The 227500-nt window shown below is 42.1% G+C and overlaps 9 protein-coding genes and 1 long non-coding RNA gene across 18 annotated transcripts in view; 6 read left to right on the top strand and 4 right to left on the bottom strand.

Moving 5' to 3' along the window:
• The first annotated feature begins 15309 nt into the window (after window positions 1–15309).
• Window positions 15310–19851, top strand: nkx1.2lb (NK1 transcription factor related 2-like,b). Its single transcript, XM_063000937.1, has 2 exons — window positions 15310–15745; window positions 18728–19851. The coding sequence occupies exons 1-2, from the start codon at window positions 15310–15312 to the stop codon at window positions 19450–19452; spliced, it is 1161 nt and encodes a 386-aa protein (XP_062857007.1). The 3' UTR covers window positions 19453–19851.
• A 1647-nt stretch (window positions 19852–21498) lies between these two features.
• Window positions 21499–56323, bottom strand: uvssa (UV-stimulated scaffold protein A). Of its 2 annotated transcripts, none has more exons than XM_063000325.1 (14): window positions 56218–56323; window positions 55052–55216; window positions 54612–54942; window positions 53536–53656; window positions 52856–53188; window positions 51943–52052; window positions 50911–51039; window positions 37188–37296; window positions 30766–30970; window positions 30002–30139; window positions 27797–27980; window positions 27591–27702; window positions 22689–22881; window positions 21499–22560 (listed from the first exon to the last, which is right to left on the bottom strand). In XM_063000325.1, exons 2-14 carry the CDS (start codon window positions 55159–55161, stop codon window positions 22467–22469), a joined length of 2169 nt encoding a protein of 722 aa, XP_062856395.1. In that variant the 5' UTR covers window positions 55162–55216; window positions 56218–56323; the 3' UTR covers window positions 21499–22466. The 2 variants fall into 2 exon arrangements, with proteins under 2 accessions (XP_062856395.1, XP_062856396.1); XM_063000326.1 differs by lacking the exon at window positions 56218–56323 and adding an exon at window positions 55747–55833.
• A 627-nt stretch (window positions 56324–56950) lies between these two features.
• Window positions 56951–60153, top strand: LOC134319275 (trypsin inhibitor ClTI-1-like). Its single transcript, XM_063000353.1, has 4 exons — window positions 56951–57101; window positions 58638–58684; window positions 58769–58878; window positions 59935–60153. The coding sequence occupies exons 1-4, from the start codon at window positions 57062–57064 to the stop codon at window positions 59978–59980; spliced, it is 243 nt and encodes an 80-aa protein (XP_062856423.1). The 5' UTR covers window positions 56951–57061; the 3' UTR covers window positions 59981–60153.
• Window positions 60154–61830: 1677 nt separating this feature from the next.
• On the bottom strand, window positions 61831–109385 carry neurl1b (neuralized E3 ubiquitin protein ligase 1B). Of its 2 annotated transcripts, none has more exons than XM_063000330.1 (5): window positions 109168–109385; window positions 69447–70013; window positions 64483–65178; window positions 64104–64226; window positions 61831–62620 (listed from the first exon to the last, which is right to left on the bottom strand). In XM_063000330.1, exons 1-5 carry the CDS (start codon window positions 109259–109261, stop codon window positions 62373–62375), a joined length of 1728 nt encoding a protein of 575 aa, XP_062856400.1. In that variant the 5' UTR covers window positions 109262–109385; the 3' UTR covers window positions 61831–62372. The 2 variants fall into 2 exon arrangements, with proteins under 2 accessions (XP_062856400.1, XP_062856401.1); XM_063000331.1 differs by lacking the exon at window positions 109168–109385 and adding an exon at window positions 89519–89692.
• A 2819-nt stretch (window positions 109386–112204) lies between these two features.
• Window positions 112205–126712, top strand: gins3 (GINS complex subunit 3). The gene is made up of 4 exons (XM_063000347.1): window positions 112205–112246; window positions 112336–112516; window positions 123628–123861; window positions 126377–126712. The coding sequence occupies exons 2-4, from the start codon at window positions 112346–112348 to the stop codon at window positions 126605–126607; spliced, it is 636 nt and encodes a 211-aa protein (XP_062856417.1). The 5' UTR covers window positions 112205–112246; window positions 112336–112345; the 3' UTR covers window positions 126608–126712.
• Window positions 126713–131676: 4964 nt separating this feature from the next.
• On the bottom strand, window positions 131677–136062 carry LOC134318765 (uncharacterized). Its single transcript, XR_010013427.1, has 4 exons — window positions 136023–136062; window positions 134719–134828; window positions 132897–133101; window positions 131677–132310 (listed from the first exon to the last, which is right to left on the bottom strand). It is a non-coding gene; the product is annotated as an uncharacterized LOC134318765 (long non-coding RNA).
• Window positions 136063–137019: 957 nt separating this feature from the next.
• Window positions 137020–177352, top strand: ndrg4 (NDRG family member 4). Of its 7 annotated transcripts, none has more exons than XM_063000333.1 (18): window positions 137020–137145; window positions 138047–138227; window positions 149920–150010; window positions 153831–153959; window positions 157385–157423; window positions 165704–165809; window positions 166404–166524; window positions 166605–166667; window positions 167326–167386; window positions 167482–167625; window positions 167765–167868; window positions 168644–168700; window positions 168972–169023; window positions 171525–171572; window positions 171657–171692; window positions 171976–172027; window positions 173201–173239; window positions 176806–177352. In XM_063000333.1, the coding sequence occupies exons 1-18, from the start codon at window positions 137028–137030 to the stop codon at window positions 176958–176960; spliced, it is 1596 nt and encodes a 531-aa protein (XP_062856403.1). In that variant the 5' UTR covers window positions 137020–137027; the 3' UTR covers window positions 176961–177352. The 7 variants fall into 7 exon arrangements, with proteins under 7 accessions (XP_062856403.1, XP_062856402.1, XP_062856405.1 ...); XM_063000332.1 differs by having other exon boundaries at window positions 137029–137145; window positions 153828–153959; XM_063000335.1 differs by lacking the exons at window positions 137020–137145; window positions 153831–153959 and having other exon boundaries at window positions 138057–138227.
• Window positions 177353–183483: 6131 nt separating this feature from the next.
• On the bottom strand, window positions 183484–188113 carry LOC134318763 (olfactomedin-4-like). Its single transcript, XM_062999693.1, has 5 exons — window positions 188050–188113; window positions 187818–187940; window positions 186179–186397; window positions 184518–184671; window positions 183484–184409 (listed from the first exon to the last, which is right to left on the bottom strand). The coding sequence occupies exons 1-5, from the start codon at window positions 188098–188100 to the stop codon at window positions 183580–183582; spliced, it is 1377 nt and encodes a 458-aa protein (XP_062855763.1). The 5' UTR covers window positions 188101–188113; the 3' UTR covers window positions 183484–183579.
• Window positions 188114–191090: 2977 nt separating this feature from the next.
• LOC134319642 (olfactomedin-like) lies at window positions 191091–197161 on the top strand. The gene is made up of 5 exons (XM_063000936.1): window positions 191091–191123; window positions 192180–192344; window positions 194034–194246; window positions 195276–195408; window positions 196058–197161. Exons 1-5 carry the CDS (start codon window positions 191091–191093, stop codon window positions 196864–196866), a joined length of 1353 nt encoding a protein of 450 aa, XP_062857006.1. The 3' UTR covers window positions 196867–197161.
• A 28383-nt stretch (window positions 197162–225544) lies between these two features.
• smpd3 (sphingomyelin phosphodiesterase 3) overlaps window positions 225545–227500 on the top strand; it is a 17101-nt gene continuing 15145 nt past the window's right edge. Inside the window, exon 1 of the mRNA XM_062999692.1 lies at window positions 225545–226867. Within this exon, the coding sequence (XP_062855762.1) occupies window positions 225545–226867 (1323 nt within the window). The remainder of the gene's footprint in view (window positions 226868–227500) is intronic.

Below are 227500 nucleotides of genomic sequence, written 5' to 3'. Positions count from 1 at the left end.
CTCCAAAAGAGGCGTCCATGACATGGAGACTGAGCTAACCAAACTTCTGATCACTTATACACAGAACACCTGATCATCAGTGACGGCTCTGCAGCCACAAATTTAATCTAAACTGTAAAATTTTACATGGTAAAACAAGGACCTTTATATGGTAAAACAAACACAGATGGTAAATGAAAGTGAAAGTGTCTATTCAGGCCTGTTTTGATGTCTCTATCCTCCTCGTCTTCCTACCGGTTTGTCTTTAAACAGAAAGGACAGGGCCTGCAGCCGTTCTCTAGCTTATTATGGTAATAATTAGGAGGTTGATTTTATCTGGGGCAGTACAATCACAGCAAGAGGCAATTGCTAAATAAACAGCCAAAGTCCTTGTGTCCCCAAGGGCTGTTCGGTGTAATTAAAATCAATAGGTTCCTCCTCACAGGGCCTCTTTAACCCACCGAGCTTAGCCAAGGCTCCTCTATTGTTAAGCAGCTCTTATCCTGCCCTTACTCTACGCCACAGTGCCTTCTGATGGCTGCGCTCTCTTACAGGTAAAGAGGGTCGTTTAAGCTAATACGCTCTTTAAAAAAAAAATGTGCAGGGGTTCATTTGCGGGTTTTGAGTCGGGAATCTCATTTAGCTCTGCGCAGGATTGGCGGGTCTATCAAATCTGTAACTCGGAGTTGGACGAGATGAGAAGAACCTTGACCCAGACAAGCCACTTTTTATCCAAAATGTATCGTTTGGAAAAATATGAAGTTATTTTAATACTGCTTTTTATTTTAATTATGTAAAATGTGATTTAAGATAAAAATGTGTTGATGAGCTTATTGAATTTAATTCACAGTTTAATCACTCATCTGAGTATAGATCTAAATAAGGTCGTGCACTTTTAGCTGCTTTGATACTGCAAATAAATTTCATAAAAAAAAACCCAGACACTAAAACTAGTTGTTTGAGCATGACAACAACCCTAAACATAAAGCCAGAAAAACTAAAGTATGATGAGGTGCTCACACCGCTTTGCCTGAGCCAGAGATGTTCACAAGTCACAAAATATGAGTCCGCGTCAAGTCACGAGTCAATATAGTAAACACAAAACATATATTGGAAATTTAGCGTAGAAATAAATAATCTGTAAATTCAGATAATAGATCATTTCTGTAACAAGAAGGTTCCAGTTAAAAGCTTCAACTGATACGTTTTGTTTTCCTTACAGAACAAAAGCGCTGATAAATCACGGCACAGCTGCCAAAATCCCAAACACAGCAAAAACAATCATAACCGCTGCTTACCTTAGCTTCTGTTCTTCCAGATGTTATTACATTCATAAGCGTGTGTGATTCTATTAGGAATAGAATCTGTTATTTTGTAAATGTGCTTATAATTTAAAACCTCCAAACTTTTCCCGGTTGTGAAGTAAAACAGGAACTCGTTAGAAAGCCGATCGAGCGTTTCATTACCACGTCATCTGTGTGATGCACATTTACCCATTTCGTGCGTTGCAGGTTAAGACGGCTGGAGCGTTATTAGAGAGCAGAAAATGACACCATCAGAATGAGTCTAAAACGCTTCTGGTTCAAAATAAAGCTTAACGTGGTTTAATGTAGTAAAAGAAGGAGACAGGAGCACTAAACTTCTCTTCATTATTACTGCTCATAAGTTCCTCCACTAATCACATTCCTCACTCGCTGTTTTACTACAATAAGTCACTTTAAAAAGCAATTTTGTCACTGTGAATGCGCCGGTACTGAATGGAATACACTATTCCAAGATCAAGCATCTCCATGATTAAGAAGCGTAAGGAAACACTAAAGATGTAATGTCCATGGAGCCTAGCTGTTGAGAGACGCACTTGTCAGTGCACTCTCAGTGCTGGTCCCAAGCCCAGATAGAAATAGGAGGGTTGTGTCAGGAAGGGCATCCGACGTACAAACTGTGCCAAGTCTGGTATGTAGACCAGATCCAGTATGGCGACTCCTAAATAAAAAAATACTTCTATCCACTATTAATTGGTGTGTTTGGGGTGGTCCGGGTCCTTTCTGTGTAAAGTTTGCATGTTCTCCCCGTGGTTTCCTCCCAAAGTCCAAAGACGTGCAAGTGAGGTGAATTGGAGATACAACATTGTCCATGACTGTTTGATATTAAACTTGTGTAACTACCGTTCCTGTCATGAATGTAACCAAAGTGTGTAAAACATGACGTTAAAATCCTAATAAATAAATAATAATAATATAGCTGCATCACCTGAGCGCCCACTAATGTTGAAATTGTATTAGTAACTAAATCTCTAGTATTTCTTAACTCTTGACGTTCAGCAGTACATCTGACAGACGAAACAGTCGTGAAACGGTTACGGCTGTCATACAACGGCGCAAAACATAGTTCTGCATCCTGTACCGTCGGCGCCGGGTTGGCGCATCGGTTCGCAGACGTGGCGGCCGCACAGATGACAACATGGCAGCCGCGCGGCACAAGTCGCTCTAATAGCCCCGCGCCCGACAGAGTCTGTCATGATGAATCGCACGGCTCTTCCCTGCCTTCTCAGACTTAATTTTCTGAAGATTGCTTGCCCATTCAAGAGGAGAGAGACCTGATTCGCACTCCTCTGCAGGAGCCTCGCCCGCCGTGATGAGATGTCAGTATTGTTCAGCCGAGCCTTTGGCACGGGAGCCTAACGACTAGTGGCTGCTTTTAAAAGATTGGGCCGAATTACTTGACTGCTGAAACTAAGTAGCAATTAGACAGCTCACCCACCAAACGGAAATTAGAAATTTTCCGGCGGGCTTAAGATGAGACCGAGTTTTCCTGCCTGTGCCAAGACTTTGCCTTCACTCTTACTAACACAATCTCACGTCGTATTTTCCACTCCGAGGCCTGCGGCGGGTTTGCCCGGCGCTTCCACAACGGCGTGGGAACCTGCTACGTCTCAGACTAATCCCGAAACAATTCTATTAGCCTCCCGAATATGAGCAATATCATGAAGGTAAGAACGGAAAATGAACTTTTGTCACAATGCATATCTTTCTTTGTCACTCAAATCTTTAGACTGATGGACTCCGGGGCCGCTCACCCATCTGCCTATTAAATCAATCACGGCGCGGCGTCTGGAAACACCCGTCTCTGAGAGAGGCAATGTTTGATAAACAGCTTTGCCACGCTGAGGCCAGTTTAGTCGCACTGATTGACCGAGATGCGGCACCATCCTGTCACCTGAAATGAACTCCGGCTGCATTAGCGAGGACCTGATGATTTCCTCTGTACATTTCATCTGATTATGAATGTATATATGATTAATTATATATTGATCCATATTTGACGGCTTGAACACTATATGCACAAAAGCATTGACATCCAGTGCCAAAACAATGGGCAAACAATGGGCATATGTATTGAATTGCTCCCTTTTTTCTTTTATAGCTTTAATATCATTATTTCCACAAGGCTTTGGAGTGTGTCTGAGGGAATTTCTGCCTTTGAATTTATCATCCAGGGCCGGTGGCTCTGTTATAGGCACTAATTAAGCCATCATATCCAATGCATTGCCAACAGATGTCAACATTTACTCACCCACTCACTCACTGGGGGGAGCTGGAGCCTATCCCAGCTTTTCAATGGACGCAAGGCACACAGTAACACCCTGGACGGGGCGCCAGTCCATCACATACACACCTACACACACCCATTCACCTATAGGGCAATTCAGTGTCTCCAAATAACCTGACTGCATGTTTTTGGACTGTGGGAGGAAACCGGAGCTCCCGGAGGAAACCCACACAGACATGGGGAGAACATGCAAACTCCACACAGAAAGGACCCGGACCGCCCCGCCTGGGGATCAAACCCAGGACCTTCTTGCTGTGAGACGACAGTGCTACCCACCTAGCCACCGTGCCGCCGGTGTCAACATTTAGATGTAGTAAAATAATATAGAAAAGGTTTATTATATAAACATAGACATTTATCTAAACATAAATACAGTACACTATAAAAACGCCTTTTAAACTCGACGCCACTCCCAGAACTGATTAGTATCGCTGTATATAAAAAATCTGGGGGGCTGATACCTTGAATAAAAAAAACATCTTATAGATTCGATATGTGAATGGTGATAAATATTATTCAAATCGATCAATATTGATGTATCCTGGTATTTGGTGCCTGTGATGTTGGACACTTCTTGCTCGGTTCAGTTTTGGTTCAGTCGCTATCCTGCTCTGACGATTATTTCTACCTCGTAACAACTGAAATGTCACTATTTGCTAATTATCTTTATGCTAAGTGTTAATTAGGCTTCTAATGGGAACGGGCTTAATTAACACCGGCCTTGAACACATGCGCGGGGATGTAGAACCATAAACGAGCGCGGTAATCGCCGACCTCCAGTGATTAACATGGATTTATTGGTCTGTTCTTCAATCCAGAATCGTCCGAGATGACGTCCAGGTTAAAAATGAAACATCTGCATCATGGACAGATGAGGAATAAGATGCATAAGCCAGAAGTATGTGGACGCCTAAACATCGTGTCCATATGTCATAGTTTTTTTTTTTTTACTTATTACCAAATCATGATCGTTAATATGAATCTGATCCCTCCTGCCTTCCTAGATTATGGAACATGGCTGCAGGGATTTCCTACTCATCCACAAGAGCATTACTGATGTTAAGCAATGATGTTGGATAGGTCCTGGTTTACAGTCAGCATTCCAATTCATGTACAATATGATGTAAAAGATTATTACACTATAGCCTCAAATAAGAACACTATATGATCGAAGGAAGGCACAAAGGTGGCATGAAGGTGCCTGAGTTCCAGGGGTTGGGCTCACAAATACAGAAGGAACATGGCGATATGTGAACCTAGCCATTGGGGGCGGGGGTCACGTATCCTTCCTGTGTGTATAGTTTGCATGTTCTCCACGTGATCCTGTGAGTTTTTTCTGGGAGCTCTGGTTCCCTCCCACAAGTCCAAAGACATGGTCAGACCAAATTAAGCAACTAGAAATGACTCTTACTGTGTGTATCTGTGTGTGTGTGTGTGTGTGTGTGTGTGTGTGTGTGTGTGTGTGTGTGTGTGTGTGTGTGTGTGTACTTTGATATAGTACTACTGTACATGAATTAGACCCATGGTAAAGTGATGGTAAAACCAACAATGAATGAATGAATGAATAAATGAGGGTCACTTCTTACTTATCAGTAGTGCCACATATCAAGAACTTTCTAAAATGTGTGTATTTATCCACCATTTCACTCCAATTTTTATGCTGATTATATTATTTGTTATTAAAAAACATTGTAAATTAAATTTGGAAACAAGCAAAGTAGCAGCATTTTGACTCCTGAACTCAGAATTTGGCCCCCGGTGTAGTTCTGTTATAGCAGTAAATGTGGCGACACCATTCTGCATTATAAACACAATACATGTTTAAACTGAATAAACACACAAGTCTGTAATTATTTCATATCTGGACGTGTGAATATTTCGAGCGCGACAGCACTTGTTCTCTCTGAACGCTGCTACACCAAATGAATATTGACCGATTGATCGGGCGATCGCTCTCTCGTGTGAACTCGCCAGCACCCCTGAGCGCCGTCCTCTCACCCCTCCGCCATAAAAGAGAGATTCGTCAGCAGATTTACGGCGGCCTTTCTGTCCGTTAATTAAGCCAACGGGACTCCGAGTTCCAATGCATTTAAACTACCGCTGCCAGGTAGAATTTAAAGCTGGAGCGGCGAGTGCAGCAGTAGATACCACATCCGCCGTGCATAAATACGCCTAATCTCTCAGGCTGGAGAAACAGGCCGAATTCAGCGGTAAGAAAGATCTCTCCTGTTATCGATACGTCTGCCAGCCTCACTCACATGAGCAGGAATATTTATCAGTGAGGTAAAAGGCCGTGTTGCATATTGACTGAAGCGCTGTAATCACAAGCTGACACAATAACTGAGACCCGTCCTGGACAATCACCCAGGGCCAGACATCCTTCTGCTGCTCGTTGAAACTAACAGGATTTTTTTTTTTTTGCTTTCACTGTTTTACAAAAGAAAATGATGCTTTTCTGTTTCCTTTTACTTAGTAAAATTTTCCAGTAGGTGGATTTGCCATTCTAATATAGGGAATGTGTGTGAGTGTCTGACTGACTGAGTGAGCGAGTGAGTGAGCAAGTACTGTAGGTGAATGAGCAAACAAGCAAGTGACTGACTGACTGACTAAGTGAATGAGTGAGTAGGTTAGTGGGTGAGTGAGGGAGTGAGTGAATGAGTGAGTAGGTGAGTGAGTCAGTCAGTGAGTGAGTGAATGAATGAGTGAATAAAGGAATAGTGAGTGAGTAAGTGATAGAATGAATGAATGAAAAGTTCTGGGACTTCTGGCTCCAAATGAACCACAATTCTGATCAGGATAAAGGAGTAACATGAGAATGAGTGAATGAATGAATGAATGAATGAATAAATAAATGAATGGATGAATGAGTAAGTGCTGCTCTTTGTGTTGAGGTTGTGCTCATGAATTGCTCCTGTGATTCTGGAATTGGAACTGAATCCGACCCCACCCTAATCAGAACAAAGCAGTGACCAAGGTGAGTTAATGCATGAATGAATGAATGAATAAATGAATGAATGAATGAATGAATTAATTAATGGGTAAGTGCTGCCCTTTGTGATGAACCAAACGCAACCCAACCCTAATCAGAACAAAGCACTTACCCACTAATTCATATTTATTCATTTATTCATTCATTCATTCATTCATTCATGCATTAACTCACCTTGGTCACTGCTTTGTTCTGATTAGGGTGGGGTCGGATTCAGTTCCAATTCCAGAATCACAGGAGCAATTCATGAGCACAACCTCAACACAAAAAGCAGCACTTACATTAAGTTAATGCATGAATGAATGAATGAATGAATAAATGAATAAATATGAATTAGTGGGTAAGTGCTGCCCTCTGTGTTAAGGTTATGCCCATGAAATGCTTTGGTTCTGGGATTGGAACCAAACCCACCCCAACCCTCATCAGAACAAAGCAGATGAGTGACCAAGATGAGTGAATGCATGAATGAGTAAATGAATGAATGAACTGTCAGGCTTTAAAAAGTGAGATTTAAACTACTGTAAATGAGTTTATTGGATGTTTTATGCAGCACCAATGCTTAACATAAAGTGACCATTTATATCCATCATTCATTCATTCATTCATTCATTCATTCATTCATTCACCTTCAGTAACTGCTTCATCCTCGGCAACGTCACAGGGGTTTCAGAGCCTGTTCCAGAAACACCAAGAACCAGGCATTAATACACACTTTGATGGCTTCTGCTCATCCAAACACACACACACACACACACACACACCTGGGGCTAGTTTACAATAGGTAATCCACCTGCTGGCATGCTCTTAAGAGAGCAGGAGTACCTGGAGGAAACCACATAAGCTCCTCCAGTGAGAACAGGCCAAACTCTAGAACCCAGGGTTTCAGTTAGTCAACATACATAATGGCATGTTTCTGGGAGGTGAGCAGACACCAGTCAGGCACAGGGAGAATATACCAAACTACACACAGACTAACTGTCACCCAGGTTCAAAGAAAGCCGAGCGGTAGCCATGCGACCTTCTGTGCCGGCGGACGCTGATCCATATTCATAAGCGGTAATCCGGTCTAATTGCCCCCCTGGGTACATGTGCACGGGAACAGAGGGAAGCATGCCCCCAGCTGGCACGTCTTGGCATCAAACAGGAGTGCACGCTGAGCTTCTTTTAGGAGACTTGTGTTAGGATTTCATTAGGATTAAGAACACAGACAGTCGTCATTATTTGCATGTATTTGGGGTTGGGCCGTACCTCTTCCTCTCCCGTTTCCCGTGCTCAGCTCTGCCCTCTCAGCGCCGGTTGTATATTTGTTCCTTCACAGCCCCCTCATGCCTTAGATTAGATTTCTCCTTTCTCATTACCAGTCTTAATAGACCCTCCGACCTCATCCCGGCTCCAGATATTATCGGAGCCTTATAATTAATTAACTACGGCGCAAATATTATAGATTATTAAAAATAGCATAACTAATAGTGTCATATCTCAAGCTGTCAAGTTTAATAGTCAACATTGTCTTGGCCTCCCTTATCAGTAGGAGACACCCGGCCAGAATATTGATTTCTGGTCATTTTAACCATCATCTGCCACCATGACGGGGGATTGTCAGGTTTTTAGCACTCGGAGCTCATTTAAAATCGTTAGATTGTGGCTGCTGCTGCCTCCACTAAAGGCTGTCCTTTCTCGAGCCCATTTAACAGCACTATATTTAATCTGCTGTGTAAAGTGACAGGAACGGTACAGCAGAACACGGGGGGCGCTCACACTCAGCAGTGTAATGTTACAGCTTTGTGCATTGTTTTTTTATTTGTTTATTTATTTATTTTATAAAAGACAGACAGAGAAGAATGCACCAATAATGTCACTGTGTCTGTATCATGCATGAATCCCATGAATCAATGGGGCTGCATAAACTGGTGGGCTGGTGGGTGAATAAACATACAACAATCAGCCCTCCTTGTTTCTACAAACGTCTTGTTTCTGTGGTGGTCCTTTGAGAGTCCTGACCATTGAAGAACAGGGTGAAAGGCGATAACAAAGCATGTAGAGAAACAGATGGACTACAGTCAGTAATTGTAGAACTACAAAGTGCTTCTATATGTAAGTGGAGCTGATAAAATGGACAGTGAGTGTAGAAACAAGGAGGTGGTTTTAATGTTATACCTGATCAGTGTATGTTCAGAGTGGTGCAGCTGGTAATGTTAATGCCACACAGCATCATGGGTCCTTGGGAACTGGGTAAAATTTTCACTTTTGTGTCTGTTTTGTGTCCCTCCACCCCTGCAGTAGGTGTATTGGCTACTCTAAATTCCACAAGTGTGTAAATGGATAAGTTTGTGTTGCCCTGTAATGGATTAGCTTGCTGTCCAGGGTGTATCACATCCACATACTGGGCCCAGTACTAAACGCACCGCAACCCCAAGCACTCAAATGTGAAGAACGATGATTATTATAACACATTATAACACCTAAATGATCATCCAGCAGTGTTTATAGGCCTCTGGTGGCTCCATGCAGGGACCTGCTGATGTTTATAGAAACCAGCTGTGATGATTGTCATGAATGAAGGTGTGTTTAGCCAGAGCATGTCTGCCCTGTGAAGCAGAAGAGAATCCGTATTGTGGACGGACAATGTTTGAGCTTCTAATTATTGTAATTATGATTCATTTGTGCGAGCAGATTAATTCAATAATCAGGGGGTTGAGCGCAGCACATTAACCTTAATTAAGCTCATTAATGGTGCAGACGCTTCTCCCCCAGTGATTCAGCGTCTCCAGTCTGGCTCAGATCCAGACCTGCACACGCCCGTGTTTCTAACAGAGAAATCTGAAACCAATCTATTCATCATTTACAGCTCGTTATAGTGCGCTGTTTCACGCCCTGGACTTCACACTGTGGTAATTACATCTACATTATTATTTACAACTAATAAACAGAATTACTGTGATTTTACTTTCACGTGTGTGGATCACGCCCACTGGGAGCAAATAATTAATATATGTGTATACAATTACTGTTCATATTAAATAAACCGTTTCAGCCACAACAGTTGCTATCAGGTGTAATAAATCAATCATATAAAGGACATTACTTGCAGCAACAGTTTAGGGAAGGCCCTTTCCTGTTCCAGCTCTTTAAGCACATGAAGAAAAACTCGGCTTAAAGAAACTCCAGTGTCCTGAACAGAGCCCTGAACTCAGCACTTCTCAACAGCTTTAGAATGAACCGGAACATCCATATGAGAGCCCAGTCATACAAATGCTGTCATCTTTTGACAGAATGGGCACAAATTCCCACAGACATACTTTAATTTTTTTGAGAAGCCTTCTCAGAAGACAGGCTGTAAATACAGTTTATGGTAATGTGTAAGTGTTCTGTGTCCGTGTGTTTACATAATTATGGAGAGTAAGAGCCAGAGAGCAACATGAGTACTGGGAACCTGGGTTGCATTTTTGGCTCTGGTCCCTGTCTGTGAGGAGTTTGGATTGGTTGCCTGTGGGTTTGGGGACCCAGATATATTCTGACTAGGGGGAGGTTTGTGCTGTATGTTGTGATTTCTGTTGTGTTGTGTTATTTAATATATTATTTAACATATTTTGTGTGTGTGTGTGTTATGTTTTGTATTAGGTTACATGTTATGTTATATGTTTTGTTCTGTTATGATCACATATATATATATATATATATATATATATATATATATACATGTGTGTGTGTGTGTGTGTGTGTCCAATACCTTAACCAATATACTGTGGTTTGCCCTCAAAATGTGTGATCTTTTACATTTACGGCATTTAGAAGACGCCTTTAACCAAAGCAACTTACAGTCCTGTGACAGTATAATATCTAAGCAATTAAGGGTTAAGGATCTTCCTCAAGGGCCCAACAGTGGCAACCTAGCAGTGGTGGGGCTTGAACCAGTGACCTTCTGATTACTAGTCCAGTACCTTAACTACTAGGCTTCAACTGCCCTGATGATACAGTGCCTTGCAAAAGTATTCAGCCCCCTTGAACTTTTCAACCTTTTGCCACATTTCAGGCTTCAAACATAACGATATGAAATTGTAATTTTTTGTGAAGAATCAACAACAAGTGGGACACAATCGTGAAGTAGAACGAAATTTATTGGATATTTTAAACTTTTTTTAGAAATAAAAAACTAAAAAGTGGGGCGTGCAATATTATTCAGCCCCTTTACTTTCAGTGCAGCAAACTCACTCCAGAAGTTCAGTGAGGATCTCTGAATGATCCAATGTTGACCTAAATGACTGATGGTGATAAATAGAATCCACCTGTGTGTAATCAAGTCTCCGTATAAATGCACCTGCTCTGTGACAGTCTCAGAGTTCTGTTTAAAGCGCAGAGAGCATCATGAAGACCAAGGAACACACCAGGCAGGTCCGAGATACTGTTGTGGAGAAGTTTAAAGCCGGATTTGGATACAAAAAGATTTCCCAAGCTTTAAACATCTCAAGGAGCACTGTGCAAGCGATCATATTGAAATGGAAGGAGTATCAGACCACTGCAAATCTACCAAGACCCGGCCGTCCCTCTAAACTTTCAGCTCAAACAAGGAGAAGACTGATCAGAGATGCAGCCAAGAGGCCCATGATCACTCTGAATGAACTGCAGAGATCTACAGCTGAGGTGGGAGACTCTGTCCATAGGACACAATCAGTCGTACACTGCACAAATCTGGCCTTTATGGAAGAGTGGCAAGAAGAAAGCCATTTCTCAAAGATATCTATAAAAAGTCACCTGGGAGACACACCAAACATGTGGAAGAAGGTGCTCTGGTCAGATGAAACCAAAATCGAACTTTTTGGCCACAATGCAAAACGTTATGTTTGGCGTAAAAGCAACACAGCTCATCACCCTGAACACACCATCCCCACTGTCAAACATGGTGGTGGCAGCATCATGGTTTGGGCCTGCTTTTCTTCAGCAGGGACAGGGAAGATGGTTAAAATTGATGGGAAGATGGATGGAGCCAAATACAGGACCATTCTGGAAGAAAACCTGTTGCAGTCTGCAAAAGACCTGAGACTGGGACGGAGATTTATCTTCCAACAAGACAATGATCCAAAACATAAAGCAAAATCTACAATGGAATGGTTCACAAATAAACGTATCCAGGTGTTAGAATGGCCAAGTCAAAGTCCAGACCTGAATCCCATCGAGAATCTGTGGAAAGAGCTGAAAACTGCTGTTCACAAACGCTCTCCATCCAACCTCACTGAGCTCGAACTGTTTTGCAAGGAAGAATGGGCAAAAATTTCTGTCTCTCGATGTGCAAAACTGATAGAGACATACCCCAAGCGACTTGCAGCTGTAATCGCAGCAAAAGGTGGCGCTACAAAGTATTAACGCAAGGGGGCTGAATAATATTGCACGCCCCACTTTTCAGTTTTTTATTTCTAAAAAAAGTTTAAAATATCCAATAAATTTCGTTCCACTTCACGATTGTGTCCCACTTGTTGTTGATTCTTCACAAAAAATTACAATTTCATATCGTTATGTTTGAAGCCTGAAATGTGGCAAAAGGTTGAAAAGTTGAAGGGGGCTGAATACTTTTGCAAGGCACTGTATGTATTATATTATGGTCTATGTCTTGTTATGTTGTTATATGTTATGTTGTTATATTTGTTGTTATGTGTTATGTTTTATATTATGTTGTTATGTTACATGTTATATTATGCTGTTAAATGTAATGTTGTGTATTGTATTGTGTGTGCTTGTGTCATGTCATTTGTAGTTATGTAATATTGTTTTGTTTTGCTGTGGGATTTTTTATATTGTATTATGTTTTGTATCATATTATCTATGTTATGTTTTATTTTATATATAGTACTATGTCATGTTTATGCAGTTGTGTAATATGTTCTACGTACTATTTTATGTTTTGATTGTGTTTTAACGTTATTTTATAGTATTATTATTATATAACTTTAAATGTTAATATTATAATTATTATTTTAATGTTAATATTCAGTATAAGCTGATGTATCTGTTTAGCTTTGAGAAACAGTTAATATTAGTATTTTAAGTCAAATGTTTAACTGAACTGAAAGTGTGTGTGTGTGTGTGTGTGTGTGTGTGTGTGTGTGTGTGTGTGTGTGTGTGTGTGTGTGTGTGTGTGTACTCGAGTTCATTCTCTTGCGCCGTTAATTAATGCCTTTATTAATGAATAATAAATGATGAAGCACTTGTTTGATCCGCAGTTTTAGCGGCATTTGCGCTCATTGCGCCGTTTTGACCCCCAGAGGATGCAAATAATCCGCATGCAAATTGTGCATAAATGTATTCAATCTGGAAACAATGTGTGATTGTTAATGAAATAACTACATCAAACTAAATCAAACTAACACAGCTAATAAATATTTTTTCTGTGATGAATATTAAACCTTCTTGCTGTTTTATGTTTATATGGCTGCACTTTTTGGCGCACATATACATTTTTATGTAATAGTATCAGCTGATTTAATTGTATGTTTTTGCACTTTTCTTTTAAGCTCACACTGATCGACGTTTTCCTTTATTTGATTTACATTTTATTTAATATATTTTGATTACATTTAATTGTTCTTTTATTGGTTTTTTTGTATTACTAAATTGTGCACAATAAATATTTACATTTATTTACATACCCCACAAATACTAAAATATTGTAAATATTTAATTGATAAAATGTTGTGTTTAGGGAGATGCTGGGACAAAGTTTATCATCTTGCTCAGGGACCCTATAATACCAGAGCTGGCCCTAATAATGATACTTATGGAAATTTCAGTAATCTGCTGCACTTGATCTCCATGATAATAACATTCTTACTTATTTTCTCAACACAACATAAATGAAACAAGGTGTACCGACCACATTCAGTGAAACTTATTCTGCTGATGTGATTAAAAGCTAATAGATGTTAAATTAAAGCTCAGATGGGACGTGCTGTGCTGTGCTGTGCTGTGCTGCTGGTTCTCCAGTGTGGAGCAGTGTATGGTGGTGTGGTGGCCCCCCTGTGTCCGCTCATGATGGGATAATCATGTTCATACCGACTAAAATTACAGCTGATTGTTTTACCCATTATTTTGCCTAACTTTTAATTTCTTTCCTTTAAAGGATCATTGCACTTGGTAATTGCAAAGAACTGACCTTGTACGTGTCACCCACTCGACCTAGAAATCCAATTTTGTTACCATATTAAATACAATCCTTTAATAAAAGTATTTAGCACTTTTTTATAACAGTATGCATTATATCAAATTAAAAATGTAAAGTGGAGACTTACTGTAGAAACATTCACTTGGAGGCTGTTGAGAAGGCATCCTAACAAAGTGGCGCAAAGTCTTGTGGTCAGATCAGACCGCAGTGAAAGTTCATCTCTGTAACATATGATGGTGGTAGCATCGTTAAAAAATGCAACCAATCAGCAGTGACTGGAGATCTACTCAACACTAATTAAAAATGACTGGTGCATGTTAGAGATGATTCGTATCTGCATGAAAGCTAAATTTGGCTCAAAGCTGGACTGTGATTGTTGTATATTTTGAAGAGTCTTGTTATACTTAAGCCATATGTGCCAATTAACGTAGATTTCTGACTGAAGTAGCTGATTTTTATGGCTTAAGAAGGAAAGTAAATAGTTCACTTTGATATTTTTTTTACTTTGCTGAGAAGATTAGTGACTAATTCAGAAATTAATTGATCTTGTCAAACTGGTGCAAATTTAATCGATACCATTTTAGTAAAAAGGTGGCTGAATCTTTTTCGTTTCACTGTTATAGGGTAGGAGGATTAAAGGTTAACGTAAATAATAAAACCTGTAAAACTTTTTTCATTTAATGTTATTTCTTTAAAGTGCTCCTACATGAAGGTGAAAGTGCGCTTGGGTTAATTGCTCTGTTAATGACTTTATGGCTGCGTAATTGGTTATTGGAATGACTTTTGCTTTAGCATTTCAAGACAGACTCAGCAAATTAGAGTAAAAGCAAAAGCAAATCGCCAACTATCGTTATCTTTAAGATCATTAAAATACTATTTTTGTGTTTGATTATTTGAACTTTTAAAGTGCGCGTCTCCCTGCGCTAACGAGTCCTGTGGATGAGCTCTTTCCTCAGGGCCCCGCTGTAGTTATTCCTCCTAAATTTATAATGGAACGATCATTATCCTAAGCTCATTGGTGATCAAAAAGCAAGGCGAGGGAGGGAGAAAGGAAGGGGAAAAATAAGCCTATTTAGTGACTTTCCGGTCCGATGCTCTTAACGTTGAAAGCGAGCTGACAGCCGCGTATATCAGCGGCCCACATCATCGCTCACACCCCGCTCGCCTCCGAGCGCAGACGGAGATAATAGGCTATTAGAGGCACGGGATTAATTTGTAGCCAATTACGGCCCACGCTGGAATATGAATGCATAAATAAGGCGTATAGCTTGTGCCTGCGTTTCGGAGGGGTGACACTGGGGTATAGGGGAGGGGTAAAGGAGAGCGAACGGGCGCGCAGGCGGGACATAAGCGCTGCGCCAGCAGGGGGTGGTTCAGAGAGGGAATGGTTAAAACCCAAAAAGAACTGGAGCAAGAGAGATCAGCATCACACCTTTTCGCTCCTACAAACAGGATATAGCCAAATCCGATAGCGCATCCGTTAATAGTGCGTCTGACGTTTCTCCTCTCGGTAACTTAAACCGGTATGAGTTTATCAGAATAGATCAGAACTACAGGAAGCTTCCTGCTGGGAGAAAATATGAACAAACTGCAGGTGGGCGACATCTCCATCGACCCCCCTGCACCCGGCGTGGCCGCGCAAACCGCCGTGATCGTGGTCGGGTCTCCGGAAAGCGTGGACATGGAGGCGCACCCAGAGAAGCGGCTCGGCTCCGGTGAGCCCCCCGTGTTCTCCTGCCCCCCGGCCAGAGACGCGCTCCAGGCGGACAACCGTGACAACTCCGCGCGTCAGGACGCACCTGCGCTCGCTCCACCCAGCGCCCATCGGAACACCTCTTTTTCCGTACTGGACATTTTGGACCCAAATAAGTTCACCAACAAGAGGCTGCCGCCCAGCCGGACACCCTGTGACTTTGCGTTCGGTTCTGAAAACAGGGCAGAAGATTCGAACCATGCAGCGGATCAGAAAGCTTATTCTGAAGAGTTCGAGTGCAAAAAAACGTCTGGATTATTAAGTAAGTTTTGTATGAATTACCATCAGACCAGCATCTAGTTTATTTTACTAGATTTGCTTAAATGTTTGTGGTGTTTTAACCTTGTTTAAATGTAAATTAAGGAGTAAAATAATTAACACATGCTGCAAAGGTTATCAGACTTGAGTGTTTTAAATATGAACATGGTTTTATTTGTTTGTTTTTTTATTTTTGAGATTATGTTGTTTTTGCTTTCTTGAAGAACTTTTAGATGCTTGTATTTTGTGTGACAGTAAACTGAAGTATGATTTATAACCACAAATATGTACTTCGGTGGATTGTTCTTTGTGGATGTATATTTTTTTATCAATTTGTGGCACCAACAACAAAAAGGTCCTCTAAAAAATCCTACTGGCCCTTAATTTGTGAGAAAGGATAAAAACTAACCTTGAGTGAGTGTTAGAAATAGTAAAGAAAATCAAGAACTATTGAGACATACATTCAATATTAAATAATTTGAAATTGAATTTGCAGTTTTAAAGTGATAATAATAAAGTGGAAATAATAATCTACAATACAGAGTTTTATTTATGTTATCCAAAAAGCTATTTGTTCAGAACTGATGTGACACTTCACTCACAAATCAAACATTTCTAAAAACTGGAGGAACTACAGACAGACCCTGACAACTTCATAAATGTTTACTGACTCCACACCATCATGTTACTTCATACAGGAGCACATCACATCTGAATTTACAGGAACAAGCTTGTGGTTTTAATTAAATATAAATACATTATTGCTGAAATGAATTAAGTTTAGATTTTAAGCAGGGGTGTTTGGAGAGTTTCTGGTGCCCTATCCTGAACATCTTTTGGAGGTTTTAGAGCGTTCTGATCGATAGCTCCCTTAATAAGTATAACAGACCTAAATCGTGTAATTATCCGAAATTTGACCCTATGATTTAGATGTTGAGGAGGAGTTTGCAAGCTGCCTGAAAGAGATATACTCGATTCGATAATAGGATATCGACCTGACGGTTGCACATGCCACTCTGGGCCGATCTTCCCCCATTATCCTGCGTCCTTAACTCGCCAATCAGCGCTGAATTAACTGATCGAAGCTCCTTAATTGTTTTTGCTTTAGATTTTGCTTGGCTTTGTCTCAGGTCTGAATAGTGAAATGAACAGAAGGCGTCCATAATGCCAGAAAAGGCCCAGCATCCTCTTATACATCAGTATTAAAATGATTTCATTAACTTGGAATTGTGCAGCTAATGGTTTAAAACTGTTAACATCATTTACAAACTGCACTTGTATTTTAATCGATAAAGAGGTTTAAATTTAATGGTAAATAAAAAAGGATAAGCTACACTGTTATACACCGGTATAGACTACAGAATTCTGATGGACGCATCTCACCTCATTAAAATAATAACAATAATAATAATAATAATAATAATAATAATAATAGTCATGCTTTTAGTTAGTAAACTGCTAAAATCTTTACAAGACTTCAAAAAAAACAATGCTAGAATAAAAACCCTATTTGCAAGTTTTGTAAATCTTTAAATGTAATAAAATACAACAAAATAATTAAATTCAATTAACAGAAACTTGGTGAGCAGAATTGGTAGTAAAATTTTGCACACATTACATTTTAATATGTATATTAATGCAAGAACTCTAGTTGCAAATTTTGGATTTTAAATTAATGCATATATATATTTTTAATATACATGAATTGGTCATTTTGTGAGCAGCTAGAATAAAAAGAGTAAAATAAATTCTACTGGGAAAACAAATATCTCATATTTAAAAGTTTATAAAAGTATGTATATACAAACTAAGAAATATTAGAGACATTAGGGTACTTGTGTAGTTAAGTGAAATTGTTGACAAACTGAATCTCAAAACTATTTAAAATTTTAATTTTAATTTGAAAGCAGTATTAGAATAAAGCTCACTGACCATATGTGCTAGTTTAAGGTTAATTCGTTCAGTCGAATATTCAACTTTCCTATCGAGCTGTAAAAGCAAAAGGAAAATAAAAACAAAAAGTCCTAGTATTTATTTTCATTCTTTAGTGTCTAATACAATTATAACATTTTACTCTTATAAATAAAACCTACAGTGTTACATTAGTGGTGTGTCTACATTAATAGTAAAAAACCAACATGACATCTTGCTGTACAGATTACTTGCATAAATGTTAATAAGCATTTAAATGTATTTAATTAAAAGTTAATTGTTGCATTTTTTTTAAAGGCATTACATGGTAATAAATTCACTTTCTGTTGTGCTGATTTAATTAAAGTCTGTTTAGTTGAGGTGCACGTTTAACTAACATTTAAACAATAATACAAACTAAACAAAATAAATAAATAAATGTGTTAGTTATTAATCTATAATATTATCACTGAAATATAAAAATATAATGTCAGAAATAATTATTGCATTAGTGAAACATCTTATTACATGCTTTAATAGCAGGGCTAAATTCATTAATTAATTATTGTTCACATTAGTTTGGCTGTACAGTCTTTAACATAAAGGTGCCAGAATAGATTTAGAGGAACTGTTGATGGTTTTTGAAAGAACTATGTTGAGGTTGGTGTCATAATAATAATCCCATAAATAAATTAATGTAAATAAGTATTTTGGTAAATCTTTCTGAATTTTATTAACTCATTAAAATAAAAAATGTCTTTGAAACCAAAAATGTTTCCTCCATAAATGCAAAAAACCTTTTTGGCACCGCAACTTTTATCCTGGGTTTTGACGCATGTTCCATTTTTATTTACGCACGATATAAAGCAGGCTGCCACTTTCTACTGTCAAAGTTATACATCATGTTTTAATGTTTTTACTTCCAAAAAGTCACACTCTCATGGGGATTCAGGAAAACTATTTAAAAGAACAATTTCTTGCACCATGTCTTTTAAATATTGTAGAATAAATATCAGTAAAATACAGCACTATGTTATGGAACATTTGTAATGACCGAGGTTATTGTATTTTTCAGGTGAAGATGGTTTCGTATTCAGAGCTTCAGACTGTGAGAATGATTACAGTCGTGGGAACCAGACCGACAGTGAGCTGCAGGATGATTTGTGCAGTGAGGAGAGCAGCGGTGCTCTCACCGGGAACACAGACGCAGAGTTCGGGACGCACGACGACGAGGAGCGCGAAATGAAGAGCCCGAGTCCCGACGACCAGCACAACCAGCAGTCCTCCTCCTCCTCCTCCAACGGACAGAGCCAGCAGGGCAAGCCGAAGAGAAAACGCTCCGGCTCGGACTCCAAGTCCGGTAAGCCGAGGAGAGCCCGGACTGCGTTCACCTACGAGCAGCTGGTAGCGCTGGAGAACAAGTTCAAGTCGACGCGCTACCTGTCCGTGTGTGAGCGCCTCAACCTGGCCCTGTCACTCAGTTTAACCGAGACCCAGGTGAAGATCTGGTTCCAGAACCGCCGAACGAAGTGGAAGAAACAGAACCCGGGGGCAGACACGAGCGCTCCTACCGGGGGTGGAGGAGGACCGAACGGAGGTTTGGGAAGCCTGAGTCCTCTCAGTCAGTCCCCACCTATGGGCGGCCATCTATCAATGCACACAGGCTATCCGGGTCACACACCTGGAGGACTAATGTGCACAGCCCAAATACCCTTCCTGCCCAGCCATGCAGTACTGTCCCCCTTCATGCTGGGCTCCCAGACCTACGGACCCCCCGCATTTTACACCCCGCACTTGTGAGCAGTCAAAATCCAGAACTGAACCTCCATCGCACTTCTACTCTGCCAAGTCCAAACCACGAAGAGAATCGTTTTAAAAGCACTTTCCATGTTCGAAAGAAGAATAAAATGTTAAACAAAGCTGATGTGCTTCAGCGTGTCGGACAGTTTCAATCTGCAACTCGCCTTTACGCACGATGGGAAAAATCATCCTCATATCAAACTGTTTCGTTTTTTTCCCTGATTTTAAATCATAAATGTAAATATTTAGCTTTTAGAATGTAAGATTGTAAATATGACCACGAATCTACAGTATGTTAGCCACTAATCTGAATGCAAATGCAACACTAGTGAAGAATTAGTGGGAATAAAAAAGTGATGTATACAAAAGCTGTCTGACTGAAATATTGTGACGATTTCTCGTGAAAGGTTTATCTAATTTTGTAAATGTTTAGGATTATTTATTTCAAAATTTACATGTTATTGTTTGCTTAAAACTTTTAAATAAAATGCAGATTTTTTAAGAAACGGCATCCAGACGCTTTATTCATCCCAGTAGAAACCCGTATTTAATTTGCGTATCAGTATTTAATTTAATATGACTTATTTTAGGTATTTATTATTCTTATTATTTGTATTTTTATGTTTTATTTATTTATGACTTGGGAGTTTTACACAGTCGGTGCAAAATTTTACATTTACACATGAAATATTTATGCACATGAATTACTTAGAATAAACCATTTTGATTTATATTTCAAAATATATTATACATATTTAATAAAATTTATTCAGTTCAGATTTCGACAGAATTTTACATTTTAATTGTTAAAATGACCTAAAATAAACTTAAACCACATGTGCTTGTTTTAAACAGAATATTAATTTAGACTTTTGTGCAAACGTTTGATTGGATCGTGAATTATTGATTGGATTAATGCGTTTATATCGATCTTTAAATCATTAACTTTAATGTAAAGACTTGTTAATTATTTAAACATTATAGAACACTTTATACACTGTGTTAGAATTATTATTTTAAATGAGTTAGTATCATTTTTAAATAAAACCTAAATTATGCGCATCTAACCCCATGAAACAAAAAAGAATTATTTGATAAAGTTAAACAAAGTTAGAATATTTAAGTGCTTTAAAATGTTATTGTTATTCAACATAAAATAAAAATACAGTAATATATGATGAATAAATGAAAGTTAAACTCACCTTTCAAATCTTGAACTTTTCTCAGCAGCCCGTTTTGGTTTTAACGCAACACCAAATTCATCCGCATTTAACAAACGAAGCTGTTTTATTCATATTAATATTTTTAAATCAATAATCACACAGATTCTCACACCAGCATGAATATTCAGACTTATTAAAACAGGGCAACAGTTTTTCTACATTAAAATCCCGAATCTTAATTACTAATAATGACACAAAGTACCGATGCGATTCTGTATAAACATTTAAAGGAAAATGAATCAGTGATCAACTGAAATGATTTACTGATTCTTTAGTCTTAAGGAAACACGTTTTTATATTTATGTTAATAATACACAAGGTGAGACTCTTTATAAATAAATATTTGAATAACCTGGAACACTGAGACTGTTTCGTGAATCATGCGTTCCTGCAATAAGCAGAATAAAGTAAAATAAATACATCTATAAATAAGTAAACAAATAAATAAAACGATTGATAAAAAAACATAAAATGATTCTGATATCAGCTGGCAAAATTCGAATGGAATGAAACACGAGTTTATTTAATTCTTTAATTTGCGCCGGGTTCATGACGTTTGTAGATTTGCCTGATCCAACACACCTACTGGTTGAATCAGGTGTGTTTAAGCAGGGAAATAATAAAAATAATTAAAAATAGATAAAAAAGGACGATTCTAAACTCACACTAGAGTTTATTTCTACATCATCTTTTAAAATGTATAGATTTTACCAAACAAAGAAAGTGTTAATGAAATCCACATTTTATTGTTCTCCTACACTGGTACCAGCAGCGAATAATAAAAAACATGTTTATTATAAACTCATATATAAAATCTTAGAAATTAAATTAATTAAATCATTTTATTAAAACATTTCAAGAAAAACATTCATTACATTTTGGAAACGTCTTAGCAAATAATTACAAAATGATTATTATTAATAATCAACTTCCATGATTTCCATGCACATTATTTCTTTTCACTTCACTTTGTCTGATATTACGCTACACTTAATATTTCATAAATAACCACTTCATCCTGGTCAGGGTCAGGGTCGCTACAGGTCCAGCCAGAGTCTATGCAAAAACACTGAGTGCAGGGGAGTTACAACCTGAGCAGTGTGTCAATACAGTACAGTGCAGTGAATTATCACACACACACACACACACACACACACACACACACACACACACACACACACACACACACACACACACACACACACACACACACACACACTCACTCACTCACTCACTCACTCACTCACTCACTCACTCACTCACTCTCACTCACTAGCTTACTCACTTGTTCATTCACTCAGTCACTCACACACACCCACTTATTTACTCTCTCACACACACACACACACACACATTCAGTCACTTACACACACAGTCAAACAATTACACATACACACACACTCGCTTATTCACTCAGTCACTCACACACACACACACACTTATTTACTCACACACACATTGAGTCACTCACTCACACACACACACACACACACACACACACACACACATAAATACACAGTCACACACGCAAACACACACACAGTCACTGACACACACCCACTTATTTACTCACACACACATTGAGTCACTCACTCACACACACATATATATATACACACACACACACACACGCTCACTCATTCATTCACTCACACAGTCACTCACACACACCCACTTATTTACTCACAGTCACTCACTCACACACTCACACACACTCTCACACACACACACACACACACACACACACAGTAATAATAAATTAGTGTTAAGTACAGGATGATCATGTGACGCTCAGTTCAGTGCATAGTTAAACTGGTTTGCAAATTTCTCATGTTTCCTGCTGTCCATTTTGTTCATGACTGCAACGATTCGCTTCATGGAGCTCCTACAAAATAAAAGAACCCTAATTAATAACTATAATTCAAAGAATTTTGCTCATTTAAAAATGCACATTAAACATTAAAGCCAATTACATTAATTGGAAGTAAATTTGGGGAGAGAAATCAGACTTACTTATTAAAGACTCTCTTCTCCAGCCTGGCGCGGGACGTGTTGGCACTTTGCTTCAGGTCGGTGAGATTTGGATGCTTCCTTTTCTTTCCTTTGCCTTTTCCAGATTTTTTTCCCTTCCCGAATACTTTCGAGGATCCCAGATCTTCACCAGTAGCTGCTTCAATCTCCCTCAGCAGCTGTGGATCTCTCCAGTCTAAACCAAAACCAGGGAGATTAATTACCATTAATCAAAAAAGACACATATCTTATAGGGTTGGGGTGCACCTACAATAATCCTCTGATCACTGCACCACAAAATGACATTTCCATGGCGGATAATACCGGGTGCAGTGGTGCCCACTGTGTAAAGTGTTGGGACCTGGGTCCAAACATTGCCGTCAGTCACTGTCTTTAGGAAGTTTGGTATGTTCTGCCCATGTCCACATAAAAACAAACGATAGACTGACTTCTTTAAATTGTCTTTAGATGCGTTTGTGGGTTTGGGTGATGCCCTGGCATGGTGCAGTTCCATCCTGCATTCAGTGTTTCTGGGTGGTGCCAGTATGACTAAAATTACCACTAAAAGCTCCAAACAATTTAAAATTATGAGAATGTACAAATATTTTAATTCTAATTTGTTTAGGAGAATGTCCACTATTTAAAAATACTGATAACACAGACGTGATTGGCATTGTCTGGGCGGGGGATGGAGAGTGTTTGGGGATGGCTACCAAAATGTAGTCCAGGGTATTCCTGCCCTGCTCCCTTGTTTTCTAGTGGAACTGGCCCACTGTGACCCTCACCAAAATAAAGCACTAAACATTGTTTTAGTAGGTTCATAAGATTCATAACCTATTTATTAATGTGTGGTTCCACCAGGAGACTTTTATTACAAACTCGTCTGTTATTTAGAGTACAATAAATAAACTTGTGCTCATTTCATTTGCTCTTGTGGATGGGCTGTTTTTTGGACTTACACACTATCAGCAATAAGGTAAAAAAAAAAAACACATCACAGGACAACGTTGTTCCAGTATTAAATTTAACACCAGTAAACCCACATATCCATACAGGAAATCCCAGCCTGAGTAAAAGACCCCATTACACCAGTGTTTTTGGGAAGATGAGAAACGGGGCCACTGATTAACTTGATCCCTCTGACTGGGGTGCAGCAGGGCTTAGTGCTCGGTCACCAGTTCCACAAGAGATTCCCACACGTACATACAATCAAAATACAGACGACAGCTGCGTACAGACAGTACAGAGAGAACATACAGTACAGACAGTACATACAGTACATATAGAACAGATGGTACAGACAGTACAGACAATACAGACAGTACAAACAGAACAGACAGTACAGACAATACAGACAGAACAAACAGGAGACAGAACAGACAATACAGACAGAACAAACAGGAGACAGAACAGACAGTACCAACAATACAGACAGTACAGACAACACAGACAGTACAAACAGAACAGACAATACAGACAGAACAGACAGTACAGACAGAACAGTCAGGAGACAGAACAGACAGGAGACAGTACAGACAGGAGACAGTACAGACAGTACAGCAGTACAGACAGTACAGACAGTACAGACAGTACAGCAGTACAGACAGTACAGGCAGAACAGGCAGTACAGACAGAACAGACAGAACTGCAGTACAGACAGTACAGGCAGTACAGACAGAACAGACAGAACAGCAGTACAGACAGTACAGCAGTACAGACAGTACAGACAGAACTGCAGTACAGACAGTACAGACAGAACAGACAGTACAGACAGAACAGCAGTACAGACAGTACAGACAGTCTGTTTCTGTTAAATTCATGCTACTTTTTTGGACAGAGTTAAAGTAACAAATATTTGACATTAAATGACAGCTGTCGCCTCACAGCAAGAAGGTCCTGGGTTCGATTCCCAGGTGAAGCGGTCTAGGTCTGTTCTGTGTGTGGTTTGTATGTTCTCCCCGTGTCTGTGTGGGTTTCCTCCGAATGCTCTGGTTTCCTCCCACAGTCCAAAGACATGCCGTCGAGTTAACTGGAGCTACTAGAAATTGCCCTGAGTGTGTGTGCCCTGTAATGGACTGGCGACTCTGTCCAGGGTGTTTCCTGCTTTTCGCCCAGTAAATCGGACCCACCTCGACCTTAATAAAGCGTTAGTAAAACAGACAGTGAATGAATGAAATGGGGGCTTTTATGTGCTGTTTTTTTTAAAGCAGCCCATGGCAATTTAAAGCTCGATGGGCTGTGAACAGTGACACCAGTGTTTCAGCAGCCTGTAATCAAATGTGCAGATGATTCACTGACCTAAAGTTATAAGGTGCAGTTATTCTAATGTGCAATATAGAAAATATATAAACAGGAAATGAACAGCAGGTGTGAAAAAGACAGTGTATGGAATATGTTGTGTCATTATATAAATTAAATAAGTAATTAAGTAATTTGTAAGTAATAAGAAAGTGAAACGCCTTTAAGATTTGTACACAAACAAGACTTTTAATTGCAATATGTTTGGCTCAGTGTAATTGGTGTAGTCAAACTAACCCTATTTATATAGGCTCAAACAGATTTAAATAGATAATAAATATAAAATAAATCCCTCAGATAAAACGTGTGCTGGATGGAGGAACAGTATAAAAGGAAGAAACCTAAAACTGGTGCCTGTTTTAGGGTGTTAAAGCACAAATCAATGGCCCAGCAGGAGAGTTCTTGGTCAGTCGGGGGAACTGATGGGCCTCCGTCGGTGGCACGGGTTCGCTGGCATCGCTCTGCAGTTACCGTGACGACCGGCGTGTAGACGGGCAGCGGGCATGATGAAGTTCAGGTGGGGATCGATAGCGCACTTAGTTACAAAAAGATGCTATTTCACAAGCCAGTGGTCAGCGGGCTTCAGGAGTCAGCTGTCTCAGATACCTGTTTGTTAACAAGTCAGTGCGGTCAGAGAAAAGCACATCGGACGCTCGGCTGACAGCACAGAGCCGCCGCTTAATTGGCTTTTAGCGCCCAACTCGGACCAAAGAGGAATGGAGAGCCGGGGAGAGAGAGGGGCCGAGCGAGACGCTGCCTATCCTATTATCAGGGTATTGATGATTACTGGGATTTCATCAGTTCATCTTTTCCAGCGCTGGGACGTCCCCTTCGATGCCCCGTGATTTGTCTTTTATCTACTCAATGTGCGCGCTGAGGAAAGAGGTAATAGGTGTTTAGGATTTGGTCTGGTTAAGGGAGGATTTGGAGACACTGGAATAGTGACCAGACTCCAAACTCAATATCCTTCACCAGCAGTGAATTCTCATCATTAAATTAGGGAATTCTATTCACCTCCATTTCTATTAGTGTGGTGACAGCATTGATACTGGGAGGCTGTGAGGACTTTATCTGTTGAATAGTGAATTAACAATTATTTTTAATATGTTTTTGTCATATATATAAATCCATACGTGTATGATGCAGTGTATGTATACAGGGCGCAGGGTCAGCCGTTGTATAGCACATCTGGAGCCGTGAAAATTAAGTGTGCTGTGTAAGTACCGAAAGGTGCTGCTTGGTAGAGCCGGGATTTCGAACTCACAACCTTTTGATTGATAGCTCAGAGCTTTACCAACTGAATTTAGATAATTTGACAAAACAAGGCGCTTTCAATTCCTGTATTTTTTGGGCTGCTTTGCTCTGATACTCTGCAGTTCCTACATTTATTGTCTTCCTACATTAGTCTGGATTTATTCACGGCAATAACCATTCTGGATTTCTTTCATATTTAAAGTATTTTTTAGAAAGGAACTAGTTATAGGTGTAATTAATGTCATTTTTTCAAGTGCGGTACAGCATTTCAGTGTTTGTGGAATAGTTAATTAATGATTATTTTTAATATGAGGATAGTGAGTTTTTTTAATAATGTAATAACGTAATAAAACAAGGTTCAAAAAATCCCGTTCCAGGTACTGCAGCCTGCTGGGTAATTACAAACAACCCGAATACCTCAGGTACATGGTATCACTACTGTATGCCAGTGTTGTAAATTAGGATTTATAATCAGGTAATCGCTAAAATCTGATAATGATCAGATTTCATATCTCTGTTCTCCACTCTGCAATGTTTTCTTGTATTAAAGACTTTTATAAAAATGACTTTTATTAAACTTAAAACTATTTCCCACCCAAAAAATACTATAAACACCAAAGAAATCCAGACCAATTAGGACTGAACTGCACCAATACATTATTATCCGAAGTGCTTCACTCCCCTAATACAATAACATCTCGAGCTGACGGCCGTCCGAGCACCTACACAGATGTTAACTGACTCCTCATAAGTGCTGCAAATACGACCTCTGCTGGCTGATTGATGGCACTGCACAGAGACGGTGGATAATAGAGATGTGCGCGACTCTCTGTGCGCGATACGGATCTCCATATGAACCCAGCGTGTGGAGGGGGAGGAGTACTGTGTCAGTTTTGGTCCTGGAGGTCAGCAGCAGGAAAGGTGAAATAAAAATTGGGTAATTGGATACGACTAGATTGGGAGATAAATCCAAGGGGCGGGGGCGGGGGGGGGGAAACAAAGACATTACTCAATAATAATGCACAGGTCATTATTTATCTCTTAATTATTATAAAGAAGGTGGAATTGTGATTGTTTTGGTAGAAATATGGCTGAAACCACGTGACCCAAGCAAGGCATCATGGGTCTAGATTAAAAAAGGCTGGTTTGTTTATTATCCTTCTGCCAGTCGAATTCTACACACACATTCTGCAGAGCTTTTTACTTTATCCCTAATTTTACTGATGTCTGTGTAGATGCCCGACCGCACGATAGCACAGCTGAGATTCGAACCCCGGATCTCAGCATCAGTGGGTGAATTAATCTTAATCAGAAGCAGCAGCTGCTTCTCAAACTGAGAAGTTAAAATCGTACCTGGTTCCTCCTGTCTGCGCTTGAACTCCAGTTTCTCCAGACGAGCAGCGTCTTCAGGATTCACCGGCCTCCCGAGCTCATCCCGAGGGATGATCGGCCCATGGAACGGACACTTAAAACACATCACATCCAAAATAACTGTGATTAAATGCTGTAAAGTTTAGCGCTGTGACGTGTGTCGGAGGAAGTCGAGAGTTAATAGGCACCTTGACTCTGTCCTGGCGTTCACACAGCGAGCCGTTGGGCATCGGGGCTTTGCACTTGTGCTCCACGGTTTGGAAGCGCCCGGCGAAGGTTATACACCGAGATTTCATGAGGGCAGAAAGCTCCGTGTTCTCCACCTCCTCCTCCACCTCGTTAGGAACCCAAAACTGGTGCTGAGATGAGTACCTGTGAACCAGAACAATCAGAAAGCTTTACTTAGATCACCAAGTCTAAATAAATAATGGAAGCTATTTTGTATTTTATGTCGATCAAAGGTGAATTTTATCCTTATTTATTTATTTATTTATTTATTTCATTTAGAAATATTTTATATATTTTTTTGTATTTTCCTATCGATATTTAATTCTATATCTTCATCTTTTAGATTATATCAGAATCAGAATCAGAATCAGAATCAGCTTTATTCGCCGAGTATGTTTACACACGCAAGGAATTTGTTTCCGGCTGTTGTTAGCTCTCTACAATTTACAAAACAATACAATATACAGACAAGGCTATATGTGGACAATGTACAAATGTACATGTTCAGCAGAATTTGCAGATGTACAGAATATATAAAAATAGCATAAGATAAACAGTAAAGTAAGGTAAGATGCAGTTACAGTATTATACAGCATGTATAAAGTGCAGTGTGGCATGGAAACAACAGTAAACAGCAGTTCAGTTTTAGTTATTAAATACTGTATGTTAATACTGTATGTTAGTATGATTTATAATCAGGTAATATAATATTTTATCTTTACCACTTTTCTATCTCATTATGTCTTAATCTACCTGTATCTTAATTATTTGTTTCTTTGTTTTTCTATTTTATTATTTTTATTGTAAAGTGTCCTTGGGTGCTTTGAAAGGTGCATATTAAATAAAATATTATTATTAATATTAATATTATTACTATTATTTAACTCTATTTCTATTAGTGTGGTGACAGCATTGATGCTGGTACATTTGAGAAGACTGTAAGGATTTTATTTGCTTATTTGTATTCATCACCTGCTGCTTATGATCTGATCGTATTTCCTGTTTTGGTGGTGATGAGGTTTATTAAGAATGAATGTAATTAAATAAGGTTCAAAAATTCATTTTTCCAGGTACCTGGGCTGCAGCCTGCTGGGTAATTACAAAAAAACCATGAAAACACATGGTATCACTACTGTATGTTGTACTCTATATTGTAAATTATATAAATTATAATAAATAAAATCTGATAATTGTATTAGATTTTATATCCCTGTTCTGCATTTTGCATCGTTCTTCTTGTATTAAAGACTACTGCTATAGCAGATATGCTGTTTAACACTTGAAAAAATGACATTATTTAAACCCATTATTTATTCCAGACCAATTATTGCCGGGAATAAATCCAGACTAATATAGGAAGACAATAAAAATAGGAGATGCCGAATATCAGAGGAAAGCAGCCTTAAAAAATACAGGAATTTAAAGCTCCTTGTTTGGTCAAGTGATCTAAATTCAGTTGGTAAAGCTCTGAGCTATCAATCAAAAGGTTGTGGGTTCGAATCCTGGCTCTACCAAGCAGCACTTCTGGGTACTTACACAGGGCACTTAACTTTCACGGCTCCAGATGTGCTATACAACGACTGACCCTGCGCCCTGACCCCAGCTTCCAAACAAGTGGATGTGATGTATATATGGCAAATAAAGGTGTTCTAGTCACTTCTATATTTAATTTAACAAATATCCAATTAAGGAGGGAATCAGAGAGGGTTGATGACTTTTTACACAACTTAATTTGACCATACAGCCACCCACTTTCGGATTATTCTCTTGTCAGATGTATTACATCCTAAGATTTTCTTCCTAAGATTATCTTTATACACAGTCGTTATTCCACACCTTCAGACCGTCCAACACTGTTTTCTTGCTCAGATTGGAATGAATTTGAGGTCTGAACAGACAACAGCGCTCTCTAGTGGCCATTAAATCCAAACACCCCTCAACTTCACTCGAGAGGAAGCTGTTATAATTGTACACTTACAGTAAAACAAAAGCTGGTGTCATTGGTCGCACATACAGATTATAGTTGGTGCAGGTACAAGGTACAGAAGTACGAGCTGCACTTTCATGTCTCATGGGTGTAAACGAAGCAACGACAACAATAATGGACGTCTGGAACAATAAAATTAAGTAAAGATTCAATTAAGTGTAATTTGAAGATTCTGTACTTGATGATTTTGCCAGCGGTGGGTTGTTCCTCTCCCCAGTAGTAGAGGTCCATTCCGAATGGCACAACGGGCACCTTATCCTTCTTCTCCCCCTGGTCACTGCTGCCAGCGCTGGGATCATCTGAGCCTCCGGATTCACTGAAATGTTCCAAAAACAAACAAACAAACAAACTAAGGCTGAGTACGATCTTACCATAGTAAAAGACATGCTAAGGGTGTAATCATATTCAAAATAGAGCTTAGTCTTTAATTAACCAAAATACTACAACTGTGGAGTCACATTTATAGCCAGGAGTCCATGAGAGCATAACTGGCCCTGCTGTCTGGGTGGGAGATGCATGTGGGATAGTGCTGATGGTGAAGCTTTCAGTTTCCTTACATTACATTTACAGCGTGATTGTTATATATATAATTAAACCGCCTGCAGTAGAGGGTTAAGGGTCTTGCTCAGGGGTCCAACAGTGACAACCAACCAGTACTTTAACTTCTACTTCCAATCCCTAATAGATCCAGTCTTAAAAGTAAGATCCAATCCCTAGTAGATCCAGTCTTAAAAGTATGATCCAATCCCTAATAGATCCAGTCTTAAAAGTATGATCCATTCCCTAATAGATCCAGTCTTAAAAGTAAGCCAGTTCAACCAGGGGTGTCCAAACATTTGCACAGAACTGTAAGTTTAAAATATAATCTGCAATTAAGAACAATTATAAAAGATCACAAACATTTTTCCTCTCTTGATCTTCGCCTGTAGTTTTCTGGATTACCTTGTGGAAGGCCCCGCTGACAGTCTCTCCTTCAGGACACGGAATGTAGCTGCCGCACACGTCGGGTCCGTCTCTTCATCACGCAGCCTCCTCTTGAGTCGGGCAACATCTGCGGGCTGCACGTGTGCTGCTGCGGGTCTTACCGCAGGTTTCGGAGGGTTTGGTTTGGTCACAGAGGTGGAAGTGGATGGTAAAGGATCAAGACCTAAAAAAATAATAACAATAATACAATTACATACCACTAACTTACTGCCATTAGTGGAAATTATACTAATAAAAACACTAAAAATAGGGCAAGTGGTTAAGGTACTGGACAAAAGGTTGCTGGTTTAAGCCCCACCACTGTCAGGTTGTCACTGTTGGGCCCTTGAGCAGGGCCCTTAACCCTCAATTGCTTAGACAGTATACTGTCACTGTACTGTAAGTCTTTTTGGATAAGTGTCTGCTAAATGCCAAAAAGTAAAAATGTAAATATAAAAAAGCCTCATAAAAATAGAACATGATGCATTTTCGGAGCTACCAAACATGTGATAGAAGAAAAATAACCAAAAGTATGTGGACACTCTTGCTAACTGCACCTGGCACCAACCAGAAACACTGGGACAAAGAAGCAACAAACCCTGGACAGAGATCTCGAGCTTGTAAGTTCGAATCTCAGCTCTGGCTGTGCCTGAGGGTGGACAGACCAAAAGGAGTATTTATACTGCTGAAATTGCGGTCTCTGCTGGCTGGTCAGGGTACCGCACAGAGACTATGAATAACGGAGAGCAGTGCATGAGTCTTCGTACATGATACTGATCCCTGTGTAAACCCTCCTAGTGCAGGTGAAAGGAAGTGGTTGGATAGTGCACAAGTGTCGGAGGGGCGTGTGTTCGGTCAGTGGAGGAGATACAACAGGTACTTGGATACCAAATTAAGCTACTGGACTAGTAATCATTAGATTGCTGGTTCAAACCCCACCACCGCTAGATTTCCACTGTTGGGCCCTTGAGCAAGGCCCTTAACCCTTAATTGCTTAGACTGTATGTAAATTGATACATCAGGCTCTGATGCTGGATGGCTCGCAATCCACCTTCCAATTCATCCCAAAGGTGCTGAGTGAAGTTAAGGTCAGGAATCTGTGCAGGCCACCAAAGTTCCTCCACACCAAACCTCACTTCTGGATTAGGGCCTTCCCAAAACTAACATTTTAAATAAGTTGGCCATATATTGTGAATTATTAGCCTAACAATCAGATCTGCAGAGGTTGAGCTATGGCAGGGGCAGCTTGTAACCTTTAACCTCTTGCCAGGTGCCTACACCATCACGTGGACCTCAGCAACACTGCCGAAATGTCTCTCCTGGGGGGTCCGGGGGGGGGGTGCATGCAGGGGCTTAAACTCGACTTAAGACTGACACCGAGATCCAAGGCCGAGTCCAAACCTGCGCACTGCCTCAAATCCTCAAAGTGAGGCCAAATTAAAACATTAAAGGACGGGCTGAGCCTCTGAGGGGGGTGATTAGTGGACACCTGAGCATCGGAGTGCCAGAAAGGGTTCAGATCAAAGTCTGCAGCTGCAAACCTGATCAGAGACACGAACGTCATCCTCGGCCACGCTAGAAAGGTTCCATCATGCATTTTTCCGTCCTACAACCTTTAGTTTCATCCTCATGTCATTTTCATTAATCGCTTTATCCTGGTCAGGGTTGTGGCAGGTCCTGTTCCTCTGTGAAACACTGGGAGCAAGGCAGGAATACTGTGGACAGGGTGACAATCCATCGCAGGGCTTCTACAACCAAACCAGCTCTCTTCCATTACAGTTAAATATTTGATGACGTGTGAATACAGGCATAAATCATCATTTAAAACAATTCAAAACTGCTTTATTTTGTGCTAAACATTCACGCAAAATGATAAATTGCTCATGTAAATGGAAAAAAGCACCAGCTGAACTATAGTTATAAACAGGGTTGCCAGGTCTGCAGAGATTTACTCTGTTCTGGTACCAGCTTGCAAAACTGCCTGATGCGTTTATTAATCAAGTACAGTTTTAATGCAGGAATAAAATAAATGTAGTTAGTTTGTGGGTTCAGGACCATGTTCACACATTGGTGATGCTCACGGCATGAAGGTAGTTCATCAGGTTTTAAGGTAGACCAATACATGTACAGTGTACATCAGGGTTTTCACAACACAAAATGAATTTGTACACAAACGCCAGCTATACGTTCCAGCTTGTAAACCACAGTGGGAGCAGATCGCCACCAATTTCATGAATGAAGTATATTTCGGTTTGTGTTGCCTTCAGTTCTGTTTGGGTTAGAAACTTTCAGGACTGGTTCTCGGTCAAAGGTTTCTCTAATTATAAAATATAATTTCTGTAAATCATTTCTGGTATTAAGTTGGTACCTGGTCGTCAGGGCTGGCTAATTGAAATACCAGATTAAGTGAATGAATACTGGTCTGTAAAATGCGATTGTCCGGGAGTGTGAAAATATATGAAAACCCAGCACTAGGGTCCACAGAAGTTCTGAACATGCACATATAATAATAGTATAATAAACAACGTGAATACATATGTAAATATGAAATATAAAACCTGTAAATAAATATTAGTTTATATATTTCATACTGAACCTCTTTCCATTTTCTTAATAAGTTCTAACTTTTCAGCAATACCTGGACGAACACTGAGAAAAAGGCGAGAACAGAGCGAGCCTCATGTGAACAGAGAGCTGTGCGCCGGCTAGTGGACGATTACTGGACTACCGGTCTTGGTGCGCGTCTTGCTGGAATTTTAAACAATCAGAGCAGACATTCGGTTTTCCAGATTGTGTCCGTTAAATAAGAAATCCGTTAAATCGAGGTTCCTCCTCTGTACTTGTGAATGATGAGGTTTGATTTCCAGATATTTGAAAAAAACCCAAAAACAATCCAATACATTTTATAGCCGAATAAAAAACATATGTACAATTTTCCTGGTTCTGATCCTTGGAGGATTCAGTTAATCCAGGCTCACCCCAACACTCACTCACTCACTCACTCACGCACAACTTATTGCAGGCATCATAGTCAATCCACACGATCATAAAGCAGCACCAAATCCTTTCTTTTTCTGTTTAAATTGAGCAAAATGGTAGCTATTTGTCTGAAGCAATAAAGTTGCAGGTGTTAAAGAGATAAATCAATAAGAGGAAATAGAGAGGCCCAGCGGTAGACACAGAGTGGCGCTGCCAATGGTGGCACTATTGATTTCTCTGAGTTCAGCAGGCCTTGTAATTAAAATGTAAATTTGAAAGAGAGATAACGTCCTGACAGGAACGCCGGGATAAAGGGATAGATAAAAGATCAGCGGTGAATGGAGCGGATTGAGAGAGAACGGAGGAAAGGAAACCGGAGAGATGCTTTCTAAATGAAACCATTTTTCTCTGGAGCAGCACCGGAGGAAAGGATTAGTGGCGAAACGAGCCGAAACGATCGGACGGCTGAGTGCGAATAAAGCTAAATAAAATCGCTGATACCAACGTGCACTGATTAATACATCTAACATGGTTCAAAATATCATTCAGACTCCTGCGCCTCACACAAAGTGACGAGTGAAACTCCACGTACTTGATTTGGAACCGGATGCCCTTTCTGACCCAACTCTCTGTTTTATCCAGGCTTGGGACAGGCACTGTCAAGCGCACCTCCCAATCGCTAGCCCCACCCCCCCAAAAATCATGTCCACATAGACGCCCTAGAGGACGACAGCACTACCGCTAAAAAGGTTCGAAGTGATTTTGCTGAAGTTCTAACTTTTCAGCAATACCTAGACGCTCCTCTTTCACTTACCACTGTGCTCGTCTCTTAAAGCCATAACGAAGCACTAGAACTCGCAAAAATGAAGCATGAAACACGCGAAAAAAAGGCGAGAAAAGAGCGAACCTCCCATCAAAATAAAGCTTATCGCTCATGTAAACAGAGAGACGTGCGCCGGCTAGAGGACGATTACTGAACTACCGGTCTTGGTGCGAGGGTCAGCATTCATGATTCCATTATTAATATCTTGTAATTAATAATTAGTAGTAATAATTAGTAATCATCAGTAATAATTAGTAATTAGTAATTGTAATTAATATCTCCGTAATTAATACCTTGCACAATAGCTACATCTGCACATAAAGAGTCCTGTATTATATCTGTATACATTGAACAAATGGTGCTAGTTTTTATGTAAGTGTATGTGTACATTTTTGTAATTAATGTGTATCGCAACTGTGAGGGACTGAGCACCTAAGCATTTCACTCACCTTTCACACCTGTGTTAATGTGACGTGACAATAAAGTGATTTGATTTGAAAGAGGCTGGGCACCGTCAAAGCCACCGACAAACAAGAAAAACATCAGTGGTAAAGCATGCTAACACACCAACGCAGGTATCTCAAAGGCAGAAATACGAATCGGGTAAATGGATATGACTAAATTGGGAGAAAAATGCCTTGCTAAAAACATCTTGATAACCACCAAGCGTTACAAGTGGAATGATGTTCTGCAGACTGATTGGTCAACAGTGAAACTCCACAGAAAGAAAATCACACCGGCAGTGAAACGTGCTGGCGGTAGCATCACAGTGTGAGGATGCTTAGCTGCTGGGCAACAGGATCACACAAAGAAGTTAAACACATTTACTGTAAGGTGGTCTTCAATAAATAAACTGTCTCATGTAAAATTACACTATATGGCCAAAAGTATTTGGACACCTGAGCATGATCTTGTCGGACCTCTGGGTGATCTTTTCAGCTTGAACAGCAGCCGCTCTTCTGAGGCTTCTCAAGAATTTTAAGATGTCTCTGTATGGGAATTTGTGCTGATGTTCCAGTCCATTCCAGAGCTGTTGAGTGAGGCAGAGGGGGGCCTTCCCTAAATTGTTGCTGCAAACGTAATATAATCGATTTATTACACCTGCAAGCGACTGCTGTGGCTGAAACACATGAGCTCGATAATTATAAGGGGCGTCCTAATACTTTTGTAAATACAGTGTCCGTGTATGTGGAGCTCAGTGGAGAATAACGCGAGCGATACTCCCCGAGGTTCAGCCCCCTGTGCAGAAAGGCCAGGTGGACGTTGTAAATTACAGCGGTGAGCTAATGGGAGCTCATTAACACCGGCGCATTCTTAATTTGGCATAGCCGACACACTGATCATTACATACTTTACTAATCAAAGCAGCTTAGCCCGGTGGAAATTACAGCCTAATGAGTCTTTAGTTAATGCCGCCGCCGAGAGCGAATAATAGAATTACATCACAGCGTGCTCGGGCGCCGCTGCAGGCCTCGCCGGATTTAACCCCCCCCCTCCACACACACACACACACACACACACACACACACACACACACACACACACACACACACACACACACAGGCGAACAAAGATCGACAGACGACGAGCAATCAAACAACATTTTTACAAGCTTCATACAAGCGATTCCTGTCCACACACACACACACACACCGTTACAGCACAGCCGTACCAGAAATGACTGTAAATCTCACACCGGACGTCACATTCTGTGTCCAATACATGCAGGATTTGACCTCCCGCTCGACCCCCGTCGGCCTCCTGTCGATACGTCTGTCCTCGCACAGATGAAGCCGTTCGCATGTACCAAAGTGATTTTTATTGGACGCCGTGGGCGAGTGCGGGATTTAATTGATTTAATGGATTTAAACGAGACAGAAACAGATTCATTAGTTTACGAAGGACGCGGATCATCACGTGAGCTGCTGTTTACAGTAGATTATTAAACCGCACACTACGTCTAAAACCGAGCAAGTAATACTGACATGTTTTGATTGTTATTATTATTATTATTATTAATAAGAATAAATAATTAAAAAGTGATAGTATTACAGTATTAGAACAGTAGTAGAACAGTATTAATGACCTTAAATAAACACTCTGTGTTTACTTTTTCCATTTATTTATACAGATTTATAACATTATACAGCACATTTTAGCTTCAGTTTATTTTGAGATTTAACTAAGTTTAGCTTTTGAATTTTATCTAGGTATTTTTTAATGCTGATTTTAAGACTTAAATTAGTTTTATTGTACTGCAATTGTGCTTGTTTCATTTTAAAGCTATTCTATCTATACTTGTGTTTCTGATTTTTAAAGAAAAATGCATGAATACATGTAAATACTTCATTTATATTAAGTTTTTAATAGTAGTTCTCATTTATTCATATTTTTAGTTTGAAGACCCACCCATATAGTCCAGTCATCCCTCCCTGCAGGCACTGCCAATTATGCCCGCTAGATGGGGCCCAGCTGACCGGTGGCAACAACGAGTTTCAAACCGAGGAGTTCAGAATCTCGGCGCTGGTTCAATCAGATGCTAGAAAAAATCCTGAAGGGAAATCGCTCGTCTATAAAAATAATCCATGTGTACACTTACCGTACTCGGCTCGCAGATTCTCCGGGATATGGGGCTCATAACCCTCCTTTTCTGGTACCTCCTCAAAATCCTCATCATCCTCATCGTCATCTTCCTCTCCAGCCTTAATCTAGAGCAGGAAAACCGAGAGACAGTAAACAACAGAAGCATAACAATACAACCATTTTCAAACTGGTAAAATATCATTTTTTTTACATGATAATGTAACGTACTATTGTAGTAAACAAGCAGCCATTTTTGTAACTTAGAATTTCGGATCTGGTCCGCATACCAGACTTGGCACAACCCTCCTATTCTGATCCAGGCCTGGGACCGGCACTGAAAGTGCACTGAGAGGTGGACCTCACAATAGCTATTTGGCTATATGGCTGTGCCGAACTCCCCTCCCCTTGGACATTAGCCAATCCTGTCTATGCAGACGCCCGACTGGCTGGTAGCTCCCATGAGATTCCAACCCTGGATCCGCAGTAGCAGTAGCACCCACCTACCCTGGATCCCCACCTGAGTGAATTTTTCTATAATATTAAATGTACAGATGAACACAAATGCATAGAAACGTGTTGTTTATTAAATTCTACATATATTAAACCTCACTGCAGCTCACGAGCGCTTTACTCTCTGTCCAGCACCTCTACAGGACGGACCACGGCCCCGGGATATTCCAGAGATTTACGTCGTCCTGAAATGCAAACTGTGCAGTAACATCGAGCGCCCTTAACATTTTAATTCCCAAGCATAATAGAATTTCCACTTGACCACATCCAATTTTTATTTCTACTGCCGGTCCTTCTGATGCCGTTGGTTCTAATTGCGGCCATATAAAACGATGCTCACGTGGAGCTAATTTTCCCCTCGCTGTCAGCAGCACGGTGCAAAAATAAACGAAATAGTCACAAATAATATCGATCAGCAGGTTTTAACATCATAAAAAGGCTCAAGATCCATCAGTACCAGTATCCAATCTGTCCCCGGGATCTGAACCGCAGGTTCGGGGCCAGTCTGGGTTAAGAAAGACGGAGTATAAAGGAGGGAAAAGGAATTGAAACAGGAGATTGGCAGATATGTGGGTAATATTGGGTTATCTGAGCGGGCGCAGGTGGAGGTGTACCTGATAACGGAAATAAAGAGAGCTCAGGGGGTGATATGAGCACTCGCACCTCTCAGTTTGAGCCCAGTGTTCCAATCACACAATCACTTTAAGCAGATCAACCCAACATCGGGCGGCAGATAAGGGATCTGAGAGCCGCTCCGAATACGATCGGGGGCGCGAGGGCTGTTCAGCGCCGACTGCTCCGGAGCTTTTGTTAAAACCGGTTAAAGCTTGTAGGACGTTGGCAAGCGGTTTAATGTCAGAGTCCGACGTTAGACATCGGGATTACTATAGTCACTTTATCTGAGAGGAAATACACTATTTATATATAAAATTTAAGTGTTTTTAAAAAGGGTGCTCAGTTTTCCATATAGTGGGCCTGGGTTCGACTCCCATTATGGGAACTCTCCTTTATAGGGACAGTAGCCTAGTAGTTAGTGCTTTGAGCCTTCAACCGAAAGGTTGTGGGTTCGAATTTCAGCTCTGCCCTTCACCACAGTTGGGCCATCGAGACGTCTGCTGAAGATTTAGGCAATGTTATTCGCAGAACTGCCACTCACTGGATGTTTTTACTAGGAAAGACTCCACTCATGTTCACCTGCAAAAGGCAAACGTTTATTTTATTTTAATAGGATTTTAACGTCATGTTTTACATTTACATTTAGCAGATGCCTTTATCCAAAGCGACTAACAGTATACAGTCTAAATGATTGAGGGTTAAGGGCCTTGCTCAAGGGCCCAACAGTGACAACCTGGCAGTGGTGGGGTTTGAACCAGTGGGTCCAGTACCCTAACCGCTAGGCTAGAACTGCCCTTTTTACACACTGTTTACATTCATAACAGGACCGGTAGTTACTGCTTACACAAGATTCAGGGACACCTCACTTGCATGTTTTTGGACTGTTGGAGGAAAACGGAGCTCCTGGAGGAAACCTACACATATAAGGGGAGAACATGCAAACTCCACATAGAAAAGACCTAGACCGTTCCACCTGGGAATCGAACAGAGGACTGTGCTGTGCCCAAATAATGCCCCCAAGAGGACATGCTTATTTATTAATGCTCTGGTATTCGTATAATATTAGATCGTTTATATTAATGTTTTAAATTGACCTTTTTAGGTAGCTTGAACACTCTTTAAAAGCTCGTCGGTGCTTTAAGCTGAGGTGCGCTCGCTCGTCTCTCTTTCCTGGCTAAAGCTTCGCCTCCCGGAGTCGTAGGCGCTCATCCATCATAGCGCCTGTAAGTTTCGTTATCAGTCTAACGCTAATCAAAAGAGAAAAGTGTCACCGGCGCTGACCTGTGGAACCTCCCAATTATGCTCTTCAGGAATGACAGGAGCACTTAACTTCCCCGGCTGGATAAATGACCACCATCAATCTGAGCCGAATAACAACCGGCCGCCGACGGCAAATTATTATTTTTTTTTAAGGTATAAAAAATTCCCGGGCAGGGCCTGAATTTATGAAAGATCGAAAACAACCCAAGGCTTTCTTATCCGACACCCCGACACACCCCTGGCTTCAGCTCCTGCGTCCTGCTCGGCTCAGCACGGCTCAGCACAGCACGGGACCTCGGGGGGGGCTGTGCGCCGGCGCTAAACAGAATTTATGCCTTTTAATTTACTCAAAAGGTGCTTAACCGTCCCCCTGCGCTACAATGCATAACAGAATGCCAGTTTTTAAATATGGGGGTCATTTTCATAAAACAATACATAATACGTCTGCCCTTCGCTTCCGAGGGCATTGCACGCGGTGCAGGTTTTTCATGCACGCCTTTTCCCCCCCATTTATTCTGCTTAATTGCCTCGGTGATTACCTCTATATCAGGTGCTAACGGGTGATCGGAGCCCGCTTTGCCTATTCCTTTTTATTCCTCCGCTTTCTTTTTTTATTTTGTTTTTCATTACCGCCGGCGGGCCGTGTTGACAGTTGCAGATTAAGGTATAAACTGTCTTTGAATGAGGTCTCAATTACTGCCGCGGGTGGCAGGAGGGGTGAGTGAGGGGCGCCGGCGGCTGTGGCGTTCACGCCGGGAAGGAGAACGTGCTGAACGTCCCGAAAACCGTCTCTACATTCGCTGTGTATTTAGCTTATCTTTAATAATCTATAGCTACACTCTATGGTCGAAAGTATGTGGACACATGACCATGAGCTTGCTGGACATGCCATCACAAAAACAGTGATTAATATGGTTAATATGGAGTTGTTTGTTTGTTTGTTTGTTTATTAGGATTTTAACGTCATGTTTTACACTTTGGTTACATTCATGACAGGAACGGTCGTTACTCATTACACAAGATTCATCAGTTCACAAGGTTATATCGAACGCAGTCATGGACAATTTTGTATCTCCAATTCCCCTCACTTGCACGTCTTTGGACTGTGGGAGGAAACCGGAGCACCCGGAGTAAACCCACGCGGACACGGGGAGAACATGCAAACTCCACACAGAAAGGACCCGGACCTTCTTGCTGTGAGGTGCCACTTAGCCACTGTACAACCCATATGAAGTTGTGCCCAGCCTCCTTTGCAGCTTTAACAGCCTGCACTCTTATGGAGGGTGCCACGGTTGCCTGACAGCAAGAAGGCCCTGGGTCCGATCCCCAGGTGGAACGGTCCAGATCCTTTCTGTGTGGAGTTTGCATGTTCTCCCGTGTCTGTGTGGGTTTCCTCCGGGAGCTCCGGTTTCCTCCCACAGTCCAAAGACGTGCAAGTGAGATACAAAATTGTCCATGACTGTGTTTGAGATTAAACTTGTGTAAAGAGGAACTACCTGTCCTGTCATGAATGTTACCAAAGTGTGTAAATAAATAAATAAACCACTCAAGATCATGAATCATAAAATAAAGGCCACATGGAATAAAGCCATCTCCGCAGGACCCTGGAGCCGTGCACCACGATAATAAAGCAATGAACGCTTCACCCTGCTCACCTCGCCCCCTAAAAAGTAAATGCCCCACCTAAACAGGAAATAAAAGCAAAACGTGTGTACCAGCTCAGGGCATTATTTCCCGTGACGGTGCTGTTTTTCATTCCTCACAGCCCAGCAATCGCACAAAACCAGATTGCAATTTGGTTTATAAGTCTCGTTTTTTTCTCTCCATCCAAACCAGGTTTTTTTTTCGAGCTGATGGATTAAAAGTGGTGGGACAAGATTACCAACCGAGCTGAAATTCCCGGGCCGGGCGACATTATTTTATTTTTAATTCACCTTAATTTTGGGCTGATAAGATCTGCAGTGCCAGCTCGCGGTGGCAGGACTGTACGTCTTGCCGGGGCGACGGGTGCTGCGTCTCGGCGGCGAAAGGACTCGCTGACAAACACCGGGGTAAGTTATAGAGTACGCTCCGGGTTTTACTGTCGGCGCCGCGTTAGAAACGTTCTGTTCTCGTTTCCCTTCCTGTTCTCCTGGTTCTGATGTAAAGCGGCACTTTGTTTGCACGTTCAGTTTGGTTTTAAAGCTTGTAAACTATAAAGTACATGCAGCTTTAGTATGAACAGTGGGTTCAGAAAGTATTCAGACCCTTTGACTTTCTGTACTCAAACCCTTGGGGCGGCACTGTCACCTCAAAGCACGAAGGTCCTGGGTTCGATTTCCAGGTGGAGGGGTCTGAGTCCTTTCTGTTTGGAGTTTGCATGTTCTCCCCATGTGTGTGGGTTTCCTCCGGGTGCTCCGGTCTCCTCCCACAGTCCAAAGACGTGCAAGTGAGGTGAACAGTGAGGTGTGTAATGAGTAACTACCGTTTCTGTCATGAATGTAACCAAAGTGTAAAACATGACATTAAAATTCTAATAAACAAACAAACAAACAATCCACTTAAATTTATTTATTTATATTTATTTATGCAGTTTCTCCCGATTTTAGTGTAGTCAATCCGTCTTCCGCTGCTGGTGGATCCCCGATTGCAGTCGAGGTGGGTATATTGCTGTTCACGCCTCCTCCGACCCGAGCACAGCCCTTAGCGGAACCCTTTTCCACCCATGCACTCTGCACTGGCGCCTCTATCTGCCAGTCAGGGTCCTTACACAGCGTTTGAAGACGCCACCCACATAGTCCGGTCATCCCGCCCTAGCAGACACAGTGGCCAATTAGTGTCCGCTGAAGGCACTGCCAATTATGTCCGCTAGATGGCGCCCAGCCGACCGGTGACGACTGGGGAGTTCAGAATCTCGGCGCTGGTGTGCTAGAGGAATATCCCGCTGTGCCACCTGGGTGCCAACAGTTTGGGGAAAGCCCTATCACGTTCCAGCACGACCAGAACAAGCTCACAAGTGCTCTTCTGATGAAACGGCGGCGTCCGCATAATTTTGGAACGTGTTAGCAGAATCCAGGCTATAAAAGTGAATATTAAACAGTGCAGCGCTGCATGGAGAGTCCTTAAAGACATTTGCAGTCAAGTCTATCGATTGTGCGGTGGCTCCGTCAACCTCCATCTCCGTGGCCGGGAGAGGGGCAGATAATGAGGTTCCGGTTAAATATCCACCACTTATGAGGAGAAAAACACACACACACATTCCAGCAGGGCCGAAGCGCTCGCCCATCTCCGTGCTCTTCGATATATTTTGTACGGTCTAATTAACCCCGTAAGCAATCTCAATTACTCTGCGCCCAGGGAAGCGGCGGGCGCTCCTCCGAGCGGCCCTGTAATCCTTTCAGAAAGAGAACCGAGCGGGCCGCGTCGGACACCTGAACTCTCGACTTCATTTGTCTCGGGCCGAGTTTGATGGCCGTGCGTTTAAAAACCCATTCAATCTTATAAAGCAAAAATTAAACGTACTCAGCTGTGATGGTCCTCCGTGCATCTGCTATTTATATGCTAATTTCCCCTCTTACCAGGAAGGTCTCGCAAATTATTACAGCAAACCAATAACTCAGGTGTACGGCCCGGCAGGCTCGCCGGCCACCCGACGGAATGAAACGCTCGCAGGCTCGTGAAAGCGTGGCGGCCGGCCCGGAGACGGAGGAGCGAGAGGAGTCGGCTTTGTCTCAGCAGGTAATTTAACATTCCTTCAGCACAAAGCCCGAGCAGACAGAGGAGACAGAAGAGACAGCGTCCGTGTTAAAAGCACGACTTTGTACAGATGATTCTATTGAAATGTAAAAGACTCGGATTCACGTCCTCGTATTGTGTGACTGTAATGGAACGAGACCTCGGTGCAGCGTTTTAGCAATTCAGATACAAAAAAAACAAACGATCCACAGAACTGCCGTGGGTTTAGACACGTCACAGTCCTAATATATTAAAAACACACCGGCTTATTTGGGCCAAATCTATATTTTATTATCATTTTAATCCTTTTCATATTTTTATATAAGGATTTAGGACCTGGCATGAATATTAATGTCTGTTTGTAAAGCTTTAGTTTAGTAAAATAATAACAACGTCCTCGCTGTGTTATTCTCAAAGACTTAAAATATTCATTTGGAGTGTTGAACTAAAATTAAGTCACTCCACACTCTACACTAACTCACTTCAGTAACTTGCTTCGCTAACTCACCTCATTCACTCTGCTAACTAACTCCACTAACTCACCTTATTCACTCTGATAACTCATTTTACTAACCCTCACCGTACTCACTCATGTCATTCCACTAACTCACCGCCCTATCTCACTCACTCCACTATCTCACTCCACTAACTCAATTTACTATCTCACCATACACACTCCACTAACCCATTTCACTATCTCACCACTAACTCACTTCACTATCTCACCATACACACTCCACTAACCCATTTCACTATCTCACCACTAACTCACTTCACTATCTCACCATACTCACTCCACCAACTCACTCCACCAACTCACTTCAGTAACTTGCTTCATCAACTCACCTCACTCACCACACTAACTCACCTTACTATCTCACCTCACTAACCCTCTCAAATAACCCACGTCAGTAACTTGCTTCACTAACTGACCTCACTTACGCCGCTAATCACTCCACTCTCATCTTACTCTGAAATCCACTATTTTACCTCATTTAAGTCACTAACTCACTCACTCATTCCACTAACTCACCTTACTCATTCTGCTATCTCACTCACTCATTCCACCAACTAACCTAACTTACTTCACTGACTCACCTCACTCACTCATCTCACTCCACTGACCCACCTTACTTATCTCACTCACTCATTTCATGATCTCACCTTACTCACTCTGCTAACTCACTCCACTATCTCGGGCAGCCCGGTGGCTAAGTGGGCAGCCCTGTCGCCTCACAGCAAGAAGGTCCTGGGTTCGATCCCCAGGTGGGGAGGTCCGGGTCCTTTCTGTGTGAAGTTTGTGCATGTTCTCCCCGTGTCTGTGTGGGTTTGCTCCAGTTCCTCCCACCAAAGACATGCAAGTGAGGTCATTTACATTTATGGCATTTAGCGGACTTACAGTACTGTGACAGTATACTGTCTAAGCAATTGAGGGTTAAGGGCCTTGCTCAAGGGCCCAACAGTGGCAACCTGGCAGTGGTGGGGCTAAAACCAGGAACCTTTGGATTACTAGTCCAGTAATTTAACCACTAGGCCACAACTGTGAATTAGAGATACAGAATTGTCCAGGACTGTGTTCCATATAACCTTGTGAACTGATGAATCTTGTGTAATGAGTAACGACCGTTCCTGTCATGAAAGTAACCAAAAGTGTAAAACATGACGGTAAAATCCTAATAAACAAACAAACACTCCACTATCTCACTCACTCACCTTACTCATGCCACTAACTCATTTTACTAACTCACTTAACCTCGCTCACTCACCTCAACCCACCTCATGAACTTGCTTGTTCAGCTCACCCTCACCTCACTCACTATCTCACTCTCTTGCCTATCAAATATCATTATTACAATTATTATTAAGATTAAGATTAAGATTATTTTCATTACTGCTCAGGTACGGCCTGTCATGCAGCTTACACTGGTACACACGTGATTTATCGTCATTAAATCAGCATCATAATTTAATCATTATTTTCATTCAGGATCTTTTTGTTAGTGTGAAGTTACTATAAAATATTGATCACATATTATTGCACTATTATTTTACCATCAGTGTTTTGTTGTGAGGACAAAGATATTGAGTTATATGTGTAATAAATAAACTTTAGCTAAACATCACAGTTGTGACAGACCGACCTCATGAGCGATATTTCTGCTTAAGCTGTGCCTAAATGAAGATAAAGACATTAAAAATTCCATCGCCGGTTCCTCGTCCGGGCTGAAGGTTGAACAGATTAATGCTGAGCCACAGCGAGTGACGCTCAGTTAAAATGTGCGTGATGAAGATAAACAGCAGATGATGGATGAAGGTCCCTTAATTTACCACACTTTAATGGGCCCTCTCACAGTCGCCAGGCGTCCGGGGACCGGCCTAAACGAGACTCCAAAACCCCTCAAAAACCCCAACGGTTCCCCTGGGGTTTAGTTTAAGCAAGCTGCATTTAAATTTGGAAGAGGGGGGCAGTACCATGAAACAGAATTTAGATTTATGTTGACACTTAACCAAGTAGGACGTTTAGTATTTTCTATTATTGTGAAATAAAATGCAGCAGGGGGTCAAAAGTCTGAGACCAAACAATAGAAATCAAGTATGAGCTGATGTGTACGGATTCACAACCTTCCTAATTATATATTTTTAAATAATAATAATAATCATTTACACTTTGTTGTCAAATATACACTGATCAGCCATAACATTAAAACCACCTCCTGTTTATTTTATCAGCTCCACTTACCATATAGAAGCACTTTGAAGTTCTACAATTACTGACTGTAGTCCATCTGTTTCCCTACATACTTTTTTTTAGCCTGATTTCACCCTGTTCTTCAATGGTCAGGACCCCCACCGGACCACCACAGAGCAGGTATTATTTAGGTGGTGGATCATTCTCAGCACTGCAGTGACACTGACATGGTGGTGGTGTGTTAGTGTGTGTTGTGCTGGTATGAGTGGATCAGACACAGCAGCGCTGCTGGAGTTTTTAAATACCGTGTCCACTCACTGTCCACTCTATTATCCACTCCTACCAAGTCGGTCCACCTTGTAGATGTAAAGTCAGAGACGATCGCTCATCTATTGCTGCTGTTTGAGTCGGTCATCTTCTAGACCTTCATCAGTGGTCACAGGGCGCTGCCCACGGGGCGCTGTTGGCTGGATATTTTCGGTTGGTGGACGATTCTCAGTCCAGCAGTGACAGTGAGGTGTTTAAAAACTCCAGCAGCGCTGCTGTGTCTGATCCACTCATACCAGCACAACACACACTAACACACCACCACCATGTCAGTGTCACTGCAGTGCTGAGAATCATCCACCACCTAAATAATACCTGCTCTGTGGGGGTCCTGTGGGGGTCCTGACCACTGAAGAACAGGGTGAAAGGGGGTAACAAAGCATGTAGAGAAACAGATGCACTACATCTGTAAGTGGAGCTGATAAAATGGACAGTGAGTGTAGAAACATGGAGGTGGTTTTAATGTTATGGCTGATCGGTTAATAAAATAACCAGTTTATCAATGAAAGAGCGCTTTCAGGTGCTAGTCTGGTCTGCCTGCAGTCCAGCTCTGTCGCACTTCTAGTTAGTACTCCAGAACCTTGTAACTGAGCCACCGCTATCCTGCGACGATTTACAAGGATCACGTCGTGGTTCTGTCTCTCGCCCCGATACCCCTCTGACCCCGCTGTTATTTTACTACCCGGCAGTCTGCACGCAGAACGTAATCAGATGGACTTTCTAACCGACGCTCTTCATTTCCATTCAGATAAATAAGATCGTCTCCACCCCTGGATTCACACTGTAAATAATCCTGACGCACCCTGAGTGAGGAACAGAACCCACACCCACGAGGTTCATCCTCAGTTAGCTGCCTCAGTGAGACATCAATTATTGCTGTTCCTCTCCGCCCCGATAAAACGGCTTATCTCTGTAAACAATGCAGCGTCCCCCCCAGCCGAGTGCTTAATGTGCACCTCTTTTGGGAAATCGAAAAGGTGGCGGCTCTACAAATTCAGTGTGCTTAACACAGAACTCCCCGGTGACTAATAATTACGTACCAACAGAACACAACACAGGGGCGAGCTGAACGCTCACGTCCGGAATGTTAACACCACCAAGGGCTGAAGGCTTGAACCTTAGCTTTCAAGTGCAGCTTATTCATTTTTATTCATTTCTATTCATTTCTAATGGACGTAAATTTACTGCCAGTCGTTCTCAAACATCATTTTACATTTTTCAGGTTTGATTCAAAATGAGTTTCCACTAAAAGTAGAAAATGTGTTTTTGCTTCGTTCAGATTTAGAAATAAAATTTTAATGCAGTTAAAGTGGCGACAGTTCTACGAATTTTTATTCAGTTTTACTCTTCATTAGGAGTTTAGCTTAATGATGAAAACTATTCAATATCCGAATAATTTATTGGCTTAATTTTATTGGTGTACTACGTTTTTACATAAATTATTACATTTGTCTTTTTTGACAATTTGATTCTTTGGAGAGAAATATCAAACAAATAATTCTACTACTTGTTTTTAAGACCTTGTATGTTTTTATTTCTCTTTGTTTAGCAGCTTTTTGTAGTTTTAGTCTACTAGATGTAGCAACCATCACATTTTTATAAAATCTTTCTACCGCGTTTTTTTTTTTAATTCAATGCAAATTTTCTTTTATAGTTTAATTTTATTCTATTTTAGGTTCAGGTGTCATAATTTCCTTGTGTGTGAAGCTGAATCATTATTATTAATCACAATCTGTAGTGAAGAAGGGCTGAAGGCTTGAACCTTACCTTTCAGCCTATTCATTTCTATTCATTTCTAATGGACGTAAATTTACTGCCAGTCGTTCTCTTACATTTTAGGGATTTTTCTGCTCATGTGTGATTTTTTTCAGGTTTGATTCCAAATGAGTTTCCACTAAAAGTAGAAAATGTGTTTTTGCTTCGTTCAGATTTAGAAATAAGGTCACGCCACATTTTAATGCAGTTATAAAAGCAACATTTCTACTTTGGAATGTTTTTCTTTAGTTTTATTCTTTATTAAGAGTTCCTTAAATTGTAAGATTCTGACATAATTTTATTGGTTTTTTTTGACAATTTGAAAAACATTAAACAAATAAAATTACTGGGTTTTTATGATTAATGGTTTTTATTCTGTCTTTTTGTAGTTTTAACCAACTAGATGTAGCAACTATCAAATGTCTAATTTCAAATAAAATCTTCTTTCTACTGAATTCATAAAAGCTTTTTTTTTTTTTTTTTTAAATCAATACTAAATTCCTTTTCATAGTTTCATTTTACTCTATTTTAGGTTCAGGTGTAATAAATCAGCATTATCATCAATCACAGTTTGTAACCATTAATCATCAGTTTTAATGCCAATTAAAAAGGTAATTCATAGGTGCCCAGGTGGCGCAGCGGGATATCCCATTAGCACACCAGCGCCGAGATTCTGAACTTCTCGGTTCGAAACTCGACGTTGTCACCATCTAGTGAGCATAATTTGCAGTGCCTGCAGGGTGGGATGACCGGACTACGTGGGTGGGGTCTTCAAACGTTGTGTAGGGACCCTGATTAGCAGATAGAGGCGCCTGTGCAGAGTACATGGGTGGAAAAGGGTTTCGTTAAGGGCTGCACACGAGTCGGAGGAGGCATGAGCAGCAATATACCCACCTCAATACACAAAAAAATAAATATATATATATATAAAAAAGGTAATTCATAATTAAGCTCGTTTTATTAACAGAGAAAGACATACTTTAATTATATACGTAGATAATAATGAATAATTGTGGTGACCTGCTTTTTGCTATGCACAGTACAAATCCAGCAGTGATTTTAATTTATGAGCATTTTCTCTGTGCGGTGCTACATGTTCAGCCATCAGCGGGAGTTTACAGAGTCTGGAAGAGGCAATTCGCTCCGTGTCAGGGTCGATAAAGAGAATAAAGTAATAGAACGTGTTTAAGGGTAAAAAAGGAAAAACTAATTATGATAAAGAGCTCTAAGTTGTTGCTTTATCACTGAACGTTGGCTTTTTGCATTTGCAATGGCCGCTGACAGTGATAAACCTTTACAGGGTCCAGTACGGTGCTTCATCACTGTCACTCGGCCGCATTTTCTCCGCCTGCCACACTCTTTCCTTTTTCCTGTTCAGTTAAAGTCAGATATCATGTGTCATAATGATGTGTCTCCTAACTGCAGGATGCGTCCCGTCGGGCCCCGAACGGTTCCCATCTCCATTAACAGCTAACCTTCCTGCTGAGCTAATCTCGCCTCCTGGTGCAGCGTTCCTCAGCAATATCGGCGAAGGTTTAAACATCAATCTGTTCATTGCTTTGCCAATTCAGCCACAATCCTCTTATTATTTGCGTTTATGACACTTGGTGTGTGCTCGGATTCAGAATGTCTTTGTCTCTGGGTGCGAATGCTTTGTGCTTCCAGACAGCAGCTTTTGATTCCTGTTGCTGAATGCATTAATTGAGCATTACACGTGATTAAAATGTGATTTGCCCTTCATTACAGAGTAATTAAAACCAATTCAATAACCAGAGAGAGATTAAATGCACCCCAAAGTGCCTCCGTCACGTGTCCGCGTCTTATTTTGTGGTGATCTGGCGCCCTCTCCTGGTGAACCTGGGTTTACACTTGTGATCACGTGACGTGTTCAAGCGTAAAACGTATTTTTAAAACGAGTAAAAATACCTTGATTTGAACTATTTATCGTTTAAAACGCTACAGAAAGTTAAGGTTGTATTTTGAAAGGCTGCTGTGGGTGTAAAAGTGTCGAACTGAAGCGCAGTTTCTATTCTGGTTTGCATTTTACACCGTGGCTGCAGCCATTTGCTAATACAACACAACAAGTGCAAAATGATGGTGTTAATTCATTCAGTTATTTTGTGTTATTCAGCTTACTGAGTCAAATTTTATTCAGATACTTATACAATGGCAGTGCATTAAGGGTGGCCACTTCCATAACCACAAAAAGGAGCACATCAGACCCCAAAATGAACATCATACCCCAAAATGAAGGGCATCGAACCCCAAAGAGGAGGGCATCAGACCTCAAAAAAGAGGGCATGCCAGTGAGTAGTCAGGACAGTGTCTACAGCACACAAAATTAAAACCTTAAAACCTGATATAATAATTAGCGGATAAAAAAAACAGGTCCGCCCGAAAACCAGAAAAAAGGACACCCCTAAGTCCATTACCTAAATACCAGTAGGACTAAACTGTACTGTTCATCAGTGTAATACAAACCTACCTTTATCATGTAGTATTAAGGGCAACTTAAGAGAACCAACATTTGTGGCGATGCAGCTTCGCTGGCAATGAACCCAGCAGTGCAGTTTCTCTTTCTCAAAAACTGGGTTCGATGTACATAATTGTCTCAAAATTGTCTCACATCACTAACTCTGATGTTTCTGGATCATCACTGTGATATTAGAACAAATGGCAGATTTAAAACCTTCCTTTAATAATAGTTTTCTCTTCTTAGCGTGTTGTCATTAACACAAATTACCTGCAGCATCATACAAACTTTTAAGATAATGGGGAAAAACACCCATTCAGTTTGCAGAGAGTCAGTTAGGAGAGAAAGCAGGCTTTGTTTCTATAACGGCTGATTAAAACGTGATGTCAGACTCACCACTCTTCTGCTCCTGGTTTTGTAGTCGATATGAAGCTCGTTGTGTTTCTGTAGAGCTTTCTCCAGTGATTTCTTCAGATCAGTGGCTCGTTTCATCAGTCGCTCCTCCACACCCACTTTTGTAAAAACCTAAAGACAGAAGATAGAAAATAAAACACCTAGTTTTAGTGTCATTTTAAATGTAGAGACGTAAACCCACATGTGGAAGGCAGTGATACTAACAATCACTATCTACTATCTATTACTACAATTATTATCTGCTTCATTCAAATGTGAGGTGTAGCGGTTTATTACTCAAGGCCACCATAGCTGAGACCCGGGTTTGAATCACAGCAGGTGCTACTGAACGGCTGGTCATCTACACAGGCCTGTCTGAGTGCAACGGATCGGCGCCCTGCTCAGGATGTAGCGTAATTTATTTAACTCATTTGCACTTATCAGTGCCCCTTCAGTGCCAGTCCCAGTCCCATATATAAACAGGAGGGTCGCATCCAATATGACATACTGACATTTTAATAAAGCAGATAATAATTATAGTAACAAACAGTGATTATTAGTGGCGCTAAATATGGGAGCCATCGAAAGATCTCCATTCATTTAAAATCAAATCATTATTTATTCTTTCAGTAATGGTTTTGGTCAAATGTTAACATTTTATAAGCAAACTGATTGATTTAGAACTGCGATTTAATTTAGATATACTTTATTTGTCATATATACATGTACATGTGTACAGTACAATGACATTTTTTCTTCACATACCCCAGCCTGTTGGAAGCTGGGGTCAGAGCGCAGGGTCAGCCATCGTACGGCGCCCCTGGAGCAGACAGGGTTAAGGGCCTCGCCCAAAGACCCAACAGTGGCTGCATAGCAGAGCCTGGATTTGAACCGCCGATCTTCCTGTTGATAGCCCAAAGCTCTACCCACTAGGCTACCACTGTCCCTAAAGTCATGATGCTTTACACACCTGCCAGCCAATCAGAAACAATTATTTTTCATACCCATGATGCAAGATTAATTAATTTGATTTACCTGGACCCAGGACTGGACGATGGGGAGATGTTTGGTACTGATGACCCTCTGCAGATCTTTTATGTTGTTCAGTATCGCCTCGTTGTCCTCCGTCTCCTTCACGTTCAGATCTGTGTGGATCACGTTCACAATTAGTGGAACTACGCAGCAGCTTTCTTATAACTACATCAAACCCAATAGCAATTTGGCAAAAGTATGTGGACACCCCATCTTCAGTTGCTTCAGACACACTAATTACCAAAGTCAAGTATACGCTCCCAACTTTGTGACAACAGTTTGAGGAAGGCCCTGTTCTGTGCACAAAGCAAAGTCTGTAAAGACCCGGTTTGAGGACTTCGGTGTGGAGAAACTCCAGTAGCTGGCACAGAACCCCTTTGGGATGAATTGGAACATCAGTTGCAATCCAGACCTTAGTGAGCAACATCAGTGCCTGACCTCACTAATGCTCTCTGGTGGAGGCTTCTATAGCCACGTGGTTACATCCCCACACACTTTTAACCACATGGTCTATATTTATTTACATTCTATTGGAATGCAGTGGAACCTCCACTAGCCGGCGCACGCCTCTCTGTTTACATGAGTGATGGACTTTATTTTGTAGGGAGGCTCGCTCTGTTCTCATCTAGTTTTAAGGCTTAGTTTTGCACCAGCGCTGCTCCAGTGGCCACCAGCAGAGCTTCAGTAGTACAGTACCAATTTTAATATTTATTTACAGGTTTTACATGACATATTTACAGATCTATTTACGTTGTTTATTTTTTTGTTGATCATTTGTGCATGTTTAGCATTTCTGTGGACCCTAGTGGTGTGTTTCGGTACCAGTACTCCACCCTTTTAGTCCGTTAAATCGAGATTCCACTGTATTCATCCAGATTTTTCAGTCCTTAAGAACATTCAGATACTGAACACCCACCTGTGTTAATGTTTAGGTCGAGCTGGTAGGTGCGAGACATCAGTCCGGTGCTCCGGATGAACATGTCCGCGTCCACGCCGCCCTCCTCCGTATCGCTCCCTTCACACCCCTCCTCTTTATCCTCCTCCGTCCTTCTTCCTTCTGCCGTTTCGTCACTGTGATTTTTACTACAGCACGGCTCTTCATCTGAGACTTTGGTGTCGGAAATGCTGCTGCACGTCTTCTCGGCAGGCGTCGCTGATTCGGTGCTGAACAGATCGAAATGATCGGGAACGATCAGCGTCATGCAGTTGTTGATCTCCGTCAGAGATTCCTCGATCTCAGAGGTCAGTTCTGGAAATACAGGCATCGACAGAGAGAAAAAGAATCAGTACTCACAAACAGGTAGATATCGTCTAAATTCGTCTGTATTTAATTTGGCACAGTTTTTATGTATGGGCGCTCGAGTGGCATAGCAGTAAAGTATGCTGGAATGATGCTATCAGCCGGTCGGGTGTCTTGTATAGACATTATTTGCTAATATCCGAGGGTAAAGGTGGCCAAAACAGCCGAGCCATTGGGAGGCGAAGCTGTTGGTGCGTTCCCAAGCTCGGAAAAAATAGAAGGGTTGAATCAAGAAAGGCACAGATACAGATATATAACAGCAGCAATGTAAACAAATAAAAGGTTTATGGCCGAACCCTCCATCTCCTGCTTGGCCTTTTCCAGCTTCACTTTATAAATTCTCTCCAGTCGCTGTTGTTTCTCTTCCTGTCTCTTCCTCTCAGCCAGAGTTCTGGCTTCAACGTCCTGGAAATCCACCTGGAAAATGAATAAGGAACAGCCTTCAGTATTTTTCCTTTAAGAGGGTTCTTCAAAAAGTTTCTGCACTTTTTTTTACCTCTATTTATTAAAAATTACAAAACCAAACTACATCAGTTTTCTACATCGTCGCCTTCCGATGCATTTTTCCAGCGTCGTACCAACTTTTGAGCACATAGCCACTGATGCGCCGCTACTTTCACATCATCACATGAAAATCTTCTTCCCCTTAAAGCTTCTCTGAGCGTCCAAAAAGGTGGAAATCAGATGGAGCTAAATCCGGACTATAAGCGTCTCTCACTCAGACACGACCGATTACTCCTCCCAACCTCACCGCTTATAACCACAATATCATCATTCACTGCATGTAGTGTTCAGTTTCATCCAAAGCAACTTACAATTGTGACCAAATACAATTCAAGGAATTGAGGTCTAAGGGCCATGCTTGAGGGCCCAACAATGGCAAACTGGCAGTGGTGGGGCTGGAACCTGTGAGTTTCTGATTACTAGTCCAGCACCTGAACCGCTGGGCTACCACTGCTACTCCTGCATGAGGTGAAGTGTTAGTTTAAGTTAGACACTAGTCTAAACACTTCTCATACATAAACAAGCTGAACACACATCAGAAAAAATATAAAGTACAGCAAAACTACCTAGGTCAGGCTGGCTTTCTAATTTATCAAATTCTAAGTCATCTAACTAGATCACTGGGTAGATCATAAACAGCAGTTTGATGTTAATATAAGATTACATTAATTTAGGCAGTGGTAGGTCATTGGTTAAGATACAAAACTAGTAATTAGAAGGTCCCTGGTTTCAGCACCATCACCATTGCCAATGTTGAACCCTTGAGCAAAACCCATAAACTCTCAGTTTTGGATAAAAGCACCTTTAAAACGTATAAATGTAAACATATTTAAATGTAATGACTAAAATCATTTAAATCATTTATTACCTTTTTGACTTGTTTCAGAAAGTGATAACCCAGAGCCAGTTTCTTGTAGGCGTTGCCATACGTGGCCTGCCAGCCCTGCACGGTCTGAATGGCCTGGGTCTTCAGTTTCCTGGCCACTTCCTTGGGCGGCGGCAGCGGCTGATCGACGTCCGTCTCGACCGTCAGCTCCAGGAACAGCTGCAGGTTAGAGACCAGGAGGAGCCTGAAGTGATGACAGCGGCTGAAGAGCTCGGTAACCATCTGAAACGCAGACAGGCGGATCTCTGCGTGCTCCTGATTTAGCTGCGTCATGACGAGGTGGTAGAAGTGGTCGATGTAGTCGTTGGAGAGCCTGAAGCACAGAGGTACAGAACAGACGGCTGCCGTCAGCCTGACTGATAAACACTTTATTTTATTTTTTATTATTCCACACGCATTTCATCCAGTGATGATGTTCATACTTGCAGATGTTCTTCACTTCTTTCATTTTAGCTGGATTGAGCTGTGGTTCTCCAGAGGTTGTCAACTCTTCCACCAGCTCAGACAGCTTCTCCCGCTTCTCATGGTCCATCTTCTTCTACCAAGATAAGAATCCACTCCGAGTGTGAAACGTTCTACATGGAAACCTGGAATGGAGATGAACAGCAGTATTTACATTAGAACCAAGACTATAACCTGGTGCCGTTATGCAGCCGGTTGCAGCAGCTCCGTTCTTGAGATGAGGTTTTTAAACCTATATTAGGTTGATTACTCTTTTTTTCTATGCTTGCCTCTTTTCCTTTTTGCTTTAATGTATCTTGAGCTGCTGTAATAACTGACTTTGACTATGGGATTAATAAAGTGACCTGCCTGCCTGCCTGCATTCATGATTCTGGTGTGTTTCCTGGACATTTATGCTACTCATGTAACCAAAGCCTAATAGCAAGCATTCTAGTGGCACAGGGGTGAATTATGCTAGGCCAAAACTCCTGGAATCCAGAAGTTCAAATCCCTAGTGGTGCTATCAGCCCGCCAGGTGTCTACACAGAGACATGATTGGCTATACATGAGGGTGTCCTGTGTCTGATCCACTCATACCAGCACAACACACACTAACACACCACCACCATGTCAGTGTCACTGCAGTGCTGAGAATGATCCACCACCTAAATAATACCTGCTCTGTGGGGGTCCTGTGGGGGTCCTGACCATTGAAGAACAGCATGAAAGGGGTAACAAAGCATGCAGAGAAACAGATGGACTACAGTCAGTAATTGTAGAACTACAAAGTGCTTCTACATGGTAAGTGGAGCTGATAAAATGGACAGTGAGTGTAGAAACAAGGAGGTGGTTTTAATGTTATGGCTGATCGGTGTATGTGGTAATAATATGGTACATAGAAAGACAGTCAGACACTACAGTCAGAATCTATCACATAAAAACATTCTTATCTCTCTGAAACAATGACAATGATCATTAATTATTGCAATAAAAATATTAAACGCGGTGTTTGATTAATATATTCGTGTTTTATACATTATACATCCTATAAAAACATCACTCGGTTACAAAATAAAAGGCTCCTCAGTACTATTGTTACTCAACAAAACACCAATGCTGAATAACACTGACAATAAACACCACTTACCGTGTAGAGTTAATTTATCTACTGTTATTTCTTCATTTCAAACATAAAAACACAAACTAGTCAGAGAAATGTCAAATATTTAATACATAAACCTGCCATTAGCTGTGTGTCCTGTTATTGTTACAGCACAGTGAACACTACGACCTACGACAGTATACTATCAGCAATCTAGTCCAAATTTCAAAATAAAAGTCCTATACCGTCCATCCAGAAAATACACCACTGTGGTGATTATTATTATTATTATTATTATTATTATTATTATAAAACAAGAATGTTAGCAACCTAAACAGCCAACCTATCAATTTACTAAGCTAAAATGGTCCCATTCTGTGTTTTAAAAATAATGAAATGAGTTTTTATGTTTATTACTATTATTATTTAGTACACTTGTGTTGAACAGGTCAAACACATAGTTAAAGAGACACATGGGACAATATTAAAATGACTAATATTATAAATAAATTAGTAATAATGTCCTTTAACCAAAAATATATTAAAAACCACCGGTTTCTCCGTTTTCCTATCAGTTCACAAACGCATGCAGAGGGTAGATTGGCTGTATGTTATAGAGTGTGTGATGCCCTTCGAAAGGCAGGTGTCTTGCCCACGATCTCCTGCCTTAACGCTCATCAACCGCGACCCCAACCAGGATCAAGCAGTTGGTGAAACCTGATGTGAGCATGACATACAGCAGCTGAACTGTAGCGCCTCCTGGTGGTGACGCGCATGAGGATAAAACGGAGCCCCGGACTGATCTGTGCTCACTGCGTCTTCCTGTTGTTCACCTGACGCTGCTCAGCTTGTTCACCAGTTCACCAGTTTACCAGTTCACCAGTTCACCATGCTGCTGAGGATCATCTTCATCCTGCTCTCTGTGACCGGTGAGTCTCTCCAGGCTTCTGTTCAGCCCAAATGTTCTGGGAGGTCGGTCATCAGAACCCTGTGTGTCTGTTCTCATGTTGTTGGTTTGTTTATTGTTTCAGTCTCGTGTATTCTAAAATTAATTCATTTTCCTTTTCTTTTTTGTCCGTATTAAAATCTGTTACAGATACAAGGAGAGCAAACTAATATTTAAACACTATAAATGTGCATTCATTCACTTTTTATTTACGTCCAGAATGTATTGACTTTGTAGCTATAAATATGAACAGACAGGTCATGAATGTGTTATATAAGCGTATTTTTTAAGTAAAAATTGAAGGAATTAGACATTAAAATAAATAAAAATCTGTACAATACTTTTTCTACTCTGTGCAATATATTTTATAAAACGGTGCAATATTTGTTCACCTTTTTTACTGACTGTTTATTTCTTTAATATCTTTATAATTTTGAAAGATGCTGTAACGTTACAAATTACCCCCTGTGAGATAATAAAAGGCCTCTTATCTTATAATATTGTATATTAATGCTGCAAATGTCTTAATAAGTATTTTATTGTTGATTGGGAACATTTCATCCATCTACTGGAAATAATGTGGACACCTGAGCATGAGATCCCATTTCAAAAACAAACTATATGAAAATAGTGACAAATATGTGATTATCTGAGCCACTCTACTAAGAAGCTTCTCACAAGACTTTAAAGTGTGTCTGTTTATGGAAATTTGTGCCCATGCAGTAGTACAAAAGAGCATTTGTACGGCTGAGTGTTGATGTTCTGGTTTATTCCAGAGCTGTTGAGTGTTGCTGAGGTCAGGAGGTCTTTAAACTGGCCTTTTCTTGCTTGTCACAGGGTCACAGTCATGGTGGAACAGGTGCTGATGCTGCAGAGTTGGAAGCATATGATTTCCTTTGTATGATTGATTTATCAAACCTCTTAGCAACTGCTGTGACTGAAACACTTGTATTCAAAAATGATTAGTGGTGTCCCCATACTTTTGTCCATATAGTGTGTGTGAATATGTACACAGGTATTTATGACACAGCAGACTCTCTCTGTTGTTGGTATAAATAACTTCAGAATTACTCTAGCTGTTAGAATTATTAAGCTTTATTAAAATAAAAACGCTTTCTTTTGTTTAAAACACCAAAACGTTCACAATTAAAGAGGAATAAGTAACATTAGTTAGCTATGTGAACTCATCTGTACTCATGTCTACATCATTTGATATTTCTGACCGAAACAGACTGGCCATTTGGAGGTGCACATGTCAGTGCGCTCTTAGTGCAGGTCCCAAACCTGGATAGAAAAAGCAGGTTTGCATCAGGAAGGGCATCTGGCGTAAAAGCTTCGCCTAGTCTGGTATGTGGACCAGATCTGATGTGGCGACGCCTAAATGAGGAAGCAGCCCAAAGAAAACAAAGTTTTAACATTTAAGACCTGGAATAAAAATATAGAATAAAAATGAGAGTATTTAATTGTACGGTACACTGGTGGGTATGAGTGTATGACAGTATTTTTTTGTTCCCCACAGCCTTGACCAGAGCGGCTGCTGTTCCGGTTGGCGTTCAGTCAGGCATGGTGGGTCGATCCTTCATGTTCCTTCACGTCTGTTTTGAGAGCTTTGAGACGTCAGTGTTCGTCACTTTCTGCTTGTTTTGACAGGTTTCGTGTGAGAGATATTCCCTGCCCTTGTGCACGCGCGAGTACGACCCGGTGTGCGGATCCGACGGTACGACCTACCCCAACGAGTGCACGCTGTGCTTCGCCATTATGTAAGTCCACCACTGTGAGGGTTTGTTTCGGGGGCTTCATTTTAGCCAGTGTGCCTCTGGGGAGCGCGAGCCGGGTCAGGTCTTTGTTCTGTTTCTGCTCTGATACAGCTGAAGTGGGTTCTGTTCTCAGTTACCTGGCTGAGGTGTGTTGAGAGGTGAACAGAAGCTGAACAGAGGATCGGACTGAGACGTTTTGCTCAGACTCTCTGCGGACGTTCATATGCAGAGCAGATTAAAGCTTTTCCTGCTTTAGAAACGTCTGATAAAAGAAAAATGAGGAATTAAGGCTTGCATGCAGACGCTCGGCCATAAAAACAGACTCCATAAAGCAACTAACAGTGCTGAGTTTGCTTACAGATGCAGTCTGGAACCTGGTAGTATGTACACCGATTAACCATAACATTAAAACCACCTCCTTGTTTCTACACTCACTGTCCATGTTATCAGCTCCACTTACCATATAGAAGCACTTTGTAGTTCTACAATTACTGACTGTAGTCCATCTGGTCCTCACTGTCACTGCTGGACTGAGAATAGTCCACCAACCAAAAACATCCAGCCAGCAGCGCCCCGTGGGCAGCGTCCTGTGACCACTGATGAAGGTCTAGAAGATGACCGACTCAAACAGCAGCAATAGATGAGCGATCGTCTCTGACTTTACATCTACAAGGTGGACCGACTAGGTAGGAGTGTCTAATAGAGTGGACAGTGAGTGGACACAGTGTTTAAAAACTCCAGCAGCGCTGCTGTGTCTGATCCACTCATACCAGCACAACACACACTAACACACCACCACCATGTCAGTGTCAATGCAGTGCTGAGAATCATCCACCACCTAAATAATACCTGCTCTGTGGTGGTCCTGACCATTGAAGAACAGGATGATAGAGGGCTAACAAAGCATACAGTCAGTAATTGTAGAACTACAAAGTGCTTCTATATGGTAAGTGGAGTGTAGAAACAAGGAGGTGGTTTTAATGTTATGGATTTTAATGTTTATTATCTTAAATAGATAATAAACAAATAACGTGCACGTTTCTCTTTTTTTTGTTCCAGGAACCGGAAGCTGGACACCTACATTATAAAGAAAGGGGAATGTTAGATGAACTGGCAACTGTTCATTAGTCTGGATTAAAATGTAGATCTATGATGTCTAGAACTATCTAGTGTTTAATCTAGAACACTTCTGTATTGTAAAATCTGTATTTTTCTTTTATCTGTTTTTAATCATAAATAAATGGCGGGAGGTTGTTGCCAAATCTTCCACCAATCCTCTGTGATGGTCCTGAGTGGTTCTGATTGCACTTATTCTTTCCTTTGTATAAAAATCTATCACACACAGTCGGTGTACAGAACACAGAACGTTTTATACGCCTGTAGCATGACGTAAAAACCAGAGTTCCTAAAGGTAGCCCACATGGATACAGACTGTGACTGGATTTAAGAATGTAATCCAGTACCACGTAATCCATGTTGATATGTGGCACCAGGTTTCCCAGCTGTAGCACCGTAGCACTCGGATCAGGTTTGTCGACGTTCGTGTGAGAACATTTTGTTCATTATAATTATATTCAAGCCCAAACCTGTGCAGCAGCGTTCTAACGACTTGTTACTTGTCACTAATTTCACTCTGGCTCTGATGTGCTTCCAAAACTCTGCTGAACTGGATCAGATAAATGACGCTGTGGAAAAACGGAGCAGAAAGCAGCTCGGGTTTCTCAGCGCTGGGCTCGGCACTCCTGTTTGAATAACTCATGCAAATTCGGTCCATAGTGGGATGAAACCCTGACACGGGCGCAGCAGGAGCGTTTAGAACAAGCACACTGGGTCGATTATTGACAATTCTGGTTCTAATTTGGGCAGGAATGAGCTTGTGTAAGAAAGCTGCTTTAGAAAAATGTTAATGGTCTGGACTGGGAATGTCAATCATCACCTGATTAACCAGTAAACTTTAAATAAATGAGAACAGTTTGGTTCTGAGTCAATCATCATCTGGGACGTGCTGGACAAACAAGTTCGATCCATGAAGGCCCCGCCTCACAACTTATGGGAGTTAAAGGACCTGCTGCTGACATCTTGGTGCCAGATACCACTGTACACCTTCAGGGGTCTAGTGGAGTCCATGCCTCGACGGGTCAGCAAAAAATGGGGCCAACACAATATTAGGAAGGTGGTCATATACACCGATCAGCCATAACATTAAAACCACCTCCTTGTTTCTACACTCACTGTCCATTTTATCAGCTCCACTTACCATATAGAAGCACTTTGTAGTTCTACAATTACTGACTGTAGTCCATCTGTTTTAGCCTGCTTTCACCCTGTTCTTCAATGATCAGGACCCCCACAGAGCAGGTATTATTTAGGTGGTGGATGATTCTCAGCACTGCAGTGACACTGACATGGTGGTGGTGTGTTAGTGTGTGTTGTGCTGGTATGAGTGGATCAGACACAGCAGCGCTGCTGGAGTTTTTAAACACCGTGTCCACTCACTGTCCACTCTATTAGACACTCCTACCTAGTCGGTCCACCTTGTAGATGTAAAGTCAGAGACGATCGTTCATCTATTGCTGCTGTTGGAGTCGGTCATCTTCTAGACCTTCATCAGTGGTCACAGGACGCTGCCCACGGGGCGCTGCTGGCTGGATGTTTTTGGTTGGTGGACTATTCTCAGTCCAGCAGTGACAGTGAGGTGTTTAAAAACTCCAGCAGCGCTGCTGTGTCTGATCCACTCATACCAGCACAACACACACTAACACACTACCACCATGTCAGTGTCACTGCAGTGCTGAGAATGATCCAGCACCTAAATAATACCTGCTCTGTGGGGGTCCTGAGTAGAGTGTAGAAACAAGGAGGTAGTTTTAATGTTGTGGCTAATCGGTGTATATAAATATATATAAACCCTAGTAAGGAGGTCCATTAGATAAATAAAGTTTCAGTTTCTTCAGCCACGGTAAAATAAAGCATTTAATTGTTCATTAAACATAATTCATAATACACTTCACAAGAAACGTGTGTGTGTGTCGTGTGTGTGTGTGTGTGTGTGTATTTAGGCGTGTCTCCACACTGATCCGATTTTACAGCACGTGACAGGTTACGTCCTCTTCACACAGCAATAAAACCCACGTACGTGTTTAAAACACCCCCAAAAAATCACGGTTCACTTCCTCCCCTTGTCCCTCAGGTACACATATTCCATATAAATCTCTATCTGTACAAAACTACATATTAAATCTGATTGTCAGGATGTGAGACGAGGCTTCGAGACAAACACACAAGGCACTGGAATATCTGAGCGTTCATCCGTCTTTGGCTTCACATTTACAGAAAGAAAAGGAAAGGGGTACTACGGGGGGGGGGGGGGAGCTACAGACAGTCGAAGCTACAGACAGCGCAGTCAACAGTCCCGAAATGCAGAACCGGTCCAGCACGGACCCACACATAGTCCACCCTCAGTCCTCAGTTAGTCCCCGAGTCAGGTCCGCGCCCCCTCACGGGCGGTAGGTTTTGATGACGTCCTTGATGGGTCTCCTGCAGATGGGACAGCAGGCGTTGATCTGCCTCTTCAGTTTGAGTCCGCAGTCGTGACAGAGGCACATGTGTCCGCAGGTGTAGATGACCGTGTCCACCTCCTGGTCGAAGCACACCGTGCACTCGCCGCTCTTACCGCTCAGGGGCGCTTCGGGGAAGGACAGGCTGGGCGAGACGGGGGGGCTGAGAGGAGAGCTGGGGGCCGTCACTACGAAAACAACAACAGAAAATGATCACGTGCACATTTATACACCGATCAGCCATAACATTAAAACCACCTCATTGTTTCTACACTCACTGTCCATTTTATCAGCTCCACTTTGTAGTTCTACAATTACTGACTGTACTCCATCTGTTTCTCTACATGCTTTGTTAGCCCCCCTTCATGCTGTTCTTCAATGGTCAGGACCCCCACAGGACCCCCACAGAGCAGGTATTATTTAGGTGGTGGATGATTCTCAGCACTGCAGTGACACTGACATGGTGGTGGTGTGTTAGTGTGTGTTGTGCTGGTATGAGTGGATCAGACACAGCAGCGCTGCTGGAGTTTTAAAACACCTCACTGTCACTGCTGGACTGAGAATAGTCCACCAACCAAAAACATCCAGCCAACAGCGCCCCGTGGGCAGCGTCCTGTGACCCCTGATGAAAGTCTAGAAGATGACCGACTCAAACAGCAGCAATAGATGAGCGATCGTCTCTGACTTTACATCTACAAGGTGGACAGACGAGGTTGGAGTGTCTAATAGAGTGGACAGTGAGTGGACACTCATACCAGCACAACACACACTAACACACCACCACCATGTCAGTGTCACTGCAGTGCTGAGAATCATCCACCACCTAAATAATACCTGCTCTGTGGTGGTCCTGTGGGGGTCCTGACCATTGAAGAACAGGGTGAAAGCAGGCTAAAACAGATGGACTACAGTTAGTAATTGTAGAACTACAAAGTGCTTCTATATGGTAAGTGGAGCTGATAAAATGGACAGTGAGTGTAGAAACAAGGAGGTGGTTTTAATGTTATGGCTGATCAGTGTAAATATATACTATTTTATTTATGCATTTTCTCCCTTTTTCTCCCAATTTAGTCATAGCCAGTTACTCTTCCGTTGCTGGGAACCCCGGTGGTATCCGGGGAGGTTATATTCGCCTCCAAAGCGTGCGAGGTTCACCGACCCCCTTCTTATTCGCCCGTACTTCGGTTACTCCACAGTAGGGTCACGCTCTGATCTCCGCGTTCCTCCACTAACTAGGGTCCTTACACTACGTCCCACCCAGCAGACTGGTGGCTAAGTTTGTCTGCTGCACAGCCAGTTGTGCCCACTGGGGGGTGCCCAACCTTTGTGGCAATTGTAGCCTAGTGGTTAGGGTACTGGACTAGTAATCGAAAGGTTGTCACTGTTGGGCCCTCAGTTGCTCAGACAGTATGCTGTCACACTTCTGTAAGTCGCTTTGGATAAAGAAGCATCCGCTAAATGCAGAAAATGTAACGTCACTAAGGGTTATAGGTTCATCTAACGCCAGCTGTATTTGTGAGCCTAGCCCGGGATTCGAACCCCCAGCATTAAGGCTTTTACCATCACTTTCGCCTACAATGTCAAGGTCATTTGAGGGTCATTAAAAATGACAGAACATGATCAAATCAGAATGAGCCGAGAGTCTGAGCAGCGGTGTCGGTTCTGACTCACCCAGCGAGGACTCGGAGGCAGACGATGACCTGTTGGCGCTGAAGGTCAGGTCAGAGTCGCTGTCGTCCGAGGTGGTACCCCGGGAGACGGAGGGGGAGGTCGAGGGGCTCGCCTGCAGTGTTCCTGTAAAGCCAAACCAAGACCTCTGTTTATCATCCAAATAAACCAGGACCGGCACCAGTGTGAGTGGTTTCAGACACCAGAACAGTGAAATAAAACAAAATAATGCCGAAAGTATGTGGACGCCTGACCATAAGCTTGTCAGACAGCCGCCACTCATAGAAAGTCACAATCAACTTTCCAGTTCATCAATAAGAAGCCTGTCCACATACTTTTGGCTATACAGTATAGTATTAAAGCCCTTGATGTTGGCACATACCCAATATCCTGAGTCTGTTGATTGTCCCTCGCAGGGCAAAGAAAGCCCACAGCGCCTGAGTGGAATCGACACACAGCAGACGCCCGCGCGTCACCCCGTTCGTCCCATGATGCACCTCTCCGCTGGGCGTCAAGGTGAAGCTGAGCACGTCGCCCGGTCCCGGCGGGGGGAAGCCCCCGTGCACCACCCAGTACTCCTTCCGGTCCAGGAGCGCGTCGGGCTCGTCGGGCAGCTCGGACGCGTGCAGCGTGCCCGGGTCGCAGGAGGTCATGCCGAACACCAGCACGCCCAGGCAGGACGGGCCCACGTGACCCACCTCCACGAAGAGCGTCTCGCCGTGGCGCACGGGTCTGTCGCCGAACACCAGGGACTGGACGCCGTCCGGTGAGTGAGTGCACGTCACCGAGCGGTCGCTGGACAGGAGCACGTCCGCACCGCGCAGCGGGTGGAAGCGCAGGTCGGAGTCCAGGACGGAGGGAATGCCGCGGGACGAGCGCCGGGCGCCGACGGAGGACGAGGAGGTGTAACAGGGGGTCGGCTGGTTGGACCCGGCGAGCTGCAGGGCGGCCATCTTGGCGGCCTGGTTGTTCTCCAGCTGGTTGTTGCTGTAGTTGGCGGAGTCGTGGTTGCTGGGGGGCAGGTAGGCACTCAGACGGGTAACGCTCAGGCAGCTGGTGCTGTCGGCAAACGTGCTGTCTGCAGGAACAGAGATCAAAACGTTCATATTCTGAGAAAAAACTGGTGGCCTCACAGCGAGAAGGTCCTGGGTTCGATTCCCAGGTGCAGAGTTTGCACGTTCTCCCCGTGTCCGTGCGGGTTTCCTCCGGGTGCTCCGGTTTCCTCCCACAGTCCAAACACCTGCAGTCAGGTTCATTGGATTGTGTGTGTCTGTCTGGGGTGTTTCCTACTTATCGCTCAGTGAACTGCACCCACTGCGACCCTGACCAGGATTAGGCAATGGCAAAACAGACAGTGAATTAATGACTGATTGCCCTCTCTGTTAGACAAAGTATAATGACAAAAGTATGTGGACGCCTGACCATGAGCTCGCCAGACGTTTCCAAATCAAAAAGCAAAGCCGTAAATACAAAGTTGCTCCCGTTTGCAGCTATAACAGCCTCCACTCTTCTAGGAGTGTGTCTGTGGCTATTTGTGCCCATTTAGTCACAATCAACTTTCCAATTCATCATTAAGAAGGCTGTCCAGACACTACATGCAGCTGTCTATTACTCGAACCCACCACCATCGAGATCCGGGTTCAAATCGCAGCTGCGCTATCAGCCAGCCGGGCATCTACACAGACATGACTGGCTAGGATTGGCGCCCTTTCTAGAACGTTCCTGCCTTGCGCCCAGTGTTTCCAGGTGGACTCGTAATTATTGTTTTTTAAGAAACAAAGTTATCCAACACTCATATCACCCCCGGTTACCCAACTAACCAGTTTACCAAATTTAATCAGCACGGTTGAACCCAACCAGAAAATAAATCTCACCCTTTAACTTCATTAGCAAAATTTATACAGGAACACTACGCCCACGCGGCTCTGTGCCTCCACCGAACCACACCGAGAACCATTATCTCCAAATGGAGTAAACTCGCAACTCAACACTTTTGGGACCTTCTTGAAAACATTAGTGCCTGGCCTCACTGACTCTACTGACTGGACAGGCACAAATTCCCACAGACACACTCCAAAGTCTTGATATTATAGCTATAAATTACAGACGCAGCGATTTAATTGAAATGAAACATCCAATAATCTCTTGGTCAGGTGTCCCAATACTTTTGTCCACATGATGTATTTTCTGTTCTTCTCTCCTGCACTGATTCAGTCCACCTACAGGCACAAGTTCCCACAGACACACTCCACAGTCTTGATATTACAGCTATAAAGTAAAGAGGGACCTTTCATGTTTCCAGCATGACTGGACTGTCCATAAAGCTCCATAAAGACTTTGTTTTACCAGTTTGAAAGAGAAACAGAGCCCTGATCTCAACCCAACTCAACACTTTTGGGACCTTCTTAAAAACATTAGTGCCTGGCCTCACTGACTCTACTGACTGGACAGGCACAAATTCCCACAGACACACTCCACAGTCTTGATATTATAGCTATAAAGTAAAGAGGGAGCGTCTCAATTTAAATGCCGGTGGTTTTGGAATGGACTGTCCAATAATCTTATGATCAGGTGTCCCAATACTTTTGTCTACATGATGTATTTTCTGTTCTGCTCTCCTTGACTTCACTTACAGGCACAAATTCCCACAGACACACTCCACAGTCTTGATATTATAGCTACAAAGACGGAGCGATTCAATTTATATGTCGGTGGTTTTGGAATGGACTGTCCATCATTTCACGGTCACTTTTGTCCACATGATGTATTTTCTGTTCTCCTCTCCTGCACTGATTCAGTCCACCTACAGGCACAAAAGGTGGAACAAAATGCCCAAATATTTCAATCCCCACCCCAGAATGAGTGTTACGGGTACAAACTTCAATCTTGGACGATTTTAACAGTCCGGTTGACAAAGGCGCGCTTTAACTGACACGCTAGACACAACATAAGCGCGGCTCTGTTTTCGCTCGGCTAGCAGACCGGCGGCCTCCCGGAGTATCAGTCTGAGCGAGGCAGGAATGCCGGCTTTGTCTCCGCCAGCCTGCCGATACCTAATATGGCCGGTGTGAGCGCCGGAGCGAAGATAAATAACCGCAGTGAGGCGGGAAGGTGAGCGACACCGAGAGAGAGGCGCTGGACTGTATCAGGTTTGTTGACATGAGTACTACACTGTGTGTGAGTGAGTGTGTGTGTGTGTGAGTGAGTGTGTGTGAGTGAGTGTGTGTGTGTGTGAGTGTGTGTGTGAGTGTGTGTGTGTGTTTGGTGGATGATTCACTTTGCTGCCACACACACGCTAAACTACCCGTCTGACGAGGTGTGATAATGACCACAGACACTTCTGTCCGGGTGACGTCTGTTCCTCGGGTGTTCTTGCCTCCTGGAGGCCTCTGGAGCAGTCGAACCAGGAATCTATCCTGGTCAGGGTCACGGTGGGTCCGGGCACACGCATTTAGCGCAATTTCCAGTAGCTCTAGTTAACCTGACTGCTCGTCTTTGGGCTGTGGGAGGAAACCGGAGCATCCGGAGGAAACCCACTTGAACACAGGGAGAACATACAAAATCCACACAGACGGGACACTGAGGGATTTAACCCTGACACAGGGAGAACATACAAAATCCACACAGACGGGACACTGAGGGATTGAACCCTGACACAGGGAGAACATACAAATTCCACATAGAAAAGACACCGAGGGATTGAACCCTGACAGGGAGAACATACAAAATCCACACAGACAGGACACTGAGGGATTGAACCCTGACACAGGGAGAACATACAAAATCCACACAGACGGGACACTGAGGGATTGAACCCTGACACAGGGAGAACATACAAAATCCACACAAACAGGACACTGAGGGATTGAACCCTGACACAGGGAGAACATACAAATTCCACACCGAAAAGACACTGAGGGATTGAACCCTGACACAGGGAGAACATACAAAATCCACACAGACAGGACACTGAGGGATTGAACCCTGACACAGGGAGAACATACAAATTCCACACAGAAAAGACACTGAGGGATTGAACCCTGACACAGGGAGAACATACAAATTCCACACAGAAAAGACACTGAGGGATTGAACCCTGACACGGAGAACATACAAAATCCACAGACAGGACACTGAGGGGTTGAACCCTGACACAGGGAGAACATACAAAATCCACACAGACAGGACACTGAGGGATTGAACCCTGACACAGGGAGAACATACAAAATCCACACAGACGGGACACTGAGGGATTGAACCCTGACACAGGGAGAACATACAAATTCCACACAGAAAAGACACTGAGGGATTGAACCCTGACACGGAGAACATACAAAATCCACAGACAGGACACTGAGGGGTTGAACCCTGACACAGGGAGAACATACAAAATCCACACAGACAGGACACTGAGGGATTGAACCCTGACACAGGGAGAACATACAAAATCCACACAGACGGGACACTGAGGGATTGAACCCTGACACAGGGAGAACATACAAATTCCACACAGACGGGACACTGAGGGATTGAACCCTGACACAGGGAGAACATACAAAATCCACACAGACGGGACACTGAGGGATTGAACCCTGACACAGGGAGAACATACAAAATCCACACAGACAGGACACTGAGGGATTGAACCCTGACACAGGGAGAACATACAAATTCCACACAGAAAAGACACTGAGGGATTGAACCCTGACACAGGGAGAACATACAAATTCCACACAGACGGGACACTGAGGGATTGAACCCTGACACAGGGAGAACATACAAATTCCACACAGAAAAGACACTGAGGGATTGAACCCTGACACGGAGAACATACAAAATCCACAGACAGGACACTGAGGGGTTGAACCCTGACACAGGGAGAACATACAAAATCCACACAGACGGGACACTGAGGGGTTGAACCCTGACACAGGGAGAACATACAAAATCCACACAGACGGGACACTGAGGGATTGAACCCTGACACAGGGAGAACATACAAATTCCACACAGAAAAGACACTGAGGGATTGAACCCTGACACAGGGAGAACATACAAAATCCACACAGACGGGACACTGAGGGATTGAACCCTGACACAGGGAGAACATACAAATTCCACACAGAAAAGACACTGAGGGATTGAACCCTGACACAGGGAGAACATACAAATCCCACACAGACAGGACACTGAGGGATTGAACCTCTTCTTGCTGGGAGGCAACAGTGCCATCGTGCCAACCTATAGACTGCAGATTTAGACCATTGATCCCAGTGTCACCAGTGATCCCAGTGTTGTTGTTTTTTTACAACTGCCCACCCCCCTCGTACCACCTAAGTGACTCACCGAGCAGCGTGAGCTCCTGTGTGATGCCGTAGATGTCTATGATGGCCCACAGTGGGCGGCCCACGCTCAGGCCGCAGTGGAACAGCACGGACTCGCCCTCGTTCACCGTGTAGAAGACACGCCCGTGCCGGTCGGCCCAGAACGCCAGCACGTTATCCCTGGCCGCCAGCCTCTCGGGCAGCGCCTTGGCCCAGTACCCGGGCCGTGCCACCAGGTCAGGACAGGCGTACTTGGGGATCTCGGAGGAGGTGAGCTCGGCCGGGTCGAGGCTGGTGAACCCGAAGCGCAGAGCCCCGCTCCAGCCCGAGTGGACCCCGGTCAGGCGGAGCCGGACCTGCTCGTAGAGGCGTACGGGCCGCTGGCTGAAGGTCAGGCCGTGACAGAAGCTGTTCTTACGAGTGGCTCGTCTCAGCTGGGCGTCCAGGCGGATGTTCTTGCCCTTGGCGTGAGGGTGGAAGCGGGGTGAGTCCAGGTTAACAGCCAGCGCCGAGGGTCTCCTGTCCACCGCGCCATGAGGGAGGATGTAGTACTGCCGACCGGACGCTGGGCGGCGCTGCAGGCTCGATTCTAAAGGAGCGAAAACAAAAACGCACAAAAGCTTTTAGTTTAATTTTATACTCGTATTTAGTGGGTTTGTTGGAATTTTCTAAACCTAAAGAAACTTTACAGTTGGTTTGCACTGATGACCTGAAGATCTGATCTACAAACATGGGTAGATCTAGACAACAAGACCAGTAAATACAAAATAAATACAAAATAAATACAAAAATCATACCAGTAAAACAAGTAACAGTTACCAGAGGATGCTGTGATTGTTATAATCACAATTAATTTGCTTGTTTACTCGAAAAGTTCACATTTATATAGTTTATTAGGTGAAAAACAAACATAAAACAGTTAATTTTCCACACTGAATATTATAAACCTCCGTATCCTTTACATTAGTATTGAATATTAAATAAATTTAACATATAATAAGAACCTTCCCTAATCCCATGAATAGAGTTTATTTTAAAATAATTCACTAATTAATGTGCCTAAAATACACCCCTCCTATTTACTAAGGTCAGGTGTTTCCACCACATGTTGCTATGAGGTGTAGAACATCAATTATATCAAATAAATAATAATAAATAATAAGTTCTGGTGACTTATTCAGAATGACTGTACCCCTGTGCACAAAGCCCAAGATTTTATATTATTTCGGGTGTCCACATAGTTTTAGCCATATTGTGTATATTAGGGTTATTTGGTCATCGTACTTTTACTTTTTATTACACAATCATTCAGACTGACAGACACCAACTGATCCAGTTTTTAAGACTCGATTCTTAGCTGTTCTTCTGTCTGTAAAGCTGCACAGACATACAGAACTGGTTGCAGGACTGCAGGCAAGCCAGTCTGGCACCTGGTAGCACTTTCTAGTTGACCAGGAATCACTGATTTGTGTGTCAGAATGACTGTACCCATGTGTACAAAGCCCAAAATTTAATAACGTAATGTCCAACAAGCTCACAGTCGGGTGTCCACATAGTTTTAGCCATATTGTGTATATTAGGGCTATTGGTCATCATATTTTTTTACTTTTTATTACACAATCATTTGGGAACTAAAGATGCCAACTGATCCAGTTTCAGGACTCGATTCTTAGCTGTTCTTCTGTCTGTAAAGCTGCACAGACATACAGGACTGGTTACAGGACTGCAGGCAAGCCAGTCTAGCACCTGGTAGCATTTTTGTGTGTCAGAATGACGGTAACCCTGAGCATGTCGATACCAACAAGTTCACGAGGTACTGGCTGCCTCACCTTGTGCATCTCAGTGCAGTTTTAGGTCAGATCTGCAAGACCATACATCACCTAGACTATGGAAAGGTGTGGAAAGTTCTCTGCCTGTATTTGTACAAGAAATACGCAAATCCTGCGATTCAGCTATAAAAATGATTCAAATGATTGGAATTATACAGAAATGACATTTATAGCACAGATCAGCAGACAAATACCAAGACACCATGACAAACCGCCCACCCGAGAGCCCTCGTATGGTGTTTCCTGGTAGGCTAGGCCTCCAGCGTGGCCCTGACCAGGCTAACAAAGTATCGTGCACGTATTCTCCTCGAGCTGACAGCAGCCGATAGTGAAGATCTGTTCCCGCGCCGCTGGAGCGAAGCTAAACGTTTAGTTTAATAAGACAGAACATCAGCATGAGAGGCAGCAGCTGCTGGTAACAGGAACACCGAGTTCGTACAAAGTCAGAAATCAATTATTAAAACCCTCGTCACTTTCCCAGACTCAAAAAATCACCCAAAAATACAATTCCTGTAAAACATGTTCCCACGCTGTCTCTTCCTGTCTGACGTCCCACACGAGAGCTACAGTTGGATACAGAAATGCACGGCAACAGCTTCTCAAAAGCTTGTCTCAAGTCAGCAACATGAGTAGAAGATTAAAACCCAAAACAACACCCCTGCACGTGGACGTGACCCCACCGACCCCCTAACCACACACATTTTATACAGCTTGATCAAATCTAGAGCCGTCGAATCGATTCCGACTCCTAACGACCATGTGGATGGTGTTTGTGTCTTCAGGCTTCTTAATGGCGCGTTTGTGGTTCCTCTAGGTGTATCAATTTAACTTCTTGCTGGCCGTCCTCTTTCTCTTTTAACTTCAACTCTTCCAAGCAAAATCTGATCCAGTAAATTGGTTCTTCTCACTGTGTGTCCAAAATAAAAGAGCTTCAGTCTGGACTTTAAAAGATTTGGGGGGCGCCCAGCAGGATATTCCGCTAGCACACCAACGCCGAGATTGTAAATTCCTCAGTACAAAACTCGGCGTTGCCACCGGTCGGCTGGGCGCCATCTGGTGGGCGTAATTAGCAGTGCCTGCACCAGACTAACTGGCCACCGCGTCTACTAGGGCGGGACGACCGGACTATGTGTGGGTGGGGTCTTCATACGCTGTGTAAGGACCCTGATTAGCAGAAGAGACGTCTGTGCAGAATGCATGGGCGAGAAGAGGATGCCCCCTCGTAAGAATTTAGACATGCCCCGTTCTCAGGAGTGTAGGGTGACGTAAAATGCGCCTGTGTACAGAGATCACTAAGTTTTTGGACAGACCTAGATAATGTTATGATGCATCAGGCGGATTTTCTAGTCTCAGAGAGGGCGTGTGCCAGTGTGCTAGTCTGCAGCCCTCCGTGCCCAGCTTGGGTGTTGTGCAATCCGGAGAAGCCGCCAGACCTCACAGGGGAATTAAGTATCTGTAAACTGGGACAACACGCCGTGGGAAAATACCGAGACCACCATCATATATATGTTTTACTTACAGGTGTATGTAAACTTCTGACTTCAACTATAGAATCAAACATTTAAAAGAAAACGATGAAACGTGCCGTAAACAAACAGTCCGGCTCCGGCTGTAACAGTGCCGCCGATATTTCCTAATCTTTCCATTTCTGCATCTGTCTGGATTTCACTGTGAGATACACACTGGTCAGACTGGTTCTCCCACTGAGCTCGCTAATTCCACACTGGGTGTGTTTCAGATGAACAAATACGCCTCTGGAGAAGCGTTTGAGAAACGCTGGATGCAGAAATCGACAGATTAAAGATGAGCAAATCATGTTTTTCTAAATGTCAAAAGTTTACATACACTCCACTACACTACACATACACTCGACACGCCAGTCCGGTAATGGTTTCTGCTGTTGTTCTGCTACTGGTAGTACTTGATATCAGTGGTCTTTTATTACCGGGCCACACAGAAGGAATAAACAATTTCTTTTTTCTGTTTTATTGACAATCACAGCCTGAAACATGTTTTATTAAAAAAAACCCTGATCCTCTTTTAATAACATCCATCTGCTCCTCTTGATGCATTTGACACACACCTATTTCAGTCACGTGATACCAAAAATTAAGTCCACAAGTAGCTAAAATGAGCAGAAAACCAAAGGCTCAGGGTTCCCACTGATGCACTCTGTGTTTTTTATTAAGCTTGTCGTATAATTTTATCATATACAGGCCGTTTGAAAGTCGAAACATACGTAAACAGAAACAATAATTCCCATAAGGAATAAAGTAAATACAATTAATGTGTTCCTGAAAGGCAAAAATATATATTATTATATATAATTATAATTTATAGAGAATAAACGTAGTTTTAAATACAGAAAACGATGAGAAATGATTATTGTTGCGTCGGCGAAGAAGAGACAGTTACGAGTTGCCATGACAACAGGATCAGCTCTTTTTATTGGCTACACGGTTCAAGACAGGCGTACACACACACACCTTCAACACCCGCTATTGCGGCCACGTCATTCTTATCCCCGCGCTACACGGTTACGGTAAGTTTTAGATTCGACACCTAATTAAACAAACACACTTATGCACAACTAACATGTTAAACAGAACATCAAATAACATAAACAAACCCAATAAACACATACAACAGAGAACGCAACAATTATTAACGCTGCAGCCGAAAGGGTAGCTTCTGGGGAACGCCCGCTCCGCCCCCCAATCCACAAGTAACAAAATGGATAAATGAACATTTAACATCACATTTACTTTATTTATTTTATTTATTTATTGAGGAGTCCTGTTGGCGTAGGCCCGTACCGAGTCACCTGGGAAATGGCGCGATTGGTACGGTTCAACGAAAACCGAGTCAGCGTTCGAAACTCGAGGTAGAAAAAAACAGACAAAAGTCGACACGTTATTATCGTAAATAAAAGACGCCGACCTGCAAGGACTTGTGTACGTATCTACTGTAGCTGGACCTGTTTACGTTACTACGTCACGCATCAACTTTGTGACTGCTTCGTTAACACTTAAAAATAAAGATATTTGGCGCCCAGGCGGCGCAGTGGGATATTCCTCTAGCACACCAGCGCCGAGATTCTGAACTACCGAGTTCGAACCTCAGCTCTGCTACCGGTCGGCTGGGCAGACAAAATTGGCCACTTAAGTCTGCCGGGAGGGTTAAAGACGAGACTAATGTGGGCGGGGTCTTTGACGCTGTGTAAGGACCTTGGTTAGTAGCCTGAAGCGCATGTACAGGAAGTGAAGGAGCGCGGGGTCAGTGCGTGGCTCTCCGCACGTGAATACTGGCCTCATGTGCAAATTCACCGAACGTGTGGGCGAATAAGAAGGGGTCGGTGTACAGTCGAATACACCCTCCTCGGACACGGCCGGAGTCTCCAGCAGGGGAGGACAAATCGACTGCGATAAAAATGCATGAACAAAATAGCAAAAAAATAAATAATTAAAGATATTTTTGGCAACTAAACATTTGACCTTTTTATTATTTCGGAATTGAATCGGGGAATCGATAAAAAGAATCAGAATCAAAAAACTGAATCACTAAAATAAAAATGACACCCAACCCTACTGTACATGTTGCCCTCGTTGCCTTTTAGCTATAACAGCCGAAGATCTTCTCCAGCTCCGTCATTCTTGTTTTTCCAAGCGCCAGTGTGTCACGTTTCTTGCCTGCTTCAATAATCTGGCAGTAAATAAAAACAAAAATAACTGCTGTACTGCATAAAAAAGAGCAGTTATAGAATTCCTTTCGCTCTAAAGAAGGTGCTCAGGTGGCACAAAGATCTAATAAATGTCTAAATGTTCAGTAGAAGTGACGTCAGGGCTCTGATCAGGTCACTGGAGTTCCTTCCCTTTGTGGACTTTGTTTTGTCCACAGGGGAACAGTCAAGCTGGGGAGGGAAGGGGGCTTCCTCAAACTATTTCCTTAAAGTTGGAGGAAGGTTTTTTTTAAACCTGTTAGCAATGGGTGTGGCTGGAACAACTAAACTCAGCAATTCTTTGAGCTGTCCACATACTTTTGGCCTGATGATGTTTTTGGATTTTCCTATTTTTGGAAATCCCCCAGTTTAAAATTCTCACGATTGTCCCTAAGTGCACGTAAATGTTCCACTTGATGTTATTGTGCTTTATTTTCTGCTTTTTTTGTCATCGAGCAGCAGCAGATGAAACTCAGTGACTACAGGACTCGTAGACAGAAGGTTTATTTCATAAATAGATCAGAGGTGCAAGACAAAAAAAACCCCAAACAATCCCGGAGTCGCCTCCTCACACACAAGCTGTGTGTGATTTAGGGCCTTTTTCCCCCCGTGGCTCTGCGCTCGGGCCGAACGAAACGTGAGCCCTCGACCACGCCGCTTCTCCTTCCAAATATAGATCTGCCTGTCGTGATGGCGAATCGGCGCTCCTGAAGTCGGAGATGCTGCAGTCCGCTCACACACTCGAACCCCTGCGGTTTCATCCCGGCCCTGTTTCTGCAGCGGCGAACGCAGCTTGTGCCTTTGTCTTAAAAGCGGCCGGCAACGCCGAGGTGACCGCAGGGCCTTCGAAAGAGCCATGACCACAATCGCAATGTTATGACATGTCGAAAATTGTTAAAGGTTTCAAAAGCGCGCCGGTTCTAGTGCGCACGGCGGATGGATACGTACCGAAGCATTAAGACAAACATCTGGTTAAATGTAATTACTGCAATAATAACAAATCGAGAATAATCACACCACAATTTGTAGGCAGAACCGGGGCCAGATTGGAACGTCCCCAGGTTTAAGACTTCGATTGTTATTATTACATGACAGTTTGGATCACGCGCTCGTTTTAGGAAAGAGAACTTGGACAACTGACCCGGTTCTGCTGCCACGACTGAGCTGCCTTCACAAATGAAGAAAGAAATGAAGCTGATTGCTCAAGAGTCCGGGGGAGAGAGGAGCGGATAACGGCACTGTTTATGTTACGGCGGCCGTACGGCTTTATATTAAACACACAGACCTGCTCACATCTGCCAGTAATATACACTGCAAGGACGTAAGTATATGGACACCTGACCGTGAGCTTGTTGGACATCGCGTTCTAAAACCAAGGGTGATCCTAACATCTACATTTTCAGCAGTTAGCAGATGTTTTTATCCAAAGTGACTTACAGTCTAAGCAAATGAGGGCAAAGGGCCTTGCTCAAGGGCCCAAAAGTGGCAACCTGGCAGTAATGGGGCTTGAACCAGCAACCTTTCGAATACTAGTCCAGTATCTTTTTTATTTTATTTTATTCACGCATTTTCTCCCCTTTTTCTCCTTTTTTTAGCGCGTCCAACTGCCCGATTGCATCACGCTTCCTCTCCACCAATGCCGATCCCCGCTCTGATTGAGGAGTACGAAGCTAACCCACACCCCCTCCGACACGTGGGCAGCAGCCGTATGCATCTTATCACCTACACTTTGACGAGTGCAGTGCAGCTCAGCGTTGTGTACGGAGAGACACACCCTGACAGCACTCTCTTCTCATCTCTGTGCAGGCGCCATCGATCAGCCAGCAGAGGTCGCAATTGCACCAGTCATGAGAGAGAGACCCCATCCGGCTTAGTCCCGCCCATATCTGAACAACAGGCCAATCGTTGTTCATGTGGCCGCTCAGCCTTAGCCGGCAGGCAGAGCTGGGACTCGATACGATGTATTCGAGATCCAGCGTGTGTTTTTACCGCTGCGCCACCTGAGCGGCCAGCTCTGGTCCAGTATCTTAACCGGTAGGCTACAACTAAGGAGCCTCCCTTCATCTGGAAAGACCAGGGCTATCGTCCAGTTGGGTATCTATACAGGCATGATTGAACAGCCTAGCTATTGGGAGTCAGTGCGCTCTTAGTGCAGGTCTCATCAGAAAACTGTGCCAAATCAGGTACCAGTATGTGGCGTAATACCAGGTATTTTATTAGGGGGGAGGGACATCTACTGGAATTGGGTTCCTCATCGTTTAGGCAATTATGACCTCTGCTGACCGGTCGAGGCGCCTGCACGGTGGTGGTTCGCTCTGTCAGGTGCCCCTAGCAGGTGAAAAGAAGTGACCAGCAGCTCAGCCTCAGCCCTCCTAAACTGGCAGCAGGGACAAGAGAACTGGCCATGACCGCATGGAGTGAAGATGCATAAATAGAAGACTTGAATCAGGATCACACAAGTTCATCTTCTTCATTTTTTAGAGCAGAACCGAATCCAAACATCGCACCTGGTTTGGGAATTCTTTTCCCCCATCACTCAGTTTCTTACATAATATGACCAGAGGTTATGAGGTTTCCACTAAATGCCTCCTCACACATGTGGTGCCCACAGGTTTCTCCGGATGAAAGGCTTTTAGAACCCTGCGGTGTCTCGGACGTGCCCCGTTCCTCCGGACGCTGTGAGACGCGACTCTGCCGATCGATTATCAGCGAGCGATCCGTCCCTAAGCTTTCCCAAAACACAATCCTCGATTTTATTTCCCCTAATGCACATCTGCTCAGCATTTCCAACGCCTCGCTGCCAACCACGTACGTCGTAAGTCACTTTATAGTCCTCTGTGTGTTGCCGAGTCATCAATCAAACACGGTCGGGCACTATTAAACACAACTGCTCCATGCACGATTGATTACTGGAGGGTGGAGACTGAAACACAATGCGCAGTAATAGATACGCCAAACTACACGGGAGAGGGAGTCGGGTTCTGCTCCGGGACGTGAACACACTACGTTCGGTGCATGTCGTCGAAATTCTGTTCTGCATATACAAACACAGTACAGTATCAGTGAGAACGTTATACATACAGTGTATCACAAAAGTGAGTACACCCCTCACATTTCTGCAAATATTTTATTATATCTTTTCATGGGACAACACTATAGACATGAAACTTGGATATAACTTAGAGTAGTCAGTGTACAACTTGTATAGCAGTGTAGATTTACTGTCTTCTGAAAATAACTCAACACACAGCCATTAATGTCTAAATAGCTGCAACATAAGTGAGTACACCCCACAGTGAACATGTCCAAATTGTGCCCAAAGTGTCAATATTTTGTGTGACCACCATTATTATCCAGCACTGCCTTAACCCTCCTGGGCATGGAATTCACCAGAGCTGCACAGGTTGCTACTGGAATCCTCTTCCACTCCTCCATGATGACATCACGGAGCTGGTGGATGTTAGACACCTTGAACTCCTCCACCTTCCACTTGAGGATGTGCCACAGGTGCTCAATTGGGTTTAGTCCATCACCTTTACCTTCAGCTTCCTCAGCAAGGCAGTTGTCATCTTGGAGGTTGTGTTTGGGGTTGTTATCGTGTTGGAAAACTGCCATGAGGCCCAGTTTTCGAAGGGAGGGGATCATGCTCTGTTTCAGAATGTCACAGTACATGTTGGAATTCATGTTTCCCTCAATGAACTGCAGCTCCCCAGTGCCAGCAACACTCATGCAGCCCAAGACCATGATGCTACCACCACCATGCTTGACTGTAGGCAAGATACAGTTGTCTTGGTACTTCTCACCAGGGCGCCGCCACACATGCTGGACACCATCTGAGCCAAACAAGTTTATCTTGGTCTCGTCAGACCACAGGGCATTCCAGTAATCCATGTTCTTGGACTGCTTGTCTTCAGCAAACTGTTTGCTGGCTTTCTTGTGCGTCAGCTTCCTTCTGGGATGACGACCATGCAGACCGAGTTGATGCAGTGTGCGGCGTATGGTCTGAGCACTGACAGGCTGACCTCCCATGTCTTCAACCTCTGCAGCAATGCTGGCAGCACTCATGTGTCTATTTTTTAAAGCCAACCTCTGGATATGACGCCGAACACGTGGACTCAACTTCTTTGGTCGACCCTGGCGAAGCCTGTTCCGAGTGGAACCTGTCCTGGAAAACCGCTGTATGACCTTGGCCACCATGCTGTAGCTCAGTTTCAGGGTGTTAGCAATCTTCTTATAGCCCAGGCCATCTTTGTGGAGAGCAACAATTCTATTTCTCACATCCTCAGAGAGTTCTTTGCCATGAGGTGCCATGTTGAATATCCAGTGGCCAGTATGAGAGAATTGTACCCAAAACACCAAATTTAACAGCCCTGCTCCCCATTTACACCTGGGACCTTGACACATGACACCAGGGAGGGACAACGACACATTTGGGCACAATTTGGACATGTTCACTGTGGGGTGTACTCACTTATGTTGCCAGCTATTTAGACAATAATGGCTGTGTGTTGAGTTATTTTCAGAAGACAGTAAATCTACACTGCTATACAAGCTGTACACTGACTACTCTAAGTTATATCCAAGTTTCATGTCTATAGTGTTGTCCCATGAAAAGATATAATGAAATATTTGCAGAAATGTGAGGGGTGTACTCACTTTTGTGATACACTGTATATACAATATATACATAATATACACTGATCAGCCATAACATTAAAACCACCTCCTTGTTTCTACACTCACTGTCTATTTTATCAGCTCCACTTACCATATAGAAGCACTTTGTAGTTCTACAATTACTGACTGTGTCCATCTGTTTCTCTGCATGCTTTGTTACCCCCACAGGACCACCACAGAGTAGCTATTATTTAGGTGGTGGATCATTCTCAGCACTGCAGTGACACTGACATGGTGGTGGTGTGTTAGTGTGTGTTGTGCTGGTATGAGTGGATCAGACACAGCAGCCCTGCTGGAGGTTTTAAACACCTCACTGTCACTGCTGGACTGAGAATAGTCCACCAACCAAAAATATCCAGCCAACAGCGCCCCGTGGGCAGCGTCCTGTGACCGCTGATGAAGGTCTAGAAGATGACCGACTCAAACAGCAGCAATAGATGAGCGATCGTCTCTGACTTGGACACGGTGTTTAAAAACTCCAGCAGCACTGCTGTGTCTGATCCACTCATACCAGCACAACACACACTAACACACCACCACCATGTCAGTGTCACTGCAGTGCTGAGAATGATCCACCACCTAAATAATAGCTACTCTGTGGTGGTCCTGACCATTGAAGAACAGCATGAAAGTGGGCTAACAAAGCATGTAGAGAAACAGATGGACTACAGTCAGTAATTGTAGAACTACAAAGTGCTTCTATATGGTAAGTGGAGCTGATAAAATGGACAGTGAGTGTAGAAACAAGGAGGTGGTTTTAATGTTATGCCTGAACGGTGTATGTCCCAATGTCAAATGTAAGTTTATAGACTATATTATTTTTTTGCTTTGGAATGAAATGGTCACATTAATCCTATAAGACTTCTAACTGTCCAATAGGATCTGAGATCTTTACATGTAAACGTTTCAAGTAAACCAGTCAGAGCCATAATCTCCAAGCAGAGAAAACCTGAAACGAGGGAGAATCTGCTACCTGCTAAAAGACTCGACTTTAACATCTAAGGAACTGAAAATGCCCAAAAGTCCAGAGCTCCTGACTCAGCAAAAGGGATTTTTTATAATAATAAAAAAGAGGAAACTGACGCTAACCAAGAAAAGCATAAAAAATCACCCAGATGATCCTCAAACCTTTTGGGAAAATGTTTCATGATGTCTGGCAAAAAGCTAACACGAGATGTCCTGGGCTGCGCCCGAAATCACACACTTAAACAGTACGTACTAGATTGGAGGCAGTACGCACCGCTCAGTACGCCAGTGTGCAGTATGCACGCAACCTCGCACGTACCACGTCCGCCGTCTTACCAACGTCACATGATGCACGACGTCTCATCACTACAGTTATAACGATTTTAAAATCGGACAAAATTAATTCTGTCGCTCTCCACAAAGCTGCTCGTAACGTTACTCAGGGTCGTACTGAATCATAACATTTTTATTGTTTGTCATACTCCGCTTCCAGCCATCTTTCTTTGTAACTCCAGCTGTACTGTTTCATATATACAACGTATTCGGACATGCTAACCGCTCTCGCGTACTGCTCTCCAGAGGTGGAAAGAGTACTAAAATATTGTACTCAAGTAAAAGTACTATTACTTTAATGAATTTTTACTTAAGTACGAGTAAAGTTACTAGTCTAAAAATCTACTCAAGTAAAAAGTAACTCATTTAAAATGTACTTAGAGTAAACGTTACTGAGTTACTTTTTTTAACAGGAGAGGGTGACAAGTGGATATAAATCTCACAATAGTTGTTTTTTATTCAAATATAATAGAAAAAACATGTTGATACAACATTTAAAACATTTAGGGATGTGTAATGTGTCATTTTAGTACAGACCATCCCATAAAACCTTTTCAAACTGTATAACCACTAGTGATGGGTCGCAGAAACAAACACAGGCACATCTCTGCACAAGAGAGGTCTTTTCTGAAACTAAATGCAATGCAACCACAGTCTGTCTCTTCCCTGTAGTTTTTTCTCTACCACGTATTACCGAGCGGAATGTAATGAAATGAAATGTTAGCCCAGTTTGGCTACAAGTTATACAACAGATGATTTATTGCAATTATTTTAAACAATTTTTGTTATTAAAATATACTTGTCAATTTGTATACTTTTGACAACAATCTTTTTTTCTCATGTAAGTGTTGTTTGAATTAGATGATTGTTGATCATTGATATTAATATCGGGGCTGTATTATAGTTACAGTAGCGCCTCCCGCTGCCTGAACAAAAGAACGAAGAGCCGTTTTTTTTGAACGGCTCTTTAAAAGGAACCGAGCCAAAAGATCCGATCCGACTCCCCATCGCAGAATTTACTGCAGCAGGTTCTCAGATGCGATTTCTTCAGCGTTTATTTTACTCAGTAACGGATGTTATTTAAAATGTAGCGAATTACAATTCCTAACACAAAACATACTTAAGTAAAAGTAAAATTACTGGTTGTAAAATCTACTTTATAAAGTACAAGTACACAAAAAAACTACTCAATTACTGTAACGCGAGTGAATGTAACTCGTTACTTTCCACCTCTGCTGCTCTTGCATACTGTTCAGTATAGAAGTATGCGAGTTCGGACGCAGCCGCAAGAAAATCATACCAACAGATGAACGCCAGGCGGCAGTGCGATGGTGTGCTGGTGCTTTAGGATGGTGGTCTGTGAATAAGCAATGAAATCCACTCCACATTACAAAGATCATTCTGAGAGTGTAAGGTCAGCTTCCTGTGAGGTGAAGCTGAAGTGTAACTGGGTTACACAGCAGGACTGAGATCCAAAATACAAAAAATTCAGATCTAAATGACTAAAATCAAGCAAAATGATTGCTTGTCAGGTGAAGTCTGAACTTGCGCCTTGTGAAAGATGAATCTGAAATTCTAGCAGGAGTTTAGAAATAGCCACGGCCCCTGAAGGTTTCAGATTTACATTTTACATTTATATCTTTCAGCATTTAGCGGACGCATTTATCCAAAGCGACTTACAATGGCAAGTAGTGGGGCTTGAACCAGCAACCTTTCAATGACTAGTCCAGGACCTTACCCGCTAGGATACAACTGCTCTTATATCTGATAAATAATTAGAATGAATTAGAAATAATGGAATTATTACAAACTTTGTGTGATATGTTGGTGTGTTGGATAACGAGTGGAAATCACAACAGAGGCCATTACTTTTCCCCAGCACCGTCTGTATAACGTCTGTATAGGACGTCTGTATAAGTCAGAGCGAACGCAGCTGCCTGACATGCTCCAAACACCATGATGAATCACCGCGTGGAAAACACAGCAGGATGACAATAGCCGCTCTAAGAATACACATATCGGTCTTTTAAGCTGCCCATAGCGGTCAATAACACGTATGAAACAATACAGGCACAAACAGAGTGGACAATGGATCCACTATGTTTTAATATAGGAGTCCCAAAGTCAAATATTAAAGGGGTAAATAAAAGGAAGCTTTTGTGTTTAATGACCAACTGGTATAGCGTGATATTTGACTTATTACCAATGGAATATTTAACATACTGGTCTGAAGGTAACCCTAGACGATGGAATGATGTCAGGACTAATGAAAAGATAATTAAGAGGAGTTAGGAATTAATCACCAGTTATTTTATTGACATGCTGTAATGATGTCCAACTATGTGTTATTTTTTCCAGGCTAATTTGATCTCACTCTGTAATCGTCACCATAATAAGCAGTGTAATCCTCGCTCTCTTTTGCTGCCCGGTCTATATTACAGAACTAAACTTGAAGGGTTGTACATCTGTACTTGCTTTATTTTGTTTAGGTTTTTCTCAGCTCATTTATGGCTGTATAAATGTATGTAGAAACAAAAACTGAGGTGTATTGACTAAAGTGTGGAGGACTGTTTGGATAGCGAATCCAAATCCGATTGGAATTGCGAACAAGCCAATAAATAATTACATGAACTATGAACCCAGGCGTGTACGGTGTATTGGATGTAACGCATGACCCTTCAGGCGTCTGGTTTAGGGCTGCCACGATTGGTCGACCTAGTCGATGACGCGTTGATGTCAATATTTTAAGTGGATGCTTATAAATGATCCTTTTTCATTTCTACAGCTTCTCCATTCATCTAAGCGTTCATATGATTCCCTCAGCACGACTTGCTGCGTGCAGGACCTGAGTCGTATCTGGTCCAGTCACTGGTTGGGGGCATTAAGCGCAGTCTTAAAAAACACCGTCTGCAGCCGTCAGAGGACGATTGTAGAACTTTCAAAGAAAAGCTCAAAGTTTTCCAACCCAAATCATCCAAAGTTTGGTGATACTTAAAACTGGTACAAAACTAAAAGCTGGTTTGTTCACTGTGCAGAGCTTTGATGGTACCACAGCAGCACCAGCGCCATGTCACACGTCTATATTGTTTCATTATGCTTCTAAATCACGGAGATCTTGGAATTCCGTATTTCTTAGTGTGTTCAGTTAGACCGCCGTTGGACTCGCGATTTTTGCAGTTGCTGCAAAAAGCTTCTCATGTGAATGCGCCCGAACACTCACCACTTTGTTTACATGGATTAGAATGTGAAGTGCATTTTGAGTGAATGTGGAGGTTAGAATCTGGGCTCATTCTGTCGTTACTGTACGTCGGACTAAATGAGACGTGGCTACATCTAACTGTTTTATTTCTGCTATAAGTTGAAGCACTTTGCTTTGTGTACAGAGCGCCATAAACACGTGCTGCACTCTGTTTAATATGGAGCTCTTAAGAATGTGATTATATGAACATAAACCCTGTTTACATTTAGTTCTGTGTTATATTATCATGCCGTACAGTTCGTTGTTAAAATAAAAGAAGAAGCGTAAATCAGATTCTGAATTAAATTTTTAAAGGAGAATTAATCGTTTAGATTAATCGACTAATCTGTAAAATAGTCTATAGATTAATCGATAGAAAAATAGTCGTTAGTGACAGCCGTAGTCTGGTTGGATATACAGTACGCCAAATTTGCTTTCAATTTAGCACCTTGTTTAAATTATTCGGTGGACAACAACAGGCGCAAAACATTCACTTACTCACAAACATACCCACTGGAATGTTTTTGCACATGTAGAGAAGATGAGAAGAAACCCGAGATTCAAACCCTCAGATCCTGTTAGTGTGCTAGTGTATTTTAACCTGCGCCACCCGAGTGTATGTTTTATTTAATTTTCTGCCGTATGCAGGACAAGCTGCCCAAAGAACTCCAGGACCCCACCAAACCACAATAAGAGCCAAAACAAGGTTGAATCTGATACCTGCTAACGGTAACATCTAAGGAACCGAAAATGCAGCACAACACATGCTTCCTCCAGTGTATTATTACAAGGCTGTAACATGTATAGAGGAACCTTGACCTGAGCATCACTGTCACAGCAGGAAGTTTGGGACATGCCGCTGTCGTGTCATGCCGACTGAATGATATATGTGATGGGTTGTAATAGACCGCACAGGTTTCAAATTCACCCCCACATAAATATTATATTCTGATCTGGACACACACAGAGGTGCTGATTTAATCCTGGGGTTATTTTTGTACTTGTGTGTCTATTCTCTAAACTAAAAAAGGTTCTGATCTGCTTATAAACATGTAAAACGGACGACTGCTGTGGAGAGTACGGACACGTAGATTCATGATACGACAATTTATTTAGAAACCAGTTAAGCCGACAGGTCAGTACTGGGTGTCTGTGGATCAGGACTTTATTTACTGGGCATTACAAGCATTATGGGTGTTAATGCAACACCGAGTGTTAATTCTGTATTCATACACAGTGGTTGTATATAGAAGAATCAGACTGAAGGTGCTCAGTCCTTTAGATCACAGGCTCATAAATTCCCGTTCAGCTATAAACATTTTTACATGGCTAAATAAGGAGCACCGTTCAGTCTGTTCTTTCTATATACAACCACCGTTTATGAGTATAGAATTAACACTCGGTGTTGCGTTAACACTTATAATACTTGTAATACCCAGCAAATAAAATCCTGAGCCCAAGGATTCTAATTCTAATTATCCACAGACGTCCAGTACTAGACTATCGGCTTAACTGGCTTATAAACAAATTGACGTATCATGAATCTATGTAATAATTAAAATACGACCACAACAGTCGTCTGTTTTACATTCTTAAACACAGATTAGAACTTTTTCTTTGTTTTTAAACCTAAATATCTCACATAGTGGATAGAAGCACGACTACCGACTACAAAACTAAGCCCAGGATTGAATCAGTACCTCTCCGTCTCTGTAAGCTCAGAGCTGGAATCTGTGGCGACACTATTTAGAAACTATTTGTATTTGACACCCAAGCAATGGAAAAACATGTGGAAAAATGTCTGTATATATTTAGATCTGGATGAAGGTACATTTGGAGGAACACAAGGGACAGAATCAGCTCACAGTGTCTGCTGGAAGTATTAGATCTGATAGTTAAATAGTAGAAATTATTTACATTTTCGGCATTTGGCGGACGCTTTTATCCAAAGCGACTTGCAGCACTGTGACAGTACACTGTCTAAGCCAAGTCGTCAAGTCAAATCAATTTATTTATATAGCGCTTTTTACAATAGACATTGTCTCAAAGCAACTTTACAGAATCCAGGACCGACAGACCAAAAACCCCTGTTGAGCAAGCCAAGGGCGACAGTGGCAAGGAAAAACTCCCTTAAATTACAGGAAGAAACCTTGAGAGGAACCAGACTCAGCATGAACCCTCATCCTCTTTGGGTGGCCTGGAGGATACTTTAAATAAATAGGATTTACATAAATCATACAAACACAAAATTAAATTGAACTGAAAGTTATAACTAACATAAATAATGTGAGTTCTTCATTGTTCAGTCCAGTCTGTGATAAAGTCCGCTGTAAGTTCTGGACATTTTTGGTGCAAACACACCAGGTGTCCATCACATCTAGCAGGAGCAGCATTGTTGGCAAGCAATTGAAGGTTGTTTAAGGGCCAACAGTGAGAGCCCAGCAGTGGTGGGGGTTGAACCAGCGACATTTTAGTTATTAGTCCAGTACCTTAACCACTAGGCTACAACTGCTCGTATGGTGAAACATGGTGCAATAACGTTCTCTTAATGATGTTCCTATAATTTAAGGTTAAAAGATAAGAAACGTGTATGTCACGGCCACCTTTTATAAGGAATATATTAGGTCAACAAATATAAGCATAACATTATGACCACTGAGAGGTGAAGTGAATAACATTAATTATCTCTTCATCACGGCACCTGTTAGTGGGGGGGGGGGGATGGCTAGGCAGCAGAGTGATGGCTAGATGACTGGGTCAGAGCATCTCCAAAACTGCTTCAAGGAAGGAACAGTGGTAAACCGGCGACAGGATCATGGGCGGCCAAGGCTCATTGATGCATGTGGGGAGCGAAGGCTGGCCCGTGTGGTCCGATCAAGTGGAGTCTAGTGGAGTCCACGCCTCGACAGGTCAGCAAAAGGGGGGCCAACACAATATTAGGAAGGTGGTCATAATATTATGCCTGCTCGGTATACACCACTGCAGCTTTTTTCTACCTTCTCGGACACTCTTGATAGACAGTATGAACAACTAGTTGGTTTTCTACCAAGTCAGACTTGACTTTTCAGTAGAGTTCACATATTTTTAAGAGGTCTGGGGTCAGCCTGTTTCTTTGGAAGTTCCAGGATGGCATCTGACCATTCAGACAAATTTCCTCTCAGCACAAGGGGACAATTTGGAACCCCCCCCACCCCCTTCTTCCCGGGACCGGCCATAAGACCTCCATTTCATCACTCTGACCTTCTGAACGATTGTTTTTGTACAGATGATACAGGCGACTGGTTCAGAAGTGGCTCCAGTTGACATTTCTGACTGGTGACAACAGTCTACACAGAGCTCTAATGGCCTGATATGTGCAAACTGGGCCGATTCACATGTAGACGGAGACGTTCTCGGCTGTACACAGAGAGGAATTAGGAAATCCCACAATAAAGCCGTTTAAAAAAACAACTGTTGCACAAATCACTGAAATTCTGTGACTGTTGTGTCATACCAGTGTGTGTAAACCTCCAACTTTCCTAAAGCATTAAGTGTAATATCAGTGTAAAAACAGTGTACGGTGTTTAATTCCAGCCCTCCGTCACTTATACTGACAGTGATGCCACTGGTCCAAATCGTTCTACTCTCTTAGTATTTAATTAATTACGTTCATTCATATACACTGACCAGGCCTAACATTAGGACCACTGATTGTCTCTTCATCATGGCACCTGTTAGTGGGTGTGATATATTAGGTAGCAAGTCATGGCTAGATGACTGGGTCAGAGCATCTCCAAAACTGCAGCTCTTGTGGGGTGTGTCCCGGTCTGCAGTGGTCAGTATCTATTAGAAGTGGTCCAAGGAAGGAACAGTGGTAAACCGGCGACAGTGTCATAGGCGACCAAGGCTCATTGGTGTACATGGGGAGCGAACAGACGAGCTACTGCAGCCCGAACTGCTGAAGAAGTTAATGCTGGTTCTGGTTCTGATAAAACGGTGTCAGAATACACAGAGCCAGCAAAAAAGGACCAACACAATATTAGGAAGGTGGTCATAATGTTATGCCCAATCGGTGTATTTTTAAAAAATTTTATAGACTATATTATTTTTTGCGTTCAACTAGCAGAGCTCTCTAAACATCTAAGCAGATGATTAAACCACAATTCAGAACTGACACTTAATGCACTCCAAATCGCTCAAAACCAACAAATCCATTTCTAGAACTCCAGGACTCCACCAAACCACAGTAAGAGCCATAATCTCCAAGCAGAGAAATCCACTAATATATATATTTTCAACATTTAGCAGACCTATGCCTTTACCCAAAGTGACTTACACTCTAAGCAATTGAGGAGTAAGTGGTGGGGTTTGAACCAGCGACCTTTTGCTTACTAATCCAGTACCTTGACCACTATGCTACCACTGTTCCTGCAGTACATAGAAAGAAAAGCATGCTCAGTCGTTTAGATCACAGGATCATACAACCCCAAATCAGAAAAAGTTGGGACGCAGTGTTCCTTACATTTACTTTGATGTCAGACAGGATGAACCTGAAATATTTCATGTTTTATCTGCTCGACTTCATTTAATCTGTTAATAAACATCCATTCCTGCATTTTAGGCATGAAATACATTTCAAAAAAGTTTGGACGGGGCCAATTTAGGGCAAGTAATGAGGTAAAAACAAGTAAATAATGATGTGATTCCAAACAGGTGATTGTGATCATTGTTTGGTACAAAAGCAGCATCCATAAAAAGGCTGAATCTTTAATGAGTAAAGATTATCAGATGATCCAGTTTGTCCACAAATGTGTGAGAAAATGATTGAAATGTTTAAAAACAATGAACCTCAAAGAAAGATTGGAAGGGATTTGCGTATTTATCCGTCTACAGTGCAGAATATCATTAAACCATTCAAGGAATCTGCGTAAAAGTGCGTATTTCAGTGCGTGACGCTCTACCGTCCCAACTTTTCTAAAACGTGTTGCAGGTGATATGCAGAAATGGATGTTTATTAATAAACGAAATGAACTTGACCCAACAAAACATGGAATATTTGGGTTCATGCAGTCCGCAATGAAATAAAAGTCAAAGTAAATGTAAGAAACGCTGCGTTTTATTTGCATTGCGCATATTTTTCTGGTTTCGTGGTTTATATACATACAAACATACTGTACATGTGTGTGTGTGTGTGTGTGTTTTGTCGCAATCAGCAATTCTATTTTATACCACGCAATTATATCAACACACACTTCATAACGCGAACGCACAAGCGCGCAAACTGGGTCGCGTTTCTTTGCGCACCAGTTTAAATCCGCCACCATCTCCTCATAATAAAACATCAAGTTTCTGACCTGTGAGCGGTTTGGGTGCACTGTTCCCCATTACTCCGATTAACTGGTTTCCTCCGTGGACAAGTGGATCGTGTTTGTTCCCTTCACTTCCATCTATGACTGACTGTGCGGCGCGCCTCTCTGATTCAGCGCTCGGCGGATCTGCGCGTATTTGACGGTGTGCGGCTCCGCGTCTTTCCTCCTCATCCTAATGTGCCGGTGTGTGGCGCGTCTCTGCGCTCCGTTCACCCTTATTGGCGCTCCGCCGCCTCCTCCCCCACCTCCCTAAAACCTTCCCGCTCCAGCCGCTGCTTTAAAGCAACACGCACTGCACATCATCCGCACCGAACTGCGCAGAACTGAACCATATTGCACGTTTTACTACTGTACAGCTCCAAACAAATAAAAACACGCCTTTAATAATGTACATTTTTAATTTTTATAGTGTGGTTCCATTTCGGCAGCATGGTGGCGCAGTGGGTAGTGCTGCTACCTCACAGCAAGATGGTCCCGTGTTTGATTTCCCTTTATGTGTGGAGTTTGCATGTTCTCCCCATGTCTGTGTGGGTTTCCCTCGTGTGGAAACACGTTTCCTCCGGCTTACCCACACAAGTCCAAAGACCTGCAGTGTGTGTGTGTTCCCTGTGATGGACTGGCGACCTGTCCAGGGTGTTTCCTGTCTTTCGCCCAATGAATGAAACCTGATCAGGATAAAGCGATGTTTGTTTATGAGGATTTTAATGTCATGTTTTACACTTCGGTTACATTCATGACAGGAACGGTAGTTACTCATTACACAAGATTCATCAGTTCACAAGGTTATATCAAACACAGTCATGGACAATTCAGTGTCTCCAATTCACCTCACTTGCACATCTTTGGACTGTGGGAGGAAAACGGAGCACCCGGAGAAAACCCACGCAGTTCACGGGGAGAACATGCAAACTCCACACAGAAAGGACCCAAACCGCTCCACCCGGGGCGACAGTGCTACCCACTGATCCACCGTGCGTTAAAGCGATGTGAAGTGAATTTTCATATTGTGGTTCAGTTCAATTCCTCAGTCGTATTTCATTTCCCAAGTTTGCCATGTTCCCTTTGATGAACACACGATTTCTAAAATCCTTTCAACTCCTTTTTTAAAAAATCAGCAAGACCATAGCCATGAACTAAACACTGGGGGGGACCAAATCTACTAGGGGTTCCCTGCCATTCTAAAACATTCCTCCTATATAAACAACTGATGGGAACACTGACGGATCGTAACATCACACAGCATATCCAGATATATATTGTGACTACGGCCTTGTAAATTAGTCAGTTTTGGACTCGTTATCCAGTGGAAACACTTAGATTTATTTTCTTGGCTGATGAGGTTTAAATAGTGTTTAATAAGGCCCAGTACATTCACAACACTCATGGTTTCTTTATTTTCTTAGGATGTAAAATGACTCCGGATCGCTGGAGAAGAAGCAGCTCTATATTGTAACGTTTCCACCAATTTTGCATTTGCTAGCAAACCTAAATTGAATTATTAATCATTTTTGTATTAATTGACTTCCGGCGTGATTTGTCCAAAAGCTTGTTGCAAAGTATTGACACTCATCTTGGCCGCACACTCATTATTGCTGATGAATTAGAAAGCTGTGCTAAGTAAATGGGGGTCCATCACACTTTGTGTGAAATGACTTTAGCAGCAACGTCACACAGTTGGTAGAGTGGGTGTTGCGCAGGGTTCTGGGTCCTGGGTTCAATACCCGCCTCTGGTCAGTGTCCTTGTGGGTTTTTTCTGAGTTTTCTGGATTCCACACACCTTCCAAAAACCCAGTTTTCTCCCAGGTGCCCTGCAACAGACTGGCACCTAGTCCAGGGTGTCATGTACCCTGGGATCACTGAATGATTCTCTTGATACAAAGAAAGCAAAGTCTTAAACCAGGCATGTCCAAACTACATCCCGTGGGCGATTCGTGGTCCGTTACCATTTAATAAGACCTTGAGGAGACCTGAGGAGATTCCGGGAACTTCCTAATACATCAGTGATGCATTGTTTTTGCATCTGCTGTAGTGTTTGTTGGGAAGTGCGACTTTTCCCTAAAGATGTAAAGCAATGAGGCGCTCGTTCTTTGGCTGCTCGGTGTCTGTCTGTGTCATGCTCACAGAAATGGCTTTTCACTCCTCGCTCTGAAATGACTAACAGCAGTGTGTTTTAATGGCTGTATTTCTGGAAAGGAGACAAACCCCCACTACGATCGAAGTCTCTTAAACAGAAAGCACTGAAACACAAAAGCCAGCGATCAATTAAACGCCAAACAATCATGTCTGAGAGAAAAAAAAAGCTTTTGAAGTTGTTATAAACACTCCATTAAGAATGGTGGACATTTTTGGGAATTACACAAGACCCTGTGAGGAAATTCCCGGCTCCACACCCCTGCCTCTTTTTTCCCATCCTTCCTTGACCGCTGGGATCCTTTGCAAGCTGTTTCCTCTCTTCTGTAGCTGCAGCGTCTCCGAGGAGCGCCGTCCAAAGAGGCCGGGCCCGTTACTGTCGGCCGTACGCCAAAGTGTGTGCAGACCGCCCAGAGAAAGCCCACGGGAAGCACACAGGGAGCCCGGACGGGTACGAGAGCAGTGCCCTTCTCAAATGAACACACACATGCAATAAAGTGATTGCTTTCCAGTCGAAGTGAACACGTTCCAGTTTAGTTGATGTAATAGGCAGAAACACGACCTGTCTCTACTGGGGGCGAACCCGAGCACAGATGTGAAAAGAACAAAAAAAAATCCGAATCCAAGCAAAGCGCCGTTTCATTTTCAATTTTTCTTTCCAGTTCCAGCCCAGAGTCAGTCTGCAAGTAGCTGGAAAGCGTTCTCCTTACACTTCTACTGTATACATTGGCAGAACACGTTGTTTTAAACCAACCCTGCACTAGCAAAGATCCCAATTCCTCACAGGCATTATATAAATATGAAACCAGTCAGTTGTTATTCACCGTTTGTTGGATCTGTAGTGCAGCGACGGCTCGAGAAATTGACAGAAGCTGGCGCGAACACGCGGTCCGAGTAAATTCGCCAACGGATCTGCGGTTATCTTCAGGTTCGCGTTCACGAGGACCATTCGAAGCTAAAATCTTTCATCAAAGCAACTGGAGGGAGAGAAATCAGCAGAAGTCGTTGGCACTTCTGGTCACAGCAAAGCGAAGCTTTTGCTTTAAAAAGGAAGGACCGCCACGGCCGAAGGGATTTACACAGGAAGTGAGGATCAAGCGGTTATCGTCACTGTCCCTGGTGTAAATATAAGACACAGGCACTGATGTTTGCGATGACGACTGCTAGATCCTGCCAAATACGACCGAAGCAAAGTTTTCTTGGTGCCCTCTGGACTAGTAATCATAAGGCTCAGCCTAACCCCCACCCCTGCTGGTCCCCTGAGCAAGGTCCTTAACCCTCAATTGCACCACAGAGCAGGTATTATTTAGGTGCTGCTGAAGTTTTTAAACACCGTGTCCACTCACTGTCCACTCTATTTATTTCCTAAATCTAATTAGCGGGAGAAATGCGTTCAGTATGACTTCATTCCCACTGCCATCGGATCCTCCTCTGTTCTGAAAGCCGCTCGCATGAGTTGTTTACTGAGAGCGCAGAGGCTCGGCCATTTGTCACCATTTCTATTGGACAGAACAAAGACTCGGGAGAATAAGTTATCTATTGTAATGCTGATGTTTGTTTGAAATTCAATTACGCCGCTTGTGTCTGATGGGAATTACTGCCATGTGCTCGGTGCCCAGCATCTTCTTCTCATTTTACAAGATATTCAGTGTATTGTGAACTTTTTTTATTTTATTTATCTTTAGTAATTCCACCAATTAACGATAATACAGCCGTACCTTGAAACTCGACGTCAGTCGGTTCTGGGCGTGGCGTTGAGTTTTAAAGACGTTGAGTTTCAAGGTAAACTATAGTGCCAAAAGTATTCGCTCGTCTGCCCTCACACGCACATGAACCTGAGTGACTCCCATTCCTAATCCACAGGGTTTAATATGATGTCGCCACCCTTTGCTGCTATAACAGCTTCAACTCTTCTGGGAAGGCTTTCCACAAGGTCTAGGAGTGTGTTTATGGGAATTTTTGACCTTTCTTCCAGAAGCGCATTTGTGAGGTCAGATACTGATGTTGGACGAGAAGGCCTGGCTCACAGTCTCCGCTCTAATTCATCCCAAAGGTGTTCTATCTATCGGGTTGAGGTCAGGACTCTGTGCAGGCCAGTCAAGTTCTTCCACACCAAACTGGCTCATCCGTGTCTTTATGGAACTTGTGCTTTGTGCACTGGTGCGCAGTCGTGTTGGAACAGGAAGGGGCCATCCCCAAACTGTTCCCACAAAGTTGGGTGCATGAAATTGTCCAAAATCTAACACTTGGTGGCTGAGTTGCTGTCGTTCCCAATCGCTTCCACTTTGTTTTAATAGCACTGACAGTCGACTGTGGAATATTTAGTAGTGAGGAAATTTCATGACTGGACTTGTTGCACAGGTGGCATCACGGTACCAAGCTGGAATTCACTGAGCTCCTGAGAGCGACCCGCTCTTCCACTAATGTGTGTAGAAGCAGTCTGCATGCCGAGGTGCTCGGTTTTATACACCTGTGGCCATGGAAGTGATTGGAACACCTGAATTCAATGATTTGGATGGGGGAGTGAATACTTTCGGCAATATAGTGTATTTTTTCCCATAAGGATGTTTGGGAAACCTGTTAATGCATCCATGGTCCCGTGGAGCTGCAGATATTTTAGTCTCATGTAAAATAATGAGGTTGTTTTTGACACTTAAACACTGAAAATAACACAAATATAATATAAACACACTGACATACAATAAAAGCTGCACTTTAGTTTTACTTCTTTATTGTTTCCTGACGCTTCTTAACCATGGAGGTGCTTGATCTTGGAATACCGTATTCCATTCAGCACCGGCGCATTCACATCAGAAGAAGCGGCACATTAGCTTTAGCTACTATAAGCGTTTTAGACTCTGGGAGAAGCTGATTCTGATTCTCACCATTCTCAGAAGCTGGAGCTGTAACACAAGTTTAAAAGTGAAACAGGGAGGAGAATCCAGATAAACACAGATACGTGTGGAGCTGTAACCCTGGATCTGACGCTTATTCCACACTGATGCAGATTCAGATCAGATTCACACGCTGACGAGGTTTTACGGCACCGCTCAAGCCGAGCGCTGAACAAAGCGACTGAACACAGTTTAGGGGACGTCGAGTTACAAGGTTGTTGTACAGTATAGTGAGTAGGAAACCATTCAGGATTTTGCCTGACTTTTGTGGGTTATGGATGGTCTACTGTGTGGCGGTTAGTCCTAATCTGATCTCGCTACACAGACGCATTTACGTCATCCTACGCTCCCGAGAAGAGGGCGTGTCTAAATTCTTAGCTCCCTTAAGATGCTCCTACTGAGGCGCCTCAATTCTGAGTGATGATCTGACTGAATGACGAGGGAGCGTCCGACGCCTCCTCAGCGCTGAAGATCAATCCAAGCATTCAGTGCGGCACGACTTTCCTCACAAAAAACTACAAACATGTAATGCGGAGCAACCAACGGAGTTCTTTTCAAATGTAAATAAACTCTCGTTGATGTTTAATCTGTATAAAGGTGTAATTATACGAGTGTGGGTTTATTTGTAAATTGGGGCATCAGGGACAGTTTGTGGTACACGGAGGGAGGCAGAATCTCTGTATAAGTAGAGCGTCTAAATAATCTGCCTCATGAGCTCCAGGTCTGATTAGAATCCTCTCTACTGAGGCAGCTGATCAGGTAGGTGGTGGGGAGCAGGGCAGGTCGATAGGTTTTCACACAGACCTTCGTAAAGTCGTTTAAATATGTTCTTGTATAGAGCTAAAATGAAAATATAGGCTCTATTAAACTCTTGTATGTTTCAGTCTTAAATGCCGCCAGTGTAAAACAGTGCCAGTATGAGTCTTGGCGATGCCAAAGCTCTGTACCCAACAATCCAAAAGAAGGTCATAAATGCCCCCCTACTGGACAGACTAACGGCAGTTTTCATTGGTGCAGTTCAACTTCTTCTTTACGTTCCACATCTCATCCTGTCTCAGAATAGGTGTCTTATTTGTCTTTAGCAGATGTTGACCGCTGGCCTCACTTCCTCCAGCTGTGCTATTGTGCTCGCGTTTTCTGGAAGGATGAACGGATGCGCCTACCTAAGATTAAGGAAGTGCACGATGCTCCATTGTCTAAAAGGCACAGAACAGATAGACATCTAACTGTATCCATTATACACTGATCAGCCATAACATTAAAACCACCTCCTTGTTTCTACACTCGCTGTCCATTTTATCAGCTCCACTTACCATATAGAAGCACTTTGTAGTTCTACAATTACTGACTGTAGTCCATCTGTTTCTCTGCATGCTTTGTTACCCCCTTTCACCCTGTTCTTCAATGGTCAGGACCCCCACAGGACCACCACAGAGCAGGTATTATTTAGGTGGTGGATCATTCTCAGCACTGCAGTGACACTGACATGGTGGTGGTGTGTTAGTGTGTGTTGTGCTGGTATGAGTGGATCAGACACAGCAGCGCTGCTGGAGTTATTAAACACCTCACTGTCACTGCTGGACTGAGAATAGTCCACCAACCAAAAACATCCAGCCAACAGCGCCCCGTGGGCAGCGTCCTGTGCCCACTGATGAAGGTCTAGAAGACGACCGACTCAAACAGCAGCAATAGATGAGCGATCGTCTCTGACTTTACATCTACAAGGTGGACCGACTAGGTAGGAGCGTCTAATAGAGTGGACAGTGAGTGGACACGGTGTTTAAAAACTCCAGCAGCGCTGCTGTGTCTGATCCACTCATACCAGCACAACACACACTAACACACCACCACCATGTCAGTGTCACTGCAGTGCTGAGAATCATCCACCACCCAAATAATACCTGCTCTGTGGGGGTCCTGACCATTGAAGAACAGCATGAAAGGGAGGTAACAAAGCATGCAGAGAAACAGATGGACTACAGTCAGTAATTGTAGAACTACAAAGTGCTTCTATATGGTAAGTGGAGCTGATAAAATGGACAGTGAAAATGCCAAGACTATCATGACACACACACTTGTGACTCACGCTGTACGTGTTCATTGCTGCGGTGCATTAAGCAGCTCTGCATTGATTGGGAAAATGACTCAATTAAAGGGAATTATGGGAAAAAAGGGAACATGGTAGTGCTGAATGGTTAACCACAAGAACTCCAGCAGACTCGCCCCTGACCGCCGGCATGATGATCATCCCGTACCGAAATAAAGGTCAGAACTTTAAAGCTGGATCTAAATTTTGTCACGTATGGGGTAGAATTTTGCTTCTGTAGAATTATTACCCCCAAATTAACTTAACCCACATAACCTCAATGCTTCATCTGCACATTTTAACACCTTTAAAACGCTTCTGACTCACATAAGCGGGTGAATTCGCCTAAACTTTGCTAAAAACGACGCTGCACTAATAAAATATTAACAATACTTTTATTTTAAGGACAATTACTCAGTTATTAATGACTACAATTCTTATCTTGATAATTTTCCAGTCGGGAACGTACTCAACGCACGTGTGTGAGGACAAACAGCAACACCAGGCCAGCGAGTGTGAGAACGGGGTACTCATGAGGTTGTTGTTTACTTCTTAATGCCATGTCAACTGCTATGGCTATTATCATGGCTAGCTAATAGATTCAGATAAAACGTCAGAGTAGTGGGTCGATTCGCTTTCTTTACTTGTGCGTATGGTGGTTAGAGTGATTGTGTATTTTCCTTATATTTCCTTATATGGCGTTTTTAAGTGCAAGTGCTTGTAAGAATTTAAGCAAGTTTTGGAGGGGTACTGAGGTGAAGATTTACTCACGAGGTGAGTGACCAGGTCTGTCTAAACTACGGCCCGCGGGCCATTTGCAGCCCATTAGCATTTTAGAAATAGTATTGAAGTCGCTATTAAACAGGTTTTAAAAGAACTGCTTGAACGGTTTGACCTCTGGATGGCGCTCTCACATCAGACGAATCTAAAACTCTCCACGACTTCTTTACCCCGACTCAAAACATTAACGTCACACCCACACTAACGTTCACCAGTTTTTGGATTAACACGGCGGCTCCAGAGAGACAAAAACTAGACGCCAAGCGCAGAAGATTTCAGGCGCTCAGGAGTTCAGAGGGAAGTGGGTATGTTTCACTTAAAGAAGCATAATAATATCTGTGGACGATAGATCATTAATCATTACGCTTCCTCTCTACTGATGCTCACCCCCACCCCGATTGAGGAGAGCAAACTGTTAACTCCCCTTCCGACACGTGTGCAGTAGCCAACTGCATCTTTTCACCTGCGCTAGTAGAGTTCATATGCGGATCAGCCTTGTGTACGGAGAGCCACACCCTGATCAGCATTATTCCTGTACTCTGTGCAGATGCCATCAATCAGTTATGAACTCCCTATCCCGCTCCCAAACAACATGAACAACAGCCAATCGTTGTTCATGTGGCCTCCCAGCCCAGACGGACGGCAGACCTGAGATTCAATACAATGTATTCAAAATCCCAGCTCTGGTGTGCTAGCGTGTTTTACTGCTGCGCCACCTGAGCGGCTCGTCAGTTCTAAATCTGTTCCCACTTTTACATTAGAGTTTCCTCATTATAGTGAACGCTGCATTACAAATGTCATCGGTACTGACGGCTCAGCAAGATTGTGATCAAACTGCTTGGTCATGACAGACTGGAGATAAACACACTCAAGCTTTTTACACAGAAAAACACATACAGCCCTTACAGCAGCATTTGCTACACTGCTAGGAATGCAGCTTGCGCTAACGTTTACAAACAGATGAAATGGATCTCGTGCATTCAGACCGCGACTTGGAAAAAGGCTTGAAATCTCCGACGGTGCCCCTGCTGACAGGCTACATCCGACGCTGCGTCTATATGCGTGTGAGTTAGCTTCTGTAGCTGTACCGTGTCCAGGTCAACAGACCCTGACCTCCGGAGGTTAAGTGGCCACCAGTTCCGTGACCCAACAACTTCATCCAGACAGAAGTCACGTAGCGGCGCACGCAGGCGGTTCCGAATGTGTGAACGGTAACCGGGCACATCCGAGCAGCTTAGCATGGAGGAAAAAAAAAAACAACGCTATAGTGTTGTTTCAGGGACGCCGGCTTCCTCAGATCAGCGGAATGTAGCCATGTGTGCTAAACGGGGCTCACGCGTCGTGAGGTTTAATCGGAGCCACATGAATGTGAGATTAATGAGAGGTGAATTTAATCCGTCTGTAATCCAGTCAGCTCCGTTCCGCCGTGTCTGCAACATCTCATCCGGCTTGACGTGAATCGGCCTTCATCGCACAAAAAAACGTACGGCCTGATCACAACAATCACAAGTCTTTCCTCGAGTCGTGTTGTAGATTTGAAAAAAATTCGAGGATTTCTTGTATAAAAAGCTTCTTTATGGTCGTTCCACATCAACTTAATCGGCCAATTTCCTGTTTTTATCGTTGTCTTGTTGTCTAGCTTCCGGCGTAGTGATGAAGCGTCGCTCCCTACTCCCTACACAGTCTGAAGTTCACTTCATTGGAACATTCTCGTTACCTTTGGATCGGAATCTCACTTATAATGGTGGAATATCCTACGTAGTGCACTTCACAGGAACAACCGGGGTGAATGGAACGCTCCTACAGAATCGGCGCTAATGGTTGAAAGACCAATCAGAGCTTCTGATTGTAATTGTTAGTAAGAAATGCTGTTATCTGCATTTATTCAGTTTGCGTCACACAGATGACGTGGTAATGAAACGCTCGATCGGCTTTCTAGCGACTTCCTGTTTTACTTCACGACCGGGAAAAGTTTGGAGGTTTTTAATTATAAGCACATTTACAAAATAACGGATTCTATTCCTAATGGGACGCACGCTTATAAATGTAATAGCATCTGGAAGAACAGAAGCTCAGGTAAGCAGCGGTTATGATTGTTTTTGCTGTGTTTGGGATTTTGGCCGCTGTGCCGTGATTTATCGAGCGCTTTTGTTCTGTAATGAAAACAAAACGTATCAGTTGAAGCTTTTAACTGGAACCTTCTTGTTACAGAAATTACATTCATTTACACAATGAGGAGGAAAGTAAAGACACGAAGTAAAACGACTAAATACACTCGCTAATCTGTTGTTGTTTTTATCTGAATTTACAGATTATTTCTTTATTTCTACGCTACATTTATAATATATGTTTTGTGTTTATTATACTGTACTAACTCGTGACTCAGACTCGTATTTTGTGACTTGTGAACCTGATGTGCCCCGATGTACAGAAACCTCCTTTAAAGTCGGGGACAGAGCGCAGGGTCAGACATTGTACAGCATATTATTATTATTATTATTATTCTGTTGGTTGGCTGGACTGTAACTCTGTAACATATCATATAATAAAGAACCTCGTTGATGGAGTGAAATAAAAGTGATGAAACGTGAGAAGTTTTGCCGTGTGTGAGGTTTGGAGGAACGACTGGACACGACAATCTAATGTTGTTTGTCACACACCCCCTCACAGCCCCCCCACAGCCATGCCCAGCTGCTCTGTCCTCTCCCATCCTCGGGTGCTATTTCGGGTCCAGTTCCAAGTGGAGCCTCGTGGCATCTCTTCTGTGCATCGTTAACGACACCCCATGTGCTGTTACCATGGCGAAGGGGCCCACCGGGGAGGTGGGCTCAAGGACCCCTCCGTGGGGTCGGGACATCACAGGCTGCTCCTGGCCGTCCGTCTGGGTCAGCGGTTATTTACTGACTCGGGGTAGGACGTGATGAAAGACGTTCAGTTCAGTTCACAGGCTGATAAAATGGAGAGTGAGCGACCTCGTTCTGCTGAGGTTTGATTCTATTAATACAGCGGTGAGAAAACGTGATCCACGGTACAGGACTCGCGCACAGACGCGGCGACGTCATTATAGCCTTGATAAGCTATTAGACATAACCAGAGCCTCCTGAAACCCCTTCCAGCTGGTTTATTCTAATTATTCCTGGTTTATTCTAATTATTCCTGGTTTATTCTAGTTAAGTCAAGCAATCCCCACAAATAAAAAGCTCGTTTTCTTATAATGCGACACGGTTGTTTACAGAACGCCACTTTTCCTTCATCAAATCTAAACCGTATGCAAAGTCATCATGAAGTGGAATTGTCTGGGAGCATCAACAGCTCATCGATCAAGCTCATAGAAGTGGACGGCTTTATTACCAATTTACCGATCGGCTCAGGAAGCCACATCAGACGAATTACTGTTTGTCAGTGATTGTATGGATTTAGTGTCTATACCACACACAAACGATCCGATACTCTGTATCGGTCCGATATCGGTCCAAATCACTGGATCGGATATCGGAAGGAAAAAAAACGTGTAATGCGATCCGATACTGTTGCTTAATGTAAATAACACTTAATGTAAATAAGGCCATTCAGAAATTAAAACACACTGATCTAATTAAACTTTTAGCATTTTAAAAAATCATCTACTACTGCCACATCTAAAAACACGGCGTGTTTTACGTTTTACGGCGTGCCGTATAAAGTGTCTACAATTGGAAGATGTGGATGTCAATTAAACTCGATGGACCAATTAGAATTGACGCAGAGTTTGGTTGAGATTTTCCTTTAAAGTTCTGTCACGTTTTTAGATGATTAAAAACCAAAGCGCGCTTATTTTTTATTTTTTTTATTATTATCTATTCTCCCCACTTTTTTCCCCCAATTTTTCTCCCCTATTCTAGTCGTGTCCAATTACCCCGATTGCGTCCTCTATACTGATTCGACCCTTCACCGCTGACTGAGGACTCCGGCACGTACAGTCAGTACAGACTGCATTTTTCACCTGCACGAGTCGAGTTCATTCACTAATGGACGCTGTGTACGGAGGGTCACACCCCCATCAGCATTATTCCTCAGCCCTGTGCAGGCACCATCAGTCAGCCAGCAGGGGCCGCAGTCGCACCAGTTATGAGGACCTACGATCCGACTCTCTACCGTCTAACCCTGAACAACAGCCGATCGTTGTTCATGCTGCCGCCCAGCCCAGTCAGAGAAGTCAAGATTCGATGCGATGCATTCAGAACCCCAACTCTGGTGCACTAGCGTACTTTACCGCTGCGCCACCTGAGCGGCCAAGCGCGCTTATTATTAAACCCTGCTGGATGTTGAAGAGGACGTCTGTGGCTAAACGGGAAACGGTGCAGTTTGTTTTATCTCATAACACTAATGGATTAATCGTTAAGAATGTGAGAGATCTCCAAGCCCGGACAAGATAGATACATTTGTTTATTTTTATTGTTTATAAATAATATTTTTTGTTATTTATTTTATAACTTTTTCGCTGCCTCTTTATGGCGTAGACTTGAGAGTTGACAGATGTAGAATTTTATATTGAAATTATCATTTGTTTGTTAAATACAGATAAAGTTTCACTTTAAATGTTATTTTAAATGTTTGTACGGTTCTGCTACACAAGCCAAAAATGCTGCTCAATGTTCTGTGTGTAAAAGTGAAAATAAAAACAGCAGTTTTGCAGAAGTGTGATGTTGTAGCTTCTGTATTTATTCCTTTAGAATATTAGTTTCACAGTCTGAGACACGCATTATTACTGCTTAGTTGTTTGAGAACAGAAATGACGGTATCGGATTGGTATCGGTATCGGCAGATACTCAATTTGCAGTAAAAGTGGTATCGAGCCAGCCCTAGTATAAAGCACACCACTATTGGACTCAGGAGCGAGATTAGACTGCAGTTCCCAGCCACACTAGGATCGTTTAGTTTAGAAAGAGAAAAACTGAAAAATAAAGCCTCCAAATTTCCGAACGTGTTATGCCAAGTTCACACTACACGACTTTCCAAGTGGTCGGGTCGCTGTACAGTTCACACTACACGACTGAATCTCTTGCACTTGAGTCTCTTGAGTCTTTCAGTCGGTGTATATTTCACACTACACGACTGATCGGCGATAGGGGGGTTTCACGCTACACCATCCATCACCAACTGGAATCGCAGGCGAGCTTCTCTGGTCTCCCTTTTTTTTCTTTACAAAAACACACGTGAGAAGTGACGAGGGGTTTAATGACACCACGTCCAAAAATGCACGTCGGCAAGTAGCGAGCGATCAAAGTGTTTTTGTGAAGATGTGCAGCGTAAAATCAAGGAGGTAAAATAAATGAATCTGAGTGGATTTGGCAACACAAACAGTATAGATTGTTCTATAGTAAGTTTGAGGTTAATTAATAATTTTGCAATGCAGCGTGGGTATTATGTTTTGTAGAGGACGATCAAATCAGAAATACTGTAAAACGTGTGTGCGCCGGTGTATCCTGATATAAACTATATCCTCTCCTGCGTTTCCCCTCACCCCGTATCCTGCGTTCTCATTGGCTGTTCGACATGTCACTCATTCCCAGTCGCACGTCTGAGATCAGATATCTGACGTGCTAGAAAACTCAATCCAGTCGCCGAGCGGTCGGCGAGCCGGTCGGGTCGAGTTGTTGGATAGTTCACGCTTAGCGATCGAGAGCCGAGTTTTGATCGCCGATCGAACGCTGAGTTGCTCCCGAGCGGGAAAATCAAGCGCCGACCGGTCGCCGAGCGAAAATCAGGGCAAAAATCGTGTAGTGTGAACCAGGCATTAGCCCACCAGTGCTGACATCACAAGCACGTGAGTTCGAATCTCGACTCTGAGATCTGCTGTGCTCATACGGGCAAAGATCGGCTTGTCTGAGGAGGGGAGGGAAGGCCGGAAGGGATTCATCTGCTGGCTGATCTATGCTGATAATGGAGGTCTGGGCGTGTCTCTCTGTACGCGATACAGATCCCCGGATGAACCCGCCTGGCGCAGGTGAAAAGAAGCGGTCTGTACTGCACACGTTTGTTCTGGAGACTTTAATTCAATCCAGCAACTTTTGAGTGAACTGGAAAGCTGACTGTGAGCCAGGCCCTGATATTAGACAACAGTGTCCAACCGTAGTACCAATTACTGTTTGTTATACCACCACTTTATCCTGGTCAGGGTTGCGGTGGGCGCAATCCACTGGGTAAACACCCTGTATAGGTCACCAGTCTATCACAGGGCGCAAACACACACACACACACCTGGGGCGGTTTTGTAGCTCCAATTGACATGACTGCATGTCTTTGGACTTGTGGGAGGAAAGCAGAGCACCTGGAGGAAACCCACACAAACAGGGAGAACCTGCCAACACGCTCCACCTTGGAAACAAACCCAGGACCTTCTTGCTGTAAATCGACAGTGCTACCCACCGAGCCACTGTGACGCCAACGTGTTTTTAAAAATGTGCACAAATTTCCATTTCACAATCGCTTCCCTAATTTGTGTTTGAGCAGACTGGTGTTAGCGGAGTCGGGCTGACAGGCGGTTGGCACTTCCACCCACTGTATGCTGCTCATTCTCTCCCTGACAAATCCATCCACACGACAGAAAAAAAAAAACCAGCTCAGGGCTGCATCATGACGTCTTACATAACTGCAACCCCGGCACTCCGATTTAACGAGGAACATCTTTTTATTTTTCCTCTTCCCATCTCTGCCCCCCGAGCTTCTTGCTCCGTCCGTGCCCTCCTTTCCTCCCCAAGGCCTCTGGCGTTTGAAGCGGACACTGATACGGCGCGGGCGCTGTGTGAGGAGGCTATTTTGAGAAGCAGTAAATATGGGAACTTCCTCCCACTTCCTCTTGATAGTGGAACTAAATAACACGCAGGATCGGTTTACACGTTTACATGATCACCACCAGCAGCAGCTCGGTGCTCACAACTACAGACTTCGTGAGCTTCTCCTCGGCGTGCACAATCAATCCCAGAATGCTTCTATTGTTATTTATTTTGTTTGTGTTTTCTGATTATACAGTTTTCCTCCCAGTTCAACTGCGAAGGGTCGCTACCATCTAGGGCTGCAACTATCGATTATTTTTGTAATCGAGTATTCTATCGATTATTCCAGCGATTAATCGAGTAATCGGATAAGAAATACTTTTGCTTTAACAAAGAGCAAAAACAAATACATATTAGATTAAATAAGACATGTTTCTTAAACCAAACTGTACATTTGTATTCCTTGCATACAGGACAGTTTAACATTTTTTTAATGCAAAAATAAATAAATAAAAAATGAATCAATTTACTTTTAAAATGTAAACAGGCAACCTGAAACATCAGGTCATCAAGTCATAAATAATAATAAACAAAAATACATGAACATAAGCCTGTAATTTGTGCAACTTTCAAAACTCTAAGTTTCAGCTACAGCTCACGCAGAACATAAAGCTTTAATATTTTGTTGGGAGGTTTTGTGGTGTTTGTAGGGGGATAAAAATCTGTCAGGATTGTGTCTCTAGATGAGGTAGATCTGGTGTGTGTGTGTGTGTGTGTGTGTGTATGTGTGTGTGTGTGTTTGCCTAAATCTTCATAAAAGCCTGTGGTGGTTGAAAGGAAGTAAAGTCAGTAAACATGAGTAAAGTAAACACGACGCTCTGATGGTGTGGATGTTATACTGAGTTTTAGTTTTATCAGCTTAAAATGATCTCAAACTTTCTGTGGTTTTCTCTGTCCAGTCTCCTCCTGTTCGCTATTTTCTCTCTATATCTTGCAGTCCGCGCTATCAAATCTCGGCTGCGTCCTAAACCGATACGTTCAGTTCGCAGGAGCGGCGAACGTGTCCAGATACGTAGCGTTCATTAAACTGTCCGCAAAAAGAACCCGGATCAAGTCCTGTTAAGTTCTGTTTATGTTTAAGATATTTGGGACGCAGCCCTCAGATTCTTCACGTCACCTGCACACGGCGTTAAACACGCTGCGCAAAAGTGAAAGTCGTCCGTGTAAAACACCGTGAGCTGTGATGCAAAAAATTTGAATCGATGATTTTTAGTAATCGATTTACTCGAGTTACTCGAGGAATCGTTTCAGCCCTACTACCATCACACACCACCTCTGACCACAGACCGCATCTTTTCACCTGCATGAGATGTGGATCCATCACGCACAAATCTCTGTTATCCCCGGTCTCTGAGCAGTACCATCGATCAGCCAGCAGAGGTCGTAATTGCAGCACCAATCGGGCGTCTGTGTAAGCGCCTGGCCGGCTAACAGCAGAGCTGAGATCTCAGCACTGGTGGACTACCACAACAATAACTGGTATTTAAATACCAGTGATTTTTTTAGCTAGCTCTTTTGAGAAGGCTTCTCACAGGACTTTGAAGTATGTCTGTGGGAATCTGTGTCCATTCAGTCCAAAGTTGGCAGCATTTGTGTGGGCACTGATGTTCAAGCTACCGTAAACAACCAGCAGTGTGTGCTCCTCTCTAAAACGAAAGGGTTTCAGACTCTGTGTTCAGGCACGTAAATAGAAATAGTTTATTGCTGCAATGCTAGAAATGCAGCTCACGCTTCAGCTAGGTCAGGAATTCCTGGAATGCGACGATGCTTAACATTGATCTTGCCAACCTGGAAGCGTTTGTGGTTAAATGCGCCGCTGTGTGGCTCCATCCTTTAACCCTCCCGGCTCCAGGGGCCCGGTGTGACCCCAGTTCGAGTATATATACGTCTGTACGTGGACTCTCCGGATCACTCAGCGATGCTTGTTTTCTCAGGCGTGTCACCCGGTAACGGTTACAGATCTGATTCATGTTCAGCTGGTCGAACAGGTCAGTAATGAGAGGATAAACAGATAACTGGTGCTTTCACACGCTGGTGTACTGAGAAATATTCATAAACACGTCAAACACATGTAAGCACACGTCTATCTCCTGATCGTACCTTTACCTTACATTCACCTCTACCTTCCAGCAACGTCAAGTGTGTTCAGCTACTGTAACTCGATTTATTTATTACACACATTTACTCTAATACTATTTAATGCATGAATTTACTATAATTCTATTTATTACGCAAATTTACTGTAATTCTATTTATTACACACATTTACTGTCATTCTATTTATTACACACATTTACTGTAATTCTATTTATTACACACATTTACTGTAATTCTATTTATTACACAAATTTACTGTCATTCTATTTATTGCATAAATTTACTGTAATTCTATTTATTGCATACATTTATTATAATTCTATTTAATGCACAAATTTTCTATAATTCTATTTATTACACAAATTTACTGTAATTATATTTATTACACAAATGTACTGTAATTCTATTTATTACACAAATTTACTGTCATTCTATTTATTGCATAAATTTACTGTAATTCTATTTATTACACACATTTACTATAATTCTATTTATTGCATAAATTTACTATAATTCTATTTATTTGTTGCATAAATTTACTATAATTCTATTTATTACACACATTTACTGTAATTCTAATTATTACACAAATTTACTGTAATTCTATTTATTACTTAAATTTACTATAATTCTATTTAATGCATAAATTTACTATAATTCTATTCAATGCATAAATTTTCTATAATTCTATTTATTACACAAATTTACTGTAATTCTATTTATTACACAAATTTACTATAATTCTATTTATTGCATAAATTTACTATAATTCTATTTAATGCATAAATTTACTATAATTCTATTGATTACACAAATTGACGGTAATTCTATTTATTACACAAATTTACTGTAATTCTATTTATTTGTTGCATGAATTTACTATAATTGTATTTATTACACAAATTTACTGTAATTCTATATTTCATACATTTACTGTAATTCTATTTATTACACAAATTTACTATAATTCAATTTATTGCATAAATTTACTATGATTCTATTTAATGCACAAATTTATGGTAATTCTATTTATTGCATAAATTTACTATAATTCTATTTAATTCACAAATTTACGGTAATTCTATTTATTGCATAACTTTACTGTAATTCTATTTATTACACACATTTACTGTAATTCTATATTGCATACATTTTCTATCATTCTATTTATTACACAGATATACTATAATTCTATATTGCATACATTTACTATAATTCTATTTAATGCACACATTTACTGTAATTCTATTATTGCACACATTTACTGTAACTCTATTTATTACATAAGTTTACTATAATTCTATTTAATGCACAAATGTACTATAATTCTATGTTGCATAATTTTAATTCTATGTAACTGAGATAACCGTAGTACCCAAGGCAACACCAGGGAACCAGAGGTGAGGAACACGCCCAGGAACTCTGCCAGCTGTTAAACCATGTGCCACCTACAGTATGTCCTGCTGGTTCATTTTTGACTCTCAGTCGCCACCTGCTGGTTAGAAGTATAAAATAAAGAACCCGATACACTAACACTGCAGTGCATGGGAACGAACCAAAACGATGAGGTTGCTATAAATGTGCTCAACTCTGTGACCTCTGCATGAGAACTGGGTAGAAAAAAAAAAAGGCAGAACAATAATCCACTGTTCGAGCCCACTTCTACATTCGCTTTTAATTTATGATACCACGCCAATAAAATATACAGGAGTGGCATCTCAAAGGTCATGTGGAGGTCTGGTACGTCATCAGTGTTCCTATTATAGTGTTCCCACAAACTGCAGAGGTCCTGGGAAAGGACAGATCCAGAAGGGGTCAGGCTCGGTATCCTGGGAGTCATACTTCCTGTCTGGCTGAAAATATGTGGGACATCGTGGAGAGCGTGGACGTGCAAACATTCCCATGAAGCCTTTATTTTCATCTGCAGCTACGCCTTATCTTGTTTTGTTCCTACTGAGGGCTGGAACTGATCCCGTACTGTAGTTCAGAGGAGGAACTAATCAAATCATGGGGGTTTTTTTCATCATAGAAGAGCTTTATACTGGTCAGGGTCACGGTGGGTCTGGTTCCACCGGGAAACACTGGGTAGGGATACCCGATCTCATGGCGCCAATCCTCGAACAACCTGTTCCGTTAAGACGGGTCGAGATTCGAACGCCTAATCCCCACCCAGCACATACACCGATCAGCCATTTTATCAGCTCCACTTACCATATAGAAGCACTTTGTAGTTCTACAATTACTGACTGTAGTCCAGCTGTTTATCTGCATGCTTTGTTACCCCCACAGAGCAGGTATTATTTAGGTACTGGATGATTCTCAGCACTGCACTGACACTGACATGGTGCTGGTGTGTTAGTGTGTGTCGTGCTGGTACGAGTGGATCAGACACAGCAGCGCTGCTGGAGTTTTTAAACACCTCACTGTCACTGCCGGACCGAGAATCGTCCACCAACCGAAAACATCCAGCCGACAGCGCCCCGTGGGCGGCGTCCTGTGACCACCGATGAAGGTCTAGAAGATGACCGACTCGAACAGCAGCAATAGATGAGCGATCGTCTACAAGGTGGACCGACTAGGTAGGAGCGTCTAATAGAGTGGACAGTGAGTGGACACTCATACCAGCACAACACACACTAACACACCAGCACCATGTCAGTGTCACTGCAGTGCTGAGAATCATCCACCACCTAAATAATACCTGCTCTGTGGTGGTCCGGTGGGGGTAACAAAGCATGCAGAGAAACAGATGGACTACAGTCAGTCATTGTAGAACTACAAAGTGCTTCTATATGGTAAGTCAGTAAGTATATACAGTAGAACAGAACTCACGTGCCCGGATGTATCTGAGCTGTACTTCAGCACTGACAGCATCACTAGTGTTAATGAGCTGGTGAGAAAAGCCCGCGGTCTCCGTGTTGCCCATGAGAACGGTCCTCTCTGAGCTCTCTGCCTGGTCTGTCACTGTCCACACACACACACACACACACACACACACACACGCACACACCGTCCACCCACACACACACACACACACACACTCACCGTCCCGCCCGCCTGACAGTTTGAATATAAAAACAGCGCTCACGTTCCGGCTGTCCAATCACAGCTCAGCAGCGCGAGGCGACACCAGTGGCGGGAAAAATCATGTTCCCGCCCATTTCTTGTAAACAGTGAAGGACGAGAGGAATAACGGTCACTGTGTGAGGTCATGTTTACATTAGCTAACACTGCTAATGGATATTAAAGATAAAGTACAAGTAACAGAGACATAAAAGCTTACAATTAATCATCTATAAAAATCTGCCAATATAAATCCTGATTAGTTACAGGTTTCATTGCCCCTCATCTCGCATTGTCCTACTTGTTAATAGTCAGTCCCGAAAGATGTCTTCTCTCTCCCTTGACACTTAATGTCCCGGTTTTCCATGGGCTAGAGTTTCTGTTACATCCCGTTACGTTTTTATCATCAGGTGATCAGTCAATTACATTTTACATTTCCAGCATTTAGCGGACGTTTTTATCCAAAGCGACTTACAGTAGTATACAGTCTAAGTAACTGAGGGTTAAGGGTGAACAGTGCTAATCTGGCAGTGGTGGGGTTGGAACCAGCAACCTTCAAATTCAAGTCAAGTCAAATTTATTTACGTAGCGCTTTTTACAATAGACATCGTCTCATCCTGGACTAAAGGAAGACAAGCATCAAGGCTCTTCTCTGTTCTAGCGCCCAAATGGTGGAACGAACTTCCTCTGTCTGTCCGAACATCTGAGTCTCTTGCTGTCTTTAAAAAAACGATTAAAAACCCACCTTTTTACTAAACACTTAGGCTGACTTGTACTTATTTACTAACACTTTATTCCAATCTTTTCCATTTCAAAAAAAAAAAAAAAAAAAGCCACTTTGGTTCTAACAGGTTTTAGCAGATTTGTGTTCTTCGACTGTTGTTTACCTAAACTTGAGAAATGAAATGTTCACTATAGAAGCACTTCTGTAAGTCGCTCTGGATAAGAGCGTCTGCTAAATGCTGAAAATGTAAATGTAAATGTCTCAAAGCAACTTTACAGAATCCAGGACCAACAGACCAAAAACCCCTACTGAGCAAGCCGAGGGCGACAGTGGCAAGGAAAAACACCTTGAGAGGAACCAGACTCAGCAGGGACCCATCCAATCTTCTGCTTACTAGTCCAACTGCTCTGTAAATATAATCTAGAGGAAGAACACATTTATTTAAAAAACACTTTCTTTGAATATCCCAGCTTGTGTGGATGGTCTGGAAGCTAAGGTCAGCCATTGTACAGCACTCCTGTTGCTGAAAGAGTTAAGAGCCTTGCTTAAGGCTGCATAGCAAAGCCTGGATTTGAACCAACAGTGTTTTGATTGATAACCTTAAGCTCTACCCACTAGGACCTCTTTCCTACAATTTCCTGTCCGAGGATCTTTGTGGCGTGGAGTTAACGGATAGCCCTACACACCCAACACAATGTGTACAATAACTGTTAGCCTTTTTCTTCATTGTTGTTTTTATTTCCCATTTCAAATACTGTAACTTTTCTCAATATTAAATACAGTCATGCTAATTAATTTGGTAAATAAAATTAAACTCAGTATACTACAATAGAACTACAGGTCCTTCAGTTGTCATATTCCCGTCATCACTGTCATAGATCACAGCATATCTATCACCTATCACTTTGCAAAGGTTTCTTTTCATAACAGTAGTAATGTTTTTTAATGATTGGTGTATGATGATATGCCAAAGCTGTAACTTATAATGTTGTTATTAAAAAATGTTTCAAAATTAAGTTTAAAAAGGCGATACATCAGTAACCTAGGGAGCAGATCTATGATGTTTTGTGACACATATACATTTCTTTATTCACATTTAAACTGCTTAATATCACCTTATATTTATGCTTAGGATATGTCCAATAAGCTAGTGGTTAGGCTCCCACATACTTTTGGCCATTCAGTGTAAGATCAGTGGTATACAAGCAGAATCCAATGATGTCCACTAGGTAGAGCTGTCTGCTAACATGTACAACATGTACATCTTACTTACCCAGTCCAAAGCATATTTCTGCAGGGGTCTATAGTGCCAACAGACAAAAATATGCCCTGAACAGGGTGCCAGTCCAACACCGCACAACACACATTACAAAATTACTTACTTTTATTTAGGGCATCCCGAGAAAACCCATTCAGACACCACAAGAACATGCCTTTGTGCATATATCCACTTTAATTTCCACTTAACTATGTAAAGTACACTTAAAACATTAAAGTGCAAAAACGCACCGTCACACCAGAAGCAGCATCAAGTTTTCTGGGCTCAGAGGCATCTGGGCTGGACCATCGCATAGTGGAAATGTGTATTGTGGTCAGAAAAACAATATTTCAGGTCCTTTTTTTTTGGAAGAAATGGACATTGTGTGCTCCAGACCAATGATGAAAAGGACCGTCCATACTGTAAACAGCAACAAGTCCAAAAGTCAGGGTCTGTCATGGTATGGGGTCGTGTCAGTGACCTTGACATAAAGGTAATTTACACTTCTGTGATGGTAGAAATGTCGTAAAATGTTTCATATTGCGTCTCTGATCTCATTAATACAATAATAACAATAATAATAATATGTAACCCATTGCTACTAAATAGGTTGGTAAAAAAAAATAAACAACAAAAATAACAGCGCCAATCTAATTAATCAGGCTATATTTTTATTATCAGAAATCCTATTTTACATGTTTATGACTCTATAATTTTATGTTTATGTTCTTGTTAATATTATTAGTATTTAATTTAATGTGTAACTCGATTGTCGTTACTTGTTCTGCTCCGATTATTGCTGTCTGTTGGATGTGATCTAAGATCGGCTTGTCAGGCTGTCAGGCGCACTGTGGCGCCATTCTCCGGTATGTTTACAGTGTAGCCGCACAGTTCTCTTTCATTATTATTATTATTTCTGTGTGTTTGTCTCTGTGTTTATCTGCTTATTCTGCAGTTTATTAGTGATGGACCTTCAGTCGTACATGCCGGTGTGTCCGGGTGTCGGGATGGAGGAGAATTATTTCTCTCTGGATGATATTTTATTATCCCAGGAGCGGTTACCGTGCTGCACCCAGACACACTTCCCCAAACTCGGCTTCCTGGAGAAATCATCCGAGACTCACCATATACCCGAGGTACGACCTTAAACATCTGTATTACACTGTAGGTACGACCTTATACATCAGTATATACTGTAGGTACGACCTTAAACATCAGTATATACTGTAGGTACGACTGTAAACATCAGTATATACTGTAGGTACGACCTTAAACATCAGTATATACTGTAGGTACGACCTTAAACATCAGTATATACTGTAGGTACGACCTTAAACATCAGTATATACTGTAGGTACGACCTTAAACATCAGTATATACTGTAGGTACGACCTTAAACATCAGTATATACTGTAGGTACGACTGTAAACATCAGTATATACTGTAGGTATGACCTTAAACATCAGTATATACTGTAGGTACGACCTTAAACATCAGTATATACTGTAGGTACGACCTTAAACATCAGTATATACTGTAGGTACGACTGTAAACATCAGTATATACTGTAGGTATGACCTTAAACATCAGTATATACTGTAGGTACGACCTTAAACATCAGTATATACTGTAGGTACGACCTTAAACATCAGTATATACTGTAGGTACGACTGTAAACATCAGTATATACTGTAGGTACGACCTTAAACATCAGTATATACTGTAGGTATGACTTTAAACATCAGTATATACTATAGGTACGACCTTATACATCAGTATATACTGTAGGTATGACCTTAAACATTAGTATATACTGTAGGTATGACCTTAAACATTAGTATATACTGTAGGTACGACCTTATACATCAGTATATACTGTAGGTATGACTTTAAACATCAGTATATACTGTAGGTATGACCTTAAACATTAGTATATACTGTAGGTATGACCTTAAACATTAGTATATACTGTAGGTACGACCTTAAACATCAGTATATACTGTAGGTACGACTGTAAACATCAGTATATACTGTAGGTACGACCTTAAACATCAGTATATACTGTAGGTATGACCTTAAACATTAGTATATACTGTAGGTATGACCTTAAACATCAGTATATACTGTAGGTATGACTTTAAACATCAGTATATACTGTAGGTATGACCTTAAACATCAGTATATACTGTAGGTATGACTTTAAACATCAGTATATACTGTAGGTATGACCTTAAACATTAGTATATACTGTAGGTATGACCTTAAACATTAGTATATACTGTAGGTACGACCTTAAACATCAGTATATACTGTAGGTACGACTGTAAACATCAGTATATACTGTAGGTACGACCTTAAACATCAGTATATACTGTAGGTATGACCTTAAACATCAGTATATACTGTAGGTACGACTGTAAACATCAATATATACTGTAGGTACGACCTTAAACATTAGTATATACTGTAGGTACGACTGTAAACATCAGTATATACTGTAGGTACGACATTAAACATAAGTATATACTGTAGGTACGACTGTAAACATCAATATATACTGTAGGTACGACCTTAAACATTAGTATATACTGTAGGTACGACTGTAAACATCAATATATACTGTAGGTACGACATTAAACATTAGTATATACTGTAGGTACGACTGTAAACATCAATATATACTGTAGGTACGACCTTAAACATTAGTATATACTGTAGGTACGACTGTAAACATCAGTATATACTGTAGGTACGACCTTAAACATCAGTATATACTGTAGGTACGACTGTAAACATCAATATATACTGTAGGTACGACCTTAAACATTAGTATATACTGTAGGTACGACTGTAAACATCAGTATATACTGTAGGTACGACCTTAAACATCAGTATATACTGTAGGTACGACTGTAAACATCAATATATACTGTAGGTACGACTGTAAACATCAGTATATACTGTAGGTACGACCTTAAACATAAGTATATACTGTAGGTACGACTGTAAACATCAGTATATACTGTAGGTACGACCTTAAACATCAGTATATACTGTAGGTACGACTGTAAACATCAGTATATACTGTAGGTACGACCTTAAACATCAGTATATACTGTAGGTACGACTGTAAACATCAATATATATACTGTAGGTACGACTGTAAACATCAGTATATACTGTAGGTACGACCTTAAACATAAGTATATACTGTAGGTACGACTGTAAACATCAGTATATACTGTAGGTACGACCTTAAACATCAGTATATACTGTAGGTACGACTGTAAACATCAATATATACTGTAGGTACGACTGTAAACATCAGTATATACTGTAGGTACGACCTTAAACATCAGTATATACTGTAGGTACGACCTTAAACATCAGTATATACTGTAGGTACGACTGTAAACATTAGTATATACTGTAGGTACGACCTTAAACATCAGTATATACTGTAGGTACGACCTTAAACATCAGTATATACTGTAGGTACGACTGTAAACATCAGTATATACTGTAGGTACAACCTTAAACATTAGTATATACTGTAGGTACGACTGTAAACATCAGTATATACTGTAGGTATGACCTTAAACATTAGTATATACTGTAGGTATGACCTTAAACATTAGTATATACTGTAGGTACGACTGTAAACATTAGTATATACTGTAGGTACGACCTTAAACATAAGTATATACTGTAGGTACGACTGTAAACATCAATATATACTGTAGGTACGACCTTAAACATTAGTATATACTGTAGGTACGACTGTAAACATCAATATATACTGTAGGTACGACCTTAAACATTAGTATATACTGTAGGTACGACTGTAAACATCAGTATATACTGTAGGTATGACCTTAAACATCAGTATATACTGTAGGTACGACTGTAAACATCAATATATACTGTAGGTACGACTGTAAACATCAATATATACTGTAGGTACGACCTTAAACATTAGTATATACTGTAGGTACGACCTTAAACATTAGTATATACTGTAGGTACGACTGTAAACATTAGTATATACTGTAGGTACGACCTTAAACATTAGTATATACTGTAGGTACGACTGTAAACATTAGTATATACTGTAGGTATGACCTTAAACATTAGTATATACTGTAGGTACGACCTTAAACATTAGTATATACTGTAGGTACGACTGTAAACATCAGTATATACTGTAGGTATGACCTTAAACATTAGTATATACTGTAGGTATGACCTTAAACATTAGTATATACTGTAGGTACGACTGTAAACATTAGTATATACTGTAGGTATGACCTTAAACATAAGTATATACTGTAGGTACGACTGTAAACATTAGTATATACTGTAGGTACGACCTTAAACATAAGTATATACTGTAGGTACGACTGTAAACATCAGTATATACTGTAGGTATGACCTTAAACATTAGTATATACTGTAGGTACGACCTTATACATCAGTATATACTGTAGGTACGACCTTATACATCAGTATATACTGTAGGTACGACCTTATACATCAGTATATACTGTAGGTACGACCTTATACATCAGTATATACTGTAGGTACGACCTTATACATCAATATATACTGTAGGTACGACCTTATACATCAGTATATACTGTAGGTACGACCTTATACATCAGTATATACTGTAGGTACGACCTTATACATCAATATATACTGTAGGTACGACCTTATACATCAATATATACTGTAGGTACGACCTTATACATCAGTATATACTGTAGGTACGACCTTATACATCAGTATATACTGTAGGTACGACCTTATACATCAGTATATACTGTAGGTACGACCTTATACATCAATATATACTGTAGGTACGACTGTAAACATCAATATATACTGTAGGTACGACCTTAAACATCAGTATATACTGTAGGTACGACCTTAAACATCAGTATATACTGTAGGTACGACCTTAAACATCAGTATATACTGTAGGTACGACTGTAAACATCAATATATACTGTAGGTACGACCTTAAACATTAGTATATACTGTAGGTACGACTGTAAACATCAGTATATACTGTAGGTACGACATTAAACATAAGTATATACTGTAGGTACGACTGTAAACATCAATATATACTGTAGGTACGACCTTAAACATTAGTATATACTGTAGGTACGACTGTAAACATCAATATATACTGTAGGTACGACATTAAACATTAGTATATACTGTAGGTACGACTGTAAACATCAATATATACTGTAGGTACGACCTTAAACATTAGTATATACTGTAGGTACGACTGTAAACATCAGTATATACTGTAGGTACGACCTTAAACATCAGTATATACTGTAGGTACGACTGTAAACATCAATATATACTGTAGGTACGACCTTAAACATTAGTATATACTGTAGGTACGACTGTAAACATCAGTATATACTGTAGGTACGACCTTAAACATCAGTATATACTGTAGGTACGACTGTAAACATCAATATATACTGTAGGTACGACTGTAAACATCAGTATATACTGTAGGTACGACCTTAAACATAAGTATATACTGTAGGTACGACTGTAAACATCAGTATATACTGTAGGTACGACCTTAAACATCAGTATATACTGTAGGTACGACTGTAAACATCAGTATATACTGTAGGTACGACCTTAAACATCAGTATACACTGTAGGTACGACTGTAAACATCAGTATATACTGTAGGTACGACCTTAAACATCAGTATATACTGTAGGTACGACTGTAAACATCAATATATACTGTAGGTACGACTGTAAACATCAGTATATACTGTAGGTACGACCTTAAACATAAGTATATACTGTAGGTACGACTGTAAACATCAGTATATACTGTAGGTACGACCTTAAACATCAGTATATACTGTAGGTACGACTGTAAACATCAATATATACTGTAGGTACGACTGTAAACATCAGTATATACTGTAGGTACGACCTTAAACATCAGTATATACTGTAGGTACGACCTTAAACATCAGTATATACTGTAGGTACGACTGTAAACATTAGTATATACTGTAGGTACGACCTTAAACATCAGTATATACTGTAGGTACGACCTTAAACATCAGTATATACTGTAGGTACGACTGTAAACATCAGTATATACTGTAGGTACAACCTTAAACATTAGTATATACTGTAGGTACGACTGTAAACATCAGTATATACTGTAGGTATGACCTTAAACATTAGTATATACTGTAGGTATGACCTTAAACATTAGTATATACTGTAGGTACGACTGTAAACATTAGTATATACTGTAGGTACGACCTTAAACATAAGTATATACTGTAGGTACGACTGTAAACATCAATATATACTGTAGGTACGACCTTAAACATTAGTATATACTGTAAACATCAATATATACTGTAGGTACGACCTTAAACATTAGTATATACTGTAGGTACGACTGTAAACATCAGTATATACTGTAGGTATGACCTTAAACATCAGTATATACTGTAGGTACGACTGTAAACATCAATATATACTGTAGGTACGACCTTAAACATTAGTATATACTGTAGGTACGACTGTAAACAATAGTATATACTGTAGGTATGACCTTAAACATTAGTATATACTGTAGGTATGACCTTAAACATTAGTATATACTGTAGGTACGACTGTAAACATCAATATATACTGTAGGTACGACCTTAAACATTAGTATATACTGTAGGTACGACTGTAAACATCAGTATATACTGTAGGTATGACCTTAAACATTAGTATATACTGTAGGTATGACCTTAAACATTAGTATATACTGTAGGTACGACTGTAAACATTAGTATATACTGTAGGTACGACCTTAAACATAAGTATATACTGTAGGTACGACTGTAAACATCAGTATATACTGTAGGTATGACCTTAAACATTAGTATATACTGTAGGTACGACCTTAAACATCAGTATATACTGTAGGTACGACTGTAAACATCAATATATACTGTAGGTACGACCTTAAACATTAGTATATACTGTAGGTACGACTGTAAACATCAGTATATACTGTAGGTACGACATTAAACATAAGTATATACTGTAGGTACGACTGTAAACATCAATATATACTGTAGGTACGACCTTAAACATTAGTATATACTGTAGGTACGACTGTAAACATCAATATATACTGTAGATACGACATTAAACATTAGTATATACTGTAGGTACGACTGTAAACATCAATATATACTGTAGGTACGACCTTAAACATTAGTATATACTGTAGGTACGACTGTAAACATCAATATATACTGTAGGTACGACCTTAAACATCAGTATATACTGTAGGTACGACTGTAAACATCAATATATACTGTAGGTACGACCTTAAACATTAGTATATACTGTAGGTACGACTGTAAACATCAGTATATACTGTAGGTACGACCTTAAACATCAGTATATACTGTAGGTACGACTGTAAACATCAATATATACTGTAGGTACGACTGTAAACATCAGTATATACTGTAGGTACGACCTTAAACATAAGTATATACTGTAGGTACGACTGTAAACATCAGTATATACTGTAGGTACGACTGTAAACATCAATATATACTGTAGGTACGACTGTAAACATCAGTATATACTGTAGGTACGACCTTAAACATCAGTATATACTGTAGGTACGACTGTAAACATCAGTATATACTGTAGGTACGACCTTAAACATAAGTATATACTGTAGGTACGACTGTAAACATAAGTATATACTGTAGGTACGACCTTAAACATAAGTATATACTGTAGGTACGACTGTAAACATAAGTATATACTGTAGGTACGACCTTAAACATCAGTATATACTGTAGGTACGACTGTAAACATCAATATATACTGTAGGTACGACTGTAAACATCAGTATATACTGTAGGTACGACCTTAAACATAAGTATATACTGTAGGTACGACTGTAAACATCAGTATATACTGTAGGTACGACTGTAAACATCAATATATACTGTAGGTACGACTGTAAACATCAGTATATACTGTAGGTACGACCTTAAACATCAGTATATACTGTAGGTACGACTGTAAACATCAGTATATACTGTAGGTACGACCTTAAACATAAGTATATACTGTAGGTACGACTGTAAACATAAGTATATACTGTAGGTACGACCTTAAACATAAGTATATACTGTAGGTACGACTGTAAACATCAGTATATACTGTAGGTACGACCTTAAACATCAGTATATACTCTAGGTACGACTGTAAACATCAGTATATACTGTAGGTACGACCTTAAACATAAGTATATACTGTAGGTACGACTGTAAACATAAGTATATACTGTAGGTACGACTGTAAACATCAGTATATACTGTAGGTACGACCTTAAACATAAGTATATACTGTAGGTACGACTGTAAACATCAGTATATACTGTAGGTACGACCTTAAACATAAGTATATACTGTAGGTACGACTGTAAACATAAGTATATACTGTAGGTACGACTGTAAACATCAATATATACTGTAGGTACGACTGTAAACATCAGTATATACTGTAGGTACGACCTTAAACATCAGTATATACTGTAGGTACGACTGTAAACATCAGTATATACTGTAGGTACGACCTTAAACATCAGTATATACTGTAGGTACGACTGTAAACATCAATATATACTGTAGGTACGACTGTAAACATCAGTATATACTGTAGGTACGACCTTAAACATAAGTATATACTGTAGGTACGACTGTAAACATCAGTATATACTGTAGGTACGACCTTAAACATCAGTATATACTGTAGGTACGACTGTAAACATCAATATATACTGTAGGTACGACTGTAAACATCAGTATATACTGTAGGTACGACCTTAAACATCAGTATATACTGTAGGTACGACCTTAAACATCAGTATATACTGTAGGTACGACTGTAAACATTAGTATATACTGTAGGTACGACCTTAAACATCAGTATATACTGTAGGTACGACCTTAAACATCAGTATATACTGTAGGTACGACTGTAAACATCAGTATATACTGTAGGTACAACCTTAAACATTAGTATATACTGTAGGTACGACTGTAAACATCAGTATATACTGTAGGTATGACCTTAAACATTAGTATATACTGTAGGTATGACCTTAAACATTAGTATATACTGTAGGTACGACTGTAAACATTAGTATATACTGTAGGTACGACCTTAAACATAAGTATATACTGTAGGTACGACTGTAAACATCAATATATACTGTAGGTACGACCTTAAACATTAGTATATACTGTAGGTACGACTGTAAACATCAATATACAGTGTATCACAGAAGTGAGTACACCCCTCACATTTCTGCAGATATTTAAGTATATCTTTTCATGGGACAACACTGACAAAATGACACTTTGACACAATGAAAAGTAGTCTGTGTGCAGCTTATATAACAGTGTAAATTTATTCTTCCCTCAAAATAACTCAATATACAGCCATTAATGTCTAAACCACTGGTAACAAAAGTGAGTACACCCCTTATTGAAAGTTCCTGAAGTGTCAATATTTTGTGTGGCCACCATTATTTCCCAGAACTGCCTTAACTCTCCTGGGCATGGAGTTTACCAGAGCTTCACAGGTTGCCACTGGAATGCTTTTCCACTCCTCCATGACGACATCACGGAGCTGGCGGATATTCGAGACTTTGCGCTCCTCCACCTTCCGCTTGAGGATGCCCCAAAGATGTTCTATTGGGTTTAGGTCTGGAGATATGCTTGGCCAGTCCATCACCTTTACCCTCAGCCTCTTCAATAAAGCAGTGGTCGTCTTAGAGGTGTGTTTGGGGTCATTATCATGCTGGAACACTGCCCTGCGACCCAGTTTCCGGAGGGAGGGGATCATGCTCTGCTTCAGTATTTCACAGTACATATTGAAGTTCATGTGTCCCTCAATGAAATGTAACTCCCCAACACCTGCTGCACTCATGCAGCCCCAGACCATGGCATTCCCACCACCATGCTTGACTGTAGGCATGACACACTTATCTTTGTACTCCTCACCTGATTGCCGCCACACATGCTTGAGACCATCTGAACCAAACAAATTAATCTTGGTCTCATCAGACCATAGGACATGGTTCCAGTAATCCATGTCCTTTGTTGACATGTCTTCAGCAAACTGTTTGCGGGCTTTCTTGTGTAGAGACTTCAGAAGAGGCTTCCTTCTGGGGTGACAGCCATGCAGACCAATTTGATGTAGTGTGCGGCGTATGGTCTGAGCACTGACAGGCTGACCCCCCACCTTTTCAATCTCTGCAGCAATGCTGACAGCACTCCTGCGCCTATCTTTCAAAGACAGCAGTTGGATGTGACGCTGAGCATGTGCACTCAGCTTCTTTGGACAACCAACGCGAGGTCTGTTCTGAGTGGATCCTGCTCTTTTAAAACGCTGGATGATCTTGGCCACTGTGCTGCAGCTCAGTTTCAGGGTGTTGGCAATCTTCTTGTAGTCTTGGCCATCTTCATGTAGCGCAACAATTCGTCTTTTAAGATCCTCAGAGAGTTATTTGCAATGAGGTGCCATGTTGGAACTTTCAGTTACCAGTATGAGAGAGTGTGAGAGCTGTACTACTAAATTGAACACACCTGCTCCCTATGCACACCTGAGACCTAGTAACACTAACAAATCACATGACATTTTGGAGGGAAAATGACAAGCAGTGCTCAATTTGGACATTTAGGGGTGTAGTCTCTTAGGGGTGTACTCACTTTTGTTGCCGGTGGTTTAGACATTAATGGCTGTATATTGAGTTATTTTGAGGGAAGAATAAATTTACACTGTTATATAAGCTGCACACAGACTACTTTTCATTGTGTCAAAGTGTCATTTTGTCAGTGTTGTCCCATGAAAAGATATACTTAAATATCTGCAGAAATGTGAGGGGTGTACTCACTTTTGTGATACACTGTATACTGTAGGTACGACCTTAAACATTAGTATATACTGTAGGTACGACTGTAAACATCAGTATATACTGTAGGTATGACCTTAAACATCAGTATATACTGTAGGTACGACTGTAAACATCAATATATACTGTAGGTACGACCTTAAACATTAGTATATACTGTAGGTATGACTGTAAACATCAGTATATACTGTAGGTATGACCTTAAACATCAGTATATACTGTAGGTACGACTGTAAACATCAATATATACTGTAGGTACGACCTTAAACATTAGTATATACTGTAGGTACGACTGTAAACATCAGTATATACTGTAGGTATGACCTTAAACATCAGTATATACTGTAGGTACGACTGTAAACATCAATATATACTGTAGGTACGACTGTAAACATCAGTATATACTGTAGGTATGACCTTAAACATTAGTATATACTGTAGGTATGACCTTAAACATTAGTATATACTGTAGGTACGACTGTAAACATCAATATATACTGTAGGTACGACCTTAAACATTAGTATATACTGTAGGTACGACTGTAAACATCAGTATATACTGTAGGTATGACCTTAAACATTAGTATATACTGTAGGTATGACCTTAAACATTAGTATATACTGTAGGTACGACTGTAAACATTAGTATATACTGTAGGTATGACCTTAAACATAAGTATATACTGTAGGTACGACTGTAAACATTAGTATATACTGTAGGTACGACCTTAAACATAAGTATATACTGTAGGTACGACTGTAAACATCAGTATATACTGTAGGTATGACCTTAAACATTAGTATATACTGTAGGTATGACCTTAAACATTAGTATATACTGTAGGTATGACCTTAAACATTAGTATATACTGTAGGTACGACCTTATACATAAGTATATACTGTAGGTACGACTGTAAACATCAGTATATACTGTAGGTATGACCTTAAACATCAGTATATACTGTAGGTATGACTGTAAACATCAGTATATACTGTAGGTATGACCTTAAACATCAGTATATACTGTAGGTACGACCTTAAACATCAGTATATACTGAACTATGCTGGTGTAATTTATGTGTGCAGTAGCAGCACTAGCTGCTACACTAGCTATAGTGTGTGTGTGTGTGTGTGTGTGTGTTTATCACTGCTGTATGTGTAACGCCTTCTCCCCTGTGTTGATGTTTACCTGTGTGTGTATGTATGTGTGTGATGGTGTGTGTGTTTATCTTTCAGGGGAATAAGATGGAAATGCCGCTGTGGTTGGCGAAGGGTCTGTACGAGAGGAAGAGGCGGGTGATCTCGGTGGACCTGCCGAAGGTTTACCGCGAGGGCTGGAGGACGGTGTTCGGGGCCGACGCTAACGTGGTGGATCTGCACAAGATGGGGCCGTATTACTACGGCTTCGGCTCTCAGATGCTGCACTTTGAGAACGCGGAGAACCCCGAGATCGCTCAGACGATCCTACAGGTGATTGTTCTCTAACACCACTGTGGTACTAACCATCTACCTGTTTCAGATTGGGTTATAAGGGGGGTGTTTTTAACCTTTTGATGCACAAGCTTAGCAAACCCCTTCTAATGCACAACATGGGTGGAAAATGACCCATATTCATCCATTCAAGAATATTTTCATATGCACATTATTCAGTTATTCATGTATTTAGTTATGTACTTAGTTAATAAAAGCTATCTATACTAGAATATGTAAACAGCTTGCAAGCAAATAGTATTGGACATATTCAAGATACAAGGGCCTAATCTTTGGTTGTCTTTCAAAAGATCAGTAAATATGTTTTTGACTACAAACACTTACAAATGTCAGTAGTTTCTGTCAAATTCCATAGTAAATACATAAGGGTCATTTTTGACCCATGTTGTGCATTAGAAGGGTAGTGATACAAAAATGATTTTTATTAAAACAGTTAAAAATATAAAACTGAAATAAGGATTTGTGATTATCAAAAACAAGTTAATTGAGGAATTCATGGAAGCTTGAATGACGAAATTAATTTATTGCAAAGATATAGAAAATAAAAACTCAGTTGGGTCACTTTTGACCCAGATTGTGCATCAAAGGGTTAAAAAACAAAAGTCTTGGTACGATATCTTACCACACCACAGTGGATGTGAGACACAAATGACATGCTCCTGTGTGTTTACATGCATAAAAGTCAGATTCCTGCAAGAAATCAGATTAGGACCGTAATCTGAATATTAGGTTTATATGCACGTTAATAATCCATGTTTACGTGAGCTACTCACAACTCACAACTACATCACACAAACAAACGACCTAGGAAACAAAGGCAGCTGCTTATTATCCCAGAAGTAGAAGCATCATAAAAAAATACAGATCATACAGACATTTAACCTCATGTTTTACACTCTTTGTTTACATTCATGACAGAAACGGTAGTTAGCGGTTACACAAGATTGCTCAGTTCAAGTTTAATGTCAGACACAGTCATGGACAATTGTGCATCTTCAATTAACCTGACTGCATGCCTTTGGACTGTGGGAGGAAACCAGAGCTCCCGGAGGAAACCCATTTCCCACACAGAGAGACGTATCGCATTTGGATAGCCACACTAAGCTCAGTGTAACTCCATCCCACTCACGCAGGTCCAGACCAGCCTTTAAGATCGCATATTGGAGCGGCAGAACTCAGAGATTAGTGCATGACTCTCCATGCGCGAGACCGGCCTCCGACCGAGTTGGTGGACCGTGCACTACAGTGGCGGCTCCTGCCAAATCTCTCAGAGGGGGCAGTTGTTGCGATGATGGCCAAGGTGACCCGTTCAATGGGGTAAATTAAAGCTTAAATAATTAACTCATCTGTCAGTTTGCCCTCACAAATAACTCTGAACATGGAGAGAGAGAGAGACCAGCGTTACCATTAATCATAAAATGTAAAGCTTCACACTAACAATTTAATTCAGTCTTCATCAGATAGCATTTTATTTTAGGTGCAGCAGATCCAGAATAAAGATCGGGGGCATCGGGGCTGATGTGCAATGAATAAAGACGTACAATTAAACAATTGGGGAGATACAGAAGTGCAATCACAATTCACAATTTAAAAATTATAATACTTACTTGTAATTTACTTGTAACTTATATGATTTCCCCCCTTTTGTAGATACTTGATGTTTAAATTTGGTCTGGGCGGCCCTAATTCTTAAGTTGCTAATTTATCCTGATTACTACAATGACTGAATGGCATTTCCCTTAATGACACGATGGAGTTGCTCCGAACTGAGGTGATGGTGACGAGATCGCGACACGTGCGAGCCCTCCCGGAACCCATTCAGAATGTATTGCAGCGCCTGCAGTTAAAAAAAAAGAGCTTTAACATGAGTCTATGAGAGCGATCCGGGTACTGTATCCTGGCGGTACTGTACGGAACGCAACTCGACGCTGATTGGACGACGATATTCCGAGGCAAGACAGAGCGTCCAGAACATTCACAGCTGTGATAGAAAAATTTTCTCCCTTTCGCCCTTTTGGTGGTGCGTCGCCCCGATCGCCCTAAGGAACGAGCCGCCCCTGGTGCACGCGTCAGAGGGAGCGCGTGTCAGGCGCGACCGGTGTCCCCGGCAACAGAATACAAATTGATTTATCTAAAATGGGAGAGAAAAAGGGAGAAAATGCAGAAATAAAATAACAAAAACATGGAGGGTCGCGTCAGGAAGGGCATCTGGGGTAAAAACTGTGCCAAATCAGGTAAATGAACCAGAATGATCCACTGTGGCGGCCCACAGCACGGAAGCAGTTGAAAGTTTAAAAAACCTGAACTGATGAATCTTGTGTAACCAGTAACTACCGTTCCTGTCATGAATGTAACCGAAGTGTAAAACACGACGTTAAAATCCTAATAAATAAATAAATCCATCACAACCAATGTGCTTGTATAGACGATCTAAGATCTGAAATGGTAGCACATCACTGCGTCTTTAACGTAGCTTCCGTTCTCCCGCGTGCAGACGTTTATCGGGCGTTTCCGACGCACCATGGACTCGTCCCAGAACGCCTATAACGAGGACACGTCTGCGCTCCTGGAGCGACTGGACTGTCTGGAGAGGGCGCTGTTCCGCTCGGGTCAGAGCGGCCTGAACGCCTTCCAGCTGTGGGAGAGGGGGCGAGCCTCGCAGCTCACGGCGTCCAGCCTGGTCACCAACTACCGCAAGAGGAAGATCGTCGAGCTGCAGTCCTGAGCGGCCGAGCCGAGATAAACCGATCGGAGAGACGATAGTGATGAGTGTGTGTGTGTGTGTTTGTAAAGTTAAAATGACTTTTAATAAAGGTGAAAGTATTTTGTACGGTTGGCTTGATTTACTGTGTGTACGTATTTATGATTTACATCCCAAGGTGTCTGAGCAAACAAAGCAGGACCAGAATAAAGTCATGATTATAATTAAATGATTATATAATTTGCACTACGAGGCGTCCTAGCAATCTTACGGCAATTCGGTTAGCAATCGCTTAGTCAAAATGTCCAAGATGTGGAAGTACACTCACTGTTCATTTTATCAGCTCCACTTACCATATAGAAGCACTTTGTAGTTCTACAATTACTGACTGTAGTCCATCTGTTTCTCTACATGCTTTGTTACCCCCTTTCACCCTGTTCTTCAATGGTCAGGACCCCCACAGGACCACCACAGAGCAGGTATTATTTAGGTGGTGGATCATTCTCAGCACTGCAGTGACACTGACATGGTGGTGGTGTGTTAGTGTGTGTTGTGCTGGTATGTGTGGATCAGACACAGCAGCGCTGCTGGAGTTTTTAAACACCGTATCCACTCACTGTCCACTCTATTAGACACTCCTACCTAGTTGGTCCACCTTGTAGATGTAAAGTCAGAGACGATCGCTCATCTATTGCTGCTGTTTGAGTCGGTCATCTTCTAGACCTTCATCAGTGGTCACAGGACGCTGCCCACGGGGCGCTGTTGGCTGGATATTTTTGGTCGGTGGACTATTCTCAGTCCAGCAGTGACAGGGAGGTGTTTAAAACTCCAGCAGCGCTGCTGTGTCTGATCCACTCATACCAGCACAACACACACTAACACACCACCACCATGTCAGTGTCACTGCAGTGCTGAGAATGATCCACCACCTAAATAATACCTGCTCTGTGGGGGTCCTGACCATTGAAGAACAGCAGAGAAACAGATGGACTACAGTCAGTAATTGTAGAACTACAAAGTGCTTCTATATGGAAAGTGGAGCTGATAACATGGACAGTGAGTGTAGAAACTCTGATCGGTGTATTAGGGCCCTAATTATGGGACACACACCGTGTGCTGAAACTGGTGCTGGTTCTTGCAAACCTTTTACAGCTGACCTGCATCACTACTGGTTTAAGAGCCCGACAGTTACTTATATGGATGTGGCTGTTCGTCACAGCTTTGTTGGCTTCAATTTAGCAAGCTAATGGGTCCGGAACCTTTGATTTTGCAGTGGAAAAGCGCTAAACCTTTAGAGATTGGCACCAGTACGGCACCACGCCAGTGAAGAAATGCTAACACAGGTGGACGTGACGTGTGTGTGGACGTGAGAGCTGCATTATGTTACCAGCAGGGGGCGGATTGAGTCGATCTGACTGTGAGAGCGGAAAGCGAAGGCCAGATTAAACCGTAAATTAGTGAAAGCTGTGCGTCAGTGCTGCCGTACATCGTGTGTGTGTGTGTGTGTGTGTGTGTGTGTGTGTGTGACCTTTCAGTTGGTTGTCTGTGGTTTATAAATTAGAGGTGACATTTAAATCTCCCACTGCACTGCCCAGTCTGGGTTGAGATGTGTGTCTGTGTGTGTGTGTGTGTGTGTACAAAAGTGTCATTTAGGTCGGTAAACAACATCATAAATCCTATTTGTACATGTTGCTGTGTGTGTGTGTGTGTGTGCACGTACAAACACACTGGGTCTCGCCGCTGGTTCTGTACAGCAGAACAGGGTCACTGAGAAAAATAATAATAATTTAATAATAAACTAATTTTAACAGGCATGGAATGAACTCGTACACGAACGCCCCCTTGTGGAGGCTTTACGTTACATGTTGTAAACCACAGTGGGACCAGATTTCATTAATTAAGTTTATTAAGGTTTGTGTTTGGTTTTGATGCATCCTTTAAAAAAACGCTGCAGTAGGAGATCTGGCTCTGGGTTGGGTGGTACTGTTGGTTGGTACTGTAGGTGGGTTTGTGGGATTCACGTCAGCTCTGTTATTTCCGCAGTGGAACGTATTGACATTCGCCTCTGGGGTAACAAATCCCATCATGGAATCGTTACAGAGAGGCAGAGATTCTTTAGTTTCAACCGACTGAGGCAAATCTCATCGATTTGTACACAAAGCTCGTCCATCCAGAGAGCTGATGTTCGGTGTCCCAGTTTTTTTTTGTAGCGTCATGATGCTTGATGTTCTGTTGTGTAATTAATTTAGGGGCCAATGTGTTTTATTCCAGCAGACAAGATCATGTCTGGGTCAGACGCTTGTGGTGGAAAAATTCTGGTCTAAATAAATAATCTGTGGTTCTTCGAATCTGTTTATTCTGACTGATGAGATGATTATTATAATAAAACATTTTATCAGCCGTTTTTTCTGTGCATTTTCTCCCAATTTAGTGTAGTCTAATCATCTTCTGCTGCTGGTGGATCCCTGATTGCAGTCAAGGTGGGTATATTGCTGCTCACGCCTCCCCCGACCTGCGCGCAGCCCTTAGCGGAACCCTTTTCCACCCATGCATTCAGCACAGGCACCTCTATCTGCTAATCAGGGTCCTTACACAGCGTTAGAAGACCCCACCCACATAGTCCGGTCATCCCGCCCTAGCGGAATCGTGTCTGCTGCAGGCATTGCAAGTTATGCCCGCTAGATGGCACCCGAGGAGTTCAGATCTTGGCGCTGGTATGCTAGCGGAATATCCCGCTGCGCCACCTGGGCGCCATAATAAAACATTTCTATTCTGATGGGAGCGGTTTCCTCAAATGACAACACATCTATCAACAGATCTTGAATGAGCACTAAATGGTTTAATGAGTATTAAAAACACAGTGACCTCAGCCTCACTCAACAACTTCATCAGCGCCCAGCCATACAGATGCTTGTTTGGGCACAAATTCCCACAGACATACTTTAAAGTCTTGTGAGAGTAGCTGTTGTAGCTGAAAAGGACACAAAGAGGTCATTCTATTCTTAAATTAAGCTCATGCTTGTTTACCAACGTTGTCACCCAAGTTTGAATCTCAGCGGTGCTATCGGCCGGCCAAACACCCACACGGACATGACTGGCTGTGTCTGAGGGGGGACGGATTGGAGCCCTGTGCTTCCCAGTGAAGCCGGACCTGCCGTGACCCTGAGGATGAAGCGGCTGATGAGAATGAATGATTCCTTTGTGAACGTTAATGTGTGTGTGTGTGTGTGTGTGTGTGTGTGTGTGTGTGTGTGTGTGTGTGATGAATCATGTTGGTGTGTTTTCTCTTCTTTACTCTCTATGCCCTGGATTCTACAGTCAGTGTGGGAGAGAAGGATGTGATTAAAGAGCTCAGCACTCTCAGGACTTTCTTTAGAAAGATCAGACAGGCCTGGAGGCTGAGAGAGAGAGAGAGAGAGAGAGAGGGAGGGTTAGGCTGAACACCCACTCTCTCATTCCTGGATTCATCTCTTTGTTCTCCATTGCTGCTAACAATTGACTCCATGTAACCCAGGTGGGAGGTTCGGACCGGATCTCTTTTATTTTTTATCATTTTTTACTCTTTATTTCTTTCTTTTGCTTTGTACTTTGTCAGTTAGAGTTAGAGAGTTAGGAAGTGTTGAAAGTCTGGGCGCTGCCCAACAACATGGGTCCTTCCACCTTCCAAAAAAACATGCAGAATGTGGATTGGCGGCTCTGAACTGACCCTAGGTGTTGACTTTATTGGTCTCTAAGCTGGAAGTCTTCCAGGTCCTGATGCAGCACAACTATCCTCCTGTTTCTCACATGCCACGACACAGACCCCATTCTACTCCCACATACCCCAACACTGACCCCATTCTACTCCCACATACCCCAACACTGACCCCACCCTATTCTAACATACCCCAACACTGACCCCACTCTTTTCCCATTTATCTCAACTTGTATCCACTGCTTTCTTATTTAGCCCAAGTGTCCACTTAACTGTTGTAACACCACCCACAAATCCATTATCAATCCATATATTCATTCATCTATCCATCCATCCATCTATCCATCCATTTAACCATCCATCCATCCATCTATCCATCCATTTAACCATCCATCCATCCATCCATCTATCCATCTATCCGTCCATCTATTCAACCATCCATCCATCCATCCATCCATTTAACCATCCATCCATCTATTCAACCATCTATCCATCCATCCATCCATTTAACCATCCATCCATCTATCCATCCATTTAACCATCCATCCATCCATCTATTCAACCATCTATCCATCCATCCATCCATCCATCCATCCATTTAACCATCCATCCATCCATCTATTCAACCATCTATCCATCCATCCATCCATTTAACCATCCATCCATCTATTCAACCATCTATCCATCCATCCATTTAACCATCCATCCATCCATCCATCTATTCAACCATCTATCCATCCATCCATCCATCCATCCATTTAACCATCCATCCATCTATTCAACCATCTATCCATCCATCCATTTAACCATCCATCCATCCATCCATCTATTCAACCATCTATCCATCCATCCATCCATTTAACCATCCATCCATCCATCTATCCATCCATCTATTCAACCATCTATCCATCCATCCGTCCATTTAACTATTTATCCATTCATCCATCCATCCATCTATTCAACCATGCATCCATCCAACTATACTTTCAACCATCCAACCATCTTAGAGAACTGTCAAAATATTCTGTTTATAAACAAATTGATCTTTCTGCGAATGTGAAGCGGTGACTAATTCTCTCTCTCTCTCTCTCTCTCTCTCTCTCTCTCTCTCTCTCTCTCTCTCTCTGTATTTTCTCTCTATCTCCTCTCTCTGTCGTTTCTCTCTCTCTTCTCTCTCTGTCGTTTCTCTCTCTCTCCTCTCTCTTCCTTCTCTCTCTCAGTGGGGTAATTTTAGCACCTCTGTTGAAGTAGAATGTTGCTGAAGGTGGGCGCTGATGAGATGGTGTTAATGTGTGAAAGAACATGGTGCTGATGGAGCTAAACTTAAATACTGTGTTATTCATTTTTAAAGCTATTTAGCATTTTCACATTAGCATTCAACTGAATAAAGATACGAAATATAAAAACACACTGACCGTTCAGCTACGCTATGTCGCTTTAGATCGTAATCAATACTTTATACAAGCCACTTCAGCAGCAGTTCCAGCTGTAAGTCTCTTTGGAAATATCTCAACACACATGATGTATTTGAGCAGTTTTTCCCATTCTTCATGGCAGATCCTCACCAGCTTTCTCACATTAATGCTTTGTTCCCTTCCTTCCTTCCATCTTTTAGTCCTTCTTCCTTCCTTTTTCCTTCCTCCTCCTCCCTCCTTCTTCCTTCCCCTTTTTCTTCCTTCCTTCCTTCCTTCCTTCCTTCCTTCCTTCCTTTCTTCCTTCCTTCCTTTCTTCCTTCCTTTCTTCCTTCCTTCCCCTTTTTCTTCCTTCCTTCCTTCCTTCCTTCCTTCCTTCCTTTCTTCCTTCCTTCCTTCCTTTCTTCCTTCCTTCCTTCCTTCCTTCCTTCCCCTTTTCCTTCCTTTCTTCCTTCCTTCCCCTTTTCCTTCCTTTCTTCCTTCCTTCCTTCCTTCCTTCCCCACATGCAAGAAGTGACGAAAAAATGCACGTCAACAGTAAGCAAGCGATCAAAGTTGTTTGATGTGCAGCGTAAAAGCAAAGACTGGATTTGGCAACACGACCAGCAGGGGGCGTCTGTTCTGTAGTGAGTTGGAGGTAAAAATAATTTTTTTGCAATGCAGCATGGGTATTATGGTTTGGCAAGAATGATAAGTCACAAATACTGTAAAGCTTGTGTGTGCGCCGATGTATTCTAATAGAAACTATATTACACCCCGTCCCACATTTTTACACTCATCCCAGGGGTTTCCCCTCACCCCGAATCTGGCTTCTTATTGGCTATAGTTCGACATAGCACTCGCTGCCAGTCGCAACCTGATCGCAACACTTTTCATACTACAGGATTTTGAGTCGCCGACAGGTCCAGATATTTAACATGCTAGATATTTTTCTTGAGTCTTCGAGCCCCGAGGGAACGCCGAGTTGCTTCCGAGCTGCCACATCTAGCACCGACCAGTCGGCGAGGTAAAATCAGAGTAAAAATCATGTAGTGTGAACTATATTTTATCCAAAGCAACTTACAGTACTGTGACAGTGAGCAATTGAGAGTTAAAGGCCTTGCTCAAGGGCCCAACAGTGGCAACCTGGCAGTGGTGGGGCTTGAACCAGCGACCTTTGGATTACCACTAGGCATAACTAGGCATAACACACACCCCTTCCTTTCACCTGCACTGTACGAGTTCATATAAGGCTCAGTCTCGCGTATAGAGAGTCACACACTGATCCCTATTGCCCCCCGTCTCTGTGCAGTGCCATCGATCAGCCAGCAGAGGTCGTGATTGCAGCAGTCATGAGGAATCTCCTCCGGCATCCAACCTGACGGACGAGCCAATTGACGTCTGTATAGGCGCCCAGCCTGCGGGTAGCACAGCTGAAAAAAAAATTAACTCATAAGTTTGAGATGTCAGCTCTGGTACACTGTAAAAAATTTTATCAGCTTTAACTCAAAAACTTAAGTTAAAAAGCTGCCTTAAAGTTTCAAGTAGAATCAAATTATAATTACTATTTACTTCAACTCATTACTTTCAGTCTAGTTTTGCTTTGGATTCCGGTCTTCAGGTTGATATGACTATGTAATGCTTGTTGTTTCAACTTAGAAATGAAAGTTTAAAATACAGATGACAAAACATTATGAGTTTTGTTCACTTGTCCTAATCATTGGCTTCAACCTACATATTTAAGTTAAAATCAGTCTTGACATTAGTTTTTAAGTTAAGATAATGTAAAATTATTTAGAGTTTTAAATTGTGAATTATAGTTATAACAACAAACACAATTTCTGAGGTAACAACTCACTTTTATTTTTTTTGGATGAACAGTTGAATTCAACACCACATTTCAGTGTAATTAGATGTTAACAAAGAAAGTACAAAAATAAATTATTAAAAGTGACATGTTAAAACAAACCAAAACATTAGGAAATTTAATTAAATATGATAAATTTAATAAAATATGAAACACATTTCAGCAAGAGCAACTCACTACATAATAATGCATGCATACACCGATCAGCCATAACATTAAAACCACCTCCTTGTTTCTACACTCACTGTCCATTTTATCAGCTCCACTTACCATATAGAAGCATGTTGTAGTTCTACAATTACTGACTGTAGTCTGTTTCTCTGCATGCTTTGTTAGCCCCCTTTCACCCTGTTCTTCAATGGTCAGGACCCCCACAGAGCAGGTATTAATTATTTAGGTGGTGGATCATTCTCAGCACTGCAGTGACACTGACATGGTGGTGGTGTGTTAGTGTGTGTTGTGCTGGTATGAGTGGATCAGACCCAGCAGCGCTGCTGGAGTTTTTAAATACCGTGTCCACTCACTGTCCACTCTATTAGACACTCCTACCTAGTTGGTCCACCTTGTAGATGTAAAGTCAGAGACGATCGCTCATCTATTGCTGCTGTTTGAGTCGGTCATCTTCTAGACCTTCATCAGTGGTCACAGGACGCTGCACACGGGGCGCTGTTGGCTGGATATTTTTGGTTGGTGGACTATTCTCAGTCCAGCAGTGACAGTGAGGTGTTTAAAAACTCCAGCAGCACTGCTGTGTCAGATCCTCTCATAAATAACCTAAATAATACCTGCTCTGTGGGGGTCCTGATCATTGAATAACAGCATGAAAGGGGGTAACAAAGTATGCAGAGAGACAAATGCACTACAGTCAGTAATTGTAGAACTACAAAGTGCTTCTATATGGTAAGTGGAGCTGATAAAATAGTGAGTGTAAAAACAAGGAGGTGGTTTTAATGTTATGGCTGATCGGTGTATGTGTATGAGAGAAAGTTTGAGTGCAGAAGCTTTACTTAAATGCAACAAAATATTGAACACAATTTAATCCACATGAGAATCTAAAGGGTGAAACATTAGATTTAAAACTCCACAAAGGGGTAATTCACAGTTTCTCTATTTCTCAAGTGTCTTTTTAAATGAATCACATATTGTTTGATGTTGCTTGGAGTAGAAAAAGTACAAAGCTCACAGCAAAGTTTAGCGACTAGATTGGTTCCTTTTCTGTGTTTCTTCACATGTTGTGCAAATTCCACATGGGACTGGAGAACTGTTAGAAACTTCAATTAATTCAAACAAAACCTGTAAAACAGAAAATTCATTATCAGAACACATATAGGATACCGTGATTAAGTCATATGAACTACAAACATAATGAAATAAGTAAACTGCACACATCAAACCATTATAGGAATAGTTCAGCGAGTTCACCCAGATCAGTCAAGACATGTTTGGAGTCCAAATTGTTTTTCTTTAGTTAAAACTGGAGCTGCTAGGCTAAGATTGTTAAACAATAGGAATCAATTGTCACCCACACTTTTAAAAAGATGGTTCTTGACAGGTTCTTTAGTAAAGACATTAGTTGTATATAGAACCATGAACACTCAAAGAACCATGTGCATGCCTAAATGGCTCTTTGTATGATGAAAAGGTTCTTCAGACTGATGCAGAATGTGTTGTGTATGGTTAGCACCAAAAAGTGTTCTGCTATTGTTGCGATCTCAAGCTTATAACAATAGAAGAACCCTTTTGGTGCTATAGAACCATACACAACACATTCTCATCAATCTGAAGCACAATTTGAGCATGCAAAAAACTATTTAATCATGTAAATGGTTGTTTGAGTTTTCATGGCTGTATATAGAATCAATGTATTTATTTACTAAAGAACCCCTAAAATCTTTTTAAGAGTATTATCTCTGTAAAAATAAACAGAACATGTCCAGGTCTTAATTTATATCCTCAAACTACTCAATAAACTTTACAGTTAAACTGAAAACTGCAGCCTGCCATTTTAAACAGAAGGTGTAAGGGAAAGTTTATTCATTTTTATAATTCAGATAAACTTATACTGCGTAATAAACCATGTTGACCATATATTAAGACCTGGATGTAGAATTTAAACTCCAAACAAGTCATAAATGATCGATTACATCTGTAGTGTGTGACATATTTGGATTTTGAGTTATTATTATTTGCTTTAAACTCACATTGGTATATATGTGTGCATTTGGGCAACTGGCTTGAATATAAAGTGCGGGAAGGCAGCTAGAGTTTAGTGTAAGCTAACGGTTTGGTTTAACTAGCTGTCTCGGTTTGCCAACTTATTTCCAAGCTAGCTAACATCTTCTACGAAAATTACGCAAAACTGATAGAAGCGGCATCCTGTAAAGAATATACTAACATGAGAGGAATTTATGGCATGTATTTTTTACAAGACACCTGATGAACCAAACACATAAGATTTTAAAATCGATGATTAATGCACCCACTCACCTCACTAAGACTGTCCGTAACGGTCGTTTTTCCTCCGCCTGGTTGTAGCTAGTGACGTTCAACATTCCGCCCTCAAAATAATAATAATAATAATACATTTTATTTATATAGCGCTTTTCAAGATACTCAAAGACGCTTTACATAAGACAAATAATCAAAACAAATACGTACATACACCATACAAATCATAGTACAAAATCAAAATAGTACATCAACATCAAGAATAATTAAGATAAAAACAAAGAGAGCAGCATAAGACAGTTCATTAAAAATTAGCTAAATTATGAGAGAGAACAACAAATATAGAACAATTTCTTAAAATTAGACAGAAACAGGACAGATTTACATGCAATCAGGAAACTGAAAACTTTACAAGTTTTAGGATCTAGGACTTCACATTTCTGTCGTGATCTAAGTATAAAAACTATTAAAAAGAATAGCAAAAATAAAAGCATTTATTTTGTGTTGTTACAAGTTAAATGCCACTCTGAATAGATGAGTTTTGAGAAGTGACTTGAATTTGGACAGGTCAGGACAATCTCGTAGGTGTTTGGGGAGAGCATTCCATAAAGATGGAGCAGCTATGGAAAAGGCCCTGTCACCCCAGGTCCGGTGCTTGGTCCTAGAGGGTATGGACAGTAGGTTAGCCTCAGAAGAGCGAAGGCTACGGGAGGGAATGTGCTGATGGAGCAGGTCGGTGAGGTAGGATGGGGCCTGATTATGGAGAGCTTTGTGAGTGAATAGAAGAATTTTGAATTGAATGCGTTGAGCAACGGGAAGCCAATGAAGTTTTTGTAGAACAGGTGTAATATGATCACGGGAGCGAGTATGAGTAAGGAGGCGAGCAGCTGAATTCTGGATATACTGAAGTTTTTTTAGGATTTTGTTAGATGTACCATAAAGGATGCTATTGCAATAATCAATTCTGGATGTAATAAAAGCATGAATCAAGGTTTCGGCGGCAGAAAAGGAGAGTGATGGACGTAGACGTGCTATGTTTTTTAGATGAAAGAAAGCAGTTTTGGTGATGTGATTTACATGGCGGTCAAAAGAGAGGTTGCTATCAAAAATTACACCAAGATTTCGGATGTTAGAAGACGGAGACAAAGTGTCATTATCAATGGTAATTTGAAAATTTTTTGTGGTTTTTGCCAGGGTTGTAGGACCTACGATGATCATATCTGATTTTTCACAGTTTAATTTGAGGAAATTAGCTTTCATCCACAATTTCATTTCAGTGATGCAATTTGTCAGAGTGGAGTGAAGTTCAGTATTAATGGATTTGGAGGAGATGTAAAGCTGAATATCATCAGCATAGCAGTGGAAATGTAAACCATGCCGACGTATGATGTCACCAAGGGGGAGCATATAAAGAATAAACAAAATGTATTCCTCCGCCTCCTGGTGTAGTTCCTGTTATTAGCTGGTGTCTGCAGATGCCCGTTAGGTGTTTCGTTTAGAATTCTCTAGTTTAAATTATTACTACGTCTGGAATATCTGTAATATTAGTATATTACCGAAAAAGACCATAATATTGCTAAATTAATTGATCAAAACAAAGGGCTCCTCCTATGACACATTAATACGGTTACACGCTGTTAGAGAGCAAAACTCACAAAGTTAAGTTCATTTGACTCCTTCAGATTTTCATTTCATTGAACTAATTAAAAAACTTAAGTTGAAACACTGAAAACTCGTAAAATCTAGTTGAAATTACAAAAATGATTTTCATAAGTTAAAGTAAATGAAAGAAAGAAGTTATCTTGACTTATTGCTCAGATAATTTTTTACAGTGTATGCTAGTGTGTTTTACCTCTGCGCCACCTTATCGCTTGTATTTTAAATCTCAGAATAAACAAATACAGTAGCTCATCTTACTCCTCCGTTATTTTATTTCCAGTCCTTTTATATTCACTTCTGCTCCTCCTGTATCCCCACCGATCCCTCCACCTCCTCTCTCTCTCCCGACTGTGCCGAGGCTCCGCATCATCCGGGCTGACACGTGCTCTCTGTTTATTACCCAGCGAAAGGGAAGAGAGCGAGGGATGGGAGGAGAGGGAACGTCAGAGAGAGAGGGAGGTTCAGACAGCAGAGTCCTCATAGTGTAGCAGCATCTCTCCAAACCGACACACCGAATCCAAACAAAGAAGCCCGACGGTCCGACGTCACCACGGCTAAAGAAGCTGCAGACGCTAAAAAGTCAAGGTAGATCATTTCTTTACATTTATATTTAATATTTTACATCTGTGATGCTAATCTGCACGTCTGACAGCTGTGTGACCGTGAGCTGGTTCTGACTTTGTGTTCATGTGTGGAGCTACGCGGTGTGTATTACAGAAACGTAGCTGGCGTGAGGTCACCAGGCGTTAACCTAAACGACATTGTCATTGTCAGGTACCGTTTTCATCCCTACGTGCTCCTACGCGCTCGTCTAGTCCTTCAGTGCGAGGACCGAGCGCCATACGGACGGCTGTGTGCTACACGGTCACGTCTGCGACGGCTCTGGAGGTGAAGGGCGTCACGTCAGATTTATGAACCTGCAAAAGAGCCGTGCCAGGCTTTGTGGCACTTTGTATGTTTTGAACAGGTTGAAATGAAACAGGTGGCACTGCGGGGTTTAATCTGCCCCCTTCTCTCGGCTCTGTGGTGTTGTGGGATATATTTGGATGCCGTGTAATGACTGATAGGAAAGACTTGTTGGTTGGGAGCTAATCGCTGGCAACACTTGACATAATATTTAAAGCTGGAGGAACTGGGAACATGCCAGGATGCAGTGCTGGGCGAGAACTTGCAGCCGCCCATCATGTGGTCTGAAGGGGACTGGTGGCTTATAAGTAACACAACTGTTGATTTAGTTCAGGTCAGATCATCTAAACAACATATTTTACGCTACTTTCTGGCTGGGACCAATAGCAAGCTTCAGTTAGTCAACAGTAACAGAACTGAGCTGTTAATGCTCTCCTCCAAGCATATTCAGCTGCTCTTCAGTGTCATATAAGCAGAATCCTGGTTGGAGGACACATCCATTAGCTCTCGCCCAAACAGCCACAAAGAAAAAGCCAACCGAGCAGCTCTGAAATTAACCGGAACTCCAAATGAGGCTTTATTGACCAACATCAGTGCCCAGCCCACCTGTGAATCCAAACTTAGAAGGCGTGTCTTAATACTTTTGTCCATGTAGTGTACTTCTCTTGGCCTCAGTCTCAGTACTTGGTGGAACAACCTTCTGCCTTGATAACTGGTTTCATCAGGTTCTAACAAGCTTCTGACGCCTCTCTTGTGGAATCTTCATCGATTCTTCTCGTGCTCTCTTTAAATCCCATCGAAGATCTTACACTGGATTTAAACCTGGAGTCTGAGAAGATCCACTCCAGGATATTTCTGGACTGATTCATTAACCAAGCTTTGGTTGATCTGGAGGTGTTTTTGGGATCACTGTTTTTCTGGAGAGTTCAGTTATCAGCGAGGGTCAGTTTCACCACAGAAGGCAAAACGTTTCTCCTCAGAATGTCCTCGTCTTTCAGTAAATCCATGATGCCAGTCACACAGTCAAGACTAATGGATGGATGAATAGATGGATGGATGAGTGAATGGATAAATGGACAAAATGATGGATGAATAAACAAATGAGTGGATGAACAGATGGATTGATGGATGGATAAATAGATGGATAAATGAAGGGATGAATGAACGGATGGATGGAAGAACAGATAGGCTGATAAATAGATGAATGGGTGGATGGATAATTAAATGGATGGAAGGATGAATGGGTGGATGAATAAACAAACTGATGGATAAATAAATGGATAGATGGATCGATGGGTGGATGAATGAAAAACTGAATTGATGGATAGATGTACGGGTGGATGGATGGATGGATGGATGGAAGAATGAATGGGTAAATGAGGGGATGAATGGATGGATCAATGAACAAATTGATGGTTGAAAAAATGGAAGAATAGAAGGGTGGATGGATGGATAAGCAGATGGATAGATGGATGGATGGGTTAATGAATGAATGAATTAATTGATGGATGGGTGAACAAATGAAAGGATAGATGGCTGGATGGATGGATGGTTGAATGGATGACCGAATAGAAGGGTGAATGAATTAATGAATTGATGGATGGATGAATAAATGGAAGGATATATGGGTGGATGGATGGATGGTTGAATGGATGACCGAATAGAAGGGTGAATGAATTAATGAATTGATGGATGGATGAATAAATGAAAGGATAGATGGCTGGATGGATGGATGGTTGAATGGATGACCGAATAGATGGGTGAATGAATTAATGAATTGATGGATGGATGAATAAATGGAAGGATATATGGGTGGATGGATGAATGGACACTAAGGGACTGGCTGGATGGATGGATAAATAGATAATAACACATTAGGATAAGTGTAAGAGTTCCTGTTGGATTCAGAACGACTGTTTTATATTTATTATATATTTTTAATGTATGATGTAGATTGTAGAACATTAGACGTATAGAAAGCACAGTGTGTGTGTGTGTGTGTGTGTGTGTGTGTGTTCATTTGTCTTTATTTGTGTATCATCTTTTGACTTTTTTGTAGTTTCAGTCATCATGATGAACTACAGTGCTAAGTAAGCGGCAGGTTCCAAGCTGACACTGTTGGGCCCTTGAGCAAGGCCCTTAATCCTCAATAGCTGGCATTGCATGGCATTGCTGCAAGTCGACTTGGACACAAGCGTCCGCTAAATGCTGCAAATAAGAAGTCCAGAAAACTCGTCAGCTGGTTCAGTCTGTGCCCGACACCTCAAGCGTGTTCTCAGGTTTTCTGACTGCTGGAACATTCGGTCTGTTTGCTCCAGTTTTATACTCGTCCCAGATCTCGTCATGACGGATTGGACCAGACTGGAGGTTTGCTGGCGGATAAATCAATCCCTCTGTGATGATTATTGATAGATCTGTAAAGTTAGCCATCCTGCGTGGGAACGAGGACTCGGTTCTCGCTCGGATCCCGTCCCGCTCTGTCTTACATAACAATGCAACACATGCGCTGCTGCCAAAACTTTCTCTCTGCCACAGTCGTATATCTGAGGGTCCAGAGTCTCCCTGTTAGATCTGGACTGAAGAAAGCCAGACGTGTTTTATTTTCTCTTATCTTACTGCGGTGTTGCTTTGAATTTTCTCTGTGGTTTTTATGCCTGGTTCACACGACAGCATTTCTGCCAATATCGGTTCTCAATCGCTGTGTGTGAACTGTTCAACATCCTGATTGAGTCCCTGTCGGCTGCTCCAAAGTGCTGCGATCAGGTTGTGACTGGCAGTGAGTGTGGCGTCGGGCTCCAGCCAATCAGAACGCAGGATACGGAGTGATGGGAGACCCTTGGGAGGAGGTGTAAAAGTGCACACACACAAGCTTTACAGTATTTGGGACCTTATCGTCCATACCTCATCCAAACCATCATACCAATGATGCATTGCATCGGCTTGATGAGTAGTCCGGGTTTTTTCTGTGTGGAGTTTGCATGTTCTCCCCGTGACGTGCAGTCAGGTTTATTGGAAACACTGAATTGCTCTATAGGTCAATGGGTGTGTGTGTGTGTCTGCCCTGCGATGGACTGGCGCCCCGTCCAGGGTGTCACTGTGTGCCTTGCGCCCATTGAAAAGCTGGGATAGGCTCCAGCAATCAATCAATTTTTGTGATTTAGAAATCCGGACACATTTTTTAGGTCCAAAGAAGAGGGCGTGTCTGGGAAACAGAGGACGTATGGGTTGGTCACCCAACCCTGTCGCCAATCAATCGTGTAGCGTGAGAACCACAACAACCTAAAAGACTCCCGATTACAAGAGATCCAGTCGTGTAGTGTGAACCGTACAGAGATCTGAGGGCTTCGGAGGTCGTGTAGTGTGAACCGTACAGAGATCTGAGGGCTTCGGAGGTCGTGTAGTGGGACTTTTTGCTTAAATGTTGTGCAGGTATCACTGAATCGACAGTAGATAAATAATAGAAATATATTAAATGCTCTGTGTGTGTGTTTGCTCCAACGGTTCTTGTTTTGTACCGCTAGATGGGGCCCGGATTGTTCTGGAACTTCCCCTCCAAGACTAGCTGCATGGTTTCTCAGACCCTGCTGCAGACGATGTACGTAGTTCTGCCTGCAACCGTAGCTCCTAGCTTTATTTTCCTTCCTGCCATCAAATCCATCCTTCCATCTCTTTTATTATTTTTAGCGTCCACTCATGTCAGGGCAGCGTACGTAGTTCGGCGGTGCATGCGAGCAACCAATCATCGCACAGCATGGAAAGATATGCATAGACTGCAAGTCAGTGATGGCTGCTGTTACACCACATGGCCAGGAGTATGTGGACCCCTCCCTGAGCATGAGCTTTCTGAACATCTCATTCAAAACCATGGGCATTAATAAGAGAGTGCACCCTTCCTGTTGTGGCTATAACAGTCTGCACTCCTTTTGGAAGTGTGTCTGCGAATGCGAATGCGATCGATCAAAGTTCTGATTTATCACAATGAACTCGTCAGACCGTGTGTTTATGGAACCCGCTTGTGCTGGACTGGGAAAGAGCTTTTCACAAACTGGTGCCAAAGTTAAAAGCAGATCATGATTTTTCCAGGTTTAAATCTCAGCTCTGCTACCGGTCGTCTGGGCGCCCTCCAGTGGGCACGATCGGCAGTGCAGACAGTGCAGCAGACACAATCGGCCACTAGTCTGCTGGGTGGGAAAGACCGGACTAAAAAAAGAGGATGGGGTCTTCGATGGTGAGTAAGGACCCTGGTTAGTAGCCCACACGTCAGAAGGAGCATGTGTTAGGATAAAATACCCTCCTTGGACGTCACTGGGGTCCCCAGCAGTGGAGAAATAATTGGCTATGACTAAAATGGGAGAAAAAGATTGTTATTCAATTGTTATTGAATGTTAAGATAAATTGATCTAGTCTAGCTTGATTTCGCTTCTTCAATGTCTGAACAAGAACTTAGGGAAGGATTCCCATCTCATCTGGAAGTTTTGAGCGTCCAGTCGAACGTTCTAGCTGAATACTGTATAAACTGGTTCTGATGTCAGTCCATGACCTGTTCTGTTGTTTAATGGCTGCCAAGTAGATCAAAAATGCGAATTCCAGCAGAGATTCTGGTCCCACCGGTGGTGTTTGTTGGCTGTGAAACAAAGTGCGCTAGTGTACCTGCTGACGACGCGAGTTTGTCCTGAAGTGGACCGGAGGACACGATGCTATAAACTTCCTGTAAAGTGCTGCTTCATTAAATATCAGCTACGGACGGAATGGACGTCTTTTAGAAGACGGTGATATCTGATACACTGGCCTTAATCTTAGTGAGTAAGTGGTGCTGTGACCACTGATGAAGGTCTAGAAGATGAGCGACTCAAACAGCAGCAATAGATGAGCGATCGTCTCTGACTTTACATCTACAAGGTGGACCGACTAGGTAGGAGTGTCTAATAGAGTGGACAGTGAGTGGACACAGTGTTTAAAAACTCCAGCAGCGCTGCTGTGTCTGATCCACTCATACCAGCACAACACACACTAACACACCACCACCATGTCAGTGTCACTGCAGTGCTGAGAATGATCCACCACCTAAATAATACCTGCTCTGTGGGGGTCCTGTGGGGGTCCTGACCACTGAAGAACAGGGTGAAAGGGGGTAACAAAGCATGTAGAGAAACAGATGGACTACAGTCAGTAATTGTAGAACTACAAAGTGCTTCTATATGGTAAGTGGAGCTGATAACATGGACAGTGAGTGTAGAAACAAGGAGGGGGTTTTAATGTTATGGCTGATCGGTGAGTATACACAAGTCTACATTAATTGTATTGTACTAGTTGAGGGCCAGAGTCACTTGTGGTCAGAAGCTCCTTCTCATCCTTTGGGCTTTAAGGAGTGAAATCGTTTCCCCAGCCTCATTTTATTGATATTGGAGTCGGTGCGGCCCCGCCCAGTGATAACGGGATTGCTGGATATTTAGAAAGACATTAAAAAATAATGTTTAAAACAACAGACTTTTGAAGAAGCTTTAATGTTCAGATGTGATTCTGTGTAGTTAAAATTTATTATTAAAAGTTAGTGATGGACTGGTCAGGAGACTCAAGGGACTGTTCAAGGAACTGGTCAGGGGAATGGTCAGGAGACTAGTCAAGGGACTGGTCAGGGGACTGGTCAAGGAACTAGTCAAGGGCCTGGTCAGGAGACTAATTCCCACAGATATACTTCAAAGTCTTGTGAGAAGCCATTTCAGAAGCTGAGAAGATCACACAGAGGTCACAAGCATTTGTTTTTGAAATTGGATGTCCAGCGTTCTCCTGGTCAGGTGTCCTAATACTTTTGATCATATAGTGTGTATGTTTATGTCGACTCTACATCCCTCGAAGCAACTCAAACGAGTCGGCCAGAAGAAAACGTCCTTTATTCTGTCAGGGTTGAAGACATTTTCATAAAAAATAATCCCATGCCGCTTTACCATCTGCCAGCCTGGCACCGAACCCTCGGCGCTGCTCTCCCGTGGCAGGAGATCGTGTCCAGAATATCGAGAGGCGCAGGTCGTCCTTGACGCCAAGGCCCGAGAGCCCCAGTGAGGCTGCAGGCCGTGAACCAAAACCCCGCCGGAGGTGTGAAGTGAGCTGCCTCAGATAAACAACAGAACCCGTGACGTCACTGAATTTCAGCTTTTAATCAACGGCTCTGGTTCCAGCAGTCCAGCGCTTCCCAGTAAAGAATCTCCAGTATGTTAAGTGCCTGAATGTGTTAATTCGAGGCGTTAAATTACTCATAAATTAAATGATAGAATAAATAGAAGCTACGATACACAGCACAGCTACTTTACCGTGCGAGGCTTCATGTTCTGTCTCAAAGATGAAAATTACTCCTCCGTGTTTTGTCCTTTCCTGCGTCTACAGAATCGGTTGTTAGTTGTCATGTTTTAGCTGCTTTACATTTAGACATCTTGGACATTTTGTCTAACCGATTGCTAACTAAATTACTGTAGGATTGCTGGTGTATCCGAGTGTCTTTACAGTTTGCTGAGTTTATAAAGAAATAACTAAACTGAAAATAGACAAACTATAAAGAGCAGAATACTCCTCTGGTTTGTTCTTTTGAGACAATCAAAGTTCCGATTTATCCCAATGAACTCGTCAGACTATGTGTTTATGGACCTCGCTTGTGCTGGACCGGGAAAGAGAGATGATCACTTGTGTAGAGAAGCGACACTTTTACATTGATTATGGATCCACAAAGGGACAAAATGCACTCAGTACATAAACACACACACACACACACACATCAAACATGGTCAGCACACGACACTAACTTAATTGCCGTAGGATTGCTAGGACGTCTCATATTGCACCTCATATTTCATACGCTACGCAAATTAAACACGTTAAACCTCCAAACACAAACCTAATTGTATATTACACAGAAAACGGCTCATGTCACGATCCGTGACGTGCTTTTCACAGCCGTGAATTAGGTAGGGTCTTATTTTTAAGGGACATGTATGCCTGACCGTGGCAGTCTTGGCAATTTAGTGCTTTTGGCAACATTTCCCTTCCCACCGTGACTGAAATTCAAACACACACTTTTATTGACGTGCTCTGGATTTGATTTTAAATTAAATTATTAATACAACAAAGTATTCAGACACTTTGCTCTGGCTTCCAGATCTGCACAGATGGATTTAGGCAGTTTATCCAATTCTTCATGGCAGATTTTCCCAAGCACTGTTAGGGCACAATTACATGATTTACTACATTAAACCACGTTAAGCTTTATTTTGAACCAGAAGAGTTTTAGACTCTGGGAGAAGCTGATTCTGATTCTCGAGCGGTAACACAAGTTTAAAAGTGAAACAGGGAGGAAAATCCAGATAAACACAGATACATGTGAAGCTGTAACACTGAGAATGCTGGACGTCCCATTTAAAAAACAATTGCTTTTAAAACAGAGTGACCTCTGTGTGACAGAAGGCTTCTCACAAGAGCTTCTCACAAGACTTTGAAGTATATCTGTGGGAATTTGTGCCTTTTTAGTCAAAAGATGACTAGCATTTGGATTTTTTTATTTGTTTGGTCACTGATGTTGATGTTCCAGTCATGGCAGATTTTCCCAAGCACTGTTAGGGCACAATTACATGAGAAGTGATGTAAAATCGCTTTTGTGCCAGCTGTGCCGTCGTTTCCTATAGAGTGCGGTGGTGCTGCTTAACTTAACTTAAGCATCGAGCACTTTTACCGCGTTGGGCTCATGATTTTTGTACTTCATCTGATTGAGTTTTGACCCAGTTTGCTCTTTGCTGACCTTTTCAAAGCTCCTCCAGTGAGACAAACTGCTGTAAAACAGCGAGTGAGGAATGTGATTAGTGGAGGAACTTATGAGCAGTAATAATGAAGAGAAGTTTAGTGCTCCTGTCTCCTTCTTTTACTACATTAAACCACGTTAAGCTTTATTTTGAACCAGAAGCGTTTTAGACTCTGGGAGAAGCTGATTCTGATTCTCATCATTTCTCAGAATCTCGAGCTGTAACACAAGTTTAAAAGTGAAACAGGGAGGAAAATCCAGATAAACACAGATACACGTGGAGCTGTAACCCTGGATCTGACATTTATTCCACACTAATGCAGATTCAGCTCATATTCCATAAAGGCCTGATGGTGATGCAGAGATTGTTGTCCAGTGGTTGATTTTTGAGGGCTTATTTTGCCTGGATGCACAATTTGCCCTGACGGCCAACGCTGGGAAGGTTCACGGCCAAAACAGGCCATGCAGAGGGACCTGACCTCCTAAATGTCAGCCACCACGTCACATCCATGCAGTGCTGTGCTTATGTGACAGCCACCACAGAAGCTAGCATAATCCCGTTAGCAAATTCTCCACTTGGACTATGTTTCATCTTTCCCCCTCCTCACTGACGAGCTCCACATCATTACCTCTGTTTCCCCCTGGCGGGTTTGCGATTCCCTTGGTGTAACAAGAGCTTCCGATGGTCCTGCACAGTTTGAATACGGTTCCTCTCTAATCCTCATTAGCATTAGCCTCAATACGTCGAATTAAAACTCCAGACTGGGGATAATTGTGTTTCCAAGCTAGCATAAAAACAAACAGAGCAGGGCGGATGACGAGCAGGATGCCGCGTTACGGGATTATTGGGTTTGTTTTGATTGGACGAGAGTGGATATTTTTGCTGCTGATTGTTTGTTTCCAGGTTCTCGATGGCCGTTATTGATACCTGTTAATGATTCGCATGGCTACAGCTGGTACCTACGTAAACAAGGATAGTTTGAATGCTCTTATTACAAAGTACATGGAACAGAAGTCTCTGCCAAGGTCCACATTTTTTCCTAATTTGGCCGCTCCCAAATATGCCCTATCCCCTAACCCTCCTGTTTCGGCCATCTGGTTCTAATCAGCCATAACATTAAAACCACCTCCCTGTTTCTACACTCACTGTCCATTTTATCAGCTCCATTTACCATATAGAAGCACTTTGTAGTTCTGCATGCTTTGTTACCTCCTTTCACCCTGTTCTTCAATGGTCAGGACCCCCACAGGACCCCCACAGAGCAGGTATTATTTAGGTGGTGGATCATTCTCAGCACTGCAGTGACACTGACATGGTGGTGGTGTGTTAGTGTGTGTTGTGCTGGTATGAGTGGTTAAGACACAGCAGCACTGCTGGAGTTTTTAAACACCTCACTGTCACTGCTGGACTGAGAATCGTCCACCAACCAAAAACATCCAGCCAACAGCTCCCGTGGGCGGCGTCCTGTGACCACTGATGAAGGTCTAGAAGATGACCGACTCAAACAGCAGCAATAGATGAGCGATCGTCTCTGACTTTACATCTACAAGGCGGACCGACTAGGTAGTAGTGTCTAACCATTGGGTCCTGACCATTGAAGAACAGCATGAAAGAGGGTAACAAAGCATGTAGAGAAACAGATGGACTACAGTCAGTAATTGTAGAACTACAAAGTGCTTCTATATGGTAAGTGGAGCTGATAAATTGGACAGTGAGGGTAGAAACAAGGAGGTGGTTTTAATGTTATGCCTGATCAGTGTATATAAGCCCTCGTCGTCCACTACTGTTACGCGTCCTGCAAAAGGAGCGAAACGTCGACTCGAAAATAACAGACCGACCCAGCGGGGTCCGCCAGCGCCGCTTGACGTTGCCATAGCAACCCTGGCCCGGGCACAGATCCCGACAGGAGCCTGTGGGAATGGAGGAAGTGCATTGTTGTGGTCTGACGGGATGTAACAGAGCCCCTGTTTTTTGGGCAGAAGGAAAACATTAGAGCGGTTCAGCGAGAAGAGGCCGCTGGGAAATCCAGCGCTTCACCAGAAGTAAACACAACGTCTGAGAAATACTAATACTTCAAATGTTTACAATAATAACTCAGTTTATTTCAATTATATAAAGTAAGCGACGTTATTATATAGTGTTTGTACATGGCTGTGCGGACAGTCACAGAAATTCTATTAATTAATTGTCGCTTTATCCTGGTCAGGGTTGCGGTGGGTACGATTCATTGGATGAAAGATAGAACACACCACGGACAGGGTGTCCCAATACTTCTGTTCACATAGTGTATTGTGTATATTAAGCAGACGCACACTTTACACTATTATAGTAAGGCATGCACACACTATTATAGTAAGGCATGCACTGTACTTTGTCCCCTTGTCACAGCTATAACAGCCTCCACTCCTCTGGAAAGCCATTCCACACGTCATCGAAGCATGACAGTAGAAATTTGATGTAAATTGCTTGTAATATTTAGAACAAACAAAATCAAACGGCACCACAATGACAGTAATAATATTTTAAAAATCATTTGTTAATTATACACCGATCAGCCATAACATTAAAACCACCTCCTTGTTTCTACACTCGCTGTCCATATAGAAGCACTTTGTAGTTCTACAATTACTGACTGTAGTCCATCTGTTTCTCTACATGCTTTGTTACCCCCTTTCACCCTGTTCTTCAATGGTCAGGACCCCCACAGAGCAGGTATTATTTAGGTGGTGGATCATTCTCAGCACTGCAGTGACACTGACATGGTGGTGGTGTGTTAGTGTGTGTTGTGCTGGTATGAGTGGATCAGACACAGCAGCGCTGCTGGAGTTTTTAAACACCTCACTGTCACTGCTGGACTGAGAATCGTCCACCAACCAAAAATATCCAGCCAACAGCCCCCGTGGGCAGCGTCTTGTGTCCACTGATGAAGGTCTAGAAGATGACGATCTTCGATCGTCTCTGACCTTACATCTACAAGGTGGACCAACTAGGTAGACTGTGTCTAATAGAGTGGACAGTGAGTGGACACGGTGTTTAAAAAATCCACTCATACCAGCACAACACACACTAACACACCACCACCATGTCAGTGTCACTGCAGTGCTGAGAATCATCCACCACCTAAATAATACCTGCTCTGTGGGGGTCCTGTGGGGGTCCTGACCATTGAAGAACAGCATGAAAGGGGGTTAAAAAGCATGTAGAGGAACAGATTTACTACAGTCAGTAATTGTAGAACTACAAAGTGCTTCTATATGGTAAGTGGAGCTGATAAAATGGACAGTGAGTGTAGAAACAAGGAGGTGGTTTTAATGTTATGGTTGATTGGTGTATATGTATTAAATAAATACATGCTTGTGCTTGTGTTCACAGTCAGACGAGCTTTACATGAGCCTTTTTAGGCCAGCAGCAAACTTCAGTTGAAATTTAGGTACGAAAGCTTCTGTCCATGCTGATGTGAAGCTCGCTTGACTGTAATCAGCATCACCAACGTCTGAGGACCAAAGAAACCCGTTTTAGTGTATGGAAACTTTTGACTTACTTTAACTGTGTGTGTGTATGTGTGTGTGTGTGTTTGATATTTGCAGGTTGCTGTCCAAAATGTCTGGCATGAAGGAACAGCAGTTTATTGAGGAGAAACCTTTACTTCCTGAAACCAGAGGCCAAGAAACTGAGATGGTGAGCAATGCGCGAGTGTGTGTGTGTTTATGAGTGTGTGTGTTTATGAGTGTGTGTGTGTGTGTGTGTGTGTGTGTTTATGAGTGTGTGTGTGTGTGTTTTTGATGGATCTAAATATAGTGAATAAGGCTGGAATGTGTGTCCTCATTTCGCATGTTTTTGAGACGGTGTGTATAATGTTCCTTCTACACTAACTGGATTTGAAAAGCATTAAATTCAGAAGCATGAAAGACGTCATGAAAGAAAACTGGTGGTGTTTATATGAAACCTGGTTTTAATAGATTATGAGCATTAAAACGCATGAATTTTGTGATGAAATCCAAGCGAAACAGCAACAAAAACAACGTCCGTGTGGGATTACTGTAGAGGGTTTAGTGTGGGATGAGTGTGCACCTATTTTAATCCAGTCAATCGAAGGTTCTTCCCACCTTATTATTATAAAACACGCTTTTATTTCCAGGAGAGCTCGGTGTGTTGGGCTCATTCATCGTCTAAACAATTTCCACTACTGTTCTTTTACTGACTCTGAAGAAAGAAAACAGTGTATAATAGTTTATAATAACAACCCCAAATCAGAAAAAGTTGGGACAGTATGGAAAATGTAAATAAAATAAAAACACAGAGTTCCTTACATTTACATTTACTTTAACTTTTATATGATGTCAGACAGGATGAACCTGAGATATTTCATGTTTTATCTGCTCAACTTCATTTCATTTATTAATAAACATCCATTCCTGCATTTCAGGCCTGCAACACATTCCAAAAAAGTTGATACGGGGGCAATTTAGGGCTAGTAATGAGGTGAAAAAGCTAAATAATGATGTGATTCCAAACAGGTGATTGTGATCACGGTTTGGTACAAAAGCAGCATCCAGGAAAGGCTGAGAGTCTCTGATGAGTAAAGATGATCAGAAGATCCAGTTTGTCCAGAAATGTGTGAGAAAATGATTAAAATGTTTAAAAACAATGAACCTCAAAGAAAGATTGGAAGGGATTTGCATGTTCTCCCTCTACAGTGCAGAATATCATTAAACCATTCAAGGAATCAGGAGGAATTTCAGTACGTAAGGGCCAAAGGTGCGAGCTTAATCTGAACGCTCGTGATCTTCCATCCCTCAGACGGCGCCGCATCAAGAGCCACCACTCAACACTAGCTGATATAACCACATGGGTGAGGGATTAGTTTATCAAACCTTTATCAAGCTCTACAATACAGAGTTACTGCACAAATAATACTTAAATACCATGTCCAGAAGCGGCGTCAACTTCTCTGGGCTCGGAGGTATCTAGGATGGACCATACTGTTGTACATCTTAAGACGTGCTTGCAGGAAGAACGAGACAAAATAAAAGCTGAAACACTAAATCACTCGCTCTCCTCGGTGCCAAAACCTCTTTTAAGTGTGGTGAAAAGGAACGGCAACATTACAAAGTGGTAAATGCTTTACTGTCCCAACTTTTTTTGGAATGTGTTGCAGGCCTGAAAGGCAGGAATGGATGTTTATTAATAAATGAAATGAAGTTGAGCAGATAAAACATGAAATATCTCAGGTTCAAAGTAAATGTAAGGAACACTGTGTTTTTTATTATTTGCATTTTCCATGCTGTGCCTGATCTGTTCTGATTTGGGGTTGTATTTTATTTCATGTTTCACCACAATCATGTCTGTATGTAGGTGCCGGACTGGCCGATAGCACCGCTGGGGATTCGGATCTTGTATCCGAGCATCGAACAGGCTAACGTAGTTTCCCTTTATATTTATGTTAGATTTTATTATGTGCTGTATGAGTTCTGTATGAGTTCAGGAATGAAACTGAAACGCTCTCTGACATTCAGGATTCTAAAGAAATGAAACTTCCGCAGTGGAACTTAACTCCACGCCGATCTTAACCTTGCTGCAGACGAGGCCGAGGTTACAGGATGTAAATGTCGTAGCTTTTTATAGTCTATACGAGTCTGGATGCAAAGAGACGCGGTAAACACGACTCAGACTCTCCTGCAAGGTCGAGGGATTGGAAATCAATGTGAACACCAAGAACACTTCAGCCAGAAACCAGGGGGAGAAAATATGAAGAATTAAACAGTGTAAAACCAGCGTGTGTCGAGAAAGTGCTGCAGTAATCGAGTTCAAAAGTTTATGAACGTCAAGGCTTTCGTCTGGAACTGGAATTATTTTAATTCATTCATTTAATTCACGATATAAAATAAATAAAATGATTTTAACTGTGTGGCAACAGTTTAGGGAAGGCCCTTTTATGTTCCAGTATGACCGCACTCCTGTGCACTAAAGTGTGTAGAAACGTTAGTGACCTGACCTTAATTCCACTGATCACTGCTGGGATGAATTGGAAGGCTGATTTAATGCCCCGACCTTAAAAACGCTGTTATGACTTATTGGTACAAATTCCCAGAGACACATTTCAAAATCTTCTGGAAAGCTTTTATAGTCACGGATGGGGTACCGACTATATTACTATATTACTGTCTACTGAGCTGGAATGGGACCTCCAAAAAGCTCCTGGTCAGGTGTCACCACCACTTACCTCCAGGTTTTACCTCAGTCAAGTACTTCATTTATAAATACTGATAGAAGTGTATGGAGCAACAGATGTGTGTTCGGGGCTACAGTTAGTAACTGTATAACCACAAAGTTCATCTGTATGGTAAGTAAACTGTAGCTTAAAAATTAATTAATGTATGTATTAGATAGGTAAACCTAATAAAGTGCTCAGTGATTCTATATTATTATTATTATTATTATTATTATTATTATTATTATTATTATTATTAATATTTTTAATATTATTATAATTATTATTACTATAAATGTTATTAGTAGTACTTTTATTATTACTATTATTATTAGAGATGTAGATAAAGCTGTATATTATTATTAATATTATTATTTTATTATCATTATTATTATTATTATTATTTTATTATCATTGCCATTATTATTATAATTGTTATTACTATTAGGGCTGTATATGAAGCCATATATTATTATTTAATATTTTGTTGTTATAATTATCATTATCATTACCTTTATTATTATTATTATTAATAATAATTGTAATATTATTATTATCATTACTATTATTATTATTAATATTATTACTACTACTACTACTATTATTATTATTTATTAATATTATTATTATTATTATTTATTATTATTATTATTATTATTATTAATATGACTACTACTACTACTACTACTACTACTATTATTATTATTTATTAATATTATTATTATTAATAAAAATATTTTTTTTATTATTACTGTTATTATTATTATTATTATTTATTAATATTAATATTATTATTATTGTTGTTGTTATTATTATTATTTCTTTGACCAGTGGGACCATTTAAACACTGTGGTGGATATTAGAGAAGCTGAGAGGAGTCAGACTAGAATGTTCTGTCAGCTAATACACAACGTTTTAGCGGGTGCAGCGGTAAAACACGCTAATCTCCGCTCTGCTATTGGATGACCGGGCACTTATACAGACAGTAATTGGCTCGTGGGAGGGAGGAGGGCCGTAGCGATTCATCATGACTGCTGCAGTTACGACCTCTGCTGGCTGATCGATGGTGCTGTGTGTGCAATACTGATCTCTAAAGGAGTGTGTTCGTCACAGCCCCCTCTGGCATTAGTGAAGGTCTGCAGCAGTAGAGGTGAAATACGATCGGGGAATTGGATATGACTAGGAAGGGAAATTAGGGGGAAATGCATTAAACATTTCAGCCTCCAAAATCTCCAGCTGAGTGTTTGGCTTGATGTTCACTGTAACACGTCTTTATGTGTAAAGAAGCAGACGGCAGGAGCGAGTGTGAACGCAGGGCCTCCACCCCAGCCAGCACGGCCCGCCCGCAGGTGGCATGACCTCGCCCGGCACTGGCTCGGCGTGACACGCCGCCATCGGACCAGCGGGTACATCCTGGTAACTTTCACAGACCACGCCCACCTTATAAATGTTTCTGTAGACGGCAGGTTGTAGTTTGATGATCAGATCGCTGCTCGAGGGCGACGCCAGTAGCGGATAAATACATTCATGTAGCATTTAGCACGTTAGGTCAGGTGACTGATTTTGCTAATTACCACATGTAATTATGTCACTGTATTCCAATAGTCTTTAGCCTTGTTGACTTCCTATAACCCAGGGCGGCGCTGTGCTCTGATTAAAGAAAGCCAACATGCTCATATTAAAGCTCTATTGGAATACAGGTTTGCCACAGAACCTGTTAGCGTGTTAGCACAGCTTTGCAGATGACTGCTCACCTTCTCTGTGTCTGGATCAGTTCACGCTCGGTGTTGTCGCTCGTGCTAAATGCTTAATCTGTGTTTCCTTCAAGTCTGTATCACGTTTAACCCCACTGAACAGGACAAGGTCGCTCGATTCCTCAAATTTACCTCGTTTTTAAGTCACCATTAGCGGAACGATGCTAAACACAGTGGTGTTAAAGTCATGTGAGCGGAACTTGCTTTAGTTCTTGTTATTATGGTACTAACACTGTACTAACGCTAACATTTCTCTCTCATACGTTCAGCAGTGTGTTTGTGTTCCCAGAACTCTGTGCTCCTACGACTCTGACGTTCCTTCAGTATAAAACATTAGGGGTTCTTGTAAGATGATTTAGCACTGGGTAGATTCAGTAGATGTCAGTATATGAATGCCTGTAGATCAGTAGCTTACTGTGGGAACACTGGACCTGGGAACATGAGACCCAGGAACACAGGCATTAGTAAACACATGGTGCTAGCAGTATAGATTCTTAAATGCATGGACCGATGATGACAATAACAAGGAAACATAATAGACAAACATGGCTTACATATATACCAATCAGCCATAACATTAAAACCACCTCCTTGTTTCTACACTCACTGTCCATTTTATCAGCTCCACTTACCATATAGAAGCACTTTGTAAGTCTACAATTACTGACTGTAGTACATCTGTTTCTCTACATGCTTTGTTACCCCCTTTCACCCTGTTCTTCAATGGTCAGGACCCCCACAGGACCCCAGCAGAGCAGGTATTATTTAGGTGGTGGATGATTCTCAGCACTGCAGTGACACTGACATGGTGCTGGTGTGTTAGTGTGTGTTGTGCTGGTATGAGTGGATCAGACACAGCAGCGCTGCTGGAGTTTTTAAACACCTCACTGTCACCGCTGGACTGAGAATAGTCCACCAACCAAATATATCCAGCCAACAGCGCCCTGTGGGCAGCAACCTGTGACCACTGATGAAGGTCTAGAAGATGACCGACTCATACCAGCACAACACACACTAACACACCACCACCATGTCAGTGTCACTGCAGTGGTAACAAAGCATGTAGAGAAACAGATGGACTACAGTCAGTAATTGTAGAACTACAAAGTGCTTCTATATGGTAAGTGGAGCTGATAAAATGGACAGTGAGTGTAGAAACAAGGAGGTGGTTTTAATGTTATGGCTGATCGGTGTATATGACTGATCAAAAATGGATCATTAAAACTGGAGTCCTGGAAATATGGGGCCCTGAGGACATAGAACCCTGCAAGGCTTTGGAACCCTAAGGTCCAGTGAACACAGGGGTTCCAGGAACGTTATTATTGTTACACATGGAGTCTCGTAAATTTAGAGTCCTGGGAACTTGGTGCTATAATAAAGTAAAACTCTGAGAATCACATGCCATAAAATATAGGGTGGTGACAAAGAGCCTGAAATGTACAGCACTGGGTACAAAACGCTTTGGGAAACTGGAATCTGGGAGCCGTACCAGTATAGGACAGGCTCTGTTAATGTAGGGCACTTGGAACATAAAACCCTAGATAGGGTCCCTAAGAGCGAAGAGAGCACTCAGAGCACAGGGAGTGTACGCCTTCTTTATTTATCTAATATTCTTTATTAATATGATTAATAACTCTATACATATCATAACGCAGGAGGTTTTAAATGATATGTATACCTCGTCGTGTTCTATTGGTGTGTTTTTCTTCTTCTTTTTGTTCTGTTTAACCCAAAGTCTAAATCTATTATTATTATTATTTATTATTTCATCATATTTCTTTCAGAATTGTGACGTTTGAACTTTTATTTGCTTTCAGAATTGCGTTTGTTCGTGTGTCGTTTCTAGGTTGTTCACCTGCTAACCTCTAGGCATTATCACGCCGCCGTTCAGGATACGGAACACGGTTCGAAGCGACTAACACGCCCGCTAAAGAATGAAAGCCAGCGAGGGCCGGTTAGCTGTTAACCTCTCTCCGCTTTCATTCTTTTCTTCTGTGCTCTTCAGTCGAGTCATCTGTACAGAGCCTAAAGAAAACAGCGCTAAGCATCTAGGAGAGGAAATCACTTCATAATCTTAGATTATTTTCTCATAATATTTATTTAAATGTGGATTTACAGCCTGTGTTGTGTTTTGATTTCACTTTGTTTCCAGAAATATTGGGACGGTGTGTAAGACGCTAATAAAAACAGAAAGCTGTGGTTTGGAAATTCACTCCGACCTGCATTTAAATAATAAAAACGTGATTTCTGATTCCAAAATGTTGGGACGGAGCGATTTAAAAAGATCTACACCGATCAGCCATAACATTAAAACCACCTCCTTGTTTCTACACTCACTGTACATGTTATCAGCTCCACTTACCATATAGAAGCACTTTGTAGTTCTACAATTACTGACTGTAGTCCATCTGTTTCTCTGCATGCTTTGTTAGCCCCCTTTCGTGCTGTTCTTCAATGGTCAGGACCCCCACAGGACCACCACAGAGCAGGTATTATTTAGGTGGTGGATCATTCTCAGCACTGCAGTGACACTGACATGGTGGTGGTGTGTTAGTGTGTGTTGTGCTGGTATGAGTGGATCAGACAACACCTCACTGTTACTGTTGGACTGAGAATCGTCCACCAACCAAAAACATCCAGCCAACAGCGCCCCATGGGCAGCGTCCTGTGACCACTGATAAAGGTCTAGAAAATGAGAGACTCAAACAGCAGCAATAGATGAGCGATCGTCTCTGACTTTACATCTACAAGGTGGACCATAGAGTGGACAGTGAGTGGACACGGTATTGAACAAAAAGAAAAAGGGGGCTAACAAGGCATGCAGAGAAACAGATGGACTACAGTCAGTAATTGTAGAACTACAAAGTGCTTCTATATGGTAAGTGGAGCTGATAAAATGAACAATGTTATGGCTGATCAGTGTAATTAAATTATACATTCAGGGGAGTGTGTTAGGTACGGCCCTCCTCGGTCAGGGTCGGGTGTGCTTTCTGTTTTTTATTAGCACTTCACACACCGTGTCCACTTGTTTTATTTTATTAAATAAATGAAAGTTGTTCTGATGTGATTCTGTGTGTATTTTTGCAGGAGAACTGTGAGACCCCTGTACCTGTAGGAGACTGGAAGGTAACAGAAACATACAACATACTACTGATATGTCTCTTACTGTCTGGTACAAATCCTATATGACACTATGTGACCAAAAGTATTTGGACACCCGACCATGAGGTTGTTGGATGTCCCATTTAAAAAACAAAGTGTTGACTGTTAAACTCTCTCTTTTTAGTTCTTTTTAACTTTCCTTTATGGTACTTGTTCGCTATCGGTCTCGTGCCGGTATTTAGGTTTAGATGGAGTTTACCATCCACTTTGGGCTGCATTCCCAAACAAAGCCTCTATCAGTTGGTGCTGGGCTCTTCCCTGTTCGCTCGTGCCTGGCAAGAGACGGAGGGGGTTTATCTTTTTTTTTTTTCTCCTCCTCTACCCTCCGTTTCGTGGCACAGCCAGAGCGTTTGCACCACCGGCACCCATGCGCTCCTGGAACGCGAGGGAAAGAGAAAGGACAGAGACCCGGTCTGCGTTCGGGAGGTCACATGAGTCCTTTTTTCAGGTTGTTTTTATAAAAAAATGAAGTCAACATCTTTATTCCAAAAACAGAAGGAGACCATCCAGACTGTTATCAGTGAAAGGTGCAAAAACCAATATCTGTTATGCTAAATGGGTGACTTGCATATGCGTGAAGGTACCCTTGACACCGAGGCGTATATTGGGATTTTAAAGAGACAAATGCTTCCATCAACAGTGTGGCTTTGTAAATGCAGAGTGTGTGTGCTTCACCAGCCTGTCTGCAGTCCAGATCTGTCTCCTATTAAAAGTATACAGTGCATCATGAAGAGGAGAATCAGACCATGTTGACCACTGCGACTGATGAGTAAATTTCACTTAGTTAGTGTCGTCATTTCCCAAAGCGTTAGAAAGTGGAAAACAGGGAGGAACCGCCCCTGTCCCGAGTTTTTGGAGTGTGTTGCAGGGTATCAAACTCTAAATGTGTTAATGTTTATAAACTACGATGAAGCTGATCAGTAAAAATATTGGAAATCTTTTATTTCTACTTTTATTAGTTAAATAAAGATTCAATATTATTAATACATCACTGATTCTTCTTTCAATTAAGTTTTACAAGACGTCCCAACTTTTCTGAAAAGTAAAATCTGCCCTAGAGAGCCTCTTAGTGGTTACAGTCGGTACTGTATTAAATTCAGACTGCGGTTCTGTTTCAGCAGCAAACTTGATCATTACAGCAAATCTAATCATCTTAATTGATCACGTACCGGAAGCTCCGAGTCATCAGCTGTAATGTGTTCCTGAAATCAGCACACAGGGGGGATTAAAGTCCGGCCGGGTTTTAATAGAGAGGCTCATCCGAGCACTTCACAAGCATCTATAATTCATCAGGATGAATGAAGTTCAGTACCAGAGACTTTCTACTTTTGTGGTCAAAAGTATTCGGACACCTGACCATGACCTTGTTGGACATCCCACTTCTGAAACAAATAGCATTAAAACACAGTGACGTCTATGTGCTGCTCTTGTGAGAAGCTTCTCACAAGACTCTGAAGTATGTCTGTGTATGGGAATTTGTGCCCATTCAGACAAAGATGACAGCATTTATATGGCTGGGTGCTGATGTTGATGTTCCGGTTCATCCTAGAGCTTTTCAGTAGGGTTGAAGTCAGGGCTCTGTGCAGGACCCGGGAGCTTTTGCTGCATGGAGCTTTTGCTAGAACAGGGAAGGGCCTTCCCTAAACTGTTGCTCCAAAGTTGGATGCATGTCATTTCCTTTATATATTATTTTTTATATTAGATGTTTTACACCTGTAAGCAACTGTTGTGGCTTGAACACATGAATCAGAAAATAAGAAGGGGCATCCCAATACTTGAACCCTGATTGGTTTTCCCACTGCTTTATCCCGGTCAGGGTCATGGTGGGTCAGTCAAGTCTAATTTATTTGTATAGCGCTTTTAATAAAAGAAGAAACGAGTGCCAGAATCTGGCATGGCATGTGGGTTTATTAGTGCCAATGGCATGAAAGTAAGGCACCATCATTACTTAGGGGTATGTAAACATTTCGGAGCAATGCAGTTGTCTTTTTCCAGCTCGTTGGTGGTTTTTAGGCTTTCATTCGTGGGTATGGCAGGCAGACGTTGTTTACACAGCACTAGTGAGCTACATAGTGTGTAACTACACCGAGTAGTGCATTTATTAGACATCTATAATATTTAAAACACTGGTGTGTGGTTTGGAACACAACTTTTTAAACAACTTTTAAAACTTTTTGGAAACATACAGATATTCAATTTTCTAACAAATTAGTCCCACATTTTTATATAAACGCACCGATCAGTGATAACATTAAAACCACCTCCTTATTTCTACACTCACTGTCCATTTTATCAGCTCCACTTACCATATAGAAGCACTTTGTAGTTCTACAATTACTGACTGTAGTCCATCTGTTTCTCTGCATGCTTTTTTTTTACCCTGCTTTTACACTGTTCTTAAATGGTCAGGACCCCCTCAGGACCACCACAGAGCAGGTATTATTTGGGTGGTGAATCAATCTCAGCACTGCAGTGACACTGACATGGTGGTGGTGTGTTAGTGTGTGTTGTGCTGGTATGTGTGGATCAGACACAGCAGCGCTGCTGGAGTTTTTAAATACCGTGTCCACTCACTGTCCACTCTATTAGACACTCCTACCTAGTTGGTCCACCTTGTAGATGTAAAGTCAGAGATAAACAGTTGGGAGATCTTTTATTCTCATAAAAATTTGACCTCATTTTCACCCCCCTTTAAGCTAAACGTCTAACCTCTTCAGCGGCGAGTAAGATTTCATAAGAGATTACATTTTTTTATCCCATGTTTTTCTTACATGCTTTATTCCCTCATCTGATGATCAGATTTGTCCTAATTTTTTTTTATAAAACTTAAATCTGTTGTGTAAGTAAAGCATCAGAATACTTGACACCCGTGCACCTCTCACTTCTGCTTCTCACCTTTCAGTGTCACAGGTTTGTTTAGTAGAGAAAAGAAAATCACATTTAAAATGTTAATTAAAACAGTGATAATGAGGGAGCAGCTGAGTTCAGGTTTAATGATCATTTACATATAAAAAATACAAATAAGTTTTCTAAAAAATAGGGCTGCTTTAGAATATGCTTTTAGCGACTTTAAAGGTGGCACAGTTCCTCACAGCAAGAAGGTCCTGGGCTCGATACCCAGGTGGAGCGATCCGGGTCCTTTCTGTGTGGAGTTTGCATGTTCTCCCCATGTCTGTGTGGATTTCTAGCTAACACACAGTTAGTATCAGACCGTTCAAACCGATGTTCAAACTGACTGTCTGTCTGTCTGTCTATCTATCTACTTGTCTGCCTTTCTGTCTGTCTGTCTGTCTGTCTGTCTGTCTGTATCTGTCTGTCTGTCTGTCTGTCTGTCTGTCTGTCTATCTATCTATCTATCTATCTATCTATCTATCTATCTATCTATCTATCTATCTATCTATCTATCCGTCTATATGTCTGTCTGTCTCTATCTATCTATCTATCTATCTATCTATCTATCTATCTATCTATCTATCTATCTATCTATCTATCTATCTATCTATCTATCTATCCGTCTATATGTCTGTCTGTCTATCTGTCTATCTATTTGTTTATTTATATCTATAGACCTCCTCTTTAAAAGAATCAGTGATTGGTAACTGTGCTGCTGTAGACATTATTGTATTAATTGTTTATCTGATGTGTTTAAATCAGACACTGCGTGAGAGGGTACGTGCAGCGTAGGCGTTGATCTGATATATTTATATATTTATTGTTATTTATGTATTAGTTATTATTTATTACCGCTTTTTTTTTGGTGGTTTGCGGCGTGCCTGTGACCAGTCTGAGCCAGATCTGAGGAGGGAGTATGATGCTGCAGGGGGGAGGGTGGAGAGTGAGGGTGGGTGGGTGGGGTGAGGGGACTGTGAATCAGGACAGAACCACGTTTGACCTAGAAACACTGCAGAGGAGAAACGCTGGAAGAAAACAAGCTCAGCAGAGACTGACACCAAAACCAGCCAGTCATTCCACGTCAGCGCTCCGTCCTGACCAATGAGGGCTCAAGACGCGCGCTGGGGCGGGGCAGACGAGGATAAGTGCAGGACGGGGACAGGGAGGAGGGGAGAGAGAGAGAGAAAATCGCCGTAGCAACAGCAGCATCCCTGCATCCCTCTGCTGTCTGGAGACTAAAACGCCCAGAAGAAGCAAAGCAGCAGTTGCTGACTCATCTTCCTCAGTCTTCCTCACGCGCTCTTCCTCACCGTCTTCCTCGTATTGTTCTTCATCTTGGTACTGTTGGTACCCAGCACACACCCGCTCTGCAGCAGCCATGCCTGAGTGTTGGGACGGGGTGAGTGCCATTACACTCTGCATGTGTGGGAATTCTGGGTGTAGCAGCGAGAGCCTGACTGTCTGTGCACGTGATTTTAATCTGTTTGGGGTTTTGTGGGTTTTTTTAAAAAACATTTTGTGCAAAAGATAAAAATATATTAATTAATTCTATTATTCCCTGATTATAATGTGGCAGCAAGACAGAAAGCCTGTGTGAATTTCAGTCAGTGTGTTACTGTGTCTGTCCATGTTTTATTGTGTGTCTTTGTGTTATAGAGAAACGTGGTGTGTTTTTAATAAAATTAAATAAATATGCACGTGCATGTGAACAAGCTGCAAATGTACATGATGCAAGGTAAAAAAATACAACAGATAATAACAAAGCAATATTAAAATACTGCAGAATTAATAATAATAATAACAGTAATAATAATAACAAATTATACTCATAATCATAATTTAAAAAATTCATTAAAAATGATAATAAATGAATATAAATATACTAAAATATAATAATAATAATAGTAACAAATCATACTCCTAATCACAATAAAAAATAATTTAAAAATAATAATTAAAAGACTGATAATAAATTAAAAAACATTATAATAACAATATTAATAAAATAAAAAATAATAATACAATAAACTATAATAATAATAATAGTAACAAATCATGCTCATAATCATAATAAAAAATATGTAAAAAATAATATAAAATGATTACTTTGTTAATGTTACTGTGTGCCTTGCACCCATTAAAAAGCTGGGATAGGCTCCAGCACCACCCTGCAACCCTAATTGAATAAGCGGTTAAGAAAGTGAGTGAGTGATTATAAATTAAAAAATATAACATTAATAATAATAATAATAATAATAATAATAATAATAACAATAATGATAATAATAATAATAATAATAATAAATTACAAATAGAAATAATACTAAAAAAGAAAATAATAATACAATAAACTATAATAATAATAATAATAGTAACAAATCATACTCATAATAAAAAAAATAAAAAAAATAATATTTAAAAAAATGATAATAAATTACAAATATAATAATAATAATAATAACAAATCATACTCATAATCATAATAAAAAATAATTAGAAAATACTAATAATATTACAAAATGATAATAAATAAAAAAGTAATAAAACAATATACTAAAATATAATAATAATGAATTAGAAATATAAATAATAATAAAATGGAAAATACAAATAATACAACAAACGATAATAATAATTATAATAATAATAGTAACAAATCATACTGATAATCATACTAAAAATAATGTAAAAAAAAAAAAATAATTAAAATAAAAATAGAAATAACAATAAAATAGAAAATAATAATATAATACACTATAATAATAATAATAATAATAATGTGATTTGTGTAATATATGTTAATAATACTACACTAAGTATTAATAAAACAGTAATATAAGTTATATATTATAATGTAGCTTTGTGTAGTGACACAGCACTATGTACTGATGCAATTTATCGTTAAATCAATAAAATAATACAATTGCTATTTATTATAAAACAATCACAAATTTTACGCCACATAATCATGTAGTGAAACAATAGAAACCTTTTAATACTACACTTTATAACACAGCAGTATATATATCAACCTGAATCCCTGAGAAACATCCGGTGTGAGACGTGAACACACCCTGGACGGGGCGCCAGTTCATTAGAGGACAGAACTCATTCACACGTTCACACATTCACACGTCCGCTCATTAAATACACTTATAATCTGATCAGGAGCGGTCTGGACATGTCATTTTAAAAGCACAGGTATGAATTTGTAGCTTCACGTCCATCCTCACTGTCCTGGAAAGGCTTTTCACAGGGTTTTAGAGTGTGTCTGTGGGAAATTGTGCCCATTCTGTTAAAAGGATGTTTGTTAGGACGTTTGTTAATGTTAAAAAGGTCAGACACACAGTCGGTGTCTCAGATCATTCAGGTGTTTAATGGGGTTAATGGAGGTCAGCGGCTCTGTGAAGGTCAATCTACATTAAACTCATCATATCTCGTCTTAATGGACATTAGTTTTGTGCAGTCTTGGTCTCATTGTTGTTGTAATTGTTGTATATTTACACACACATACACAGATACACACATACACAAGGATCACCATACAAAAAAATGGGAGTTTTTGACACATTAGGTCCACGCTGATGTGATTATGATGTGAATCTCCAGTTGTACCACAGTACAGAGGCTCTCGGCTGAATCTAGACCGAACTGGGATCTCAGTCCAGGACTGGGGAGAGTGAATTACACTGACGTCATGTTTATCACACCAGTATAAACTGACTTGTGCTTTGTAACATGATGCATTATAATCCTGGAACAAACCATTATAAAAATTGTGGCTATATAAGGAAACTCATGGTGAATTATATATTGTTTGCTATGCCAGTCAAGTGGTGCTTTATTGGTGTGTCAAGTACCTTTGCCCACGTGCTTTTGCCCCCAACACCAGTCTGAACTGTTTACAGATGTTCTTAAAAATAAATCTGAGGCAAACGTGTATTAAGAAAAAGGTAAAACAATTATAGGGTAAATTCGGAGCTGTATGATGATTTATGCTACGTGGCAGTGCAGATGCAGAGTCATTCGTATGCAGTCCATAGGACACTCACAAACACACACACACACACACACACACACACACACACACAGTGAATAGTGATGCAGCATGATTATCTTAAAGTTACTTTTTCTAAAGAATGTGAAGGCATGATTGTTTTGTACTTGTTAGTTAGGTGTGGCTCGATTATCCCCAGTGTTGGCACCTCCTTGGGATTTGGTGATTTTTAATTTGCTCTCAGGCAGTTAGAATCTGCAGCAATTTTCTGGTCTGCAGTCATAAATAAGAAAGGACAAACCGCATCACTACTAAATAATGACCTATGGTTGTCGCCGGCCATTTCTACACATACTGTACATTTACTTCTTTACTTTTCTTGGATGCGAGAACATGACGTCTGTGCATTTTATTAACATTTACATTAACGTTTACATTTACATTTATGGCAATTAGCAGATTGACTTACAATTATGACTGAACACAATTTTTTTTGAGCAACTGAGGGTCAAGAGCCTTGCTCAGGGGCCCAACAGTGATAGATAGATAGATAGATAGATAGATAGATAGATAGATAGATAGATAGATAGATAGATAGATAGATAGATAGATAGATAGATAGATAGACAGACAGATGGATGACGGATGGACGAACAGACAGACAGATCGACAGACAGATAGATAGACGGATGACAGACAGACAGATAAATAGACAGACAGACATACAGATAGATAGATAGATAGATAGATAGATAGATAGATAGATAGATAGATAGATAGATAGATAGATAAATAGACAGACAGATAGATAGACAGACAGACATATAGATAGATAGACGGATGACGGACGGACAGACAGATAGACATACAGACAGACATACAGTTAGATAGATGGAAAGACAGACAGACAGACAGATAGATAGATAGACAGACAGACAGACAGACAGACAGACAGATAGATAGATATATAGATAGATAGACAGACAGTCAGACAGATAGATAGATCAACAGACAGACAGATGGATAGACAGACAGACAGTACAACCGTTCTTGATCTTGTTGTATTTCCTGCAAACACTGGACAGTTACAGACTCACTGTGTGCAGTCAGACTTGGTAAATCCCGTATAAACCCACATGTGATGTGTTCAGGTCGTTTCTTTGTAAATTCTCTCAGAATCAAGGTTCCTGTGTTCATTTAAGAATAACATTTACATCAAGCTAAATAAAATCACTGTGAGATGTTGGTGACATTCCAGTGGTGAAATAATAACATGTTAGTGAACATACAGTCGCTTTATAAACACGTGATCTAACAGTTCAGTCTGAGATGAATAATTTTTGTGTGTGTTTTAGGAACATGACATCGACACCCCATACGGGATGCTGCACGTGGTGATCCGTGGGGCTCCTAAGGGAAACAAACCTGCCATTCTCACCTACCACGATGTGGGACTGAACCGTAAGTGTGTGTGTGTGTGTGTGTGTGTGTGTGTGTGTGTGCAATAACCAGTTCTGTTCTCATGAGTTTCTCACACTGCATGACAAAGTGTCGTCTGTTACTGCTGGTGTTAACTGGTGCTGTTTCATGAAGAATCAGTGTGAATGTGAACTGGATCAAAGTTTTCTGAGACTAATTAGTGACGGATGGTATAAAAAATCATACAGTGAATCCACCACACTGCATCTATCACTGCATCTATCACACTGCATCTATCACACTGCATCATACACTGCATTATACGTACACTGTATCTACCATGCAGCATCAAACACTGCATCTATCACACTGCATCTATCACACTGCATCATACACTGCATTATACGTACACTGTATCTACCATGCAGCATCAAACACTGCATCTATCACACTGCATCTATCACACTGCATCATACACTGCATCTATCACACTGCATTAAATATTTCATTCACATTTCATCTATCACACTGCATCTATCCCAAAAACACCTGACCATTTTATTTGAAACACATTTTAAAGGTCCCACACCTCTCACACCCCTCACACCCCTCACACCGTCTCATTCTGTCTTTCAGACAAGCTGTGCTTCAACACCCTGTTCCATAACGAGGACATGCAGGAGATCACCAAGCACTTCGTGGTTTGTCACGTCGATGCTCCCGGCCAACAAGTCGGAGCCGCTCAGATGCCAGCAGGGTACACACACACACACACACACACACACACACACACCCACCATTGTACTAATTCTGAATCTCTGTGCCACTCTTTTGCAGGTACCAGTACCCCACCATGGACCAGTTGGCGGGCATGCTTCCCAGCGTCGTGCAGCACTTCGGGTGGGTACGATTACACCAGTACGGTTACTGGTTAATGTACTGGGTTCTACAGTTGATTATATTTGTAAACGTTTATATACATTTATAAAATATGCTTGTCTGATGTTCTTCTTTTTGGAGTCTAATGTCCTTTTTGGGGGGGTCTGGTATATTTTTTGGGGGCTGATGTCCCTCTTTTTGGGATCTGGTGTCCCTCTTTTTGGGGTCTGGTGTCTTCCTATTTGGGGGTCTGATGTCCCTCTTTTTGGGGGGTCTGATGTCCCTCTTTTTGGGGTCTGGTGTCTTCCTATTTGGGGGTCTAATGTCCCTCTTTTTGGGGGGTCTGATGTCCCTCTTTTTGGGGGGTCTGATGTTCTTCTTTGTGGAGTCTAATGTCCTTTTTGGGGGGGTCTGGTATATTTTTTTGGGGGCTGATGTTCTTTGTGGGGTCTAATGTCCTTTTTTGTGGGGTCTGATGTTCTCCTCTTTGGGGTCTGATGTCCTCCTATTTGGGGTCTGATGTTCTCCTTTGGGGTCTGATGTTCTCCTCTTTGGTGTCTGATGTTCTGTTTGGGGTCTGATGTTTTGGGTCTGGTATATTTTTTGGGGGCTGATGTTCTCCTTTGTGGGGTCTAATGTCCTCCTTTAATGAAATGTTGCTATTATTGTTTATCATCAGATTTAAAAGCATTGTGGGTATTGGAGTCGGAGCCGGTGCCTACGTCCTCGCCAAATTCGCTGTAAGTTCCTTTCCTGTCCTGTTCTCTGTTCTTGAGCAAATATTCGGCTGGTTAATTTGTCCTCAGCATCATATCCGTCTCCCTCTTTTGTATAGCTGATCTTTCCAGAGTTGGTTGAAGGTCTGGTCCTGCTCAACATCGACCCCAATGGAAAAGGCTGGATCGACTGGGCCGCCTCCAAACTGACCGGGTTGACCAGCGCTCTGCCGGACACGGTCCTGCCTCACCTCTTCAGCCAGGTAAACACCAGCACACCTACCTGCATCATGTCATGTCGTGTCACTGCACTGTCATCACTTTAAAAATGAATGTATCGTGATGTTCTTGCCGTATCGCCGACCCGTAATCACGGCGTGTTGTTGATTTTGTGACGTTCAGGAGGAGCTGATGAACAACAGTGAGCTGGTGCAGAGCTACCGGCAGCAGATCAACAACACCGTCAACCAGTTCAACCTGCAGCTCTTCTGGAACATGTACAACAGGTAACACACACACACACACGTACATCATATCTGCTAATAATGCAGCATTCAATAAGCCATCACAAAGACTCTGAGCTCTCCAGTCTCAGTCTGAGCAGTGCAGCCAGCCTAGAGAAGAGAAGGTCGAACAGGGTTTCTCCATAATGCCAAAACAAATGTGATTCCTGTTGTCTGGTTGAGGCCCTGACACAAGTACAAAAGAAATATGTGAATGAGAATTCTTTGCTTGCTGGTGTAAAGAAGCCCGTGGAGTAAACATGATTTGATATGTTAAGTAATGTGGCATGTGTGACTGGAAATGTTATATTTTATTAGTTATTTGCATTAAACTCATAAGTTTCTGCGTTTTTAGTTTATTAGCAGAGGTAGAAGTGACTTTTTGAATGTTTCAGAATTCCAAAGACTGATACTGACCTTGACACACACTCACACACACACACACACACACACACATACAGTCATGTTCCTGACAAACTGACCATTGCAGTAAAATAATAAACAAGTTTGATGTGGAGAGTCGGCCTTGGACTGGGCCGCTGAGCAGAGCTAGTCTGAAGGGGCATTAAAGCGGGGTATAAATACTGCGATAGCCGGGCAGTATCCACCCTTCTCTCCTGTAAAGGCATGTGTGTGTTTGCATTATGAGATGGGTCCTCAGCTGAGTAATAAATCGATTGTTTGCTTTTACTATTACTCCGGTTGTCTGTGTCAATCTTTAAGTGTTATTTTGAATTCCCACAACACGTGTGTGTGTGTGTGTGTGTGTGTGTTTCAGCCGTAGAGATTTGGAGATGAACCGCAGCGGGACCGTGATCAATGCCAAGACCCTCAGGTCTGTTTCTTTTTCTGTTTTTAACTAATTAAAGATCATTCTTTCTGCTCCTGGTTTCAAGAGAAGATGATTTTGTAGGTGAAGGTGCCTGTGTATTTTGCCCCCAACTCAGTGAGGAGGACGGGTAAAGAGGAAAAAATGTCTCACATGATCATATTCTTCCTTTTTTTATGAGGGGTGCAAAATGTTGTCCCCGTTGTGTGTTTGTATGTTTTGTGTAGAGTATAAGCTGTAAGGTCTCGTTGTTTATTGGTGTGTTGATTTTCGGTAGATGCCCCGTGATGTTGGTGGTCGGAGATAACGCTCCAGCAGAAGAGGGAGTGGTGAGTGTTTACCTGAAATCTTTATGTTTGGAGATATTAAAACCACCTCCTTGTTTCTACACTCACTGTCCATTTTATCAGCTCCACTTACCATATAGAAGCACTTTGTAGTTCTACAATTACTGACTGTAGTCCATCTGGTTCTCTGCATGCTTTGTTAGCCCCCTCTTATGCTGTTCTTCAATGGTCAGGACCCCCACAGAGCAGGTATTATTTAGGTGGTGGATGAGTCTCAGCACTGCAGTGACACTGACATGGTGGTGGTGTGTTAGTGTGTGTTGTGCTGGTATGAGTGGATCAGACACAGCAGCGCTGCTGGAGTTTTTAAACACCTCACTGTCACTGCTGGACTGAGAATCGTCCACCAACCAAAAATATCCAGCCAACAGCGCCCCGTGGGCAGCGTCCTGTGACCACCAATGAAGGTCTAGAAGATGAGCGACTCAAACAGCAGCAATAGATGAGCGATCGTCTCTGACTTTACATCTACAAGGTGGACCGACTAGGTAGGAGTGTCAAATAGAGTGGACAGTGAGTGGACACGGTATTTAAAAACTCCAGCACAACACACACTAACACACCAGCACCATGATCCACCACCTAAATAATACTTGCTCTGTGGTGGTCCTGTGGGGGTCCTGACCATTGAAGAACAGGGTGAAAGGGGATAACAAAGCATGCAGAGATACAGATGGACACTACAAAGTGCTTCTATATGGTAAGTGGAGCTGATAAAATGGGCAGTGAGTTTAGAAACATGGTGTAAATATTATTATAATGTATTCAATTGCTTTAAATCTAATAGACATTTCTCAGCTAAACATGTCACACTTCTCTCTACTCCTGCCAGTGGGTCATAGAATAAACACAGAATCATAGAATCTGTTTCCAAGCTTCTTTTAATGTCTTCTCAGTAATAAAACAGTCCCTGGTACGTGTACACAGACTTTTTGACCCTCTGTGTGAGGTGCTTCTCTGGTATATTTTGCACTGTGGGCGTAAATCTAAACACACAGAAGCGGGTCAGCTTTCTCTCCTGGGGTGAAAGCTGCAGGATTTGGGTCAGCCTCCTGGACCGTGTGTTTATGAGTGTCGGTTATTTTTATCCTTGTTTTTGTGGCTGTGTATGAATCCCGGGTCAGTGAGCCGTCGCTTCTAATCCAGCTAACAGAGCGTGAAAAGTAGAGCAGGGAAATAAAAAGTGGGACAAAGAGAAGGAAGAGAGAAAGCAGCTATGAAGGCAGGAAGATGTGAATGTGGTAGCTTATAGTTATATAACCACGCAGATGTGGGTCAAACAGCATTTAATCTTCACTGTGATGTTTTGAAGAGAAGAGAGATGCATCCAGGCGTTTTAAGAACACATGCGTCAGAAAAATGTGATGATCATCACTGAGTATGTGTACAGAACAGAGAAAAAGCACCTGAACCTCATTAAGTCCTGCTCAGTGGTTGAGGTACTGGACTAGTAAACAGAAGGGTGTGTAGTGTGTGTGTCTGTACATGTGTTTGTATTATGTGTGTGTATGTAAACGTGTATCAGTGTGTGTGTGTGTGTCTGTACATGTGTTTGTATTATGTGTGTATGTAAACGTGTATCAGAATGTGTGTAGTGTGTATGTATGTGTGTGTACATGTGTTTGTATTATGTGTGTGTATGTAAACGTGTATCAGAATGTGTGTAGTGTGTATGTATGTGTGTGTACATGTGTTTGTATTATATGTGTGTATGTGAACGTGTATCAGTGTGTGTGTCTGTACATGTGTTTGTATTATGTGTGTGTGTGTATTTGTGAATGTGTATCAGTGTGTGTGTGTGTGTGTCTGTACATGTGTTTGTATTATGTGTGTGTGTGTATGTAAACGTGTATCAGAGTTTGTGTAGTGTGTGTGTGTGTCTGTACATGTGTTTGTATTATGTGTGTGTGTATGTGAACGTGTATCAGTGTGTGTGTGTGTGTGTGTCTGTACATGTGGTTGTATTATGTGTGTGTGTGTGTGTGTGTGTGTATGAAGGTTTTGTAGGTGCATCTGTGTGTGATTGTATTGTGTGTTAGTGCACATTGTGCATTTGTGTGTGTGTGTGTGTGTGTTCATGTGTGCAGAAGAGTGAAACTGTATATGTATGTGTGTATGTGTATAAGTGCAGAGGTGTTATACCTTCTACCTCATTTTGCTTAACTTAGACCTGCCGTCCTCATTAGTGGACACTTTCGTCTGCCATATATTGGTAGCAAAAGTACTAGAGAACATAAAACCATAAAGGGGTAGCTCATCGGTTAAGGTACAGGACTAGTAATCAGAAGGTCACTGGTTCAAGAACCACATCTACCAGTTTGCCGCTGTTGGGCCCTTGAGCAAGGCCCTCAACCCTCAATTGCTTGCAATGTATACAGTCTCAAATGTAAGTTGAAGTGGATAAAGGCGTCTGTGATGGTACCTACGGTCCATTTTTGATGCATTTACATTAAATGTATTATTCTATTTTTTTCCATCTATAGGTCGAGTGTAACTCCAAGCTGGACCCGACCAACACCACCTTCCTGAAGGTAAAAACCAGCCAACATACCAGATAAACATCACCGTCCTCATAAATATGACATGTAATGACCTACACGTGTGTTTTCTTTCAGATGGCCGACTCAGGTGGACTGCCCCAGATCACACAGGTACACAAAACATATAGAACCAAAAGTATTCGGACACCTGACCGTGAGCTTTTCAGACATCCCATTTTTGGGGGGTAGGGTGGGGGGAATGCCAGGTTTGGACAGATTGCATCATGATTAATTGCTTATACTTGTGATTCAGGTTCTGATTCTCTTTATTCTTCTTTATTTTATATCTGATTAGAAAGCAAATTTCTGTACCAGTGATCAGAAGGTTGTGAGTTTGATTTCCTCTGAGGGCTGTATTGGGGTCGTTAACTGTTTTTTTGTTTTCTTCCAACAGCCTGGAAAACTGACGGAGGCCTTTAAGTACTTCCTGCAGGGGATGGGCTACAGTGAGTCTTCACCTATAATCACCTCTTATACCTTAAAGTCTAAATGTGTGTCTAAAGTGTGTGTGTGTGTTAGTGCACATTGTTTGTGCTACTGTGAGTGTATGTGTGAATGTGTGTGTATGTGAACGTGTGTGTGTGTGTGTGTTTGTGTGAGTCTATGTGTGTGTGTTAGCATACATTATTTGTTCTTCTGGGTGTGTGTGTGTGTGTGTGTGTCTGTATGTGAATGTGTGTGTGTGTGTGTGTGTGTGTGTGTGTGTGTGTGTGTGTGAATGTGTGTGTCTGTATGTAAATGTGTGTATGTATGTGTGTATGTGTGTAAGTCAGTGTGTGCATTTGTGTGAGTTCTTCTGTGAGTGTGTGTGTCTGTATGAGAACGTGTGTGTGTGTGGGTGTGTGTCAGTGCACATTATTATGTATCTGTTTGTATGTGATTTGTTGTGTGTATTTGTGTGTATGTGTGTTAGTGCACATTATTTGTGCTACTGGGTGTGTGATTGTATGTGTGTCTATGTGTATGTGTGTGTCTATGTGTGATTTGTTGTGTGTGTATGTTTGTATGTGTGTGTGTGTGTGTGTGTGTCTATGTCTGTTTTATTGTGTGCGCATGTTTGTATGTCTATGTGTGTGTGTGTGTCTATGTGTGTGTGTATGTCTGATCTGTTGTGTGTGTATGTTTGTATGTCTATGTGTGTGTGTGTCTATGTGTGTGTGTATGTCTGATCTGTTGTGTGTGTATGTTTGTATGTCTGTGTGTGTGTGTGTCTGTGTGATTTGTTGTGTGTGTATGTTTGTATGTCTGTGTGTGTGTGTGTGTCTGTGTGTATGTCTGAGCTGTTGTGTGTGTATGTTTGTATGTATGTCTGTGTGTGTGTGTCTATGTCTGATTTGTTGTGTGTGTATGTTTGTATGTCTATGTGTGTGTGTGGATGTCTATGTGTGTGTATGTCTGATATGTTGTGTGTGTGTGTCTGTGTGTGTGTCTGTGTGTGTATGTCTGATCTGTTGTGTGTGTGTGTCTGTGTGTGTGTCTGTGTGTGTGTATGTCTGATCTGTTGTGTGTGTATGTTTGTATGTGTGTGTGTTGTGTGCATGTGTGTGTGTGTGCAGGAGTGTGAAGTTTCCTGTAACCCATTGTATCTATGTGTGTGTGTGTTTCCTGTCCTCTCTCAGTTGCGTCTATAAAGGATCGGAGGATGAGTGGCGGGCCAGGTACTTCCTGTTTCCTGTCCCACCTCATCCATCTGAAACTGAACTACCTCCTGTTTGATCTGTCTGGTCTGACACTGCGTTCACACCCCGTCTAATTAGAGTTGCTAGTTTAGGGAAGGTCCTGTCCTGCTCCAGCATAAGGAAAAGCTCAGTTTAAAGAAACTCCAGTGTCCTGTAGAGAGCCCCATTAAACAGCTCTGGGATGAACTGGACATCAACATCAGCGCCCAGCTGTACTGATGCTCTATTGTGCTACTGAATGGGCACAAATTCCCACACACAGACATTTTAACATCGTGAGACACCTTTTTACAGAGGTCACTCTATTTCAATACCATGTGCGCGCACACACACACACACACACACACACACACACACACACACACACAGAGGAACAAATGTATACTAACACACACATATAGACTTACACAAATACACAAACACACAGACTCAAACAAATACATACACACACAACACACATACACACACAAGTACATACACACACACGTACAGTACATACACACACACATAACACACACACACACACTCAAACAAACACACACACATGGAACGTCCAATAAGCTTGTGGTCGAGTGTCCGAATACTTATGAAACATCCTAAAAACCCAAAAAACAGCTTTATAGGTACAATATTGCCCCCCCAGAATGGTCTGGAGGGTCACATGACTTGAGAGGCTGCAAGAGCATGGGTGACACTGTCCACAGTCAAGCGAGTTTGCAAGTCCTGCTCCAAGATTAAAACCCGAGTGACGATGGGAGGGCACAGTGTCACACAGTCCTGGGTTTGAGGGGCACCAAAACCAGACTTGGGCAAAGATTCCGACGGCATGAGGTGCAGATGAGTTTCTGGTGTGAACGCGGTGTCGAGCGTTTCCTTTCATTCGTCGTCTGCGTTCAGTGTGTTTGATTTCTGTCGTGAGTTTCTGTGCATCCCAGCCATTGAATGACCCATCATGCCCGCTGCATGGCCGGCTGGCAGCTCCAGCCAATCAGAGGCGCTTGTGGAACAGGATACACGGGCTATACTGTCATGTGCTGTTAAATATAGAGCCGCTCTTTATTAAGGCCCCGTCACACCAGGAAGAGCCGAGCACGCCCCGGCTGTGACGTGACGTGATTGGCTGGTTTCCTGTGTGACCGGGTCTTTAGTAGTTTGGAACCAATGAGGACGGCAGCAGTGTGGTGTTTTTTATATAACTGATAAATGAGCGATCGTAAAGAATCTGAGATCCAACAGAGTCGCTCAACAACTTCCACTTTCATTTTCTCTCCGGTTTATAATCGCGTCATTCTGTATTCCCGCCATCGTACGTTCTTAGCATTGTTTGTGGACGCTGTTTACAAAAAGGAGCACTAAAAGGCAAAATCGGCGTACGAGGAGGGTATATTTGCTTGAGACACGCCCCTTCTGACCTCTTCTTATTCGCCTGTACTTCGTGAGGTCGGTCTCATGCTTGGAGAGTCACACGCTGATCTCCACGTTCCTCCACTTCTCTCCAGGCACCTCGGGCTACTAACCAGGGTCCTCACAGAGCCTTAAAGACCCCGCCCACTTTCTTAATCCGTTTTTTTCCCACTCAGCAGACTAGCGACTGATTTTGTCATGCCTGCTAGGGGCACCCAGCCAACCGGTAGCAGAGCTGAGATTCGAACTCGGAGAGATCAGCACCTCGGCGAGAAACTGATTCACACAAAAAAAGCTAAACTAAATGTTTTATTCCATCTTAAATCTAGCGCAACGCTAAACAATAAGACATGGCGACTAGTGAGGTTTGAAGTGGTTAGCAATCACACATTTCCTCATCCTGGACTCGCCTGCCGTGACGTCGTAGCACTTCAGATTAATGAAATGGTGTTAGCTTAGCGGTTAAGGTACTAGTGGTTTAATCCCAGTCACTGCACTCTTGGGTCCCTGAGCAACAGTGAGTTGCTTTGCTAAAAGTCATAAATGGCATAAAATAAAATTCACTTTATATAAAACTGCGTGTGAGTACAGTGTCAGAGCCGTCGGTCAGCATCGTGTATTGTTTTTAAAATCAACGTCTATGCCGTGCAATATGCGCAGGGTTTAAATGCTCATCATGTGAAAGACTCCTGATCAGTGGAAGTTGTTGAGGACCTGATATAAACAGAGCTGGTGTGTTTGTGGATCTCCTGCGTCTGCATGAAACTGGAAGTGATGAAACGTTTCTGTATCCTGAGGTGGTTTAATAACAGCTGAGGTTAAAAGTTTCTATAAACGTGTGCTGACGGTTACAGAGTTTAACGATTTCTGCAACTGAAGCTTTTTCTGTGACTAAATGATTGATATTTTTTTGCCCCGCCCTGCTGCCTCGCTGCCTACTGCCTACCTGATCAGCTGCCTCAGTAGAGAGGATTCTAATAAGACATGGAGCTTATAAGGCAGATTATTTAGACGCTCTACTTATACAGAGATCACGCCAGCTAACGCCTCCCTCCGTGTATCGAAAACGTTATATCAGCATCTGAGGTGGAGGGTGGTCAAAGCCCTGCGATGGATCGGCGCCCTGTCAATTCCCGTCCATGGTAGTCCTACCTTGCACCCACGGTTTTCTGGTGAATTTGTACCCACCACGACCCTAATCAGGATTAAGAAGGTGGTTAAATGAAATGTCTCGGTGGGTAGCACTGTCGCCTCACAGCAAGAAGGTCCTGGGTTCGATCCCCAGGTGGGGCGGTCCGGGTCCTTTCTGTGTGGAGCTCCGGTTTCCTCCCACAGTACAAAAACGTGCAGTCAAGCTAATTGGAGACACTGAATTACCCTATAGGTGAATGGGTGTGTGCGTCTGCCCTGCGATGGACTGGCGCCTCATCCAGGGTGTTACTGGGTGCCTTGCGCCCATTGAAAAGCTGGAATAGGCTCCCCCACAATTATTTAATTAGTTAAATTATTCGTTCATTTATTCTGTACAGGCGCCTTGGGCTACTAATCTGGGTCCCTACACAGCGTCGAAGACTCCATTTATTTTTATAGTCCGGGCTTTTCCCACCCGGGAGACTAGTGGCCAATTTTGTGTGCTGCAATTTTGTCTGCACTGCCGATTGTACTCACTAGGGGGCGCCCAGCTGACTCTGGGAGTTCAGAATCCCAGTGTTGGTGTGCTAGTGGAATATCCCATATCTGGGCACATGACTGTATATATTAGATTTGAACCCAGATCTCTGCAGTGGTGCGCAACAGCTATAAGAAAGAGAGATATTGTTTGTTTTAGCACCGCTTTATCCTGGTCAAGGTTGCAGTGGGTCCATCTGACCTAGACAGGTCGTTTCAATCATTCAGTCACCAAAACTAATCAGTCGCAGAAATGATTAAAACCCTGAGACTGTTCTTTAAGAAGTGTGTATAAACTTTTGTCCTCAACTATCGACCCATCCGATCCCACGGACGCTTGAACGATCTCCTCAGAAGCCGCTGGCATGTAGAACTAGCATGCCACCCCAAACGCCTCCTCACGCCACAGCATGCGTCCCGCCGTCGTACCGCCGTCCTCCTCACCTCTCCTCTCTCTCGTCTCTCTGTCGCAGTGCCGTCGGCCAGCATGACCCGCCTGGCCCGGTCCCGCACGGCCTCGCTGACCAGCGGCAGCTCCCTGGACGGATCCCGCAACCGGGCGTGTGTTCACTCGGACAGCACCGAGGGCGTCGGCCAGCTCAGCCACACCATGGAGGTGTCCTGCTGAGCACGTATACGCTTCAAACACACACGCTAACGTACACCTACATATATATAACACACACACACACACACACACACACACACAGAGGGCATGAGATAGCACTAGTTCCCTTCATCTCGTGCTTCATCTGTCTGTGTGTCGATGTTCTATTAACTGTAAAATGTTGATCGATCCTCAAACTGCTGGTTTTTCCTGATCGTTCATTCATTCTCGGCTGGATAAATGGTGGTGTGTTGTTTTTTGCTCCTGTGTTTCCCCTTCTCCTCCTTCTTTACCTGCATCCTTCTCAGACTACAACTCCCATCAGCCCCTGCTCTGTGTGTTCAAATGCATCTTGTAAAATTTTGCGCTTCCATTAAAGTGGTTACAACCGTTGGAACCCTGCTGCTCGACAACCTGCCTGTATGAAGCTTGTTTTTGTTTATTGTTTTTGACTAATTTACAAGCAGCCTAAACACGTAGCGGCTGTTCAAAGAGAATATTTACAACCCCAAATCAGAAAAAGTTGGGACAGCATGGAAATGCAGATAATAAAAACACAGTTTCTTACATTGACTTTGACTTTTATTTGATTGCAGACAGGATGAACCTGAGATATTTTATTTATTAATAAACATCCATTCCTGCATTTCAGACCTGCAACACATTCCAAAAAAAGTTGGGACAGTAAAGCATTTACCACTTTGTAATGTTGCTCTTAAAAGACGTTTTGGCACTGAGGAGACCGAGTGATTTAGTGTTTCAGGATTTATTTTGTCTCGTTCTTCCTGCAAACACGTCTTAAGATGTACAACAGTATGTTTTCATTTCAAAATTCTCCACACGTTCTCTATTGGGGACAGGTCAGGACTGCAGGCAGGCCAGTCCAGTACCCGTACCCTCTTCTCCCACAGCCACGCCTTTGTAATGTGTGCAGCAGGTGGTTTTGCATCGTCTTGTTGAAAAATGCTGGACGTCCCTGGAAAAGACGACGTCTTGAAGGCAGCACATGTTGCTCTAAGATCTCAATGTACTTTTCTACATTAATGCTGCATCACAGAAGTGTAAATGACCTTGAATGGTTTAATGATATTCTGCACTGTAGAGGGAGAACATGCAAATCCCTTCCAATCTTTCTTTGAGGTTCATTGTTTTTAAACATTTGTGGACAAACTGGATCCTCTGATCCTCTGAGACTCTCAGCCTGTCCTGGATGCTGCTTTTGTACCAAACCATGATCACAATCACCTGTTCACATCACATCATTATTTAGATTTTTCACCTCATTACTAGCCCTAAATAGCCCCCGTCCCAACTTTTTTGGAATGTGTTGCAGGCCTGAAATGCAGGAATGGATGTTTATTAATAAATGAAATAAAGTTGAGCAGATAAAAGATGAAATATCTCAAGTTCATCCTGTCTGACATCAAATAAAAGTCAAAGTAAATGTAAAAAACTCTTGTGTTTTTATTTTATTTGCATTTTCCATACTGTCCCAACTTTTTCTGATTTTGGTTTGTACTTTAATTAGACTTGATATAAACTAGACTAAACAAACTCATGAGCTATTTAGGAACTATTTGTGACGTCTGAGCTCTGAAGTTTATTTAATTAGCTTTCTTGTAAATTAGAATGTAAACAGCCGTGTTGGAGCGTGGTCTCAGAAACTACTGTTGGAAAATATATAAATAAATAAATGCAGGAGGGTTAATAGCAACACAAAGAAAAGCTGGACGTGGTTTATGGGACTTCCGTGGACCATGAGCGCATGACTGTATGACAGTATGAAGGTTATATTGCTTCTACAGCCAATCAGGAGCAAGCACACCAACTCTCAGCCAATCACACAGCATTCCCAAATAAACATTAGAGAGTTTTGGGTCACATTAAGTTAAAGAGTAAAATCTTGGGGTGCCCAGTTCAAGTGGGCGGGGTCGTCAATGCTGTATAAGGACCCTGGTTAGTAGCCCGAGTCGCCGGTACAGAAGTAAAGGAACCACGGTAGTAAGAAGATTACCCGCGAGCATTCGTGCTGCTGTTACAGATCCAAGCGCAGATCAAATATCAGTGATAAAAAGAAGGTACAACCCGACACGCCCACGGATGCCATCACAGTTCGCTCTGGAACGGTTCAAAACTAGGTTCCCAAACTGGAATGGAACCAGTTCCACTTTGGTTGAGAAGGGCTATGATTCTACCTTGTTATGGGCGTGGTTTAGCCTGGGATTTGTTTAGACAATCACACCAAGCCGAACCAAACTGGAACCCTGAGCCGAGGGTTCGCGTCAAGTTGCACCAAAAATGCTGCGTTCACTGACATGTGAACCACATTTTCATCGACTTTAACAGTTTGCAAATCAGGTTATTGATAGTTAAGAATCAGGATGCCTGATATCTACTCTGTATGGCCAAAAGTACAAAAGTAACTCTATTTAATTATTTACTTTAGATGTCTTAGCCACACGCATTGCGAACAGGGGGAAAATAATAATTATAGTATTATACACTGATCAACCATAACATTAAAACCACCTCCTTCTTTCTACACTCACTGTCCATATTATCAGCTCCACTTACCATATAGAAGCACTTTGTAGTTCTACAATTACTGACTGTAGTCCATCTGTTTCTCTACATACCTTTTTAACCTGCTTTCACCCTGTTCAGTGGTCAGGACCCCCACAGGACCCCCACAGAGCAGGTATTATTTAGGTGGTGGATTATTCTCAGCACTGCAGTGACACTGACATGGTGGTGGTGTGTTAGTGTGTGTTGTGCTGGTATGAGTGGATCAGACACAGCAGCGCTGCTGGAGTTTTTAAATACCGTGTCCACTCACTGTCCACTCTATTAGACACTCCTGCCTAGTCGGTCCACCTTGTAGATGTAAAGACCTTCATCAGTGGTCACAGGACGCCGCCCACGGGGCGCTGTTGGCTGAATATTTTTGGTTGGTGGACTATTCTCAGTCCAGCAGTGACAGTGAGGTGTTTAAAAACTCCAGCAGCGCTGCTGTGTCTGATCCATTCATACCAGCACAACACACCACCACCATGTCAGTGTCACTGCAGTGCTGAGAATGATCCACCACCTAAATGATACCTGCTCTGTGGTGGTCCTGTGGGGGTCCTGACCATTAAAGAACAGCAGAGAAACAGATGGAGTACAGTCAGTAATTGTAGAACTACAAAGTGCTTCTATATGGTAAGTGGAGCTGATAAAATGGACAGTGAGTGTAGAAACAAATGAGGTGGTTTTAATGTTATGGCTGATCAGTGTGTTATAAGCCAGGCTTTGTAGTTTTGATAGAATAGGCACAATTTCCTATAGACGCACTCCAAATGGGACTGTTATAGCTACAAAGGGAGGGGGGGCATTAACAAGTTGAATGTTTTAACTAGTACAATAAGCTCAATAAATGAATAAGCTCTTTTATTTATATGATTTCCGAGGTGTGAATGTATTGTGCCATTGCTAAGTACACTAATTCAGTTAAACCGGTACCTACGGGCTCCTCCGTCCACCGAATGAGCCAATGAACTCGATCAGAATCCAGTACGGTTCACAGGAGCTGTGAATTGATTGGCTCAAACACACGGGATGCGACGCGTCCGCCGCCGCCGGGGTGTGTCCTGTTAACGTGTCTGGAAGGGGCGGGGCTTTCTGGAGCGTCGTGCTCCAAGCTCAGAATGTAGGGCAAATCCCAAACCCACTCAAATCCCGTCCCTTCAAAACTCAAGGTGCCCCGACCCTTACAGATGCCCACGGTCACCTCATAAGGGCTAATCGACTCCTCGTCCGTCTGGTTCTCCCGGAGGGTCCTGTAGGTGTGTACTTTACACCACGGTGCAGCGTGAAACCCAAATATCTGCTGCACACTGTTATGGATGGAACATGATACAATTCAAGTACCAAAAATGTCCTTCTGTGGCATTTTAAAAGCTATGATGGAGGGTATTTGCCCCCCTTGGAAGCAAATAAATAAGGTAAAGACGACTATTGTTTCGCACCTTTCATACTTTTAAAATGTAGCTTGAGTGGTCAGGGGGTGAAACGTTTGGGGCAGATGTGCAATAATTAAAAACAATTAACAGTAGTTAATTTTTTTCCATCTGACTGAGCATCAGGTTAATTCTGTCCCTCATAGATGGAAGGATCGAAGTATGTTGATCAGGAGGTGACCTGAAAAAACCTGGGGTGGCACCAAGGGTGGCCAACCAGATCCCGGGGATCTGATGGGACGTGCAACAATCAAACCAAACCTGGCAGTCAGAAGAAAGATGAATTACTGATGTTTAGGAGAGCCTACACAGACGCCTACACAGACACACGCTGATGACTGATACAAGGTTCTTCGTTGCTGGTGTACGCCTGCATGGGGGGGGCGGCTGATCACGGATGGTAGTGTAGTCCATAAGACCCCAACCCCTGGCAGGTAAAAGGAAGTGATTTGCAGCCCAGCTTGTGGACTGGACTGGGTGAAAAATTAATTCATTAAACACAACAAAAAACAACGCAAATAGAACATTTTGAGTAGAAATAACCTCATCTGTAATGTAAAGTAGTGTATTTAAACATAGGGAGCTAATTATTGGTGCTTTTTAACCCTGAAACGACCAACAAATAAAAGCAGTTTTTTCAGTCGTATTTGGGACGGAGCCTTTATTTCTTTTCTTGTTTGTGTTTGCATGCAGCTGTGTTTCATTCCCCTTCACTCGTCTGCTCGATGACACTCTTCTGTTTTCCACCACTGATCCCGGGTCAGACTTTATCACAGACGGTCTGATTCTTAGAAATGAATAAATAAATAAATAAATAAATAAAAGAAATGATGCAAACACATGACTGAACCCTCGGCCAGGACACGGAGCAAAAAATTTCATAAACGGTTGATATCAGGTATTACAACTCTCTTAATACTCTAAGAACTGCCATGCCAATTATTGTTAATGTTTTAATACACACTGATCAACCATAACATTAAAACCACCGCCTTGTTTCTACACTCACTGTCCATTTTATCAGCTCCACTTACCATATAGAAGCACTTTGTAGTTCTACAATTACTGACTGTAGTCCATCTGTTTCTCTACATGCTTTGTTAGCCCTCTTTCATGCTGTTCCTTAATGGTCAGGTCCCCCACAGGACCACCACAGAGCAGGTATTATTTAGGTGGTGGATTATTCTCAGCACTGCAGTGACACTGACATGGTGGTGGTGTGTTAGTGTGTGTTGTGCTGGTATGAGTGGATCAGACACTGCTGGAGTTATTAAACACCTCACTGTCTCTGCTGGGCTGAGAATAGTCCACCAACCAAAAATATCCAACCAACAGCGCCCCGTGGGCAGCATCCTGTGACCACTGATGAAGGTCTAGAAGATGACCGACTTTCTGTTCTGATAAAATGGACAGTGAGTGTAGAAACAAGAAGGTGGTTTTATTGTTGACAGTTTTAAAGACTAAAAGGTTCAGAAGGTTCATTCATTGTCTGTTTTACCTGTCAAGTTCACCTCACCTCATGCATCACTTTTCTGATGTAGGTCCTCGCTGTTTAACGCTTTGTGTTGTGCATGTAAACATTTTATTCTTATTCTTATTCTTATTATTCTTATTGTTATTATTGATTTTGCATTGAGCAATAAGTTATTGTGTTCTGAGAACTTGGTAGATGTATTATAGGGCTCTTCCCTGTCCGAAACAATCAGACTGATTCTCTCCTGCTTGATACTTTAAAACAAGTGTTCATGTAAAATATAAATGGATAATAAAAACGTAAATGTCTGTACTGATCATGTAACTACAATAAAATAAGAAAGACGAGTAACAACTAAGCTGTGTTCTGTCGTTCTGCTTGTGTCTGTGCTGCTTTTAGTTTGGTAGATGTAGAATGGTATTACAACAGAGCAGGGGGGCCCATACTTCTGTGGTTTGAGATTGAAGGTTGGCTTCAACAGGGCAAACGTGGGTCCAGTGAGTCCAGTGTCACAAACACCCCCATGGACAGGGTGCGTCAAACCATCACGAAGCACCACACTCTCATTTATTCACTCACTCACACATACAGTGACAATTAGAGCAGCCATTACACCTACTGGCACGTTTTCATGGGGTGTACACATGCACCTGTTCGTTGTAACCTGTAATAAATTGCATTTCTCAAAATGTCCACTAGATGGAGGTAACAAACCGCAAATTACAGAAACACTCACTCACTGTCTTAACCGCTTATCCAGTCAGGGTCGCGGGGGGTGGGGGGGGGGGGGGGGGGGGGGGGTAAGCTTTAAGGGGGTGCTGGAGCCTATCCAAGCTTTTCAATTAGCACAACACATGCCAGCACAGACCTTCTCTGTAAAGCCACTGGTGCATCTTTATACTGGTCTGCATGTTAGATGCTGCATATTAGAACCTAAAGGTTAAAAGTCTGGCATATTAGACCTCAGTGCCAGCCGAGCACCTTCTACTGTTTTAAATATGAGGGACTAAGTGATTTTTATAAAGTCTACAGAGAGAAGTCATAGTACAACATAAGGAACGTGTGTGTTTATTTATTAGCATGTTTTATTTGAAGAACAGCATATGTGTAATTAGTCGTAATCATTAATGAGTGACATGACAAAACGTAGGACCGGATGGTATTGAAATTACTGAAATACAGCATCGTATAACAGAATGTAGGCGTCGCTGTACACATAGAGCTTCCGGTCCTCTGGATTGTAATTTAGCGACTGGATGTTGGTCTGCATTTTCTTGATGGAGATCCTCAGGTCGTAGCTCTCTTTGCCCGTCTCTGTGTCGAACGAGTAGAAGATCTCCTCCTGATCTTTATCCAGGTAGCGTGTGGCATAAAGAACGCCGCATGCCACAAAAGTGTTAGTAACAGTACGCTTGTGCAGAGATGTTTGCCACGTTTGGTTCAGCGACGGCGGAATCCCTTCTGCCACCTTGCTGAGGATCACGTTGCCGAAATTTTCCGGAGTGGCGTACACGACCCAGACGCCCGATTCATCCGTAGATAAATCTAAGTCTGTGTAACCGTACGCGGCGGCCAAATGGCCGAAATTAAGCTTACTATTAAAGCCGGTGTTTGGAGGCAGCTGCACGTTGGAAATGGACTGATCGGACATGTTGAAGCGACACACGTAGGGTCCGTTGTAGCAGTTATAGTAGAGCGCGTCGTCATACATGACCACGTTAGGACCCTGAATGGTGTTTGTGGTTGGGTTTCCCGAGGCGATGACGGTGTCCACAGGACTAACGCCGACGAGCAAGGTGCTTAAACTGCTGTACCGACGCACATAATTAGCAAACACGTTACTAGAGGTCAGAGCCACCAGCCAGTATTCGTTCTCCTTCCCTGGCGCAGGTTTGGGGTCTTTACCCCAGGCGCCGTAAGCATACGAGGTTCCATGCTGAGTGAGGGTGTAAATTCTAGGGCCGGACACGTCAACCAGCTGGCCTTGTGGACAGTGTCCTACACACACACACACACACACACACACACACACACAGAGGAATGTTTATTGCTGAATTACTGGATATTACAGTAACAGTTTAAGTTTAATGGTGTAAATAGATGTACCTGGTTGAGCAGTGGGAGGCTGATCGGTGGTCTGAAGTTCATGTTGACACTCGGCTAATTCTCTCCTAATGCGCTGGTTCTCTAGTTGTTTTCTCACTACGTGTAAGTGATCGAAGCTCTCCAGCTCCTGCATGTCCTCCATCATGGATTGCAACTTCAATCCAGACAAATAAAAAGACACAACAATTAGAAGAGGACCATTCTGTCAATGTGCCCCCTTGCCGATCTCCACGGCAGGAGGGAGGGACTGCGTGTAATGAAATAATAATCAAAACTGAAAACAAAGTTGAAACACAGGCATGAGTAGGAGGCACGGGTCAAGCACATCAAACATGGAACTAGAATCATGTTTCTACACTCACTGTCCATTTTATCAGCTCCACTTACCATATATTGTAGTTCTACAATTACTGACTGTAGTCCATCTGTTTCTCTACATGCTTTGTTACCCCCTTTGTGTTGTGCTGGTATGAGTGGATCAGACACAGCAGCGCTGCTGGAGTTTTTAAACACCTCACTGTCACTGCCGGACTGAGAATAGTCCACCAATTAAAAACATCAAGCCAACAGCGCCCCGTGGGCAGCGTCCTGTGACCACTGATGAAGGTCTAGAAGATGACCGACTCAAACAGCAGCAATAGATGAGCGATCATCTCCGACTTTACATCTACAAGGTGGACCGACTAGGTAGGAGTGTCTAATAGAGTGGACAGTGAGTGGACATGGTATTTAAAAACTCCAGCAGCGCTGCTGTGTCTGATCCACTCATACCAGCACAACACACACTAACACACCACCACCATGTCAGTGTCACTGCAGTGCTGAGAATCATCCACCACCTAAACAATACCTGCTCTGTGGTGGTCCTGTGGTCCTGACCATTGAAGAACAGCATGAAAGCAGGTTAACACAGTATGTAGAGAAACAGATGGACTACAGTCAGTAATTGTAGAACTACAAAGTGCTTCTATATGGTAAGTGGAGCTGATAAAATGGACAGTGAGTGTAGACAGAAGGAGGTGGTTTTAATGTTATGGCTGATCAGTTCTCCAGAGTATCCTGTCTTCTCTTTGTTCCTCTTATTGTGCCCATCCATCTAGTTGCTGGTCATCCTCCAGCTCTTTCAAGCATTGGTTCAGTGCTTCAGTTTGGTTATCAAGCCTTTGAGTGAGACATTGGGTTTGCTTTGGTCCAGCGAGTACAGCTGACACCTACCTGTCATCATGTACATGTATGGCATTTAGCAGACGCTTTTATCCAAAATGATTTACAGTTGTGATCAGGTACATTTTGACCAACTGAGGGTTAAGGGTCTTTCTCAGTGGCCCAACAGTGGCAATGTGTTGGTGGTGGGGCTTGAACTGGCAACTTTTGACCAGTAGTTCACTAACAGCTGAGCTACCACTGCCCATACACCCAAACACCTATATAAATATAAATAAATGTATGTATTGTAGTAATAGCATGTAGGAACGGTGCTATTTTAATAATTCACCTCGGTGCTGGTGCTCTCACTGAGCTGCTGATATAATAAAGTATGTGGACGGAGTGTAGTGATGGTGAGGTGGTGTTTTTCACCTTGGTGCTGGTGCTCTCACTGAGCTGCTGATATAATAAAGTATGTGGACGGAGTGTAGTGATGGTGAGGTGGTGTTTTTCACCTTGATGCTGGTGCTCTCACTGAGCTGCTGGTGAGAACCGAGACTCCGGTTCAGTTTCAACATGAGCTCCAGAACCTCGGCGACTTCCAGTTCGATGACACGCAGTGACACGGCTCCGTACAGATCACCGTCGTCCTCTATCTCCAGCGCAGATACGCTCTCCGCCAGCTGCTCCAGCCGCCGCTGAACCCCCAACGTTAACACGTCCACCTCCAGCATCTGGGAGGAACATAGAGAGAGAGAAACGAAGGATGTTCCCGAATGAATTGGTGGATGGAAATAAATCGTTGTAATAAATCTATAGGAATTAAACACTAATTAGAAGGTGTGTTAAATTTTGTTACATGCAATAGATCAGTGGTCCCCAACCAGCAGGCCGCGGACCGGTATTGGAATATGCGGTGTCCTGTAGGTGTTATTGTCCCCAATCACCACTAGGTGGGAGTAGCGTCTCGTTGCGGCGGAAAAAGCTCAGGATTCACACAGATTTTCTATTCTATAGTTATTCTATTTTAAATCCTCCTGCTGGTTTGTGAAATTATATCTTATATAAAACCGGTCCATGGTGCAAAAAAGGCTGGGGACCACTGCAATAGATAATATCTGACAGAAGGTAATATACAACAGCACAATCTGTGATTTGTTAATTCTAACAGTAGATGTAAAAGAAATGTCTTTACTGATCAACTTCACTGTATCTTGTTAATATAAACACATTTTAAATTGAATGCACCACGATCCAAAACAAGTTGGGACAGAAGCAAAATAATAGTGAAAAGTTCATAGACTATCTGCTAAAGTTCATTAGTTTTTGTCAAATGTCATGAGAGAATCAGACGACCACGCCCTGTTGAGGAGCTGAAGTCTCGTATAGAGCAAGAACGGAGAAGAATTCCACTCGCAAACTTCAACAGTCAGTGTCGTCAGTTCCCAAAGCATTAAAAAGTGAAATTAATTGGAATGCTACCGGAACACGGTAATCAAATCAAATTTGTATGATTAGTATATTATATATTACATATCTCATATGACCATATTTACTGCAATGACACTTTTTTATATTATATTACATACTACATCTTTTTATTCTATTTATTTAATTACATAGTGTTGTACAACATTACGTCTGTACTTTAATATGTTTGTACTTTAATAATTTTTGCTTTAATACAACATGAGCTTCTGTAATAACTGTTTTCCCCTATGGGATTAATAAAGTGATCTGTCTGTCTATCTGTCTGTCTGTCTGTCTATCTATCTATCTATCTAATCAAATTTGTCATTAAACATCTTTTCTTTCTACTTTTGTAAAGATTTAAAAGAATGAACACATTGCAGATTCTTTGTTTATTGAATTTTCAAAATGTCCCAACTTTATTATAAATGAGGTATGTAGGTTAAAGACTGTCCAAGACTAACCTACAGCCTTGTTAAACTCGATAGATGCTGCCTAATCATTAGTAAGAATTAGCCAATATTTGAGAAATAAATAATCAATTACAGGTCATCAGTGACTTAATTTGCAAGTGTAGGTAACTCTTCACATTAGGCATCACACATTAATTATAAACAGTAATTCAGTGTGTATTTGTGTGTTATTTGAATGTAAACCTTTACGTATAAAAGCTGAAGTACACACCTGACCTGAGCTGATGCTCCGGTTGCATTTGGATGCGTCGGTGTGGATGGACTCGAGCTTCTGAGCAGGAAAAGGTTTCTCCGAGTTCTTCAGCTTACACACACAACCCTTTCCTCTCACACACTGCAGAGAACCAAAACCATCACGTCACCACCAATCAATCGTTTAGATTTACGTTTTCTTCATTTGTACCCTGTCAGAATTCGGATGAGCACAGCCGTGTTCCTCTTACCTGAGAGAAAAGCGCGAATAAAAACACCACCAGCAGCTCAGACGACTTCATGCTGGAGACGCTGCAGCTTCATAAGAGAACTTCAGAGTCTCCGGGTGGTTTTAAATCAAGACCCTCCTCCCATCCCATCCCAGCAACATCAAACTCCTCTAACAAACATCTCCAGTTCTGCTGACCTGCACGTAGCAGATGTGAATTGTAGAAGTGAAAGAATGGAATTTCTCTTGTTGCTGATGTTTTGGGAGGAGTGACCATGAAGATGAGGATGCGGGAAAATTCGGAGATGTTTGCACAATTCTAACACGATTAGCGTGAGGATGGTGAAACCTAAATGGCACGTTTCAGACATGGACACTTCTCTTATTTCTTCTTCTTCCTCATTTTGAATCCTTCCTACATTTTCCTTCCACATTCTTCACTACACACGGACTTATTTTTAACCTATAACCTAATAACTTGTAACCTATTACAATCCAAGCAATCGAGGGTAAAGGGCCTTTGCTCAGGGGCCCAACAGTGGCAAATGTTGCTGGTGGGGCTTGAACCAGCGACCCGCCGATCACTAGTCCAGCAGCATCTCTGCTGAGCTACCACTTGTTGTATAATACTGCAATACAGAATACTACAATACAGAATACTACAATACACAATACTACAATACAGAATACTACAGTACAGAATACTACAATACTGAATACTACAATACAGAATACTACAATACAGAATACTACAGTACAGAATACTACAATACTGAATACTACAATACAGAATACTACAATACAGAACACTACAGTACAGAATACTACAATACAGAATACTGCAATACTACAGTACAGAATACTACAATACAGAATACTACAATACAGAATACTACAATACTACAGTACAGAATACTACAATACAGAATACTACAATACAGAATACTACAATACTACAGTACAGATTACTACAATACAGAATACTACAGTACAGAATACTACAATACAGAATACTACAATACTACAGTACAGATTACTACAATACAGAATACTACAGTACAGAATACTACAATACTGAATACTACAATACAGAATACTACAATACTACAATACAGAATACTACAATACAGAAAACTACAATACAGAATACTACAGTACAGAATACTACAATACAGAATACTACAATACTGAATACTACAATACAGAATACTACAATACAGAAAACTACAATACAGAATACTACAATACTGAATACTACAATACAGAATACTACAATACTACAATACAGAATACTACAATACAGAAAACTACAATACAGAATACTACAGTACAGAATACTACAATACAGAATACTACAATACTGAATACTACAATACAGAATACTACAATACAGAATACTACAATGCACAATACTACAGTACAGAATACTACAGTACAGACTACTACAATACAGAATACTACAGTACAGAATACTACAATACACAATACTACAATACAGAAAACTACCAAATTAAATACAGAATACTACAATACAGAATACTGCAATACAGAATACTACAATACAGAATACTACAGTACAGAATACTACAATACAGAATACTGCAATACAGAATACTGCAATACAGAATACTACAATACTGAATACTACAATACAGAATACTACAATACAGAATACTGCAATACAGAATACTACAATACTGAATACTACAATACAGAATACTGCAATACAGAATACTACAATACTGAATACTACAGTACAGAATACTACAGTACAGAATACTACAATACTGAATACCACAATACAGAATACTGCAATACAGAATACTACAATACAGAATACTGCAATACAGAATACTACAATACAGAATACTACAATACAGAATACTACAATACAGAATACTACAGTACAGAATACTACAATACTGAATACCACAATACAGAATACTGCAATACAGAATACTACAATACAGAATACTGCAATACAGAATACTACAATACAGAATACTACAATACAGAATACTACAATACTGAATACTACAGTACAGAATACTACAGTACAGAATACTACAATACTGAATACCACAATACAGAATACTGCAATACAGAATACTACAATACAGAATACTGCAATACAGAATACTACAATACAGAATACTACAATACTGAATACTACAGTACAGAATACTACAGTACAGAATACTACAATACTGAATACCACAACACAGAATACTGCAATACAGAATACTACAATACAGAATACTACAATACAGAATACTGCAATACAGAATACTACAATACAGAATACTACAATACAGAATACTACAATACTGAATACTACAGTACAGAATACTACAGTACAGAATACTACAATACTGAATACCACAATACAGAATACTGCAATACAGAATACTACAATACAGAATACTACAATACAGAATACTACAATACAGAATACTGCAGTACAAAATACTACAATACAGAATACTACAGTACACTATATCATAATACACAATACTGAATACCACAATACAGAATACTACAATACTGAATACTACAATACTAAATACCACAACACAGAACACCACAGTATGCAAGAACATAATGGGAATATTCTCTTATTCTCAAACACCTGAGAACCAAATTCTCACCTTAAATCTACTCAGAAATGATTGTCTGTGTGTGTCTGTCTGTGTGTGTGTGTGTGTGTGTGTGTGTGTGTGTGTGTGTGTGTGTGTCGGTGGGGGTAGCCATCAAACAGCCTAGACACTGGAAGGTGCACTTGTCAGTGCACTCTCAATGCTGTTCCTAAGCCCAGATCAAAATAAGGAGGGTTGCTCCAGAAACAATTTGCTGTGGCAGCACCTTCAAGAATTTCCCTCAACCCTCAAGTTCCTTTGTGGAAATTCTTCTAAATGAACCCAAATTATTAGTCATGTGAAAGAAAGTCATTTCGACATCTGTGTGTTGGGACGGTGTGTGTGTGTGTGTGTGTGTGTGTGTGTGTGTGTGTGTGATTATAAAGACACTTGCAGTAGTTGAGACTCAGTGTGTCACTGTTCCATCATGATCCTGCTCGTGTTGCTTCTCGTCACCTCTGTAAGTACTGATGTGTCACTTTTTATCCAAAACCTCCATAACGCTCTTATAAATAATTACAATAGATAAATAAATACAGAGTTTTAACATGAATCTACAGGACTGATGGAATTAATGCACATGTAGTTTAAAATGTTTTAAATAAAAGCTTTATTTGTAAGAGATATTCAGACTGCATTGCTTTAGATGTGGACTGCTTCTCAGTCTGGGTGCTGGACTGAGCTGCACTAGTTTATACTTTAATTCTATTATTATATAGTAAAAGTGGCTGCTAATAAAAAGCCTAAATAAAACTAAACTGGGTGTGGTGAAAATCCTAAAATGTGCAGAGCCAGAACTAAATACAGTCTGATAATAATAATAATAATAATAATAATAATAATTGTATTGTTTTATAATAAGTAATAATGATAAAAATAATTAAATGTATTTTATTAATGTTATTAATAATAATAAAATTATTAACTAGAATAAATAATAATAATAAAATGTAATAATGATAATAAAATAATAATAAAGACTGTAAAAGTAAAATGATAATAATACCAAATATATTAATATATATGTATATATCAATTTATAGATAAATAATTATTTATTATATAATAAATAAAATAGATTACTGTTATTATTATTATTATTATTTTTATTTAGTACTATTATTATCATCTTTATTTTATTATAATATATTTTATTATATATTTTGCTACTGTATTATTGTTATTTTTATTATTTTGTATTATTATATGTTTATTTATTAATATGTAATAACTAATTATATTTTGTTATTATTATTATTTTATTATTATTTAGTTTTATTTCATTTTATTATTATCATTATTATTATATGTTATTATTATTATATTATTATTATTATTTTATTATTATTATCATTATTATTATTTTATTTTATTATTACTATTATTATATTACATTATTATTTATTATTTTATTATTATTGTTATTTTAATTATTATCATTATTTGATAAATCAATATTGATTACATATTTAATTTCTGGCACCTAAAATCAGTTTTTCTTTGATGTTGGTGGCAGGAAGGTGCTCGTGCTCGTGCTCAGAGGTTTCAGGGTGAAGAGATAAATGGTTCATGTGTGTGTGATGTGAACACCAGCGCATTCGCTTTTCCTGTCACCAGGTACGAGGCCGTCACACAACTGCTGCAGAGCTGTGAAGATTCAGTCAACAAACTCCACACACAGGTCAGATACACTCCACACACACTCCACACACTCCACACACTCCACACACAGGTCAGATACACTCCACACACACCACACACTCCACACACAGGTCAGATACACTCCACACACACCACACACAGGTCAGATACACTCCACACACAGGCCAGATACACTCCACACACTCCACACACAGGTCAGATACACTCCACACACTCCACACACAGGTCAGATACACTCCACACAGTCCACACACACTCCACACACAGGTCAGATACACTCCACACACACACCACACACTCCACTTTTAATTTTTCCTTATGTAAAGCACTTTGAATTGCCACTGTGTATGAAAGGTGCTATACAAATAAACTTGCCTTGCCTTGCCTCCACACACAGGTCAGATACACTCCACACACACCACACACTCCACACACACTCCACACACAGGTCAGATACACTCCACACACCACACACTCCACACACACTCCACACACAGGTCAGATACACTCCACACACACCACACACTCCACACACACTCCACACACAGGTCAGATACACTCCACACACACAACACACTCCACACACACTCCACACACAGGTCAGATACACTCCACACACACCACACACTCCACACACACTCCACACACAGGTCAGATACACTCCACACACACCACACACTCCAAACACAGGTCAGATACACTCCACACACACCACACACTCCACACACACTCCACACACAGGTCAGATACACTCCACACACACCACAAACTCCACACACACTCCACACACAGGTCAGATACACTCCACACACACCACACACTCCACACACACTCCACACACAGGTCAGATACACTCCACACACACACCACACACTCCACACACACTCCACACACAGGTCAGATACACTCCACACACACCACACACTCCACACACACTCCACACACAGGTCAGATACACTCCACACACACCACACACTCCACACACAGGTCAGATACACTCCACACACTCCACACACTCCACACACAGGTCAGATACACTCCACACACACCACACACTCCACACACAGGTCAGATACACTCCACACACACCACACACTCCACACACAGGTCAGATACACTCCACACACACTCCACACACACGTCAGATACACTCCACACACACCACACACTCCACACACAGGTCAGATACACTCCACACACACTCCACACACAGGTTAGATACACTCCACACACACACCACACACTCCACACACAGGTCAGATACACTCCACACACACTCCACACACACGTCAGATACACTCCACACACACCACACACTCCACACACTCCACACACAGGTCAGATACACTCCACACACACCACACACTCCACACAGGTCAGATACACTCCACACACTCCACACACACTCCACACACAGGTCAGATACACTCCACACACACCACACACTCCACACACACTCCACACAGTCCACACACATTCCACACACAGGTCAGATACACTCCACACACAGGTCAGATACACTCCACAGACACCACACACTCCACACACAGGTCAGATACACTCCACACACACCACACACTCCACACACAGGTCAGATACACTCCACACACACTCCACACACAGGTCAGATACACTCCACACACACTCCACACACACGTCAGATACACTCCACACACACTCCAAATTAACTCTGACTTTTGACCTCCAGACATCGGTGGCTTTTACGAAGCTTCCTCAGATGGAGGCCACCCTGGAGAACGTGACGGCACGGCTGCAGAGGTTCCAGTACCTTAAAACCAACGGCCTGTACACCGGCCTGCACCTAAAAGAGCTCAGCGAGGAGCTCCAGCAGCTCCAGCACACCATCAACACTGCACATCTGGAAACGCCTGGAGCTGAGACACAGAAGATTCACACAGAGGTTCGTGGACGTTACAGAAACGTGATGGTGAACTTAAAGGCGTGGCCCTGGGTGTTTAATGGCGTTTCTTGTTGGCATTTTGCTGTCAATTTAGTCAGTGGACGATGGTGGCGCACCAGAGCTGTTAGCTGCTGCCAGTTTGATTTGGTTTGCAGCTTACTGGTGGATTGAGTAGCTGGCCGGGTTGCTTTCAGTGTTCTTTCGTTTCTACATCAGTATTTGTTAGTTTTTTGTGTTTTTCTATTTTGGTTGTGCTTTATGGTTTTAATATTTTTAAGTTTTATTATTTTCTTCATTTATTCATTTTTCCTCTTCTGTCTTTTAGCCACATTATTGTTTTGCCTAAATTAAGCATCTTGCAACTTGGTTCACCCTGGAATCTGTCGACATGCTTCCAGTTTTATTATTTATGCGTTTTTCTCCCCTTTTCTCCCAATTTAATGTAGTCAATTCTTCCTCCGCTGCTGGAGACTCTGGTTGTGTCTGAGGAGGGTGCGCAGTCCACTGACCCCTTCTTATTTGCGCATGGAGAGCCACGCCCTGGTCTCTGCGCTCCTCCACTTTCCGCTGCTTACCAGGGTCCTTACACAGCGTGCCTCCTTTCAGTCCAGTCTTCTCCCACCTGACAGACTTTTAATGGCCAAATTTGTCTGCCTCAGGCACTGCCAATTATACTCGCTAGAGTGCGCCCAGCCGACCAGTAGCAGAGCTGTTCGGCCCTGGCTTTATTTTTGAACTTATCCTAGCCTGTCTAGTTCCTCTTTCAGTTCCTACTATTACGTTTACTAGTACCTCATGTTTTATTGCAAATAAATAACAATTGCCATGGTGGATTGCTAAAGCTTGTGGGTTGGATCTAGAATTCACACAGATATTTTGTGTTTTAGTGGATTGAAACAGTGTGTAAGACACTAGGCAGAGTTCCCTTAAACAGGATTAGAAAGAAACCTTAGAAGGAACGAAGCTCTGAAAAGAAATCCATCCTCCCCTCAGCGACCCACATAAATCGTACTTATATCTGTGTCTCAGTTGCAGACGTTGCAGAAGGAAGTGGACACGATGCACAAGGACGACATCCTCAACCTGGAAACCATGAAGGAGAAGCTGCGGTCATTAAGTAACCGTGTCCAGACCTGCAGGACCATCCCACATGACTTCAGGAGTAAGTGGACTTAGGTTTGACCCTTCACCTGACAGTGAGGTGTGTTTTACAGGAATCACGTCAAGTGTGGCAGAAAACCTGAGCAGGAACCTCCAGTGGACTAGTGAGCAAAAAGTTTTAACAGGCAAATAAAATATGAACTTGTACACAAATGCCCCCTTGTGGAGGCTTTACTTTACACATTGTAAACCACAGTGGGACCAGATTGCCACAGTTTAAATTCATTATGTATATACACTGATCAGGCATAACATTATGACCACCTCCTTGTTTCTACACTCACTGTACATTTTATCAGCTTCACTTACCATATAGAAGCATTGTAGTTCTACAATTACTGACTGTAGTCCATCTGTTTCTCTACATACTTTTTAAACCTGCTTTCACCCTGTTCTTCAATGGTCAGGACCCCCACAGGACCACCACAGAGCAGGTATTATTTAATTGGTGGATCAGCAATGCAGTGAAGCTGACATGGTGCTGGTGTGTTAGTGTGTGTTGTGCATGTATGAGACAGTGAGTGTAGAAACCAGTAGGTGGTTTTAATGTTATGACTCATGGGTGTATTTGTATATAAGTTGTTTTGACTAGTACCCATACCATAAATATTTAGTGCACCAGTATTTACGTATGTCTCATTTCCTCACAGGCTCTTGTTCTCAGCGTGTGATGAGAAACATCAGTGCACCAATCATCACCAAACTAAACCCCTTCAGCAAGTCCTTCATTTCTGGAGCCTGGGGTCACGACAGACATGACAGGGAGGAAACATACTGGATCCAACCTCTGGCAAACGGGCACAGGCAGGGCATCACCATCCGCTTCTATAGCACTTACGAGGACTTTATGGCTGGCAGGAATCACAGGGATGAAAATTTGGCTAACTCGTACACCCACGATGACGCGATTCAGGGCTCGGGGAGCGTTATGTACAGCGACGTCTTGTATTATCAGTGCTATAACAAGGACGAACTTTGCAGATTCGATGTGAAGACCAAAAAAATCCAGCGCATCAAGCTTCCTGGTGCTGGAATCAATAACAAATTTCCCTACTGCTACTACAGCTGCCGTGAGTGGACGGACATCAGCCTCTCCGCTGATCGCAAGGGGTTGTGGGTGATCTACGCCACGGAGGCTAACCACGGGAACTTGGTTGTGAGTCGAGTGGACGTAGAAGACTTTAATGTGACCCACACGTGGAAGACCCGTCTGTTTAAACGCTCGGTGACCCACGCCTTTATGGTGTGTGGGGTGATGTACGCCACGCGTTATGTGGACACCTATAAAGAAGAAGTGTTTTACGCCTTCGACACGAGCACAGGAGCGGAAGATAACACGCTCTCGCTTCCTCTGGAGAAAGTGGCACGTGGCGTGGCCAACCTTCACTATAACTCCAATGATATGAAGCTCTATATGTACAACGATGGCTACCTGCTCGCCTATAATGCTTACTTTTAGATAGTTTATGAGTGATAGAGGTACAAAAAAAATAAAAATAGCATTTTAATAGCATGTCCATGAATGTTTTGAAAGCTCTTGAATGTTTGAAAGGTTCATTTTCTCAATAACAGACTTCATCTCCACCGATTCACTGAGCTCAGAATTCACTGCCGGTCAGATTAACATTCCATTGTTGTACCAGCAGATGTCGCTATAAATGTAAATGTAATTTTACTATATGGTGACATCTGCTGGTGAAGCGCTGTAATTGCATGTCTTATTTTGCTCGCTTTGCTGCATGTGCCTCATTAATTAAACACAATAATGAATAAATAAATAAATAATTAAGTAAAAATATTTTGTTGTCATGCGTGGAGAATATTTAAAATATTGAGTGGATCAATGTACTGACATTTATATGAATCAAATACATACAGTTAAAGCGAGTTAAAGCGAAAGAAAACACACCCACAGATGCAATGTAAATCATTCATTTCATCCTTAGTAAACTGAGCAGAATATGTCATTTGTTGACTTTCTACTTATTATGTCATATTATTAAATACAAATAAAACAAATAAATATAAATAAAAGCTTTCTCCCGTTCGTTGCTGTACAATAGAACTTACACAACCTCATCCAAACAGCAGGGGGCAGCAGCAAGTCGCTTCATTCAAATTCGCTAGAATGAAAGGAGTTAAATGGAGTGTGTGTGTGTGTATGTGTGTGTGTGTGTGTGTGTGTGTGTGTGTTTCCACGTGGCTAAAAGACTCCACTGAAGAAAAAGCTCTATAAGGAAACTTCAGTGTCCTGCACAGAGCCCTGACCTCAGCCCCACTCAACAGCTCTGGAATGAACCAGAACTTTTACCACCATCAGTGCCCAACCATACGAATGCTGACTGAGTGGGCACAAATTCCCACACACAGACATACTCCAAAGTCTTGTGAGAAGCTTTTCAGAAGAGCGGTTGTTGTTCTACATGAAAATATCACTTAACAGTTGTTCTATTTAGATAGCATTTGTTTTAGAATTGGGACGTCCAACAAGCTCATGGTCAAGTGTCCAAATACTTTTGGACATGACGTGTAGCTTCTATATCCTCTATCATCAACTAAACACTAAAGATGCTGCTTCATAGTATTTATAGTAACTTGCTGAATAGAGAGAAATGAGAGGGTAGTGGTGTGTGTGTGTGTGTGTGTGTGTGTGTGTGTGTGTGTGTGTGTGAGGCTGCCATGTGGAACCCATTGGTACTAAAGCAGAGGGCAGTTAAAGAGAGGCTGTGGGAAGATAAAAAGGGAGAAGAACGTTCAGGCTGGCAGGAGGACTGAGAGCAGAAATCTGTTCAGGATCCAGCAGCTCCTTCCCTAAAGCGCCGTGAGCACAACTGTGAACAGTGCACACTGCACAACTCAACACTAAACAACTCAACACTACACTACACAACTCAACACTGCACAACTGTGAACAACTCACAACGCTACACTGTATACTGCACAACTCAAAACTGCACGACTCAACACTGTACAACACAACACTGCACTACTCACCACTGCACTACACAACTCAACACCGCACAACTGTGAACAGTGTACACTGCACAACTCAACACTGCACAACTCAACACTGCACTACTCAACACTACACTACACAACTCAACACAACTTAACACTGCACAACTGTGAACGACTCACAACTGTACAGTGCACACTGCACACACTGCACAACTCAACACTGCACTACTCAACGCTTACAAATCAACACTGCACTACTTAACACAATTCAACACTGCACAACTCAACACTGCACAACTCAACATTGCACTACTCAACAATACTCAACACTGTACAACACAACTCGACACTGCACTACTCAAGATAACTCACCACTGCACTACTCAACTGAACATAACTCAACACTGCACAACTCAACACTCACAACGCTCACAACTCAACACTGCACAACTCAACACTCACAACTGTACAGTGCACACTGCACAACTCAAAATTGCACAACTCACCACTGCACGACTGTACAGTGCACACTGCACAACTCAACACTCACAACGCTCGCAACTCAACACTGCACAACTCAACACTCACAACTGTTCTGTGCACACTGCACAACACTACACTACTCAACACAACTCAACACAACATTTGTAACTATCACGATGCACTGGTCTCACTCTACACAATCCGTCACACACTGTATGACCTGTCTTACACACGTCTCAGGCTGCGTGACCCGTCTCACACTACAAAATCTGTCTCATGTTTGGGGTCGTTTTCTTGTTCCAGGTCCAGGTTTTTACCTGAAGAGATTCAATTATTCCTCTCGTATGTTAAAATGTGTAAAAGAGGGAAACATTTTACAGGGTTAATTTTCATTTCAGCTTAAATAGAACTTTTGCCGAGGTTGCCTGGGGTACCACACAGTGGAGCTTTAATTTCCACCAGTAGTACTGAAACCTCTGGCCGAGACCAGTCTGTGTGAGAGAGAGAGAGGAAGCTTGAGTCTGTAATAGCCTATATTACAGGCAGTGTGAGGGCAGGGCAGGGCTTCTCGCTCACCAACTGACCCCTCATTACTGGAAATAGCGATGGGTGGGGAGCACACGCTACAGCGGCTGCACATAATGACAAGCACTGGTGCAGTCTGGGAATATAAATATCAACTCTTTACTTAAAAAAATATGGAGAAAATTCCTTTCAACAAGCCCCAAATAGGCAGAAACACTCTTGCACATACACACACACACACACTATATATACACACTGTAGGTACACACTGTACTGTAGGTACACACTGTATATACACACAAACTATATACACAGTGTACTGTAGGTACACATTGTATACACACAAACTATATACACTCTGTAGAAACACATTATAACTACACACTGTATACACACACACTATATATACACATTGTACACACACATTATATATACACACTGTACATACACACACTATATATACACACACTGTACATACACACACTGTACTGTAGATACACACTGTACATACACACACTATATACACACTATATACACACTGTACTGTAGATACACACTGTACATACACACTATATATACACACTGTACATACACACACTGTACATACACACTATATATACACACTGTACATACACACACTGTACATACACACTATATATACACACTGTACATACACACACTGTACATACACACACTGTACTGTAGATACACACTGTACATACACACACTATATACACACTATATACACACTGTACTGTAGATACACAATGTACATACACACTATAATATACACACTGTACATACACACACTGTACATACGCACCCTGTACATACACACTATATATATACACACTGTACTGTAGACACACACCATATACACACACTGTAGGACACTAATCCATTGTGATGCCTTGGCCGTCACGGCTGTATGTAGGCGCCCGACCGGCCAATAGCACCTCTAGGGATTTAGCCAGCCAGCCTTTGTTTCCATCCTTCAGTTTATCTATTCATTTATCCATCAGTTTATTTTCTTTATCTATTTAGCCATCATTATTTTCATTCATCCACTTATTTCCATCTTCCATTCATTGTGCATCCACCTCCATCAACTCATCCTATTTACTTCTGTTTATCCATCTATCCCCATTCATCCATCCATCCATCCATCCATCCATTTCCTCCATCCATCCATTTATGCATCCACACATCCTCTTTTCTCTTTAATCTATTCATTCATCCATCCAGCCTTTTTTCTTATCTTTATCTATATATGTGCCTCAGTCCCATAAATCAGCCAACGTCCGGTTAAAGAGCTTTTATCTGTAAGTCTTGCTGTCTATCTATCTTTATAAATGTCTGCTTTAAGCAAACCGTCCATTAAATTATTTATCATCAATTCAATCATCCATTAATCCAATTATCTTTGATTCTGCTGACTCTTTAATGTCGGATTTATTGACATCCTTCCAATTTTCTCTTCACTAATCCATCTACTCGTACGTCTGCACGGAGAACGGCCACAGAGTATCTTTAAACTGCTGAAACTAAGTGTTGTTATTTTTATGTGTTTAGAAATATTTCACCAATCAACTTTTACGGATCATTACAGTTACTGTGAGTCCAACCATCAATCCATCATTGTACTGATCATATCAGCTGATCATTCATCAATCTATCTCTCAGGTCTCATGTCCTGCGTATCTATCCCCCGCGTTCATTCTAATATTTACTGTCTGTTGTACCATGGCTCTACTGTGGTCAGGATTGCAGTGGGTGTGACAGGTCACCAGGCTATCACAGGGCAAACACACACACTTACAGCAAGTTGGGCCTGGGCTTGATTTCCCAGTCGGGTGGCCAGAATTCCTTCTTTGGCTGCGTGGGTTTCCTCCGGGTGCTCCAGTTTCCTCCCACAGTCCAAAGACCTGCAGTCAGGTCAACTGAAGTTGCTAGAAATTGCCCTAAGTACGAGTGTGTGTTTGTCTTGTGGTGGACTGGTGACCTGTGTAGTGTATGTCCTGCTTTTTACCCAATGAATCAGACCCACCGCAGCCCTGACCAGAATGAAGCGGTGGTAAAACATACAATGACTGAATGGTTCATTAGAAGACGACACTAACACTAGATGTTTAATTGTAATTAAGTCCTAATGCAGCTTGAATTGTATCTTATTATATTAAATTCTAATAAAGAAATCTACTCATTATACACACACACACACACACACCGGGCCTCAGTGTTTCTTACCGTCAGTGTCTCTAACCCTGGATCCATCAAGCTCGTATCTGATTATAAACCAGGCTTCCGGCAAATTAGAAATAATCCCCGTATGAGAGAAGAGGAGAGTAATGGGAGCGACAACCTGGGTTTACAAACTCTAATCTTCTTATGGGTAATAGAGTCGCTTACACCACAGTCACGAACTCATCACTCGTTCACCTTCACTGCTGTTCCAGTAAATCCGTCTGCAGACCGGCTGAACTGGGACACAGAAATACTCTCGACGTGTAAACAACTCTATTCATTTTAATTTAAAATTGTATTTACACCTACAGTTTGTAAGTTGGAAATGCTCTGTCCTACAAAACATGCCTCCGAGTGCTTACAATAATCTGCAGACTAAAGTGGCCTAATGAGGTCTAACCCATGACTAGACTAATGACAAAAAGATGATCACCGCGACACAGACAAACAAGAACAGGAACCCTGAAGCTGAAGATCTAAAATGGGATGCAAAGCCTTTCAAAGATGTTTTAAGTGTTCAGATAAGATCCTGATCCTTGATCCTGGTGACAGCAGGAAGTCAGTGGAGTAGTTTCTTCACAGGTCCAGTGTATGGCAGTGATAACGTAGCGGACTGTTATTAAGGTAAGGGACTAGTAATCTAATAAAATGCTGGTTCAAGCCACACCAAGTCAAGTCAAGTTTATTTGTATAGCACTATTTACAGTAGACATTGGGTGTGTTCGAAAAGGTAGGGATCTCTCTACATAGGCGGCATTTTACGTCATCCTGTGCACGCTCCCGAGAAGTAAGCTGTTCAAAATCCTAGATGCCTTAATATGCTCACTAGTGACGTTTCTTAAAATTTAAACGCTATTTTGACTCAAGAATGAGTGAGCATCCGACGCTGCCTTAGCGGTGAAGGCAATCCCAGCATTCAGAGTTATTTTAAAACATAAATAAATTATTATTGATTTATAATTTATATAAACTTACACAAGTGTTTTTATTTGCAAATTCGGGCTTGTCAGCGAATGTAACCTTTTTTGGTACATGGAAAGAGATGTTGACATGCTAGCGCATTGTGCCACCCCATCCCATTGGTTTGAATGGCATGAGGCTAACTGTGTTAGCTTAGTTAGTGAAAACTGATGGAAAACCTGCCTTATAAGTTAATGACTTATTAGAAACCTCTCTACTGAGGCAGCTGCCTGTGTAGACAGTAAGACAGCAAGGCAGCTTACTAGGTTTTCGAACACACCCATTGTCTCAAAGCAACTTTAAATCATCCAGGACCTACTGTTGCTACTGTTGGGCCCCTGAGCAAGACCCTTAACCCCTTAATTGCTTGCACTGTATTCAGTTATAGTTGTAGTTGCTTTGGATAAAAGGAAGGGAAAGCTCAGCTTAGTTTCATCTAGATTTAGTTTCACGAGCTGCTCAAAAGGATGTCCAGATATTTTTTGTAAAACTAGGGGGATGGATGACGGAAATTGGACATAAAGTTCAGCATCATCTCCATAAAGCCATGAAAACAAATGACTAAAACTAGTGTTAAAGTTTGTGGACCAAAAGGAAGTGGATGAATCACGAGGCTGGATGTGATCATAGAGAACCTCTTTATACTAGTGACCTCGTGCCTATATAAAGAAAACGTCATATTCAGCAAGTTTGCAAAATAGAAACAGCTGCTAAAATAAACTGTCCCGCTATAAGAAGATAATGGATGAGGCGGAGGTGTCCTGTTTCTTTTTTGCTCAAAGGAACTGAATCAGTAGATGCAAAGAATGCCTACATGGTCTGGGAGGAGATTTTTTTCAACCTTTATCTTGGTTAGGGTCACGGCGGGTTCATTTCCACCAGGAAATTCTGGACGCAAGGCTGGAACACATTGGACAGGGCTCCAGACCATCTCCATTATCCCCCATTCGCAGACACTTGGATGGCTGATAGCACTTCTGAGATTTGAAGCCTGGATCTCAGAGGGAGGTGTGTGTATGAGTGAATGTGTGTGAGGCCCGACTGGTTGATAGCAGTCTACACCATTGGTTGCTAGTGGTGGGCGTGCCTAATAGACCACTGTGTTATATTATTGGGCGCTTAGGTAGTGCAGAAGTAAAGCACGCTAGCCCACTATCACTGAGAATTTTTCTATTAAACGCTCCTATATTTCGGGGTCGTCAGTGGGCACACTGGTACTTGACTAGTGATCAGAATGTCACTGGTTCAAGCCCCACCACTAAGCAAGGCACAACAACGATCCTCAGACTGCTTGCAATATATTCGGTCACAATTGGAAGTCGCTTTGAATAAAAGCGTCCGCTAAACACCATAAATTTAAATATAAAGTGGCTGGATTTCCTGGTTGGGTACGAACTGCTTTATATGAACCAGAAATAATTCTTTCCCTTCAGCTTTCACATGATTTCACCTGTTTATTTATCCACTTACCCATCAAATGGACTCATTTCACTCCGACCACAAAAGAGCCATCATTTATTCATAGAGCTGCTGGTTCTGCTCATGGTTTCAATCAGAGAAATAATGCTTTCCATCACTAATGCTTCATTATCACTAATGCTTCGTTATCACTAATGCTTCGTTATCACAAATGCTTTGTTATGGATTTGCATGTGAATCTGAGCCGTGTTTCATCCTCCATCACTCCATCTTTTACAAGCTACTTTTCTCTGATTCCACTTATCACAAAATTAAAAGGACATTTTTATATTGCCATCATGAAAATAACAATTAATAACAAGATTTTTGGAGTAAGTCATTAAAGCATTTGGACTAAAGAAAGTTGAGCACAGCCGCACCGAGCTGAACTGTACACGTCGTACCATGTTGGAGCTTCACGACAGGCCGCTATCGCACATGCTAATACCAACATCGCTGCTCGTCACGTCTCCAGCCGAGACTACAAAGATGCAGCATCATTAAAAAGCCCTTTTTCTCAGTGCTTGTGAACACCAGCACCCACATTTCAATCATTCATCAGCACTTTTTCATTTAGTCTCGCCCTTACGTCTGTAATGACTGGTTCTTTTATCTGGGTAGGGATGGGCCTCGCTCCTCAAGATTACAAACTGAAATGACAAATGAGAGGAACTGAGCAGCCAACCGAAATAGCACCAAGAACACACACACACACACACACACACACAAACTGAACACATGAAACACGGCTGTGGACGTGTGTGTGCGGTGCGGTGCGGTGAGGCATCCGTTACGGTGAATTTCCCCTCTGAGATCCCCCCTAAGCAATCTTTCCTTTATAACTGGTAAACGTGGCGTCCCAGAGGACTTTTTGCTAGCTGTGCTTGGAAAGCTCTCCAATTTGTCAGACAGGCAGAGATATTGATTGGTTTTGAAATCTAAAACCCAGGACTAGGAGGGAAGGTTTACAGTTCTGTCTGATTTCTTTTTTCGATTTCATGTATTACCACCAGTTAGGGGTCACTGTTACCTGGTCAGGGTCATGGTGGGTCCGGTTTCCCCACAATTACCAATTCGTTACCATATCCTGAACAGGACGCCAATCCACAGATACACAGACAGTTTCATGGACTGTATGGCTTGTTTTTGTCCTGACATTTAAATCTACAACACAATTTAAGTCAAGGCGTCTAAATACTTTCTGAATTTACTGTAGGTGTATATTTGGCACAGTTTTGGAAAAAGAGATAAAAAGAGAGGAGTTTAATTTAGATAAAATAGGAGAAGCCACTCCATCTCTAACGCAGTTCGCGTCCAGTGTGGATCCGTCTGTGATGATCCAACACTTGCTTGACTCTTTACAGCATCGACTTCCTGCTGTTCTTCAATGGTCAGGACCCCCACAGGACCACCACAGAGCAGGTATTATTTAGGTGGTGGATCATTCTCAGCACTGCAGTGACACTGACATGGTGCTGGTGTGTTAGTGTGTGTTGTGCTGGTACGAGTGAATCAGACACAGCAGCGCTGCTGGAGTTTTTAAACACCTCACTGTCACTGCTGGACTGAGAATAGTCCACCAACCAAAAATATCCAGCCAACAGCGCCCCGTGGGCAGCATCCTGTGACCACTGATGAAGGTCTAGAAGATGGCCGACTCAAACAGCAGCAATAGATGAGCGATCGTCTCTGACTTTACATCTCCAAGGTGGACCGACTAGGTAGGAGTGTCTAATAGAGTGGACAGTGAGTGGACACTATTTAAAAACTCCAGCAGCGCTGCTGTGTCTGACCCACTCATACCAGCACAACACACACTAACACACCACCACCATGTCAGTGTCACTGCAGTGCTGAGAATCATCCACCACCTAAATAATACCTGCTCTGTGGTGGTCCTGTGGGGGTCCTGACCATTGAAGAACAGGGTGAAAGCAGGTTAAAAAAGCATGTAGAGAAGCAGATGGACTACAGTCAGTAATTGTAGAACTACAAAGTGCTTCTATATGGTAAGTGGAGCTGATAAAATGGACAGTGAGTGTAGAAACAAGGAGGTGGTTTTAATGTTATGGCTGATCAAGTTTCTTTGGAGTTATATCATTAGTTTTAATGATCTGACATTACTCAAGAGAGACAAATATGCTATAATGAAGACAATCAGAAAGGGGGCATTTACTTTTTCATAGTACCTATTACCGTTCACTGCAGTTTCATTATGACCTGTAGAACCCTAATTACCATACTAACTTAATAAATAGTATGTCAAAATAGTAAACAATATAACTTGTGGTGTAATTAATTTACATACTGTTATTTTAGTATATGGTAGTGTGGGGTCTGTGACTGGTTACGTTAGCTAACAAATTTAGCCAGTTTGTCATGATTCTACTCAACTGTATTTGTCAAATGTAAGTTATAAATGTATACGTTTGAAGTCTGTTCAAGTTTTAATTATAATTTAATAATACACTTTTATTTCTATACATTTGAGTTGTGTTTTGAATGGACAAGTCTTGCGGCTGCTAGTGTAACCATGGAAACACGTCAGGCATGTGCAATGCTTCATGGGAATTGGAGTCCTTCAAGCAGTCACGGCTTCTTGATAAAATCAAAAACAATGTTAGTAAATTGAAGCATTATTAATTTAATATTGTGAAAGTATTAAAGTAAAGTACATTATGAAGAACCCATTATGTAGGTTGTAAAATGTTTGGGTGAGGTTTTCATCACGTTTCGTGTCCTGCTAGTTCTTAATATGGAAAGCCAACAGGATCAAACGAAGGGCCAGTATCTCTAACACAGTTTTAAAAAGTGATTGCTTCTATGACTTAATAACTAAAAAATAAAATAAAATGAATAAATAAAACCCCACTTGCTTAATGTAAAGGCCTCACAACACAGCTAAGCGATTTTGGCCAACTTTTCTGGGTAGAAGTGGTTGTAAACAGTCAGCATTTTGACTCTGCTACTAGGGCACTAAACAAAAGTTTATTTATTTGCATTTGTATTTATTTGATTATGTTTTCATACTTTATATCTTTGTCTTGCTCCATAACAAAATTGCATTTGGGTAAAATATCTCCAGAACACTGAGCTCAGTGGTTAAGGTACTGGACTAATAATCAGAAGCCCCTCCATTTGTCAAGCCAGGTTGTTACTGTTGGGCCCCTGAGCAAAGCCATTTTGCTCAAAACCCTCAATTTCTCAAACTGTATTCAGTCATAATTGTACGTCAACCACACTCTAAATGTGACATTATGCCTCGACCCACAGGCTCCCATGTGTTAGGTCCACATACCTGATTTGGAACTGTTTTTACACCGTATGCCCTTCCTGATGCAACCCCCTCCCTATTGTATCCAGGCCCGGGACTGCATGAAGAGTGCACTGACAAGTGCACCTCCAAATGAGTGGGCTGTTTGAATATCCTTACCTCTCTCAGACATAGCCAATCATATCTGTGTAGGCGCCCGTCAGGTCGATAGCAGCTGTAATATGCAGCATATTTTACCAACATATGATTTGCATTTTTGATCTAATTCCTGAATATCAGTGCTTTTAAATTTTACCGCTGCGCAGTAGCGTAACTAGGAGCTCATGGGCCCAAGTGGAAAAAACATTTCGGGTCCCCTCAACAAATATCTATATATATTTATTTTATATATTCAATATATATTGTAGTATAATAATAGCGACCTGGCGAGTGCAGCCAATGGGGGGGCAGTGCGGTAGGGGGCCCCCGCCATGGCCCCCAGTGCACCTGTCCCCCCGGGGCACGATGCGGCACGATGGCTCGGTGGGTAGCACCGTCGCCTCACAGCAAAAGATCCTGGGTACTATCCCCAGTTGGAGTGGAGTTTGCATGTTCTCCTCGTGTCTGTGTGGGTTTCCTCCGGGAGCTCCGGTTTCCTCCCACAGTCCAAAGACATGCAAGTGAGGTGAATTGGAGATACAAAATTATCCATGAGTGTGTTTGATATTGAACTTTTGAACTGATGAATCTTGTGTAATGAGTAACTATGGTTTCTGTCATGGATGTAACCAAAGTGTAAAACATGACGTTAAAATCCTAATAAGTAAATAAATAAATTATAAGGAATATTATTTTTGGATATATGGCTTCCCATAAATAGTGGGCGTGTCCTGTGGGTAGTGGGGGATGACGTCAGTGGCGCTGTTCAAAGCGTTTCGGTGCTGGAGAGAGAGAGAGAGAGAGAGGGAGAGAGATCCGGTGCACTGATACAGCGGGACACAGCGCGGATCCAGCCGGCTTCAGTAGCACGGAACCCGGATAGGAGTCCCAGCAGAACCGCGGATCGGACCTCCATCCGAACATCGCACCGAATCATCCGTGAGTAGCGTTATTCACACAGGGGGATCAGCGGGGGATTTGGAGGGATGGAGAGGGGGAGACGGGAGGGATGATGGGTGGTCTGGATTAAGTCTGGATTTCCACCACGTTGTGAATGGGGGCACAGACACCAAGGGCCTGGTTATATCTAAAATCTAACATATTTATTACACATATGTTACACGTGAACTTAATATATATCTGTAGTGTGCATGGATGCACATATATATAATGTGTGTTAGTGTGTTACTTACACAGTGATATATATCAGAGGTCTGGTACATTATGGCTCATGTTTACTCCCCCCACTGTCTCTCTCTCTCTTAGTGCTGCTGGTTTGGTTACATGTCAAGGGATGAATTTAAATATTGATTTGCATGCCAGTTTTAAGAGGGTGCCATGCTGGACTGTCCAGCCAGGTGTGCTTTTGTGTGTGCTGGCTGTTTATGGGGGTGTGTGGTGTTGTTTTTATGGGACTGTGTGGTCTACAAAGGGCTAAATATTTATGTATAAAATTATAGTTTTATTTTTGAGGACACGAACAGGACAACATGTACACGTAGAGTCGCATAAACAGCTAAATATCACCTAAATATCCCTATTAATGTATTATTTATCATTTATTCATTCATTTATCTAGTATGTTTGGTGTACAGCGGACTGATCTGCTATTCTACATACACTATATGTATAAAAGTACATTCTAATTAGTCTAATTATTGACTTCATGCGTTTCAGTCACAACAGTAGCTCACAGGTGTAATAAATCAGTTATATAAAGAACTGAATAATATGCTTCCAATTTTGCAGCAACAGTTTAGGGAAGGTCCAAAGTAAGCTCTATAAAGACATGAAGTAAAGCTCGGTTTTAAGAAACTCCAGTGTCCTGCAAAAAATGGGCACAAATTCCCACAGACGTACCTCAAAGTCTTGTAGGAAGCCTTCTCAGAAGAGTGGCTGTTGTAGCAGAAGAGATCACACAGAGGTTTGTTTATAAAATGGGATGTACGACCAGCTCATGATCAGGTGTCCAAATACTTTTGGCCATGTAATGTATTTTGTAGTGTATTCAATATTTTTATATCTATTTATTCAACAAATTCATAGTCAGTCCATTATGTATGCCCAGTATGTATTTAATTTTCAGTGTAAATGTACAAACCGCATTTCCAAAAAAGTTGGGACGCTTTGTGAAACGTTATAAAAAGAAGAATCAGTGATGTGTTTATTCTATTGAATCTTTAATTAACCGATAAAAAAGAACACACTCCAAAAAAGTTAGGATAGACTGCAGGCAGGCCAGTCAAGCACACACACTCTGTGTCTAAACAGCCAGTAAGTGAATGAATGAAAGACAAGGTGAGTGAGTGTGTGTGTGTGTGTGTGTGTGTGTGTGTGTGTGTGTGTGTGTGAAAGAGTGCGTGTGTGTGTAAGTGTGTGAGTGAGTGAGAGTGAGTGTGTGTGTGAGAGAGAGAGTGAGAGTGAGTGTGTGAGAGAGAGAGAGAGAGAGAGAGAGAGTGTGTGTTAGTGAATGCGTGTGTGTATGAGTGAAAGAGTGTGTGTATGTAAGTGTGTGAGTGAGTGAGAGTGAGTGTGTGTGTGAGAGAGAGTGAGTGTGTGTGTGAGTGAATGCGTGTGTGTGTGTGTGTGAGTGAGTGTGTGTATGAGAGAGTGTGAGTGAGTGTGTGTGCGTATGAGAGAGAGTGTGTGTGAGTGAGTGAGTGAGTGAGTGAGTGTGTGTGTGCGTCAGTGTGTGAGTGTGTGTGTGTGTGAGTGAGTGAGTGAGCGTGTGTCTGAGTGAGTGTGTGTGTGTGAGAGAGAGAGTGAGTGTGTGTGAGTGAGTGAGTGTGTGTGTGCGTCAGTGTGTGAGTGTGTGTGTGTGTGTGAGTGAGTGAGTGAGCGTGTGTCTGAGTGAGTGTGTGTGTGAGAGAGTGAGTGTGTGTGAGTGAGTGAGTGTGTGTGTGTGCGTCAGTGTGTGAGTGTGTGTGTGTGAGAGAGAGAGAGTGAGTGTGTGTGAGTGAGTGAGTGTGTGTGTGTGTGCGTCAGTGTGTGAGTGTGTGTGTGTGTGAGTGAGTGTGTGAGTGAGTGAGTATGTGTGAGTGTGTGAGTGAGTGTTAGAGTGTGTGTGTGTGTGTGAGAGAGAGTGTGTGTGTGTGTGTGAGTGATTGAGTGAGTAAGTGTGTGAGAGAGAGAGTGTGTGTGAGTGTGTGAGTGTGTGTGTGTGTGAGTGAGTGTGTGAGTGAGTGAGTATGTGTGAGTGTGTGAGTGAGTGTTAGAGTGTGTGTGTGTGTGTGTGTGTGTGTGTGTGTGAGAGAGAGAGAGTGTGTGTGTGTGTGAGTGATTGAGTGAGTAAGTGTGTGTGTGAGTGTGTATTCCTGTGGTAAGCTTTAGAACCCTCATGACCCTGATGGCTTGTAGAAATGAACAAATGAATGAATAAAGGTGGCACAGCAGGGATTGTTGGTGCCACACAGCTTCACAGTCTGTGTGTTCAGTGTGCCAGTGGTTAAACTGGCAGGACTAAATACCCATCGACATGAATGAGTAGGTGTGTAATGTCCAGCGATGGTCCAGTTCCCTGCCCAGTGCCTCCACGGTCCACTGAGACCTGGATGGACCATGCTTGCAGTTCCATGCCAGTTTGAGCTTCTTACCCAACTTATTTAATGTTTAATGTGCCAGTCTGGTGGAGCTTGAACAGACGTGTGTGTTGTTTGTTGGTGGGCACAGATTCGGCCTGGCACCAACGCCAGTCCCACACTTCACACCTCACCGACCAATGAAAATCCTCCTCACAAATATTTAAAGCCGAGCCCAGGTGCCATGCTGGTGCAGCTGGTAGTGTGGGTGCTGGGGACCTGGGCATGAGTTTGACATGTTCTCCCCAGGTCTGTATGGGCGACTTTAAGTTGCCCCTGCCAAACCTTGTTTTTTTTTGGGACCTTCCCCAAACTGTTGCCACGAAGTCATAAGCAATGGGTGTGGCTGAAACCTTTCAACTTAATAATTGGAATCAAAAGTATTTGGACGCCTGACCACGAGACTGACATTTCAGGCTAGAACAACAGCCACTCTTCCGAGTAGCTGAGAAGTATGTCTGTAGGAATTTGTGCCCATTCAGTCAAAAGATGACAGCGTTTGTATTGTATGGCTGGGCGCTGATGTTGGTTGATGTTGAACTCAGAGCTGTTAGGTGGGGCTGAGATCAGGGCTCTGTGCAGGACACTGGAGGACAGGGCCTTCCCTAAACTGTTGCTGAAACACATGAATTCAGTCATTAGAAGGGGTGTCCCAATACTTTTGTCTACATAGTGTATGATATAAAATAGGTCAGTGATGGACCGACAGTGATGAAGTGAAACATTGATTTTAATTGATCACACACACACACGCTCACACACACACACACACACACACACACACACACACACACACACACACTTCATGCAGTATCCTGGAAATCTGGGTCTCAGTTTTTAAGGGGTCAGTTATGCCCATGTTATGTCGGGTTGCCACGATCTGACCCGACCCTGCCCCAGACACGGTGAGTCCAGAGCTCTGTGGTGCCGCAATGATCGATTCCACCAATCCTGAGTAATTATCACCCTGCAGTTAATTACAGTTAATTACTTCAATTACAGTCACAGCCAGGTGAGTAGGAACTGGGAATGCTTTTTAGCACGGCTTTATCATGGCCAGTCCATCACGAGGCCTTGACCACACCCTTCCTCCCCAGAAATTGCCAAACATAGCACTGCTGTGGATTTGAACTCTGGTTCCGAACCAAGCGCCCTTATAATTCATTTATTATTATCATTGGTTCTCATGAAGGGATCATATAATTATCCGTTTTTCATTTCTATTTTACTTCCTCCTCCCAACCCCAAAACCGGACCCGGACCCCGCCCTGGCCTGCCACACACACCCCCCCACACACACACATTTACATATTCAGCATTTAGGAGACACATTTATTCAAAGCGACTTACAGTAATGTGTTCAGTATATTATATATTGTATAGTGTACAGTATATTATAATTATATAGTGTACAGTATATTGAATATATTATACTGTATAGTGTATAGTATATTGTTTATATTATACTGAATATTGTACAGTGTATTGTACATATTATATAGTGTACTGTATATTAGATATATTATATAGAGCACAGTATATTGTATATATTATATAGTGTACAGTACAGTATATTGTCTAAGCAATTGAGGGTTAAGGGATCTGCTCAGGGGCCCAACAGTGGCAACATGGCAGTAATGGGGCTTGATCCAGCAACCTTTTGATTATTAGTCCATCACCTTACCTTACCTTGCCAGGCTACAACACACACACAGACACACACACACAAGTGAAATATCAGATTTTTATTTTAATTGATTCTTTTTATGATAAAAAAGTCAAGGCTTTAACGGACCTGCAGTCAAAAGGGGCGTGAATTTGGTTTTTTTAGAGCGCCCCGTGCCTCTGTAACCCCCCAGTAACAAGTCAGTTCTGCACACTTCACGCTCTACAGTGAGGTTTGCACGACCGGCTTGTTTATTTGGACTGAAGTGGTAAATATGCCTTTTTAGCACATTTAGCGCCGTGTGTTCACCGCAGCAGAGCTAAATCTTTTTATTTATTTATTTATTTTTGTGATGGAACGAAATGTCAGTCCAAATTATTACTGTGAAGTAAAAAAAAAAACACACACACACACACACACACACTTCGTATTTGCGACTGAGTCGTGCTCGGTTGAGTGGGAACTCTCCCGATCATGTCAGCTCTGATCATACACGGCGGTGGACTCCATTTCAGCTCTGATGTGTGTGTGTGTGTGTGTGTGTGTGTGTGTGTGTGTGTGTGTGGTGGGGGGTTACTTATAGGCCAGGACGGTTATTTAATTTGCTGACGGTGCAACCGCAGCAACCGCAGCAGTAACGAATCCCCCCCCCCAACACACACACATCCAATCAAGACGTTTAGTTTAGTTTGTAAATCGAGCTACCTTTGAGTTTATGAGGTTTAACCGCATTAACAGGCGGGACTCAGTGCTGTACTGATATATCTGATCTCACCAGTGCTCTCCTGACTGAATGGCAACAAAGTCCCACAGACACAGTCCAAAATCTTGTTGAAAGCATGTGGAAACCTCCTGTTCCTTGGTTCCAGCTGGTTGGGAACCTGTTTATTGACTGAAACGGAACTTGTTCCACCCATTAGTCGAAAAGGGCTCAGAGGAACACATTGTATTCCAGCATTCCTCCACCTCTGGTGCAGGCTGCTCAACCAGACACTAGGAGTCGCTGTTGCAGCATGGAGACACGCCCAGTTGTACCTGACACTGCTAAACTCGACCTACATAACATCATAACCAACATATCTGACCTCACCGGTGCTCTCCTGGACGGAATGGTCCCACAGAGACAAGCTGTGGGGGGTCGTATAAACACCCTTAGTGGGAAGGGTCAGTGCAAATCAATACAAACTCGTTCCTTTGACCTTATATGACCTCATCAGCATGCTGTACCTTACCATGTTGATGTTAGTAGTCTCTTACAGGATGGTAGGATGGTAATGCCCCTGTTTAAAGTCGAATGTACAACGTGAGTGTGTGTGTGTGTGTGTGTGTGTGTGTGTGTCGTGGCTGGTGTTAGCAGTGCAGTGTGAGTCGCTGTGTGAACACGGAGGGATTAGATGTGCTCAGACGCTACGAAGAGGAAAAGAACGAAGGACTCGGGGGGTTTGTTTTGCTAATCTGTACATGTACGACGTGTGTGTGTGTGTAATGTAAAGCCTGTGTAGGTTGTAGGTCACCCCCCCCCCCCCCCCCCCGCCTGACCGGCTGTATTTTTGACATTCGCAGTCCTTTAATCCCTCCGTCCATCTTTTTACAACGTATGACCCAAAACGTTTCACCAAAAGTATGTGGACGCCCCATCTACAGCTGTGCAATCTTTACAGACAAACGATGACAGTTGAACAGGTCACGATCTTAAATCGTTTAGACACATCCAATTCCCCTCGCCTTCACACTGCATGGTCAGCTCTTCCACCAGAATAACTCAGGATCTTGAACTGGTTCCACTCAGGATTTGTGGAACCTTGGTGCTTTTCATAGAACCGGCCCATTTGCACCTTGTTTTATTGGAACCAAGGATGCGTCACCAGCAGAGGGCGCTGCACAACTCACAACGGAGGTAAACATGCTTTCTCTTTGCTGTACAACCTGACACGCCCACGGATGATGTCACAGTTTAGCACACTATACTCAAGCATTCCTCCCCCACTCGACCAGACACTAGTAACGTATTTTACGTCATCCTACGCTCCCGAGAAGAGGGCGTGTCCAAATTCTTAGATCCCTTAAAATGCTCCTACTGAGGCGCCTCAATTCTCAATGATGATCTGACTGAATGACGAGGGAGCGTCCGGCGCCTCCTCAGCGCTGAAGGCAATCCCAGCATTCAGTGCGGCACGACTTTTCTCACAAAAAACGACAAACGTGGTGGACGAATACATGCGGAGCAACCAACGGAGTTCTATTTAAATGTAAATAAACTCTCGTTGATATTTAATCTGTATAAAGGTGTAATTATACGAGTGTGGGTTTATTTGCAAATTGGGGCTCGTCAGGGACAGTTTAAGCGTTTTCGGTACACGGAGGGTGTAGTATGTTATGTTTAGGCGTCCACATACTTTTGGTCACGTGAGGTTAATTATAGAACATCCACCCCTCCCCAAAACTGCCACCCGGCTCTGTGGGATTCGCTGCTCTTAATTATGTCTCTCAGTCTTTTTCTGGACCGTGTGGCTCTGATGTGTGTTTAGGTGTGTGTGTGTGTGTGTGTGTGTGTGTGTGTGTGTGAACAAGGTCTCTTGGCTACACAAGATTACAGATGCTGGTTCTGAAGGGAACACCACCCTCACACACACACACACACACACACACACTGCTATTATCTACCATATGCTGACCTTAAACAGATGTAGGAGAAGGGCAGTGTGTGTGTGTGTGTGTGTGTGTGAGTTCCAGGTGTGGTTCTGTAAATGTGGTGGTGGTCTGTGCACATTCCCCCCTCCACCAACACACACACACACGCACACACACTTACTTATGTAGAGGCTGTGCGAAGGCCAGGCTCACAATCAATGTTCCAATTCATCCCAAAGCTGTTGTGCAGGCAACTCAGGGGTTAATTCACTGGACTAGTAATCAGAAGGTTGCCGTTTCAGGCCCCACCACTGCCAAGTTGCTTCTGTTGGACCCCTGAGCAAGGTCCTTAACCCTCAGTTGCTTGAATTGGTCACAATTGTAAGCTGCTCGGTCATTAGGAGTGGTGTCCACATGCTTTTGACCATATAGTGACCACATACTTTTGTTTTGCTTCTCTCTCTCTATAGTCCCACTGTTTGCTGTAGTCTGAACTTTGGGCTGTTTCCATGGCAACCCCCTGCATGCTTCCCTCTGTGTGTGTGTGTGTGTGTGTGTGTGTGTGTGGACTGATTGTCGCCGCGCTAATATCCTGTACTGTACAATCAGTTTGGTGCAGCCAATAGAATCATGAGATTCGATCACATGATCACCGTGCTGTGTAAAAATCGGCTTAGTATAATTACTGACCCTCACGCTTCTCCCTCAGACTCTGGGGACTTGAACCCAGATCCTTCCTGCTGTGAGGCGACGGTGTTTCATGTGTTTGAAAATAAAATCCTGTGGGGCCCCTGAGCAAGGCCCTTAGATTTTAATTGCACAATTGCGCTGTGGATAAAAGTGTTTGCTAAATAAACAAATGAGAACTTTGTCAGAAATGCAGCAGCTTGTGCTAAGCAAGCTCTTGTTTAGGTGTCCACATACTTCTGGCCATATGGTGTATCTCTTACATGAAATGTTTTATTTAATATATATGTAATATCACTCTTGTTTTTATATAAAGTTTATATTTAATTTGATTTTTAAACCTTTAGTCTCTAAACCCTTTGATGCTGCGTTCACTGGCCCGTGTGCATGTGTGTACGTTTGGGATTTCCAAATATAAACACATCAAAAGTGTTCGACTTCAGTAATGTGGAGCAAAGCAAAGTTAAAACAGATCTATATTTGTACAGAGGAAGAAAATAGGTCAGGTGTGTGTGTGTGTGTGTGTGTGTGTGTGTGTGTGTGTGAGTTTAAAACGCCGTTGAATTGCTGTATGTATTTACTTGAATCTAATGCTGCAGCGTCTCCGTATTTAGAGCATTTCGTTCCAAATGTGTGTTTGATGCAAATTTAAATGTGGTGCTGCACAGCTCCAGGGATCTGACAATCTGGGTTCAAACCTTGCTAGCACAAAGCATGTTCTCCCCCCGTCCAAAATCATATAGTGTGTGTGTACATACGTATCTATCTATATATACTGTATATATATATATAAATATAAACCACCTCCTTGTTTCTACACTCACTGTCCATCTTATCAGCTCCACTTACCACATAGAAGCACTTTGTAGTTCTACAATTACTGACTGTAGTCCATCTGTTTCTCTACATACTTTTTAAGCTGCTTTCATGCTGTTCTTCAATGGTCAGGACCCCCACAGGACCCCCACAGAGCAGGTATTATTTAGGTGGTGGATGATTCTCAGCACTGCAGTGACACTGACATGATGGTGGTGTGTTAGTGTGTGTTGTGCTGGTATGAGTGGATTAGACACAGCAGCGCTGCTGGAGTTTTTAAACACCGTGTCCACTCACTGTCCACTCTATTAGACACTCCTACCTAGTTGGTCCACCTTGTAGATGTAAAGTCAGAGACGATCGCTCATCTATTGCTGCTGTTTGAGTCGATCATCTTCTAGACCTTCATCAGCGGTCACAGGACGCTGCCCACGGGGCGCTGTCGGCTGGGTATTTTTGGTTGGTGGACTATTCTCGGTCACTGCAGTGCTGAGAATGATCCACCACCTAGATAATACCTGCTCTGTGGTGGTCCTGTGGGGGTCCTGACCATTGAAGAACAGCAGAGAAACAGATGGAATACAGTCAGTAATTGTAGAACTTCAAAGTGCTTCTATATAGTAAGTGGATCTGATGAAACAAGGAGGTGGTTTTAATGTTATGGCTGATCGGTCTATATATATATATATCACATTAATTAATCAATCATAAGGGGTGTCCCAATACTTTTGTCCAGAAATGTGTTGTTTACTCAAGTCACAATGACATCACACACACACACACACACACACACACACACACACACACACAATCCCCCCCGGAGGCCCCGTCACACTCTCCGGTGAGTAACGATCGAGCAGCCCGAGGGCGGCAGTTCTGATTGGGTTACGTCGCTAATAGCATTGCGCTAATAGTTACACAGTTATTCAGATCCGCTAATCACGTTACGTGTGCAGCGAGCGCATCCGGCCCTGAGCTCACACACGGCAGAGACGAGAGACGGACGCAATCGGATTTAAAGACGGATCCGCCTTGGTTTGAGAAGTCATCTAGCTTTATTATTGCTGAGTGAACGCATGTGGGGGGGTCAGTGTGTGTGTGTGTGTGTGTGTGTGTGTGTGTTAGCTTTATATATTTAAACAGAGGGTCTGTGTGAAAACCTGGTGCCCCGCCCTGCTCCCTACTTCATACCTGATCAGCTGCCTCAGTAGAGAGGATTCTAATCAAACCTGGAGCTCATGAGGCAGATTATTTAGACGCTCTACTTATACAGAGATACACCGATTATGTCACCACAGTTTTAGCTTACTAAGCTAACACAGTTAGCATCAGACCGTTCAAACCGCTAGCACGCCGGCTAACGCCTCCCTCCGGGTACCGAAAACGCTTAAACTGTCCCTGACGAGCCCCAATTTACAAATAAACGACACTTGTATAATTACACCTTTATACAGATTAATCATCAACGAGAGTTTATTTACATTTATAAAGAACTCGGGTTGCGTCGCTTCTGTTTTGTCCATCACGTTTGTAGTTTTTTGTGAGAGAAGTCGTGCCGCACTGAATGCTGGGATTGATCTTCAGCGCTGAGGAGGCGCCGGACGCTCCCTCGTCATTCAGTCAGATCATCACTCAGAATTAAGGCGCCTCAGTAGGAGCGTTTTAAGGGATCTAAGAATTTAGACACGCCCTCTTCCCGGGAGCGTAGGATGATGGGAAATGCGTGTGTGTAGAGAGAGCGCTAGGTTTAGAGTTGGTTGGTACGATCCGTGACTGGAAAAGTAATATGATGAGACGTCCTGCGTCTCAATATTTAATTTAGCGAGAGCCGGAGACCAGCTCATCACCCAGCTTCTACACACAGCGTGGGTCGTGATTCGCCTTCAAATCTCAGCAAATTGAATCTTTTCTTTTACTATTTTATGCAAAAGCTGTAGATTTAAACATTCTGTGACTAAATCCAAGAGGTTTAAATCTAAATTTTAAACTACACGTGTAACTTCAGGAGCTGGGAGTGGAACAAAGCACCAGCTCATGATTTAATCAAATCTGCATCACGATAAATTCAATTGAGCTGAATTGGAATAAATACATAAATAAATAAAGACAAAGTACTGTAATTTCTATATGCTGAATTTTAAAGCAGGCGCTCGGATGACATTGATAAATTCTGCTAGAACAATACTGTTGGGATCCAGGGTTCGAATCCTAAGTAGTGCTATCAGCCAGCCGGGCGTCTACATACAGACATGACTGACTGGTACAGCGGTATCTTGAAACTGGACGTCAGCTCGAGGTATTTTTTTCCCATAAGGATGTTTGGGAAACCTGTTAATGCATCCATGGTCCCGTAGATATTTTAGTCTCATGTAAAATAATGAGGTTGTTTCTGACACTTAAACACTGAAAATAACACAAATATAATATAAACACACTGAAATACAATTACAAACAGTTAAACATCTATAAAAATACAATAAAAGCTGCACTTTATAAAACATTTACTTCTTTATTGTTTCCCGGCGCTTCTTAATGGTGGAGATGCTTTACGTTGGAATACCGTATTCCGTTCAGCACCGGTGCATTCACACGAGAAGTGACAAAACCGCTTTTGCGTGAAGTGTGACGACGGTGCACAAAACTCAGCGTGACTTATTGTAGTAAAACAGCGAGTGAGGAATGTGATTAGTGGAGGAACTTATGAGCAGTAATAATGAAGAGAAGTTTAGTGCTCCTGTCTCTTTCTTTTACTACTTTAAACCACGTTAAGCTTTATTCTGAACCAGAAGCGTTTTAGACTCTGGGAGAAGCTGATCCTGATTCTCACCATTTCTCAGAAGCTGGAGCTGTAACACAAAGTTTAAAAGTGAAACAGGGAGGAAAATCCAGATAAACACAGATACATGTGGAGCTGTAACCCTGGATCTGACGCTTATTCCACACTAATGCAGATTCATAAATAAAACAGCTGGACACGTCGAGTTTAAGGGTCCACAAAGTGGTTCAAGTTTCAAAGATTTTGAGTTTACAAGGTACCGCTGTAATTGCTTTTTTTTTTTTTTAAAAAGCTTGAGGCGCCTGTACAGAAGTGGAGGAACGTGGAGATCAGCGCGTGACTCTCCATGCGTGAGACCGACCTCACACGCCGATCCACTGAAGTACGGGCGAATAAGAAGGGGTCGGTGGACCAAGCACGCGTCAGGAGAATTCACCCTCCTCGTACGCCGTTGTGGTCCCCAGCAGTGGAAGACTGTGATGATAATCGGCTATGACTGAATAGGGAGAGAAAGAAAGAAAATGCATTAATAGAAAATAAATGATTGAAATGATTTAATATTCGTCATCACTCGTTCCTCAGCTGAAATGTGGAGCTCAGAGGCTGAACCGGATTCGGTTGCCAGTTTGATAGAGTTAAAAGAGGGATTATTAAGGATCTGACAGTTTTAATCCCCTCTAATAACGTGTCACACTCATTAGGAAGCCCAAGCGGACGCCATGTAATGGGACGGACAGAGACGTCTGGTTTGGATCAGCCTGCCGGTGACACGGAGAGTGTGTTTATGCGGCACGAATAACCACGAATAATCCACTCATTCATTCATCATCTGCTTTATCCTGGTCAGGGTCGCTGGGGGTCTGATTCAATGGGCGAAAGGCAGGAAACACCCCGGACAGGTCGCCAGTCACACACCTAGCAGCTTCAGTTGACCTGACTGTATGTGTTTGGACTTGTGGGAAGAAACCATACAAACTCCACACAGAAGGGAACCGAACCCAGACCCTTCTTGCAGTCAGGCGGCAGCCCTACCCACCCAAAAAGCATCATATTTGTTTTTATTTTTCTAACGTCCCAGTACAGAGTTTTGGCCGGGGTGCATAAATGGACGTGACTGCGGTATAGTTCATTGCTATACGTTTAATTGTTGTTCCTGCTGCTTTAGGTCGTCCTGCGACTCATTTTGAATGACTGCTGGCTTCTCTCTTACCTTTACATTATGAAATATTGTGTCTTGCTCCTGTCTGGGGACGATTTGTGGTTCGGTGGACTTTCCACTCGCTGATTTTAGAACCGATTGTACTGGCTTTAAGACTCGTGTCCCTCTGCGCTGACATTTCGGCCAGCAGAGGGCGCACGGAGGCGCAGATGATTGATGTGTCAGTTTCTTTCGATTTGTGAGTGTTAATGTGCTCCAGGTGGAAATCCTCTCACACTTGCCAGCTTCTTAATTGGCACACAAGTGCTATGGCTGAAACACATGAATTACAAGAGGCGTCCCAATACTTTTGTCTGTATAGTAGATGCATTTGTCACGGTGAATGCTAGTAGAAACTAGTTAGAGACTAAACTAGTCTCCTGACTGACTACTTACTATCAGACCAGTGCTAGTGGGGTATGTGTACCTAGTAACCCCAACAACACTGCTGCACCAGCTACACAGAACCTCCCGTAGGGGCCCCTAATGCAGTGATGTGTGTATGTGTGTGTGTCAGAGCATTAACCTGTCCAAATAGAGCAAAGTGACAAAAATAACACTGTACCACACACACACACACACACACACTAACACCTGGGTATAGGAAGCCAGCACAGCAGAAAGTTTCACAGGAAATAAGAGAGCTGCTGAGTGTGTGTGTGTGTGTGTGTGTGTGTGTGTACACAAACTGCCATCTTCAGCTCGCTCCGCACAGACACCGAGACTGTATGGAACACCGTTACATGGTGAATAATGGACAGCAGGGCGCCTGAAGGCTTCCTCCTCCGTACCCCTCGATACGGGTTTGGTATGGTCTCAAACACACGCCGTCAGAAGCAGGTAGGAGACGTGGCGCGAGGGTCGAAGGTGGGCGGTAGGCTAGGCGTTGCAGTTTTAGTTCTGTTAGGTTTCTCCAGGTACTTTGATTTCCTCCCACCTGCATATAACATGCGTTAGGTGGATTGGTTGCTCTGGATTGTCCCTGGGTCAGAGTGACTGGATGGGTGTGTGTGTGTACCTGCGATAAAGCGGTTATGAAGTGTGTACACAGATGGATGTCATGTAAACCTTTACTCTGTGTGTGTGTGTGTGTGTGTGTGATATCTTCACACAAGAATAAAATTGGTGCAAATTGCTCTTATTTACTTTTCATACAGTACTGAAAGCACACACACACACACACACACACACACAAAGACGTAATGTAAACATGTACTGTGTGTGTGTGTGTGTGTGTGTGTGTGTGCTGTCTGTTGTCCTGTTTGTACAGACTCTACCTGAAACCACATTTGATTAAACACACACAAACACACACAATAAATGTTTACATTATGTGTGTGTGTGTGTGTGATATCTGCACACAAGAATAAAATTGGTGCAAATTGCTCTTATTTACCTTTCATACAGTACTGAAAGCCTCCCGTATGATCAGACACACACACAAAGATGTAATGTAAACATGTACTGTGTGTGTGTGTGTGTGTGTGTTTGTATGTGTTTAATCAAATGTGGTTTCAGCACACACACACACACTCTCTCTCTCTCTCTCTCTCTCTCTCTCTCTCTATCTCTGTCACACACACACACACACACACACACACACACACACTCACTTACTGGTATGTGGATAAAGCTTTCCAGCTCTGCAAACCCACTTTCTATTTTTGTACGTCACCAACAATTCATAATAATAATAATAATAATAATAACGTAATAATAATAAAAGCAATAAACAACAATAACAACAACAATAATAATATTATAATAATATCATTAAACAAAAATAATAATAGTAATAATAATATAATAATAAAATAATAATAATATAATACTCACTCACTCATTGTCTTAACCGCTTATCCAAATAGGGTTGGTGGGGGGGGGGGGATGCTGGAGCCTGTCCCAGCTTTTCAATGGGCGCAAGGCACACTGTAACACCCTGGACGGGGCGCCAGACCATAACAGGGCAGACACACACACACACACACACACACACACACATAAACACACCCATTAACCAATAGGGCAATTCAGTGTCTCCAATGAACCTGACTGCATGTTTTTGGACTGCGAGAGGAACCCAGAGCTCCCGGAGGAAACCCACACAGACACGGGGAGAACATGCAAACTCCATACAGAAAGGACCCGGATTGATCCACCTGGGGGTCGAACCCAGGACCTTCTCGCTGTGAGGCAACAGTGCTACCCACCGAGCCACCGTGTTGCCAGAATAATAATAATAATAATAATAATAATTTAATAATTATAGTAATAATAATGTAGTAAGAATAATAAAGAAATATAGAAATAATTGTTGCATTTCTAAGTAGTATTAATAGTGTTGGTATAATTTACTATAGTCAAAGTTAGATTGTAAATATTATTATTATTATTATTACATCATGTCTTGTGTTTGGGTCTTAATGGCTCGGTTTGTTGTTCCTCTGATTGTATTGTGTCTTGTTGCTGCCCGTCCTCGTCCTCTTTTATCTTCAACTCCTCCGAGCATGATTGTTTGGGTTTGGAGTGAGAGATTCGGTTTCATTTGGTCTTCTTTGCTGTCTAAGGTTTCTCAGACATCTTCACCAGGACCAAACAAAGATCAGATTGTCCAGACTGTGGTCACTTCTTTGCTCCTTTCTTTAAGTTAAATGATCAAAAAATCTAATGAGTCAGTCAGTGCATGTAAGTGAAACTAAAATCGTCTCTGTCCTGTCTTAGTTAAATCTTAATCTGGTTTTACTGGAGTGTTAACGTCATACTGAGGTTGATTATTAGTTTATTAGTTTATTCGTTTATTCGTTTATTGTGTTTGATGATACGGGGTGAATTTTGGGCCCTTGGCGCTGCACACGACTGCAGGTATAAGCCAGTAAAAGGCAGTAAAAGTCGGGCGTGTCCGTTTATATCCTAAATCCAGATCCACCAGAGTTAAAACACAACACGATACGACACATCCAAGCGAGCAGAAGCAGAAAATCTTTAAGATCCATTAAATAAACTCAGGAGACCCAGACCACGCTGAGATCAGGTGAGTGGAACCGATCCACAGAAGATCCTTCATCCAGTTTTTTCACGCTGTGTCTCATTCATCATGTTTCCAGTGACGCCCGTGCACCGATTCTTTCTAATGCTAATGTCTTACGTCGGTTGTTTTTAATCAGAAGGTCAGGCAGATTAATGAGAGCCGTGTGTCGGCCTGATTCATCCGATTCAGAAGAGAAGAAAACCAGAGGCGATCGTTTATGTGAGCTTATTACGGCCGCGTGCATCATGAGGGGTCGTACGATATAAATAATAACAATATATCATCATTTTATTCTGTTTTATTATCAGAGCAAAATCGGCCTGTTAGGATTAACCTTTTTAGTCTTTTAATTCTCGATTAGTGTTTGTTTCTTTTATTTTATAGGACATTTAGAATTCTGTGTTTTAATTAAACTAAAATAAGCTAAAAGCTAAATTTTTTATTTAATTTAATCCCACATTTGAACCTCATTGCACAGTAGAGATGGTCCTGCATGCGTCTATCTGTCTGTCTGTCTGTCTGTCTGTCTGTCTGTCTATCTATCTACTTACCTGTCTGGCTGTCTATTAATATATAATTATTGTGGTTATAGTTACTATATGGAGTAAAATGATTATCAGTATCAATATTATGTATTTCAGGACGTCGTTATCATATATTTTGTCTCTTAGTGTCGGGTTTATGCAACCCAAGGCCGTGGGCTTCCAGAGTGTGTGTGTGTGTGTGTGTGTGTGTGTGTGTGTGTGTCTGTGTTTCCAGTCTAAAGAATTACTGCTATATCAACTACTATTTGAAACACTGGCAAATCCAAATATTATTATTATATAAAGCTAGTGAGTGGAATATGTTTATGTATGTATACGGATAAGGGGTGTTTGATTCATTTTAAATATTGTGTGGTGGGGGATTCTGGAGGGTGCAAAGAGGAAACCAGTACCGACCAGGAGATGCATCAGTGCTTGCCTGACACTCACTGAAACACCTCCAGCCTCCCCAGACGCCCCTGCCTGTACTGACGCCCGACTGGCACCATTAAGATTAATAACACACGTATGAGCTAATCGGCTAATCGATAAAACGAGGAACTAAAAGGGTGCAGATTGTTTTTATACGAGGAGTAGATGTTTAATTTATTCAAAAATCTTATCTAAAAAATAACGACGTCGGTTGAGTTTATTGGTATCGATCAGGCGAAGATTTTTAGACGTGCACTTGCATGCAAATCAGTAAGAACGATGCTAGTAACAGCTCCGCTGCATGAGGTTCGAATCTCTTTGATTCCTGATGCTTTGTGAAACGCTAAAATGGTTCATTATTCATCACACGTCTCAGCTGTAACTCCGTTTCCTCTGATTGCACATTCAACTTTTTGGTTTCCTGCAGGTTCGGCGCTAACGAGGATGAAGAGCAGGGCGACGACGACGCTGCCGATCTGAGGGAGACGGAAAAGCTACGAATATTTTCAGCCCTAAACGACTTTTTGCGTCATCGGGATGTTCGGGCGTCGCAGAATATTGTAGAGACGCCGTCCGTCACCGGGTGGCATCGCTGAGGAGGAGAGAGGAGCGGATTAGAACCTGGATAGACGGCTGTGCCACATCAACAACAACCAAACCATGTAGAACTCTCCTCATGAGGATTCGCCCTGTAGTTCTTTTGGATTTATTTCTTTTTTATTTCATTTAATCCCAGATTTGAACCTGATCGCACGGTAGAGATGGTCCTGCACGCGTCCCCCTACCCAAGTGCCTTTCTCAGCTTCCTGAACAGTGTGTCGTGGGCGCTGGTGTTCCCCTGTTACTGGATGCTGGACAGCCTTTTAGCATCATGCGTCCCCACCTCGCTGGAAAAGCGAAGGCGCTCGCAGGACCCCTGCTCCTTCCTGGCCTTGAGGATGCTCATCTCCACCCCGCTGTATCTGGTCCTCCTGGTGGCCTCGCTACCGTTCGCTCTGCTGGGATTTCTGGTCTGGGCGCCGCTTCAGGCATCCCGACACCCGTACGTGTACTCGTACCGCAAACCGGACGCGCGCCGGGCCGAGCACGGGAACGCCGCCGGATCCAGTGAGTGGCGGCCGCAGGGACGGAGTTTCTGCTTCGGCAGCGCCAACGTGTGCCTGCTCCCGGACTCGCTGGCACGCTTCAACAACCTGGCGGACACGCAGCGCAGGGCGAGAGAGGTCGGCAAGCGCATTCGCAACGGCGCCAGTCGACCGCAGATCAAGATCTACATCGATTCTCCGACCAACACGTCGATCAGCGCTGTGTCCTTCTGCAGCTTGGCTACGCAGGGTTTCCGCCGGACGTCCTCGCTGGACCAGCGTCCAGAACCCAGCGCAGTGACGGACGCTGAAGTGGATCCTGGAGCCGACTGTCCCGTGCATTCTCCCGGAGGACCGAGCTCAGACTGCCCCGTCCATAATGCTCCGAGTGTCCCCGACTGCCCCCTGCATCCTAACGACGAGGAACCGTCTCCGGTTTGCCCGGTCCACCAACCTACCGACCAGCAGGCGTCCAGTGAGTGTCCGGTGCACTCTCAGACGGCGGTCTCTGACTCCGAAGACTGTCCCATGCACCCGTCCGGCGTCCAGATCAGCATCACGTCTCCCGAACCGGAGCCCTTCGAGGACGAGGTCCAGAATCATCGCCCCAGCGAGGACAACATGCCGAACAACACGCTCTCGCAGCACCGCACGTCCGTCTTCAAGAGACCCACGGGGCGCAAGCGACGCCACGGGGACGACGGGTTCGACCACGAGATTTCGGCCTTCTTCCCCGCCAATCTGGACTTCCTGTGCCTGCAGGAAGTCTTCGACAGACGGGCGACGGAGCGGCTGGTTTGCCAGCTGCACGGATACTTCCCGTACGTCCTCAGCGACGTCGGGCGCTACGGCTGGAAGGGCTGCTGCTCGCGGTTCAAGTTCCTGAACAGCGGTTTGGTCCTGGCCAGCCGATACCCCATCCTGGACGCGCATTACGAGTGCTACACCAACGGCCGTGCCGAGGACGCGCTGGCATCCAAGGGTGCGCTCTACGCCAAGGTAAGAGCACCAATTATGTCATGATACCTTTTTCACTAGTTCATCAGACCCAAACATTTCTTTCCACCATCGTGAGCACGAGCAGTGATGGTAGTCGTAGTCGTGTCCACATACTTTTGCTCATGTCCTGTGTTCTGCACAGGTCCTGTTTGCATCTCTTTACGGGCGTGGTCTGTGGTCGGGGCTGTTTACCGTGCACATTGATATGTTGCACTTCAGTCCTGCAGCTACTTCCGGGGTGATTCAAACCTCACGTAACCGATGCAAATGAGGACAGGAAGAGCGACGGAGCCTCGCCGATCATCTGTCACATTCAGCCATAACATTAAAACCACCTCCTTGTTTCTATGCTCACTGTCCATTTTATCAGCTCCACTTACCATATAGAAGCACTTTGTAATTCTACAATTACTGACTGTAGTCCATCTGTTTCTCTGCTGTTTTTCAATGGTCAGGACCACCACAGGACCACCACAGAGCAGGTATTATTTAGGTGGTGGATGATTCTCAGCACTGCAGTGACACTGACATGGTGGTGGTGTGTTAGTGTGTGTTGTGCTGGTGTGAGTGGATCCGACACAGCAGCGCTGCTGGAGTTTTTAAACACCTCACTGTCACTGCTGGACCGAGAAT

Source organism: Trichomycterus rosablanca, chromosome 8, assembly GCF_030014385.1.
Source record: "Trichomycterus rosablanca isolate fTriRos1 chromosome 8, fTriRos1.hap1, whole genome shotgun sequence".
NCBI lineage: Eukaryota > Metazoa > Chordata > Actinopteri > Siluriformes > Trichomycteridae > Trichomycterus > Trichomycterus rosablanca.
Note: the sequence above shows the minus strand (reverse complement) of the source record. Positions and strands in the feature narration are given on the sequence as shown.

Coding starts and splice junctions, on each gene's coding strand:
- nkx1.2lb (XM_063000937.1), top strand. CDS start 15,310: ATGAACAAACTGCAGGTGGGCGACATCTCCATCGACCCCCCTGCACCC. Junction 15,746..18,727: donor AAAAACGTCTGGATTATTAA/GTAAGTTTTGTA, acceptor TGTATTTTTCAG/GTGAAGATGGTTTCGTATTC.
- uvssa (XM_063000325.1), bottom strand. CDS start 55,161: ATGGACCATGAGAAGCGGGAGAAGCTGTCTGAGCTGGTGGAAGAGTTG. Junction 51,040..51,942: donor TCGTCCAGTCCTGGGTCCAG/GTAAATCAAATT, acceptor TTCTGTCTTTAG/GTTTTTACAAAAGTGGGTGT. Junction 27,981..30,001: donor ACCGCTGGCAAAATCATCAA/GTACAGAATCTT, acceptor TCTGGTTCACAG/GTACTCATCTCAGCACCAGT.
- LOC134319275 (XM_063000353.1), top strand. CDS start 57,062: ATGCTGCTGAGGATCATCTTCATCCTGCTCTCTGTGACCG. Junction 58,685..58,768: donor TTGGCGTTCAGTCAGGCATG/GTGGGTCGATCC, acceptor TTGTTTTGACAG/GTTTCGTGTGAGAGATATTC. Junction 58,879..59,934: donor ACGCTGTGCTTCGCCATTAT/GTAAGTCCACCA, acceptor TTTTTGTTCCAG/GAACCGGAAGCTGGACACCT.
- neurl1b (XM_063000330.1), bottom strand. CDS start 109,261: ATGGGCAACACGGAGACCGCGGGCTTTTCTCACCAGCTCATTAACACT. Junction 65,179..69,446: donor ACAGGAGCTCACGCTGCTCG/GTGAGTCACTTA, acceptor CTGTTCCTGCAG/ACAGCACGTTTGCCGACAGC. Junction 64,227..64,482: donor CAACAGACTCAGGATATTGG/GTATGTGCCAAC, acceptor TTGGCTTTACAG/GAACACTGCAGGCGAGCCCC.
- gins3 (XM_063000347.1), top strand. CDS start 112,346: ATGGACCTTCAGTCGTACATGCCGGTGTGTCCGGGTGTCGGGATGGAG. Junction 112,517..123,627: donor AGACTCACCATATACCCGAG/GTACGACCTTAA, acceptor TTTATCTTTCAG/GGGAATAAGATGGAAATGCC. Junction 123,862..126,376: donor TCGCTCAGACGATCCTACAG/GTGATTGTTCTC, acceptor TCCCGCGTGCAG/ACGTTTATCGGGCGTTTCCG.
- ndrg4 (XM_063000333.1), top strand. CDS start 137,028: ATGAAAGAAAGCAGTTTTGGTGATGTGATTTACATGGCGGTCAAAAGA. Junction 153,960..157,384: donor GGACCAGCGGGTACATCCTG/GTAACTTTCACA, acceptor GTATTTTTGCAG/GAGAACTGTGAGACCCCTGT. Junction 173,240..176,805: donor GAGGATGAGTGGCGGGCCAG/GTACTTCCTGTT, acceptor TCTCTGTCGCAG/TGCCGTCGGCCAGCATGACC.
- LOC134318763 (XM_062999693.1), bottom strand. CDS start 188,100: ATGAAGTCGTCTGAGCTGCTGGTGGTGTTTTTATTCGCGCTTTTCTCT. Junction 186,398..187,817: donor GGAGCATCAGCTCAGGTCAG/GTGTGTACTTCA, acceptor TGTTCCTCCCAG/ATGCTGGAGGTGGACGTGTT. Junction 184,672..186,178: donor GTGAGAGCACCAGCATCAAG/GTGAAAAACACC, acceptor TCTGGATTGAAG/TTGCAATCCATGATGGAGGA.
- LOC134319642 (XM_063000936.1), top strand. CDS start 191,091: ATGATCCTGCTCGTGTTGCTTCTCGTCACCTCT. Junction 192,345..194,033: donor TCAACAAACTCCACACACAG/GTCAGATACACT, acceptor TTTGACCTCCAG/ACATCGGTGGCTTTTACGAA. Junction 194,247..195,275: donor CACAGAAGATTCACACAGAG/GTTCGTGGACGT, acceptor TCTGTGTCTCAG/TTGCAGACGTTGCAGAAGGA.